The sequence below is a fragment of the Pygocentrus nattereri genome, chromosome 7 (assembly GCF_015220715.1).
Source record: "Pygocentrus nattereri isolate fPygNat1 chromosome 7, fPygNat1.pri, whole genome shotgun sequence".
NCBI lineage: Eukaryota > Metazoa > Chordata > Actinopteri > Characiformes > Serrasalmidae > Pygocentrus > Pygocentrus nattereri.
The window spans coordinates 20793030-21032500 of NC_051217.1; the positions used below are offsets into that span (position 1 = coordinate 20793030).

Below are 239471 nucleotides of genomic sequence, written 5' to 3' on the forward strand. Positions count from 1 at the left end.
GCACACGGTTCAACATCAGCGCAGCAGCGTAAAATTTTGGGAGAATCTGTTCAACATAAATGATGAACTAACCTAACTTTGTGTAAATAGAGCACAATATAGAAATATGTCCACATATGCAGTCGTGACTGACGCGGCTTTTTTCTGAATTTATACAAACACCATTTCATTTTATAGTAAATTAGTTTGGGCTGGTTTATGTTTATGAACAGAGACTTACAGATCAATATAGTAAAGGAGCTCATTTGTGATCCTGAGTTTAAAGCCAGTTTTTATTCAACTTGGAACGAAGTTGTAAATAAATCTGAAACTGAAACTTTGCTTGTGTGTAAAAGTGATTTCAGAGCCACTCGGTTCTCCCTGATGGAAACTGTTTACCTTCAGTGTTTTGTGCTTATGATCATTTTAATAGACGTCAACATCACTAATTAATGACGTTCTATTAAAAGACTGGTTTACCAAGAGAGACACTGGAGGATTTTCACCTAAAATGAATTCATGAAGCGAGCCTTGTTATAAAAATGATAACAGGACATCAGAGCCAGAATTAATCTTTTAGTACTTTTACTTTTGATACTTAAGTACATTTGAAGGCAAATACTTTAGTACTTTTACTCAAGTGGAGGTCTAAAGGGAGGAACTTCTACTTTTACTGGAGTAATATTTTACCTTGGGTATCTCTACTTTAATTCAAGTACATGGTTTGAGTACTTTGTCCACTGTTAAAAGTCATAAATGTAAAATGTAAGACATTTTTTAGGCCTTGAGTTGGCACCATGCTAATTGGTGGTGTATAACATTAGCATAATAGCTTCACTGCTAAAGCTAAAGAAGCAAACTTTAGACACCAAACATGTCCTACCTGATCAGCTATATTTTAAGTAAGAACTGTAAATGAGATTTTTGTCCTCTCTTGCTTTAATGATGGAGCTAAATTCAGCAGGAGGCTGAAGGTACTGGAGATATTCAGGGCATTAAATTAAACCGAACTTGGCTGAAGGCCTTCTAGTCCTGTCATGCAGAAACTGATGGAATCCAAAGGGGCAGCAGCTGCAGTTCTGGACCAAAGCTGTTGAATTCAAACACACAATCTGTCCTCTATCCTGTCAGCTCCAGATTAGGCAGGGACAGATATCTCTTCTTTTGTGCCAAGTGCTGCTCTGGCTTTGCCAAATAGTGCTCCAGCATCCAAATGGACATATGCTGCATGTCTCCAGTGTTACCACTGATTAGAGCTGCCTCCGCAAATCTGGCCAAATAGAGCTCCTCTGTTATCATGGAGCTTTATGGACTCTCTCTGATAACAGGTGGTGTGCTCTGTTATTATGTCAAAGCAATTCAGTGTCACTGGGGATATGAAATCCTCTGACCTTCAAATATAAACCGGACACCCGTACATAACCATGCACAGAAAAGAAAGGGTTCTTCAAGGGTTCTTTAATAAAACCCGTAGTGGTATGGATGATACCATATGGGATGATTCAATCAATTTTAGCAAATTTTAATTTAAGATGTAAACAGAGTCAATCGGAGCGGATTGGTGTGAAATGCCCCATTCTAGAGAAACTTACAGAGTCAGAATTGTTCACAGTAGTAGTGATAGGAACCAGACATTCACCTCTAAAAGCAGTGGTGGACGAAGTACACAAACCATGAACTTGAGTTAAAGCAGAGATACCCAAGTTAAAATATTACTCCAGTAAAAGTAGAAGTTCCTCCCTTTTGACCTCCACCTGTCTCTGCATACTTTGATAGTCCCCTTTTACCCTGTTCTTCAGAGCAGGTATTATTTGGGTGGTGGATCATTCTCAGCACTGCAGTAACACTGACGTGGTGGTGGTGTGTTAGTGTGTGTTGCGCTGGTCTGAGTGGATCAGAGTGGTACCTGCTCTGTGAGGGTCCATGGGGGTCCTGACCACTGAAGAACAGGGTAAAAGGGGGTAACAAAGTATCAGAGAAACAGATGGACTACAGTAGTTCTGTAACTGTAGAACTACAAAGTGCTCCTATATAGTAAGTGGAGCTGATAATGTGGACAATGAGCGTAGAAACAAGGAGGTGGTCATGATGTAATGCCTTTGTTAGACTTGAAAGATGACGAATGAAAGACGGCTTCTTCCACATTTATGTTTATTTCTGAAATTGAAATTACAGCTGGTGTTTTTTTTTTAATCCCTGTACACCAAACAACATCTCTGCCCCAGTCTTGGGGTCACCATGGAAACCTTGCTTCACTACCTGTACATCCATAAAACCTTTCACCAAGATAAAACTTTACACTTAAAAGGCATATCAGTTTTTCAGCGGTACATAAGCCACAATAATAATAATAATAATAATAATAATAATGATAATAATAATATAACAATAAATAAAAATTTACTAAGATTTAGAGTCATTTTTATATATATTAAATATCATATGAGTAAGAGAAAGGAAAAAACACCTTTTTTGCAATAAATATCTACTTTCCTCTATGTAACACAGTAGCAAATATACATTAACAAAGAGTGCAGAATGACTGCATGCTCTAAAAGGCTGGTGAAAAACAAAAGATGCGAATCAGCTCATAAATACATATTAAATGTGTGTTGCTTTTACCGGCATGGTAATACTTCATAGATATATTTACAACTTCTCCTCCAGTGGTTAAAGCTGAAAGTATCAAAACACAATCACATTTTATAATGTACAGTGGTGTGCAAAGATTTGGGCAAAATATCTGTCACTGTGAATAGTTCAGTGAGTAGCGGATGAACTGATCTCCAAAAGGCTTGAAGTTAAAGATGAAATATTCATATTTTTGCTTTGCACAATTTGTGCTTGCAGATATCTTTTGCCAAAGTCCCAGACCTTAATTAGCTTGTTAGGGCCAAGAATCATTCACAAACATCGTTAGGAATTGAGGTGATGCTAATTTCAAAGCTTTATAAATACTCTACCTCCTCAAGCCTCGTCCGAACAATCAGCAGCCATGGGCTCCTTTGAGCAGCTGCACTCTGAAAATGAAAATAACTGATGCCCACAAAGCAGGAGAAGGCAAGAAGAAGATGACAAAGCGTTTTCAAGTAGCCGTTTCCACAGTTTGTAACGTAAGTAGGAAATGGCAGTTAACAGGAATGATGGAGGGCAAATTAAGGTCTGGAAGTCCAGGAAAACCTTCTAAACTGCTCGTTGGATTGAAAAAAAAAAAGGTTAACCAAACCTATCCTGTATCCTCACCACAAAATTCAGCACCAGAAGTTTGAGACAACTAAACAAGCCTGGTGTACTTTGGAAACAAGCCACAATGAGCAAAGATATGACTGGAGAAAAAAAAAGGATCCAAGATTTCATGAAAAGATACCTCTTCCACTTCTAAGCATGGGGGTAGATCATTCATGCTTTGGGCTTTTGTTGCAGCCAACAGTAGAGAGAACATTTCACTGGTAGAGGGAAGAATGGATCCAATTAAATACCAGCAAATTCTGGAAGAAAACATGACACCGTCTGTAAAAAAAAGCTGGAGATTAAAAGAGAATGGCTTCTACAGCAGGATAATAAGCCAAAACACACCTCAAAGTCTACAATGGAGTACCAAAAGAGGTGCAAGCTGAAGGTTTTGCCATCCATGGTCTTCACAGTTCACCAACCTAAACATCATCGAAAATCTGCGGATTGATCTCAAAAGAGCAGTGCACTCAAAACAGCCTAGGAATCTCACAGAATTAAAAGCGTTTTGGAAGAAAGAATGGGAGACAAAACCCAAACAAGAACTGAAAGCTTAGGTGGCTGTAAAAAGTGTTTACAAGTTGTGATACTTGCCCAAGGGGGTGACCATGCAGGGCGCTCTTTTACTATTGAAATGGTAAAAGATGTAAATAAAAAAAGTAATCTTGCTTTAAAACATTAAAGAAAAGTTTCATCTTTAACTTCATGCCTTTTGGAAGTCGGTTCATCTTGTACTCGCTTAGCTATTCACAATAAAGGAAACTTTGACCAGGGGTGCCCAAACTTTTGCATGCCACTATATATTTATACATTAAGTATATTCATGGTTCTTGTTATAGAAGCCATGAAGGAAAATGGCATTTGCTGTGAGATTGCACTCCTTAGGCCTTGTGTTTCTAAGAGTACACGTGTGAAACAGGAACTGGAATTGGATTAAACTTGTGTATCAGCAGAATCCAAATCTTGGTCAAAAGGATCGACGACTTCAGGGTTCATCACTCTGCCCATGAAAAGAAGAGATCCTGCAAGAGAACCAAGCACAGTTCACAATAGCAATACAAACGGCTAACACATGTTCTCTCATTGACGCAAATTTGTTTACTGATATTAAAAAGTGCTTTATAATGTTCGTATGATCCACACAGTCACTCTGGCAGACTGTAATACACTACAGGAAGCGTAGGGGGCGATATGGCTTCTACCGTTTCATTTAAAAAGCCTCTATAATGTTCATATGATCCACACAGTCACTCTGACAAACTGTAATACACTACAGGAAGCGTAGGGGGCGATATGGCTTCTACTGTTTCATTTAAAAAGCCTCTATAATGTTCATATGATCCACAAAGTCATTCTGACAGACTGTAATACACTACAGGAAGTGTAGGGGGCGATATGGCTTCTACTGTTTCATTTAAAAAGCCTCTATAATGTTCATATGATCCACACAGTCATTCTGACAGACTGTAATACACTGCAGGAAGTATAGGGGGCGATATAACTTGTTTCACTGCGCCAGAAAAAGGAAATTGCTTGCCACACAGATGGAAGTATAAATTATAGAAACAGCAAAGATCATAGAAATAACTGAAGAGTTTCATTCTAAAAGGCTGCATAATCATTAGTAGCAATTTGGGATATAAAATGTAGCAATTTTGGATATGGGTTGAAAAGAATAACAGCTCTCTAATAAAACTAGCACAATTCTTAATATAGCATTAATATTTTTGGCGTTCAATGAGTTTTGCAGCAAAACCCTTCAGTTATTTTTTATAACATGAGCTTTGCCAGACAATTTGTTACTAATTCCAGAATCTGCAGGTTATCTGTATGTGTCCATCCAAAAAAACGCAGGCCCTAGAAGTGTAACTAGCTGAGTAAGGAAGCCCTTGATTGTAGTTATACAACAGAACAAGTGCCTAAGCTTAGAATAGTTAGTCTACAGGTGAGCCATACCTGTTCTCCTGTTTCTGATGACGAAAAAGAAGGGATGGTCAGCCATGACCTGAGGGTACAGCACCAATGTCCTGGTCAAAGCAATCATCCCTGAAGGAGATTATATTCTACTGTTACTGAAAATCAGCACAAATACTGACCGTACCACATCAGCCAACTCCACACAATGACAAGTGCAAACGTCTATGGCCACTTTATCAGAAACCCCTCTCTTGTAGCTCCACTGTGCTGGTACACAGTTAGAGACTGTAGCTCTTCTGTTGATGCACAGAAACACAAGGTAGGTGTTTCTAATAAAGTGGCCAGTAAATGGAAGCACAATGTAAGGGTTTCTAATAAAGTGGCCAGTGAGTGGAAGTACAAGGAGGCATTTCCAATAAACTGGCCAGTGAATGGAAGCATAAGGTAGGTGTTTCCAATAAAGTTGATGCTGAGTATATTATTAGAATGACACAGGTTGAGCAAGAGGGGGCGCTATTAGCATTTATTAATATCTCTGACCAATTTACTGCAGTGGCATGAAAAAAAAGAAACTATTTGGAGACAGAAAATGACAAGACAGCAGGAGAGTGGGAGGAAAAATAAAGAGAGAGAGAGCCGGGGGTGAGCTGTATGAGGGGAGAAAAAGAGGAGGGGGTGAGACGGAAAAAAGTAGGAGTATAAAAGAAGTATGCTCAAAAACAGAAAAAAAGTGAAAACGAACCTGATCCTGCTGCTCCCTCTGCTCCCTCTTCCGTCACCTCCAGATACGACTTCTGCACTGCTTTACCGATAAACAGATCACTGCCATCTACAGTCAGAGAGAGAGAGAGAGAGAGAGAGAGAGAGAGAGAGAGAGAGAGAGAGAGATGAATAGAAGGATGGAGAGAAAGGAGTGCATGTACATGAAAAGTGAAATCTTCCAGTCACGCTCAGCTGCTCTGAGCTGAATAATTCATTAAGCTGTGTGTTTGTGTTGCAGAGCTGTGTCTATAATTCACGTCTTTCTCCCCAGAATACAGAACCATGCTTAGCGGGGATGCACTGATACATGAATTCTGGACCGATGCCGATATCTGATATTTTACATATCTGCTGATGTTGATGTCCAATATTCATCCAGTGCTCATGCTTCGATACAGAACCATTTTCTAAAATAAAGAAACCCTTGAAGAAACACCTTGGTAACACTTTCTATGAATGTCACCTTTATAAGCTTCTATGAACACATTCATAGCATGTTATAATGCATTCATAAGGCATCATAAACATGGCTATATAAATATTTATAAAAATGCATTACACATTATAGCCATGCTTATTATGCATTATGAATTGTTAACATGACAAATTATAAGAGCTCATAAGCTGTTGTTCACTCTTAGCAAAGTGAAGCGTACTGCACTAAAGCCTGCTCCAGTGTTAAGAGTGAGGCATCAAGTTTAAATATTTACTGAAGGATTTACTGAAACACTAAAACACAGACAGTAAAGCTCATTACAGGCTTCAAATGTCAGAGTTTAAACTAGTGCTGCCATCAGTGTTTTACCCAATGTGGGAAAGTCAATGTACACCACTGTAAATGTGCACCACCGTTAGCCTGGCACTAACTCAACACTGCATATCCAATGGAATGCTATCAGAGATTAACATTACATTTACATTTATGGCATTTGGCTGACACTCTTATCCAGAGCGACTTACAGTTTGATCATTTTACACAGGTAGGCCAAGGTGGTGTTAGGAGTCTTGCCCAAGGACCCTTATTCGTATAGTGTAGGGTGCTTGCCCTGGTCGGGGATTGAACCCCAGTCTACAGTGTAGAAGGCAAAGGTGTTAACCACTACACTATACCAACCACATTACTGTACTATAGTGTAGTACACAGTGTTACATAGTGAAGGGTTCTAGCACTTGACGTTAGAACCAGTGAGGGAACAATTTACAATGACTACACTCTTCTATCTCGCCTCTCCCTCTCCAGGCCTCAGTATGATGTCAGAGGGGGTTCAGGGGATGGGCCGAGGGGAACTTGGTTTGATGTAGTGTTTAAAGTGAGAGCGCTAGTTCAGAAAATCACATAATTCTAGGCTGGACAGCCAGTTTGGAGCATCTGAATATTCAGGACTGAAGCCCTGAAGATGCAGCTCTAACAGCACCACTGCTGAGAAATAAAATACTGGAAATCTTAGGATAAATAAATAAACATTATATTTGTTTTTATTTTACACTCTCCAAACTGGGACTGACTTCTTTGGCACTGACAGTATAAGACACTATGAACACTGTTTATAATGCATTATATTACCAATTCCTTATGTATAATAAACATAGCTATAAAGCGTAATTCAGTGTAATGCATTTTTATAAATATTTACAACCATGTTTATGATGCCGAATTAATGCATTTTAACGTCATAAATGTGTTTATAGATGCTTACAAATGTGACATTCATAGAAAGTGTTACCAACACCTTTTTAAAGAGGATATATATAGAACCATCAGCAAATTCAATCTGAAGAACCATTGCACTATGCAAAGAGTCCTTAAAGCATATTAGTTCTATATAGAACCAAGAAGCATTTTTCACTAAAGAACCCTTGAGACACTAAAGAACCTAGCCATCTCGTTAAGAGGCTAAAACATGAATGGACCATAAACATTTTTCATGTGCATCCTTTAGCCTAAGATGATTAGGTTTAGGTTTTTAAAGCTATATTCAAATGACAAGCCTCATTTTCTGCTCAGATCTGAGCTCTCTGACACAATGGTTCACACTTGTTTAGGTAAGTGATTCAAATCTGTCATTAATGTGAACGAAACGGCGTCCTGAAATGACCCACAGGCGCACATCCTGCTCAGTAACGTCACGTGAATAAATCACTGCATCAGGAGCACAAACTAACGAGCAGAACGAGCTTCGCTAAGAAGATCATTAACTCTAATCAGCTCTCAGCTTCATTATTAGAGCGAGACAAAGGAGAAAAAGGGGAGATGAGCTGCTTTTCCACCATTTACAGGCTTTAATGTCTGTTCAGCGCTGTTGCCATGGTAACGCTGAATGATGGCGCATGCTCAGTAGGAAAAAAAAACATGTGAATTCTGATCTGAGCATCACATTAAGGTCACGTGACCACGAATTGGATACGTATCCAATCTAGGACCACATATGAAAGTGGCTCAGGTCAGATTTGAAAAGATCAGATTTGCATCCACACAGCCCTGAAAACATTCCTGAGTCACATTAGAGCAAAACAAATCTGATTTGTGCCACTTCAGCCTGGTAATGTGAACGTAGCCAAAGGCTGTTCACACAGCAGGTAAAAGTGGCCCGAATCTGATTTTCTCACCAAATCCGATTTTTTTGTTTAGCTGTTCTCATTATCTTTTAAATGTGTATCAGTCTGAACCGATTAACTATAAACCGACCCACATGCGCAAAAGAACAATACACTTCACAAGGCGGCTCGTCTGGAGGTAAACAGTCACGACGGCAAGCGAACGCCTGTCGCTCCCAGAGCTTTAATTTTGTCTTTGCCAGCATCACAAGAGCGATTATGAAGTTCCAGTGGTTGACGGTTGTTCTCATCACCCAGAATGTGCTGGAGTTCACCATAAAAATGTTGCATTATTTGGCCACTCCTTTGGTTCGTGTCCTCAGACTCTTTAAACTGTTCTCTGACGCTGTAGCCTCATCTCCTCTGGCCGCAATCGGCCGTTTCATTCGAAACCTCTTCAAGCACGGAGCGGCTGCGATGAGTCTCCACTAATTTTTGAACAGAAACATCAGCCTAAATGTTTATGAGCCTCAGCAGTGTGAAATGATGACAAATGTCGAGTTGGACTGACGTAAAAGTCGCATGAATTCTGATCTGGCTGTTCAGACTGAGTTGCATTGCCGCAGATCGGATACGTATCGGATTTCAGTACCACATCTCGCGTCTCAAATCGCAATTGAAAATGTCTGATTCAGTGCGTTTTTTGCTGTTCACACAGAGATCAGATTTGGGCCACATTTACCTGCTGTATAAACGTAGCCAAAGTGGCTCAGGTCAGATTTGAAAAGATCTGATTTGCCTGTCCACACAGCCCTGAAAACACCAGATCTGAATCACATTAGGACAAAAAATCAGATTTGTGCCAATTCAGCCTGGTAATGTGAGCGTAGGCTACATTTGCTGTGTTGTTCTTCCTCATTTGTGTACATCAATTTTGACTCTATGTTGTCTTCGTTAGACAAACGTTTGTGGTGAGCAGACGAACGCATTATGCGTTGCAGCCTAGACTGTGTTTGTGAATTCTGTATTCCTGTTGATCGCTATTGTTTTGTATCTACAAAGTTGCTCGAACAACTTTTTCACAGACTTATCCAAAAACTGATTTCTGCCACCACATGACACGAACAGACACCAGACTCCTCACATTGACCCGAAGAGAATGAAAAAGGCAGCTTTATGATCCTTTAATGACTTTTGCCCAGTGTTTGACTGATGCATCACATCCACAGCAATGTTCAGCAGACAAAATACACCGAATTAATTCCGAAGTGTTTCCATCTATTTTTAAACCTTGGTGGATGTTTTGGAGAACAGCTCAACATTTCAGACCAAAGAGAAACTGCAGTTCTGCCCTGAAGCTCAACACTTTCAGAAAATAATCATCACACGTCTGTGTGTGGAGCTGCCTCCCCCACGCTGCTCTCTGCCAGCACAGCTTCTCTCCACACCCAAAATAATGCTCTGCAAGCAAAAACAGAAAGGATTCGGAAAATACGAGCAAAAATGTGATATTTTTATAGACACGCAGAAGCAGGACAACTTCCTGTCTGCTGTTAGTCACACTGTGTGGGAGTTCTGAGACGCTAAAACGAGATCTGGGCAGTAAAATGCCAATAATAATCAAAAACTGCATAATCTTAATAATAAGAAGGGGAAAATTTGCAAATAAACTTTAAGACGGCTTGACAAAATCCCAGAGGTGTTGCTAATGTGTTGGTAGGCTGTTGCTATGGTATCATGGATGGTTGCTAATGTGTTGCTGTGTTATGGTATCACAGGTGTTTGCTAAGGTGTTGCTACATCCCATGTGGTAGCAAAGGAATTGTGAGGCTGTGCTATCCCAAGCAGTCGCTAATGTGTCGCTAGGATGTTGCTGTGGTATAACAGGTGGTTGCTAATGTGTTGCTATGGTATCACAGGTGGTTGCTAAAGCATTGTTAGGTGGTTGCTATGCTATCCCAGGCAGTTGCTAAGGTGTTGCTAGGCCATTGATAGGGTATCATAGGCACTTGCTAAGGTGTAGCTGGGAAGTTAACATGGTATCCCAGGTGGTTGCTATGGTATCCAAGATGGTTGCTTATGTGTTGCTAGGCCATTGCTATGGTATCCCAAGTGGTTGCTAAGGTGTTACTAGGCCATAGCTATGGGTGGTTATTAACTTGTTACAAGGCTATTACTATGATATCCCATATGGTTGCTTAGGTGTTGCTTGGCACTTGATGTGGTATCCCATGCAGTTGCTAAGATGTTGCTAGGCTCTTGCTATGGTATTCCAGGTGGTTGTTAAGGTGTTGCTAGGCCATTGCTAAGGTATCCCACATGATTGCTAAAGTGTTTTTAGGTCATTGCCTATGTATCCAAGTAGTTGCTTAAGCTTTGCTAGGCCATTGCTATGTTAGGTGTTGCTCGGCATTTGATGTGGTATCCCAGGCAGTTGCTAAAGTGTTGTAAGGCTGCTGCTATAGCGTCCCAGGTGGTTGCTAAGGTGTGTGTAGTTCATTGCTATATTTTTATCAGTTAGCAGGGTTAGCTTGCGTTAGCTATTTCCAGTGTTAAATTAATAGAGCATGAAAGACTATAAGAAAAGAATTTCTGAACAAGAAACAGAGGAAATCTACAAAAGCCTGTAGTGCTCCAGATTTCTTACATCTGATATAATAGAGTAATGATGTTTTACAGTTTAATCAATGAGTACATGCACTTTGTGATCTGATTATTCAAATGGTCATGTAAATGATCTAGAAATCTGAGTAAGAAATCAGATAAAGAGGCTGGATTTTAGCTCAGTAATCAGATTTCTCAGCGCATGTAAACACTTACTCTGATTTCTATCTGATTTCTCAGTCTGCGCATGTGCGAGATCAGACAGTGGATGTTGTGAGATGCAGTAAAACACTGTTGGAGAAGCACCGAAACCAAACAGGAAATAAAGAATTTTATTCACTTTCTAGATGATGTAAGTTCATATTTTCAGGTAAAGTGGCTCGATGTTTAAAAAAGCCGTGAATGAAGTTTGAGTTTTATGTTACGTTTATGTTGCGTCTTCTTCTGTGAGTTTATTGGCTGGTTGCAAAGCAGAAATCTGATAACTGTCTGACTCATGTAGACCTGGACTTTCCCCATTAACTGATTACTCAAGTGCATGTAAACTTGTTGATCGGATTACTGACAATAATTTGATTTAACTGATTACAAATAACTGATTTTCTGCAGTTTTCAGATTATTAAGTGCATGTAAACACACTCACTGTTTCATTATCTTCAAAATCAGCACTAAGATATTATGAGTTGAGGCCAAACTGAGGATTAAGAAATGCAAATATTATTTAAATGCATAAATATCACATGAAATGGAAAAATATGTGGTTAAAAGATCACTGGCCACATCACCTAGTTCTAGCTCATACCTGCTCTCTCTGCAGTCATGGCTGAGAGGTCAGCGTCTTTAGTGAAGATGTTTTTGATGCCCAGTTGCTGCAGTGTGTCTTTCAGGTCAATCTTCTGCTCGACTTTAAACCTGCGAAAGGAAATGATAATGACAAAGACTGACCAGAGCACTGAATACCCACAGATTTGGTCCAAAGAATGCAGAGTGAGAGAGATGGATGGAAAAAAGGGACAGATAAGGTCAACAGAAGGATGAAGAGATGGACAGAAGTAGAAGAGGGATGAATAAAGGGCAGTTATGATGAACAGAAGGTGTGAAGGTCATTTTATCTCTCACCTGGGCAGGTAAACCTCCACCTTCTGCTTCTTGACGTTGTTGGCCCACTCGTCCAGCAGCTGTGGCCTGATGATGGGCTCCAGCGTGGCCAGAGGAACCTCTTGTCTGGGCAGAACAATCATCATACTTAGGTCCTCTCCTTCATACGGCATCTCCAGAACCTGGTACACGCCACCCGCCTCTGCAGAACCATCACTGAACTCGCCTGGAGAACATAGCATGCACCCGTTATAATACAGCACTAGAGGTGTTCTACACTCTTAAAAAGGATGGTTCTTCAAGGCTTCTTTAGTAAAGGGAATGGGAGTTCTATATAGAACCCTTTCATGCTTAAATGGTTCTTTGCATTGTGAAATGGTTCTTCAGATCAATTCAGATCCACCAAAAAGGTTCTTTTATTGTTACAAGTTTGACACTGTAATAGTACACACCTAAAAATAATGGTTTCTCAAGGGTTCTTTAGTAAAGACAATGGTTCTATATAGACCCATGAACACTCAAAGAACCATTTGCATGATTAAAAGGTTCTTCATATTGATGTAGAATGTGTTATATATGGTTCTATACTAGCCTTTTTGAAAAGGGTTCTAGATAGTACCATAAAGGTTCTTCTGTTGTAATGATGTCAAAGTTGTATACAATAGCAGAACCCTTTTTGGTGCTATAAGGAACTCTTTTCAAAAAAGTTCAATATAGAACCAAGTACAGCACATTCACCATCAAATCTGAGGAACCCTTTCATGCAAAGAACCATTCAAGCATGTAATGGTACTATAGAAAAGTCATGGTTCTAAATAAAACTATTCACTTTACTGAAGAACCCTTGAAGAACCATATTTTTAGTGTACCTTTAGTGAGTTTAATGAAGACTGATTAAATATTGGGTTTTCTGCTGGATTCAGGATGATGTGCTTTTGGTTTCTCAAAGAATCTGCAGGCACATCTCCAAAGTTCAGTATTAGAAGCTGGTTGATGATTTTCAGTGGTGTTGATGTCAGGACTCTGGGGTGGTCAGTCCATTGTTCAGCTTCTTTGTTTGATGTGTCTGTTTCCTTTTCTCAGTGAGGTTCTTCTTGAACAGCTACACATCCTTTCAGACCCACAGTGCTGAGTGGTCTTCTCACAGTGGACAGATGGACAGAAACACCTGTGGATGTTTTCAGATCTGAAGCAGCTTGATGTTCTCCTCTCTCTCAAAGATCAAAGCTTTAAGTGCTGTTTAACTGATGGGGATCAAAACTCCAGTAGGGGTGGGAGAAACATTATATCATATCTTTAAGACTTTAAGACTGTAGTGCTACACATTATGAACAACACTGAAAAAGACTAAAATAAAAAACTATTTACAAACTATGCTGAACTAAATCCATTAAAACAGGCCTAATTATGCTCGCTTTGTAATGAAATGCAGCGGGTGTAAATTAAGTATTGACAATATCCACATTATGCTCAGAATAGCGATTTGTGACTTAGTTCATCACAGTAACAATAACATATAATCATATTGCACTTCCCTAAACTCCAGCTTTGGAACCTCACATTGTCTTTCTTCTTCCAAGTGGATTATATAATATTTCATCTCCTCAGAAAAATTTCATGAAGCATGAAGGACTTCTACTTAAAGGTCATTCTGCCTGGAAATTAAATAATTGAAGGGTGGTCTCTTGCTTTTTGACTTTTGCGCAGCCCTGTCTTCTTCCATTTCTTATTCTTAAATGAACAGAAATCAATGGTGGTGCCAAGGAGAGAGGAATGAGACGGATCAGGATACTGGAGGAGAGGAGAGTATATTGACGTCAGTTTGCAGCACATCTCTGCTCTGAGTCTTCCACGCTAGTTCTCACACGTACAAGCTCCACCAGATCACAACAAGCAACACTCCAAAGCTGCACTGCATCCAACAGCTCTAAACACTCTGCATACAAGGCTATACATTCACTGGCCACTTTATTAGGTATAATTATTGCCAGTAAAAGGTTGGACCCCCTTTTGCCTTCAGAACTGCCTTAATTCTTCATGTCATACTTTCAACAAGGTGTTGGAAACATTCCTCAGAGATTTTGGTTGGTTATTTGAGTTACTGTTGCCTTTCTATCATCTCGAACCAGTCTGCCCATTCTCCTCTGACCTCTCACATCAACAAGACCTTTCCGTCCACACAACTGCTGCTCACTGGATATTTTCTCTTTTTCGGACCATCCTCTGTAAACCCTAGAGATGGTTGTGTGTGAAAATCCCAGCAGATCAGCAGTTTCTGAAATACTCAGACCAGCCCGTCTGGCACCAACAACCACGCCACATTCAAAGTCACTTAAATCACCTTTCTTCCCCATTCTGATGCTCGGTCTGCACTTCAGCAAGTTGTCTTGACCACCTCTGATTAGCTATTTGTGTTAACAAGCAACAGTTGAACTCTGGCCAGGGAGTGTAATTCATAGTCATGGTCACAGCAATCGAGTGTTTCTTATAAATGATGAATCTAAACAAAATTATTCTCAGTATGCAAGAAAATAGAAATGACACCAACCATGTCTTGGCTGACCGATTACATTTGGGTGAACTGGAAATCTGCACGCATTTGTTTGTGCTGCCAAACTATTCCCTTAAAACCACATGTTGAGGGCCTTTATGCTGGGACATAGGACATAGCACTAAAGAACAACATGCCCAACAGTATATTAAGATCCATTAATTGATCAATTAAGTGACCCTTATTATCCCTCTGCATTTTAACCAATCCGTGCAGTGAAACACCACATACACACTAGTGAACACACAGTAGGGGGCAGTGAGTGCACTTGCCCAGAGTGGTGGGCAGCCATATCCACAGCACCCAGGGAGCAGTTGGGGGTTAGGTGTCTTGTTCAAGGGCACGTCTGTCATGTGCTGTTGGCTCAGGGGATGGAACCGGCGACCTTCCAGCGACAGGGCTAGAAGCCCAAGGCTGCCCCTACAGTGGTGCTTGAAAGTTTGTGAACCCTTTATAATTTTCTACACTTCTGCATATACTTGACCTAAAACTTCATCAGATTTTCAGACAAGTCCTAATAGTAGACAAAGAGAACCAAATTAAACAAATTAAACAAATGAAACAAAAGGTTAGACTCTGTCATGTATTTCTTGAGGAGAATGGTCCAATATGTCATATCTGTGAGGGGCAAAAGTACGTGACCCTTTGCTTTCAGTATCTGGTTTGACCCTCTTGTGCAGAAATAACTGCAACTAAGTATTTGCAGTAACTGTTGATTAGTCCTGCACATCAGCTTGATGGAGTTTTAGCCCCTCCGTACAAACATCTCGAGGTCTGTTATGTTGGTGTATGTTGTTTCCTCCCATGAACAGCTGTTTCAGGTCCTTCCACAGCATTTCCATAGCATTAAGGTCAGGACTTTGACTTGGTCATTCCAAAAATATTACCTTTACTCTTCTTTAACTGTTCTTTGGTAGACAGCATCCCCCTGTCACCCTGCCATGCACACCATGGTGGACTCTGTGAGGCCTTTAGTTGCTTAGAAGTTAAGCAAGGCCTTGTGGACTATTACACGTCTTGCTCTTGATTTTTGCTGGTTGTCCACTCCTGGGGAGCATAACAGTGGTCTTGTATTTCCTCCATTTGTACACAATCTTTCTGACTGTGATTGGTTGAGTCCAAACTCTTTAGAGATGGTTTGTAACCTTTTCCAGCCTGATGAGCATCAGCAGCTCTTAGTCTGACATCCTCAGGGATCTCCTTTGTCCATGTCATGATATACTTCCACAAACACGATCCGACTGCGATGGATCCCTGTTCTTTAAATGAAACAGGATGGTCACTCACCTGAATCCCATCCCATTCACTAAACACCCAACTCTAATTTCACCTATAAATTATCTGCTAATCCTCAAGGTTCACATACGTTTACCACTCGCAGGTATGAAATATTGGATCGTTTTCCTCAATAAATAAATGGCCAAGTCTAATGTTTTTGTCTCATTTGTTTCATTTGGTTCTCTTTATCTACTATTAGGACGTCTGTGAAAAATCTGATCAAGTTTTGGGACAAATTTATGATGAAATATAGAAAATTCTAAAGAGTTCACATACTACACCTGAAGTCTCATTTAGCAAATCTGTTAATTTCTCGAGAATCAAACCCACCGTAGTAGAAGTCTCCCTGCTGATACATCATCAGTGTCTGCACCTCGCTGCCATCGTCCTTGCTGAAGGAGAAAGTTCTGGTGTTTTCTGGTCGAAACTGGTTCTTCCAGCTGCCCCTGAAGTACACAGCATTGACCAGAGTAATCCTAGTCACGCTACTGAAGTCATCGGCTGACACCAGGTCATAGATCTTACCTGTGGGATAGAAACAAAAATAAAGTTGGAACAGCTCTATATTATAAAGTTTTTGTCTCAGGTTTGTTCCAGTTCGTCTTTAAGCACTAAAGGAGCTGGATTAGTTTATATGTTTAGGCTGACTGTGTAAAAATGTCTGTTCCCTCAAATTCCCAGAGATGGCCTGGACACACTGATGGCCATAGCCTAGATATTCTTGGTGCTAAAGGACACACTCAATAACTATAACAATAACAACACGTCTGTGTATTATCAGGTTTTTGCTGTTGTATTATTGTGAAGTGGATTGGAGCAGGAGTGCTAGGTTCACTCCCCAGTTATTATTTTCTGAGATTCATACTGGATTAAAATTGCTCCTCAATTATTACAGTCAGACTGTAAAACTACACACACTGCAGATTCATACTGGATTAAAATTACTCCACAATTATTACTGTCAGACTATAAAACTACACACTGCAAATTCATACTGGATTGAAATCGCTCCACAATTATTAGCGTCAGACCGTCAAACTACTCAAACTGCAGGTTCATACTGGATTAAAATCGCTCCTCAATTATTACCGTCAGACTGTAAAACTACACACTGCAGATTCATACTGTCTGTCTCTACAGAGCTCTCTTCAGACCTGTTATAGATGTGAGTCAGCAATTCTGATGTATGCTGTCAGACTCAGTGGTTATAGTGGACCGACTGCAGGATGTTTATAGTATTTATGTGACAGAATGTGCTGTTGTACAATAATGAGCAAACACATATGATGTAGCATCTGATATAATTTACTACCATCACTGATTCTCTTTCCTGCAAGTGTTCCATATAGCCCATTAATTGTGGGCTACAGTGATTAGGGAACCGTTTCAGATATGCATCTCTCTTTTCATCTATATGTTTGTCTCTCTCTCTGCTCTCTCAGCACAGGAATAAAAGGATGATCTTTTCAGCCAGAGGAAATGTTCCCCGGGCCAAACTCTGGGATTTACTCTGCTGTCTGCTGGAGCTCCAGCCGTAACTCAGCCTGATGACAAACATTACATCATCCAGCACTCTAAACTGCTTAGCCTAATCTGGTTTAGTCTTGTTCTTTCTTCAGATTATTATAATCCTCCTGACTCCCCTTCAGACCCACAGTTCAGTCACATTTCACTTGGGGAAAATTTACACTTTCATTCTAAAGATTATTCTGTCAACAACATACAAGCAGGAATTACCAACAGCGAAGTCGCTGCCACAACGAACCCCGTCTCTTTGAAATGAAAACTACAAGAAAAGCAAAAGGAGATCTTTAACTTTAATGTCCATTAATGCAAAGTGATTTTATTCCAAGTAACTCTGGTCTGTTCATCATGCAGTTTTAGCGTAAAAAAAAGAAAAAAAAGAAAAACATTTTCTTCTCTCGTAAACATTTATAGAAAAAATGCTCTGCTGTTTTGCTGTATGTACATCATTTTTCATTGTTCATGTTTGTTGGTGATGCACGGAATGGGCTTTGAGCTGTGTTTGATTCTTTTGGCTCTGGTAGGTTGTTTATAGACTAATATCTCCTATTCTAGCATATAGGAGTGTTTATTAGTGATGATTTTTTGACTAATATCTCCTTTTTTCGAGTATACACGAGTACTAACTGAGGTTGTATATGGACTAATATCTCCTACTCTAGAATATAGGAGCAATTATTAAGGTCAATTATGGACTAATATCTCCTCTAGAATATAGGAGCAATTATTAAGGTTGATTATGGACCAATGTCTCCTATTCTAGAGTCGAGGCGTGTTTATTAAAGTCGACTACGGACTAATATCTCCTATTCTAGAGTATATGAATGTTTCTCAAGGTCGATTATGGACTAATATCCCCTATTCTAGAATATAGGAGTGTTTACTAAAGTTGACTATGGATTAATATTTCCTACTGTGGAGTATAGGGATGTTTAGTAAGGTGAATTATGGACTAATTTTTCATATTCCAGTGTACGTGAGTACTAACTGAGGTTGTTTATGGACTAATATCTCCTTTTCTAGTTTATAGGAGTGCTTATTAAGGTCGATTACAAACTAATATCTCCTGTTGTAGTGTATAGGAGTGTTTATTGAGGTTGTTTATGGACTAATGTCACCTATTCTAGTATACAGGAGTATTAACTGAGGTTGTTTATGAACTATATCTGTTGTATAGGAGTGTTTATTGAGAGTATCTCCTAATGTACAGGAGCCTCATGGTAGAGGTCAATGATGTTTATAATCCATTAGTGTTAGTTTTTATTGATAATCACATACACACTACTGTGTACTCACTCTCTGTGTGGTTCTGGACCCAGGTGTTGATGTGCTGGGCCACAGCTGCTGACTCGCTGAAATCCACCGTCTCCGCATCAGCATGGAAATACTGCTTCATGAGGCGGAGGAACTCGGAGCTGAAGTGCACCCCCGTCTGCAGGAAAAGGGAGTTGGCCAGACGAATGATGTACTGCGCTTCATCCACAGACAAAGCCTGGGTCACGTTCCTCAGCATGGAGAACTCTTCATCTGCACACATGCATTTAATAACAAGCAGGTCAGTTTTATTGGTAAGACAGATAAAAACGGACAAACGGCTAAGAAGGCTGTTTTTAGCTATGCGATTTTCTCTAATACTTAAGAGTCATACAATGTTGGAAACCACAAAATCGAGTCTTTTTTTCTGATTAACATCTTTTATTTTAAAAAGAAAATACACTACAAAATACATCACTAAATGGAAATACGAATAGAAAAACATCTCCCACATTCTAGACCCCTCCCCCTCTCATCACCATGAACACACATATATTGGATTTTAACAAATACACCATCATACTCTGCATTGAACATAACAGAACAAATGTACATGTATACACTGTGTAAGTGTGCATTTTGTCCAAAACATCACATACAGAACAAGCGCCTCCCCACCAGTTCTACCAACATCAGGAACATGACCACTCTTGCTCTCTCATCTTCCCACTCTACAACTGGTGGAACTCGTTCATCCTTCCATCTTCTGGGTAAAGTCTGCCTATCATAATACTAGTACAGACATAGCTTCTAATGTGTTTGTCTCCCCATTAATACTGATCCATTACAGAAAATAAACAATCTAGGGCTGAATGAAATCTAAATTTCTGAAAAGAGAGTCACATATAGATATAGAGATTGGCAACAAGGGACTGTCCACAATATCTTGTGGCGTGGCACTAATTTTCAGTTGTCTTGTGTGCCAGAGCGGGTGGGAGTCCACTGCAAGCAGGTGCGGGACAAAGCACACATAAAAAGAAATCCTGCAAATTAATTAATTAATTAAACTGCTTGGTGACCATTGGCAGCACTTCATGGACTTGTACCACCACAGTGGTGGGATATTCCAGCAGAATAATGCACCGTGCTACTGGGTCTAAGCTGTCCAGGACTTGTTTGAGGAGCATTCTGGAGAGTTCTGACAAATGGTGTAGCCTGCACATTTGCCTGACATGAACCCAAACGAGCATTAATGGGATGTGGTGGAGAGGTCCATTCACACCTGGGATCCTGCATCAATAAATACCATGGAGCTGTGGGTTGCTATCCAGATGGCACAGCTCAACATCCCTCCAGGCGTCTTCCGTCCACTTGTCAAATCGATGCCACATGAAATTGTTGCACTTCGCTGGGCTAGAGGGGATCCTACACAGTACTAGTTCCTGTCTCATGACTTTTGTCATGTCAGTGTAATTTTCCATTACTTGTTAGCTACATTAGCCAGTGCTAAAACTAACTACTCTTGGCTGACTGACTACAAACCTGGGAAACTGGGTACATTTGATTTTGTCCAACGATTCCTTTAAAGAACTTTGTGCTATTTTTAGCACTAGCACTGAGAAGTAAACTGCACTACAGCACTGGCACACCTCCAGAAATCCTCAAACAGCATCTGTTCTTTCTCCAGAACCCACAGGGAGTGGTAGTCTACCTGCTGGTACTTCATCAGTGCCCGCACATCACTGCTGTCACAGATCTGATTTTTTCAAAGGATTTCTTTTACTCCTCAAAATCCAGAGTTAATACAGCCTAAGGTTTATTACTCAGTAAGTTCTGTTTTAGGTCCTCTGTTATTCACATTATACATGTTTCCACTGCTATGCTGATGATACACAGCTGTACATATCAGCCAAACCAGAAGATAAATGCTATGCTGCACTTATTTTATTTATTTATTGAATTGTATCTTATTGTTATTGTATTGCATTGAATGGCACAGAGTTCTGCATTCAACTCTGGTTCTTTTTCTCTTGGTGTTTGCAGTGACATATTTGTTTCTAGCAGTATCTGAGCCCAGGACTGTCTTCTTCTCTAAGCTATTGGTAACTAGCAAAGATACTTTCTCTAGATTGACAAAGCACTTCTTGTAAGTCGCTCTGGATAAGAGCATCTTCTAAATGCTGTAAATGTAAATGTAAATCTAAATAAATCCAGATTAAATAAAATAGAAGATTGTGTAAAAGATATAAGAAACTGAATGCTGCAGAATTTCCTTTTTTTAAACCCAGATAAAACAATTCTCATTCTTGGTCCAGGCTGCTCAGAATAAATGCTCAGATTTAATGTTAAATCTTGCAGACTTCTCTGTAGTACCTGGTTCAGTAGCTAAAAATCTTGGTGTGACGATTGATTCAGATCTAACGTTTAATCAACACATAGGTAATATTACAAGGACAGTGTTTCTTCACCACCGAAACATTTCAAAGTTAAGAAATGCATTATCCCTACATGACACTGAAAAATTGGTACATGCCTTTATAACTTCAAGACTAGACTACAGTAATGCATTGTTGTCAGGATGCGCCAACAGGAACCTAAATAAACTTCAATTAGTTCAGAATGCTGCAGCTGGAGTACTCACTAAAACCAGAAAATTTGATCAAATCAGCCCAATTTTATCAGCATTACACTGGCTTCCTATTAAATTCCGTATTGACGATAAACTTCTCTTACTGACGTATAAAGCCCTGCATGGTCTCTCACCAGAGTACCTGTAAGATCTTATTTCCCATTATGAACCACCTCGTTTACTCAGATCACAGGATGCTGGTTTTCTACTGGTTCCTAAAATTCAGAAGACTTTAATGGGGGGAAGAGCTTTTTCTTACAAAGCCCCCAAATTGTGGAATAATCTCCCATTAATGTTCGGGACTCTGACACAGTCTCAACCTTTAAGTCTAGACTGAAAACATATTTGTTTAGTTTAGTTTTGATAATTAGCCTTCCCCTTTAGATAAAGGCAGGAGATCCAGGGGTTCATAGGCATAGAGGCTTATGGTAAACTGAGATGTTGGTGCTGTTGACCCACCACTTCACGCGATCACACAGGTTTGTTGACGGTGGAGGATCCCAGTGTCTCAGGGTACTCTCATATCTATGCTACCTTCTGGTTCTCTCCTTTTAGTTTATGCTGTTATAGTTAGATCTGCTGGAGTCACCAGCCACACTCTGGGAGGAATCATATTTATTACAGTCATTCTACTGACCACAACTAATTTTGTCTCTTTACTCTTCCTGAGATAATGACAGCCCTCCCATCCTGCTGAAGACTGACTATCAGGGCCTCCTCCTCACCATCACCTACCTGCTCTCCTGTTCATTTGTACCAACTGCAACACCCTCAATTACATCACTGTGCCATCCAGATGTGCCAGCATTAAGATAGGATGGGACTGTTTCAGCTCACTCCCACTTTTCATAAAGCCTCAGTCAGAAACCGCCTCTACCAGTGCAGTTTCTTAAGCTTTACCATCCAGTCTTCAAACAGAGATCCTCTTAGCTTTTATTTGGTATTTAGCTTATTAAATTGTAAACACTTTGACCAGAGGAGGATGGGTCTCCTCTTGTGAGTCTTGGTTCCTCCCAAGGTTTCTTCCTCCAGCCTGAGGGAGTTTTTCCTTGCCACCGTCGCCTCTGGCTTGCTCACTGGGGGATATATGTTGTAACTGTGTGTTTTCAAACTTCTGTAAAGCTGCTTTGTGACAACATTGTTGTAAAAAGCGCTATACAAATAAACTTGAAAGTAAGTACATCTACTAAAGCACAGAGCTATTGACGTATGTAATAGAAGTTTGGACATGCTTGCAGGTATTTGCCTTTTAATAGGGGGGCTATTTAAATGGTCAATGCTCTATCGTTACTGCTAGGGATGCATCAGTATCGCTACTGGTATCAGGCGGATACCATGCTCATTTACTCAAGCTCATAAAAACTAATCAATAATTAAAGATGCTGGTGTTCATGGAGCATTCTCTCATTTTTTACTTAGTATGACGAGGTGTAAGACCAAGACCAAGGAGACGGTGGTGGACTTCAGGAGAAAGAGGACCACAATCAGTCCCATTACCATCATGGGTCAGAACGTTGATCTGGTAGACACCTACAAATATCTAGGTGTCCTGCTTGACAACAAACTGGACTGGAGGGCAAACACAGAGGCTGTGTACAGGAAGGGGATGAGCAGACTCTACTTTCTGAGAAGTCACAGGTCCTTTAATGTGTTCACCAAGATGTTGGTGATCTAACAGTCTATTGTTGGGGGCGCTGTGTTCTTTGCAGCAGAGGAGGAGATGCAAATAAGCTCAACAAACTGATCAAAAAGGCTGGTTCAGTCTTGGGATGCTCACTGGATGGTTTTGAGGTGGTGGTTGAAAGGTCATTCAATAAACTCCTGAACAATACATAACACCCCCTCCATGACCTATTGGTATCCTTCAGCAACAGACTCATTCAGCTCTGCTGTAGTGAGAAACGGTAGAGGAGATTATTTGTACCAACAGCGGCTGCACCGTACAGAACCTTATCACTGTGCAGGGACATTACTGTATACTGAGCCACTGACAGGACAGACTTACTGGGCAGCAGCTGGATATTACTACGTCTCTACTGAAGGGCTGGGCGATAAAACAATAATTATCGCAATGTAACTTTTCCTGGAAAGAGCGATAAGACGTGTTCGCAAAATTTTCGATTTAACTCACCATTCTCACAGTTTCATGTTCTAGTGAAAGCCCTGGTGACATTTTCTACTGCAAGGAGAGAGACACTACCCTGCTGCCTGCTGAGTTTTTTGACATGATTAGAGAGGGAGGGGGCCACGAGTAAAAAAGAGTCACTAAATATACTTTAGCAACGTCTGAAACGTGGAGTTATACATGCCTTGTTTGAGTGGAGGGACCAGCGATCTGTTCTAATGTGACCGAGTGTGAGTGACGAGATAAATGGACTAGCTGTGCTGACCTACAGTGAGCTCACCTCTTTCCTTACTTCCTAACAAGCTTTAGCAGCATTAAATCATGTCTGATACGAAGTCAAAAAAGTTTTAGTGCATTCCCAAACTACGAAAGTGAAAGAAAGAAGTGGGTTCATGCAAAATAAAGTAAACTGAGGAAGCTGTGAGGTACTAGAGAGTGGAGAGCTCCATCTTTCCAGGCTAGCTGTTTTTAGCAGCTGGCTAAAGTGGAGCAGAGCTCTGTCACTCGCACAACACGGTAAATTGATGATACTGTAGATCAAACACAACACAAAAGTGGTTTAAACTTACCTTAAAGGAGGACTCCGTTTGTCTGGTATTGATATATTGCAGTTCACCCCTTAAACTACTAGGATAGAATAGAGAAATCCAGTCGTCACTAGCTGGTGTTTGAATACGGTGATGTGCTCTGATATGGCTGTGTTAGGACTGATGGCAGTAAGGCGGTTGGATCCATCACTGATGTTTGCTATTAGTACTAAGTTGACGTTGTTGACAAATTAAACAGTTTAGCCATGTTGCAGGCCACTTGTTTAGCCTTTGTAACGGGACAGCTGAGCTCTCATCACCAGAGAGCTAAAAATAATCTTTTCTTCCTTAAGTTATGACTATTACAAAAACTGCGGCCATGCTTTTCCAGCTGATAAAAACAGCTCAACAGACACTTTCTCCCACTGTCTCATGACAGATCTGCGAAGAGTTCCACTGCTTGGTGAGTGTTTTGACCATTAAGAATAGTTTAAAACAGCAACTGACCACCCAGGAGCAAAAATCAGCCTTCAAACTTGAAAGAAATAATGATTTGACATTTATTGTGATATTAATTTTGTTTATTGTGATAACATTTTTGGCCATATCGCCCAGCTCTACTCTACACATATTACTATGCACTGTCAGTTTGTTTATACATCTATAAATGTCATATTGCACAACTGTTAACACTGACGTGGTGGTGGTGTGTCAGTGTGTGCTATGCTGGTCTGAGTGGATCAGACACAGCAGTGCTGCTGGAGTTTTAAGCTCCTCAGTGTCACTGCTGGACTGGGAATATTCCATCAACCAAAAATATCCAGCCAACAGCGTCCTGTGGGTAGCGTCTTGTGACCACTGATGAAGGACTAGAGGATGACCAACACAAACTGCAGCAGCAGATGACCTATCGTCTCTGACTTTACAGGTCACCAGTCACCGGGAAGGTCACCGGTTCCATCCTCTGTGCTAACAGTATGTGACTGAAGTGCCCTTGAGCAAGACACCTAACCCCCAACTGCTCCCCAGTCGCTGCGCCGCGAGACTCAGCAAAACACTTTTGGAGCGACACTGAAACCAAACACATTTTAAATATTAAAATATTCTTCATCTTCTAGACGATGTACATTTTGAGGTAAAGTGGCGTAAAAAAAAACTCCTCAGCATGACGTTTGATTTTTGCGTTACGTTTGCATCACGTCGTCTTCAGGTTGGTTGAAATCCAATTACTGCGTGACTCCTGTAGACCCGGAGTTCTGGGTCTGCTGTGGTTTGCATTCTTACCTTCTCTGAAGTGGCTATACCCCACAGCCTGTCTGATCTCCTGCAGGGAAGACCCCCTGGCTCCTAGCTCCACCATACCCAGCGCCAGGGCCACGCTCAGTGGGGAGAAAATAATGTTGTCCTCCCCCCCGACCATCTGCAGCTGGTGGTACAGTCTGACCGAAAACTCCGCCGTCACATCCTCAGGAACGTCCGCCGCCCGGCAACTGCTTTCACATAGCAACAGCAACGGCACCAGACTGAGCACTAACATGGCAAAGGAGGAATGGCTAGAGAGAGGGAGAGAAAGAGAGAGAGAGAAAATGATAGGCATCATCTTATAAGAGTAAATAGAGTACAGTGGATTAGAGCACTTAACCTGCAGTTGTTTATTATTATTTTATTATTAGTGGATCTGAATGAACTTCAATGTGGCTATCATTCAATCAACACTGTCTAAGGGTGTGTGTGTGTGTAAGGCACAATGCATGTGTGTTTGTTTCTATGTATAAGTTTCACTATGCATTTACATCTGTGTGTGTGGCAGTATGCATATGTGTGTATTTGAGTGTATGCATGTTTGTGTGTAACACTGTGTATATGTGTGTGTAGCACTATGCCATTGCAGGTATATGTGGTTCTGTACACCCATCTGTGCGCGTGCACGTGCGCGCACACACACACACACACACACACACACACACACACACACACACACACACACTCTAGACTAAAGACTAAACCACAATACAGTTCATACAGTCTAACTGTATGACTTGACAAAATTAAATTCAGTCCTCAGAAAGTACAAAAGACATATACACACACAGATGCATAAACACTCAGCACCACACACACACATGCATACACACACAGAGCACTGCACACATAGTACTACACACTACACATGCACATACCTAGTAACACACATACTACACAAACACACATGCTTACACACAGCGCTATACACACAGAGCTTGTACGGCAGATCCGATTCTTACAGGTTTACTCAAGTTACTCAAAGTTATTGCTTTGCCAGAAATATCCAAGCCCATTCCCTCAATAATAAACTCCTCTCTTAGCCTTGGATATATCCAAAAAACTCTGAAACCAGTAGTAATTAGACAGCTGATTAAGAAAGCTAAACTTGGTCCCTGCGAACTATCAAAATATAGACCTATCTCAAATCTCCCCTTTATATCTAAGATCTTGGAAAAAGCCATAGCAAAACAATTAAGCTCTTATTTGTATAGGAATCATATACATGAAAATTTTCAGGCTGATTTTAGGCCACATAACAATACAGAAACAGCACTAGTAAAAATTGTACATGATCTTTTATTATTCTCTGACAAAGGAAATGTGTCTTTGCTAGTCCTCCTTGATCTTAGTGCGACATTTGACAAAATAGACCATGTTATCTTAATAGATAGACTGGAAAACCTTGCAGGGATGACAGGAATAGCTCTTTCCTGGTTCAAGTCCTACCTCACTGATCGCTATCAGTTTGAAAATGTAACAGGTGAATCATCTGTCCTCGCAAAATTAAAGTATGGTGTTCCCCAAGGCTCTGTTTTAGGACCTATATTATTCACAATATATATGCTACCACTGGGCACCATTATCAGTAAACATGGCATAAATTTCCACTGCTATGCCGATGACACTCAGTTATATATATCAGGTGAACTGGATGATAAAATTTAACTTTAGCAAGATTGAGGACTGTATAAAAGACACAAAACACTGGATGTTGAGGAGAAACTTAACTCAGAAAACAGAGGTCCTGCTTCTTGGTCCAAAAGCAGCTAGAAACAAACTGTTTAACTTTACATTTAAACTTAACAATTTTTCAGTTGCATCAAGGTCATCTGTTAAAAATCTTGGTGCAGTGATGGACGCTGACCTGTCCTCTGATGCACATATAACTAATATTACTAGAACAGCCTTCCTGAAAAGCTAGTTCATGCGTCTATTACTTCAAGGCTAGATTAGTCCAGAACACACAGCCCTATACACACACAAGCTTACAAACAGCCCTATACACACACACTTACACACAGCCCTCTACACAGACACACACTTACACACATCCCTATACACACACACACTTACACACAGCCCTCTACACAGACACACACTTACACACAGCCCTCTACACAGACATGCTTGAACACAGCGCTATACACACACACATGCTTACACACAGCCCTACACACACACACGCGTGCTTACACACAGCCCTATACACACACACACACTTACACACAGCCCTATACACACACACACTTACACACAGCCCTATACACACACACACTTACACACAGCCCTATACACACACACACTTATACACAGCCCTATACACACACAAGCTTACAAACAGCCCTATACACACACAAGCTTACAAACAGCCCTATACACACACAAGCTTACAAACAGCCCTATACACACACACACACACACACACACACACACACACACACACTTACACACAGCCCTATACACACAAGCTTACAAACAGCCCTATACACACACACACACTTACACACAGCCCTATACACACAAGCTTACAAACAGCCCTATACACACACACACACTTACACACACAGCGCTATACACATATGCTTATGCACATATGCTATACACACACATGCTTACACACAGTGCTATACACACACACACACACATGCTTACACAGCCCTACACACACACACACGCTATACACACAGTGCTATACACACACATGCTATACACATACACACGCTTACACACAGCGCTATACACACACGCTTACACACACAGCACTATACACACATGCTTACACACAGCACTATACACACACACACACACGCTTACACACAGCCCTATACACACAAACACACACACACTCTTACACACAGTGCTATACACACACACACACTCACACGCTTACACACAGTTCTTTACATACACGCGCTTACATAGCCCTATTCACACACACACACACACACACACACACACACACACACACACACTTACACACAGCCCTATACACACAAACACACACACACACACGCTTACACACAGTGCTACACACACACACACACACACACACACACACACACTCACACGCTTACACACAGTTCTTTACATACACGTGCTTACACAGCCCTATACACACACACATATTTACACACAGCCCTATACACACACACACACACACACACACTCACACACAGCCCTAATCACACACACATGCTTACACACAGTGCTATACACACGCACACGTACACAAAGCTCTATACGGACAGACACATGCTTACACACACAAGCTTACACACAGCCCTATACACACACACACAGTGCTATACACACATGCTCACACACAGCCCTATACACGCACACACACGCACACATGCTTACACAGCACTATTCACACACACGCTATACACACAGTGCTATACACACACACACTCACACGCTTGCACACAGTTCTTTACTTACATGCCTACACACAGCCCTATACACACACACACACAGTGCTATACACACACACGCTTACACACAGCCCTATACACACACACACACACACGTTTACACACAGTGCTATACACACACACTTACACACAGCCCTATACACACACACACGCTTACACACAGTGCTTTACACACACGCGCTTACACACAGTGCTATACACACATGCTTACACACAGCACTATACACACACACAGACACACAGCCCTATACACACAGACACATGCTTACACACAGCACTATACACACACAGACACACAGCACTATACACACAGACACATGCTTACACACAGTGCTTTACACACACGCGCTTACACACAGTGCTATACACACATGTTTACACACAGCACTATACACACGCACACTTACACAAAGCTCTATACACACAGACACACACACAGACACACAGCCCTATTCACACACACATGCTTACACACAGCACTATACACACACACATACACACACACTTATACACAGCCCTATACACACACACACACACTTACACACAGCCCTACACACACGCGCTTATACACAGCCCTATACATACACACACACTTATACACAGCCCTATACACACACACACACACACACACACACACACACTTACACACAGCCCTACACACACACTTACACACAGCCCTATACACACACACACTTACACACAGCCCTACACACACACACACACTTATACACAGCCCTATACACACACACACACTTACACACAGCCCTACACACACACTTACACACAGCCCTACACACACACTTATACACAGCCCTATACATACACACACACTTATACACAGCCCTATACACACACACACACACACACACACACACACTTACACACAGCCCTACACACACACACACGCTTATACACAGCCCTATACATACACACACACACACACACACACACACCCACCATATCCTAACTCTGCTCCATCTCCTTGCATCTGTTGTTGCCTGGCAACATTGTTTTCTGCACAAACAAAGAAAACACAGAATATTCTCCCTGTACCCCGAGACAGACTGAGAGAGAGAGAGAGAGAGGAAGGGTGGGGGTTGGGGACAAGAGTGGACAGGTATAGGGTAGAGGGACAAAAAGGGGAAAAAAAAGAAGAGGAATAAAACAGAGAGAGAGAGAGTGAGTGAGAGAGAGAGAGAGTGAGAGAGAGAGAGTGAGTGAGAGAGAGAGAGAGTGAGAGAGAGAGAGTGAGTGAGAGAGAGAGAGAGTGAGCGAGAGAGAGAGCGAGAGAGAATAGCAGACAGGTTGTTGTATGAGCTGGAATGTGTGTGTTTAGCTGAAACAGTAAACAGTTAGTGACAGTTTTTACTGCAGTGACATCGCGCCTCATAAACAGGTCGATTTCATAACAAACACATTCAGCTGCCGTCTGTCGTCCATCTCTCCGGATCTCTGTCCATAACAGACCAGAGAGCCAGAGAATGAATGAATAAACAGGCTTATTTAAAGGGTCCTACTCACATATTGTAGCGTACACACTCTAATTAGTGTAGTACGTTTTTTTTTATTATATTTATTTATTTTCAGCTCAGTTTGGTGTCACTGAAAGCAGACTGGATCAATACTAAAAATTTTGTTTCTTTGTTAAATTTGCAGTGTATACGATTTAGTGGCATCTAGTGGTGATGTTGCAAGTTGCACCCAGCTGAATTCCCCTCCCTCACCCCTCCCTTTCCAAGCATGTAGTAGAACCTACAGCAGGTGCCAGAGTTCTGGTCTCTTTGTCGATCTGTCATTTTGATCACCATTCTCACAGTCTGTGAAACTTCATGCCCTCTCTGAATGGCACGGAAATGTAGCCCCTGATAGCCGTGTAGACGACCCTGCCTGTGATTCTCCTTCAACAACACAGACGGTTTCCCCCGAGTCCGTCTGGTTCTTTATTCTAGATAAACAGTTTCCTGCTGAGCCGTTTCTTATACTAATACCAGGCTGGTGCTGATGTGCAGGACAGACAGGGAGGCTGAGTGTTTCTTTAAGGGGTGAATCGATATGAAAGTATAACTCCACCAACTTAAAGCGCCTCATTTAACACGGAGAGGTGCTGCTTCCCTTTGCAAAGACTTTGGCTACAGTATTGCGACCTTTCCTGGTATTAATGCCACTTTAATGTCAGAATTATACATTTTTTTTACATATTACAACAACAAAATATCCTGACTTTATTGTCTAAGTCCACTACTTTTTTTTTTAATTAACAGTGACTCTACAATGCCGTCATACGATTTTGCGTTGCTTCATGTTTTCCTCATTGATGACGAGGATTCACCCTCCTCCACTTCACCTTTCTTGTGCTAAATAATAAGCATAATCATATATTTATCAAAATTTGGGATCTCAAACTTCTCATAACACAAAACGGTCAGCCGGTGCTGATTCTTCTTCCTATTTCTACGTCTTCCAACCGGAGCTACACTGCCACCAAATTCAAACTGCTGCTTCAGCGCCCTCTAGATTCAGTGTTTGGTTTGTCCGTTCTGGGCAACTGTAGAAACTTGGTGGTTTCTCGGTTAAAACTCCCAGCATCAGAATACAGGCTGCCCCCTAGTGTTGTGGAGAGCAGTCTCTATACATAATACATCGTTTTGACAAATGTCAATATTCCATATTTTAAGTGAGTTGACGAACATTTCAGCCAGGATCCAAATAGTCAGAAGTAAGCAAACTTTGTTAAGCATTTGAGCCTCAAGCCAGAATAAGTATTATGCTGGTCTTCTTAGCCACGAAAAAGGCCCACACATCAGTTTATAGAAAACAATCTCAATTTAAAACAACATTTTAATACTGGTCAGAAAAATTGCAATACGATATTTTGCCAAAATCATTCAGCCCTAGCTTTGAGTGATAAAGGAACAACACCATCTTTAGTTTTTTTGGTTAAGGGCCAGGTGTGCCTTTAATTTTAGTTTCGTTTCATCACTACATCAAACTCTTATTTCTAAAAAAATGTTTTAAAAATTTTTTTTCCACGACAAGGGCCCTTTAAACATGCACCTGTGCTGAGGCTCTGAAACACTCCTGACCAATGCTGGCTCGGGCGGATCATTCCAGAATCCTCCAGTGTGGTCACGTGCAGCGTTCGGCCTGCCAGCGTAATGTTAGCTGTCCCAGGCAGGAGAAACAGACTCCGGTCTGTGAAGAGAGGAGAAGGGTGGGCACGGCTGGAACAGCAGACATGGCTGACCTTTCTGCTTGCTCAGGCTGCGTCCAGCACAAAGACCTGTAGCTCCCCAGGGAGAAACTTACAGGATAAATCAGCAACTTCACAAACCTCATGGCCCCCCCAACGGACCAGGTTTCAGCGACTGTACAAACCTAAACTCAGCTATGTCTTTCAGACAGAAAGCACTCTAACTGTCCTTCAGTGTAGAGATTATATCACTCAGAAAATAATTTAGTATCAGGTCACAATGACACAACAACAACAACAAAATAATAATAGTCTTTTATTTATAGTTATTATTGGCTGAAGGACACAAATTTACACATTAAAAGGTCATTTAATGTGTAAGCTCAGTGTCCATCAGCCAGAATGTATTAATCACACTTCAGAACCAATAAAAAAAAACTCTAAATATGTGGAGCTAAACTGCTGTAGGCTGAATTGGCGGGGCTTAACTGCTGCAGGTTGAGTGGGCGGGGCTAAACTGCCATAGGCTGAATAGGCAGGACTTAATGGCTGTAGATTGAATGGGTGGGGCTTAACTGCTGCAGGCTGAATGGGTGGAGCTAAACGGTAGTAGGCTGGATGGGTGGAGCTAAACTGTTGTAGGCTGGATGGGTGGGGCTAAACTGCTGTAGGCTGGATGGGTGGGGCTAAACTGTTGTAGGCTGGATGGGCGGAGCTAAAGTGCTGGAGGTGGGATGGGCGGGGCTAAACTGCTGTAGGCTGAGTGGGTGGGGCTAATCAGCTGTAGCCCCCCCACCCCCCGAACCTCCAAAAAAAAAACACTCCCTTGTGCAAATACAAGCTGTTCCAAATCCATCACTACTCTCACAAGTCACTTCAAACAGCACTCAGGAGATGAGTTTCCAGTTGGCGCGCTTTTTTTTAATGGCTTTAAAATGATGTCAGACTCAGAAAAATGTACCTCACATGTACTTATAAAGGAAGCAGCGAGAGGCAAATGACGTGTTCTGAGACACACAAGCTGGACGTCTGTCCCACCGCTGTCTTTTAAAGATCAGAGCATGAACTTCGTCTCCTCTGCAGACCAGTTTCTGCTCCGCCATGTTGAACGGTATAAACCTTTCGTTATGATGCGATGCGCATGCAGAGCGGACTTAAACTTTCCGATAGGGAATGTAATCAGATACAGACGTTTACACGGATATTATTCTTCTATTTCATGGATTATTTACAGGATTACCCACCTCGTTCAGTTGAATAGAAATTGTATTCCGAAAGGCCTTAATTGGACTAGACTACTCCGATTGAGGTGTTTATATGGACGTATTCTATTCCGATTGAGCTATTAGTCGCATTATTAACGGATTATTAGGCTGTATGTAAAGTGGCTAGTAAGAGTGAATCCATCATAACTGTACAACGTGATTTTCATGGGCAGTGAACCTCCAACAGCTCAGAGCATTCGTCGTTGGTTCCACAACACTGGATGATCTCTGAAATCGCACTGACAGAGCTGTGAGTGCAGCGACACCCAACATGCTCAATGCAGTATGGGGTGAATTTGACTATGGTGTTGATGTCCGTACAGCTGGAGAAGGTTCATATTGACCTCTTATAAAAATGATTTAAACCATTTACAGTATACTGCATTGTTTTGTAAAGATTTATTTGTGAAATAAATCATTTTAAAATCAGATTTACATTTATGGCATTTCGCAGACACTCTTATCCAGAGTGGCTTACAATTTGATAATTTTACACGGGAAGGCGAAAGTAGTGTTAGGAATCTTGCCCAAGGACTCTTATTGGTACAGTGTAGGGTGTTTACCCGGGTGGGGATTGAACCCCCACTACACAACACCAACCACTTTCTTAATCTTTCTGAGTCAAAAAAAAAAAAAGTAAAATATAAAATGTGCCATAACTTTTACAGAAGCAAATTAAATTCAGTAAATAAACAGTAATTGTCCATTTACTTAATTCAGTTGTGCAGAAGCACGTTTGTTCTCTGTAGAGGAAGAGTTACTAGTTATTTTCACTTGGAAACTTATTCATTTAGAATATTAAATGGACCTCATTCACTAACCATTCTTAAAATTTCTTCTTAAAACATTCTTGCACAGTTTTCATGAAGATTCTGACATTCAGCATTGTTTTCCTCGGGATTTACTCTTAGGTAAGAACAGAATCTACACATTCTCAAGAGTGGTATGGTGTAGTGGGTAACACTCTCCACCTTTTGCACTGCAGACTGAGGTTCATAAACACCCTATGCTATACCAATCAGAGTCCTTGGGCAAGACTCCTAACACTACCTTCACCTTCCTGTGTAAAACGATCAAACTGTAAGTCGCTCTGGGTACGAGCATCTGCCAAATGCCGTAAATGGAAAACACAAAGGTAAGAACAGTTCTGCGCTTTCAGCATGTCATTTCTTATTCTTAGGACCATTCTCAAGAAACAACAGAACAAACTTTGACAGACACTGGTGAATAAGACTCATTATTATTATTATTATTATTATTTTATATTTGTCAGAGTTGGGCAGAAAAAAAATTCTGTATGTTTTGCCCCATAAACAGAAAAACAGACGGATATTCAGAACTCTCGTCCTCTTTTGTCCCTCATTAAAAAGCTGCCTGAACTGAAACATTCCTCATCACTTCAGTGTGAGTTGTCGGAGCTAAATGTCTGTAGGCTGAATAAGCGGATACATTTACATTTTACTGTATTTAGCAGATACTTTTATCCAGAGTGGATTAACATTATCAGTTTACACAGGCAGGTGAAGGTGGTATTAGGAGTCTTGCCCAAGGACTCTTATTGGTATAGTGTAGGGCATTTAGCCAGATGGGAGATTATGCTGTAGACTGGGGTTCCACTAGACTACACCAGCCACCTCACATATAATTGTTACATCACAAAAACACTACATTCAAAACAGGCTGTTTTTACAGTTCAGTTTCCATCCTAAATTACAAGAAGTTCATTTAACGCAGCAAGTAAAAAGCCAGTTTACCATGAAATGAGTCCTTAAACCTCTTATTCTCCAGGGCATATTTTGGTTTGTCCATCTGAATTTACGTGAACAAATCGTAAAGCATATTATTCAGTAACTGCATCAAATGCATGTAAATGTTCATTTTATTATTTATTCATGTTTATTTTTGGTAAAAGCTCCCCTCAAATTAACAGAACATGTGTTTTATGATCTACACATGTTACTATATGCTTACAATTTACTGCTGAAAGACAAAAATCTCAGATGCTCTTTTTATTTTATTTAAGTCATTTTTACAGAGCAGATCACTGAAGAGACGCCGTCTGTTTATAGTTTATAGCCCAGATATGTGGAAAAATTGGTCGACTTTCAGTAGAAAAAAAAAGTGAGTTCAGCTTCTATTATTATAAGGGTTTAACCTCTTCAATTCCTTGAGACGACCGGTGGCTCCAAAACGCACTTCATCATATTCTTCATAACTTTCGCATTTCATAAGCTACACTTAGAAGCTGGGCATCGTATGAGGCTATAACTCTTCTTTCCAGTTAAATAGATGGTGATGTCATTTTAAACCCTTATAATGGTTCACCACCACTGTAAAGACATCTGAACCATTTCACACCAAACCAATCTGAATCACTCTTCACAATTTAAAGTTTGGAGTTTTGAAAAATCTCCTTCAACACTGGAGCTGCAGAGACACTCTGTTAAGTGCCATGCTTGAGTATACGTGATGAGCTCCATCTGGAGTGGAGAAAACACTCCGAACGTAGGAGCCCCCAGAGAGACCCAGTCTGTTAGCAGAGGCCTGCAGTGCTGGAGCCACTATAAAGGAATAATCTAGCCAAAAATGAAATTCACACATTTCTCACTCTTTTTCCAAATGCAGTCAAGCAGCCAAGACATGTTTGGCATCTGAAGCTTCTTTATTCTGAAAAACTGAAACATTTAATATATGCGAAAATCTCCAAAAGCAGCTCAAACTGGGTTACAAATATCTGAGTTGTATGTGGAAGCACTAAGAGTTTCAGCTGCTGACGCAATGAAGCTCCACGCTCTACTTTCACTTTTCCAAAATGGATAGTAACTCAGTGTCTGTGGCAAAAATGTTTGGATGTAAACAATCTGATTGAACAAAATTCGATTATGGATTAAGACTGAGGTGTTTATTCTTACTCTACTCAACAATCTGATGAAAATTTCCCTTTACATGCTCACTACAAGGAATCAGATCCAAAATGACGCACATACATGGAGAACCACGTAATGTAGACGTTACTATGACAGCAAACATCACCCGAGTCCAGTCAGAGCGAGATGAGCAGCAGTGAGCAGTGCTTGTGTTTTTAACTGCTTTAAAATGATGTCAGACTCAGGAAAACATCCTTCACATGTCCTTATTAAAGAAGGCAGAGAGGAAGACGTCGTGTTCTGAGACACATAAGCTGGACGTCCGTCCCACCACCGTCTTTTAAATATCAGAGCATAAACTTTGTCTCTCGGCAGACCAGTTTCTGCTCCGCCGTGTTGAACGGAATAAACTTTAACTATGATGCGATGCACATGCAGAACAGGCTTAAACTTCCCGATGTAATCAGATACAGGTGTTTACACGGATATTAGTCTTCTATTTAATGGATTATTTAAAGGATTAACCACCTCGGTCAATCAGATAGAAACTGAATTCTGAGTGGCCTAAATCAGTTTAGTATATTCCGAATGAGGTGTTTACATGGACCCATTCTATTCCGATTGAGCTATTAGTAGGATTAATAACGGATTATCAGGCTGCATGTAAACGTGGCTAATGTCACAGTTTGATCGTTCTGTGAGGAGCAAAGATCTTATTTGCATTACATATTCGGACCATTTGTTTTGTGCTTTGTCTCGTGTGCTTTGAGAAATTTCAGCTCCTGAATGAGGAGGAGAAACTCTCAGCTCTCCTTTCGGTTTTACAAAGTAGTAAAAGCAGAAAACACATTCAAAGGTACTCAGTTCGTCTTTTCTTAAAAGCAAGTTTATTTTTTGCTGGCATTGTGTTTAAGGTGTAACAGGCTAATGTTTTCTATGAGCAATGAAGATATGGGTTTTTATTCAAGTGCTGCATACAATCAAAATAAGTGCACATAAATTTCTCAGACAGTTTTGTGATTCATTATAGATAGACAGATAGATAGATTCAACTTTATTGTCATTACTCAGTACAAGTACATGGCAACGAAATGCAGTTAGCATCTATCAGAAGTGCAAATAGTAGCAAATAGTGCAAAAAGAGACTGTGCAAGTGTGCAATAAATAGGCATAGTGCAACATTACAGTATATAGAATAAATTACTTATAGAAAAAATAGATTATAGGTGTGTAGATATATACATGAACATGTTGGAGATGTACACTGTATAGAATAACTGTTGCGATGTGTTATTTACATGGCAGTAGAATGTTACATTTGTGCAGTGGTAATAATGATGAATAAAATAAAACAACAGCTCTGATTGGTGAGTGTAGTATGAAAGGCAGTGTTCATAGTCCGCTGTGTGCAGTATGAGTGGTAGTGTTATCAGCGAGGTGTGGAGTTTCATCTTTGGTGGGAGTGTGAATAAATTTGAATGTAAATGACTAACAACCTTAAAACAATGCCTGATTTGTAGTGAACTAATGAAAACTACCATCAAGATCATCAATAATAAGAATAAAAATAGAAAAACAAAAACCAATAATACTGATCATTTATGCCCATGGCAATCCAGTAGAAAAGTAGATGTACTTACAAAACAAAGATGTTTTGTTTACTTACATTTTCTTCTTTCCAGACGTCGCAATTTTAATACTATACAGTTTGGTCAGTATGGGGAGCAGTGCACCTCAAACCCTGCCTGCAAGCAACACTGGCTACTGAGCCGCTGAATGTGATCACTTTATTGGCTTCCAACCGAAATATCTGCACAAATTGAAGGCATGCTTCATGCTTAATGAAATGTAACAGAGGCACAGGTAGGCTGATTTCACACACTGAAGCTGATTCATCATTTGCACTCAAATCTGCGCTCCTTTTACCATGGCTGAGGCCTGTTCTGACTTGGAGATATTTTGGAGTGGAGACGTGTTCTCTGGAGTGACGAATCACGCTTCTCCGTCTGGAAATCTGATGGACAAGTCTGGGTTTGGTGGTTGCCAGGAGAACAGTACTTGTCTGACTGATTTGTGCCCAGTGTAAAGTTTGGTGGAGGGGGGATTATGGTGTGGAGTTGTTTTTCAGGAATTAGGCTCGGCCCCTTAGTTCCAGTGAAAGGAACTCTTAATGCTTCAGCACCAAGAGATTTTGGACAATTTCATGTTCCCAACTTTGTGGGAACAGTTTGGGGACGGCCCCTTCCTGTTCCAACATGACTGCACACCAGTGCGCAAAGCAGGTCCATAAAGACATGGAAGAGCGAGTTTGGTGTGGAAGAACTTGACTGGCCTGCACAGAGTCCTGACCTCAACCCAATAGAACACCTTTGGGATGAATTCGAGCGGAGACTGTGAACCAGGCCTTCTCGTCCAACATCAGTGTCTGAACTCACAAATGCGCTTCTGGAGGAACGGTCAAAAATTCCTATAAACACACTCCTAACCTTTGTGGAAAGCCTTCCCAGAAGAGCTGAAACTGTTGTAGTTACAAAGGGTGGGCCGACATCATATTAAACCCTATGGATTAAGAATGGAATGTCACTCAAGTTCATATGCGTGTGAAGCCAGCATATACTTCTGGCAATATAGTGTATGAAAGAACAAAAGTGAAGGTAACACCATTTTTCATGTTAATAAAAGGGGAATGAAGGCATGCTGCCAGTGGAGAAGACAGTTTCTGGCAGTGTTCTTGCTCTCCCCATCCATCAGCCCCCGTTTGGCCTGACGGGACGCCCCAGATAGACCCGTGGTGGTGGGACACGACCATCAGTCTCCCTGCTGCTGGAGCCCAGCGAGAGAGGGATTAAAGTGAGAGGTGAGAAGTGAATTAGAGTGGGAGAAAGAGAGCACACAGACCAAGAGAGAGCAGTAAAGAGGTTTTAGGAGTAAGGGCTGCACTGCATACTGCACTTATTGCCTAATATAATAATTTGAGATTGTCATTATACTATTTTTGGAAATCAACCATCATGTGCACTAACTAGAGTGAGCAATTTGGGGAAAAAATAAATATGGAATAATGATTAAAATAATAATATAAACCATCTTAATTTTTACTCTCAACATGCAGGCTCACTATTCAACCTGATGGTCGTGTCCCACCACCACGGGTCTATCTGGGGCGTCCCGTCAGGTCTGCCAGACTTAGGTACAGACGTGTGATGTGTATCCCACTGGTAAAGAACTCTTTCCTCAGGAATAACCTGCAACTACTGTCACTTTAACTGTAGCACATGTTTACAATTGCACTATCGCACTTTACTACTCATTTCTGCTGCAGATAATCATGTTCCCGGCAAGGCACAGCACTATTCATCCATACCACTGTAATTTATACATTGCACTATTTCTTGATTAATATATATGGTTGTATATATACTCTTTGTATTCTTAATGTTATATCTGGCATTCTTAGCGAGGAGTAAAGTAAGCTTTTCATTGTATATAAGGAAACCTGTTTCCTCTGTACATATGACAATAAACACTTTGAACTTGAACTTGAACTATGAATCAGTATCTGCTATACACTATTCAGGATCTATTTAGAATTATTCCAGATTAATATAAATTATTCAGTAACCACTCTAAATGTATAGATACCAAAATAACAGGGTATCTATTATCAATCATTCCATATTTAGTATGAATTATTCAGTATGCATTATCAATCGTTCCATATTTACTTTGATTCAGTATCTATTATCAATTATTCCATGTTTACTATGAATTATTCAGTATCTATTATCAATTATTGCGAAGAGGGACAGTTGCAGTTTTGGAACATGATGAATTAAAAAACATTTGCAAGTTCATCCAGAAGGAGGGAGCAGAGTGATGATGTGGATCGGCAGCCTGATGTGTCAGTGCAAGTATATGAAGTCACTCCATGAGTTAGTATCATGTGTACATTGTCGCTTCTCACTTCATGACACATTATAGTGCCAAAAGTATTCACTCACCAACCCAAATCATTGAATTCAGGTCCTCCAATCACTTTCATGGCATTTAGTGAAACATTAGTGAAAGAATGGGTCGCTCAGAGGAGCTCAGTGAATTCCAGCGTGGTACCGTGATCGGACGCCACAGTCCAGTTGTAAAATTTCCTCACTACTAAATATTCCACAGTCAACTGTCAGTGGTATTATAACAAAGTGGAAGTGATTGGGAACGACAGCAACTCAGCCACAAAGTGGTCGGCCATGTAAAATGACAGAGCGGGGTCAGCAGACGCTGAGGCACATAGTGCGCAGAGGTCACCAAGTTTCTGCAGAGTCAATCGCTACAGATCTCCAAACTTCATGTGGCCTTCAGATCTGCTCAAGAACCGCATAGAGAGCTTCATGGAATGGATTTCTATAGCTAAGCAGCTGCATCCAAGCCTTACATCACCAAGCGCAATACAAAGCGTGGAATGCAGTGGTGTAAAGGGCCGCCACTGGACTTTAGAGCAGTGGAGACATGTTCTCTGGAGTGACCAATCATGCATCTCCATCTAGCAATCCGATGGACGAGTCTAGGTTTGGCGGGTGCCAGTAGAACGATACTTGTCAGACTGCATTGTGCCAAGTGTAAAGTTTGGTGGAGGGGGGATTATGGTGTGGGGGTGTTTTTCAGGAATTGGGCTCGGCCCCTTAGTTCCAGTGAAAGGAACTCTTAATGCTTCAGCACCAAGAGACTTTGGACAATTTCATGCTCCCAACTGTTATGCCTTCTGTTTTGCTTGGTTTGTGTGTTCTGTTCTCATTCCAGACTCCATTCCATATCTTCACCCTTTCCACTACTGGACCCAGCTGCAGATCCATTCCATGGTTTCATCTCCCCTTCACCTTGCTTAAAGAGCCCCAAGACGGCTGAGTCACCAGGAGACTTCCTCATTGTGTCACTTTGCTTTTGAGTATATTTTGTTTCCATTGCCTGTTTTGATAATGATTTAGCCTGACCCTAAATACTGTATATATCTTGTATGTTTGTAAATAGTCCACGTGAACCCGGCTGTAGGGAGTGGCTGCATTTTGTTAGGGAACGGGTTTGTCTGTGTGTTTGGTTACTGAGGGAGGTAGGTTAGAACATTGTCTTTTATTTCTTTTTGTTTGTATGTAGGGAAGGTAGTTTGTGTTGTACAGTTAGTGTGCGTTTGTTTGTTGTTTTGGCCTGGGCCATTCCTGAGGTTGTGCTGAGCGGAGACTGTGAGCCAGGCCTTCTCGTCCAACATGAGTGCCTGACCTCACAAATGAAAAAAAACTTCTCATAAACACACTCCTAACCCTTATGGAAAGCCTTCCCAGAAGAGTTGAAGCTGTTATAGCTGCAGAGGGTGGGCCGACATGAAACCCTTTGGTATTAAGAATGGGATCTCACTCAAGTTCATTTGCGTGTGAAGGCAGATGAGTGAATACTTTTAGCAATATAGTGTAGTTCTATATGGCACATTCTACTTGAGGCAAATTATCAAAAAAAGGCAAACAGTTTTGCATGATGTCATCGGTCACGTCACATAAAGGCTGCTTAAAATTTCAGCAGCTGCAACTTAAAATACCCTCTCGCTTAAATGATTCAGTCACTGATAAAGGAATGGGTGATTTATGGGAGAGAGAAAGAGAGAGAGAGACAGAGAGAAGTAGAGGGAAGGAGAGGGAAAAGTAGAGGGAGAGAGGGAGAGCGGGAGAGAATGACAGAGAAAGAAAGAGACAAGGTATGGAAGATAGGGAGTAAGAGAGAGAGAGAAGGAGAGGGAAAGAGAGAGGGGGACGTAGAGTGACAGAGAGAGAGAGAGAGAGAGAGAGAGAGAGAGAGAGAGAGAGAGAGAGAGAGAGAGAGAGAGAGAGAGAGGGAGAGGGAGAGGGAGATAGGGAGTGTGAGAGAGAGGGCAGGAGAGAGAGATGAGACAGAGGCAGACAGACAAGGAGGAGTGGGAGAGGAACATTGGGGGAGAGAGAGAGCGAGATAGGGAGTGTGAGAGAGAGGGCAGGAGAGAGAGATGAGACAGAGGCAGACAGACAAGGAGGAGTGGGAGAGGAACATTGGGGGAGAGAGAGAGCGAGAGAGCGAGAGAGTGAGCTTTCAAAGTCTCAGAGGCAGAAATGTGGCCGTGCTGTTGGTGCTGGACTCAAACCCCTTCAGCTCCTGACCTCTATATTCCCTTACTGCGATGATCTCCAGCAGGCAGAGCTAATCCATCACTCTCAGAGAGGCAGCCACCTGCTCGCTGCTGCTCTCAGTAAGAGGCTTTCAAACTGATGTATGTGATATTATCTCTGTCTCTGAGCTCGTCATCATAGAGTTTCAACACACCAGCACTCACAACAAGCAGCACAGCACCGGAAAACCAGTACAGAGGAACTCTCGGCATCTTCTAGACCTCCAGAGAGGCCTAATCACTTCTGGGAACTACAATCGCATGTCTGTAATTTTTAGCTCATTTTTACTCAACAGAATTATATTTTATATTATATAAATGAATTATTTATATATATATATATATATATATATATATATATATATATATATATATATATATATATACACAGTGAGGAAAATAAGTATTTGAACACCCTGCGGCTTTGCAAGTTCTCCTACTTAGAAATCATGGAGGGGTCTGAAATTTTCATCATAGGTGCAGGTCCACTGTGAGAGACATAATCTAAAAAAAAAAATATCTGGAAATCACAGTGTATGATTTTTTTGTGTGTTACTGCTGCAAATAAGTATTTGAACACCTGTCAATCAGCAAAAAGTCTGGCCCTCAAAGACCTGTTAGTCCGCCTCTAAAAAGTCCACCTCCACTCCACTTATTATTCTAAATTAGAAGCACCTCTTTGAGGTCGTTAGCTGCATAAAGACACCTGTCCACCCCACACAATCAGTAAGACTTCAACTACTAACATGGCTAAGACAAAAGAGCTGTCCAAAGACACCAGAGACAAAATTGTAGACCTCCACAAGGCTGGAAACAGCTACGGGGCAATTGCCAAGCAAACTGTTGGAGCAATTATTAGAAAATGGAAGAAGCTAAACATGACTGTCAATCTCCCTCGGACTGGGGCTCCATGCAAGATCTCACCTTGTGGCGTATCAATGATCCTAAGAAAGGTGAGGAATTTGCCCAGAACTACACGGGAGGAGCTGGTCAATGACCTGAAGAGAGCTGGCACCACTGTTTCCAAGGTTACTGTGGGTAATAAACTAAGACGTCATAGTTTAAAGTCATGCATGGCACGGAAGGTTGCCCTGCTTAAATCAGCACACGTCCAGGCCCGTCTTAAGTTTGCCCATGACCATTTGGATGATCCAGAGGAGTCATGGGAGAAAGTTATGTGGTCAGATGAGACCAAAATAGAACCTTTTGGTCTTAATTCCACTCTCCGTGTTTGGAGGACGAAGAATGATGAGTACCATCCCAAAAACACCATCCCTACTGTGAAGCATGGGGGTGGAAGCACTGGGGGTGTTTTTCTGCACATGGGACAGGACGACTGCACTGTATTAAGGAGAGGATGACCAGGGCCATGTATTGTGAGATTTTGGGGAACAACCTCCTTCCCTCAGTTAGAGCATTGAAGATGGGTCGTGGCTGGGTCTTCCAACATGACAATGACCCAAAGCACACAGCCAGGATAACCAAGGAGTGGCTCTGTAAGAAGCATATCAAGGTTCTGGAGTGGCCTAGCCAGTCTCCAGACCTAAACCCCATAGAAAATCTTTGGAGGGAGCTCAAACTCCGTGTTTCTCAGCGACAGCCCAGAAACCTGGCTGATCTGGAGAAAATCTGTGTGGAGGAATGGGCCAAAATCCCTGCTGCAGTGTGTGCAAACCTGGTGAAAAACTACAGGAAATGTTTGACCTCTGTAATTGCAAACAAAGGCTACTGTACCAAATATTAACATTGATTTTAACAGGTGTTCAAATACTTATTTTCCTCACTGTATATGTATATAAAACACTCGTTTCATTTCAAAAATAGGGTGGAAATTAAAGTGTTAAATTGGTGGAAAATCAGCCAATCAGGGACTGTTTTTCTCTGTGGTATCTAGGTAGATGTAACTAAGTGAGCTCTCCTATTTGTTAGGATTCTGAAGAGACATCCTAAAACATTAGATCAACTACCTGAATAAATACAAGGTGACAGAGGAATCAACCGATCATACTTTGATTATTTTTGTTGTGCTGGTATGAATGGAGAATATCAGACACAGCAGTGCTGCTGGAGTTTTTAAACACTGTGTCCACTCACTGTCCACTCCATTAGACACTCCTACCTTGTCAGTCCACCTTGTAGACGTAAAGTCAGACACGACAGCTCATCTGCTGCTGCACAGTTTGTGTTGGTCATCCTCTAGTCCTTCATCAGTGGTCACAGGATGCTGCCCACAGGACACTGTTGGCTGGATATGTTTGGTTGGTGGACTATTCTCAGTCCAGCAGTGACACTGAGGTGTTTAAAAACTCCAGCAGCAATGCTGTCTGATCCACTCAGACCAGCGCAACACACACTAACACACCACCACCACGTCAGGGTCACTGCAGTGCTGAGAATGACCCACCACCTGCTCTGTGAGGGTCCATGGGGGTCCTGACCACTGAAGAACAGGGTAAAAGGGGGCTAACAGCGAAACAGATGGACTACAGTCTGTAACTGTAGAACTACAAAGTGCAGCTATACAGTAAGTGGAGCTGATAAAATGGACAGTGAGTGTAGAAATAAGGAGGTGGTCATGATGTTATGCCTGATCAGTGTACATGATTTAGTGATCATTCTACTTCTTTTAGGCTGTTCATTTATTGCTGATATGAGATTTCTCTATATGTGTGCTTCTGCCTACACCCGCCTGAAGGGGCCCGATTTCCCACCCGCTCCCCCGAGAAAGACTGAACATTAGTCCCACTCCATAAGATACTGCATCGGGTCCCACGAGAGACCGCCGTATTACAGACCTCTATTATAAGGATCTATCTGACATTTCTGTCAAAATTGAGATCTTCACAGGTTATTGTTCTGTGATACCTCTTAACATTAAGTGAGGTGTTTTTTTGAGTTGTGAGCATTTTTGGAGTCTTTATCGAGAAAACAAACAGGTTCCATCTCCAAAGTCAAACTCTAATTCAGTCCTATAAGGTTCTATCTGTGAGCCAATCAGCACTTCGAACACATACAAGAGGACCAATCAGGTTCTGCTTCTTTGTCATGTTGCTGCTCTGCTCAGTGACTGCAGGAAGAGTTTATAAAAGTTTATGAAACATGAAAACATGGTGCTGAAACTCTGCCAGTCTTCTTACAGCTCTTAAAAAAGTCTTAATGTCTTGAATTTTATACATTTAAAGCCTTAAAAGTCCTTAAATAGTGAACATTTGAATTAATTGGGTCTTAATTACAACATAAACATTAATTTCATTCATTTGTCCATCTCTTCTTTTTCAAAATAAGACATTTTTGATATAAACAAACCTCACATGGCCTTTAGACTGACCTGCCACACTCACTCACTGGGACAGTTCATTGCAGTAGCTGGTCTCTGTCTCACTAAAGGAAACTTAAACCTAAAATTGGGCAGAATACTTGCACTGGAGAAAATATTTAGCAGTGAATTTTATACTTAATCTGCAGTGCAATGAATGAGTAAAACATGATTTGTCCTAAAAAGAAATACACTTTATAAATAAGAAAAACAATACAAATTAATGTCATTAAAAATGTCATAGAAAGCATTAAATGTAATGTTCTGATCATGTAGACACTCAGTTAGAACACTTTTATGTTTTAAAACAAGCAGAGCATAAACTGTGCGTGTTCCTTGAAAATCATTGCTTCTTTTCATGTTTTCAAAGAAAGTATCTTATAATTCCCAGCAGAAAGCGAGTTCTGAGGATTAGAAGGTTCTATCTGCATTTCATCTGTTCCATCAATTTGACAGGATTTTGATTTTATACATTTAGAATACGTTTAGGGTGTCTGTCATTTTCATGCATGAGGGAGACGTGTTCCACATATCATTTGGAATGCAAAATCTTTGAAGCTCAATATCTCAGAACTCCTTAGAACGCAGACAGAACCGTATAATTCCAAGGGATGAAATGTCTGTTTAATCTAGAACTGCCTTTTTTTTGTTTTCCATACCACCTTAAATGCTGCAGCAGTTCCATTCTGGTGCATTTATACGACAGCGCTTTTGGGCCACTGTTAAAAATCAAAAATCAAAAATATTAGGCTAGAATAGTAGTCAGAATATTTAGAGATAAAAAGTCGTACGGTATGATATTTTGAGAACAAAATCAGGATACTGCACAAATAAAGTCATGATATTTTGAGAAAAAAAAGTCATAACATTTGTAATATTTTGATTTTAAAAAGTCATACAATTTGATATTTTCAGAATAAAGTTAGAATATTTCAAGAATAAAGTCATAACATTTTGACAAGGAAAGTTGTAGAATTCTGACATTGAAGTGGCATTAATACCAGGAAAGGTCGCAATACTGTAGCCAAAGTCTTTGCAAAGTGAAGCAGCACCTCCTCGTGTTAAATGAGGCGCTTTGAGTGGGTGGAGTTATACTTTCATACTTTCAATTCACCCCCTTTCAATTCTTATACTTTCAATTCACCCCTTTAAGAAACACTCAGCCTCCCTGTCCGTCCTGCACATCAGCACCAGCCTGGTATTAGTATAAGAAACGACTCAGCAGGAAACTGTTTATCTAGAATAAAGAGCCAGACGGACTCGGAGGAAACTGTCTGTCTGTGTTGCTGAAGGAGAATCGGAGACAGGGTCGTCTACACGGCTATCTGTGCTACACCCCCTCCCCCCCCCCCGCCTTTCAAAGTGGCATGAAGTTTCACAGACTGTGAGAAATACAATCAAAATGACCCACAAGGAGACAGGAGTGAGTGGAACGCAACGAGACCCCAAAAAAAGGCAGGAGGCGCTCTGCAATCATTTACTCTGTGTTATGAACAAAATTGGCTTCGTCTGGAGTTCCACAATGAGACGTTTGGCATCTAGGAAAAAAAATTAATCAACAACTAGTTTATTCCAATCTCTCTCTCCTTCTCTCCGGCTAAGAAACTTGAAAGTCACTCATCTGCTGAGTTTAAAAGGCAGAACAGAACAAAACTGCTTCAAATCAGCGACGCTGGGATTGCGGGCAGCTTTCATGGCCCTCAGTACTGGAGGAAAGCCCCTGTGGACGGCCTTCAGAGTGATGCAGGAACTGTGAGGGTGTCAGACTCATGTCTCCACTCGCTCAGATCCCTTTATTAATTCATCTGTAGCACCACTCCCATCACAACCTTCCCGCTCAGCCGTTTCACACGAACCTTATCAGCAGAGAAGACAGCAGCACCAGCTTCAGGCTGAAGAACATCTCAGCTGCAGCAGCCCTACAATCACCAAACTGCTTTAATTATCCACAATTAGCCAAAAGAGTGTGTTCATAGCACCCAGAATGACCTTAAAGTGACACTTTTGCAAAAGAAATTCACCAAGTTTTCACACTTACGGCTCATTTACGCCCAACGTTTAATACAAACATGGAGACAGGCGTCCATGCTTTGCGTTCATTTTGTCCATATTTCTGCACATGAAAATAGACAAAATAGAGCAGTACCCCTGGAAGCCATGAGTGGGCAGTGTAGCCAATAGTTCAGGCAGGCCACGATGCCAATTTCTCTGATTGGGAATGTAAATGAAAAGAATTCTCCATCACATGTTGCAAAGTATTTAACAGCCTCAGAGACACCACAGTCTACACTGGTGCTTCTTTGGCTGCTGGCACCAGAGCCGGTTTATAAGGAGCGTGGCCACTTCCTATTTCCCCAGTTATATCAAAAACATGACTGCAAAACAGCGGAGGGCACCCATGGGTAAGTCCTTAATGAACAGGAGTGAATGGAGCTAAATGGCTAAAAACTAAAAGTTTAAATATTTTCTAATCAGTCGCCCAGAACTTTCCTTTAATTTTAGAAAGTGGAAGGATGTATTTCACTAATACAGCGGTTTGCACTCGCTGACGTCATGGACGTAAATGAACCGATTTAAACTTCCATAATTCAAGTTTACAGCTGTAAATATGTTTTAGTATTAAACTCCAGCAGCATTGCTCTGTCTGATCCACTCGTACCAGCACAACACACACTAACACCCACAACGTCAGTGCTACTGCAGTGTTGAGAATGATCCACCTCCCAAATAGTACCTACTCTGTGAGGGTCCATGGGGGTCCTGACCACTGAAGAACAGGGTAAAAGGGGGCTAAGAAAGTATTAGAGAAACAGATGGACTACAGTCTGTAACTGTAGAACTACAAAGTGCAGCTATACAGTAAGTGGAGCTGATAAAATGGACAATGAGCGGAGAAACAAGGAGGCGGTCATAATGTTATGCTAGTGTATAAGTACAGTATAAAAATGTTAAATCCTAATGGATAAATAGAGGTTGGAAAATTTGCAGATTTTTAAGCCATCTTAGACATTTAAAGACATCTGAAGATTTATGTCTGAATACTTGAAATATACAATACACTGCCAAAAGTATTCGCTCACCCACCCAAATCAATGAACTCAGGTGTTCCAATCACTTCTATGGCCACAGGTGTATAAAGCCGAGCCCCTAGGCCTGCAGACTGCTTCTACAAACATTAGTGAAAGAATGGGTCACTCGAAGGAGTTCAGTGAATTCCAGCGTGGTACCGTGATCAGACGCCACCTGTGGAACAAGTCCAGTCATGAAATTTCCTCACTACTAAATATTCCACAGGTCAACTGTCAGTAGTATTATAACAAAGTGGAAGTGATTGGGAACGACAGCCACGTGGTTGGCCTCATAAGATGACAGAGCGGGGTCAGCGGATGCCGAGGCGCATAGTGCGGAGAGGTCACCGACTTTCTGCAGAGTCAATCACTACAGACCTCCAAACTTCTTGTGGCCTTCAGATCAGCTCAAGAACAGCGTAGAGAGCTTTGTGGAATGGGTTTCCATGGCCGAGCAGCTGCATCCAAGCCTTACGTCACCAAACACAATGCAAAGCGTGGAATGAAGTGGTGTAAAGCGCTGCCACTGGACTGTAGAGCAACTGTAGAACTGTAGAGTCTGGGAATCCGATGGATCTGGGTTTGCCGGTTGCCAGGAGAACTTGTCTGACTGCACTGTACCAAGTGTAAAGTTTGGTGGAGGGGGGATTATGGAATGGGGCTGTTTTTCAAGAGTTGGGCTCGGCCCCTTAGCTCCAGTGAAAGGAACTCTTAATGCTTCAGCACCAAGAGATTTTGGACAATATCATGCTCCGTGGAAAGAGTTTGGGGACGACCCCTTCCCATTCCAACATGACTGCGCACCAGTGCACAAAGCAGGTCCATAAAGACATGGATGAGCCAGTTTGGTGTGCCAGAACTTGACTGGCCTGCGCAGAGTCCTGACGTCAACCCGACAGAACCCGACAGAACACCTTTGGGATGAATTAGAGTGGAGACTGTGAGCCAGGCCTTCTTGTCCAACATCAGTGTCTGAACTCACTTCTGGAAGAACGGTCAAAAATTCACATAAACACACTCCTAATCCTTGTGGAAAGCCTTCCCAGAAGAGTGGAAGCTGTTAAAGCTGCAAAGGGTGGGCTGACATCATATTAAACCCTAAGGATTAAGAATGGGATGTCACTGAAATTTATATGTGTGCGAAAGCAGACAAGCGAATAGTTTTGGCAATATATGTTTGTCTTCCAACAAAGCCGTTTTAGTAGGTAACGGGTGCTCAGCATGTTCAAAGCTTCGTGGTATCGGAGCAGCGTCTACTGTCGCTGCTACATTCCTGGATAACATCTACAATTATGCTCTCTGAATGGGCTGCTGGTTTTAAACTGCCTGCAGCTGTACAGCACATTAAAGGGGTGTTAATGGTTGAAAAACGTTCCTGGGACATTACGCTTAATTGACAGACAATCAAAAAAGCAGCTTCATGTTAATGGTGGTTGGTACCTTTGCTGTGGTGTCTGAGTAATACTTAACACAGTCAACATAAGACTCTGGAGTGGAGAAAGCAGAAAAAGTGGCGATTTCACCAGCCCCCCAAAGTAAGACTGAAATATAAAATTTGTTTTATTAGATTTTTGTTAATGACGCCTTAAGAGGGCAGCGCTGAGCGATGTTTGTTTATTTGATGTGCGTTAATGACGACTTAGAGGTCGGCAGCGAGCGACGTTTGTTTATTTGATGTGTGTTAATGACGCCTTTAGAAGGCAGTGCTGAGCGACGTTTGCATATGTTTGTTAATGATGCCTTTAGAGGGCGCCACTGAGCGATGTTTGTTTATTTGAAGTTTGTTAATGATGCCTTTAGAGGGCGCCACTGAGCGAGGTTTGTTTATTTGATGTTTATTAATGATGCCTTTAGAGGGCGCCACTGAGCGATGTTTGTTTATTTGATGTTTGTTAATGATGCCTTTAGAGGGCGCCACTGAGCGATGTTTGTTTATTTGATGTTTGTTAATGACGCCTTTAGAGGGCGCCACTGGGCGACGTTTGTTTATTTGATGTTTGTTAATGACACCTTTAGAGGGCGCCACTGTGCGATGTTTGTTTATTTGAAGTTTGTTAATGACGCCTTTAGAGGGCGCCACTGAGCAACGTTTGTTTATTTGAAGTTTTTTAATGACGCCTTTAGAGGGCGCCACTGAGCAACGTTTGTTTATTTGAAGTTTGTTAATGACGCCTTTAGAGGGCGCCACTAAGCAACGTTTGTTTATTTGAAGTTTGTTAATGACGCCTTTAGAGGGCGCCACTGAGCAACGTTTGTTTATTTGAAGTTTGTTAATGACGCCTTTAGAGGGCGCCACTGGGCGACGTTTGTATATTTGAAGTTTGTTAATGACGCCTTTAGAGGGCGCCACTGAGCAACGTTTGTTTATTTGAAGTTTGTTAATGACGCCTTTAGAGGGCGCCACTAAGCAACGTTTGTTTATTTGAAGTTTGTTAATGACGCCTTTAGAGGGCGCCACTGAGCGATGTTTGTTTATTTGATGTTTGTTAATGACGCCTTTAGAGGGCGGTGCTGAGCGACGTTTGTTTGAAGTTTGTTAATGACGCCTTTAGAGGGCGCCACTGAGCGACGTTTGTTTATTTGAAGTTTGTTAATGACGCCTTTAGAGGGCGCCACTGAGCACCGTTTATTTGAAGTTTGTTAATGACGCCTTTAGAGGGCGTCACTGAGCGACGTTTGTTTATTTGAAGTTTGTTAATGACGCCTTTAGAGGGCGGCGGTGAGCGACGTTTGCTGCTTGTGTCTTCAGTTGGATGCTCTCCTCTGTTTCTGCTAATACTTTAAGCTAACATTAATGATAAACCAAGGGACTTACAGAAAAAACATTTAATGATTTTTCACTCTTACAGTTATTCATCTTATACATCACCACTAAGTCCACCACAATATACACTATTTTTAACACAGGCCATTTGCTTCGTCCACTGTTTTCTTTTGTGGGAGATTTGTATATTTGCTGGTGAATTGCATCGACCTTGGTTACTTTAAGGCTCCATCTCTGCTGCTTCAGTGCCAGAGAGATAAAAACTCTGTCCAAGTGTCAAAACTTCCTGAGTCATCGTGACACTGCATGGTAAAAAGAGTCACTTACAATACCCTCCAAAACAGGGTCTCTCCAAACTGGCATGTTCATTGCACAGAATCAATTTCTCCTGGCTGATTCAAGGCTGGTGCTGAGAGTGTTATGTTACAGTTACACTACATCAGAGCCAAGCTGAGGTGAACAGTTTAAAGGAACAGTTACTCAAATATCCCTTTTCTGGCACTGTATGCCAATAATGTTGTCTTTAAAAGCTGACAAGCATACAGTGCATAAATAAAAACAATATCAACAGCCATCTTGAAGCAATCTTCACCCATAAAGCAAGAGATCAGCAAAAAGTGACAAAAGCACACTGCAGAGAAATCTTGAAGCCTGAATTTTGTCTCTGTTTTTGTCCATGTTTCTAGATAAGAGTATGGCACACCATGTCAGAAACCACATAAGCAAGGCTATCAGAGATTATCTAAAAATCTCCAGCCATTATAACATTTTTTTGCATAATTAAACGGTTTGTTTAAGAAGTTTGGTGTGAAAGGCTCTATTCTAGAGAAACTTACTGTGTCAGATTTGTTCACAGTGATGGTGATAGGAACCAGATGTCCACCTCTAAAAGCTCCCTCACAGAACGTTACTACATGAAATGGTTATGATTTCACTGAGACACTGTTTTATGATAGTTTTGAGAAGATGTTGGCCTTAAAATCTGTATTTAAAATGGTGGAGAAGTATATGCAAGTCAAAACAGCCCCCCAACATTTTTTCAGATGTTTCACTATTTCACCATCATCAACATTCCACATGAACTCAGAAGACTCATGTAGGTTCACTGGTGGTTCTGGATAGTAAAGAAAATGCCTATATTTGTGTTGTAGTCATGGCAACCCCTGGTTCCTATCACCACCACTGTAAACACATCTGCACCCCCTTTCACACCAAACCGCTCTGAATCACTGTTTACATCTCAAAATATGAATTATGCAGAAATTTGAGGCAAGAGCAATAATTTGGCCATGTAGTTAGCTACATTAGACTCATTGCTTTGCTAAAGCTAGAGAAGCAAACCGACACCAAACCAGCATCGACTGATCAACTACATTTGAAGTAAAAGGCGCAAATGTGTATTCGATTTTTTGAAACTATTGAACTCTTGCTGTATTATACAACAATTAGTTCCGGCCACGTGAGCTGATTGGTTGAGAGGCGTTCTAACCGTGCTGTTATTTCACCGTAACATCACAGATATTTCACAAACACTGTATCACTCTGCTGAGACTCTGTTGCTTAGCAACGACTTTGACAGCTGTAGGAGACGCTCAAGCCATTTGAACATTTTTATTTCTTACTTTGCCACAAACAGCTTTACAGACTGCCTGGAAGAAAACAACATTAATATTGATCTGGAAAAAACTGACCAAACTGAGCTGAACTTGATATTGTGGCAGTTTTATAGTTCAGTCTGATTTGGTCCGACTCTGAAGATCAGACCACACGCTGTTCTTCCGTCACAGATGCTGACGGAAAAGTTGCTCAGTGGTGACGACAGTATGGGAATTTAGTGTAAGGAGCTGGAGAACGAACTGCCGGTTGAGCAGCAAGTGGGCGGAGTTCGTTACTCTGACGTAGCAACAAGCTGCTTGTTAAGGAACTATAATTTGGAGGAAGGAACTGAACATTAAAACATATTAAACACCGCATTCACGGCCAGTTTATTCAATTCTTACTGTATTTATTTAACTGTTGTGTAAAGCAGTAGAACTCTCGAGGAGTCTGTTATCGTGTATAACATCATAGCTGTGATGATCTACGGCGACCAAATCACAGCCGTGAGGTTATTTCATGATAACACACTCCCTCTCTGGGTCTACTGCTTAAATGACACAGCTTTTGATTCCCTATACTGAGCCATATGCTAACCACGCACAGTCATGTAAGCGCTCATATCTTACATTTCGATTTTATTTTTCTTCCTGAGGGCCCTTTAAGGAATCCCAGAAACGTCTTCAGGTGGACGCTGGGAGGTGAAGAGGTTATTAATTCCTGTGAACAGCTTCAGAAAGAAAGGGTCCATTCAGTCCAACACCGGCGGAACAGGCTGTGTGTGCGCCAAGGTTACTGCGGCCCAGGACAAACCCACCCGTCCACCAAACAACGCCATCTTTGCAGCACCTGCCCCCAAACACGGGTAAATAAAGGAGCCTAAACTGCCCTTATACTCTCACAGTTATGCCCAGATTCCTCCTCTTACCTCAAATTTTGCCAGCCAAGACACATTTGGGATCAAAACTTTGCTTCTTTAGTTTTAGCACTGAAGCTACAAAGCTAACGTAGCTAACAAATACTGGGCGCTTCAGTTAGCACCGTGCTAACTGCATGGTTCCATACAGCACCAAAAAGGGTTTGTCTACTGTTGTGATTTCAGCTGGAAAGAACCCTTTTTGGTGCTATATAGAACCATTAACAACACATTCTCCATCCATCTGAAGAACCATTTCACTATGCCAAGGACCATTTAAGCATGAAATGGTTCTATATAGAACATGGCTTTACTAAAGAACCATTTAAAGAGCCATCAATTTTAGGTGTCCATATCTGAAATAAAAGCATTGATAAGATTTTCTGGGATTTGGTAGCATCTCGTCATTGTCCAAACAAACAAACGTGTCTCCATTTTTAGTGATTTTTATTTTTCTAAATCATTTGAACACAGAAGCTCTCCATTACACTGTGTGACTGGAAATAAAACCTCTTTACATAAACTTATATTAAAACTTACAGGAAAATAGTACAGCTACTATTTTGGAGACTTGTTTTTGTTAGGACAGTGATGATAAGCTAACGTTGCTAAATTGTTCACAGTGGTGGTGATAGGAACCAGACGTCCACCTCTAAAAGCTCCCTCATGGAAAGTTATTACATGAAATGATTATGAATTCACTGCCTGATGACTGAGACGCTGTTCTACGTTTGTGTTCAGACGCCTTTGGCCTTAAAATATGTATTTAAAATGGTATGCAAGTCAAAATAGTTCTGCAAAACATATTTTTTCCACATTTTCCATTATTTTACCATCATTACCGTTCCATACAAAAGCTCAGAAGACACGTGTTGGTTCACTGGTGGCTCTGCATTGTAAGTAAAACGGCTATAACTGTGTTGTAGTCATGGCGACCCCTGGTTCCTATCACCACCACTGTAAAGACACCTGAGCCATTTCACACCAAACCACCCTGAATCACTCTGTTTACATCTCACACACTGAATTATGCAGACGCTTCTTAAAAATTCACATTTAAGCCAAAGCAGGGAAGCTGTGTGGGCACACATTTTGGGCTGGTAGTATAGAAAAATCCGGATTTTGGTCCATTTTTTAAAAAGATACATGTCTGTAAATACATTATAATCCCAATAAGCATGTTCTACTGCATTTCTGCCCATGCAGCTGCACTGTACGTGCGCATATATGTGTGGAATGATAATGAAGGCACAGCTTTGGAGCAGCCGCTATCAGTCATTGCTGCAAATTAGCACGCAACCCGCCTCCACGGAGCACCAATCAATCTAAAAGATCAATACATACGCCAGTGGGAGAAGACCACCCTAAAGAGCCCTGCGCTGGAGATGGCAAATAAAGTGATGCAGTGTAATTCCACCACAGCCCATCCACACCTTTCATATTTCACTCTTTCCTTTGACCACCTCATCAATTATTCATCTGTTTTATTATTGATCTCGTTCCCTGCAACTGTCTCCACTTCATCCACACTTTCCACCAGTTTTTCCTCTATTTCCACAACTTCCCTCTCTCTCTGTCAGCTAATCCCCATGCGCACACATCAGAAACAGAAAGACAAACCTGCCATTTCACACAGCCATGATGAATAATCCTAGTCTACAGCAACCAATCAGAAACCTCTCATTCCTCCACACCGTCTCATTTACAGAAACATGAAATGGGATTTTTCCTGAAGGTGACGCTCCCCGGCACCCAGATGTGAGCAGCCTGCAGCAGCTGGATCCTCCAGTGATCCTGAATCCACGCACATCTTAGGCTTTCCCATGATGAAATACATTATCACAACACAGCACAACATCAGAACACCAATAACCTGCTCAACCATGAATGAAAATGAATACATCCTCTAATATTACTCATACGCACACAGGCATATGTTCGTTTCTATAGGCTTATATATAAATGACATGGAATAGTCCAACACTAGACTGGCCACAAATGTCAAATCTGACTGCATCTGCTGTTTTCATTGACCTAACCCAGACCTACAACTATAAAAATAATTGTTTTATTTATATGACTGCACATGCAAAGTTGCATGCCAGCCATAATCAATATTATCAACACATCTGTAATGATGATATAATATCCTGCTAATGAGCAAAGCCGACTTATAAAGGAAGGCAGCCTATACAAGTGAACCACGCATCAAAGCAAAGCACATGTTCCCACATTTTTATGTCCATGTAAAGGCATTACTGCTTGTTTACCACTCATATCAATGATGATGAGTAATAAACACATTAAATAGCTCACTTTAGAGTTTATCAACAGCAGCATCATTTTTAATCATAATTAAGATCTTTTAAAGCATATTTTCAGCATAAATCATGAGGGAAAACCCTGTCAGATCCTTACCGTATGGCTCTAGATGGATGTTGAGCTCCAGGTTGCTCCTCGGCTTGTCCTTCACCACACGTTGCTCAAGCTGTAATATTATATTTTTCAGAGGCGCTCGGTCCCGCCCTCTGTTCCGATTGGTCGACGAAAATAACACAATTCATCGCAAAAACGTAACGTTTCATTTGCGACAGATGACGAAAATGAACGTGTTTATTTTAAACGTTAACATTTCTAGAAACAATCGCGCTCATTTCACCAGACAAATAAATGAAATAAAAGAAGGCGCTGACAACGTGAAAGCTATGATTGGTCAAACATTACGTCAATCATTTTAGTCATGCAGGGGATAGCCAATAAGAGCCACCGCTGGGAGTTGTAGTTTTATTCTTATAGGCGTCGCACTTGTACGCGTCGGGAAAAAACTACACCTCTCTGTGTCTCCACCTTGCGAACGGCATTCATAGCAAAAAACAGATCCTCCCTTATTTTGTGGATTTTGGTCATGCAGAAAACTTCCGTCTTTGGTCAGAGAGACAACGTTTAGAGTCTTTGGACGTAAACAGCTGACAAGAGGAGGATTTAGCTCGGCACAGCAGGTATGAACTAACGCAGGCGTAGCTACTGAACTCCGCTAGCGAGCGCGGCTAGTGCTGCGTTAGCTAGCACTAATATAAATTTAAGCTAGCCGGTTAGCTTTGTTAGCTAGCAGGCTAACTTAGCTTCACGACCCCACAGTAAGAAAGTCATTCGCTATAACCGCGTTTTGACCCCTCTTTGGCTTTATTACCGTGTTTAAGACGCGTTCAATGACAAATCCTTGACAAAAGTAACTTAGAAGCCACCTTGTTTGCCCGGTTGGCCGAGCTGGTCGAACGTCTAAAGCGGCTAAACTAGCTTAGCATTCATGTTTGGTTGATGTTATCTGGGCTGGCGATGGCTGAGTACATTTACAGAGAGACGTCGTCGAAGGAAAATGGTTTTCCATTTCCAGAAATTAGATTTCAGTTCTTTTGAATGCAGTTTTCCTTCAGCAGAATGGTAAGTTAAGGTTAAAAGCACGCTTTTTTTGTTTCTCCGCTCATTGTCCACTTTATCAGCTCCACTTACTGTATAGCTGCACTTTGTAGTTCTACAGTTACAGACTGTAGTCCATCTGTTTCTCTGATACTTTGTTAGCCCCCTTTTACCCTGTTCTTCAGAGGCCAGGACCCCCATGGACCCTCACAGAGCAGGTATTATTTGGGTGGTGGGGTCGTTTTCAGCACTGCAGTGACACTGACGTGGTGTTGGTGTGTTGTGCTGGTGCGAGTGGATCAGACACAGTAGTGCTGCTGGAGTTTTTAAACACTGTGTCCACTCACTGTCCACTCTATCAGACACTCCTACCTTGTCAGTCCACCTTGTAGATGTAAAGTCAGAGACGATAGCTCATCTGCTGCTGCACAGTTTGTGTTGGTCATCCTCTAGTCCTTCATCTGTGGTCACAGGACGCTGCTGGCTGGATATTTTTGGTTCTCAGTCCAGCGGTGACACTGAGCTGTTTAAAAATTCCAGCAGCAGTGCTGTGTCTGATCCACTTGCACCAGTGCAACACACACTAACACACCACTACAACGTCAGTGTTGCTGCAGTGCTGAGAATGATCTACCACCCAAATAGTACCTGCTCTGTGAGGGTCCTTGGGGGTCCTGGCCACTAAAGAACAGGGTAAAAGGGGGTAGATGAACAGATGGACTACAGTCTGTAACTGTAGAACTACAAAGTGCACCTATAGAGTAAGTGGAGCTGATAAAATACACTTACCTATTTCTGTATGTAGAGAATGGACGTCCATTTGTTCTTACAGTGGGATTCTGTTTGTTTCAAGCGAGTTAGTTTTCTGTAGAATGGGTTTCTGCTTCTATGGTTGGAATGAGTATTAAGATAACATCTTTGGTTTATGAGAGATCTTCGCTCATATTCAAATACCACTGTCAATGGACTAGCATAGTTAACGAATTAAGGAGCTGTTTCGCATGAAACCCATTATTCAGTTTTTCTCTCCTCATTTGCTTATTTATAAAATAATAATTTATTTTATATTTATAGAGCAATAAATTATTTGTTTGCCATATTTTTCAACTCTGGTACAGAGGACTAAGAACCCTGACTAGGAAACATTGATATGTCCAGTCGAATAAGGCTTCTACTCTGGAAAGTGTGTTGCGTTTATCTTTTTCAATGGTAAGGCAGTTAAGTTCGCTGTCATTTAGCTGGACATCAGTTAGCCATCGTAGATAGCTTCACATACATAGGAAGTAATATATCTCACGTCGGGTCGATCGGAGATGAAATTAGCTCACGGATTATTAAGGCTAGAGTGCCATATACGGGCACCTGTGGAATCTGTAGGACGTGTCGCTCCAAGTTAAGGGGCGTGTCTTCAATGCCGCCGTACGTCCAGTCCTTCTTTATGGGTGCGAGACATGGCCGATGGTTGTCGAAGACTCGCGACGCCTAGCAGTATTCGATCACAATTGTCTTCATCAGTTAGCTAAAGTAAGACTAAGTGATAAGGTGAGTAATGCAGAAGTGAGGCTCCGCGTCCTGGGGAAAGATCTAGGACAATATTCGATAGTTGAAAGAATCCAACTAGCTAGACTGCGTTGGCTCGGGCACACCCTGCGAATGGAAGAACCTCGACTACCAAAGTGGGTATTGTTCTCTACTGCAGGAAAGGACTGGAAAAAGCCTCGTGGTGGTCAACCCATGACCTGGTCCAGAGGGCGTATGGCGTCATGTATGGCGGCTTCATACACTTGAAGATATGGCTAAGAATAGGAATCTGTGGCGGGCATGTTGTCAGTTTTTATCAAGCCAGACTGTTTGACAAGAACGACGCGTTTGATGATTCTTGTGATGACCAAGACGGCATTTCTTCCCATTTTCCTATTTGCTTTACCCATCCCTCCCCATTTTACTTATATAAACCGTGTTTCTTTCCAGCCGTTGATGCGTGGCAGTCAGCAGTGGTATTCTTCTATACCTCTGTTACACTGTATTTGATGATGATGTGTAAAGGAAGTTGATATGTCAACTGTTCATTATTTTTCTTAAATACATTACAGTATTTTACAAGTGCTTGTTCTCCAGTATAATATTGAGTAAAGGTATCTATCTTTTACTCAGTTACCATTTCGAGTACATGTACTTAAGTAAAATACTGATGGGTTTGTGCTCTCTTGGGTATTTTTAACTCCAGTATAGTAGTGAGTAAAGGACTGTACTTTTAGTCATTTACTTTTTCCCATTCATATTTACTCTTTTGTATTGAATTCCTTTATATTTTGATTGCGACATCTGTACTGTGTTTTTTTTTTTTTTTTTTTTTTTTTTGATTGATTGATTGATTGATAACATTTCTAACTTTGGAGCATTAGCGTTTTATTTTAGACCAAAAGTATCCTGAAAAGAGAATACAGCCATGTGATCTTTAGTGTCTAAGCTGATAGATGCTGGATTCTTAGCTCTAAATTACTTAGTATTTATCTACTTTTTTGACCTGATACTTTTGTACTTCTAGTCAAGTTGTGTGGTAGCAAGGTACTTTTACCTGAGTCATTATTTTACCTAAAAATACTTTTATTTGAGTATGGATGTAGGCTTCTCTACCCACCTCTGTTCACCAACCAGCCTTTTGTGATCACGAAATTTTAGCAGACAGTTAATTGCCGTATAAATAATCCGTTAACAAGTTAGTTGTCCTTTTTTTTTTTTTTTGTCCACTGTATGCATCTATTAAAGTGTAAGCCTAACTTGCCAAATGGGCTGATTAGCTGTTTTGCTTCCCAGTTGTCAATACTTAACAGCTCCCAACTCAAATAAATAGATACCGCTCACCGCTGCCCTCTACAGGTCACACAGCACCAGTCAGAAGTTAGAGCAGTTGACATTGTGGAAAAACAAACATGTTCTGCTTTTATTCATTCATTTGTGTTTGCCTCAGACAACAAATGAAGAAACACTGAAAACTGAGCCAGTTTACTTTTTGTTGCAACGTGAACATGTGATTGTGAAAAATCTGTGTGCAAATGCATTGCGGACGTCTTAAATGGTTGCAATTGGATGATTATGTAATAATTGTGACAGAGGCGTCAGCTGTAAGAGCACTAGAATATGAACTAGGATGGCATGTTGATGTGTAAATCACTATTATAGAATTATTACTGCGCAATTAGTTCACTAGAGTAGTTTAATCTTCTTGGAAGGCTAATGTTATTGGCTTTTATGCTGGAGTCCACATATTGCTTTATGTTTTTGCTCTTATTTTCACTCTCAACAGAGGAAAATACAAGGTTTTTGATTCTAGATATTATTCTGTGTAGCTGTTAGGGCTGGAAGATTAATCGTTTTTATATCGAAATCGCAATTTAAGTTGCAGTTTTTTTTAATTATAGCCTATGCTCTTAAAAATATATAGTTCTCCAAGGTTCTTAAAATGATTCTTTATATTTTATACAGAAACATGAACACTCAGACCCATTTGCATGCATCAGAAGTTCTTTGCGTGATGAATAGGTTCTTCAGATTGGAGAATGTGTTGTATGCGGTTCCGTGTAGCATCAATATTGTTCTGGCATTGTTACTTTGTTGCTTACTCATGTCAAGCTTATAACAATATAAGAACATCTCGGTGCTGTAGAGAACTCTTTTCAAAAAGGTTCTATGTAGAAACATATACAACACATTCTCCATAATCTGAAGAACCATTTCACCACGCAGTGAACCTTTTATTCATACAAATGGGTTGGAGTTGTATGTAGAATCACTGTCTTTACTAAAGAACCTATGAAGGACCATTTTTATTAAGTGTACATTAGCAAAAACGTTGTTCTAAGTTTGAAGAGGGGAAACGGAACCTAGTAAGAGTTAGTGACCTGCCTGTTGGTTAGACCAATCAGAGGTAACCAAACCTCCATGTGTTGTGACATCACAGACACAGCTCCCGACATTCAGACGTCGAGCCTCAAGACGGAAAAGCTGAATGTTGTATTTTTTAGGCAAAACAAATCAGGCCTGACTCTCATTTTTTTTTTAAAAATCACAATTTCAATTGCAGTCACAATAAATGTTGGAAAAATCGTAATTAGATATCTTCCACAAATCGTTCAGCCCTAGTAGCTGGAGACCTTTGTGTGAATGAATGCGTGTGCGATATTGTTTAATATCAGAGCAGCTAGAAATGAGCTTAATTTACTAGTAAGCAGCATAGCTAATTAGCCAAATTAGATGCTTTAGAGTGGCATAAAATGACAATTATTTTCTTAATTGTGTTTATTAAACAGATGTCAAAAAATAACTCCTCTGATTATAATAATTAGTAATAATAGTAATTCTCATGTAAATATAGATGTTGTTTGCTTGACATAGCCTAACTTATAACTCAGGTTATCAATATCTTTTAAATTGATTTTGAGTACTATTTTCCAGTTTCAGTGACCAAATTCTTATTAAGATTAGAAGATAAATCTGTCAATAATGTTTCCTTTTAACTTTTCTATTCACTGTGTGCACGCAGCTATCGGACTATTAAAACTATAAATTTGCGAAATACTGCATTTTTCCTGTTTTATCACATTATCGCAGCACATTGACAGCCATTGAGGTTTTCCTTTCTTTTGTGCCACAAAACATTGTTGTTTTTTTTCTTATTACAGGGAAAACATTAAAGTAAATAAATTCAACAGTTATGAATATAACTGTTATAAATAAGTTTAAAAATAGTGTCGGAAATGGGAAACATGGACACATTTTTTTTCTGAGCCAAAAAACTTTAAATAAAAACTTTTATTATAATATTACAAATGAAATAAAAACCCATTAAATATGTTATAAATGTATTAAAAATAAAAGCAAAAGCTCCTCAGACTTTTCACTGTATCATGTCAAGCTACAGTTGATCTACTAAATGATATAAATGTTGTTTATCTGCACAAAACTAATAACTCTGGCCATGTTTTGAGGCGATTTGGTGAGAATGACCCAGTTATTCAATAGTCTAATAGGCTCCAGAAAAAAGTCTGCAGGAAATGAAATTGTGGTGATTAAATTCTCATTTTTACATTAGCAGGATGCATATTTTCTTGCGCCGTAATGAGATGACACGAGCTCCTGACCTCCTGGGATATTTATGGACGTTCTTGCGAATATTTTGTGGTGTAATAAAGGATGCAGATGAAAAGGCCTGTTGACGAATAGCCCGGAGACTCTGCCATGCATCACCGAGACAGATCGGATCGGAGCTTTTCGAACTGCTGAGCGTGTTTATAGTATTCGGGGCTTCATGCCAGAACAGCCCCTCGTTCCTCATTTATAATTAATATGAGTTATGAAATACAGAGAGGACGGAAAATGAGATTTAATGGCCTGCAATAAGCCACTTAATTTAAACAATGCAGTAAAGTATTTTTCGGCTGTGTGAAATAGCCTGACGTACTTCATGCGATAGAACGTAATTTCACAATATAATAACGTCTCCCTTCGTTTTTGTGAGCCAAACCTCATCGCATGTCGGCCTGGAGGCCTCACGCATTAGTCTAATCACTTTTTATGCCGGCGTTCGTTTAAATCGCAGCGTTATTCCAGGTTAAAATAGTGCCATTGTCTTGTGAAGGCCGGAACAAGGCTGTTCTGAGCTTCAGGGTGTTGGCTGTTCAGGTCGAGTGGCGTCATCACAAAGGAACGTTTGAGGAATCAGGTGTTGGCCTACCTTTGTGACGAGGAAATGCAGATGGTGAGTCATGGTGTTCGTTGCCTGGCAGACTGACAACACAGTCACAGACTGAGCTTCCAGTTTATGAGATCTGACTGGCTTGTATCTACACTTATTGGCCATTTCATCAGAAGCACTTACCACTAATGCGCACCTAGTAGGTTTACAGTAACAGACTGCAGCCCATCTGGCACATCAACATAGAGACAACCACAGGACCACCACTGGCCACATAGACTATAGCAGTGGTTCTCAACTGTTTCACACCTGTTCATAACTACTAAGCATGGCAGCCCACAGGAAAACAAAAATCAACATTTTAAATACAGTTTTCTTTCTCTACGTTTCCAGGGCCTGAAATAGATCAGATTGTCCATTTTGGTTTAATCACAGGTCACAAAATGTGCAGTTATGTTAAACACTTTTTGCAGGGATCTTAAACAAAGGGACAAAAGCAAAAAAGAAATGTATGTGGTGGATGTGGACAGTGATTTGGAGCTGCAGTACATCGTGTTTTCACTGAAAATACTCCATTGCCTTTGGCCTTGATGTCTGTAGTTTTTAGGGTTTTCTTGTGAAGAATTTTTTATTGAGGAAAACGTACAGAAGGAGGAAGGAAACAACGTACACCATATTTTTTTTCCTGTTTTTAACCTCCACCTCCATCTATGTATATATGTGTATGTATGTGTGTGTGTGTGTGTGTGTGTATATATATATGTATATATATATATATATATATATATATATATATATATATATATATATATATTAGTTTAAATATGAAGTAGGTGTTTTTTTTTCTTCTGTAAAGTTACCATTTTGGAGAGGTTTTCTTCCGACAACAGTGACACCCCTCTCGCTCTCTCTCGCTCTCAAGAAAAACATAAACAAAAATATAACTAACTCACTTATTACTACATATAAAACCTACATGGTTTACACACAGTAGGGACCAACCATTGTTCGTCTTTAGACGACCCACCAGCAAATTTGATCTACTGATCAGTTTCAGTTTTAAGAAATTGAATTAAATATTTTAATGATTCTACTTTTTACTCAAATTATTATGATAATAATAGTTTTCAATAGAATGTTTTGTGTTCAATTACAAAATGGTCATAAATAGAAGCATTTAATAGTGCTCTCAGATTTTGGACCCTCGTGTACATTGAAACCATTAGAAATTTTTATTATATTCTAATAAATATTTTGGCCATACCTCACACTTCTAGGTGTGGTTTCCGATAAAGTGGTCATTGTATCTTTGTGTGATTTGTATGATGTCAGTGGAGCCACTAAGTCCAGTTATTAAGTGGTGACTTCTGAGGACTTTGTGAGAATGCCAACCAGATAGGGTTTTCCACTGGGGTGAAGGCCTTTCGACTACCTGGAACTGTTTGATCGTGCCTGTGGATCTGAGATCATGACTCATTTCCCCTCAATCGTCGTGTGGAAACAGCATGACGAAGACTTGGAGAAGTTTTGATGGATGCTGAGCTCCTTGTAGGAGCTCACTCCAGTGTTGTGGACTACCTGTTTCAAAAATCAGCATGTTTTCATAAAGTCTCCTAATCTAGTGGTCCTTTACATACAGCAGTCTTAAAGACACAATACGATAAACAGCCAATTTAATTCTAAGGTATAAAGAGAGGTCAGAAAATGAAGATGTAGAAAGGAATTACGACTGTTTTTGGTATATAAAGCCAAATGAGATGAGCGCATATATAGAGATGGGCCAGTGCTTATGTTTTAAAACAAATACTATAGTCTCAGCCTTCATCACACTGGGTTTAAAACAAATACAGAATGAATTGTACCTGTTGATATTTTATAGAAATAAGATTGTGCTGCATAAAAAAGCAGAATTCTACTGATTTCTGCATAATTCAGTGTTGAAGATGTAAACAGAGTGATTTAGAGTGGTTTATTGTGAAATGGTTCAGATCTCTTTACAGTGGTGGTGATAGGAACCGGACGTCGCCATGACTACAACACAAATATAGCCATTTTATTTACTATCCAAACCCACCAGTGAACCGACACGAGTCTCCTGTATGTGGTTCAGATGTACTGGAGGCCATTAGATCAGCATGTTAGCTCAGTAAACTGGGGGTTATAAGCAAGATACTGTCGGTCATCAAGATAAGTAACCGTGTTGACGTCTTTGGCTTAGACCAGCAAGCGAAAAAGTCATCTTAACACAGGAAGGGAAGTGGCTGATAAAGTGGGCTTTAATTAAACTAAATCCTTAAACTAATCCTGCTGTGTTTGTACTGTTTCTGTTGGCACAACGAGGCACTGTGATGCCAGCGAAAGTTGTTTTGCTCATAAAGCAGCTCTGAACTAATGTTTTTGGCTATATTTATCTTCAGCGCTCGGCTTCATGTTCATCAAAGGATCTTCCTGGGTGTGAAGAAAACTGTCAAAGCTGCTCTTTTCCAAACTCTTGTTAAAAGATCATTTTGAAAGTCTTCTAGTCCAGAGGTGTCATTTTACCTTATTTTACTTATTGTTCATTTTATTCATGGTTTCTTTTTCTGCTTTTGTTACTTAATTTAACAGTTCAGTTGTAAAGCACTTTGAGCTGCTTTGTGTTAAATAAAAATTTATCGTTGTCATTATTATTAAATTAAACCAGTCAGGATGGTGCTGGATGCCATGTAGTGATGGTAGTAGCGCCATTAGAGCATGGATATTCCACAAAAAAAAAAATTAAACATGATGCCTTAATTAAATTACCAGCTGTCCAAAATTAATTTTAGATTCTGCTTTAATGAATGTATTCCCTAACCACTCCGCACTCGCTAGCAGTAATAATGCTAACCAATCAGCTCTCACTAGCACCATAACTCTTTAAACGCACCTGTAATCACTAACACAGCAGAGTGAAAAGAGCAAATGGTGCTTTATTGAGTAGGAACACAGTGAAAATGATGCTAATGATTGACAGTAATAAGTGCACTCTAATGAAGCTTGTTTTATTACATCGCATAAGCTCTTATTTGAAGAAAGATTCATGATGCCAGCCTTTTAATAAGGTCAGAGTTTTAGAAAGCTGGTTGTGTCCAGATGTGTGACAGGCCATGTATCGTGACTATCCAGCTTGCTTGAAAATGTCGCTCGTCTAGCTGGACTAATCTGTCTAATCTGTTCTTCCTGCTCGCAGAAGTCACCTGGGCTCCGACTCTGCACGTCTTCGGGAGTGAATGACGCTCCGCCCATCCTCTCATCACCACGACGACGATGACAATGGAAGAGATTAAGAATGAAGCGGAGACGGCCTCGATGGTTTCCATGACGCTCTATGCTGTGATGTACCCGGTCTTCAATGAGGTGAACAGACTGATAAGAACGAGTCTTAAAAAGATAAGGTCTAAAACATGCAGTGTACACGTTCCTCACTCAGCCCAAATGTAGTCTGTCAGCCCAGACACGCTTGGTGTTGAATTAATCCTTAAAATCACAACATATGTAAAAAGCACCATCTGCGTAATAGACAGTCACTGATGTTATATTTAGTTAAACTTGCAAAGTGTTGCATAAGGTTCTTCTCCAAACCACAGTGTGGACCCAAACTGTCAGCTAAAGTTAACGTAATGATCCCATCAGAGGTTTGTAGTGAGGAGAATTTTGTCTTGAGACAGTCACAAATTAATGGGTTTCTGTGAAGCCTTTTGTTGAAAATTTGTACATGATGAATCATTTTAATACAGATAAATGTACTCATCTACTCACTGGTCAGCACTTAGTAGCGGTAATGCCAACCAATCAGCTCACAGTAGCAGTAATGCCAACCAGTCAGTGCTCGGTAGCACTTTAACTCTTTATTTTTTACATACGACATGGAGATGTTTATGTAGGTCACATCCTGCATTTTACCTTCCATTTTTGGGCAGAATCAGTCCATGAGCGGTGTGTGGTAGCAACAGCACAGCCTGATGTTTCTGTCTTTGCTGTAATGGGTTTCTGTGTGTAGTGTATGCAGAGAAGGGTAGGAGTCTAACAGTGTTTCTGCTGGTGTTTGCAGCTGGAGAGAGTGAACCTGTCTGCAGCGCAGACCCTGCGGGCTGCTTTCATAAAGGTAAGAGACACACCTGGCCAGAGCCTGAACCTGAGTCACAGTGGGCTAAAGTAACGAACAGAGTCTGGCTTTGTTAGTGTTTTAGCTCTGTATTTACTTCAGTCCAGGGGTTCTCAACCTTTTCTACACCAAGGCCCACCTGTTTATAAACACAAAGAATGGTGGCCCACAAGAAAACTGAAATTAACCTCTTATTATTCTCCAGGGTATATTTTGGTTTGTCCGTCTGAATTTAAGTGACAAAATCGGAAGGCACATTATTCAGTAACTGCATGAAGTAAATGTAAATTTTTATTTATTTGATAAAAGCTCCCCTCAAATTAACAGAACATGTGTTTTGTGATCACACATATCGCTGTATGTATACAATTTACTGCTGAAAGCCAAAAATCTCAGACGCTCTGTGTTATTTTATAAAATCCTTTTTAAAGGGTAGATCATTGAAGAGACGCCATCTGTTTATAGTTTATAGCCCAGATTTGTGGAAAATGGGCTTTTACAAACAAACAAACAAATAAATAAATAAAAAAATTTACATTTACTTCATGCAGTTACTGAATAATTGGCCTTACGATTTGGTCATTTGAATTCAGATGGACAAACCAAAATCTACCCTGGAGAATAAGAGGTTAAAATTACATCACCATCTATTTGACTGGAGAGATGAGTTACAGCCTCATACGACAGCCAGCTTCTGAATGTAGCTTATGAAATATGAAAGTTGTGAGGAATATGACGAAGTGCGTTTTGGAACCACCGATGGTCTCAAGGAGTTGAAGAGGTTAAGTAGAATATTTTTTTTTGTCTTTTCTTAAGAGCTGAAACTGGAAATCTGAGAATAAGGTACCCCAGTTTTGGGGGTATTTGTGATTTAATTTGAATTTGTCAAACCTCAGTCCACTCACTGGGCCTTAGGATTAACAATGTCACAATCAACAATAATAATAATAAACCTCACTTATTTTGGCTACATTCACTTTACCAGGCTGAAGTGGCACAAATCAAATTTTTTGCTCTAATGTGACTCAGATCTGATGTTTTCAGGGCTGTGTGGACGCAAATCTGATCTTTTTTGACATCCGACCCGAGTCACTTTCATATGTGGTTGTAGATCTGATGCGTATCGGATTGGTGGCCATGTGACCTTAATGTGACCCCCCCCCCCCCCCCCACTGCAAGTGCCCATCATGGAGTGTTACCGTGGCAACAGTGCCGAACAGAAATTAAAGGCTGTAAACGGAAAAGCAATGTGTCTCACCTTTTTCTCCTTCATCTGGCTCTAATAATGAAGCTGAGAGCTGATCAGAGTTAGTGATCTTCTTAGCGAAGCTCGTTCTGCTCGTTAGTTTGTGCTGCTGATGCAGTGATTCAGTCACGTGACATTACTGAGTAGTTTACTCATGAGGGTCATTTCAGGATGCCGGTTCGTCACATTAATGACAGATTTGAGTCAGTTACCTAAACGAGTGTGAACCATCGTGTCAGAGATCAGATTTGAGCAACAAGGCTTGTAATGTGAACGAGTAGCTTTTGTTGTTGGTTTATCAGTTTGAGCTTAGCCACTTGCTTTGTTGATGCTCGGCCAAAAATACTATCCATGACCCAAAATCAAACGCAGATCTTCGCTATTATTTGACTTTACAGCAGCTTGTGGTGCAGAAATGAGAGTAAATGAGAGTCTGTAAAGATTGAGACGATAGGACAGTAGGATTATGCTGACAGGACTGCGCTAACTTGCTGCTAGAAGAGGAGGAGAGCCAGCTCTGTTGATGAATCCCTATATATCATCATGGACTCTGTTCCCACCAGCGGCCAGGGTTCATTTGGAAGTGGACCGGTTCAGCTGTCTGTTGCACACATGAATACGGATGGAGTTTTCCCAGAAGTCAAAATGGAGCGAACTAAAGAAAGTCTGTCCACACCAAACGAGGCAGGTGTGAAAGTGCTCTGAGAAACTTCTCGGTCTCTGGCTTGCTGTCTGCGTCACATGCCCATGGCTGTGTTGTCACACTGATGACGTGCAGTGTTATCATTTGTATGTGTATTGTTTATAGTTTGAAAATGTTTGCTTCTTGATTCTTAATCATTAACATCTTCAACTCCTTGAGACCACCGGTGGTTCCAAAACGCACGCTTTTTTATTCTTAACTTTCTTATTTCATAAGCTACATTCAGAAGCTGGGCGTTGTATGAGGCTGTAAGTCTTCTTTCCAGTCAAATAGATGATGTCATTTTAAACCCTTATAATAAAAGAAGCTGAACGCAGTTTATTTTTCTACTGAAAGTCGACCCATTTTTCCACAAATCTGGGCTGTAATATAAACAGATGGTCCTCAGTGATTTGCGCTGAGTTTTTTAATGTGTTTCCACTTGTGGTTTTTATGATGTGATGTTATTGGCCCACTACAAATTACTGCCTTCCCAGACTTCATTCTTTTCTGATCCCTACAGGTTGAGAAATCCTGCTTTAGTCCATGTTTATAGATAATTGTCATGCAGTGTCAGAGACCACAGTATCATGTCTAGCAGAGATGCTGACCAGCTTTCTCCAGTTGAGGCAGGCAAGATAAGGCAGAATACTCCAGTGATGTCCACCATTCCCTCTCGTGTGTTTATGTACTGTAAATGTGCCATAGTTTATTGTTATATGGCCGTTTTCGAAAGTCTCTGTTCGTTAAACAGGCTTATTATGTTACTGTGCCTTTAAGGCTTGCATATGTAAATGAGCTCTGTTCTGATTGGCTGCCCTTTACACTGTGTTGCTCAAGAAGCAGTCCGGGCTGAAAAACTACTCATAACTTCAGTGAAACTGGGTGGAACTGAACTGAATTAAAAATGGGCTGGTTTCGCTCCTTAGTTTCTATATATATTCTGGGGATTGAATGATACGTTTTGAAACATTAACTGTGTTTACATAAGACTTTAAACTCTATTGTCTAGAATTTTTATCATTGCACAATTAAAACGATATATTGGTGTAAAAATGAACTATACCAAGTCACATTTATCTTGTGACTTTGGCTGATAGAAAGTGATGGAAATGTGCTAATGTGGGTCCTGTGTTCATTCAGCCATAAATAAATAAATAAATAAACGCTGATGAAAATCTGGTGCATCGCTGAATATAATTGAACAGTTTCAATTAAATGTTGCAGATTAGCATTTAATTAACATAATGCTTTGAGCAAAATAAAATCCTCTGGCTGTAAAACACAAAAAGGATTTATTTTGAAATAAAATGTTATTATATAATTACTGCACTGAGGAATCAAGATACTTTTAACGCAAAATACTGAAAAATCTAATAAAATCTTGACCTCAGAAACCAAAATTGTATTGCTAGTAAAAGGTTGGACCCCCTTTTGCCTTCACAACTGCCTTAATTCTTCATGTCATACTTTCAACAAGGTGTTGGAAACATTCCTCAGAGATTTTGGTTGGTTATTTGAGTTACTGTTGCCTTTCTATCATCTCGACCAGTCTGCCCATTCTCCTCTGACCTCTCACATCAACAAGGCATTTTCGTCCACACAACTGACCGCTCACTGGATATTTTCTCTTTTTTGGACCGTTCTCTGTGAACCCTAGAGATGGTTGTGCTTGAAAATCCCAGGAGATCAGCAGTTTCTGAAATACTCAGACCAGCCCGTCTGGCACCAACAACCACGACACATTCAAAGTCACTTAAATCCCCTTTCTTCCCCCATTCTGATGCTCGGTCTGCACTTCAGCAAGTTGTCTTGACCACCTCTACATGCCTAAATGCATTGAGTTGCAGCCATGTGATTGGCTGATTAGCTATTTGTGTTAACAAGCAACTGAACAACCTAATAAAGTGGACGGTGAGAGTATATATGTATTGTTAAAGCTCTAGTGTTTATAGTACATGTGAAGATGAGTGCAGGAATGTGTTCCTCTTTTTTTTTTTATTACATCTGACCTTTCACTTAGTAGTTTTATTGGTTTCATGTGTGTATCATGGCTGTGAGTCATTATGAGACAATAAAGAAAGAGTGAATGAATGAATATCTGACTGAACAGTGTATCACAGTAGTCATGCACTCCAAAAGCAGGCCCAATAACTATGACCCATTAAAATAGAGGACAGAGGGACCTGCACATATTTACGACCTCTGCACATGAATTATTTTTATAACGAACGACAAGGGATAGATTAGATCGGAAAGGAAGCGGTTAGAGCAAATTGGCCTACGTTTGTGCTGGTGTTAATATTTAACGTTTCCTGCCATCCAGGGATTTCTTTCATAGCTTGGAAAACGGTGCAATGAAACCAACTTAAAACGCTGTTTATGGTTTTGGTCCCACTGCAGTAAGTGGTGCAGAAAATATTTAATTTTGTGAAATATAAGCTGCACAGCTGTGCAGAATAAGGCAGACATAGCTTGATATTGAATGTTTGGTGATACTGTCCTTTGAAGGGATATTTCAAAGAGACAAAAAGATAGGACGTTTCTGTAATACTGCCCCTGCTTTCTGGACCAAGTTTAAGCCTAACCCTAGACTAGATGATTTTCCAGCGGTGTTTCCCCCATTGGCACTGCAATTCAGTCTAAGACTATTAATCCATGTAGAATCCAATACTTTAATAATTTCCCAGTAATGTAATAACTTCAAAAATGTAACAAAAATTGTGCTTAAATTGGTCAGAAACTGCAGTAAAACCCAGTAAGCGTGTCTTAACTGATAATGGAATCATTCTTTTATTGATACTGTAATACTGTATTACAACATTGGCAGTTTATGACATTTAGAAGCTTTTATTCTTCTTTCTGAAAGACCCTCCAGTTTTAAGACTTCTGCTCTGGTCTGGAAAAAGTAATAAAGTCTCATGAGTATCAGATAAAATAAATTATATTAATTTTTAAGGAAAACAGCAAATCGGTCAGATTTGACCCGATCACAGCTATAGAGCTCACACTGGTACCTTCTGTTCTTCTCAGTGATGTAATAAGTTTTATCATCAGTTCATCACTTATCAGTGAAGACACTAGCCATAATAAGACACATGCAACCTGATAATCCATTAGTAATTGACTAATAGCTCAATCGGGGTAGAATACGTCCATGTATACACCTCACTCAGATGATGATAGTCCAATTGAGGCTATTCAGAATGAAGTTTCTGGGCTCCTGAGTGGCACAACGGTGTAAGCATTGGCCGTGTCATCAGGAGATCACGAGTTTGATCCCTGGTGATGCTACAGCCGTCCGTAGCCAGGAGTGCAAGAGAGCACAATTGGCCTCGCCCTCTCTGGGTGGGTAGGATGGCGCCCCCTTCTCCCCCATCACTCAACGCAGTGCTAGTCAGTGCAGGCGTCTGTTAGCTGACGTAACAGATCTGGCGGTTGGCGCTTTGAGCTGCCTTCACCCTCCTAGTGTTGGTAGCATCGTGCGATTGGGGGAGTCCTAACTAGAGGGTGAAATGTACACTGTGTCCCTCAAGAAGCAGTGCGGGCTGGAAAACTACTCATAACTCCAGTGGACCTGAGCGGAACTGAACAGCTGAATACAGTCGTGTGCAGTCTCAGTCAAATATGTGACCTCACAAAAGCAATGAATTTATTTGAGGTTTCTTTAACCACAAATTATAGCGTTTATTTGATGCTGAGAACAAATTAGTCTCAAAATGGGTTTTAATGTTCAGACATCAATGCTGTTAAATTACCACTTTCAGATCAATGAATCGATGCGGTTTTCTGCTGCTGAGATCGGCAGTAATCTGGTGTTTATCTGTCTGCTCAGGCGGAGAAGGAGAATCCTGGTCTGACACAGGAAATCATCATGAAGATCTTGGAGAAGAAGAGCGTGGAGATCAACTTCACTGAGTCTTTATTACGCATGGCTGCAGACGATGTAGAAGGTTGGTACAGGTGTATACTTAAAGATGGTTCTTCACCGATTGATTAGTAAAGAAAATGGTTCTCTGTAGAACCATGAACACTCAAAAAACCATCTGTGCAATTAAATGGTTATTTGCATAATAAAAGGGTTGTTGTAGATCAGGGTTGCAATGACTTTGGTCGACTAAAATCGACGACCAAATTAGTTGGCAACTAATTTAGTAGTCGATTAGTTTGTGACATCATTACGGGTCTTTCTCACGCTCACTAGGAATGTTTTGACATTACGACTTACTTGAGAGTTAACAGCGCATAGAGTTAACAATCATAATGAAATAGGTGATACTGGGTTACTGCTCTAATTTTTTTTTTCTCCTAGAGAAATGGTCTAAAATTACAATCGGCTTACAGTAACTTACATTAAAGGGCCTGTATAATGATAAATAAATTGTAAGATTACGAAAATGGAAAACGTCTGTTGTGGTGTAAAAAAAGTCCAAAAGGAGTTTTGCCAATTTATTGGATGAAACCACTGGACAAAACCATTTTTATAATGAAGGAAATATGAAAAATAGAAATCTAGACAGAAAAATCAGGCTAAATATGAAAAGTTTAACAAAAGTGAAATAAAATGGAAAAAAATGGGTGCCCTAAAGGGTCTGAAGCCCATCACTCCAGAATAGAGAGAGCCATCAGTCTGTCCATCCTCTCCGTGGCCTTTTCTCTCCCAAAAAGAACTGAGTCCTTCTACAAAGCCACCCCCCCTCTAATTTTATAACCCCCACTAGACAAGCCGTCATCGTCAGTAAGTGTTGAAGTGTCGTCAGTTGAATTGATAGTCGTCCCTCTAATCTATTTGTGCGTAAGTTTTGTGCGTCGTGTGTGTCCTGATATCTTCCCCTTGAGCCCAACAGCCTTGAACATCGCACAGATAAGCTCTAGGCACAAAAGAACATCTACACAGTGGCACATTTTAAGATAACTCCTGTAATGATTATATTTCTGATTCTTTTTAATGCCATTAAATAACACATAGCTGGAAGGGCAAGATCCCCAGATCCCTTACAAAATGTTTCTTTCTCTTTTTTTTAATGAGAGAGAGATCACCTTTATTAATCCCAGAGTACAGTAAAGAGCAAAAGTATTGTCGTATGCCATTATACAGATGCACAAGTAGAAGTAAATATACATAAAGTATACTAAAACATCATCAACAAAAACAGCCTGTTTAAGGGATAAAGTCAGGTCTTCTTAAACTTTTGCCAAATGTTCTAAAAATAAATTCTAAGCATTTTTTTTGTTTATGAAGTTTCCATTCAGAAGATAAGTGTTTTTTTTTTGTTGTTTGTTTTGTTTTTGTTTTTTTGGTCATGGTAACAATGAAAAACTGCTCAGTGCGCTTGAAGTTCAGACACTTGTCATGCAGCTACTGGCCTCTGGGTGGAGCTGTTTCCCCACAGATGTAAAAAGCCGTGTTGTGTGGTAATATTTTTTTCTGTCCTCATAATTTAGTTTCCTCCTCTCTGCAAGCATTTTTGTCACATCTTTAGATTTATGCTGCTAATGAATTCACAGGCACACGGAGAGAATCCAGGCAATGGCTTGTGTTTGAATTTAAAATTTACCTCCATCATTAAGCCAGACCCGTTTTCATACCTTAAGCCCATCTTTGCTCTCTCAATTGTAATCCTCCGCTGTGTGGGAGAGGGATAGCACTCTGTGTTATGATAAGAATGAGAAGCTGGTGTTCTATTTAATAGATACACCACCACTCAAAAGTTTGGAATTACTGTTTTAAAGCATTTTTTAAAAATGGTAGCTGATAAATGTATAAAATGATCCTAATCTGCAAGTCATGAACACATATACAGCATTCACATGATTAGCAGGATGCTACTAAGCTGTGAATAAATGCTAGGTGGGTCCAGTATGATCATCAGAGCTGTAGATTGTTCTAAAATAACTGATGAAGATGTAGAACCTCAAGAATGAAGTTCTGATTAAACATTCTGAGCACCTCCTTGTTTCTGCACTCACTGTTAATTTATCAGCTCCACTTACTGTATAGCTGCACTTTGTAGTTCTACAGTTACAGACTGTAGTCCATCTGTTTCTCTGATACTTTGTTTGCCCCCTTTTACCCTGTTCTTCAGTGGTCAGGACCCCCATGGACCCTCTCAGAGCAGGTACTATTTGGGTGGTGGGTCGTTCTCAGCACTGCAGTAACACTGACATGGTGGTGGTGGTGTGTTAGTGTGTGTTGTGCTGGTCATCCTCTAGTCCTTCATAAGTGGTCACAGGACGCTGTGGCTGGATATATTTGTTTGGTGGAACTATTCTCAGTCCAGCAGTGACACTGAGGTGTTTAAAAACTCTAGCCAGCACTGCTGTGTCTGATCCACTCCGACCAGTGCAACACACACTAACACACCACCACCATGTCAGTGTTACTGCAGTGCTGAGAATGATCCACCACCCAAATACTACCTGCTCTGTGAGGGTTCATGGGGGTCCTGACCACTGAAGAACAGGGTAAAAGGGGGCTAACAAAGTAACAGAAACAGATGGACTACAGTCTGTAACTGTAACAGTCTGTTTGTAGAACTACAAAGTGCTCCTATATAGTAAGTGGAGCTGATAAAATGAACGATGAGTGTATAAACAAGGAGGTGGTCATGATGTTATACCTGATCGGTGTAAATGTTTTTAGTCTTGATTTAAAAACAGCAATGGAAGGTGCTTTGGCAAATAGAGGGAGGTAGACATTGTCTTGGAGCGTAGACTGCAAATGCACAATCACCCTTAAGCTTCAGATGAGCCCATATATATATGACAACAAAATCACACAAAAATCATCAATGGAAATCAAATTTATTAACCAATGGAGGCCTGGATTTGGATTCACACACAAAATTAAAGTGGAAAAACACTACAGGCTGATCCAACTTTGATGTAATGTCCTTAAAACAAGTCAAAATGTGGCTCAGTATTGTGTGTGGCCTCCATGGGCCTGTATGACCTCCCTACAACGCCTGGGCATGCTCCTGATAAGGTGGCGGATGGTCTCCTGAGGGATCTCCTCCCAGACCTGGACTAAAGCATGCGCCAACTCCTGGACAGTCTGTGGTGCAACGTGGCGTTGGTGGATGGAGCGAGACATGATGTCCCAGATGTGCTCAATCCTATTCAGGTCTGGGGAACGGGCGGGCTAGTCCATAGCTTCAATGCTTTCATCTTGCAGGAACTGCTGACACACTCCAGCCACAAGAGGTCTAGCATTGTCCTGCATTAGGAGGAACCCAGGGCCAACCGCACGAGCATATGGTCTCACAAGGGATCTGAGGATCTCATCTCGGTACCTAATGGTAGTGAGGCTACCTCTGGCGAGCACATGGAGGGCTGTGCAGCCCTCCAAAGAAATGCCACCCCACACCATTACTGACCCACTGCCAAACCGGTCATGCTGAAGGATGTTGCAGGCAGCAGATCGCTCTCCACGGTGTCTCCAGACTCTGTCACGACTGTCACATGTGCTCAGTGTGAACCTGCTTTCATCTGTGAAGAGCACAGGGCACCAGTGGCGAATTTGCCAATCCTGGTGTTCTCTGGCAAATGCCAAGCGTCCTGCACGGTGTTGGGCTGTGAGCTTCATCTGTGGACGTCGGGCCCTCATACCATCCTCATAGAGTCGGTTTCTAACCGTTTGTGCAGACACATGCACATTTGTGGCCTGCTGGAGGTCATTTTGCAGGGCTCTGGCAGTGCTCCTCCTGTTCCTCCTTGCACAAAGGCGGAGGTAGCGGTCCTGCTGCTGGGTTGTTGCCCTCCTACGGCCTCCTCCACGTCCTTTGGTGTACTGGCCTGTCTCCTGGTAGCGCCTCCAGCCTCTGGACATTACGCTGACAGACACAGCAAACCTTCTTGCCACAGCTCACATTGATGTGCCATCCTGGATGAGCTGCACTACCTGAGCCACTTGTGTGGGTTGTAGAGTCCGTCTCATGCTACCACGAGTGTTAAAGCACCACCAACATTCAAAAGTGACCAAAACATCAGCCAGAAAGCAGAAAGGTACTGAGAAGTGGTCTGTGGTCCCCACCTGCAGAACCACTCCTTTTCCACCGTTCCATTTGCACAACAGCTGTGAAATTGATTGTCAGTGTTGCTTCTTAAATGGACAGTTTGATTTCACAGACGTTTGATTTACTAGGAGTTATATTGTGTTGTTTAAGTGTTCCCTTTATTTTTTGGAGCTGTGTGTGTGTGTGTGTAAAATATGTAGATGTTGGCTGTTGAAGTTCATGGACAGATGTATTCATATCACAGTTATGCCATTATTTTTGGGGTTTTTAGAGAAGCTGAAAAAGACTGTCAGAATTAGGTTCTGAATTTATAAATGCAGTGCATAGTATTGATGATGTGCTGTGTGTTATTACAGCCGTGACTGTTGCCTTTGTGTCTGTAGAGTACATGGTCGACCGGCCTGAGCGCGAGTTTCAGGAGCTGAATGAGAGAGCTCGAGCACTGAAGCAGATTCTCAGCAAAATCCCAGATGAAATCAACGACAGAGTGCGCTTCCTGCAGACCATCAAGTAAGCATGCACAAGCCATTGAAAAGTGTGGAATAACTTTTTACTAAGCTGCCTTAGCAAAGAGAATGTGGAAATGGCCTATCAACACCTTAGCAACCACCTAGGATAACATGGTAATGGCCTAGCAACACCTAAGCAGCTACCTAGGATACCATAGCAATGGCCAAGCAACACCTTAGCGACCACCTAGGATAAAAAGTTGCTGTGTAACAGCACCTAAGCAGCCATCTGTTGCTACCATAGCAACAGCCTAGCAAAACCTTAGCAACCACTTGGAGTACAGTTGCGGTGGTCTAGCAACATCTTAAGTCACCTAGGACACCATAGCAATGGCATAACAACACCTTAGCAATCACCTGGGGTACCACAGCAACAACCTTGAAGTACCTTAGCAACCACCTGGAATACCACCATGATGGTCTAAATGTTTTATTTCAAAATGCATTACAGACTACTTAACCTCTTTAACTATTTGGAACCACAGCTGGTTCCAAAATGCACTTCATGTTCTTCATAACTTTCATATTTCATAAGCTACATTCAGTATGAGCCTATAACTCTTCTTTCCAGTCAAATAGATGGTGATGTCATTTTAAACCCTTATAATAAAAGATGAACTCGGTTTGTTTTTCTACTGAAAGTCGACCCATTTTTTCCCCAAATCTGGGCTATAAACTATAAACAGACGGCGTCTCTTCAAAAAGATACAAAGAGGGTCTGAGATTTTTGGCTTTCAGCAGTAATATGTAAGCATATAGCAATATGTTCTTTTAATTTGAGGGGAACTTTTACAAAAAAAAAAAATGACTGAATAATTTGCCTTACAATTTGAGCATGTAAATTCAGATGGAAAAACAGAAATATACCTACAAGCCTAAGAGGTCAAAGAATTTTACTTTTTAATTGTTTTATCATATAGCTATGTATTATGATTAATACAATCTCTAATAAGGAAAAAACTTATACATTTTTGACAATCTGTCAACTGCTGCTGTTTTCAAAAACTTGTTACATGTGAAGTTGTTACAAAGGGATATACAGAATACTGGAATGAAGAGAGTTTGGAAAATGGTCATGTAAAAATGAATTAAGGCTATTTTATTCACCAGGGTATATTTTGGTTTGTACATCTGAATTTGTGACCAAAGCATAAGGCAAATTATTGAGTAACTGCATGAAATAAATGTAATTTTATTTTACATTACATTACATTTAGCAGACGATAAATTATTTTACGCTATTTTAATGATTTATTTTTTACTTTTTTCCCAAAATTGCAACCAGTTGTTTTGTAATTACTTGTGAAAGTTGATAAGACAGTAAAAAAGTGAGATGTGAGAGAGCACATCCTCCTGCTGCTTATGAGTGTCTCAGGCTTTCAGCTCCATCTGTTTCAGGTGGACGAGTGAGTGTGAATAGTCTGAAGCAGTAGTTTTATCTAACCGCTCCTTTATTGCCTCCCACAGAGACATAGCGAGTGCCATCAAAGAGCTGCTGGATACAGTCAACAATGTCTTTAAGAAATACCAGTATCAGAACAGACGAGTGAGTGACCCACACACACACACACACTAGTGGTGGGCGGATCAATACTGAAGTATTGATATTTCTAATCCATTTCCTTCCACACTGTTTCCACTTGAGAGTTGATCCTCACTGGGGGGCAGATCTCTGATCTTGATTTAATGCTGTTAGAATTCTTCAGCAATTCATGAAAACTCCCATTTCATCACAGTTCAATTAATTACAATCATTCTGGCACAATTAGAATTATTTTTAGATGTATAGCACCTCATGACACTGTCCTGTACTCACTCCTATTTAGCAAGCCAAAACATCTCCACAAGGGGGCGCCATTACCATTTGCTTCATAAGAGCATTGCTTTACATCAATGACACTGTCCTTGTTTTACACTAAGTATGCAAATGTAACTGGAAGAACTGTTTACTCAGTGATGAAATATAGGCAATAAAAACAAATTTTAATACTTCTGCAAAAGCTCATACATTTTTCTTGACCACTTTTAACAATTTGTCACTATAGATATCACTTGTAACACTATCTGTATTAAGTATGAGAGTTTGCCAAATGAATTTGTAAGGCATTATTCAAAAAAAAAAAAACCTGCAAGGCTACCGCAAGCCAGACACATCAGGTGGGCAAACGTAGCGTCCACTCAGCATTTTCTTGTTACTAAACTCTATTGAAGCCGTATTGCACGTCCACAGTGACTTGAAACTTCCATCAAGAAAGGAGTCAATCTAATCTTGAAGATTGACAAACAAATGCTGATCAGCTCTTACCTCAGTTAATGCCGACAGTTAACTGAGATACTTCATAACTTCTTTCACCTTCACGTTCTTTTTCTTGTACGTTTATTGAATGGAGGGACTTTTCAGGCGAAGTTTCTATTTGATTTAGTATCAAATAAAACCAAGGCTGCTATACTGATAGCAATATCGATACAGATTAGAGATAAGTGAATTAGCTTTCCCCTAACTTCAAACAAATAGCTGTGAAATATCTGAACTGCCACAAGAGGGCAGTGTAGAGAAAGATTACTGCAGCCATATAATCACTACCGCACAAAAGCACCAATAAACCTAAACCTAAAGCTCATGTTTCACTCTACTCATGTAGGTATGATGGAGTTAAACTTTCCAGCTGAAAGATACAAAATTAAATTAGTTATGATGTCAGTAGACTAGTAACATTAGCTGAGGCAAGGGGTGATGTCCAAGACTAGATTGACGCCCTTCTTGGTGTAAATTTCCAGCCACACCACCTAGTATGGATGGTCTGTAGCTGTACATATTTGTGTAATATTTTTGAAAAAATGCTTTACAAATTGGACTAGAACACCCACCCCTAGTACAGATAGTTAAACAAGTCTTCTTAATGAAATCTACAGTGAAAAATGTTAAATATGGACATCAAAAATTGTACGGTGTGAAAAGAGCTTGAGCTTTGTGTAACGGCACTTTTTTGCATTAGCCTTCAGGCGGCTGCAGTAGTCTTTGTGTTTTTTTTCTTTGGACAGTAAGCCAGTTTGCTTACTGTAAATTCCAAGTTACTATTGTATTTTTTTTAGATTTTCATGGCTATTTATACATTTAAACATTCTGGCTTATCTTTAATCTGTATACGGTCCTGCTATCTGGACAGTAGCATTGGAATTACTTGGTATTTACAAAATTTAAATGGTAACTTTACAGGAGAAGGGAAAAACCTTCTTTTCTTTTAATGTAAATCAATATAACCAGATTTTTTTCCAAGCCATTTTGGATCATTTCTTTTCATCCATTCATCATGAGATTGAGATGATCTGAAAATGCTGGTTGGCCTCTCCATTTTATATCAATAACTGAAAAACAACACAAATGGAGATGCAGGGTTTTGTTCCAACTGCAGCGATATAATCTTATAATTTTATAGTTTATTTTATAGTACGTCTACTAGATAGTTTATATATGCATATGTACAGATATCCACACATCTCATATAGTATGTACATCTCCTGAACGCCTGATTTTCATTATTGTTCTTTACATTATATTGTGTTGTGTTTTATTTTGCTTTTGGTGTTTAATACTTGTTAATATGTGTGACTCACCGAGCCAAATTCCTTGTATTTGTAACATACTTGGTGAAATAAAGTAATTCTGATTCTGAGCCTGTAAAGTTCTGTCACTGTGGCCAATAAGTTTCTTTTTGTTCTGCAGGCACTAGAGCATCAGAAGAAAGAGTTTGTGAAATACTCCAAAAGCTTCAGCGACACGCTGAAAACGTACTTCAAAGATGGAAAGTAAGTAGCTCTTCAGGACTCCATGCATATTTAATCTGCTTTTTTAATGGGGCATTTTAGTTTCACTCCTTAATGTATCAAGCCACGTTGTTTTTAATATGAATCCTCAAAGCGACTTTCTTTCCTGGTCAATAACGCGTGTTCTGAGAGTGTGTCGCAATCAAAGCATGACAGACTCATTGACACGGTATAGAAATAACATGACAGCTATTTTACAGAGTACGTTATCAGTTAATTTGCAGTGCCACATAAGAAAAGAAATCAATAACGGGACTCAATGTCCATGTTTAGAGTCGGTTATTCATTCAGTCTAATGAGAAACTGTAGAACTGACTCAGTTTATATCGCAATACCTACATTTAGAGTCAGTTATTCATTCAGCCTAATGAGAAACTGTAGAACTGACTCAGTTTATATCACAATACCTACATTTAGAGTCGGTTATTCATTCAGCCTAATGAGAAACTGTAGAACAGACTCAGTTTATATCACAATACCTACATTTAGAGTCAGTTATTCATTCAGCCTAATGAGAAACTGTAGAACAGACTCAGTTTATATCACAATACCTACATTTAGAGTCGGTTTTTCATTTAAAATTATAATTATTTTGTATTTTAGACTAGATCAGCTTTAGTGTTGTCATGTAGTCAAGCCAACATTAGCACTGTGGCTAATTTATTACTCTTTCCAACCTGTCTAGTTTAAAAAACACAGTCCATCACACAGTGTAGTAGACATGCAGTTAATACCAGCGTTAGTGAGGACAATAATAGTAATAATTAGAATAATTAGGTGTTCACAATGTATACTTGGCCACTACATGTGCTGATGAAATTATTAAAATACTTATGTTGCTAATAATTCCAAATGTTAGATTTACCTACTCTTGTGTCTCTGCATAAAGAGCCACCGATAAAAAATGTAATATATTTACAAACAAAATCATAAAGCACTGTATTAATTAGTGAATAATCAATTTTAACATCTGTGCACTTCATATATAGATTATAGCTTGGACGTAGTCCATGAAAAGGTAAAATGATCAGTTATTGATTTTGGGTTAGAACAAATGAAAGTGATAATTATTCTTATTCATTATGGGACAAGAAATGTTATAGATAATAATGATGATGATAATAATAATAATAATAATAATAATAATACACCGATCATCCATAACATTATGCACTTTGTAGTTCTACAGTTACAGACTGTAGTCCATCTGTTTCTCTCATACTTTGTAAGCCCCCATTTACCCTGTTCTTCAGTGGTCAGGACCCCCCCCCTGGATCCTCAGAGCAGGTACCATTTGGGTGGTGGATCATTCTCAGCACTGCAGTAACACTGACGTGGTGGTGGTGTGTTAGTGTGTGTTATGCTGGTTTGAGTGGATCAGACACAGCAGTGCTGCTGGAGTTTTTAAACAGTGTCCACTCACTGTCCACTCTATTAGACACTCCTACCTTGTCTGTCCACCTTGTAGATGTAGAGTCAGAGACGACAGCTCATCTGCTGGTGTGCAGTTTGTGTTGGTCATCTTCTAGTCCTTCATCATTGGTTACAGGATGCTGCCCACAGGACACTGCTGGCTGGATATTTTTGGTTGGTGGACTATTCGCAGTCCACCACCGCCATGTCAGTGTTACTGCAGTGCTGAGAATGATCCACCACTCAAATAGCACCTGCTCTGTGAGGGTCCATGGGGGTCCCGACCACTGACGAACAGGGTAAAAGGGGCTAACAAAGTATCAGAGAAACAGATGGACTAGTCTGTAACTGTAGAACTATAAAGTGCAGCTATACAGTAAGTGGAGCTGATAAAATGGACACTGAGCGTAGAAACAAGGAGGTGCTCATAATGTTATGCCTGATCAGTGTATGTTCTGACGAATAACGTAAAATAATTACATAAAATAATACAAATGGTTACAGTAACTCATGTCTGATGATGGCTTTATAAATTAGTGAATAATTTAATAATCAATTAATTAATAAAGTTTTTAAGATCAGTGCACAAAAAAGTACAGTTATCAGTTATTGGGTGAGGGTAGTAATTATTGGTTATCCTTATTGACCTATAAATTCTGTATGTTCTGGGCATCCATAATAATAGTAGTAATAATAATAATAACAATGCATTTACCTTTCTTATATATATATACACTGTATTGATCCAATATCTTTTTTTTTTTTTTCTTCAGGGCAATAAATGTGTTCATCAGTGCCAACCGGCTGATCCACCAAACCAACCTGATTCTTCAGACTTTTAAAACAGTTGCATAAAAAAATCTGCCTTTTTTTCTCCCTCTTTTCTTTTGTAACTTTAATATAACCTTTATATGAACATGTACAAACTTTTGGACTGTGTAATTTATGAATCCTGGCTAATGGGGCAAACACCTTAGGCCTGATTTGTTTTTTTTTTTGTTTGTTTTTTTTTTGCCCCCCCTTTTTTTTTCTTTCCCTTTTTCTGTCTCTCTTTTTCCCCCTCATCTAATCCCTAATTCTCTCCTTTAGCTGAATTAAGAGGCTCAGAGTTGTTCATGCCATTTTATTCTCAGCTATTTCCCCCTTTGTTCCTCCTTTTCTCTGTAAATACTGGACTTTTCCTGCTCCATCTGACCGCACTCAACTCCGACGAGTGGACAGATGGGAGTTGTATATTTAATAAATATTTGGTAGCAGAAATATTCAAATAAATGCACCACACATGTTGGAAAGGTTTCACTGGAACGTGTTTTGGTTTCATTTCTTTGCCTTCACTTAGAAACCTTACTTTTTTTTTTTTGTACCCTGAGGATTTTTCTAATATGTGCTCCGTATCTGTTTCGGCCCTTTTTAATCCTTCTAAAAGCCTGTGTTTTGAAAGGGATATTAATTAAATGGCTGTGACCTGATTTTAAAGCCCCGTCTCCATTGACGGAGGCTCCAATCAGCTAATTCTGATTATTTCGAGCCATTAAGCGATGTGGAGGAAATCAGGCATGGTTGCTCAACTATCCCTGAGGAACCCTGGACCATGAGAAAATGAAAAATCTCAGCCCTCTTCTGCTCTCCACACGGTGCAGTGAGCTCATTCTAAATCCACTCATGGGGACGGTTCGGTGCTGTGAGAAAGTAAGTACATCCCATGGATAGGTGTTATGTCACCTTCGATTGCATTGCTGGCCAAGCTCATTATTATACCTATTGCATACCAAAAGTATGTGGACAACTATGCAGCGCACATATATGAAATTGTGCATCCAAATTCCAAAACTTGACATTAATATGGAGTTGCCCCCTTTTGCAGCTACAATGGCCTCCACTACATCTTCCCCAAGACGTTGGACTGTCTGTGGGAATCTGTGCCCATTCAAATCAGCATTTGTGAGGTCAGACATTGATGGTGGACGAGGGGGCCTGGCTCACAGTCGGCCTTCCAGTTCATCCCAAAGGTGTTCGGTGGGGTTGTGGTCAGGGCTCTGTTCAAGCCACCGGAGTTCCTCAACACTTCTCCTCAAACTTGTCGAACCATCACTTTCTTTTAGCTGCATTGTGCACAGGGGCTCAGTCATGCAGGAAGAGGGAAAGGTTCTTCCCCAAACTGCTGCCACAAAACTGGAAGCAGATGGTGTAAAATGTCTTTGCTGTAGCATCAACATCACTGGAACTAAGGGCCCCAAACCCTGAAAAACAGCCCCAGCTCATTATCCCTCCTACACCAAACTTTACTGTTAGCACTATGCTTTCCGGTAGGTATCGTTATACCAGCATCCATCAGACCCAGACTCGTCCATCAGACTGCCAGATAGAGAAGCGTGATTCATCACTCCAATGGCGGCGCTTTACACCCTTCCAACCGACACTTGGCATTGCACATGGTGATCTTAGTCTTGTGTGCAGCTGCTCAGCCATGCAAACCCATTTCATTAAGCTCCTGTTGTGCAGTTCTGTTACTGATGTAGCTTCCAGAGGCAGTTTGGAACTGAGTGATGCAGCAGAGGATTCATACTACACCCTTCAGCTCTTGGCAGCTTCACTGTGATGAGTCTGCGTGGTCTCCCGCTTTGTAGCAGAGCTTCCATTTCACAATAATAGCACATACAGTTGTCCGGGGCAGATCTAGCAAGGCAGAAATTTGACAATCTGACTTGTGGAGAGGTGGCAACTTATGACAGTGCAATGTTAAAGTCACAGGGCAACACTGTACTGTCAGTGTTTGTCTGAGACTGCAAGGCTATGTGCTTGATTTTATACACATGTTAACAGTGGGTATGCCTGAAACACCTGAACTCAATAATAAGAAGGGGTGGCTGCATACTTTGGGAATGTGGTGGTTTCCTGACCATGTAGCATAAATTGTCTCACGGTTCATGGACACCGCCCCATTGGAATATGACATTATGGGGCCATCTCGGGCTCTGCAATGTAATGCTAGCTAGTCCAGGTCCTGGCATTGCTTTAAAGGCTTGAACAGGAGTGGATCCCGCTGGCACTTTGGGTTTGCACCCAGTGGCTCACTGTCCACTTTATTAGGCACATCTGCTCTGAACAGGAGTGGAACCCAATGGCACCCCAAACAATGACACCTGGTGTTGGACTCTTTGGAATGCATTCCACTGTGGGCCCTACACTACGGTACCTCCATACACTGATTCGCCCATAGTGGTGCAGTAAGCTGAAGCGAGACTTATCCAAAACCAATACAATGCCAGTCATCATACCTTTGGCAACGATCCTGGAACAATTGCAGTCCCAGGTGCCTGTGGTTGCGGGTCATCAGTAGAAGACACAATGGACGACGAGTGGAAAGGCCACTGCAATCAGCGTCCAACATGTCAACGGTTTGCTGAAGTTTGTGATGTGGCCTTTCAGACCCATACAAAGTCTAGGGGGCGTAACTCACACACTGTCATATGCTGTGTGCCTTTAATTGTTTTTCACACTCAATCATGACCTGCCTGTTCTGTGGATTGGACATGTGATATGTTATTTCCCATGATGTCTGCCTGTCTGTCAGTCTATTCACCTGTGTCCATCTCTCTGTCTGCCCGCCTATTTGACTTTCTGTCTGCTTGTTTATTGTCCATCTGTCTTTGTTTATCTGTCTGTCTATCTATCTGTCTGTTTGTCTCATCTGTCTCTCTTCATCTGTCTGTCTGTTTTTATTTGCTTGTTTATTGTCTATCTGTCTTTGTTTATCTCTCTGTCTATCTGTGTCTCTTCATCTGTCGGTCTGGTTTTATCTTCTTGCTTATTGACTGCATGCTTGTCCATCCGTCCATCCATCCATCCATCCATCCATCTGTCCATCCATCCCTTTTGTCTTTCTGTTTGTCTGTCTGCTTGTTTATTGTCTCTGTCTGTCTGTCTGGTGCATAAATTAATGTATTTACAGTATAAGTGTACAGCAGCGCTGATCTCAGTGGAGGGATGAAGTTATTTATGGAGATTAGAGTCAGGGGAGTGAAGCTGTGCACGGCTTTTACTGCAGGGAGCCAACAGAAGCTGCAGTGGAAAATTAATATGAGCTTATTTCTGTATTTCAGTCTTCAGAGATGAACGTGAGGTGTGTGTACACTTGCTGTCCACTTTATTAGACACATCTACCCCGTATACGCTCACTTTCCACTTTATTAGACACATCTAAATCAAATCAAATCAAATTTATTTATATAGCGCTTTTTACAACTGATGTTGTCACAAAGCAGCTTTACAAAAATGGGAATCACAGCACAGAGAATCAGACAAAACACTGAACATAATATACAGAATATACAGAACCCCCGTGAGCGCTGAGGCAAGGAAAAACTCCCTCAGAGCTGGAGGAGGAAGAAACCTCGGGAGGACCAAGACTCACATCTAAAGGGGGGACCATCCTACCACTGGTCAGACAACTTATAAGTTAAACATTGAAAAGTCAATTTTACATCCACGCAGTTCTAATATATTCAGGTGTGTATAATCAACAGTGGAAACAATTAGAGTTCATATAGATTTGGATGTGATCTGTAGTGGAGAAGCTGCGTTCCAGAAACTTCCATCAGTCTGGTCAATCAGGGGGACAGGGGGACTTGAGGGTGGGACATCCATCAGTATTGGGCCGGACCGGTGGACAGTCAGTAACTCGGAGGAAGGAAAGATTTAGGAATTAGTTTAGACTGTATTTATGAAGAACAGAAAATGTAAAAAATTATCAGAGTGTGACTAATGACTCCGGCAGGTCTGAATATGACAGCCTAACTAAAGGGAGAGAGCCAGAAGGTAACATAGACACGGAGGCTCCCTGAGACACTGGCATTCACCCACTCCACCGTCCACAAACCTGAGTGACTGCATGTAGTGAGTGACAGCAGCACCAGCATCTCAGTTTACCCACAATTCACTATGTCCATGAACCCCTGGATCTGCAGCCTTATCTAAAGGGAATTAACATTAACTACCAAAAGCTAAACTAAACAAGTAAGTTTTTAGTCTAGACTTAAAGATTGAGACTGTGTCTGAGTCCCGAACATTATCGGGGAGATTATTCCAGAGTTGGGGCGCTTTATAAGAGAAAGCTCTTCCTCTTGCAGAGCTTCTCTGAATTTTGGGAACTACTAGGAAGCCAGCACCCTGTGATCTAAGTAATCGTGGTGGTTCATAATAGGAGATAAGGTCTCTCAGATACTCAGGAGCGAGCCCATGTAGGGCTTTATACGTTAACAGGAGAATTTTATAGTCTATGCGGAATTTGACTGGAAGCCAGTGAAGAGCTGATAGGACTGGACTAATATGGTCAAATTTTCTAGTTTTAGTAAGGACCCTGGCTGCAGCATTTTGAACTAGCTGAAGTTTATTTAAGTTACTGCTAGAACATCCTGACAGTAGCGCATTACAGTAGTCTAGCCTTGACGTAATGAAGGCATGTACTAATTTTTCTGCGTCATGTAAGGATAAAGCATTTCTTAGCTTGGCGATGTTACGGAGATGTAGAAAAGCTGTTTTAGTAACGTTAGATATGTGTTTATCAAATGCTAGATCTGAATCTATGATAACGCCAAGATTTTTAGCTGTTGAACCAGGTGTGACTGAGAAGTCGGCCAGATTCAACATTAGGTGTGATAATTTATTTCTAGCAGCTGTATGGCCTAATAGAAGAACTTCTGTTTTATCACTATTTAATAGAAGAAAGTTGTGTGACATCCATGATTTCACATCTTTTACGCAATCCTCCATTTTCTTTATTCTCTGTTTGTCATCAGGTTTGGCTGATATGAAGAGCTGCGTGTCGTCTGCATAACAATGAAAATTAACATTATGTTTTCTAATAACTTTGCCCAGGGGGAGCATGTATAACGTAAATAATAACGGTCCTAAGATAGAGCCTTGTGGAACTCCGTATCTAACCTTTGTATAATTGGAGGGTATATTATTTACCCTCACAAACTGAAAACGATCGGTCAAGTATGATTTGAACCATGATAAGGCAGTTCCAGTTATACCGACCATTTTCTCTAATCTTTCTAGGAGGATATTATGATCTATTGTATCAAAAGCTGCGCTCAGATCAAGAAGTACCAGTAAAGAAACGCAGCCTTGGTCAGCGGCAAGAAGCAGATCATTTGTTATCTTAACTAGAGCTGTCTCAGTGCTATGATGAGGCCTAAATCCAGATTGGAATTTTTCATAGATCTGGTTTCTTTGCAGATAAGAGCCAAGTTGTTGGGCCACGGCCTTTTCTAAAATCTTAGAAATAAATGGTAAATTTGAAATAGGTCTATAGTTAGATAGTACACTAGGATCAAGATTTGGTTTCTTGATCAAAGGTTTAATTACTGCTAGTTTAAAGGCTTTGGGAACATACCCCAGGTTTAATGATGAGTTTACTATTGTTAATAGTGGTTTAATTATGTCTGGTAATACCTGTTTTAATAGTTTTGTGGGAACTGCATCAAGTGTACAGGTTGTGCAGTTTGATGAGGAGATAATTTTCTCCAGTTCTAAATGATGTAGTGGGTTAAAAACTTCCAACCTGACTTCGGTAGCTGGATTTTGTTCTATATCAGCCACACCAGATGACAGACAAGATGTGCTATTTATCTGTTGAATTTTGTCCCGAATATTTTCGATTTTATTATCAAAATAGTCCATAAAAGCATTGCTAGTGTGGATTGCTGGAATCTGAGGATCAGTACCTGCCTGATTTTTAGTCAGTTTAGAAATAACACTAAAGAGAACTCTAGGGTTGTTTTTATTAATCTCAATCTGAGAGGCCAGATACTCTGAGCGGGCTTTATTAATTTCTCTTCTATATTCAACAATACTGTCTTTCCAAGCCTATCTACCCCGTATACGCTCACTGTCCGCTTTATTAGACACATCTACCCCGTATACGCTCACTGTCCGCTTTATTAGACACATCTACCCCGTATACGCTCACTGTCCGCTTTATTAGACACATCTACCCCGTATACGCTCACTGTCCGCTTTATTAGACACATCTACCCCGTATACGCTCACTGTCCGCTTTATTAGGAACACCTACCCCGTATACGCTCACTGTCCGCTTTATTAGGAACACCTACCCCGTATACGCTCACTGTCCGCTTTATTAGGAACGCCTACCCCGTATACGCTCACTGTCCGCTTTATTAGGAACACCTACCCCGTATACGCTCACTGTCCACTTTATTAGACACATCTACCCCGTATACACTCACTTTCCGCTTTATTAGACACATCTACCCCGTATACGCTCACTGTCCGCTTTATTAGGAACACCTACCCCGTATACGCTCACTGTCCACTTTATTAGACACATCTACCCCGTATACGCTCACTGTCCACTTTATTAGACACATCTACCCCGTATACGCTCACTGTCCGCTTTATTAGGAACACCTACCCCGTATACGCTCACTGTCCCCTTTATTAGACACATCTACCCCGTATACGCTCACTGTCCGCTTTATTAGACACATCTACCCCGTATACGCTCACTGTCCGCTTTATTAGACACATCTACCTCGTATACGCTCACTGTCTGCTTTATTAGGAACACCTACCCCGTATACGCTCACTGTCCGCTTTATTAGACACATCTACCCCGTATACGCTCACTGTCCACTTTATTAGACACATCTACCCCGTATACGCTCACTGTCCGCTTTATTAGGAACACCTACCCCGTATACGCTCACTGTCCGCTTTATTAGACACATCTACCCTGTATACGCTCACTGTCCGCTTTATTAGACACATCTACCCCGTATACGCTCACTGTCCGCTTTATTAGGAACACCTACCCCGTATACGCTCACTGTCCGCTTTATTAGGAACACCTACCCCGTATACGCTCACTGTCCGCTTTATTAGGAACGCCTACCCCGTATACGCTCACTGTCCGCTTTATTAGGAACACCTACCCCGTATACGCTCACTGTCCACTTTATTAGACACATCTACCCCGTATACACTCACTTTCCGCTTTATTAGACACATCTACCCCGTATACGCTCACTGTCCGCTTTATTAGGAACACCTACCCCGTATACGCTCACTGTCCACTTTATTAGACACATCTACCCCGTATACGCTCACTGTCCACTTTATTAGACACATCTACCCCGTATACGCTCACTGTCCGCTTTATTAGGAACACCTACCCCGTATACGCTCACTGTCCCCTTTATTAGACACATCTACCCCGTATACGCTCACTGTCCGCTTTATTAGACACATCTACCCCGTATACGCTCACTGTCCGCTTTATTAGACACATCTACCTCGTATACGCTCACTGTCCGCTTTATTAGGAACACCTACCCCGTATACGCTCACTGTCCGCTTTATTAGACACATCTACCCCGTATACGCTCACTGTCCACTTTATTAGACACATCTACCCCGTATACGCTCACTGTCCGCTTTATTAGGAACACCTACCCCGTATACGCTCACTGTCCGCTTTATTAGACACATCTACCCTGTATACGCTCACTGTCCGCTTTATTAGGAACACCTACCCCGTATACGCTCACTGTCCACTTTATTAGACACATCTACCCCGTATACGCTCACTGTCCACTTTATTAGGAACATCTACCCCGTATACGCTCACTGTCCGCTTTATTAGACACATCTACCCCATATACGCTCACTGTCCGCTTTATTAGACACATCTACCCCGTATACGCTCACTGTCCACTTTATTAGGAACATCTACCCCGTATACGCTCACTGTCCGCTTTATTAGACACATCTACCCCATATACGCTCACTGTCCGCTTTATTAGACACATCTACCCCGTATACGCTCACTGTCCACTTTATTAGACACATCTACCCCGTATACGCTCACTGTCCGCTTTATTAGGAACACCTACCCCGTATACGCTCACTGTCCGCTTTATTAGACACATCTACCCCGTATACGCTCACTGTCTGCTTTATTAGGAACACCTACCCCGTATACGCTCACTGTCCACTTTATTAGACACATCTACCCCGTATACGCTCACTGTCCACTTTATTAGGAACATCTACCCCGTATACGCTCACTGTCCGCTTTATTAGGAACACCTACCCCGTATACGCTCACTGTCCGCTTTATTAGGAACATCTACCCCGTATACGCTCACTGTCCGCTTTATTAGGAACGCCTACCCCGTATACGCTCACTGTCCGCTTTATTAGGAACGCCTACCCCGTATACGCTCACTGTCCGCTTTATTAGGAACGCCTACCTCGTATACGCTCACTGTCCGCTTTATTAGGAACGCCTACCCCGTATACGCTCACTGTCCGCTTTATTAGGAACGCCTACCTCGTATACGCTCACTGTCCGCTTTATTAGGAACGCCTACCTCGTATACGCTCACTGTCCGCTTTATTAGGAACACCTACCCTGAATGCGCTCACTGTCCACTTTATTAGACACATGTGCCCTGTATATGCTCACTGTCTACTGTCCCTGTCCACTTTTTTCTTTCTCCAACGTCAAGAAAAAATCAGAAAACATATTTAACAGAAAATTGTCGAGAATCTTCAACACCTAGACATATCAGATATTTACAATAAAAAAATTCTGATCTATTTAATCCCAAGGCATTGATGGAGAGAGTAAAAAGCCCCTCAGTTTAAACACAATGAAAATTATACATGCTTTTTTTTTGCTATTATTTTAAATGTTTACTTTCAAAACATTTTTTATTTTTTTAAAGTGCAGTTGAAAGATTTAAATTCATCATGGGATTAACCTTTACATATAAATTACTTCATGCTATCCTGTGTTTTCATGTCACTACCAGAACACAAAAAGTTTGTATTTGGGCGGAGCCTTATTTTAGCCACACCCTTGTGTTTTAGAGCAGGAAGTGAGACCAAATCCCTGTCCCTCATGGCCACATGGTGAGCAGTTAGATCTCATTGCTTTGGAGTAAAAGTCACCCAAAGTCTAAAAATCTTTAGAATTATACCAAACCAGATGTTCTGCCATTAAGTACTTTTTGTGCTTTAATGAAAAATAAGCTGATTTTATGTGTGACCGCTGTGTATAGCTGTGTTTGTTAGTCATATACTGGCTGTGTTTTTGAGCTCAAAACGAGCTGAAATTGTCACCGAAACAGTCACTACTGAAACATTCGGTAAAGTTTAAGTAGAGTTTTGAGACAAAAGAAAATTCAGTAATTATTTTTTATAAAATAAACAATTAAGGTCTAGGGTCACTCAAAGCAAAAGTCCTGAATGTTTTGTGAGCTCTGACTTGTTTGAAATTTTTGATAATGTTGATTCTGAATCTTTGACTGGTGCTGCACCTTACAGATAGGCAGCTGCTGAGAGTACACAGGTCTGTATATTTGGGGTGCTTCCGATAAAATGGCCAATGAATGTAGGTACGAGGTAGGTGTTCCTGATAAAGTGGTCCAGTCATGGGGTGCACTTACTTTTTCACAGCGCACTATGCCCTCAGACTGGTTAGACCTGTCACAGCAGGCTATTGAAATGTCTTTTCTTGTTTATTTATTTGATTTTTTTTCCCAACCCTAAGAGACTGGGTGTGTAGGTAGGTTTCCCACTTGAATGTTGAGACGTCATCATCATGAAGTGAATTGGGCAGTAATCAGTTCCCATGGTGACAGGGTTTGTTGTGGCTGAAGCAGGAGGTGTGAGAATAAAGCCTTTGGTCTAAATCCCTCAACAACTATTGTTTTAAAGGCCTGTGGAGTGGCCGAGCGAGTGGAAGGGGAGGCCGGGCTGAGAGCGGTGTGGAAACTGTAATAAAATGCTGTGTGTGTGTGTGTGTGTGTGTGTGTGTGTGTGTGTGTGTCGGGGGAAAAGTGCCCCAGGCTTCGATGAGCTTTTCTCTTGTGTCCAATCTGTGAACGGAGGAACGGGCCAGACGCACAAACACGGCCGTGTCTCACTCACCCGTTGCCAGGAGACACACCCGAGGCTTTAAAAGAGGGGATAATAAAAGAGAAGTGTCGATGTGCGTCTGTGTTCTTTGCTGGTGGTCACTCAGCATTTCTCTCACAACTCTCTCAGCTTTCTTTTTCTCTCTCTATTGAGCTCTTTCTCTTTTCCTCTCTCTTGTTCTCTCTGTTGCTCTCTCTGTCTTTCTATTCCTCTCTCTTCTCTTTTGCTCTCTCTCTTTCTTTTCCTCTCTTCTCTTTATTGCTCTCTCTCTCTTTCTATTCATCTTTCTTCTCTCTATTGCTCTCTCTCTCTTTCTATTCCTCTCTCTCTTCTCTCTATTGCTCTCTCTCTTTCTATTCCTCTCTCTCTTCTCTCTATTGCTCTCTCTTTCTAGTCCTCTCTCTTCTCTCTATTGCTCTCTCTCTTTCTATTCCTCTCTCCTCTATTGCTGCCTCTTTCTCACTATTGTTTTCTTTTTCTCTCTAGTTTTCTTTTTCTCACTATTGCTCTCTCTCTTGCTTTCTCTTTTCTCTTGCTCTCTCTGTATTGTGCTTTTTCTTTCTCTCTTGCTCGCTGTTGCCTTTCTCTCTTCTTTTTGTTGCTTTCTCTCTTGCTCTGTCTCTTTTTGTACTCCGCCTTTCTCTCTTCAATTCTCTCTTTTCACACACTCACTTCTCTTTCCCTCTTTTTTCTCTTTCTCTCCCAATCTCCGAAACATCTCTTTTCTTTTTAAATCACTCTCTTTTTTCACTTTCTCGCTCTATTTAAATCTCTTTCCTTTCTCTCCCTGGATTTTCATTTTCTCTCCATCTCTCTGCCTCACCCTCTCTGTTTAGCTCTCTTTGTACTTTTTCCACTTTCTTTCTCCCTACTGTGCTCTCACTCTTTGTCTCTGTACTCTATCCCTGTGTTCTCTCTCTCTCTCTCTGTTCACTCTCTCTCCTCTCTCTCTTGCTCTTTCCCTGTATTTGCTCGCACTCGCTCGCTCTCTTTCGCTCTCTCTCGCTCTCTCTCTTTCTCTCTCTCGCTCTCTCTCTTTCTCTCTTTCTCGCTCTCTCTCTCTTTCGCGCTCCCTCTCTCTCAAGAGTTTAAAGTAGTCCCACCTGGCCAGCACTTGAACTTGATTTTTTATTTTATTTTTTTAAAGAATAAAAGGAAGAACTTCACAGAAACTCATCACATGAAGCTTTGAAGACCCTGAGCAGTTTTGGACCTGCCTTACACAAATGCTGATGGGTAGGTTTTAACTGTGGTCTTATGGCTCTTCTGTTTTCTGCTCCTCTGCTGGTTTCTTCTCTCTCGCTCTCTTGCTCTCTCGCTCTCCCTTGCTCTGTTTCTCTCTGTTTCTCTCTCTCTCTCTCTCTGTCTCTCTCTCTCTCTCTCTCTCTCTCTCTCTCTCTCTCTCTCTCTCTCTCTCTCTCTCTCCCTCTCCCTCTCCCTCTCCCTCTCCTTCTCTCTCTCTCCCTCTTTCTCCCCTCTTGTTTTGGACTTGCTGCACATACACGGAGTCTAACATTGCAGATTAACCCTTTCAGTTCCAATAACTGAATTTAGTATGAAGATGAGAGACCAAATCTGTTCTGATTGGTCGAAAGTGATGAAAATGCTGTATAGCTGTACCTGAGAGGAGCATCTAAGGTTGCACATTTGAAGTTTCTCAATTAAATGTGATTGTCACACTTTTGTTCACAATCATATTTGGACTGTCGTTTGTTTGTTGTTGTTTACTGTTGTGTGATCAATCATTTGCTTGCTTACTCGTGATTATGTCTCAGACTGTTTGATGCTCTCAAGGCACTCCACCCATTAGCATCTGGGTCATTCTCCAGAGACGTCCACTTTTCTGTTTCATTGGTGTTACTCATCCTCAGTGGTGTTGCACATAATAAAGGTAACACAATTTTTAAATGAAAAATGCATTTTACAAAACGGCTACAGAGCATCAAATCACATGATACCAATCATGAATATCCACTAAAATATGTAATTTAAACCCCTTGTATTTTATTTTTCTCAATTAATAAAGTCAGTCACACCACGGACCTTAGCTAAAAGCTTCATATGAAATCATGAGCTAAAAAATTTCTAATAACTGAAAAGACACAGTGGGCTTTTTATAATGTAGTACCACCAGTGACACGACTCCTTTGGCCCACAACTGTCAAGAAGGTGTAATTGTTGTGTAATATATTTGTAAATGCTAGGGACACCAAAGTGTCTTTTTTTCAGTCCCATTCATTCCCACCTATTATTCCCTTTGTCCAACCAAAATACATGTACTAACTGTGGGCAGGTCCCTAAGCTGTAATCCACAGCCACACTGACCTGCACTCCTCTGTGTGTCATTTTTTCATCCCTTGTTTCTCACATAGACTCCCATTCATTTTCTACAACATGTAGCTAACACCTGACAACTCCCTGTGCGCAACTAAATTAAACCCTGTACTCTATGGCAACTGCCTATCAGCAATTTAACAACTGCATGGGATGCCATAACAACTATCTAGCAACAACCTGGGATACCACAGTAACTGCCTAGCCACAACCTAGCAGAAAGTGGGAACCATTTAAGCTGCGTAACCATTCTGCCTTTCCTTCAGGAAATGCCAGTTTCTAGTTATTATTGTTGTCGCTGTTGTTAAGTGCCATCAAACTGGTTCTGGCTCCTGGCGACCATATGCACAGTGTTTCCCCAGAATGTTCTGCCTTCTATTTGGCTCATCAGGCTTCTTAATGTCTGGTTTATGATTCTTTTGGATGTCTCCTTCAGTCTTGTTGCTATTCTTTTACCTTCAAATCTTCCAGGCATAACTTTCATTTCCAATGAACAGAGCTCCAGGTTGGTTATGTGGTTGGTGGGGCTTGACTTGATTCAGAATCCATTTCCTTGCTGTTCAAGGTTCTCTCAGAAGTTGTTTTCAAAGGCAGCAATGTTTTTCCTCTCCAGCTTTCACAAACATAAAGAACCAGAAAAGAGCACAGCCTGGACAGTTCTCTTTATATAGACACATCTTCACATCTGAAGATCTTTTCAAGCTTCTGCTGAGCACCAATTTGTGATGGAGCCCCATCCAATACTTTTGTCATGGGTTGGAGATTCATACAAAAATACATGACCTCGCTAATGTTCACTCAAACCCTCATGGCAATAATCCAACATCTAGTGTAAAGCCTTCCCAGAACAGTAGAGGCTGTTACTGTAGCTAAGGTGGACAAACTCTACAAACTTAGAAAAGATTGTTCTTTAAGGTTTCTTTAGTCAATTATAGAACCATGAACATTTAAATAACCCTTTGCCTTATTACTTTTTTTATAACCCTTTTTTACAACACTTTTTCACATTGAGGTCAAGTCAAAGTTTATTCATAAAGCACTTCTTACAACAGGCTTTGTCGCAAAGTGGCTTTACAGAAAAAAAAGCCCCTGTGAGTGTTGCACACAGAAACACACACACATCTAAGTCACTTCTCCTTCTGGGTCATGGGGGTGCTGGAGCCTATCCTAGCAGTCACTGGGTGGAAGGAGGATACACCCTGGAAAGGCTGCCAGTCCATCACAGGGTAGACAGACAGACAAATTCACTCACACCTATGGGCAATTTACCATGTCCAGTTAGCCTGACCTTATGTCGTTGGACTTGGGAGGAAACCCATACAGACACAGGGAGAACATGTAAACTCCACACAGAAAGGACCCTGGTCCTTCTTGCTGTGAGGCAACACTGCTACCCACCACTCCCTAAGAGCAAGAGGAAGAAACCTTGAGAGGAACCAAGACTCAAAAGGGGAAACCATCTTCCTCTGATTGACACCAGATAGAAAACAGTAACAGCAGAGAATGAGATTTGACCATTAGTATAAGACACTTATACTAAGGCAGGAGAAGCAACTTCTATGATTACAAAATGCAGCAGCATCATCAGGAGTGTCCGTTCTGGCAGGTGAGATTTGCACAACGTTGTACAGTGAGAAGGTCCCTGGTGGTCAGACTGGTCCAGAAGGCTGGTGAGCAGTGAGTAGATGAAGCAACAACATCAGACCCAGAGGATGGGCAGCTGTTCAACTCAGCAAGAAACTCACAGACAGTTGTGAAGAGTGAGTGATTACAGTTTACAGTATCTGCAAAAGGGAGAATCAGAAGGTAACAAACATGAGGCTCCCTGAGATGTCACTGTCCCCCCACTCTACTGTCAACAAACCTGAGTGAGTTATCTAACAGAAAAAAAACTAATTACCAAAGGCTAGACTAAACAAGTAGGTTTTTAGCCTAGACTTATAGACTGAAGGCCTTCAAGTCTTCCTGGCTTTCCACTATAAGTACCATGTGATCTGCATATCGAAGGTTATTAATGTTTCTTCCTCCTGAATGTGAAATCATCTTCCTCCAGTCCTGCTTCTCTTATATGTTCAGCATACAAGTAGAACAGGTATGGTGACAGTGGGCAGTCCTGTCCAGTGCCTTCTGCACTGTGGAACCAGTCTGTCTTGTTTATGTAATGTCTAAGGCTTGTTGATTGGTAGCCATGTTTACATGCAGCATGATAATCTGTTAATAATCTGACTAATAGCTCAATCGGAATAGAATGCATACATGTAAACACCTCAATTGGGATTGACTAGCTGATTGAGGCAATTTTTATCTGATTGAATGAGGTGGGTAATCCTGTAAATAATCTGTTAAATGGAAGAATAACAGCTGTGTAAATGTATCAGATTACTTTTCTAGTCAGAAAGTTTAAGAATGTTCTGTGCATGTGCATCTGTGACATAACATACGTTTTAATTTTCAACATGGGCAGAACTGAAACTGGTCTTCAAACCAGGCCTGGGAGATTTCTAAAAACACTTAGCACAATATCTCCAGTAGAGCCGCTTGTTGTCATATTGACCATTTTCTTTGTGTGACTGATTTTTTTCCTCTACATTTTAGATCTTTAAGCTTCTGGGGTCCATGAATGTGCCCACACACCAAATTCAATGTTTCTATATCTGTGTCTGTGTCTTTGTGATGATCCAGTGCAGAAATACGGTTTAGACATTTCCTGAATCTGTAGTCGCCCTTTCCATTCCATCTTATCACATCATCATACGTGACTCACATCTGGAGTTATGAACCTATGAAGAGGGGCTGAGATACATGTCACCTGCCTCTCACTATGTGGAACTGGTGTATTTCTTTGTCCATCTACATTCTGTGTGAAACTGACCAACAGAAACTCAGGACTGACCATCACATCACCAATCAGGCTCAACACTATGACCACCTCCTTGATACTTTTACCTTTTACCCTGTTCTTCAGTGGTCAGGACCCCTATGGGCCCTCACAGTGCAGGTACTATTTGGGCGGTGGATCATTCTCAGCACTGCAGTAACAGTGACGTGGTGATAGTGTGTTAGTGTGTGTTGCGCTGGTACGAGTGGATCACACACAGCAGTGACACCATTTTGAAGATGGTGTCACAAGGTTTAGTTCTGACAGCAGAGATATGTTGATATATGCAGTCATATTTAAAAGTTTGGGCACCTCTGGCTGAACGGCATGTTATTGATTTCTACGTTTGATTAAGTGGACACATCCTCTGCAGAGAACACACTTCTGTATGTTTTAATTCACAGTTGCTGTTTGTTGACTGAATAAATAAAAAAAAACACACCTTTTTGCCTGTGCAGTTTTTTTTGTAGTATTTATCAAGTAAATAGCAAGTATATGTAATTTGGCCAGGGGTGCCATAACTTTTGCATACAGCTGCATTTGTCGTCTCTGAGTGCTGCTGCGTTAAATATCTTTACTGTGTAATCACAGCTGTGGCGTCTCTCAGTTCTGGGCTGCAGTGTGAGAGAAGTTTTCCCTCTGTGTCTCCCCAGAGGACCCCACAGCCGTCTCTTAGGTTCTTGACTGACAGCTGCTGTGAGGTGTAACTATGGCGACAGAGGTGAAGGCGGAGCTGCTGGAGAGCCGTCTGAGCATGGAGGACTTTATGAAGATGCAGAGTTTGTTCCTGGTGAGAGAGATAGAGAGAGAGAGGGGAGGAAGAGATGGGAGAGAGAGAGAGAGAGAGAGAGAGAGAGAGAGAGAGAGAGAGAGAGCATCTTTCATGAGCGTGCATTATTGTTAATAATTGTACTTGAAAATCACTTTTTATCCAAAAAAAGTAGCTCAAACTGCTTCACAATAAAGGAATGTTCAAATCAAACAAGATTTCGATTTAACCACAAAATAAATTCATCACAACATTAAAGTAAAAGCCATTTAATATTGTCGGAAGAAAGTGAAAATAAAATATGAGAATGGATGGGGATTAATAATTCAAGCAAAATTCAGCGTAAAATAGCGACGCACAGAAAGAGGCAAATTAAATCATGAAGCTGAGATTTCATACTAATTCATACTCTTATTTTCGATCCATGTCTACTTTATTTTGCAGTTCATTTTGTCACGTTTCATATCAGTGCTGCTCTTCTGACGCTGGAGTCAGAGGCTGGAACTAGTTACATTTACTCAAGTACATGTACTTTGGTAAAATACTGATGTGCTTCTCCTGAGTATTTTAAATCATATTACTTTTACTTCTACTCAAGTATATTAGTGATTATAGGAATCTGCCTTTTACTCATTGATACTGCCTTTTAGCCATTCAATATTTAGTTACTAATTCTTTTTTGCGTTTAATTTCATTCTGTTTTGGTGCCGACCTCCTATACTGCTTTGTGATTGGTCACGTCTCTGACTTTTTAGTATTTTACTTTAGACCAAAAGAGAAAAATAGAGCTGAACAAACTTCAGGTCCAGAGCTGATGGTGCTGGAACTTTCACTGTAGTTCTCTAAGTTACTCAGTACTTAAGTAGTTTTTTGATCCAATACTTTTGTACTTCTACTCAAGTTGTTTGTTTAGGAAAGCACTTTACTTGAGTTTGGGTTTAGACTACCCTACTCACGTCTGGGTTTTCCTGAGAGAACTGACCTTTTGACCTTTCCTGATGTTATTTCCATCTGCAGATGTCTGGCAGCTCTGTTCTGCCGATGTCCATGCAGCGCGCAGAGTTTGTGGAGCGGTGCTGCTCTGTGATTGGCCGTGGCTCTCAGGAAGAGTACAGCCACTTGTTTGACAGTGTGGACGTGTCCAGAGAAGGCTGGGTGGACTGGGAGCGATTGGCCACGTTCCTCCTGCTGGGCCTGTCCAATAAGGAGGAGCACGCCAAGGCGGCAGCCGTGCCCCGCTGGAGACCCGCCCGCACGCTGCCCACACCCCACAGAGACACCATACACAGCATCACCCACCTGCCCACCAGCGGACGTTACCTCAGTGTGAGTAAAGAGGGCACACTGGCTGTGTGGGATGAGAAGAACCTCACACTGCTCCGGAACCACCGTCTCAGCAATGACTCAGTCAAACCAAAAGACCTCTGGGTAACGGGCATGGTCGTGCTGCCCAATGTGCACAAGGTAATCTGGCATTAGTCGTTCAGATCAAGCCTATGTGGACCGTTTTATTAGTTGAATTAGTTCAAACTGCACTCTCACAGTAAAAAAACTGTTCAAATAAACAATGAAGTATAAGATATTTACCTCTTGAAACTCAGGGCATTAATCGAGATTCTAAAAAGCTAAATATATACAAAATGATAATTTATAGGGTATTATATGTTGTGAGGTGTCTGTCCCAAACTATAACCCAGAAATTTACACCTGCGAAAATGATACCTACAATTTTTTCTATGTTTTTCAATGTTTTGAATGCTTTCAAAGTGGAAGGATGTAGATTTATCATGAGTTAAATTTTTTCAATTAAAAAAAAACACCTCTAAACAGTGCTGTCCCGTGGTTTTATTATTTGTAAGTCACTTTGGATAAAAGCGTCTGCTAAATGTAATGTAATAAAAGTAATAATTTTATATCACTACAGAAACACAGTTTTAGTCTGTGGGCGGAGCCTTATTTTAGTAAGCCCCTCCAGTTTAGAGCAGGAAGTGATTCTGGCCACATGGTGTTAGAGTTTGGAAGTAAATGTGTCCCAAAGACTGAAAATCTGAAGAATTGTCACTACTGAAACACAGAACTTCTGTAATTAAGTGACTTTTTTGCATTTTACTGGAAAATGTGTTTTTTTTATGTGTGAACTGCTGTTCAAAGGTGTACTGGCTGCGTTTTTGATGTTAAATGAGCTAAAATTGTCACGGGAACAGACACTACTGAAACATTTGGTAAGGTTTGGGTAAAGTTCTGACTGTTTCGGTAGATGTGTTTTAATAAAACAGGTGTAATTAAGGTCTAGAGTCGTTCAAGGCAAAATGATCTAGTCTCAAACTCAGTTAAGTTCAACTCAGCTAAAATGTGTTTTTAGCTCTCACTTTGAACCAGTTTGGGTAAATCATCCATGCAGATGTTACAAACTGTAGTGCATTTGTTGTTACTTACAATTTGTACACCAGCAAAATGTTGCTACAAGTGGGCCGATTCACAAAATTCGTAACTCTATGCAATGATTTTTTTTAATACACCAAATATAAGGAGTGCCTAAAATGTACCGTAATGTTGATTTAATTATAAATATAATTATATAGTATTTCCATTTTCAGTTTATTAGAACATTCAACAATGTAAAAAATCTGAAGTTGTGCCTGATCCGTTCAGACTGGCGGCACAAAAATGGAACACTATACTTTAATATAACAACAAAAAAATGTATTATTTATTTTTATTATTACTCTAGACACAAGCTAAAACCTTAGACCTGACCTAGCCCACAAGCTAATACATTAGACATGAGCTTACATGCTAATCAAGAGCTCATCCGTTACCCCTGAGCTAATTCCATGCTAAGCTGGTTTAGGCTGGTCTGGTGCTGGTCACCCAGCATGGTCATAATGGTTGACCAATATACCAGCATCCAAAACAAAACATATGCTGGGTTTGCTGGTTTTCTAGTAGGGTAATGGCCCAGATAGCAAGAGGATAGCAGGTCACTGTTGCTCCGCTGACAGCAAAGCTGGTGGCCTACTGGTTTTTTGCTTTTTTGCTGGTTTTCCAGGCGGCCCACTGGTGATTAAACATTAGCCAAAATGCCTCTTTTCAGCGCTCATGATGCTCACAGTCCAATGTACAAATTTTTCCTTCATTTTATTTTTTATAAATTAGTTTAGTAAATCATTTTAACAGCAACACCATAAATAAAGCCAATTATACAGCTGTATCCAGTCTTGCACTGTGTCAGCAACATTTTCAACAAAATCTTTTTCTATCAAGCCTAGTTGTTCATTTATTTCTCTCAGTTGTTTTAAATATTTGTCTTAGTTTATTTTCCAAACATACTAGGCTATGTGAATTCAAAATAGAATTGAGGAGATTAAAAGCTAGTTAGACCTTGCATGCAGGACAATAACCTGGGCGGTCCGAAGGTGGACCAGTGGCGTACAGTCATCTGGGTAGCAGCCACAAGCTAATATGCACAAACATGCTAATTGGGAAAGCCTAAACTAACATGCTAACCACAAGCTATTGCATTACTCATGAGCAGACATCTTAAACAAGAATGAATATGGTAGGCCTTGAGCTCACATGCTAGGCACAAGTTATTTATTAATCGCAAACTAATGTGCTAGCCACAAGTTCACACACTAGCCATGAGCTAATATGTTTAATGAGGTGTTTTTCGCTCTTTGTGTTTGATTTTGAGGTAAAAAGGAAGGGGGTTTCCAGTGGAGGGATTGCAGACTTTTTTGTTCAGTGTTTTCAATAATTTTTGTTATTATAAATCAGTATTTGCTCCAGTCTGCTGAATGTATGCCCTGTAAACGAGTAATACCATATAATAGAGGTCACTAATAGGCAGACCGCGGTCAGAGTCCGGATCCAGATGCTGTCCCATGTGGACCTGGATCTATAACCGATAAATTAAGGAAAATTATTTAATTTCGATGGGGTGGTTCTGTTTTGATTGGCATATCATTTTTAGTCATTACGGTACTGGTTAAGCGTCCTGGAGACCCACAGACCAATTGCATGCGTTGTAAATATCACACATGACGCTACTCAGCCAATCAGATCTGTGCATTACGATGAGCACTGAGACTCGAGTGAGTGGTGCACACTCAAGGGAGGGACGAGTAGAGAAACAGCAGTCAGAGAAGAAAGTGAGTCAAGTCAAAAGGGAAGTTATTTCACATGGTGTGATCTAAAAGAGAAAACTCACAATAAATGTTGTTGAAATATCACTGAATTGGACATTATTTGATTTAACATTTAGTTGTTGACTGTATAAGATGTTGATGTTCCTACTAGGCTACTTCAGTAAACAGTAAATGGCACTGAATCATAATACAAGTTAGACATTATGATGTTCTGAACCTTCGCTAGAGGAACTTTTCTCTAACTGGACCTTATTGAATTTTAATTAAAGACCCCTGCCATTTACTATATTTGGATACTGACTGGTCAGTCCCTTCTCTTCCTGTCCCTCCTCCAGATTGCCTGTTCCTTCACCAGTAAGGAGATCTGTTTCTATGACCTGCTCTCTAAGCAGGAGCTCAGTCTGCAGTATAAGCTCCATGGCCTGCATTACACTCCCATCAGCCTCCACTACTGGCATCATCCCCAACGTCCAGAGCAGGCTGTGCTTAGCTTTGGGGATGTAGGGGGACAGGTGAGTGACCGCCATTCTTACCTGTCTCAGTTACAGATAGACAGTTATACATCTAAGAACTTACATAGCAAGACATGTTCTGTCATTAATGTTATTAGCCTTTTCTAGCCTGTTTGTTTGTCAATAGTACCAACCAGACACCTTATCAAGCTGGAGGCCCGCAGCCATTGGAAGGTCATATGAGTCCAAAAATTGGTGTTTTGGAAGAGCCCCTCAGCACCCCTTACCAGGAAGACTTTGGTGCCAGTAGTCTTTTCCACTCTGGGAGATGTGGCTCTAAAGTCTGGGCCTGCATTTCTGGTTCTGTGGGGCTTAGAAAGTTGTCTGAGGCCCTCTCTGATACCTTTGAAGTTGGTACAGCCTTCCCTTGTCAAGCCAGGAGCCACAAACTTCAAGGATTGCAGCCCTGTATGCCCAATTCTCTGGGGGTCAGATGGTAGGGAGAGGGCTTATTTACTCGAAAGTTTAGAGCTTCCCTCACCTGCTGACTGGGTTCCAAACATATTTGGCCTCTCTATCTGAGTTTGAGCCTCCATATCTCAGGTCCCCCAGTGGCCATAACCGCTAGACTTGGGTTGTTGGAAATAAACCATCAGCCCTACCTCAGTGCAAAATTTGGCATCCATCCAGACTCTCCTGCTCAAGTTTTGAGTTTCCAAATAGTTTGAGGGCCTGTAACTAAATCTCTGAGGAGTACACGGGACAGTTTGGCAGTGCTGGAAAATGGCCTGAAACTCTACCGTCTGGTAGAGTTTTCAGTTGATTTGCATTTTCTCCACTGATTTACAGAGATTCAGACCCCAGGTTTGAAGGCTGTCATATCCAGCTCCCTGGAGGATAGTTAGATGGGGCTGGTTGTGTTTTAACATCCTAAAAAATCCTAAAACGGAGAGCATCCCACACATAGCATCAGCCTTTTAGAGAATTATATCACACACATTGAGTTTCAGCTACAAATAATCACTCAAAATCCCAAATTTCCCTGATATCATATAATACCAATCAAGCTAAATGCTAAAGCGTGCCAGATCTGTTTGTACGTTTATGCACTCTGAAGAAGCGTGGCAAAAACACAAACTGTGAATGAATATGTGGGTGAAAAACACAGATCAGTATAGTGCCTTGATGTAAGAGATCAGAACGGTGGCAGCAGGTGGTTAATTTTGGGTATTAAGCACTATGGCAAGGACAAAATGTGTGTATATCAAAATCTGAGAAATGAGAAAAAATGAATGTAAGTCAGTTTAAACCAACACGATTGATGAAAAAGAGCAAATTTTTAAGCTGCAGGTTGTCGTGCATCATGAGGAGGTGTTGAGTGATTGAGACTGCTTCTTCAGATGAGCTAATGGTAAAACTAATACTAAAGCTATTTGGTGCAGTGCTATGCCGAGGATGTTTTAAAGCCGAGGTCTTTTATCAACCGTTTTTTTCCCTGTTTAATCCTTGTGTGGTGTTCAGGTCTGTGGGACCCATTTTCAATGTTTACCAAAAGAAAAAATGATGCAATTTATTATCATTTGAGCCTTGCATTCTTGGCCTTTGATCATTTTCTGTGAAGAACAAATAAAATAACCCATTTTCAGTGCCTTCACACTGTTGATCATTGAGCTTGCTGGTGTTACAGTATGGTGTGTGTGTGCGTGTGTGTTTGAGGTGAGTGGTGTGTGTTTCAGGTCTGCGCTGATCTCTCTGTTTGAGCGGCCGAGTGCAGCTGTGGAGCAGGACTCTGCGGTCAGTATCAGCTGGGCCGAGCTCCAGCAGGGCTGCCATCGCTGCTGCTACACCGTCACACACACCGCACACACAGGACACTGGGTACGCACAGGTGAGCCTGACACGCCCACACACACAGGGGCAGAGCTATGTACTGTAAATGATTCTATGATTATTCATTATGACTGCTTTTTTTCTGTAATGACTATAAATTATTCAGTATCTACTATGAATAATTCAGTGTCTACTATGAATTATTCAGTATCAACATTGAATTATTCAGTATCTATATTGAATTATTCAGTATCTACATTGAATTATTCAGTATCTACATTGAATTATTCAGTATTTACTATGAAGTATTCAGCATCTACATTGAATTATTCTGTATTTACTATGAATTATTCAGTATCTACATTAAATTATTCAGTATCTACATTGAATTATTCAGTATTTACTATGAAGTATTCAGTATCTACATTGAATTTTTCAGTATCTACTATGAATTCTGCAGTAAATACTATGAATTATTCAGTATCAACATTGAATTATTCAGTATCTATATTGAATTATTCAGTATCTACATTGAATTATTCAGTATTTACTATGAAGTATTCAGTATCTACATTGAATTTTTCAGTATCTACTATGAATTCTGCAGTAAATACTATGAATTATTTAGCTACTACTGTGAATTATTCAGTAACTACTATGAGATCAGTGTATAATTCAGTAACTATTACACATTTGCTAATGGACCCACATTCAGGTCTATCGGGTTACAGATACAGTTACTGTAGGTGTTACAGGATTAGTTTGGCAAAAAATCTAAATTACCCCCCCCCCATCACCTTATTGTTGTTGATGTTTTCTTATGTGCCACACAGACCACATCATGACTGACCACATCAGCGTTCAGGCTGATGCATGTTTTAACTGTTTTCTTATCTGTATGAAACACTACAATGTTATAAAACTGAACAATGCAGTTGTTTTACTTTCAGTTTATGGAACCAAAGGAATCCATCAGTTATTACTCTCTACCGTAGATGTTTTAGTTTCCGAAAGCTGAAAAGTGCTGTGTATGAGGATCCTGATGTTGATTCGGCTGACAGTTGCCTGTGGTTATGTAGAAGTTGGGTGACGGGTTTCTGAGTGATGTTCTTCCTCTGTGTTTGAAACAGGTTGGAAGCCCTTTGCTCTTTTCAGGTGCTGAGCGCCACGCTGAAGGCGCGCAGCCTGTGGTAATGAACACATCAGAGAAGAATGTCATATTTGAGCGCAATGTTTGCAGGATGTGGCGTGTGGAAGAGTCTGGCTGGATTTTCAGGGTTTTTCTGCTGGGTTCAGACAGCTTTGCCACCCTCCGCTACACTTGTATCAATTAATATGCAAATCAGCACAGTTTAGTAAGTGCTTACTCAAGGCCATCAAAGTGACGCCTCGCCAATTTTTCACTTCTTTTTGATGTCACACCCAATGAGTTTCAGCCGGGCGATTAGAGGAGGGCTTTGCATGCTGAGATACAGACCATCGCACACACATACACAACAAAAGAGGTTATTTTATTCAATAATAACTCGTGTAGTTTGAAGTATAATTTGGCTTGTAGAGAAGGCCTAACGATTTTTAGAAATTGTATTTTTATTTTTTGCCTATTTTTATTTAATAGAATAATTGTGTTTGATATATTTAAATATGGCAATCTTAGCAATGCTGTAGTGTCATGATACTGGCTTCTTCTGCCATGGCAGGGTGGAAGACGTGGCCATCATTTGTTAGCTTAATGATGTGCACATTTGTTGTTTGTGCAGTTCTGTGCTGGGCTGTGGGGCAGTTGGTGCAGTGTTAGTACTTACTGTCACTAGAAAGTGCATGGCTAGAAGTGACCCACCTGCTATCCTGGTGGTTCTCCGTTGCTGCCTGTTCAACAAAGAGCATTTGCATTTAAAGTGCAATGTTTTCTATGTATTCTTCTACACCAGGGTTATTTACTTACAATTCAATAAGGTCCAGTTAGAAAACATTTCCTCAAGCGAAGGTCCAGAACATCATAATGTCTAACTTGCATTATGATTCAGTCCCATATACTATTTACTGAAGTAGCCTAGCAGGTATATCTTATATAGTCAACAGCTGAATATCAGATCAAATAAAGTCCAGTTCAGTCAAATTTCAACAACATTTATTGTCAGTTTTCTCTTTTTAGATCACGCTGTGTGAAACAATCTGGCTCACTTTCTTCACTGACTGCTGTGTATCTCCTCATCCCTCCCCTGTGTGTGCACCACGCACTCAAGTCTTGGCACTCATCGCTATGCACAGATCTGATTGGCTGAGAAGCATCATGTGTGATATTTACATTGCATGTGATTGGTCTGTAAGTCTCATGGGCCGCTAAACTGGTACCATAATGACTAGAAATGTTAAAATAGGACCACCCAGTTCGAATTAAATAATAGTTTATTGGTTATACGCCCAGGTCCACATTTGTCAGCATCTGGGTCTGGACTCGGACCCCAGTCCACCTATTAGTGACCTCTGTTCTATACCATTGCCACAATGCTTTTATTTCATTGTCAAGTTTTGGCTGGGCTCAAAACAATTAAAATCTTGAAATGCTCAATGTTTTACCACTAACATGGTAATAAAGTGACCGAGAGATCAACCAGTCACAAATGGGTGAGACCCATTTTTGAAAAAACTAGTCTGTCTGAAAATTTGACTATGAATATGAGCCATAGGCAGGTTTAGAGTTAATTGTTAACAGTGGCAGCTGTATGTCAGGACTCTTGAAAGAATCACTGTAAAACTGATACATACAAGGTCAGACACATGCTAATGTCTTTTAGACGCTCTTGTGCACCAGCACTAACTCGGCACTAACCAGTGTTAAACCCTGAATATTAGAGCTACAAACTCTATTAACTCCTGAAGTCCTAAACAAGAGAAGAGCTCACTTAAGTAAACCTACCTACACACTAATCTCTTACAGTAGGATCCTGCAACAGGTGCAAGTAGCAGGCAGCATCCAGCTATGATACAAACAACAGTGTGATAAACCTTCATAACAAGCCCTATTAACAAATTTAGAAAAGCTTAAATAAGCCACTTGCTGGGAGTCACTTAAAGCAGCTACTTTAAGTGTTAGAGAGGAGCGTAACTACCATATTGTTGCTAGCCAAAGAAAAAAATGGTAATGGTACAGGAAAGGGCAGAAACACTCTTGTAAGTTAATGTAAAGAGATTCTATTCTAATTGATTTTGGGGCGTTTTGTTTGTCCAATCATCATGAAATTTTCATACCATGTAAAGGAGAAATATTGTGTTCAAATCATGTAGAAAAGTACAAATTGACTAAATGGAGATGTTTTCCTTTGGACAGTGACAATATACTCATTGCTAACTCTTATTAGTACTTTGGCAGACCTGACATCACCTGCTCCAAATGTAGCCCCACCCAACTCTAATTGAACTATGGAAAAATGGCAAGAATTTTTTTTTCAAAAATCTCTGCCAGTTCAAAGTAAAAACATCATAAAAACTAGAGATAATAGAAGAAAACCACAAAAGCGACTAGATAGAGGCTTCAAGTCACGAGTGAGTCTGGATGAGTCTGAATCGCTGAGTTGAGGCGATATGACCTCAAATCAGTATGAATGTTTTACCTCGATTACGGTTAATGAACGATTATTTTGGTTTTGTTTTTTGTTTGTTTTTTGCCCTCATAGTTTACCGACAAGGCTTGTATTGTAAATATGCTCTGCATATCTTAATGTAAATCGTCTCAACAGCCAGATTGGAATTCACTTGGCTTTTACATCAGTCCAACTCGACATTCGTCATAATATATATATATGATAATATAATATATATATTAATATATAATATATATCTATCTATCTATACCACATAAACATTTGGGGTGATATTCCTGTGCAAAAATTAGAAGAGACTCATCCAAAACTCCTCCGTGTTTGAAGAGATTTGGAAAGAAATGTCCAAATGCAGTCGAAGGAGAGCAAAGCTGCAGCGACAAAAGAACAATTAAAAGTCTGAAAGCAAAGTTTAAGGAATCCGAGGACGCGAACCAACGAAGTGACCACACCTTTTTTACGGTGAGCTGAATATACTGGGTGATGAGCCCAGCTATCAGTCAGTGATGCTTCATGCTGGCTCCTGTGATGCTGGTGAAGATGAAGCTGAGCGACTAGCGTTTGTTGGCGGTTGTGATTGTTTACCTCTGGATGAGCCGCATGAAGCAGCGTGACGCTCTGTTCTTTGTCGCATGTGGGTCAGTTTAGGAGCTAATCTGTTTGGACTGATGTCTCATACAGGTCACCATAAAAGATAACCTGAACAGCCAAACAAAACATTGGGTTTTGGTGAGAAAATCGGATTTGAGCCACTTTTACCTGCTGTGTGAACGCAGCTTTAGCTGCCATGTCGCAGACTGGATGTGATGGAATCACATGACGACACACGGGGTAGTAAGTTTTTAAGGGGACAGTACATGATTACACGGAGTGGGGAAAGAATTAACAGAATTGAGAAAAAATCTAAATAACCGACATGGGCAAGATTACATTGGCTAGAGGTTCTGAATGCCAGTTCCGATTACTTTCTGATTAATTGCCCAGCCCTACTAGAAACTATTGAACAATGTTGTACATCGTTTCCAGTGTGCAGAACTCCTGTAGACAGTATGCAGCTTTTGTGGAAATATTATCGCCAGCTTTATATCTCACAGAGATATACAATCTCAAGCTGATGGCAGCGATCTCCACATCCCACTGGATGAGGGCAGCATGTATGTGTGGGTGAGCGGGCTCCTCCGAGACGGCGGAGGATGACAGAGAGAATAGGAGCCGAAGTAAACAAGAATAACAAACACAAGAGAGCAGAAGGAAACACAACGGAACATGAAAAGGACTTGTTAATTGAAAATTGCTGGGTGCTTTATCTCCCCGGCTGTAGGCGGGATCCTTTTGAAGTTCTTCCCACCCTGGAGAGTCATCTAATGTTTAGGATTAGACACGGCGCTCGTGTGTTTGTGCGAGAGAGACTAAAAACCTCTATCTTGGTGGCACGCTGGCCTTCAGGCCTGGTGGTAGCGCCGTTAAAAGGTATGTGTCTGTTACCCAAAAAGGCATCCGTGGCCTCTCGAGCGTGAAGTGCCTGCGTTTGATCCTTGGAGTGGGATGTTTTGTTGGCTTTGTTGCCTGCAGCTCTGTTCCTCTCCTAATTTCCCAATAAAAAGGACGAGACAGAGCACAAATTGTTATGACGAGTATGTTGAGTGGATTCGTGTCATCTCAGTTCAAACACATTCCTCAGGTAACTGGTAAGCTGTGACCTCATTTCCTCCCTCTGCTTCGTTCATTTATTCTGCTTCTAATTCAGGCTGGGGCTGTTTATCGGTAATTATTGATACAGTGGAATTCATAGTTAGACTTTATTGCTTTTTTCTTTCCATTTTGTATGTGTGATTGTCTGCATTCTGATAAAATATGGTTTATTTAATTTACAGTGTAGTTTGTTCTCTGGTTATCGTGAGGTCTTTTCACACAGAGTACAGATTTCACGCACTGAAAGCTTCACATCAACTTCTATATGTGTTTTTTATTCATCACTCAAACACAGGAAAGAGATGGAAATTTTTAGTGAGATTTAGTGAGTAGTAACACAGACATTGGGTAACGGCCCATTCTGCTAAATAAGTTCAACAAATATCACCAGGAGTTGCACTGACTCTCTTTGTCCGTAAAACTCCCCTAGATGTACAGATTATGTAGCTGCAGTGTAAAATATGAATTTGTTGTCAAATCTTTCCACTCATTACTATTGCACTGTTATTTTGTTTATACATCTATACATATTGCAAATTTCAGTGCCACTTCTTTACACACCCAGGCATATTTCACAATTATTAACATTGTTTATGGTGTTCAGTCATTTAGATCAATTACTGGGCATGATGAGCACCACTGCATTGTCACCTGCATAATATTTGTGATATTACTGACTTATCTTTCTACTGCAACCTATATTTTATGGTTGTTTTAGTATATTTCATTATATATCTTTACTTCTTCTGTTTATGGATCTGTATAATATGGCAATACCTTTGCTCTTGTTTAGCTCTTTACTGAACTTTGTGCTGCTGTAATAGATGACTTTCCCTCTTGGATTAATAAACTGTCTGCCTATATATGTATCTGTCTGTCTGTCTCTCTGTCTGTCTCTCTGTCTGTCTATCTATCTATCTATCTATCTATCTATCTATCTATCTATCTATCTATCTATCTATCTATCTATCTATCTATCTGCCTGCCTGCCTGCCTGCCTGTCTGTCCGTCTGTCTGTCCATCCGCCCGTCCGTCCATCTGTCCATCTGTCCATACATAAACCCATACGTCTATCTGTCTGTCTGTCGTCTGTCTGTCTGTCTGTCTATCTATCTGTCGCTGATCATCCCATCGCTACTTCCAATAAACTGCATTGTGAAGTATGCACACCATTGCTGTCATAAGCAAATATTGTCAAAAATTGTAACTCCTGACAATGTACACAAAATATGCAACGTAATGTATATTAAAAATTCAGCTGCTATTTGATATATATGAGAAATTTATACAACAGTGACAATATAAGCTATTAGAGCCTCTGGGATGGCTTTACACTAGATGTTGGAACATTGCTGTGAGGATTTGATTGAGCATCAGTGAGATCAGGTACTGATGTTGGATGGTCAATTCTGAATCACTCTAACTCATCCCAACTCATCACTCCATCACTCCATAGAGCACTGTTCCACTGCTTCCCAGCCCAATGCTGGGGGGCTTTATACCCCTGTAGACCATGCTTAGCATTAGCCATGGTGACCTTAGGCTCATGTGCAGCTGCTCCAGAGCATCTCATTCAATGGTCAATGCTTTTCTATGGAGTTTAAATAGGCTATGCATGCACAATTGAACTGTGTCAGTAGTAGGCGCACCTTAATGAATGTACAGTTACTGATTTATGTTGTTTTTTTGTATCATAATTGTATTGTACTGTGTTTCTGCTCCTCAGTGCGGTTCCTGGGGTCTCTGGAAGCTTTTGTGTCCTGCAGCAGTTCCGCTCAGAACAGCATGGTACTGGCCTGGAGAGAGGGGGAGACCAGACCTCTCAGAGTTGCGACTTTCCACACAGAGAACGGAATCATTGATCTGGACTACCACCCTGGACTCAACTTCATTGGTACTCAATGGTTTTAACAGCTTATAGTTAAAAATAGTTAATAATAGTAGTTAAAGTTAATTTTGCTTTCATCATCCAGAAAAATTGAAATATAATCTCACTGGCGGCTTTACTAAAACACCTACCTTGTGCTTCCACTCACTGGCCACTTTATTGGAAACACCTACCTTTGTTCTTCCACTCACTGGTCACTTTGTTAGAAACACCTACCTTGTGCTTCCACTAGCTGTCCACTTATTGGAAACACCTCCCTTGTGCTTCCACTCACTGGTCACTTTACTAGAAACACCTAGCTTCTGCTTCCACTCACTGGCTGCTTTATTGGAAGCACCTACCTTGTGCTTCCATTCACTGGCCACTTTATTAAAAACACATACCATGTCGCTCCAATCCATACTGCAATCCATATGTTGTTGTACAGTGTAACAGCCCCTCTCTATTCTTAACTAGTCAGTTTCTGACCAAGAGGGCCGCTGTTTTCCAGATATTGTTTGGGCGGTGGTCCATTCTCTGCACAGGAGTGACATTGATGGTAGTGTGTGTGGTGCTGGTACAAAAGTGTCACACACAGCTGTGCTGCCAGAGTTTTAACACAAATCACTGTCACTGCTAGGTTGACAGTGGACCATCCAGCTAAATATATCATCATGTCCAGTCTCTAACTGTATACCAGCACGGTGGAGCTACAGTACTATAAAGAGGACATTCAGTACCAGTGTTTTGTGTCTGTGAGATGAGTTTATACTCAAGTATTCCAACTGTGCTCTATTTTCTCATTTCAAACCTGTAGCCACAGCAGGTGAGAATAATCAGGTGTGCCTCTGGAACCCCTACCTCATCTCCAAACCTGTGGGCGTCCTCCGAGGTCATGTAACCAGTGTGGTGGCAGTGCGCTTCATGCTGGGAAAGAAGCAACTGATCAGCTTTTCAAAAGACAAGGTAAGAGGGAAGAACAGAATCAAGATGGTTGATGAGAGCAGTGAGCCATTCATAACAGAGCTTAAAGTAGAAGCTGCAGCTGTAGCTGTGTTTGACTTCATTTGGAAGTGAGAAGTCGAAGCACTGAATTGTATCGACTGCTGCGTGTTTGAGCTAAAAAGTGGGATGCCTCCAGTAAAGCTAGTACAGTTAGCGATAAGCGAGCCTGCTAATGGCAGTAAAGGCTCAATTGGAATAGAATGCATGCATGCATAGACCTCAATTGGAATAGTCTAGTCCGATTGAGTCCATTCAGAATATGATTTCTGTCCGTTTGAATGAGGTGGGTAATCCTGCAAATAATCTGTTAAATAGAAGAATACTATCCGTGTAAACACTTGTATCCAATTACGTTCCCTATCGGAAAGTTTAAGTATGTTCGGCATAAATGCGTTGCGTCAAGGAGACAAAGTTTCTGCTCTGATCTTTAAAAGATGGCGGAGTGACGGACCTCCAGCTTATGTGTCTCAGAACACGATGTCTTCCACTCGGCCTTCTTTAATAAGGACATGTGAAGGATGTTTTCCTGAGTCTGACATTTTAAAGCAATTAAAAACACAGGCGCTGCAGTGGTAACATTTACTCTAAGTCATACTCCACGCATGCAAAAATACTGCTTTATTACGGTTGACAGTGTGAGGCATGTTGATGTGCTTAGTTGAGGACACCTTCTTGGCTTTCCGAGTAGAAGCACTCTTTTGTTGTTCCTAGTAGGAAGTTTAACAAATCAGCTCTTACCTCAAATGCAGTCGATCAGCAAAGACATGTTTGGTGCCTGAGGTTAGGAGCAATGAGGCTAATGTAGCTAACAAGTAAAGGGAGAGGGCACCAGTTTGAGTGGTAATAACGGCAACTAAGCAGAATGTTCCGTCAAGCTTTCAGTTTCTCCAACTTTTGCTGTTGACTGCAGCAGTGGAATAAACCAGATGTTGACTGTTTGGAGAGCCATGGACACCAAACCTGTAGTTGTTGAATTCACAGGAACCCAGTTTAATATGACAAAAATAGAAGAGTACAGAGCCCCTCCTCACTTTCTCCACCTTAAATAAACAATCTACACCGCTAAAGCTCTTCTCTAATAATAATCATCCATTTTCACCGACATTGCTGTTACCATGCCAATGTTTGCATGGCGTCATGCTGCTGTAGCCACGTGCCATTATGAGTCGCAGAACTACGTTTTTTTCAACACAAACCTGTGAGCACAGCATAAGTTGTCAGACTCACCTCAAAGTGTGTCAAGTTGTTCAGTAGTCTTGAACAGACTTGATAATGTGGCCACCTCTTCCTTTAAAGTCCACTTAAAATTAACATTATCACCACCCAACCGATCATGGACAGAAAACACCCAGCTTGCTGTAAATTCACTTAAAAATACATTATGATGCAGAAGAAGAATTAGTTATTTGTGTTTATTTAAAAGGGAAGTCCCACTCGTTTTTTTCTAAATTTCTTTGTAATTCAGTGTGGGAGATGTGAGATGATTCAGAGGGGTTAGGTGTGAAATGGTTCAGATGTCTTTACAGTGGTGGTGATAGAGGTCTAGAGGTCACAATGTCTACAACACAGATATAGAAATTTTATTCACTATTGAAACCCACCAGTGAACCTACATGAGTCTTCTGAGCTTTATATGGAATGTTGATGATGGAAAATAGTGGAAAATCGTTCTTTGGGGACTATTTACTCCATGTATCCCTCCACCATGAAAGGAGTCCAAAATCTTCTAAAAACTATCGTAAAACAATGTCTGACAGCAGGCAGTGAATTCATAACCATTTCATGTAGTAACTTTCTGTGAGGGAGCTTTTAGAGGTGGACGTCTGGCTCCTATCACCACCACTGTGAACAATTCTGATGCGGTAAGTTTCTCTAGAATAGAGCCTTTCACATCAAACCACTCTGACTGAGTACATCGTAACCAGTTAATTATTTAGGATTTATGAGAGATTGGTGGACTTCCCCTTAAAATGTCTCTTTTGCTCAGGTGTTAAGGGTGTGGGATATGGCCACTCAGCTGTGTGTCCAGCGCATTGCAGGCATCTTCCCTAAAACTCAGGAGTGCAGGACCCTCCTCTTCTTCCACGAGGAGCGATCGCGCCTCTTCCTCTCTTTCAACAGCGCTCTGCTCCTGCTGGAGGCGAAGAAAGAGTCGGGGAGGAGAGTGATGAGTCACGAAAGTGCTGTCACCTGCGTCCTTTACAACTCCCTCTTCAGACAGGTGGGGGCAGTGTGGTGCTGCCAAACCGCACCGTCACACTCTGTCTCTTGGGTCAGTGCTGAGAGAGACAGAAAGACACCTTGTGCTCTTGTGTTTGGAAGATATCTGCTGTTTGAGACGCTCCAAACTGGTTCTGCATCTGTTGCTTTGTTGTTTACCGTGAGATTTTAAAGGAGCAGATTTTCTCTCTTTAATCTGTCAGATTGAAAAATGAGGACAGGTAGGGGAGAGGACAGCGCTCAGGGAATGCTTAAGTACTTCTCTTACTGACATGGAGACAGGGAATCACTGAGACACTGGCTAACACTGTACTGTAGGGCAGTGTTCATAAGACTACATAAGTTTGTCATTAAAACATAAACCTACATGAACATTTATTAAAGCTTATTTCATAATGGCTGCTTTTGTCAACTCTGATGTCAAGTTGACTTAACACCTTTATTAGGTGATTGTCTCTGACAGTTGTGCTATGACACTTTTTTTTATATGTTACAGTGCAAATATCTTAGGCAGCTGACAACAAGCAAGCGAATAAAAATTTTGTTAAAATAAAATTGTGTAAAAAAATGTTTTATGCTGTAAAATTAACATCACCCTTCATTGGAACTAAGGATCCCAAACCTTAAAAATCAGCCCCAGTTCATTATCCCTCCTCGCCCAAACTTCACTGTTCGCACTATGCATTCCGGTAGGTAATGTTCTCCCAGCATCCACCAAACCCAGATTCATCCATCAGACTTACATATACAAAAGCGTTTCCACTGCTCCAGAGTCCTGTGATGGCGCTTTACACCCCTCCAGTTGACGCTTGGCATTGTGCATAGTGATCTTAGGCTTGTGTGCAGCTGCTCAGCCACAAAAACCCATTTCATGAAGCTCCTGACTCACAATTCTTGTGCTGATGTTGCTTCCAGAGGCAGTTTGGAACTCTGTAGTGAAAGATTTTATGTGATTCAGCTTCATAGCTGAGCTGTTGTTGCTTCAATTTCAGAATAACAGCACTTACAGTTGTCTGGGGCAGATCCAGCAGGTGCAAAAATTTCACACAAACTGACTTGTGGCAGAGGTGGCATCCTATGACAGAGCCATGTTAAAGTCACTGAGCACATCAGTGCAACCCAGTTTACTGCCAGTGTTTGTCTATGGAGACTGCATGGCTATGTACTTGATTTTATACCCTTGTTAGCAATGAGTATGGCTGAAACACCTGAACTCAATAATAAGGATGGCTGTCCATATACTTTTGGCCATATAGTGTACAAAGTGTTCTTAGCTGAGAAGTCCAAGCCACATCACCCCAAAAAGTGTCACAACCTTACGTCTGGAAGAAAAAATCAGGCACCTGACATAAGGGTTATGTCAACTTGAGGCTTATTGGAATAAGTGTTTATAAATGTTTATGTAGGAATATGTCGGTTGTAATGAAGAACAGATTTTTCTAAGAAGATGGTCCTTTAAAGGTTCTTTGGTAAAGAAAATGGTTCTGTATAGAGCCTGAACACTCAGAGAACCCACTGCATGATAAAAAGGTTTCTTTGCATCATGAAAGGGTTCTTCAGATTGATGGAGAAGCTGCTGTATACAGTTTTTTTCAATAGAACCTTTTTGGAAAGGATTCTATATAGCACCAAAAAGGCTCTTCTATTGGTACAAGCTTGACATCATAAAAATAGAAGATCCCTTTTAGTACTATGTAGAACTCTTTTCAAACGGTTCTATATAGAGCCATCTACAGCACCTTCTCCATCAATCAGAAGAACCCTTTTACAATGCAAAAAAACCCTGTAATCACGTATTGAGTTCTTTAAGTGTTCAGAACCATTTTCATTGCTAAAGAACCCTTGAAGAACCATCATATTAAGAGCGTAGAGTGTTAGTAGACTGTGCCTGTAATGCCGTTCCTGCTTCTGCTCTCACTCAAGGTCGTGAGCAGTGATGCGAGCTCAGCAGTGACTTGCTGGCTCATGGACACAGGCCAAAAGGTCAAGCAGTTTCATCGCTGTCACGGCGACGCGGAGATCTCGACCATGGCGCTGGACACCACACAGACGAGACTTTTCACCGCCGGCACGGATGGCGTGGTCAAGGTCAGAGGTCGCCACAAGACAAAGACACTTTCTTGATTTTTAAGATGTGGAGGTGGAGGCGTTAGAGAAAACTGCATAATCTTCCATTACATATTTCTCTCTGTGCTTTTCAACAGCTATTTAAAACTTTAGACTTCACTTCTTCTAGACTTTCACTTACTCAACACAGAACTTCTGTCTTTCTCTGTGTCTGTTTCTCTGTTTTTATTGTGTGATTGACTTGCGTTAGTAGTAGCAGAAACAGCAGAGGTAGTGGTCAAGTCAGGCTTTATTGTCATTTCAGCTATATACACCAATCAGCAATAACATTTTGATCACCTCCTTGTTTCTATGTTCAATGTCCATTTGATCAGCTCCACTTACTGTATAGGTGCACTTTGTAGTTCTACAGTTACAGACTGTAGTCCATCTGTTTCTCTGATACTTTGTTAGACCCCTTTTACCCTGTTCTTCACTGGTCAGGACCCCCACAGAGCAGGTACAATCTGACATGGTGCTGGTGTGTTGGTGTGTGTTGCGCTGGTCTGAGTGGATCAGACACAGCAGAGCTGCTGGAGTTTTTTCTACACACTGTCCACTCTATTAAACACTCCTACCTTGTCAGTCCACCTTGTAGATGTAGAGTCAGAGATAGCTTAGTCCTTCATCAGTGGTCACAGGACGCTGCCCACAGGACGCTGTTGGCTGGATATTTTTGGTTGGTGGACTATTCGCAGTCCAGCAGTGATACTGAGGTGTTTAAAAACTCCAGCAGCACTGCTGTCTGATCCACTCAGACCAGCACAACACACACTAACACACCATCACCACGTCAGTGTTCCTGTAGTGCTGAGAATGATCCACCACCCAAATAGTACCTGCTCTGTGAGGGTCCATGGGGGTTCTGACCACTGAAGAACAGGGTAAAAGGGGGCTAACAAAGTATCAGAGAAACAGATGGACTACAGTCTGTAACTGTAGAACTACAAAGTGCACCTATACTGTAAGTGGAGCTGATAAAATGGACAATGAGCGGAGAAACAAGGAGGTGGTCATGATGTTATGGCTGATCAGTATAAGTACGCAGTGAAATGAAACAACATTCCTCCAGGATCAACACAGGAATGCAAGTGCAAGACAATGCAATAAACACAGTGCAGACAATACAGTGCAATAAATAAATACGAAAGACAAATACAAAAGAACACAGGCAGTACACGGTACTGAAAGTAGCAGTAGTAGTAGTAGTGCTAGTGAAAGCAGTGCTAGTAATAATAGTAGTAGTAGTAGCAGCAGCAGTACTTATTGTAGCAGGGGCACTATTTAACATAGAAGTAATACTACTAGCAGCAGCAGCAGTAGTAGTAATAGTAAGTAGTAGTAGTGCTTGTAGTAGTAGTAGTAATAGGAGTAGTAACAATTCTAGTTAGTAGTGACAGTAGCAGTTTCAACCAGTAATAGTATTAGTAGGTGGTAGTAGTAGTGATGACATGGTACCAGTACCAGGAGTACTAAAAGTAGCTGTAATAGTGGTAGCAGAGGTAGTAGTAGAAGTGATAACAGTAGTAGCAATAGCTGCAGTACTTGAAGCAGAAGTGGCCATAGAAGCAGTAATAGTAATAGTAGCAGAGGTTGCAGTATATGTGATAAGTGAAGTTCTAGAAGTACAAGTAACTGCAAAAGCAGTAACAGTAGTAGTAGCAGAGGTTGTTTTAGACAACAGTAACAGTAACTGTGATAACAGTAACAGCAGTCCTACAAGTACAAATAGCAGTCAAAGTAGTAATAATAGCAGAGATAGTAGGTAGCAGTAGTACTAAAAGTAGCAGTAGATGCAGTCTTAGTATAAGTAGCAGAGGTTATAGTAAATGTGTTAACAGTAGAGCAGTAGCAGATGTACTAGAAGTATAAGTAGCAGTAGAAGGAGTCAAAGTAGCAGTAACAGTGGTTGTAGTAAAAATGATAACAGTAGTGGCAGCAATACTAGAAGTAGCAGTAGAAACAGTAATAGTTGCAAAAGAAGAGAACAGTAGTAGCAGCAGTACTAGCAGTCATAGTAACAGTAGAAGTGATGAGTAGTGGCAGCAGTACTAGAAGTAGTAGTAGTAATAGTCATAGCAGAGGTAGTAGTAGAAGTGACTATATACTCGCCGGCCACTTTATTAGGTACATTATCCTATTCAGTTGCTTGTTAACACAAATAGCTAATCAACCAATCACATGGCCGCAACTCAATGCATTTAGGCTTGTAGAGGTGGTCAAGACAACTTGCTGAAGTGCAGACCGAGCATCAGAATGGGGAAGAAAGGTGATTTAAGAGACTTTGAATGTGGCGTGGTTGTTGGTGCCAGACGGGCTGGTCTGAGTATTTCAGAAACTGCTGATCTACTGGGATTTTCACACACAACCATCTCTAGGGTTTACAGAGAATGGTCCGGAAAAGAGAAAATACCCAGTGAGCAGCAGTTGTGTGGATGAAAATGCCTTGTTGATGTGAGAGGTCAGAGGAGAATGGACAGACTAGTTCGAGATGATAGAAAGGCAACAGTAACTCACATAACCAACCAAAATCTCTGAGGAATGTTTCCAACACCTTGTTGAAAGTATGCCACGAAGAATTAAGGCAGTTGTGAAGGCAAAAGGGGGTCCAACCTTTTACTAGCAAGATGTACCTAATAAAGTGTCCGGTGAGAGTAGGCTATGATAGTAGTATCATTAGCAGCAGTACTAGAAGTAATAGTAGTAGCAGAGGTAGTAGTAGCAGTAGTACTAGTAGTAGTGACAATAACAGTACTAGTAGTAGAGTAGTAGAAGCAGCAGCAGTAGGAAGGATAACCGTAGTAGCAACAGTACTAGAAGTATAAGTAGCAGTCAAACTAGTAATAGTATAATTAGTAGTAGATAACAGTAGTTTCAGTAGCAGCAGTACTAAAAAAAGTTTGCTGTAGAAGTAATAGTAGCAGTGTTAATAGATGTGATAATAGTAATAGTAGCAGTAGGAGTAGCAGCAGTATTTAGTAGTACTAGTAGTAGCTGTAGTAATAGCAGCAGCAGCAGTAGTAGTAGCAGTAGTAGCAGAAGTAGTAGTAGTAGTAGCAGCAGTAACAGTAGTAATAGTAGTATTTGTAGTAGCAGTAGTAGCTAGTAGGGGTAGTAGTAAGTAGCAGTAGTCATAGCTGTAGTAGTAAGTAGCAGTAGTAGTAGTAGCAGCAGTAGTAGTAGCTGTAGTAGTTGTAGTAGTAGTAAGTAGTAGTAGCTGTAGCAGTGGCAGCAGTAGTAGTAGCAGCAGCAGTATTTAGTAGTAGTAGTAGCAGCAGCAGCAGTAGTAAAAGGAGTGGTAGTAGCAGCAGTGATAGTATTAGTAGTGGTAGTAGTATTAATAGCTGTAGTATTAGGAGTAGCAGAAGTAGCTGTAGAAGAAGTAATAGTAACAGTAGCAGAGTGCTACTAGATGTGATAACAGTAGTAGTAGCAGTAGCAGTATTAGTAGTTGTAAGTTGTAGTAGCAGTGGCAGTAGCACTAGTAAGTAGTAGTACTAGTAGTAGTGATAGTAGCACTAATAAGTAGTAGTAGTAGTAGCAGCAACAACAGTGGCAGCTGTTACAGCAGCAGTTGTAGTAGACGTAGTAGCAGTAATAGCAGTAGTAGTAGTAGTAGTAGTAGCAGCAGTGGCAGCTGTTACAGCAGCAGTTGTAGTAGAAGTAGTAAAAGCAGCTGCAGCAGTAGTGATAGTAGTTGTAGTTGTTATCCAGGTAACTTAAGCCCAAAGTGAGGACTGGCCAGTGGAAACGTTCCTCAGTTGAAGGGTCCAGCTTGACTTTCAGTTGAAGTTATCTAACTGAGATATCTTGTGTGTGAAGTGTGGACGCCTGACTCTCCACACAAAGCATCACTTTTCTCTCTGTGTGTTTAATGATGTTTGCATAACTCTTTCTCTCTGCACTCTTCCGCTCTATCTGTAGATCCATCCTCCTGCATTTGTGCTTATATTTGCTGCCTCCCTGCTTTGTTTGTTTACATTATGCTAATATCTTGTTATCCTTCTCTCCGTGTGTGCCTGTGTGGCAGGTGTGGGACTTTAACGGACACTGTCACCACAGCCTAAACGCAGGCCGAGGCCTGGCAGTGGAGATCGCTCAGATACTGGTGCTGAAGAGGACAGTGTTGGTGCTTGGCTGGGAGAGGTGAGAGAGAGAGAGAGAGAGAGAGAGAGCGAGAGAGAGAGGAAAAAAAAAACTAATTTACACTGTTTCTCCATTGCCCACATTTAGTCATATATATATTGATCTGTAGGTCTCTGTTCGTAAACATAAACTAAGCCAAAACTAATTTACTATAAAATGAAATGGTGTTTGTATAAATTCAGAAAAAAGCCACGTCAGTCACGACTGCATATGTGGACATATTTCTATATTGTGCTCTATTTACACAAAGTTAGGTTAGTTCATCATTTATGTTGAACAGACTCTCCCAAAATTTTACGCTGCTGCGCTGATGTTGAACCGTGTGCTGCACTGGGTCGGTATGACCAACAGGTCAAAACAAGCTCCTAAACAAAGTGACCGCTGTGCCCTGATTGGTGCTCTTGCTTTGCGCTTCTTTCGTTTTGACATTTTGTCCCAAAATAAAAAATAAGCTGAGACAGTATAACTAATATAAACGTAGACAATAACATCAAATTAAAAAGGGCAATACAAAGACTCTCCCCTTTTCAATTAGAAAAGTGATGTGCTGACAGACGGTACATGTCCGGTAAGAGATGAGGAGGAGATGGGATGTGAGGGAACCTCAAAGAAACAAGCTCCTTCAGCACAACACGGTCTGGAGGCACTGAATGGAAAACGAGAGAAAGATAATGAGAGAAAACAATCGTTTGAAAGATGACAGTGTGCTGGGTGTTTGTCACTGCTGTCATTACTAACATTCCAGCTTCTAGTTTATGTTGCCTGAGGTTAACGCACTCCATCTCTCATCTCTTACAGTTCCTCCTCTCATCCTTTCAAGAATGTCCTCGTCTGTACAAGCGTGTCTTTCTCTCTATTCATCACACGCCGTTGTTAGTGAACCCTTCGTTGCTGGTTAGCATCAGCGCTGATGTGCCGAGAGTGCTGCTGCTGCTGGAAGCTGTGAAAATGGTCAGAGCAGAGAGAGGGAGGGAGTGTGTGAGTCCTAGCAGACACAAACCAACCCAGACTTTTGGTAGATGGACTCAGACACTTTCTGGTTCCTGCAGTCAGATTCCATCTTCTCATCTCGCCACTGGATGTACACAGCAAAAAATATCCAAAGGGAAATAAAAGCAAATCAACGAAAATGGTTACAAACTGTAGTTCATCTTTTAGTTCATCTTCTGTAGTTTCAATGATACTTTGTTAGCCCCCTTTTACCCTGTTCTTCAGTGGTCAGGACCCTCATGGACCCTCACAGAGCAGGTACTATTTGGGTGGTGGATCATTCTCAGCACTGCAGTAACACTGACGTGGTGGTGGTGTGTTAGTGTGTGTTGTGCTGGTCTGAGGGGATCAGTCACAGCAGTGTGGATGGAGTTTTTAAACACCTCAGTGTCACTGCTGGACTGAGAATAGCCCACCAACCAATAATATCCAGCAACAGCGTCCTGTGGGCAGCGTCCTGTGACCACTGATGAAGGACTAGAGGATGACTAACACAAACTGGGCAGCAGCAGATGAGCTATCGTCTCTGACTTTACATCTACAAATTGGACCAACAATGTAGGTGCATCTAATAGAGCGGAAAGTAAATGGACATGTTGTTCAAAAACTCCACCAGACACTGCTGTGTCTGATCCGCTCAGACCAGCGCAGCACACACTAACACACCGCCACGTCAGAATTGTATGGCAGTATTGTAAGAAACTTAATGAGATTACTCGAAATAAGAGAAAAAGTGCTATAAATGATCTTATCTTGAAAACTATTTCAGTGGTTTAAGGCATTGGGGCTGGAAGTAACGCCGATCTGATGCCCTTTCAGTATAGAATTCTTGCTTATAACATTTTCCTAACACTTCATTTGGCTGAATTTCTTTGAAGTGAGAATGCTTGAACAGCTGCAAGCTCAACAGCAGAGAAGCTTTGCATTTAAATAAACAAAAAACTTGGCTTTTAATCAGTGCAATGCTTCAAATACATGACACTCCTCAAAATACTTCTCAAAATGAGGCATGTTAAATGTTAAAGCTACATACTGCAAAAATAAGTGAAATGAAAACATCTTGAATATATATATATATATATACACACACACACACACACACACACACACACACACACACACACACACACACACACACACACACACACACACCCATCAGGCATAATATTATGAGCACCTCCTTGTTTCTCCACTCATTGTCCATTTGATCAGCTCCACTTACTCTATAGCTGCACTTTGTAGTTCTACAGTTACAGACTGTAGTCCATCTGTTTCTCTGATACTTTGTTAGCCCCCTTTTACCCTGTTCTTCAGTGGTCAAGACCCCCATGGACCCTCACAGAGCAGGTATTATTTGGGTGGTGGATCATTCTCAGCACTGCAGTAACACTGGCATGGTGGTGGTGTGTTAGTGTGTGTTGTGCTGGTCTGAGTGGATCAGACACAGCAGAGCTTCTGGAGACAACTGGGACAATTAAACTCTTGACGGAACGTTCCGCTCCCCGCTGTGGTCTGCGGAACAGTGCCGCTGGCAGTGGAAGAGTTTTCCATTGTGGCTCCATTGAAAACAAAGGAATATCTGGTTTGCTGTCATCCATCTACCACAAAAGTGAACGAGAACACTGCTAAAATGTGACTGTGATTCTCTCTCATTCTTCTCAGTCTTTCTGAAGCTTTCTGAATGGATATTTAGCATCTCATCATGTTCATCTCTCTCTGTCTCTGGTTAGGACGATCACAGTGTTCAGGCTGAACTCGTTCTCTCAGTATTTTGTCCAGCCAGCGGAGTGGAAGGGTGGAGTTCAGCACCGGGACGATGTTGTCTGTGCAGCCTTCAGATCCCCTCAGACTTTGGTTACAGGTACACTGCTGCATTTCCTCACTCTCTGTCCTTCTCCTGTTCTTCTGCCCTCCACCTTCTCATGCTTCATTTGGTAGCTGCAGAACGGGGGCAGCGGTTCCCAACCCTGGTCTTGGAGGGCCCTTGTTCTACAAACGTATTAATGTTCTTCCTTCTCTAACCTGTGCTGGGTTAAGCCAGGTATATATAATCTCTCTATGGCCTCTCTTGCAAAAACAAAAATGTTACCTTTTTATATTTTATACCTCCCAGTTCCATCCAGCATATCTCTGTTGTCGGATCAAAACCTTGTATCTCCAAAACGATAACTTTACAGAAGGAAAAAACGTTCTAATTTTAATGTAAGTCAATGGAACCAGACTTCTTTCCAAGTAATTTTGGGTCATTTTTGTAGGTCCTTTCACCATGAAGTTTACACACAGTATATAGGACCAAGAGAACTTTCAAATCATGTCAAAAAGTGAAAAACCATATACGAGTAATATACAAACTTTTCTTTTGCATAGTGATTTGTGAGATCTGCTTAAACTGCAAGACAAATGATCAACATTTCAGACATACACTACATAGCCAAAAGTATGTGGACACTACCTAATTATTGAGTTCAAGTGTTTCAGCCACATCCATTGCTCACAAGTATAAAATATAAAAGCACATGAAGCTCAGTGACTTTAAATGCACCACTATCATAGGATGCCATCTTTGCCACAACATTTCTTCACTTGCTAGGTCTGCCCTGGCCGGCTGTAAGTGCTACTATTGTGAAATAGATGTGTTTAGGAGTAACAGCATCTAAGCCACAAAATGGTAGAGCACGCTGAAGCGTGTAGTGCTTAAAAATAGTTTATCTTCTGTTGCATCACTCAGTGCAGAGTGCCAAGCTGCCTCTGGAAGCATCAGCACAAGAACTATCAGGAGCTTCATGTTTCTGATAAAGTGGCCAGTGAGCAGAAGCACAAGGTAGGCGTTTCTAATAAAGTGGCCAGTGAGCGGAAGCAAAAAGGAGTTGTTTCTATAAAGTGGACGATGAGTGTATGAGTCCTTGGAGAACAGTGATGGAGAGGAATGGGGAAAATTACATAAAGCAAAAAGAAGAGAATGAAATAATTAAGGCAGAGTTTGGTGAGTCTGCATTGGTGCTTGAATCATCAGGGAATAATTAAAACTTTATTAGTATCTGTGCCTCTTTTATCAAAGTGTGTGCGTGTTTTATCAAAGTCTCCCTCTTACACACATCTCTTACATCTCTATTCTCACTCACCAGAGTGTGTTTTGTGTTCCTAAGAGGCGCTCGGCTCCACATCCAGCAGAACACTGAACTCAGCTTCAACTTTCACTACTGCACGCCCACACCGAGAGAGGATAAAAACCTGATAAAAACTGACAGAACATGTGTCTCTATCCCAAATACTTCACAACAAGGACTCGACTGTGATCTTTAACTCTTAGAAGCATACAGTCTTTTTTTCCATATGATCTAAAACAATTAAAGTGAGGGCAAATTAAAACTGTGTGAGCCTTCTGCATAGATTGTGCTCAATGTAGTGCAAAGTTCTCTTTCATCAACACCTGTCTTTTTAAAAACGTTTGTAAGCGGCAAAGTCTCAATTAGGTCAACAAAACAAACACCTCAAAAACAAACAAACAGCAAAACAGTCGATGGGTTTTTCTCTTTATTAGCCACAACTGCTTACCTTTATCTTTACCCCCCCCCCATGCACTCTTTAAAAAAAAAAAAGTTCAGTTCAGTTCAGTTCAGTCCAGCCATTTTATTGTGCAAGCGGGAAACTTGACTTACAGTCAGTTGCACATGAAAAATAAAAGACAAAAAAATGTCTCCGAACTATACGCTTAGATAGGTTGGTTGGATAATCATTTCTTGAAAGTAAATGCAGACAGAACTGAAGTCTTGTTAGTCGACTCTAAAACGCTAGTTTCCAACTTCTCCACTCTCACTCTGAATGTAGACGTTATTCATATTACATCAGTTCAAGTCAGTAAAAACCTTTGATTCATTTTTAATTCTTCACTTCCATTTGAGCCCCATATTGAGTCACTTACTAAGACTGTATTCACTTGTGTAACATTGCACGCCTCCTCCCTCTGCTCAACAACACAGATGCCAAAATGCCGGTTATAAAACAGGTCCTAAGATCTGACTGGCAGAGCTGCGTTCAAAGCTGTTGCAAAATCCACAATATACCCCTTATATGACACCTCACAACAGCTGAACTCTGTATCCCTGTGGCACAGAATGAAAAACCCTTGTGCTGATTAATTAAGTTGTTTTTGTTTAAACTGAGTGGCTGACGACTTATGTTCTTAACTAGAACTTGGCTGGTCAGCTTGCTTACAGGCTGAAAGATAGTAAACATGTTAAACAACTCCATCATTAATATCACAGGCTTGAATTAAAGTCCTTACAGTATGATTTACTGTAAAACGGCAGCATAAAAGTCTAAATATGCCACGTGAATGTTTTACACACTTCCAATGTTTGTGTTTGTCAGAAGTCGCGTCAAACCCAGACTGAATCCCAAACGGCTCTGTATTCCCTGAATAGTGTGCTAGTTATGAAAGTTTTGAAATTCTAGTTTCTACAGCCAAACAGTGCTGCATGTATCAGGTGTGAATATGTCTGAATCACAAATGACTGTTTCTTAGCTGTATAATTCACTGTTGGGCTGCAGGATCCAGTATTTAAACTCTTACGTAGTGCACTATGTAGGGAGCAGGAAGCCGTTTGAGATTTAGCCCCAGAGTGAGAAGAGAGGCGTCGCTGGATTGGTGCTAAATAAAACTTGTGAAGGTGATTTGATGACCAAAAAGTACTTATTTTTGCCTTAAACGGTGATGTGATATCTTATGTTTATTGCTATATGACAAAAAGTTAAAAAGTTCATGAAGTGTCTGCAGTGCACAGCGATGGGCAACCGAATGTTCTCCTCATTCAGTGGTTCATGGCTGCATTGCAATGATACCATACTATATTTCTTGGTGAATACTTGTTTATGTCGATCATTATTAATAATAACAAATTAGTTTCTGCAAATTGTGTATTTTATCATATTTTATGTTGACAGCTGTTTTATAAAAGCAATAAGCCAATTGAGGCTGTGCATTACAGTGATTTTATCACAGGGAAGGGAGTTGTAGGCACTCCGCTTCACGTAAGAACATACAGCCTCTTTTGACTTATTGCTTTACTTACTCCTTCATTTTCTCCTGCACTGATTAGTGCAACTCCCTCTCAGAGCCTGAAATTTATTTTTCAACATTTGTCATATGGGGAGGACTTATACACTTTTGGAGGGGATACTGCTTGTGAGGTAAGAGCTGTAGGTCTTACCTTGTCCTGTTCTTGCATTTTGTCGCTTTCTCCAGCTTACACTGTTAGAAATGAAGGTTCTGTTCAGGTACATTTTTCATTCATCAAGGTACAAACAATGTAAATGTTCCCTCAAAGGTATAACAGTGGTTTTAAGGTCTGATTGTGAACCTTAAATAAGTTTTTCCAGGTGAAAAGTTGGTATTTGTATCTTTTCATGGGGTGTGGAGTACAGCTCAGAACATATCATTTCAGTGGATTATGATTCAGTTATGTTCCCTGACTAAAGGCACTGAGATGGACCCTTGAGGGTCCCACCCCAGAGACAAGAAGGGAACTGCCCCAGTGACAGTTTACTACCTTTATTTCTGAGAGCGTATGGGATTCTCTGAACTATATACTTTGCTGTAATTTATTGCTTCTTTCTCCTTCTCTTTGAGCTGCATCAGTGTCTCCAGTCTTTCTGTCAGTGGCTCCCTTTCCTCTTTTCTCCATGCTCTATTCTTTCCCTGTCCTTTGTCTCCTCTGCTTCATCTCTTTCAACTTGGTGAGGGCCAAGCTCTGAAAATGAGCATCAGATTGGTGAGGTTTGTATCACTCAGTGAATTTTCTGTCTTGTCAACATCCTGCACAAGTGTGCTTGCAATAGCTTGGTGCATTTCTGACAGACATTTCTCATTAAGGTAGCTTCCATAAATTGGTGTCTGTATTCAGCTATGTGAAAGAAAGACACTCCATCTCTTTCATGAATTTAACCAGATGACAATTTTGAATTATCCAATTAGTTGTCTGCTGTAAAGTAAGTGTTTTGAGAAGCGCCTTCATTTCACACTGCACCTGTGAAACTTCAGTAGTGTTAACCATCAAGTACTTTGGTGATTCTGCCTCACACTTTCTTTTCAAGACTGCTGTATGAGAAATGCCATCTAAGTGGTGACTAAGGCCCAGTCCCATTTCACCCCTTGCCCCTAACACTTAGCCCTAGCCCTTCATTTTGCGCGTTCACGTCTGGGGGTAGTTGTTGTTGAGATGGAGGGGTAGGGTGAAGTGTTAGGACTACATGGCCCTTCAAACTGAGATTTTTCAGAGGCTCACTACAAACGGAGCGTTATGAGAAAATTCCCAAAATGCCCTGCGTAACATTGGCAAGAAGGCTGCACAAGCGACCAAAGAAACGCATAAATGTAAGTATTTCTGTGTTAAAAAGCCGCTGTATTGTAAGAACCATTGTAATAGCGTTTTATGGTCATTTCCTTCATAACATGCATATAAATCACCAGTAATATGCCGATGTCTCTGTCACTACCTGGTGAACTTTCCCGTTCCACCTTAAATGGTACGGCAGTTACTTTCTGGTACCTGAGGTTGCTGCACCATTTAGTGTGAAATGGGAAATCAATCATGAAGTTGGCGATTAGAAAGCTAAGTTCAGCTTCATATCGCTGAAGAATTCTTGGTGGTGATAATAAATAATTGCTCCCCCTCTTTGAAGGCGTATGATGCCCTAAATGTATTTAAGCAGCGAGGAGCTTAACTTTCCCCTCCTCTGCTGTCACTGCAGACTGGCAGGGTCACCTACAGAGCAGCACTAGTAGCTATTAATGAAGTAATGTAGTTTTTTTTGTGCTTTTTTATTCGGTGACTTGTTTAATTGATTTATGCGTAAAACTGAAGTTGTGAATGAATTGCGAGCACCTATGCTATTCAGTCTCCTCCAGATAAATGGCAAATGTCAGTGTGATATACCATTATTGCTATACTATGGAGACAAATCAGGAAAACACACCCTGATTATTTTTCCAGGCTATTTTTAATATGATTACCTGTCCTGTCATGTGACACACAAGTGAGATTACCACAGCTGGAGGCAGCATATTGGAAATGGCCGGAAAATCTTGTCTTGTCTGTTTACGTAAAAGTTGCTGATGACAACTGATGACGTATCCAGTTCTTGAAGGGTCATCCCATTTCATAGGGGGAAGATTTCAACCACTACTCCTTGTAACTCAGTTTCAAGGGGGGAGGGTTACACTCGAAAACAAGGGGTAGGGGTAAAAATAAGAAATGGGATTGGGTCTTAACTTGACATTTTGTAACATCGGCTGGTACTCCAACTCTAACTTCAGCTCCAACTCCACGGCTTTAACCTCTACAGAGTGGACCACTCCATGGAGCTCTTGGATAAGAAAAAAGGTGGCTAAATCTGCTGTTACATCAACCAAGGGAAGTGTACAGGTGTCAGTGTTAACGAAACAGTCTGGAGGAGTTTACGTCCACTGTACTTGCAGGACTCTATATTTCACCCCTGGCGTGTGTATGAGGCACTGCACTCAAACACACAGGCTCTGTTTTTATCATTTTAGGGGACTGTGACAGAGCACAACTCACCACTAAACTGCCTAAATAGAGACAGCATGTTACCTGCCCCACCAGGGAGAGTAATATTTTAGATCACTGCTACACTGTGTTAAAGGGGGCCTATTGCTCTGTTCCCCATGCTGCTCTGGGTCACTTGCTAATTCACCTCCTTCCAACCTATGGGCAGAAGCTCAAGTGTGCCAAACCTGTAGTCAGCTCTGTGAAGAAGTGGACCAATGAGGCTAAAGAAAGCCTTCAGGACTGCATGGAATTAACAGATTGGAGTGTGTTTTGAGGACGCTACAGGCAGCCTGGATGAATATACGGATACTGTGACATCCTACATCAGCTTTTGTGAAGACACCTGTGTTCCCACCAGGACTTGCATTAAATATAACAACGAAAAGCCCTGGTTCGATGCCAGACTGAAACAGTTGCGCCAGTCTAAAGAAGCAGTGTTTAGGAGTGGAGATCAGGCTCTGTACAATCAGGCTAGGAACACACTCAATAAAGAAATCAGAGCTGTAAAAAAGAGCTACTCCAACAAGCTGAGTAGTATATGTCCACAAATGAGCCATCAACCATCTGGAAGTGCCTGCAGAACATCATCAGCTACAAAAGGATACCCCCCCAGACAATGGGTGACCGTCAGCTGGCTGATGAGCTTAACACTTTTCACTGCAGGTTTGAAAAGCCCAGCTCTTCACACCCATTCAGCACAGATTCACGCCGTCTTATCATTCAGCCACCTATTCAGCCTGCCCTGAAGATCTGCGAGAAGGATGCACATCGACTCTTCAGGAAACAAAAAGTAAAAGCACCAAGACCAGATGGTATATCATCCTCCTGTCTGAGGGTTTGCGCTGACCAGCTCACACCAGTCTTTACAGCACTCTTTAATAAATCACTGGAGCTGTGTGTTGTACATTCCTGCTTCAAATCCCCCACCATAGTACAAGTTCCCAAGAAAGCAACCATCACAAGTTTGAATTGCATTGACCTCTATAGTCATGAAATTATTTGAGAGACTGGTGCTCTCTCATCTGAAGAACATCACATATCCTCTGCTAGACCCCCTGCAGTTTGTATACCAGGCAACAGGTTGGTGAACATGGCACCCCAGCTTATTCTCCAACAACTTGAACACCCTGGAATGCATCCAAGAATTCTATTCTTAGACTTCAGCCCAGCATTTAGTACGATCATCCCAGGACAGCTACACAACAAACTAGTCCAACTAAGCATGCCAAGCACCACCTGCCAGTGGATCACCAACTTTCTCACTGGCAGAGAGCAGCAGGTGAGGCTGGGAAACACCCAGATCATCAGTACAGGCGTTCCACAGGGTTGTGTCCTCTCACCATTGCACTTCTCACTGTACACATACGACTGTACCTCCACTGACCCCTCAGTCAATATCTTGTAGTATTGTATGCAGATGACACTACAGTCACTGGTCTCATTCAAGATCGTGACAAGTCTGCTTACAGACGTGAGGTTGATCAGGTGGTCCTTTGGAGCAGTCACAATAACCTGGTGCTAAACACAGTGAATGCAGTGGAGATGACAGTGGAGATGACAGCGGACTTCAGGAAGAGCCCTCCAGCCCTGCCAACACTCACTATCCTGAACAGAACTGAGATGGCAGTGGAGTCCTGCAAGTTCCTGGCACAACAATCACCAATAAAGCTTGATTCTGATTCTGATTCTAAAAGGCACAACATCATACATACAATCATCTCACCGTTGTTATGTTTATGCCATGGCCGTATTCTTGAGCCACTTAGCCTGAAACTTTTATCTTTGGGCTGCTGCTTCACCTTAGTAACATTACTGTCTGAGGATTAAGTCATCCTGCATTCCACACTGGTGGAAACATTGGCTGAATATTATTAAACATTACTGTAAATGTGTGTGGGAGTTTCCCGCATTATAAGTGCTAGATTTGTGGGAATCGGAGACTGAATTTCTGGCCTTGCCTCTTTTAATGGTCTTCTCGTTAAACTCAGCAGGCTTCAGTGCCCTCAAAACTCAGCAGCTGGAGTCCTCACTGTTACCAAGCTCACTGCTCACATCACCTCCATTGTTCATCAGCTTCATCATTTAGCAAAATCCTCCCGCATCAATCATAAACGTTTCCTTCTAACCTTCAAAACTATTCATGGTCTCACACCCATATACCTCAGCGAGCCCCTTCCTCCGTATGGTCTCTCTCACTCCCTCAGATCTTCCAGCACTGGACTTCTTGATGCCTTATGCACAAGAGTGTCCACAGTAGGCGGCAGATCTTTCAATGCTGCTGCTCCCAAACTACGCAAATACAAGCAGCGGAAATGAGCTTTCTTCACAGGGTGGTGGGCTACACTCTACTTGATAGGGAGAGGAGCTCGGTCATCTGGGAGGAGCTCGTAGTAGAGCCGCTATTCCCCTGCATTGAGAGGAGCCAGCTGAGGTGGTTTGGGCATCTGATCCGGATGCCTCCTGGACGCCTCCTGGTGGGAGTGTACTAAGTTGGCCTGGGAATGGCTTGGGGTCCCCGGGAATGAGCTGGAGGAAGTTGCAGGGGGCAGTGTCATCTGGGATTCTCGACCGTCCCAACTGCTACTGCGACCCTGTCTGGACTAAGCAGTTAACGATGATGCTCTCAAACTTTGGAGATATGCTTACAGCACTTCTTCTTCAAAGTCGTAGGGCTTGTCCATCTCTTTGTAAAGCATCCTTGGGTTTGTGAAATCCACAATTCAAAATCAAGGTATTTATACTGTGCAATATATTCAATGCCAGTCCCTTTGATGAAAGTCTGGGATGGTGGGTAGGATGGGTTTCTTCCAAAATCAGTGAGCATATCTTTGGTCTTTGGAGCATTTTTAAATTATATACAAAATTTTATCATGCCATTTAATAAACGCATTAACCACTAACCCGTGCTGAGATTCATTATTATGAACCAGGTATGAAGACTTCTTTGTTCTTTGTTCTTTGCATGCTAAAATAGTTCCTCAGATTGTTGGAGAATGTGTAGTACATGGCTCTATATAGAACCTTTTTGAAAATGGTTCTGTATAGCACCAGAAAAGGCTCTGCCTATATACACCAATCAGGCATAACATTGTGACCACCTCCTTCTTTCTATACTCACTGTCCATTTTATCAGCTCTACTTACTGTATAGCTGCACTTCGTAGTTCTACAGTTACAGACTGTAGTCCATCTGTTTCTCTGTTTCCACTTTTACCCTGTTCTTCAGTGGTCAGGACCCCCATGGAGCCTCACAGAGCAGGTAATATTTGAGCAGTGGATCATTCTCAGATCTGCAGTAACACTGACGTAGTGGTCGTGTGTTAGTATGTGTTGCGCTTGTCTGAGTGGATCAGACACAGCAGTGCTGATGGAGTTTTTAAACACCTCAGTGTCACTGCTGGACTGAGAATAGGCCACCAACCCTCCTGTGGGCAGCGTCCTGTGGGCAGCGTCCTGTGACCACTGATGAAGGACTAGAGGATGGCCAACACAAACTGTGCAGCAGCAGATGAGCTGTCGTCTCTGACTTTACAGCTACAAGGTGGACCGACAAGGTAGGAGTGTCTAATAGAGTGGACAGTGAGTGGACACAGTGTTTAAAAACTCCAGCAGCACTGTGCTGTCTGATCCACTTGCATTAGCATGTCAGTGTTACTGCAGTGCTGAGAATGATCCACCACCCAAATAGTACCTGCTCTGTGAGGGTCCATGGGGGTCCTGACCACTGAAGAACAGGATAATAGGGGGCTAACAAAGTATCAGAGAAGCAGATGGACTACAGTCTGTAACTGTAGAACTACAAAGTGCAGCTATATAGTAAGCGCAGCTGATAAAATGGACAGTGAGCATAGAAACAAGGTCATAATGTTTTGCCTGATAAGTGTGCAATACAAGAACCCTTTTTCATGCTATATAGAATCATTTTCAAAAACGTTCTACATAGAATCATATACAACACATTTTCCATCATACAAGAACTATTTAAGCATGCAAATGGTTCTTTGAGTGTTCAAGTTTTTATACAGAACCATTGTCTGTACTAAAGAACCCTTGAAGAAGTAAGTGTATACAAGTGAGGAATGATTAAACAAAATAAGTATAAGAGGTGCTTCATGGAATATACATCATGAGGGATATACTGTTTCCAAATTAATACAGTGCCTGCAATGAACTGCTGTAGGCTTAAACATTTTAAAAGCATGAAAGATTCAAACAGGATGTTTGAGAGTGTGGTGTGTGTTTGGCAAGGACAAAAAACATCTCAGTTAGATGTCAGTTTGACTTTTGCTTCTAATAAATCAAAACTACAGTGTCAAATATAATGGTTAATATTTCAAAATCTTAAAAACTTCATTAACACATAACTTCCAAAGATATTAAATAATAGATATTTGCATTAGATGCCAGGTGTTTGACACAGAATACCAAAGAGGCAAAGTACACAGTCTGTCAACAGAAACTCAAATTTCTAAAGAAGGTGAAATATCTCTAAACTTTTAAAGGGCTGTTTCATGATGTGCTACACCAACTTTTGTAAAATGTTCCAGAATTCAGTGTTTGAGAGAATGTCACACAGAATGGTTTGTTCTGAAAGCATTGGCCAAACAACACCTTAACAAACACCTGGGATTCCATAGCATTAGCCTAGTAACACTTTAACAACCACCTGGGAAACCATAGTAATGTCCTAGCAGCACCTTTACAAACACCTTGGATTCCACAGCAATGGCTTAGTAATAAACACAAAAAAAAACATAGCAGTGGGCTAGCAACACCTTATCAACCACCTGTGATAACATAGCAATTGCCTAGCAACACCAGTAGCAACTACCTGGGATTCTATAGCAATAGCCTAGCAACACCCTGGTAAACCATAACAATGGCCTAACAACACCTCAGCAACCACCTGCAATTCCATAGCAATGGCCTAGCAACACTTTAACAACCCATTGGAGAACCACAGTAATGGCCTAACAACACCTTTACAACCACCTGGGAAACCATGTCAATGGCCTAGCAACACCTTAACAACCACCTGGGAAACCATAACAATGGCCTAACAACACCTTTTCCAACCACCTGGGATTCCATAGCAATGGCCTAGCAACAATTTAACAACCATCTGGGTAACCATAACAATGGCCTAGCAGCACCTTAACAACCATCTGGGATACCATAGCAGTGGCCTAGCAACACCAACAACCACCTGGGAAACCATAGCAGTGATCTAGCAACACCTTAACAACCACCTGGGAAACCATAGCAATGACCTAGCAACATCTTAACAACCACCTGGGAAACCATAGCAACACCTTTGTCAAACCTCCCCTTCTAATTAGCTTTTTAGCTCCAGTTTAAATTTAAAGAAGCAAACTAATGATTTCAAACATGTCTCAGCTAATTGACTCCATTTGGTTTAAGATTGTGTGAACCGGTTTTTTGTCGAATGCTAACACATTAATGCTAGTTTCATCATCTCCTTTGAAGTCCTGTCACAGCAGGTGTAAGTGGGGCAATCTTTGAGCATGTGATGGTCAGTGGGGAGAGAGAGGGCGGCGCCTCTGGCCATCGGAGCTCACCTCCGCTTCCCCATTAGAGCGGTGATTAGAATGGGCTGCAGCCGCCGTCAGAGTGGATGTTGTTAGTGGTCTTGGATAAGTAGAGCCACTGGGCAGATGAATAATGGAGGTCCAGCACTGCCTCTCATTTCCTCTGGACCCTCAGCTCCCCACACAACGCTTAAAAACATTCCTCTTTATAATCCGCTCCCATCTCCAGCTTTCGGTGGCTTTGACGTGGCTTAGATGCAGTGGTGAACTTGCTTTATGTTCTGAATTTAAAGAGCAGCGGCCACCTTTCAACACCCCTCACTTCTCCCCCCCCCCTCAGGGTTGTGGGTTATTAGCCACTGGTCATGGTGATGTAATCATGGGAGGGTCAACCATAGAGGACCTGAACTATAACACTAGCTAGTGTAACTAACTAGCTAATTGTTAGTTATGTGAATGAGTAGTAACTAGTTACATTTACTCGAGTACATGGACTTTGGTAAAATAAAGATGTATTTGTACTCCTGAGTATTTTAAATCACAATACTTTTACTTCTACTCAAGTATATTAGTGATTATAGGAATCTGCCTTTTACTCAACTAATAATCGTTTTTATGTTTAATTTTATTCTGTTTTGTCGGTGAGAACAACTGCATTGTTTGTAATTCGTCACATCTCTGGTTTTGGAGTTTTAGCATTTTATTTTATAATCAAAAAAGAGAAAAATAGAGCTGAACAAACTTCAGTTCCTGTGCTGATAGATGCTGGATTTACTGAAAAAGTCCACTGTAGTTCTATAAGTTACTCAGTACTTGAGTAGTTTTGTGACCTGAGTACTTCTGCTCGTTTTGTTTTCAGAAAGTACTTTAACTTTTACTTGACTAATTAATTTACTTAAGTATTAACACTTTGGTAACACTTTCTATGAATGTCATGTTTGTAAACATCTTTAAACACATCCATAACACATTATAATGCATTCATAAGACATCGTAAACATGGCTATAAATATTTATAAAAATGTATTACATGTTATAGCCATGCTTATTATGCATTATGAATTGTTAATATAATACATTATAAGTACTGTTTATAACAAATTATAAGAGCTCATAAATTGTATTTGTCCGGTCTAAGTAAAGTGAAGCATTTTGTGCTAAAGCCTCCTCCAGTGTTTACATTTACGGCATTTGGCTGACGCTCTGGATAAGAGCGAATTACGATGTGGTGGTGTTAGGAGTCTTGCCCAAGGACTCTTATTGGTATAGTGTAGGGTACCATACCAAGCAGGGGATTGAACCCCCATCTACAGCATAGAAGGCAGAGGTGTTACCCACTACACTACACCAACCATCCACAACCCCCAGTGTTAAGAGTGAAGCTTCAAGCTGAAGTATTTACTGAAGACTTTACAGAAACACTTTTGACTGAAGCTTTTCATTTGGCAGCTGTGACAGAAGAACAGCTAAACAACCTGGAATCAGCCAGAAATTAACCCTATGACATTCATCAAACTAAATAGGCTGTAAGAAGCTTTATTGACTGGATGGAACAAAACAACATTAATACGGATCTGACAAAAACTGACGAAACTGAGCTGAACTTGATATTGTGGCAGTTTTATGGCTCAGCCTGAACTTCAAAAGGCAAGATTTACAGCAGGCTGTGCAGTGAATGGGTGGAGCTCGTTTTTGTGATGTAGCAAAAAGCTGCTTGTTAAGGAACTATAATTTGGTGGAAGGAACTGAACATTAAAACATATTAAATGGCGCTTTCACGAGCCAGTTTATTGATTTCTTACTTTATTTATTTAATTGTTGTATAAAAGCAATAGAACACTCGAGGTCTGTGTCCAAATCACAGCTGTAATGTTATTTTGCGATAAAACACTACCTCTTACATTCTATTGCTTAAGCATGGCATTACCAGATTAGCTTGGCAAAACATATATCAGCTCTTCTTTTTATTAGCAAATCATGTACAGCCATCTATAACATTATAAACCAGTGTATGATGCAGAAATTATGATATAAGTAGCATTTTATCCACCTGTGATAATTCCCACTAGTGTATTTCCATGTTATGTAAGCATGTCTTAGTTACAAATACTTAGTACTTAGTATAGGTGCTACTTTCTACTTATCTGTAGTCTATTTTTGCCATTATATTGAATGTTGTATGGAATTGGCTTTGCTTTTGTTGACTTTCAAGTATAACAGACATTTTGCACCACGGATTAGTAAACAGGAAATCGCTAGCAACTTGCTAAGCACAGCATATTTACTCTGTAGTCATTCTGGTTATGGTTCCTGCATATCAGAAGTGCGCCCTCAGGTGGTGAATGTCATGAACAGCAGGACATTGTCATAGTATAATAAACATTTCACACCAGATGTGTACTTGGTAATGCAGAACCATCCCATGATGCTTGTTATTTCAGCCTGGATGCATTGCAAGGCTGTTTGCAGTGCATTATGGCTACATTCACATCATCAGGCTGAAGTGGCGCAAATCCGATTTTTTGCCCTAATGTGACTCAGACCTGATGTTTTCAGGGCTGTGTGGACACAAATCTGATGTTTTCAAATCCAACCTGAGTCACTTTCATATGTAATCCTAAATCGGACACGTGTCTGATTTGTCACCATGAGACCTTAATGTGATGCTCAGATCGGAATTCATGTGCTTTTTTAGCACCAATCAGAAATTAAAGCCTGTAAACGGTGGAAAAGCAGCTCATCTCACCTTTTTCTCCTTCATCTGGCTCTAATAATGAAGCTGAGAGCTGATCAGAGTCAATGATCTCAGCAAAGCTCATTCTGCTCATTAGTTTGTGCTGGTGATGCATGTAATTCATTCACGTGACATTACTGAGCAGGATGTGCGCATGAGGGTCATTACAGGACAGTGGTTCATTCACATTAATGACAGATTTAAATCACTTACCTAAACGAGTGTGAACCATCATGTCAGAAAGATTGGATCTGAGCCACGAGGCTTGTAATGTGAACGTAGCCTCTAACATAATACAAATGTTGTCTGTTTATTGCTTAAATAAACTTTACATACATGATATATGAGATCAACAATAAAAACACAAGGGATTTCTGTTACTTTGTCGAAGTGTTAAACTGCATTTATTGATTTGTTTGTTAGCCTACGTTGTATGTTATTGCATTAAAAACTGCACTTCTTTGCTGTTTCTGTCTAGAAACTGTTAGTACGCTGCGCACAACATGTCAAAAATAGACCCACAGCGTATGTTACCGCCGTGGCGCTGTGTGGCATGCGTGGCCGTTGTAAAAGCCTACATTGATTAATATAGGAGCATGTTACCGCCTCTGTTGTGAGATGGGCTTAAGGCTCAGGAAAAACATCACGGATACAACAAAAATGTGCAAGTAATATAAATTTGCTGGGGAAAAAAAGGAAAATAAAACAGGACCAGAAGCAGAAGGAAAAAAAAGACAAAAGAAACAGACAGAAACTAAGTTCACACAAGGAAGCCTGTGAAGGAAAAATGATAGTGATAGGGCATGTTCCAGAATTTGACGGCAAGAAAGAGGAGTCTGATTCCTACTTAGAACATTTTGAAAGATGGCTAGCTATGAAAGAAAGTGCAGAAGGGAAGAAAGCTGAAGTTTTTGACTGTTGGATCCCATGAAATTTGGGCTTCTTAAAAGCCTAAGTCAGCTAAAAAAAAAAAAAGAATTCAAGTTGACATATAAAGAAAGCACTGAAACCCTATCACTGCATTTCAAGCCCAAACCAATTTTGATCACAGAGTGCTTCAGGTTCTACAGAAGACATCAAAATGAAGGTGAAACAGTAGCTGATCGCATTCTTGCATTGAAAAGATGGACAAGCAGTGAGTTTGGCCGTATTCTTAATGATGCTCTGAGGGACCAGTTGGTTTGTGGTCTTTCAGGTGATGCTGATCACATGCAACTACTGTCAGAGAAGGATCCATCTTCCTTTCAGCTTGAAACTTGTGTACAAAGACACCATGGAGTTGAAGAGACATACTGAACTTCCAAAAGGAGGATTTCACAAAGTCTTCAGCTCTGGAAAATGCTGGGTCCCTACTCGACTTTTAAAGTCTTAATAGATTATTAAAGACTGGGCATCTCTGGGTTTTTTGGGGTGACGGAAATTTTGGGGATCTCACACTAAATGATTAGGGATCACATACTACTCAACTTTTAAGCTACTGCTCAACTGAACTGAACTCAGTGAACTCATGCAAACTCACATGTTTTCCCATTACTAGGAGATGCGAATAAACAAGTTACAACTTAGTCACAATTTAAGGTCAGTTCCATATGCTCTGAGGGAAGCAGTGGAGAAAGAAATGGGGTGTCTACAGAGGAATGGAATGATTACTCAAGTATAATGTAGCAACTAGGCTGCTCCACTTGTGGTAGTTTTCAAGAAGGATGGTACAGTTAGACTGTGTGATGATTAAAAATATACTTTTTTAAACCTAATTTTTACCCAATTTAGTCATTTCCAACACCCCCACTAGTTAGGACTCCAATAATCACGATACTATCAATGCTAGGAGGGCGAAGGCTAATGCAAGCTTCCTCCGAGACCTGTGGGGCCAGTCATGGGCTGGAGGTTAGCGAACCAGCCCTGTGACCGGAAGGTTGCCGGTTCAATCCCCTTGGCTGACAGTCCATGACCGAAGTGCACTTGAGCAAGGCACCGATTGCTCCCTGGGTGCCGTGGGTAGGGCTGTCCACTGCTCTGGGCAAGTGTGCTCACTGCCCCTTGTATGTGTGTTCACTAATGTGCATGCATGTGGGTGTTTCACTGCACAGATGGGTTAAATGCAATGGTCACAGTGTGCAAACACAGTGACAAATGGTTGTAAATTGTATTCTGTAAAACCAGCCACCGCTTCTTTTCGAACTGCCACTCATGCAAAATGGCACTCGCTGGATCGATTACGTCAACTAACAGATGCCTGCACTGACTAGTATCGCGTTGAGTGATGGGGGGTGAAGGGGGGCCATCCTACCCATCCAGAGCGAGCGAGGACAATTGTGCTCTCTTGTACTCCTGGCTACGGACGGCTGTAGCATCACCTGACGATAGGGCCAACGCTTAGGTGGTTGCACCACTCGGGAGCGATTACAAATATACTGTTAACCATTGCATACTGTCTAAGGACTAGCTGCTTCCCAATGCAGAAGATTTGTTTGCTACCCTAGTTCTTTGGAAAGTCTTTAGCAATTAGACTTGTCTTTTGCATATCAGCAGTTACCACTGGATCCTGAGTCAGACCAGTCCTCGACAATGAGTATGCATAAGGGGCTTCTGTGCTGTCATCTGTCCTATGGGATCTCCACAACCCCAGCTATTTTCAGCACACAATGGCCAATGTGCACTGACAATGTTGGTGTGTGCACTTACCAAAGAGGGACATTTAACTTTCCTAGATTGGTTAATGGCAAGACTTGAGAAGCACAGAGTGAGGATGAAATTGACCAAGGCTGCTTTTCTTCAAGATTTTATGGAGTACTTAATTCTGTTAGCATATGACTGCGACATACAGTACCGATGCTTTACTGCTCATGTCACTGCAAATCTCCTATCAAGACTTCCATACAAGAATGACCTTAAGTATGAGGAGGAGTGTGTAGTGTTCCAAGTCTCACCAGTAGACCAGGGCATTGTAGAGGAGACAAGTCATGACTTTCCAAAAGTCTTGGATCTAACATTGACAGGGTGGCCCAAGTTTGTATATAGCTCAGAACGTAAGCCTTTCTATGAAAGGAAGGATCAGCTGTCCACAGAGCAAGAATGCAAAAGTTCAGGAGGAGGTTACTGTGTGACTTACCTCAACAATATCTTGGAATGACTTGGTTTAAAGCATTGGCTCAAAGCTTCCTGTGGTGACCAGGTCTAGATCAAGGCATTTAGAATTCTGTGGGCCAGTGCATTTCTTGTGAAAACACATTGAATAGACCTGTGACAACTCCTTTACATCCACGATTGTGGGCCAGTACACCATGGGAGTAAATTCATGTTGATTATGCAGAGGGGAATGACCAACACCTTCTGTTGGTGATTGACATCCATTCAATGGATTGAAATTCTTCCGACCCAACACACAACTGCTGAAGAGACAACCAGTCTTCTCAGGACCCTCTCTGCATCACATGGACTGCCAACGGTAATTGTGTCAGGCAATGGCCCCCAGTTTACTGAACCTGGGATTAAACAGTTCAGACAGTTTCTCAAGAAAAATGGAGTGTCATGTATGGATACCACCATACCATCCAGCTTCAAAAGGTGCAGCAGAATTAGCTGTGCAAACCTTTAAAAAGATACGGATATGACTGAAGGCTTAGTCACTGCCTTTCAATCAATGACACACACATTTCCTGTTCATATACATGACCACTCCACACACAGTCACAGAATGGAATCCAGCAGAATTGCTCTTGAAACATCAACCTCACATGCTCCTGTCACTGCCAAAGCCAAAGGTTGTTTCCAAGCACCGACTACAACAACAGAAAGCTCATGACAAGCAATCATGACCACTTCGGATGTTTTTCTGGGAGATGTTGGTGTGTGATTTCAGACATCCCAGGAAGCTCTGGATACCAATAACTATCTTGCAGTAAAGAGGACATTTGGCATGCCTTGTGCAAGTTTGCCAATGGCAAGTTAAGGTCCATGTAGATCACATGTTGGGTCTTCAGAACAGCTGAGCAAAGGGAACAATAATGACTTTCTGGACTATTCAGCTGACTGTGGAGTTTAGATGGGATCTGACAATCATGATCATCCTGACCCAACTCATAAAGTGCAAGCTATCCACAAAGGCAGTCTAAACCACCACAAAGACTTAACCTTTGGGTATTCAAGTCTCTCATAGAAGGACTGAGTAGAGAAGCACAAGTTCAGTGTATTAGGAGCCTGTTAGGTAATGTTAACATTAGGATATATTTAACCATAGGTAGCCTATATAACTATAGATTCATTTGCATAGGATAAAATCTATGGATGGAGGAGCATAGTAGATATCAGGAGATGTCAGGAGAAGTGATTTCTGATTTCGTGAGAAGTGATTTCGCTTCCACCAAACTCTGCTCTGGCCTGATGCACGTGTGGAAACTATCCACTCCTGGTGCCAAATGTGAGGCTGCATTACTGGCTCATTTTGTAAAAGGACTGTCTTGACTTATAGTGTCACTTCCCTTTTCTTAAAGATTTGTGATTGTGGGGAAAGGATTGTTGCAAAGAGCAGAGGAAAAAAGCACTGTAAGCACTTGTAAGGGCCCAGCTTGCGCTGCTGGCCACCAGCAGAGGCTGATGGTTCCCTGAGGTGCCATTACTTCAGGGAACTGCAATTCCCAGAAGCCCTCGGGCTTAGGCTCAAACTCCTCTACTTAAGGCTGTGGTGAACAGCAGCACTTTGACACACCTTTGAAGAGGGGTGACTGGTACGGTACACAGCCCAGGTGGGTATTTAAACACAATGAAAAGAAAAACAAAAAGAAAAGAGAAGGAAAGAGGGCTGTAAAAACAAAAGACAGAAATTGCTCCAAAACCACTTAAAAACCACAAGAATTCTTGCACTACAAACGGCTCCAAGTCATACAAAGGTGTTTGTTCCTCTAAGAGCAAACAGGTGAAACATAAAGTTTCCTTCCTCTCATAATTACACAGGTCATTTCTGACTATCTTTTATTTCACATTTCCAGTTCAGCTTTTTGTTTGTGCATGCTGCTTCCAGCGTCCACTTTGTTTGCCCTTTTTCCCACCTTTTTATTTTCCCTTCCTTGAGATGTTTTTCCCATTGTCATATGTGCTTCCTGGTGGCACAGCAGTAACTCAATGCCTGGTTCAAGCCTGGCTCTGGGTCTCCTCAACTCCAGTATGTTAAATACACACTCCATTGCCTTAATAAACATATTTAACACCCTTTCACACAGGTGTTCCTCTTTGCTCTTGGGTCCACCTCCCTGCCTTCCTGTAGTGTTTTATCCAACATTTGGATGCAATTCTTGTGTTGGAAAGCAAACCAGTGATAATAAGTTCCTCCCCCCACACAAGCCCAGAAGCGGTCCTGGTGTTGTCACAATGAGTAGTGAGCCAGCACCTTATGATCTAAGTAGGTGTGATGGTTCATAGTAGGAAAGAAGTTCACCCAGGTACTGAGGGACCGAGTCCGTTTAAAGCTTTATAGGTCAATAATCAATGCGTAATTTAACTGGTAACCAGTGTAGGGTTGATAAAACTGGGCTAATATGGTCGAACTTTCTGGTTCTTGTGAGGACTCTGGCTGCAGCGTTCTGGACTAGCTGAAGCTTGTTGAGGCTTTTGCTGGGACATCCAGACAGCAGGGCATTACAGTAATCTAGCCTTGAAGTAATAAAAGCATGGACTATTTTTTCTGCATCCTGTAGAGATAATGAATTTCTTAATTTAGCAATACTGCAGAGATGCAGGAAGGCTGTTCTAGTGATATTAGTTATATGTGCATCAAAGGACAGATCAGGGTCCATCACGACACCAAGATTTTTAACAGATGAGCTTGATGCAACTAAGAAATTGTTAAGTTTAAGAGGTAAGTTAGACAGTTTGTTTCTAGCTGCTTTTGGACCAAGAAGCCGGACCTCTGGTTTATCCGAGTTAAGTAAAAGAACGTTACTCGACATCCAGTCTTTTATGTCTTTTACGCAGTCCTCAATCTTGCCAAGTTTGATTTTATCATCCGGTTCACTTGATATGTATAACTGAGTATCATCAGCATAGCAGTGGAAATTTATACTGTGTTTACTGATAATGGTGCCCAATGGTAACATATAAATTGTGAATAATATAGGTCGTAAAACAGAGCCTTGTTGAACACCATACTTTACTTTTGCAAGGACAGATGATTCACCCTTTACATTAATGAACTGATAGCAATCAGTGAGGTAAGACCTGGACAAGGAAAGAGCTATTCCTCTTATCCCTGCAAGGTTTTCCAGTCTATCTGGTAAGATTTCATGGTCTATTGTGTCAAATGCTGAACTAAGATCAAGAAGAACTAGCAGACACACACTTCCTTTGTCAGAGAATAATAAAAGATAAAATAAAAAATAAAAGATAAAACCAGACTGAATTTTTTCAAATAGATGATTCCTATGCAAATAAGAGGTTAATTATTTTGCTACCGCTTTTTCCAAGATCTTAGATATAAAGGGGAGATTTGAGATAGGTCTATAATTTGATAAATCGCAGGGATCAAGGTTAGCTTTCTTAATCAGCGGATTAATTACTGTTTTTGGGATATATTCAAGACTAAGAGAGGAGTTTATTATTGACAGAATAGGCTTGGTTATTTCTGGCAAAAATTCCTTGAGTAAACCTGTAGGAATCGGATCTAAGAAACAGGTGGATGACAGCGGAAGAGACCATTTTAACTAGTTCATTTTCTTGAAGTAATGTAAATGATTTCAGCCTCTCTGCAGTGATTATAATATTCTCAGGATCTAGACTAGCATTATAAGGCAGCAGGTTTGTAGAGTTTAACTATGCATTCTGAATTTTCTGCCCAATTTTTTAGTTTTTTCACTAAAGAAATTCATAAAATCATTGGTGCTATAGGCTGATGGAATCTGGGGTTCAATAACTGTTTTATTCTCTGTTATTTTAAAAATTGTGCTAAATAGTAGTCTGGGATTATTCTTATTGTTTTCTATGAGAGAGGAGAGATGAGCGTGCTGCATTAAGAGCTCTTCTATAGTCTATAAGGCTCTCCTTCCAGGCGGACTGGAACACTTCTAATTTAGTCAGATGCCATTTTCGCTCAATTGTCTGGCAGTCTGTTTTAAAGCTCAGGTATGATCAATATACCAAGGGGCAAGTTTTTTCTGCCATACTATTTTATTTTTATAATGGAGCCACATTATCTAGAGTAGACCAAAAGTATCCTCTAGGCACTTGGTCAAGATATCTAACTCGGTAGGGTTAGATGGACAGCTGGCAGAACCTGATAACTGTGAAAGGTTTCTGATAAAGCTGCCAGCTGTGGAGGAAGTTATAGTCCTCTTAATATGATAACATGGTGATAAACGCACATTACCACTAAACTCAATTTCGTATGAGATTAAGTAATGGTCTGAGACTGCTGTGTTCTGGGGAGAATGGCTAGGTTATGTCTACACCAAAGGTCAGTATTAAGTCTAGAGTGTGGGCCTTTTTATAATTTGGGTGAAACCTATGGAGTCTATGATAGATATAAATGCCTTACTTAGTGCGTTGTGAGGATTGTCAGTGTGGATATTAAAATCTCAGACAATTATTATTTTACTTGAAAACATTTTTAAACTTGATAGAAACTCACAGAATTCCTGTAAGAACTGAGAATACGGCCCAAGCAGCCTGTACATTGTAATTAATAAAAATGAATTTTTATTTGTTCCTTGATCAAGTATATTAAGTAAAAGAACTTCAAAAATAGAGAATGTATATCCTACTTTCTGGCTCACGCCTAAAGTTTTAGTAAGAATGGTTGCCACACCTCCTCTCCAGCCGCTTAAACGAGGGCTATGTACATAGCTGTAGCCTGTTAGAGTGGCTGCATTTAGACTAAGGTATTCATCGAGTCTAATCCACTTTTCTGTGAGGCACAGAGCATTGACATTGTGATCGGTAATAATTTCATTTACAATAATGGCTTTAGATGTAAGGGATCTTATGTTAAGCAGCCCTAGTTTTAGACCAAAGGTGCGGTCATTGCAAACTGGTATAACTGGTCTGATATGAATCAGGTTACTAGAGCAAACTTTTCAAAGATTTTTGATGTGTTGTTTTATTCGGGAACAGACACAGTCTCAATTGGGAGGAAACTAAGTGGCGTCTCAAGGCAGTTTGTGATATGAGGATTTGTATTTACAGAATAAATATTTGTAGAAGTGCTAGCAATCGACTTTTTTTAAACAGTAACACTAGCGTTATTACCTGTAGAGTTTCTATATTTGGTGCTACTTACGTGGCCTTCACTTTGTTGTCAGTGGATGGCCCTCTTGATATTCTGTGACGACGGATCCCAGATGACTAGGGTGAAGCCCATCCCTCCGGTAGAGCACTGGCTGCTCACAAAACGAGGACCAGTTGTCCATGTAGCCAGGACAGCAGCACGAAGAGCCTGCTGAACTGCTCAGATCCCCTCCTGTAGGTGGGAAGAGGGCCAGAGATGACGATCCTGGTGTCCGTCTTCTTCCTGGCAGTGTCCAGTAGAGTCTGGTAGTGCTCCTTCAGGACCTCACTACAACAGTCGGAGATGTCGTTGGTCCCGATGTGGATAACCATGGACCTGAAGGTGTTGTGTCTGTGGAGGGCTGAGGGGAGATGCTTGGCTATGTCTAAAACACGAGCCCCTGGAAAACAGGAGACAGTGGCGTGGCTGTTTATACCTCTTACTCTAACATGGCGGGCAGTAGAACTACCGATAACATAAACTGAGTCCTGTGTAGAGCACCTAGGCGCTGGGTTAGGTGACGGGGCCCAAGGCGTAGGTGAAGGCGTAGGTGGTGAACTGAGGGCGGTGAATCGGTTGCAGGAGGTGAAAATCGGCTGGGGTGGCAGTGAGGGTCTGGAAGGCCCTCTGCAGTGCTGGCGTTCCCAGGGACCAGGTGGAGCTGGGGCTGGCGTGAGAATGGCATCTCCTGGTGTACGAAGAGACGAGGCTGGCGCGACCACAGAGGGGTAACATCCCGGGCGGCTTCGAGCTGCAACTTCTGCTGAAGGAGCTCGTCCTGCTTCTTCAGGAGGGCAGTGATCTGCCAGTCCAGCCAGGCCAACTCTGAGCTCAGGGCCTGGAGAGCTCGGTCTTGGGAAGACACCATGTTGAGTGGGCTAAGGAAATATCAGTGTAAGAGAAAAGGAAGGAGAAAGAGAGGGAGAAAACACAATAAGAGGGAAAAGACGTGAGACGTGAGGGGATTAGCGGATTGGTAAGTGCTAATTATTTAAATGAAGGTTGAACGCTGCTCAAATCTATAGTTCTAAGCTGTGGTGCTCTCAGTCACTTGCAGTGATGGGCTCTCTGTCACTCGCAGTGACAGGCTCTCTCTGTCGCTTGCAAGGAGCAAGGAAGGTTGTTATTGATAAACAGTTCATAGCAGGATAGCATGCTAACCCAGCATTATTGGTAGTGCCAGGAAATGTAATGCTCAAAGTGTGCTTAACATGTGCGGCACAAATTTGACAAGGGATACAGATCAGTTATATACCACATGTACCAGGAATATTCACAAAGGTAAATGTTTGAATTTTCAGCTTTGTTCGATTGTGTTTTTAAAAAAATGACATAGAATAACAAATTAAAAGGCAAATATATATGGATTAATTGTGCATTGAGAGCGGAAGTGATGCCTAAACAGTGGTAGCCAGCATTACCTAATCAAAGCAACTGCAACATATTTTCAAGAGAGAAACTGATGAAAATGACTACATTTGTTCATTTTTTCTCTAATTTCATTAGTGTCCCTCTTTATGTTTTCTGGCATGTTTTGTGCAGGCAGCAGTGATGGTGAGATTATTATGTGGAACAACAGCACTGAAATTGCCCTTTGCAAACTCAGCTCGGACTCAACTCCACCCCAGGACCTGAAATCCAAGTCAGGTTAGACATTTAACGTGCATTCAATCTTCAGCACAGATTCACCATTTATATCAGTCAGCCATGACATTATGACCAGCTCCTTGTTTATACACTCATTGTCCATTTTATCAGCTCCACTTAATATATAGGTGCACTTTGTAGTTGGCGTTGTGCTGGTGTAAGTGGATCAGACACAGCAGCACTGCTGGAGTTTTTAAACAGCTCAGTGTCACCAGCGCAACTCACACTAACACACCACAACCATGTCAGTATTACTGCAGTGCTGAGAATGACCAACCACCCAAATAGTACCTGCTCTGTGAGGGTCCATGGGGGTTCCTGAAGATTGAAGAACAGAGTAAAAGGGGGGTTAACCATGTATGCAGAGAAACAGATGGACTACAGTCTGCTACATAGTAAGTGGAGCTGATAAAATGGACAATGAGCATAGAAATGAGGTTGTCCCCACCATCTGCATCGACCTCTGCACTCCCTGTGGAACAGTTAGTGTTTCTAATAAAGTGGCCAGTGAGTGGAAGAACAAGGTAGGTGTTTCCAATAAGGTGGCCTGTTAGTGGAAGTACAAAGTATGTGTTTCTAATAAAGTGGCCAGTTTGTATACATTGGCTACATTAAAGGGCAGTGCTTTCTTTTTCAATGCAGATAACACCTTGAGTAAAACTAGCATTTCAAATGCTAGACGACCATCCACAAACTCTGCTTCCAAGCTGCTCGCCCTCTGTGGCAAGGAGGACTCGGAAAGTTATGGCATCACCAGACTGGCTGTTGTGGAAGGCCGAATGGGAGCAGCTGCAACAGGTAAAGTAACCTGAGAAGAACCACTTTTGATTTCAAGGGATGAAAATGAGTTGTGCACATGTGAAGAACCTTTTCGAGATACTATATGTAATGCAAAGGTTTTAGGAAGAACCCTTTACCTTGTGTACAGTTTCCTCAAACCTTTAAGAGGTTATTCACAGCTATTTTTTTCATGCATGGTTCTTTAGGGAACAAAAGGTGTTTTAGGTCAAACAACCCTTTCAGGCACCTGTTTAATTTAAGTGTGTAGGTGATTTTAAAGGGCACTTATTCTGCATTTGTCTTGTATTTTATATTTTTTCCTGGAGGTCAGTTTGTAACCTTTATGTGGTTTTGTGTAATTCCTTTTTTTACACGACTCTCTTTGTCCCTTACACTTTACCTGACATATGTAGATGAGCTCTGTTCCAGCAGTCCTATATTATGCCTCATTCAAAAAGCTCTGAGCTGAAACACTCCTTATAACTTCAGTGTGAGTTTAAATTCAAAACATCTTATTTTCCATACATGGACTGGACAGTGGGTAGTTTTGAAAGTTAACTAAGTTTACATACTTCTTTAGGCTGCTTTATTTGAAAAAATCTAGGGAAATTCCATTTTCTATGATATAGGCCCTTTAAGATAAGCTCTAATGATTTGGTTTTGATGCCAGGTGGTGCTGATCTCGTATCCTGTGGGGGTTTGGGTGTTGTCCGTTTCTGGAACACTATAAGCCGTCGTCTTGTGGGTGAATTTGTGGCCCACAAAGATTCGGGGTCCATTGTACTGACAGTGGACAGCAGTGGACGCTACCTGGCCACAGCAGACATGGACGGAAGGGTGAAGGTGTGGGATATACAGGTGAGAGAGAACAGGTGTGAGTAAATAACACCCAGCTGTTTAACCATCTAGGGTCCACGACCTCGCCCTGGTGTCAAATTCCATCCATCCATTCATTTTCTAAGCCGCTTCTCCGTCAGGGTCGCGGGGGGGTGCTGGAGCCTATCCCAGCAGACTTCGGGCGAAAGGCAGGATACACCCGGACAGGTCGCCAGTCCATCGCAGGGCAGACAGACAGACACAGACAGCCACTCACACCTAGGAGCAATTTAGCATGTCCAATCGACCAAATTCAATGTTTCTATAGCTGTGTCTGTGTCTTTGTGATGATCCAGCACAGAAATCCAGTTCCAACACTTTCTGAATCTGTAGAGCCGCCCTTTCCTTTCCATCTTATTATGAAATCATATGAGACTCACATACAGAGTTATGAGCCTGTGAAGAGGGGCTGAGATACGTCATCTGCCTCTCAGCGTGTGGAACTGGTGGATTCGTGTTTCCATCTACATTGTGTGGGAAACTGACCAATGGACAGTCAGGAAATCACTAATGACTGAGGGGAATGTGCAACATTCCATATATAATATATAATGCCTATACCTCTACCTCTCATTCCACCACTGTCAATATACACTCTGTACTATAATATGTAATGTTTTGGGCACTTCTCTTATGTCACAATCATAAAAGTATGCTTGCAACACCTAACCTACCACCTGGGATACCTTAACAACCATCTGCGATGGCATAGCAATGGCTTAGCAACACCTTTGCAACCACATGTGATATATTTAATAATCACCTGGGAAGCATAGCAATGGTCTAGCAATACCTTAGCAACCACCTGGAATACCATAATGAAAGCCTAACAACAACTTAGCAACCACCTTGCATAGCATAGCAATGGCCTAGCAATAACTTTTGCATCTACCTGGGATACCATAGCAATAGCCTACCAACACCTTAACAACCACCTGGGATAGGATAGCAATAGCCTACCAACACCTTAGCAACCTTCTGGACTATCTTAACAGCCACCTGAGATAGCATAGCAATGGCCTAGCAAAACCTTAGCAACCACCTGGGATACCCTAGCAACTGCCTACCAACACCTTAGCAGCCATCTAGGGTACAATGGGAGCTACTTAGCAACAGTTTAGCAACTACCTGGATCCCTATAGCAACAGTATAGCAACACTTTAGCAACCACCCGGGACAATATTGCAGTGGCTTAGCAACAAAAAAAGCAACCAGCCAGAAATCACTGATACCAACTTCCAACATCTTTGCAATCACATAGAATTCCATAACAACAACTGTTTACACTACTGAACAATGACAACACATTTAGCACATTTAGCCAAAACACATACATACAATATTAGCAATTAAGTTGGAAAAGAGTCTACAACTGTTATAACTTTTTAAAATGATTAGCTGGCTTTTCAAGTCAAGACTGAAATACTTTTTCAAGTCTTCAAGTTAAGCTTGGTGTCACTTTTTGAATCCCTCTATTCCTCAATAAAACATTGTTTTCTGCAGTGTTTTGAGGGGAGATTTACTGCCTCCTGCAGTCGTCACTGCTGCTGTCAGAAGCACGTTTTTGTCCTTGAGATACGCAGGGAGGCTGACGGCGAAACAGAGTGATTGATGATGGGAGAGGGGGTGTTTGTGAATTCCCCCATAACTTTCCCCTGAAATATAACCGCTCGGTACGATGAGGATGGATTGGGTGTTCGTTTTCATTTTACCGCTTTAACAACTCATGATAATTTGTGGCCTCACATTTAGCCGTCCGACGGCCCACTTGTCTGATGTAATTGCCTTACAGGCGGTCTAATGGATTGCCATGGTTTCTCTCCAGGAGGACATGGCTTTGATTCAAGCGTCTGTCTGTTCCACTGTGTGTCTACTAAACCTTCACTGTTATAACCTAATTACCCCTGTGGATTTCTGTACAAATCATTTTGCCCAAAGCTTTATTTTCCCTCAGTCTTCATAAATCTATCTATCTATCTATCTATCTATCTATCTATCTATCTATCTATCTATCTATCTATCTATCTATCTATCTATCTATCTATCTATAAACATTACTATGTTGTGTATTTGTAAGATTATAGCATTAACACACCTTAATACTTCTTATTTATTAGAAACATCTACCTTGTGCTTCCACTCACTGGCTACTATTTTGGAAACACCTTAAGCTTCCACTTGCTGGTGACTTTATTGGAAACACCTACCTTGTGCTTCCACTAATTGGCCACTTAATTTGAAACACAGTTATAAGAAACACATTCTTATTCTACACCAGCATGGTGGAGCTACAGGAGAGGGGTTTCTGATAAAGTGGCCAGGGGAAAGTTAAGATTGTAATGGTTCCTCTTTTTCTATCAGGATTACTGCCTCCACCCCACTGAGACTGTAACCAATCAGGCTCCAGCGCTGCTCTCCAGTCTTCGGCCTCATGTCAATTGTGTCACCCACCTTGAGACGTGTGTTCATGGTGACCAGCTCTTCCTCCTCAGCGCCTCGACGGACTGCAGCCTGGCACTCAGCTTCTTGCCTGGACCCACCATTGGGATATTTGGTCAGGTGGGTTTTTCATCTCCTATGAAGTTACCATTGAGAGAATACAGTAGTTATTAAAAGGCCCATATCCTGCATTTTTCTTGTCCTGCATCTTCCACATATAATGTGGTTTTATGAACCAACAATAGTCATAATAATAATAATTCCAACCTCTATTTATCTCTCAAAAAAGCCTACCTTTAAGACTGACACATAAGTTCTGTTCTGATTGGCTGTCCTCATTCAGAAAGCTGGCCAAACTAAAACACAAAAAAAAAAATGGCAAAGCATTGATCTATCAATGGTCTTAACAACAAATCATTGAACACATAGATAAAGTAACTTAGTATGAGATAATTTACCCTTTGATTGTATGGTAAAATTTCAGACCAACATTTTTCCACTCAGCACTGACGGCTTCAAACAGCTAGAAAACAATGCAGAGCTAGTTTATGTTTAATGTGAGACCACATGTTCATTGTCGGGCTTAAATCTGGACTCTGGTCAGCCAAAACCAGCAGGGAAAACCATTATATTTTTAGTTAGGCCCGTTTTCTTTGAACAGGAATGTACGGAAATGCTTTGCAATTTTATTACATCAAAAAACAATGAATTCATGGAGTAGACATGAGTTACATAGACTGCTCAGAACTTTCACTTTGAAACTTTGAAATTTAGGCACTTTGGGGCAGAACAAACAAGAATTGGATTTACTTTAAAGTGTGGTCCAGCAATCCCAACACATTCAAGTGAGGGAGTATGGCTGGCAAAACTACAAAAACTCGAATCTTAGCTACACCTGCTCCGAGACCTCGTGCCTCTGGCTCATCCTCGGACCAATGTGATGATCCAGCACCTGCCGACGGGACTATAGTGCTTGAAACTAAAGCCTTCAGAACCAAGCTTCTCGTGTCGTTACGCGAAGATATCGGAGATATAATCAAATCAGAAATCAGAAGTGTTCTGGAGAAAGAGATGTCGGGATTCAGAGCCGACATTAACATGGTCAGATCTGATCTGCAGTCCTATCAGACCATGGTTACTGCAGAGCTAACCGCACTAAAGAGTACAACCGGAGAGATTGAGAAAAGCCTGTCAACATGCACAGATAATATTGTTACTTTGCAGCGGGAGGTGGCTCACCTTAAGGCCCAGTCAAAACTATTAGAAAACAAGTGTGAAGACCCAGAAGCGAGGTTGAGAAGAAACAATATCAGGATTATGGGAGTGCTGGAAAGTCAGGCTAGCTCCACCGGAGCCATTTCTGTGTTGCTGCAGAAGGTGTTCAACCTCACAGAGGTGCCAATGCTGGACAGATCTCATCACTCCATGGCACCGGCACCGAGAAAGGGCGAACAACCTCGTGCTGTTGTGGCCCACCTACACTACTTTTGAGATTGTGCTAACATCCCTCGCCTGGCCAGGGAAAAACAGCAGATCAATACGGATGGGATGACCATCTCGGTCTACCCAGATTACACTGCGCGTGTGGCCAGGGCTCGAGCAGGTTACAATGGGGTGAGACAACAGCTTTGTGGAGTGGAGGGGGTCCGATATGGTATCCTGTATCTAGCTCGTCTTCGGATTACCCATAACAATCAGGAGCGGATTTTCTCTACACAGGAGGAAGCCCAGTCTTACATCAGGGAGAACATCTCAAACAACAGGTCACCTGTTAGGGATTGATGACTGGGTTACTGATAGCGCGAGTCAAGGTACTGTTTCATACATCACTAGCGTGAGTGCTGTTCTCTCAAACGATTTAGTTATGACGGAGCATATGACTATGCACAACCTTGTGTGGGTGTGTCTAGTTGGAATAGTATAAACAGTGCCGCGTGCATGCAGTGGACTGACAAGGATCTGTTAGCTCTTTTCCTAGTAGCATGTATGGCTATGTGCCACATCTATTTAACTTTAATATGTTCTGAGGGTCTTGGTGAATGTTTCAAGGGTATCCCATTTAGATACGTATGTGGGGGTTCAGCCTCAAGTTAGGTGAGGTTAGGGCGACCTGGGAGTTTAGTACCAGTCGCCTGAGGGAACCAAGGCAGCCAGACTTAAGTTCTTGTTGATATTTTGTGTTTATTGTTGAATTATTGTTGAATATTCTTTTGTCTGCACACAACCCTGCAGCCTCACAAGATCACAGCCCTGCAGCCTCACAGCACCACAGCCCTACAGCCTCACATCACAGACCTGCGTCACAGCGCTGCAGCCTCACGACATCACAGCTCTACAGCTTCACAGCATCACAGCCTCACAACATCACAGCTCCGCAGCCTCACAACATCACAGCCCTGCAGACTCACAGCATCACAGCCCTACAGCCTCATATCACAGACCTGTGTCACAGCCCTGCAGCCTCACAACACAGACTTGCAGCCCTGCAGCCTCACAACATCACAGCTCCACAGCTTAACAGCATCACAACCCTGCAGCCCTGCAGCCCTGCAGCCCTGCAGCCTTACAACATCACAGCCCTGCAGCCTCACAGCATCACAGACCTGCGTCACAGCCCTGCAGCCTCACAACATCACAACATCACAGCTCTACAGCATCACAAACCTGCAGCCTCACAACATCACAGCTCTACAGCTTCACATCACAGCCTTATAGTCTCACAGCATCATTTACATTTACATTTGCGGCATTTGGCTGACGCTCTTATCCAGAGCGACTTACAATTTGATCATTTTACACAGGGAGGCCAAGGCAGTGTTAGGAGTCTTGCCCAAGGACTCTTATTGGTATAGTGTAGGGTGTTTGCCCAGGTGGGGATTGAACCCCAGTCTACAGTGTAGAAGGCAGAGGTGTTAACCACTACACTATCCAACCACATCACAGTCCAACAGCCTCGTAACATCACAGCCATACAGCCTCACAGCATCACAGTCCTACAGCCTCACATCACAGACCTGCGTCACAGCGCTGCAGCCTCACAACATATCAGACCTGCAGCTTCACAGCATCACAGCCCTACAGCCTCACATCACAGACCTGCGTCACAGCGCTGCAGCCTTACAACATCACAGCTCTACAGCTTAACAGCATCACAGCCCTGCAGCCTCACAGCATCACAGCCCTACAGCCTCACAACATCACATCTCTGCAGCCTCACATCACAGACCTGCATCACAGCCCTGCGGCCTCACAACATCACAGACCTGCAGCCTCACAACATCGCAGCTGTAGAGCTTCACAACATCACAGCCCTGCAGCCTCACAACATCACAGCCCTACAGCCTCACATCACAGACCTGTGTCATAGCCCTGCAGCCTCACAACATCACAGCCCTGCAGCCTCACAACATCACAGCCCTACAGCCTCACATCACAGACCTGCGTCATAGCGCTGCAGCCTCACAACATCACAGCATCACAGCCCTGCGGCCTCACAACACAGACTTGCAGCCCTGCAGCCTCACAACATCACAGCTCCACAGCTTCACAGCATCACAGCCCTGCAGCCTCACAATACAGACCTGCGTCACAGCAACAGAGCCCTACAGTCTCACAACATCACAGCCCTACAGCATCACAACACAGACCTGCAGCCTCACAACATCACAGCTCTAGAGCTTCACAAAATCACAGCCCTGCAGCCTCACAACATCACAGCCCTGCAGCCTCACAGCATCACAGCCCTGCAGCCTCACAACATCACAGCCCTACAGCCTTGCATCACAGACCTGTGTCATGGCTCTGCAGCCTCACAACATCACAGCCCTGCAGCCTCACAACAAAGACTTGCATCACAGCCTCACAACATCACATCTCTACAGCATCACAGCCCTGCAGTCTCACAGCATCACAGCCCTACAGCCTCACAGTATCACAGCCCTACAACCTCACAGTGTCACAGCGCTACAGTCTCACAACATCACAGCTCTACAGCTTCACAGCATCACAACTCTACAGCATCATAGCGTCACAGCCCTGCAGCCTCACAACACAGACCTACGTCACAGCCTCACAACATCACAGCCCTAAAACCTCACAACATCACAGCCCTACAGCCTCACAGCATCACAGTTGTACAGCCTCACATCACAGACCTGCGTCACAGCGCTGCAGCCTCACAAAATTACAGCTTCACAGCATCACAACCCTACAGCCTAACATCACAGACCGGAGTCACAGCGCTGCAGTTTCACAACATCACAGCTATACAACTTCACAGCATCACAACCCTACAGCCTAACATCACAGACCGGAGTCACAGCGCTGCAGTTTCACAACATCACAGCTATACAACTTCACAGCATCACAACCCTACAGCCTCACATCACAGACCGGAGTCACAGCGCTGCAGCCTCACAGCATCACAGCCCTATAGCTTCACAGCATTATAACCCTACAGCCTCACATCACAGACCTGCTTCACAGCGCTGCAGCTTCACAACATCACAGCTATACAGCTTCACAGCATCACAAAACTACAGCCTCACATCACAGACCGGAGTCACAACCCTATAGCCTCACAGCATCACAGCCCTGCAGCCTCACAACATCACAGCGTTGTGTCCTCACAACTTCACAGCACTGTGGCCTCACAACTTCACAGCCCTGCGGCCTCACAACATCACAGCCCTGCGGCCTCACAGCATCACAGCCCTACTGCCTCACAACATCACAGCCCTATGGCCTCACAACATCACAGCCCTGTGGCCTCACAACAACACAGCCCTACAGCCTCACAACATCACAGCCTCAGAGCCCCAAGGCACCAATGGACCTTTGTGGATATGTAGTCCCTGTCACTATATGATGCACTGTAATCAATAAACATGGACTAAAGTGCATTAGCATGGCAGTGCTAATTGGTGAGGTATAGGCTTCCATTATTCCTTAGCTCTTTAGCCTGTGCTAAAACTAAAGTGTAAAGTGTAGTTTCAGTGTAAAACACTGGGGGTAAGAAAGAAACTGTCCTACCGTTTGTACAGAGGCTGTCAGACTTTAAGTCTGTATTAATTTGTGATAAAAGCGCTCGGCCTTCTTCTCTAGTGCCAGACAGCAATGCTGAGAATGATGGGGAAACTCACTGAACAAAGCTCATTACAGGAACATCTTAAACAGCCATGGCCCACATAACAGCAGCTCAAGGCTATGTTTGTAAAGTTTTGCCTCCTTTCTTGTTGTTGTTGTTGGTGTTGAAGCCTGGGGCCATGCGGATGTGCTGTAGATCAGAGCTGCATCTGCAGTGCTTTCAGCCTTTACTTCTAAAACAGCAGCCACGTCCAGCTCACCACCCAGTCATTCTTCTCAATTGAGCCCTTTCAGTACATCACATCTACTGATTCACAATTCCAGCTGACTTAAAGATTTTGTAGCATCTCATTCAATTGTATCTATAATCGCAGTTCACTTCAAAGGGACAACAAACTCTCTTTTTTAAAAGAAGCTTGATGTAGTATGTAAACATTGTTCTTTTTCCACTTCATACAATCTGTAAATATATAATAAGCTGAGAAAACAGCCCATGTAGAATGAATTGTTTTAGTAACCAACACATTTATAAATATAAATATTCTATATGAAATAGTCAGTATCTACAAAACAAAAATTAATGACTATACATTTTCACAATTTACTATAAATAATTTAATAAATAAATCTACTATAAATAATTTCATGTAAATTATTTAGCAAATAGTGTAAATGTTTCAGTATTTATAAATTATTATAAATTATTCAATAACTACTGCTAATTATTCTGGAACTCCTGTGAGTCTTTTAATAACTCCTTTACATTATTCAGTAATTACTATAAATTGTTCAATAACTCTCTGTAAATTGTTCAATAACGCCTCTAAATTAGTCAATAACTCTTGTAAATAATTCAGTAACTCATAAGCTATTCAGTAATTACTGTAAATTATTCAATAACTCATCAATTATCCAATAATTAATGCAAATTAGTCAGTAAATCCTTTAAATGATTTAATAACTTTGAAATTATTCAGTGATTACTATAAATGTTTCAGTAAATACTATAAATGATTCAATAACTCCTCTAAATTATTCAGTAATTACTGTAAATTATTCAGTAACTCTTGTAAATTATCCAATAACCCTTATGAATTTTTCAGTAACTACTATAAATTATTTTGCAACTAATATTTGAAGCTAAATTATTCACTAATTACTAAAATGATTTAGTAAATTATTTAATAATTACTGTAAATTATTCAGTAACTATGGTAAATTATTTACCATAAAATAATTACTGTAATTTATTCTGTAACCTTTTTGATTTTGCTCACATTTTCTTTCTGTAGATTCTGTTGTGTGTTAGTAAGTTGAAGTAGTAACATCAAATCTCACTGAGCAGGACGTTATTCTACACAAAAACTGACTTTATCTGTGAATCAATGAATCATTGGATCAATGAATCAAACACAATGGATAGTTTGAAGGAATTTGTTCATTAAACTGAAATTATTCAAAATTATTGAAATGAATCCCCATCATTATCCACCAGGAGGTGCACTGGCACTTGGGTGGACCTGGTGTAGGCTTGCTGGAGAAAGTGAAGGAGGTGAAAAGTGAGACGAGTCGAGAGACAGATGAGTCCAGCAAAGTCCAGCAAAGCTCTTTCTGCAACCTGGAGAGTCCACAGAGTCCAGAAAGTGCAAGAACTGACCACCACACCCCGGCTGAGGATGAGGATGAAGAGAAGTCTGGCACACAGTGAGTTTGGGGGCTTTCTGCAGCAGTTGACCTACCTACACTCTGCCTACAAATGTGTTCTGTCTTAGCTACTGATGTTAGGTTGGACAAACTTTATAGAACACTGAGAAAAATCTCTTTAAACCTAATGAGAAACTGTAGAACAGACTCAGTTTATATCACAATACCTACATTTAGAGTCGGTTATTCATTCAGCCTAATGAGAAACTGTAGAACAGACTCAGTTTACATTTATTTACATTTACAGCATTTAGCAGACGCTCTTATCCAGAGTGACTTACGAGAAGTGCTTTGTCTATCTAGAGAAAGTATCTTGGCTAGTTACCAATAGGTTAGAGAAAAAGACAGTCCTGAGCTCAGGTACTGCTAGAAACAAAAGTCACTCTAGATACCCAGAGAAAGGAATAAAGTTGAACACAGAGCTCTGTGCTGTATAATGCAATACAATACCAGTGAACTATAATACACAGGGCATTCAACAATAAAGTAAACTACAATACACAGTGCAATACAATAAAATATCTATAAAAAATATCTATATAAGTACAGCACAATATATTGCAAACAATACTTAATTCAATGCTCATTTAAGTGCTGTGTGAAGAGATGCATCTTCAGTCTGCGTTTGAAGACAGCAAGAGACTCTGCTGTTCGGACAGCCAGTGGGAGTTCATTCCACCACTTGGGTGCCAGTACAGAGAACATTCTCGACGCTTGTCTTCCAAGGGTGGCGGGTCAAGGATGGTGGGTCAAGCCGAGCTGTACTTGAAGCTCGAAGGGCTCATGGTACAGTTTGAGATTTCACCACTGCCATCAAGTAAGTAGGGGCTGGTCCATTTTTGGCTTTGTAGGCAAGCATTAAGGTTTTAAAGCTGATGTGTGCAGCTACATGACGCCAGTGAAGGGAGCACAACAGTGGGGAGACGTGGCTGAACTTGGGGAGATTGAAGACAAGCCGTGCTGCCGCATTGTGGATGAGCTGCAAAGACTTTTTGCCTCTACAGATGGAACAATCAGAGAGTTCTCGAATGAGATGGCACGATCATTGGGATGAATATCAGCCCAGTCTTGCTAGGATTGAGCTTCAGGTGGTGAGCTGCCATTCATGAAAAGATGTCAGATAGACATGTCGAGATGCAACTGGAAACCTGTGTGTCAGAGGGTGAGAAAGAAAACATTACTTGAGTATCATCAGCATAACAGTGATAAGAGAAGCCATGAGAAGATATTACATCACCAAGAGAGCTAGTGTAAAGAGAAAAGAGAAGAGGACCGAGCACTGAGCCTTGTGGGACACCAGTGGAGAGCCTGCATGGAGAGGATGTAAACTCTCTTAATGTTACCTGATAAGAGCAATTCTCCAGATAGGACTTGAACCACTTCCACGCATATCCAGTGATTCCAAGGTTGGTGAGGATGTCCAGGAGGATCGTATGGTTGGCTGTGTCAAAAGCTGCTGAGATATCAAGAAAGATCAGGACAGATGAGAGTTTGGCTGATCTTGCTGATTGGAGCTTCTCGGTCACTGCTATGAGGGCAGATTCTGTTGAGTGCGCTGGTTTGAAGCCAGACTGGTTGGGGTCCTGGAGCTGGTTCTGTGTGAGAAAGAGAGAAAGTTGATTATAGACTGCACGTTTAAGAGTTATTGAAAGGAAAGAAAGAAGTGAAACTGGTAGTTGTTGACATCAGAGCTGTCAAGTATGGTTTCTTCAAGATGGGAAGTACTCTTGCAGTCTTGTAAGTTGATGGAACTTCACCTGATGCCAAGGACTTGTTGATGAGAAAAGTAATGAAGGGCAGTAGGTCCTTGGAGATTGACTGAAACAATGCAGATGGGATGGGATCCAGTGGGCAGGTGATTGTGTTACTGGATTTAATCAGTTGAAGGACAGCATCTGTGGAAAGAGAAGACAAACAGTTCAAGGGATTGAGAATGAGAGGAGGAAGTCTAGTGGAAGGAGTGGGGACAGAAGGAAAAGACTGGTGGATTCTATCTACTTTCTCCTCAAAGAAGGTACAAAATCCTCAGGGGTGAGAGAACAGGGTGGAGGGGGATGAGGAGGGTTGAGAAGAGAGGAGAAAATGTTGAACAGCTTTCAGTTTCCCTCTGTAGAAAGATGACTTTGCAGCAGTAACTTTGAGTGAGAACTTGGAAAGGAGAGATTGGTAGGAGTGAAGATCCGAGTCGAGCTAGGATTTCCTTCATCTTCTCTCAGCCTTCCTTAGTTCTTGTTGGTTGCTGCGCAGGACACCCATCAGCCAGGGGGCAGGTGAGAAAGATCTTGCTGGCCTGGAGGAGAGAGGACACATAAAGTTAGTTGCAGATGAGAGTGAAGAAAGGAAAGCATCTGTAGCCTTGTTCAGTGAGAGAGAGGAAAATGAGTCAGGATGGGGAAGGGTGGTCAGGATAGTTGAGGTGAAAGATGAGGAAGGAGTGGAGTGCAAGTTGCACTGAGAAGAGGAGCACAAGGGGGTGGAATGGACATGAGTAACAGGGAGGGAGAGTGAGAGGAAGACAGAAAGTGGTGATCAGAGTGAGGCATGGGAGTAACTGTCACATTCAGCGTGGAGGTAGGTCTGGTGAATATCAGGTCCAAAGCATTGCCTGCTCTGTGCATCAGAGGAGTCTGGTTGAGGGCGAGGTCGAAGGATGATAGCAATGGTAACAGGCAGGATGACTGCAGCTTGTCTGATGGCAGGCTGAAGTCACCCAAGAGTATAAGCATGGTTTCATCGATGGAGAAGAGACTCAGTAGAGTATCTAACTCATCAATGAAGTAGCCTAGAGGAGACGGAGGATGATAAAGAACAATGATGTGAAGTTTAGTGGGGAAAGATACAGTAACTGCATGGTACTCAAAGGAGGAAATTGAAAGATGAGAACAAGCAAGTGGAGTGAAACGACACTTTCTGGACAAGAGCAAACCTGTGCCACCACCCCTGCCAGACTGCTGTGGAGAAGTGAAAGGACAGGGCTGTTGGAGTCGCCAAGTTCATGGGGGTGATCCAGGTCTCCGTCAACACCACAAAGTGCAGTGAATAGAAGGATGCGAGGGCTGAAATGAAGTCTGTCTTCTGCACAGAGGATTGGCAATTCCAGAGCCCACCTGCAACCCTGGTCTGAGATTTTGACAACCGTGGGGGATAGATGAGGTTACTGGAATTACGTGTCCTGTGACGATGAGTAGATCTACATGATCTGTGGGATGAGTAAACAGGTATTGTAAAGCAAATGATAAATACAATAATTAGGACATAAAAAGGTAATGAAGGATAACAAAGCAATACTTACCCAATGTTAAGCAGACACGTCTCAGTTGATGAATTACAGCTGCTACAGACAGCTACAGGCAAACTTTGTCTTTAGCGGAACACCTCCTCAATTTGTCAGCCTTGTGACTGATAGTCCAGCCCCTACTGTTCACACCTTTGTCTATAAGACAGCCTTGTAACTAACAGAGTCTGAGCTAGAGAAAGTCTCAACTCTCAAAAAAAAAGTTTATATCACAATACCTACATTTAGAGTCAGTTATTCATTCAGCCTAATGAGAAACTGTAGACTGCGATCGTCTGGTGACCTGTCCAGTGTGTATCCTGCTTTCCGCCCAATGACCGCTGGGATAGGCTCCAGCAACCCCCCCCCCCGCGACCCTGAGGGAGGGAGAAGCGGCTTAGGAAATGGATGGATGGATGGAGAAACTGTAGAACAGACTCACAAGTTTATTTCACAATACCTTCATTTATAGTCATTTATTCATTCAGCCTAATGAGAAACTATAGAACAGACCCGGTTTATATCACAATACCTACATTTAGAGTCAGTTATTCATTCAGCCTAATGAGAAACTATAGAACAGACCTGGTTTATATCACAATACCTACATTTAGAGTCAGTTATTCATTCAGCCTAATGAGAAACTATAGAACAGACCTGGTTTATATCACAATACCTACATTTAGAGTCAGTTATTCATTCAGCCTAATGAGAAACTATAGAACAGACCCAGTTTATATCACAATACCTACAATTAGAGTTAGTTATTCATTCAACCTAATGAGAAACTGTAGAACAGACTCAGTTTATATCACAATACCTACATTTTGAGTCGGTTATTCATTCAGCCTAATGAGAAACTGTAGAACAGACTCAGTTTATATCACAATACCTACATTTAGAGTCAGTTAGAGTCTACATTTAAGTCTAATGAGAAACTGTGGAACAGACTCAGTTTATATCACAATAAAATTTAGTATATGGTGAAGTGAGCACAGTAATATACTGACTAAATCCTCTATATTTACAGAATCAAATCATGAACTAAAATAAATACAAACATCCATCCATCCATCCATTTTCTAAGCTGCTTCTCCGTCAGGGTCGCGGGGGGTGCTGGAGCCTATCCCAGCGGTCATTGGGTGGAAGGCAGGATACACCCTGGACAGGTCGCCAGTCCATCGCAGGGCAGACAGACAGTCTCTCACACACTCACACCTAGGGGCAATTTAGCACATCCAATTGGCCTGACTGCATGTTTTTGGAGTGTGGGAGGAAACCGGAGAACCCGGAGTAAACCCACGCAGACACGGGGAGAACATGCAAACTCCACACAGAGGAGGTCGCCCGGCCGCCGTGCCACCAAATACAAACATAATAAAATAATTTGTGGCTCATGCATCATTTCTGCTTTCTTGTTTTTTTGCAGTTGTCATCCTTAAAAAGATATTTTCCCACTAATATATTTCTTTATTTCTGCTAATATTATGACAGACTTAAGAAAGTAACAAAATGTAAACATGACATACTTACTGGGCTATTTGAGGCTAAACAATTGCTTTTAACTGCTTAAAGCAGAGATTGGCAACCCAAATGTAAGGAAGAACCATTTCACCCTTTTAACAAAAATCAAACCACATTTGGAGCCACAACAATTTATGTCCATATTTACCATCTTGGCTGTAAATATGTCTTAGTATGTTAATGTACTAGTATATTGCTGCTGTCTGAATAAAACCTTGTATCTCTGTTTTTGTCATTTTTCAGTTTTTTTTAATTCTTTGGACGTGCCTGTTGGCTATATTGTGTGTAAATTTAAAATGTAAATTTTAAAGAATGAACCAAAAGAAATGGCCCAAAATGACATGGAAAAATGTCTGGTTCCATTGACTTACATTAGAAGTAAAGTAGGTTTTTTCCTTCTCCTGTAAAGTTACCATTTTGTAGATACAAGGTTTTGATCTGACGACAGCGAAAAAAATATAATATAAATGAGAATGCAGACTCTGCTCTGCTCTAAGTTTAAGCTCAGCTATATCCAATTTTCTCATGTCTCCGGCAGGAAACTTTTCCACAAACATACAGTGCCCTCCATAATTATTGGCACCCCTGGTTAAGATGTGTCAAAAGCCTTAAAATAAATTCAGTTTTTATTGTGGAAACATACTGTCACACTGAAAATTGTAGAAAAATGTAACCTTTAACTCAAGTAGAGTTTTAGGGGGAAAATAAAATCCCTGACTAAGAAATAATTTTTCTTCATAAAATCACCTGTTCCACAATTATTGGCACCCCTAACAATTCTTAGGAAATAAATGTAATTAAAGAATTTCTGTCACTTCTACAGTAGTTTACGAAGTTAATCAAAGTATGTAGGAACATTTAATTAGCAATTCAGAACTTCCTGTTTCCCTGGGGTATAATTATGACGTGACACAGAGGCCATTTCTCTTCAACATGGGAAAGACAAAGGAACATAGCATTCAAGTAAGGCAGATGTGTGTTGACCTTCACAGGTCAGGCAATGGCTACAAGAAAATAGCCACTCACCTACACCTGTCCGTATCTACTGTCAGAGGAATTATTAAGAAGTTTAAAACAACTGGAACAGTGGTAAACAAGTCTGGACGAGGACGCAAGTTTATTTTGCCACCACGCACAGTGAGGAGGATGATAAGAGAAATAAAAAGTTCTCCAAAGCTCACTGTTACGGAACTGCAACAAATGGTAGCATCTTGGGGTCACGAAGTCTCCAAAACAACCATCAGACGCTATCTACACGCCAACAAGCTGTTTGGGAGGCATGCACGGAAAAAACCTTTTCTCACTCACAATCATAAACGTAAACGTTTGGAGTTTGCTAAGCAGTACTGGGACTTCAACTGGGACCGTGTGCTTTGGTCAGATGAAACAAAGATAGAGCTTTTTGGCAACAAATGCTGTAAGTGGGTCTGGCGTAACACAAGAGCTGAGTATGCAGAAAAGCACCTCATGCCCACTGTGAAATACGGGGGAGGATCAGTGATGCTGTGGGCCTGCTTTTCTTCCAAAGGCCCAGGGAACCTTGTTAGGGTGCATGGCATCATGAATGCTTTGAAATACCAGGACATTTTAAAACAAAATCTGGTGGCTTCTGCCCGAAAGCTGAAGATGGGTCGTCACTGGGTCTTTCAGCAAGATAATGACCCTAAACATATGGCAAGATCTACACAGAAATGGTTGACCACACACAGAATCAAGCTCCTCCCATGGCCATCTCAGTCCCCAGACCTTAACCCCATTGAAAACCTGTGGGGTGAGCTGAAGAGGAGAGTGCAGAGGAGAGGACCCAGGTCGCTGGATGATTTAGAGAGATTGTGCAAAGAGGAATGGTCGAAGATACCTCTTTCTGTGTTCTCCCATCTTGTGAAACATTATAGGAGAAGATTAGGTGCTGTTTTGTTGGCAAAGGGGGGTTGTACAAAGTATTAACATCAGGGGTGCTAATAATTGTGGCACACATTATTTGATGTTAAACAATTATTTCTTAATGTGGGATTTTTTTCCTACTGAATAAATGCACTTGAGATAAAGGTTGGATTTTGCTCTTTTTTCCATCGTGGTCCTATATTATTTAAAAAAACCCTCAATTTATTAGAAGCTAAAGAACACATCTTAACCAGGGGTGCCAATAATTATGGAGGGCACTGTAGAACAGTTTCTTGACTTTTTGAATTTGACTTTTGACTTTTCTTATGCACGGTGGCGTGGTGGGTAGCGCTGTCGCCTCACAGTGAGGAGGGCCTGGGTTCGATTCCCCGGCCGGGCGGCCAGGGTCCTCTCTGTGTGGAGTTTGCATGTTCTCCCCGTGTCTGCGTGGGTTTCCTCCGGGTTCTCCGGTTTCCTCCCACAGTCCAAAGACATACAGTCAGGCCAAATGGACATGCTACATTGCCCCTGGGTGTGAGTGTGTGAGTGACTGTCTGTGTCTGTCTGTCTGACCTGCGATGGACTGGCGACCTGTCCAGGGTGTATCCTGCCTTCTGCCCAAAGACTGCTGGGATAGACTTTTCTCTTTTGCTGGGATAGACTTTTCTCTTTTTATGAGGCTGAAGTCACTTCTCATTCTCCAGTTGCTTGCGCAAATTCTCATGTTCCACCTTAAGTAGTGCCTGAGGTGCCAGTATGTAACTGCTGCACCATTTAAGGTGGAACAAGAAAATTTGAGCAAGGAGCTGGTGAATGAGAAACTGACTTCAGCCTTATGACTTTTTAGTGTTTGACAGTTTCTCATTGCAGATTAAAGGTATCAGGAAACCAGCTGGTGTGATTATAAACACAAATAAATCCAGTTTTCTTTAAATTATTGATGGTCATCTAAAATATTTCTCTCTGCCTTTTTGTTAGCTGCTAGCTAGGTGAGCATGTCATCTACAGTATGTTGCTATGGTGACAAATAGTCTTTAGGGTTAAAGGGTGAATTAGCAGTTCTACATTAACTCCAATGATTCAATTAGATTAGATTCAACTTTATTGTCATTGTGCAGGGTACAGGTACCGAGGCAATGAAATGCAGTAAGACCATTATTGTTACTTTAGTAAGACCAGTAAGACCATTTATTGATAATTTAGTTAGAATGGTGAGACCATTTATTGATAATTTAGTAAGAATGGTGAGACCATTTATTGATAATTTAGTAAGACCAGTAAGACCATTTATTGCTAATTTAGTAAGACCAGTAAGACCATTTATTGATAATTTAGTTAGAATGGTGAGACGATTTATTGATAATTTAGTAAGACCAGTAAGACCATTTATTGATAATTTAGTAAGACCAGTAAGACCATTTATTGATAATTTAGTAAGACCGGTGAGACCATTTATTGATAATTTAGTAAAACTGGTGAGACCATTTATTGATAATTTAGTAAAACCGGTGAGACCATTTATTGATAATTTAGTAAAACTGGTGAGACCATTTATTGATAATTTAGTAAGAATGGTGAGACCATTTATTGATAATTTAGTAAGACCAGTAAGACCATTTATTGATAATTTAGTAAAACCGGTGAGACCATTTATTGATAATTTAGTAAAACCGGTGAGACCATTTATTGATAATTTAGTAAGACCAGTAAGACCATTTATTGATAATTTAGTAAGACCAGTAAGACCATTTATTGATAATTTAGTAAGAATGGTGAGACCATTTATTGATAATTTAGTAAAACCAGTGAGACCATTTATTGATAATTTAGTAAGACCAGTAAGACCATTTATTGATAATTTAGTAAGACCGGTAAGACCATTTATTGATAATTTAGTAAGACTGGTGAGACCATTTATTGATAATTTAGTAAGTATGGTGAGACCATTTATTGTTAATTTAATAAGACCAGTGAGACCATTTACTGATAATTTAGTAAGTATGGTGAGACCATTTATTGTTAATTTAATAAGACCAGTCAGACCATTTATTGTTAAACTGTGTTGAACAATCAGCAGAGTGTTTCGATTGGCCCTTCCCAGTCCTGTCCAAGTGTTCGTGTTGTGTTTTGGTTTAGCCCGCCTGTTTTTTGTTTTGGTTTTTTAGTCCAGCCCCCTCATTTCGAGACTCCACCCCTGATTTACACCCGTGTTCCCTCCAGTTCCTCGTTTACCCTTATGTATTTAAAGCCTGTGTTTTCCCCTTTCTGGTGGCTGGTCTTTGTTGTTTGTTCTGTTTGTACTGTTTGTATGTTTGATTCTCGTTTCTGTCATGTCTGCCCCCCGATCAATCTGAGTTGGCTCTATGACCCTAGACCATTTAGACTATGACCCTGGATTTGCCCATAATAAACGTCGCTTATCTCCGCATATGCGTCTGCTTCCTCGCTCCGTTACACAGAGCTTTATTTTTTTTACCTACAAATCTGATTCAGCTGTGATGCCACAACAGGGCAGCAAAAGAGCCGCATGCAGCTCTGCATGTTGCCGACCCCTGGTTTAAAACCAGAAACGGCTTTAGTTGGAGGATGTGTAGTATGAGTGTAGCTGAATGAAACTGATATTGATACTTTCAAAGCTTTTTTTATCTCATCCAAACTACACCCCCCTAAACCTCTAAACCAATCAATAGAGTTATATTGAAAAAGCAAACAGCGATCAGCCACGTTAACCAACCTGAAAATGTTTCTGTAAAGTAAATTAGGCCTATATGACATACTAATGAGCCACTGTGTCCCACAGTCCCAGTCTTACATCAGCAATAATAATAATACAACACGTAGAACAGCCTGCATCAGTAAACTAACAACAAACAACAAAACAAATAATCCAGATCTGTGTGGAGGCTCTGAGCTGTTTATTCTCTTATTCTGCTACGATGAACACTCTCATCTTCTGTTAATTGGAAGAATTTTACATGTTATTATGAAAAACTATTATATAATAAAATTACTTATTATCATAACGATGTTCACTATCTCTCTTATTTTTAACATCAAAGCTTTAGTCAAATTACACATCAAATTTGTCATTTATCAAAGTACCAAAGATATACAGATAAAATCTCTTTTTGATGGACAAATGAGAAGCAAATGGAAAAGTTTTTAGCTTTTCTACTTTTCAAACTTTTAACACCTTGTTTTTGTACATAATGGTTCAATAAGTGCCTTTAATCTAAACTGCCCACTTTACCCCTTTAATCTCTCTCTCTGTCTTCATCTCTGTACATTTCTCTTGATCTCTTTCTTCTTCTCTTATCTGACTCTCGCTCTCTTATTTTTCTCTCTTTTCTCTCTTTCCATTTCTCTCTCTTATTTCTTTCTCCTCTCTTTCCTTTTTTCTCTTTCCTCTTTCTTCTCTTATCTCTTTCTCTTCTCTTACTTTCCCTCTTCTCTCTCTCTCGCTTTCTATCTGTGTTCGCATGACATGCGTGTTCAGTGGTCCACATAATATTGTTGAGTAATTAAAGTTAATAAACACTTTTTTAAAAAACATTTTTGCCCATTCGTTAATAATAACTATTTCATACCAAATTTCTCACACACAAAACTACACTGTATTCAAATTACATCTGGAATATATTGACAACACACAGCCATATTTGCCTATATTGCCATATACAAAAAGTGAAATACATCACAATATATCAAATAAATTACAATATATTTAATTTACAGGATGTCCCAAAAAAATGGACATCATTTGAGATGTGAATATCTGAGTAACTACAAGTCCGAGACAAATGAAATTAAATAGGCTGCGTGTTGAACAATCCAAGATTTATTGATCAAAATTCGAGCAAGGAATTCTGAGAGATGTAGATTTTATAACCGATTTCACAGCTTCACATATGTTCAATATGCGCACCACCTGTGACCCGACACACGTCAAGTCGGTGGTCCAGCTCCTGCTGAACACGCTGCGTTTGAGCCGTGATCCAAATCTGATTTTCAGTTGATACATTTTTATTGAATTTTCTCGAAAATGCACACTGCACACTCATGTTTGACTGTGTTCAAACACATTCTAACATACAGTGCCTTTTCATTTCTAGTGAATGCCATTCTTCAACCTGAAAAAAAAACCCATAAAAAATTAAACTTGGTTAGTTTTTACACATTTTGTTAAAATTTGAGATCATTCGAGGGATCATTGGCTATGTGATTACACTATGAAATGATGGCAATTTTTCAGGACACCCTGTATGCTCTGTTTACCCTTTCAAAAATGATAATTTATTATCTCTATAAAAACACATTGAAAATAGGACAAAATGGCCCAAACTGACTCTTGTTTTTGCCCTTGCATCTATTAATTTTTCTGAAAACAACTTTATGGCTACTTCTATTTGAGGAAATTAGGTTGATGTACAAATATAAACTCATTTCGTAATCTCTAGCAGCTCTTGTCAGGCACTGCAGTTGGCCATGATGCTGATCACAGAAGATCCAGTCTACAGTGTGTGTGCATAATCCTTTCCCCGGCTTGGTCAAAAAATAGCCTGTCAAAGCATGTTTGTTGTTCTGGGAATTTCGCCCATACTTCTGCCAATATTCACTAAAGCGATGAGAAATGAGAAGCATTATGAACTTTTATTTTGAAATTTCAGACCTGTGTTGATTTTCTGATTAAATCTCCACATCTTAATCTGTTCTAAATGATAATGAAAACCTCTTAAATACAATTAGGAAAAGTTCAGCCAAAGAACTGTGCATGTTGATTTGGCCATACAGTTAGCACCATACTAACTGCTTATTGTTTGCTGCTTTAGCCTCATAGCTCCAGAGCAAAAGTGACCAAGCACTATATTTGGAGTATAAGGAAGGAAGATTTTATTTTTTACCATACTATCGCTGTTGTGTTGGAGAGTTTAGTATCTCAGGGTTTGTCTGTGCTCCTGTAATGCAGTAATGTAATCTTCTCCTGATAAATGCCTTCATTAAAGCTGGCTGTGCGGCTGTGTGAAGAATAGCTGCACTTTGGCTAAACTCTCAGATGAAAAGCTGCCACATTCTTTAATAAAGGACCCAAAGCTTAACTCAGCATCTAAAATTATTGCCCGAAATTCATTACTTCAGCTTCATAAGTTCACCCAGGTTTTAAAGTATTACTTTCTTCCCTTCTCACTTTGTTCCTGGATCCAAAGGCCCAGAGGAGAGAGTGTCCAAACACCAAACAGAAGCGCAGACTGCTGATAGAGAATGTAAATATAATTGTGTAACTTTTGTAATAATGTAAACACTGCACACAGCAACTGCTTAGCAAGACTTTAGCAACCACCTGGGATATCAATGCATAAACAACCACCTTAGATACCATAACAATGGCTGAAGAACACTGTAGCAACATCTTAGCAACTACCTGGGGTATCATAGCAATGGTCTTAGCAACCACTGGAGATACCATAACAACTGTCTTGCAACACCTTAGCAACTCCCTTGGATACCCTTGCATTGGCTTAGCAACACTTTAGCAACCACTTTGGATACCCTAGCAACTGGCTAGCAACATCTTAGCAACTACCTTGTTATCATAGCAATGGCCTTTCAGCATCTGCTGGGGATACCATAGCAATTGTCTAGCAACACCTTAGCAACTATCTTGGATACCCTAGCAATGGCTTAGCAGCAATTTAGTAACCACTTTGGATACCACAGCAACTGTCTAGTTCAATCTTAGCAACTACCTGGGATACCTTAGCAATGGCCTAGCAGCACCTTAACAACATACAAGGATGTCATAGCAGAGGCCTAGCAAGACCACAGCAACCACCAGAGGTTGCATAGCAATTGCCTAGCAACACCTTAGCAACCACCTGGGAGATCATAGCAATGGCTTAGCTACAGCTTAGCAACTACTTGGGATAACATAGCAATGGCCTAGCAAAACATTTGCAACCACTTTGGATACCATTGCAACTGCCTAGCAATACCTTAGCAACTACCTGTGATGTCATGACAAAGGCCTAGCAAGACCTGCGCAACCACCAGAGGTTGCATAGCAACTGCCTAGCACCACCTTAGCACTCACCTGGGAGACCATAGCAATGGCTTAGCTACAGCTTAGCAACTACTTGCAATACCACAGCAATGGCCTAGCAGTACCTTAGCAACCACCTGGGATATCACAGCAAGGACTTTGTCAAGCCATCTTTTGCTTTCTAGTTTATAAATGTTCTGTATATTGACATGATGTTTCAAAAATAGAAGAGACATACACAATGTACATAGTGCCATTTTTTCATTTGCATCATTTGAGTCATTTATGCCAAACAGAACGTGTCATAATTTGTTATAAAGTTGCAAGAACTGACAGTACAGCATATGCTGATATACACTCTACTCTGAGGTCATGTATGCCCACTCTCACTCTAATCTCTCTTCTTCTGGATGAACTTTATGCAGATGAGTTGATCTTATTGATGTGTTGTGCAGTAATCGATTGTCCCACCCAGAGCCAAGCTACATGCTGATGTTCAATCTTCAATTGCACACCAAGCTGGTGAGATAATGGTTGAAAAAAGCTAATGTATTCAAAATTGTGGGACACTATGACATTAGTTTTAATGATTAGTTAATTAGTTACAAAGCTTAAAAACTACATTAGGCCACTTTAGGGCTGTGAAATAGTCTCCAACTCTGCCCTCACTTTTACTCTGGACACCTCAACCTGCTTGTGTTTTAGGGACTCGTCACCAAGATGAGGAATGTCATTATTCGACTCAATTATATAAAAATACAGCAGTAAATTAAATATTGCCTACTGCAGGAGAATCATATTCTGTGGAGTGACAAATCACACTTCTCTATCCGTCAGTCTGATTGATGAGTCTGGGTTTGGCGAATGCCTGGAGAACATTACCTGCCTGACTACACTGTGCCAGCTGTAAAGTTTGGCTGGGGAGGTATAATGATATGGGGCTGTTTTTCAGGGGTTGGTCTAGAACCCTTCGTTGCAGTGGAAGGAAAATCTTAATGCTTCAGCACAAAGACATTTTGGACAACTGTACAGTTACAGCTTTGTGGGAACAGTTTGGGGAAGAACCTTTTCTGTTCCAGCATGACTGAGCCCCAGAGCACAAGGCAGCTCCATAAAGGCACAGCTGGGTGAGTTTGGGGTGGGAGAACTTGACTGGCCCTCACAGAGCCCTGACCTCAACCCCATCAGACACCTTTGGGATGAACTAGAACAGAGATTATGAGCCAGGCCCTCTGAACCAAAATCAGTGTCTGACCTCACAAATGTTTCTGGATGAATGGGCAGAAATTCCCACAGAAGGAAGCTTCCCAGAAGAGTGGAAGCTGTTAGAGGTGCAAAGGGGGGCCAACTCCATATTAATGCCTATGGGTTTAGAATGGGATTCATAAAAGCTCCCAAAGGTGTAATGTGTAGGTGTCCCAATACTTTTGTCTATATAGTGTATAAATTAATGCCATACCATTTTGCACAGGTCATATTTTAGGCATTATTTTGCTTCCCAATATGTTAAATAAATCCTAAATTGCGAATTAGAATCTGCAGAAGTGTGTTCTTTGTAGAGAATGTGTTCAATTACTTTCACTTAACTTTTCTATTACCATTGTTATTTGACTAGGGACACCCAAACTTGGCATATGATGCTATACATAATAAAGAAGATTGCATTTTATAGATGGAGAATGTAAAACTGTCCTCTGTGCATTAAAATCTACTTTTAATATCTATAATGATTTAATGTTCAACATATTGTAGACTGATAGATGTGCTTTATTGAGGTTTGATAAGAAATTTCAGCATAAAGGCAAACATAAACGACTCTCAAAGAAAAGTATGCATAAAATATCCAAAAAACAACAGATGCTGACAAACAATGCAGGAGGTACTGAGGCTGGCAGCTGCTCAAGGCATGACCAGAATAAACTATCAATCATAATTGTTAGATAATTGAGTTAAAATTTGTAATTTTTCAAATTAAAATTAAAACCCTGCAAATTTCAGTGAATTAGTCCTCCGTCTGCATGTGTTTATCAACTGCAGACCTCACTGATCTGTTTCCTGTCTCCTAGGCAACCCCACATCCTCTGTGACAGTGTTGCTGAGCAAGGGCAGGACTCTGAGGACGGGTGTGGCGTAGGCCTGCCGCTGAGTGACAGCAAGCAACGTCCGTATGTGAATGGTGTGCAGAACAGCTCTGTGGGTCAGTTCAACTCTTAGCTCTATTTCAGTGCCTTTAAATTGCTAGTTCATTAAAAGTATACAACTTTATCTCTCTTACCCAAGATATGGTTCATCGGTCAGGGCATGTTTGGTGTACAAAGTTTGCTTCCTTAGTTTATGTGGTTTCTGACACTATCATACACTGTTATCTATAAAAATGCAAATCCAATTCATGCTACTGGTTTTTATTTTATGCAATTTATTGGTCCCACTTTATATTAAGTGTCCCTAATAACCGTGTAGATATATGTGAACAACTTATGCAACAACAGTGGAACTACTAATGTTTTAGTCGCTGTTACAGATGGATTATAGCAGTATAGCTTATGTAATTACACATGTGTAGCAACTTCAGTTGTTATATAGGTACAGCGCAATTACAGAGTGTTAATTATAGAATGACAATTAATGTGATGTGATTAGTTACCTTGTTACAACATAGTTATTCCACAGTAATAATGTAAAACAGTATAATATGTAAAAAAACCCTCTGATCTTGTGTATCAAAAAGACATGCTTAAGAGGCAAAATATACATGTGTCATTACACAGGCTGTACTGCTGTAATCCATCTGTAACACAGATTAAATCCTCAGCAGTTACAGTGTTGTTAAATAGGCTATTGATGTGTAACTACACACTTATTAGAGACACTTAATAAAAAGTGGGACTGATTTATTTTATTCCATGTTTACAGATAACAGTGTCAGGAACAACATAGTCAAGTCCATTACAGATACTGAATAACTCTTCACAGTCCATGTTGAGCCATAACTGTTGAGGGTAAAGCATGTCGGCGTGTGCCGGCACTCCATGACTCCGAGGACTGTTCAGTTCCTCGGTGCGTTAACAGCATGCCACTCAGCATTTAGACATAACTACATTAAATGAAAGCCATATCGAGACCACAGTGGATCACACGTGGCTTGAAATTTACACAGATAAAGGCATCCCGTCTCTTAGATAAGCATACAAATGCTGATGCTAAGTTTGCTAGCTAACCTTGCTAGCCTAGCCTTTTTCAGTTCGTATATTTCAGCTCAAAAACAGACAGTCTGTGTGTGGGTAGTACATTCATAACAAGCATGATAAGTGATACTGAGCACTTGATTTCATTCAGTTTATACAAGCAGGGTTTAAAAACGAAAAGGAACCTGGCTGTTATCGGTATTCTAAAACAACGTGCTGCTACATTACATGACGGATCGCCTCCAGCGTGGAGTGGCCTTTAGGAGGTGACCTTCATTTCAGGCCATTTAAAAATTAAAATAGAAAAAAGCTCTATGCTAATCCTCCTGTGGGATTTCTAGTAGTACTATGTTAGCACTAAGCTGTGGTGCACATTAACTTTGTTTGGCTATTCAAACATAGACGTTTGAAGCATGTAACAGACATTAACAGATATCTGAGCTTGTATGTATGAGTTTTTCAGTAAAGTATCACAGTAAAGTAAGCTTCAGTAAGGAGTCCTGGCATATAGCTGCCGCCACTGTTTTACATTCCTAACAACTAACCCACACATACACACATACATACATCTTCTAAACCGCTTATCCTTCTGGGTCGACCCATTTTTCCACAAATCTGGGCAATAAACTGAACAGATTGCGTCTCTTCAGTGATATATACTGTAAAAGTGATTTTTTATAAAAAAAAATACAAAGAGCGTCTAAGATTTTTGGCATTCGGCAGTAAATTGTAAGCATATGTCATTATGTTTATGATCATAAAACACATTTTCTGTTAAATTGTTTTTTACATAATACATAACATAAAATAACATAAAATCAGTCTAAGTTTTCTAGAGTGAAACTGCATTTAAAATATGTATGTGAGTATGTGAGAAAGCGAATGCTTGGCAGAGAGTAGATGTTCGCATAATGGACCTGGTGGTTCCATCTTAAATGGTGCCTGAGTTGTCAGAATGTAACTGCTGCACCATTTATGGTGGAATGGGAAAATTCCAATGAGAAGCTGACTTCTGCCTTGCGATTTTTTAGTGTCTGAGAGTTTCTGGTTGCAGATTAAGTGTAGATGGAAACCAGCTGAGTGCTTATAAGTGCAAATAAGAAAACATCTACGACCCGACACGCCCCCCTGCCTGGATGTGTGTGTCTGTTTAGCTTTTTGCCTTTTTATCTAGTTTATTGTTGGCGAGCTGTTTCGACGTCTCCAGCTAACATGGCTAATCTAATGTTTTGGTTATATTTATTTTCATCTGTCCATCGATTTATCACTCTATAGACGTTAACTTAGCTGACATTACTATGCTCGGATAGCTGTAAAGGAGTTTTGCACAAATTTTTAAATATTCCTTATTTAGTCTGGATTTTTTTGGTATACAGTTAGCACCATGCTAACTGGTGGGTTAAGCTTCCAATTAGCCTCATAGCTCCGGTTCTACAACTAAAGAGATAAACACCCATCTTGTCTTGACTGACTGACTACATTTGGGTAAGAGTGGAAATCTGTTGTGTTAAGCATAGTTATTGTTCCTGTCTCTGATTTTAGGTGCACTCAGTGAGCTCAGACTGGAGGAGCTGGACACAGTTGGTGAACTGACCAAGCCTGACTTTGTCATCAATCCTCATTTATATTTCGGATTGATGTGGGAATCCTCCGCCCCAACTCCGCCTCCGCTTCCGGAAGCCAGAGAGAGTAGGAAAATCCATTTTAATTCAGGGTTTAAGATGTAAACAGGAAGATTCTGTCTGAGTGGTTTGGTGTGAAATGGTTCAGATGTCTTTACAGTGGTGGTGATGGGAACCATGACTACAAATATTGACATTTTATTTACCATCCAAACCCACCAATGAACCTACACGAGTCTTCTGAGATTTATATGAAATGTTGATGATGGAAAATACTTATAAATAAATTTTTAAAAAGTCGCATAGTGCCCTGCATGTGCATTTGTTAATTTGATGTCTTAGACTGAAATCTTCTCAAAACTATTGTAAATGATGTCTGCCACCAGGCAATGAATTCATAACCATTTAATGTAGTAACTTTCTGTGAGGGAGCTTTTAGAGGTGGACGTCTGGTTCCTATCACCACCACTGTGAACAATTCTGACTTGGTAAGTTTCTCTAGAACAGAGTGTTTCACACCAAACCACTCTGAATGAGTCTGTTTACAGCTTTATGGCCAAATTATGAAGAAATTTTTAAAAGTTGGTATATGATATAAAAATATCAGTGAGTTTATATTGGTTGCTGTGATGAGCTTTTGTAGGTGCCGTTTAGCCTTATAAGTTGAATGTAAGAATAAAACATGAAATACAGGGAAATGTACAAAATAACAGGGTGTAGCCATGCACAATCAAATGGGTGCAAAATATTTAATGAGCCAAATATTTTAAGATGATGAAATTTGATTTATTTATTATTTGTCATTGTACAAAGAGATTCTGTTGTAACTCCCAATAGGATGAAGCAATCTGAACCAAAAAAATACAGCACATACCTTGATGCACTACTCAGTACTGTACACCACCATCCTGATGAGAGGTTGAGTGACTGAGTGAAGGGGTAAGGCAGTATGTACCCAGAAGTTGCAAACTGAGGTTAAACGTTGTGTCAACTTTCCAGCAGCTACCTCAACCCTCCTAAGAAGGGGCATCCCAGTTTGTTCAAAGCTCCATATAATGAGGAGCTCATTGCATGTTGTTTCGTTGAGATTGCTTCATCCTAGAGAGAGTTATTACAGAATATCCGGGGCCTCTTTTGAGTGAATCTCCCAGTATAATGGCCAGTCAAAAAGATGTAACCTAGGACATTGAAAAGTAAGATTCTGGGGTGCCTGAGTGGCACAACCATCTAAGCATTACCTCCATCATCAGGAGAGCAAAACTTTGATCCCAGGTGATGCTACAGCTGTCCATAGCTGGGAATCCAAGAGAGCACAATTGGCCTCGCTCTCTTTGGTTGGGTAGGATGGCCCCCGTCTCCCCCATCACTCAGCAAGCTGCTAGTCAGTGCAGGTGCCTGTTAGCTGACGCAACAGAACTGGTAGTCGGCGGTCTCCTCCAAGCATGTTCAGCGGTCCAATGATATTGTGTTAGCAGCAGTTTGAAAAGATGTGATGGTGCTTCACAGGTCTCATAGTTCTGGTGGTATCGCGTGTGTCCATTTCCACTAGTGGGTGGAATTGGATATTAGTAAATTGGGAAGAAAATTGGGGAAAAATAAAAAAAGGGAGATTCTGTCCCATAGAGTATGATATTTTCCATAAACAAATTTAAAAAACATTGTCATATTTAGTTTTCTGCAAATTACAAACCTACAGTGGTACTTATTATGCTCTTTACTACAAAGTAATAATAAAATCAGGTTTTAATATATTGGTTGTGCAGATATGTTGGTTATTATCAGATCTGGGTGATATGAAAGCTCCTTTTCTTCCTCTAGAAGGTTTGAAAGCAGCGATTGATGAGAAGAGTCTATTTCCTAAAGAAGTGTTGGAGCAGGTGGACAGACCTCCAGGAGCTCAACATCATACACAGAGAGTCAGCATGATGAGGAATTATGGGAGATTCATCGGTAGGAGACTGGGGTGAGTGTCTGTTGGGACCTGACTGACGTATTGTCTGCCTGATATAATCGGATGACAAAGATTTGACATGATTTCATGAGAAAAGTACAAAATACATATAAAAATAAATATTATTGTTATTCTTGGGGGCAGTCATGGGCTGGAGGTCAGGGAACCAGCCTTTTGGTTGCCGGTTCAGTCCCCTAAGTCAACAGTACATGGCTGAAGTGCCCTTGAGCAAGACACCTAACCCCCAACTACTCCCTAGGTGCTGGGGATAGGGTTGCCCACCATTGTCCATTTTATCAGCTCCACTTACTGTATAGGTGCACTTTGTAGTTCTACAGTTATAGACTGTAGTCCATCTGTTTCTCTGATACTTTGTTAGCGCCCTTTTACCCTGTTCTTCAGTGGTCAGGGCGCCCATGGACCCTCACAGAGCAGATGCTATTTGGGTGGTAGATCATACTCATCATTGCAGTAACACTGATGTAGTGGTGGTGTGTAAGTGTGTGTTGCTCTGGTGCGAGTGGATCAGACACAGCAGTGCTGCTCCGAGTTTTCATGTTTCTTTATAGAACCATTTTCTGTACTAAAGATCCCTTGAAGAACCTTCTTTTTTAAGAGTGTAGGTTAGAAGACTTTTGTTAAATTCCATCAGCAGCACTGATTTAATCTAATGAAGGATTGATTAGACAGTCTGACTGTAAATACTGGACTTTCTCAAGAAGAGATCGGCTAATGCTTAAGCAAAATCACACAGAACAGACGTAAGGGTTTATTTATCTCTGTATTTTGTTTCCATTTATTTATTTATTTGTTTTCTTGGACAAATCAATTCATACTGTCCAGATAAATGGCTCTACATGGCTTGACGTATGCACAGTACTGTATTTTGGCCATTATTATTGATTAGCTGAAGTTTTATCTGTTTTCATATCAGTCACCCCCTGGTGTCTATGTGTGGGGCTTTGTTCCTTTTTTTCCTCATTTTTCTTCCATTCATCCTTGCAGGAAATGCATTTTTGTTCTTTCTCTCCTACATGGCCTCCTGGGTCATCTCTCTTTTCATTTCACTGAATGCTGGCTGTAACTGTGTGCAGGTAATTTCAGAGATAGAAAGGAGCGAGTAAACAACAGACTTAAGGTCACTTCCATTTCCATTCACTTCCTCAGGGAGTCGTAATGTTTTGTGGGGTGTAATTCAGCTGAGGAACACGTGAGTTGAATTGTCCACATGGATACTGAACTGGATCAACTGTAAAGGAATTGACCTCCAAACCTGGCAAACAAAGAGTTAAGCGTTCGTTTCCAGCGAGACGTTCCACCAACAGAGGAGCTATTTATGGTCCCACAGTATATTTTCTAAGAATATATGCAATGTTTTTTTTTTTAAAATAAAAATTTTATGAACTAAATGTTAAAACATCCTGTTGACCTCATCATCATCATCATCATCATTATCATTTTAATTTGGTTTCAGTTCGTGACCTAAACTCTCTCTCAGTGGCTATACACTGCAGATGATACCGATAATGTTCCATGATGATTCTGTGGCCAACAGAGCCACTGAGCTCGATATCATGTAAATAACTGTGATACAAGGATAGAGATGGTAATGTTGTGTAATTACTTGTACTTATAGCAGTTTAGCTAACAAGCTCGACACTCATTGAACTGCCTGCTAGCCTCGCTCAGACTAGCAGCCAGTCTCTTTGCTAATATTTGACTTTTTGCTTAGGTCAACCAAGCCTTCTCCTTTCCAATCAAGTTGGTTATAGACCCTCACTCAGCCATCACCAGTTAACGGTTTGGGTGACCCAGAAAGCCCATACTACAGCTGGCACGGTGGGAGTCTGTACTGTTAGCGACCATGTTATAGTCAACGACCATGGTATAGAGTCACTTTGGTAGCCTGAAAAGAGTCCTTACACAACAATGAGAATGCATCACACAGGAAGCCGGCCTGCGAAGCCTTGAAGGCGGGAAATGTCCGAATGCCACCAGCCCTATAGCTGCAGTGCAACGTCATCCAGGCTATGATGTCATGTTGATCAGGTCCCCTGTCCAGAGAGTCTTGCAGCCACAATACAGCATCTCACAAGCGGCTGATCCAGGCCGTGATGTCATTTTGATCAGGTCCCCAGTCCAGAGAGTCTTGCAGCCACAATACAGTGTCTCACAAGCGGCCGGTCCAGGCTGTGATGTCATGTCGATCAGGTCCCCAGTCCAGAGAGTCTTGCAGCCACAATACAGCGTCTCACAAGTGGCCGGTCCAGGCTGTGATGTCATGTTGATCAGATCTCCAGTCCAGAGAGTCTTGCAGCCACAATACAGCGTCTCACAAGCGGCTGATCCAGGCTGTGATGTCATGTTGATCAGATCTCCAGTTCAGAGAGCCTCATAGCCACAATATAGCATGTCTCAAGTGGCCGTTCCAGGCTGTGATGTCACGTTGATGAGGTCCCCAGTTCAGAAAGCCTCATAGCCACAACACAGCATGTCTCAAGCTGCCGGTCCAGGCTGCCATGTCACGTTGATGAGGTCCCCAGTTCAGAGAGCCTCATAGCTACAATACAGTGGCTCTCAAGCGGCTGGTCCAGGCTGTGATGTCACGTCGATGAGGTCCCTAGTTCAGAGAACCTCATAGCCACAACACAGCATGTCTCAAGTGGCTTGTCCAGGTTGTGATGTCATGTTGATGAGGTCCCCAGTTCAGAGAGCCTCATAGCCACAACACAGCATGTCTCAAGTGGCCGGTCCAGGCTGTGATGTTACATTGATGAGGTCCCCAGTTCAGAGAGCCTCAAAGCCACAACACAGCATGTCTCAAGCAGCCGGTCCAGACTGTGATGTCACATCGATGAGGTCCCCAGTCCAGAGAGCGTCATAGCCACAACACAGCATGTCTCAAGCGGCCGGTCCAGGCTGCATCATAGCTGTGATATACCGTCACCCAAACAGCCCAAAAAAACCTCTGAGCTGCGGTTGGAAGATCGCTCTCGGCTGCTTTCTCAGTGGACTTGATGGCAAACTCCTCAGCCAGCAGAGAAACATCTAAACATACACAAACAACACAAAAAATGATCTAAAGCAGCAGCCATATTGCGCTAGCTTACTTACACACACACATTGTTTACACTTATTAAAAGCTCAATAAAAATGGCAGCAGTCATACTTTAATCCTTTTGAAACAATGTTCTGTGTTTTTTTTGTACAAATCAGAGAGGATCACAAGCTTCACTCGTACACTTTCAACAACACACTTGCTGAATATGTTGTTGTCTAGGGTTCACAAATTAGTCTTTTCAGTACCGTCCAGCACACAGGATTTCAGTGAGAGGAAAGGGTAATGAATGGTGGTCAGGGTGAACTGTCTGACCTTGTAAATAAACTTTTTTTTCTTTTTTTCCCACTTTCACAGAAAACCGAAGGCCAGCGCCTCTGGAGTATTCAAAGCTAAATGAAGCTTCTCTCACCTTTCTGGATGTTTACAAAGATATTGTCATCATTATTATTTTCTAATAAACTCAGAATTAATCAGTTGTTTTGTTCCTCTGTACATGTTTACCTCATTATTGATGTTTTGTGTGTGAGTGTGTGTGTGTGTCTGTATGTATGTGTGTGTGTGTGTGTGTGTGTGTGTGTTTGACTGCTTGACTGCTAACCTACAAGACCCCCTAAACACTCCTGACTTTGTCAAGTTCTTTTTATAAACTCTGTCTCCACTATTTAAGTTGTGTCCTCGTTTCTACGCTCATTGTCCACTTTATCGGCTCCACTGATGTAGTTTCACTTTGTAGTTCTACAGTTACAGACTGTAGTCCACCTGATACTTTGTTACCCCCTTTTACCCTGTTCTTCAGTGGTCAGGACCCCCATGGATGCTCACAGAGCAGGTACTATGTGGGTGGTGGGTCATTCTCAGCACTGCAGTAACACTGACGTGGTGGTGGTGTGTTAGTGTGTGTTGTGCTGGTGTGAGTGGAGTGTGAGTGTGAGTTTTTAAACACTGCGTCCACTCACTGTCCACTCTATTAGACACTCCTACCTTGTCAGTCCACCTTGTAGATGTAAAGTCAGAGACAATAGCTCATCTGCTGCTGCACAGTTTGTGTTGGTCATCCTCTAGTCCTTCATCAGTGGTCACAGGATGCTGCCCACAGGGCGCTGTTGGTTGGATATTTTTGGTTGGTGGACTATTCTCAGTTCAGCAGTGACACCGAGGTGTTTACTGCTTTGCTTGATTGGTGTATATATATTTATATATATGGTTATTCAAGGGTTCTTTAGTAAAGGAAATGGTTCTGTATACAACCATGACTAAAGTGGTGAAAGGGTTCTTCAGATCGATAGACAATGTGTGTGCTGTAAATGGTTCTATATAGCACCAAAAAGGGTTCTTCAATTTTGTCAGGCTTGACATTATAAGATTATAAGATTAGAACCCTTTTTGGTGCTATGTAGAACCCTTTTCAAAAAGGGTATATATAGAAGCATATACAACACACACACACACACACACACACACACACACACACACAGAATCAGAATCAGAATGCTTTATTGATCCCAGAGGGAAATTCCAGTTATTACAGTTGCAGCCATTTATTTAAAAGAATAAACACTTTAATAATTTAAGACAAAAAAGAGAAATAAAATAAGATAAGATAAGTTGATCCTTTATTAGTCCCACAGTGGGGAAATTCACAGTATTACAGCAGCAGCAGAGTAACAGGAGTAAGGCACTCAGTAATAGAAATGGGAAACAGTGTAAACATTATCAACATTATAAATAATAAAAATTAAAGCTAAATCTCTAGACTATTTACAGGAAAATAAGGATAATAATAAAATGAAATAAAATAAGAGTTGCATAGAAATCTGTATTGCACTTAGGAACATAGGAACATATTGCACAATGAAGAATGTTCGCATTCTGTATGTGTGTATATTGTATGTGTGTGTGGTCTACTAGGAGCAGTGCTGGTTGTACAGTCTCACAGCAGCAGGAAGGAAGGAGAGTAGTTCTCCAGCATGGATGCTAGATTGTTTAGCATCCTCCTTTCTCTCACCTCCTGCACTGGGTCTAGAGGAGTCCCTAGGACTGAGCCAGCCCTCCGGATCAGTTTGTCCAGTTTCTTCCTGTCTGCAGTGGAGATGCTGCCACCCCAGCAGACCACTCCATAGAGGATGGCTGATGCCACCACTGTGTCAAAAAAGGTCCTCAGGAGTGGCCCCTGCACTCCAAATGACCTCAGTCTCCTGAGCAGGTAGAGTCTGCTCTGTCCTCTCCTGTAAAGTGCAGCTGTGTTGTCTGACCAGTCCAGTTTATAGTTAAGGTGCACACCCAGGTACTTATAAGAGTCCACTCTTTCAATGTCCGTTCCCTGGATGTTCACTGCTGGAAGGGGATGTGTGCGCCTGCGGAAATCCACCACCAGTTCTTTGGTCTTCCCCGCATTGATCTGTAGGTGATTCCGCAGACACCAGTCCACAAAGTCCTGAATCAGTTCTCTGTACTCTCTGTCGTCCTCATTTGTGATGCGGCCGACGATCGCTGAGTCATCAGAGAACTTCTGTAGGTGGCAGTTTGGTGAGTTGTACATGAAGTCTGCAGTGTACAGGGTGAAGAGGAACGGTGCTAAACTCGTCCCCTGTGGGGCCCCTGTGGGGCCCCTGTGTTACAGACCACCATGTCGGACACACAGTCCCTTGTCCTCACATACTGTGGACGGTTGGTGAGGTAGTCCAGGATCCAGTGTGTTAGGTGATGGCCCACCCCTGCCTGTTCCAGCTTGTCCTTCAGGAGCCCAGGCTGTATGGTGTTGAAAGCACTGGAGAAATCAAAGAACATGATTCTCACAGTGCCCCCAGGCTTCTCCAGGTGAGAAAGAGCTCCATGCAGCAGGTAGATGATGGCGTCATCCACCCCGATGCCAGGTTTGTAGGCAAACTGAAGTGGGTCCATAGATGAGCTCACCATAGGGCGGAGTTGTCTAAGGACCAGCCTCTCCAGTGTCTTCATCAGGTGTGATGTCAGTGCCACCGGCCTGTAGCTGCTGAGGTCCTTTGGGTGCTGCGTTTTTGGCAATGGCACCACACAAGATGTTTTCCACGGTTGTGGTACTCTCCCCAGCTTCAGGCTTGTGTTGAAAATGTGCTCCACTATCCCACACAGCTTATCTGTGCAGGACTTGAGGAGCTTGGCACTGATGCCATCAGGCCCTGTAGCCTTCCTCGCCTTGATCTTCCTGAGCTCATTTCTCACCTGGGCCATTGTGAAGGTCAGGCTGGAGCAGGGGGGGTGCTGAGTGTTGAAATGTGTGAACGGGGGGTTACGGCAACCAGCAGAAGAACCAGTGGGGGGTGGGTGTGAGCTGAAAGTTGTTGGGCTGGGGGTGGGTGTGAGAGAGGGGGTAGAGCAGCATGCTGGAAGCAATGTGTATACATTTGAAATTCTTATGAATACAGTAAAGTGGCAGTGGCTGTGATAATAAATATGAAACACACTGTATAAAGCAGTTCAAATTATTGCGCCTCTGAGTTATTGTACATTGAGGGAGGAGTTATAGAGTTTGATGGCCATAGGTAAGAATGTTTTCCTGTGGTGCTCTGTGGTGCATTTCGGTAGAATGAGTCTTGCACTGAATGAACTACTGTGTCTCAACACCATGTTGTAGAGTGAGTGGTAGCCATTGTCCATAATGCCCTGCAGCTTAGACAGTGTCCAACACTGCTGTCATTAAGTCCAGGTCCTCACCCACAACATCACTGGCTTTACGAATCAGTTTATTGAGTGTTTTAGCATCTGCCACCCTCAGCCTGTTTCCTGCAGATGGTTCCACTCGCACCATGTGACAAAGTCCTTGACCGTCGTCCTGTACTCTTCCTCATCACCCTTGCTGATACATCCAACTTCATCCAACAGAGTCATTAGAAACATCTTAAGGTGGCAAGTCTCTGTGCAATAGCTGAAGTCCGTGGTGTAGCGGGTGAAGAGGAAGGGAGAGAGGACAGTTCCATGTGGGACACCAATGTTGCTGACCACTCTGTCTGACACACAGTGCTGCTGCATACATACCCTGGTCTGCCAGTCAGGTAGTCAACAATCCAGGACATGAGGGGGGCATCTACTTGCATCTCTGTCAGCTTATCACCCAGAACAGCAGGCTGAATGGTATTAAAGGTGCTGGAGAAGTAAAAAAACATGACCCTCACAGTGCTGGCTGGCTTGTCCAGGGGAGTGTATACTCGGTTGAGCAGGTAGATGATGGCGTCCTCAACTCCCAGGTGGGACTGATAGGCAAACTGGAGGGGGTCTAGAAGTGGCTGGACCATGGGCTAGAGCTGATCCAAGAGAAGCCTCCCCATATTCTTCATGACGTGGGACGTCAGTGCCACTGGCCTGTAGTCGTTGGCGTCACTCGGTCACGGCGTCTTCGGAACAGGAACAATGCAGTACGTCTTTCACATCATAGGGACCCTCTGGAGACTCAGGCTCGTGTTGAAGACATGGTGCAGTACTCCACAAAGCTGGGAGGCACAGGCTTTAAGCACCCTGGGGGGGACCCCATCAGGGCCTGCAGCCTTGTTTGTGTGGAGTCTCTTCAGTTGTCTTCTCACGTGGTCAGCAGTGAGACTCACTATAGAGGTGTGGAGGTGTGAGATGAACAGTTACAGGAGGGGGGCAGGCTATCAGGGGGGAAGGAGGGTGAGTGGAGTGGGCTGCTGAGATATATATACACACACACATTCATAACATATATAACATTATTGACCTTTTAATGTAGGTTGATGGACTATTTCTATTGGCACAATGAAAAGGTCACCAATCATTTTCAAGCTCTGTTAAAACATAAATGACAGCGATGATGATAAAGGTTTCGTCCCGATTTGGACAGTATTGTGTGAAAGTATGAAAACAGACTTGTGTTGTTACTCTCAGGTCAATGTAAGCAGCTCCTGCAATTTCTGATCCTGAAGAGTTTGACCTTGAGTCCTGTTGGACCATGAGAGTGTACAAACTCCTTAAATCTCCCCTGTGTCTGACCGCGAGACGAGGCTGCTTCTTTTTTGTATTCTAACTCGGCAGAAAGGTTGCACTGAGGCAGTTCTGGTCTGTTTCAGCGTTACACACATCCGCTGTAGGGATTCACACTCAGAGCGCCTCATATTATGAACTAAACTGCTCCTATTGATTCTCACTCTGCCAATTACAGCAGGGAGATATCGGTCCATTGTGCAGGCAGGCGTGCTTTCAGCAGCTCTGATTAACCGTCTGCGGTTTGAAATCTGTTACTGACTTACAGCTGTCAGAGTGGAGGATGGAATAGAGCTGCTGTTCAGACAGATTTCAAGGTCCAACACATTCATAACTGTAATAACGTCCGGTCCACTTTCACAGGTGCGGTGTGGAGGTGGCAGTATAGTACATAGACGTTTGAGCGCACCTAGTCAAATTACATGTTTTGTTGATTTCTGCACATTTAATTCACATTTTGCATCAGTTTATTTGTACCTGTTTATTAACCTGCAAACAAGGTGTCCTGCTGGAGATTGCTGGAGTGCTAAGGTCAAAAATGAAGGAGGAATAAAATGGCTTTGGAAGCAAGAATGAAGCGACTAATGAACTTCTGCGAGTTTAATGAGTTTGTCAATACTAATATATTTTGCAGTCAAAACAACGTCTGTAGACCTGAAACCACCAGATGGAGTTCACTGAAACCAAATAGACGACATACTTCGCACCAAGAGATGGACGAGCTCCATTTCACTTGTAAGGATATGGCCTGGAGCTGGTTGTGGAACAGATCATGAACCTCTATTGGTGAGGCTCAAGTAAAGTTGAGAAAATAATAATCACACCATCATTCTTCCAAAATATGACGTGGAGAACATGCCATCGGTCTTGCCAAATTGTAGTTCCTTAACAAGCAGCTTATTGCTATGTTAGAGTAATGAGCTCCGCCCACTCGCTGCACAGCCAGCAGTTCATTCTCCAGCTCCTTACACTAAATTCCCAAACTATCATCCCCACTGAGCAGCTTTTCCGATGGCAGCTGTGACAGAAGAACAGCTAAACAACCTGGAATCAGCCAGAAATTAACCCAATACCATTTGCCAAACATGTTGTCTGATCTTCAATGTCGGACCAAATCAGACTGAACCATAAAACTGACGCAATATCAGGTTCAGCTCAGTTTTGTCCATTTTTGCCAGATCAGTATTAATGTTGTTTTGTTCCAGTCAGTCTGTAAAGCTTCTTACAGCCCATTTAGTTTGGCAAATGGTATTGGGTTCATTTCTGGCTGATTCCAGGTTGTTTAGCTGTTCTTTTGTCACAGCTGAAGACTGAAAAGCTGCTCAGTGGTATCGACAGCTTTGGAATTTAGAGTTGTCTCATCTTCAGAATCTGAATAAATCGGCTGTCGGTCAAATGTGAACTTAAATGTATCCATTTTCTGTTTGTTGGCAAAGTAAGAAGAAAAAAACCATTCAAATGTGTTTAGCAACTTCTACAGTTGTCAAAGTCGTTGCTTAGCAACAGTGTCTCAGTGGAGGGATACAGTGCTTGTGAAAAACCTGTGATGTTATGGTGAAATAACAGCATAGTTAGAACACCTCTCAACCAATCAGCTCGCGTGGCCGGAACTAACTTATATAAGTGAAGAGAAGGTGTAAATATGATGGTTCCTACACATCAGATGGAATCCACATGGTCTGATGTGAGTTCCTGTTGCCATGGAAGCTGAAGGACATATTTTAGACACTAATCTTGATTAATGAATTTGTCAGGAAACATGGAAAAAAAAGAGGATCCAGTATTGTCTCAAGTTACTTTTTTACTGGCTAAGAGTGATTTATTAAGATATTATCTGACAGTAATCAGCTTATCAAACGCTGTGTGAGGAATCATCTACTTTTCTGAACCGGTCCTCCTTCAGGCTTTCCTGCGCTCTACATGTTCTCAATTCAAGTAATATGCAAATTAACACAATCAGTCAAAAGTTTGGACCCACCTGATTTAATTGATACTTTTAAATTCTCTTAAAGACATTTTGATGAAGGCTTGTCCTTAAATGTTAGGAATCTGAGTAACATGTTACTTGTAAGCAAGTAACATCAGTGCCTTATAACACGTGCATAAGCATTGATTGATATACTGTATTTATGTAGCATTACTTATACAGTATTTATAAACACCCTTATACCATTAATTGCAAGATGATGTAAGACGTTATTTGAAGTAAATGTAACTGGCCTAAAATGAGAATGTCTGAGACAAAGGCCTAGACAACACCTTCTACTTGGAGACAAGTGTTACCTGCAGTAGTTACTACAGCCAACGCCTGTTAAACCCCTTAAAATGACAGGTTTATTACACACTAAGGCTTATTATTCAGTAACTTCAGGGACTTCAATGCAAACTGGCAGAGCTATTCTCAGTTTGTAGAAGTGTATAATAAAATTTTGGACCTTGGCCATTTAAGGGGTTAACACTGTAGTGTAGTAAGTTTTAATTAAGTACTTTTGAATACAAGTGATTTTGTACTTTGGCACCTTGGAAAACACACGTACACATGCTAACACACACATAAATCGCTGCTGTCAGTACAAAACCTTGTATCTCAATTTTTGCCGTTTAATTCTGTACAACTAACATTAACCCAAAGCCAAAACCTAAACCTAACACTCAGACTAAATACTAATCTTAACCCCCAACCTAAACCTAACGCTCAGACTAAACTAATTTTGACCCCAAACCTAAACATAATGCTTGGACTAAACACTAATCTTAACTGTAAACCTAAACCTAATGCTCAGACTAAACACTAATCTTAATCCTAAACCTAATGCTCAGACTAAACACTAATCTTAACCCCAAACCTAAACCTAACACTCAAACTAAACACTAATCTTAACCCCAAACCTAAACCTAATGCTCAGACTAAACTAATTTTGACCCCAAACCTAAACATAATGCTCGGACTAAACACTAATCTTAACAGCAAACCTAAACCTAACACTCAGTCTAAATACTAATCTTAATCCCAAACCTTAACCTAACACTCAGACTGAACATTAATCTTAACCCCAAATCTAAACCTGACTCTCGGACAAATCACTAATTTTAACCCCAAACCTGAACCTAACACTCAGACTAAACACTAAACTTAACTGTAAACCTAAACCTAATGCTCAGACTAAACTAATTTTGACCCCAAACCTAAATATAATGCTCAGACTAAACACTAATCTTAACCCCAAACCTAAACATAATGCTCAGACTAAACACTAATCTCAGACTAAACACCTAAATTGACCTTAAACCTAAAACTAACACTTTAACCTTAAAACTCAACACAAAACCTAAACCTAACGCTCTAACCCCAAACATGACTTTAAATCAGACATTACCACTTTAACCTTAAACTCACTGCAAAACCTAAACCTAACGCTCTAACCCTAACCTTGACCTTAAATCTAAAACTTACACTTCAACCTTAAACTCACTGCAAAAACTAAACCTAACGCTCTAACCCCAACCTTGACCTTAAACCTAAAACTAACACTTTAACCTTAACTCACTGCAAAACCTAAACCTGACACTCTAACCCCAACCTTGATCTTAAACCTAAAACTAACACTTTAACCTTAACTCACTGCAAAACCTAAACCTGACACTCTAACCCCAACCTTGATCTTAAACCTAAAACTAACACTTTAACCTTAAACTCACTGCGAAACCTAAACCTAACACTCTAACCCCAACCTTGACCTTAAATCTAACACTTACACTTTAACCTTAAACTCACTGCAAAAACTAAACCTAACACTCTAACGCCAACCTTGACCTTAAATCAGACATTACCACTTTAACCTTAAACTCAACACAAAACCTAAACCTAACTCTCTAACCCTAACCTTGACCTTAAACCTAAAATTAACACTTTAACCTAAAACTCAACAGAAAACCTAAACCTAAGACTCTAACCCCAACCTTGACCTTGAACCTAAAACTAACACTTTAACCTTAATCTCAACACAAAGCCTAAACCTAATGCTCTAACCCCAACCTTGACCTTAAACCTAAACTAGCACTTTAACCTTAAACTCAACATGAAACCTAAACCTAACACTCTAACCCCGACCTTGACCTTAAACCTAAAACTAACATTTTAACCTTAAACTCACTGCAAAAACTAAACCTAACTCTTACTTCAAATCTAACCTTAACTCAAAACCTAAACCTAAACTCAATCCTAAATCGTACTCTAATCTTTACCTAAACCCTTAACCCACTCACTGTAACCCCAACCTTAAGGATTTCCTCCAAGTTTTCTAATGTTCTGCGTATTTCAGTGTGAGATGTAAACCGAGGGATTCAGAGAAGTTTGGTGTGAAACGGTTTAATCCAAATACCTTTGGGATGAGTTGGAGTGTCCAGAACAGACCATCCAACATCAGTACCTACCTGAGCTCAATCAAATCCTCACAGCAATGTTCCAACATCTACTGTAAAGCCAGGAGAGTAGAGCCTGTTATTGCAGCGAAGGGGGAACAAAACTCACCAAAACTTTTTTGAGAAGAAACGGGCAGGTGTCCACAAACTTTTGTCCTTATAGAACATCTACACATTCGAGTAGTGGAGGTGATGGGAGCTTACCATACCATCATTTATCCCGTTTTCTTATGATCTGCCTTCCATTTAGTATGTTTTATGAGGATGTGTCGGGGTCAGGATGTGCAGCGGAGCTGAATACGTCCCTCTACGTCTGCAGATTCCCTCCACCAGCTTTCAGTGGATGTTAATGGCTTCGGGGAAAGCGATTATCATTAATAAGATCGCCTGAAATAGCAGCAGCACATTCACCTAGAATGATAATAATAATAGCAATAATAATAATAAAAAGAATTGCGGCTCATCTGAAATTCTAATCAGGCGCTCCAAATTATTCACAGCCCCAAATTCTCAATTAATTTTATTCACAGAATATAATATATGTGTAGGATGCTGCCTCACTCTAAATGCAATATGAAAACCTTCCTGTTTTACTGTTTGCCCTTGAGCCTGTTCTGATATTAGCATTTCAAATTGAGTTATATGGTTAAATAAGCAGCGTTTCAGCTCCTGCTGCTATTTACAATGTGCAGCTCACTTATTTGTCTTGTGAGCAGAAGCACTATAGCTGTAGAGGAGGAGAAGAAGGCCATAATGGGAGTGCAACTGGCAAAACTAGCTGGGATAAAACTTTGTATATTTTTTACCTTTGAAAATACCAGCTGAACTTAATATTTTACATTCAGTCCAAAATGACTTACAATAAAATATATTCACATAAAAAGTTAAGAAATATATATATATATCCATCCACCCATCCATCCATCCATCCATCCATCCATCCATCCATCCATCATCTTCTGCTTCTCCGGGGTTCGGGTCACGGGGGCAGCATCTTAAGCAATGAGGCCCAGACCTCCCTTTCCCCAGCCACTTCCACTAGATCTCCGGGGGGGGATTCCGAGGCACTCCCAGGCCAGCTGGGCAATATAGTCACGCCAGCGTGTCAGCTCTTTCTTTACCACAACAGACCGGTAAAGAGCCCGCATCACTGCTGACCCAGCACCAATCCGCTTGTCAATCTCCCGCTCCCTTGTACCATCACTCGTGAACAAGACCCCGAGATACTTAAACTCCTCCACTTGAGGCAAGAGCTTATCCCAGATCCAGAGAGGGCTCTCCACCCTTTTCTGCCTGAGAACCATGGTCTCGGATTTAGAGGTACTGATTCTCATCCTGGCCGCTTCACACTCGGCTGCAAACCGGTCCAGTGAAAGCTGAAGTTCGCGGCCTGATGTCCCCAATAGGACCACATCATCTGCAAACAGCAGCGATGTGACCCTGAGGTCACCAAACCGGACACCCTCCATCCCTTGACTGCGCCTAGAAATTCTATCCATAAAAATTATGGATTCCAACTCGGGACGGAGTCCAACTCTCACTGGGAACGAGTCTGACTTACTGCCGGCTATGCGAACCAAACTCCAGCTTTGTTTGTACAGGGCCTGAATGGCTCGTAGCAAAGAGCCATGTACCCCGTACTCCTGAAGCACCTCCCACAGAATACCCCGGGGAACACAGTCGAATGCCTTCTCCAGATCCACAAAGCACATGTGGACTGGTTGGGCAAACTCCCATGAACCCTCCAGAATCCTGGAGAGGGTGAAGAGTTGGTCCAGTGTTCCACGACCATAAGCCGGACTCTCTTCTCCAGTACCCCTGCATAGACCTTGCCAGGGAGGCTGAGGAGTGTGATTCCCCTGTAGTTGGAACACACCCTCCGGTCCCCTTTTTTAAAAAGAGGCACCACCACCCCAGTCTGCCAATCCAGTGGCACCACCCCCGATGTCCACGCAATGTTGAGAAGGCGTGTCAGCCAAGACAGCCCCATAACATCCAGAGCCTTGAGGAACTTGGGACGGATCTCATCCACCCCTGGAGCCTTGCCACCAAGGAGCTTTATAACTACCTTAATGACTTCGGCCTCAGTAATGGACGAGCCTATTCCCGTGTCTCCAGACTCTGCCTCCTCACTGGAGACCGTGTCAGTGGGATTGAGAAGGTCCTCAAAGTATTCCTTCCACCGCCCAATGACGTCTTCAGTCGAAGTCTGCAGCACACCATCTCCACTATACGCAGTGCTAGGGGCACACTGCTTTCCCCTTCTGAGTCGCCTGACGGTTTGCCAGAATCTTTTCGGAGCTGACTTATAGTCACTTTCCAAGGCCTCACCAAACTCCTCCCACACCCGAGTTTTTGCCTTGGCGACAACTGAAGCCGCAGATTGCTTGGCCTATCGATACCTGCCAGCTGCCTCTGGTGTCCCACAGGCCAACCATGCCCGGTAGGACTCCTTCTTCAGTTTGACGGCATCTCTCACCTGAGGTGTCCACCACCGTGTTTGAGGATTACCACCCCGACAGGCACCTACTACCTTGCAGCCACAGCTACAGTCAGACTCTTCAACAATGGAGGAGCGGAACATGGCCCATTCTGAGTCAATGTCCCCCACCTCCCCCGATATCTGGTCAAAGTTCTGACAGAGGTGTGAGTTGAAGATCAAACTGACAGGTTCTTCTGCCAGACGTTCCCACCACCACCATCTTCCCCCACCACCTGATCCAACTCACCACCAGGTGGTGATCAGTTGACAGCTCAGCTCCTCTCTTTACCCGAGTGTCCAAAACACATGGCCGCAAGTCTGATGACACGACTACAAAGTCAATCATTGAACTGCGGCCTAGGGTGTCCTGGTGCCATGTGGACTTATGGACATCCTTGTGTTCAAACATGTTTGTGATGGACAAACTGTGGTTTGCACAGAAGTCCAAAAACTGAACACCACTCGAGTTCAGATCAGAGAGGCCATTCCTCCCAATCATACCCGTCCAGGTCACACTGTCATTGCCCACGTGAGTGTTGAAGTCCCCCAGTAGGACAATAGAGTCTCCAGGAGGAGCACTTTCAAGCATCCTTGTGTTGAGGTGAGCCCGACTATATCTAGCCGGTATCTCTCTAGCACCAACTCAGGCTCCTTCCCCGCCAGTGAGGTAAAATTCCAACCTCCAAAAGCCAGTTTCAGCAACCAAGGATCAGAACACCAAGGCCCACGCCTTCGGACACTGCCCGATCCACAAAGCACCGAACCCCAACTACTGCCCCTCCCATTGGTGGTGGGTCGATGGAAGGGATATAAATATATATAAAATGTATATATGCATACACACCAATCAGATGTAACATTATGACCACCTCCTTGTTTCTACACTCATTGTCCACTTTATCAGCTCCACTTACTATATAGGTGCACTTTGTAGCTCTACAGTTACCGACCGTAGTCCATCTGTTTCTCTGATACTTTGTTAACTCCCTTTTACCCTGTTCTTCAGTGGCCAGGACCCCCATGGACCCTCACAGAGCAGGTACTATTTGGGTGGTGGAACATTCTCAGATCGCACTGCAGTAACGCTGACGTAGTGGTGGTGTCTTAGTGTGTGTTGCGCTAGTCTGAGTGGATCAGACACAGCTATGCTGCTGGAGTATTTTTTTTAGTGCTTTAGGGACTGTTGCTGTTTGATTTTTAAAAAATCATTTATTTATTTATACTTACGTCAAGTGAATTTTTACCCTCTGATTATCTTCAGAACACAGACTCTAACCTAATGCTGTCTCGTTTTTGTTCATAGAAAGAATGAAAATTACAGCAAACATAAGCACTTTGGTGTGTAATAGTCACCTGATTTACCAGCAGTGGTTGATGAAGTACACAAACCATGTAGTTGAGTTAAAGTAGAGACACCCAAGGTAAAATATGACTCCAGTAAAAGTAGAAGTTCCTCCCACTTGAGTAAAAGTACTACAGTATTTGCCTTCAAATGTACTTAAGTATCAAAAGTAAAAGTACTAAAAGAGTAATTATGGCTCTAATGTTCTGTTATCATTTTTATAACAAGACTCGCTTCATGAACTCATTTTAGGTGAAAGTCCTCCAGTGTCTCTCTTGGTAAACCAGTCTTTTAATAGAACGTCATTAATTAGTGACGCTGACGTCTATTAAAATGATCATAAGCACAAAACACTGAAGGTAAACAGTTTCCATCAGGGAGAACCGAGTGGCTCTGAAATCACTTTTACAAACAAGCAAAGTTTCAGTTTAAGATTTATTTACAACTTAGTACCAAGTTTAAGTTTAATAAAAACTGGATTTAAACTCAGGATCACAAATGAGCTCCTTTACTATGTTGATCTGTAGGCCTCTGTTCATAAACATAAACCAGCCCAAACTAATTTACTATAAAATGAAATGGTGTTTGTAGAAATTCAGAAAAAAATGCTGCTGTTAGAGATCCTTTTCTCAGCTCACGTTACTGCCTCTGTTGCTCTCTACTACAAACTATGTGCAATGTGAACATCCCTTTTTATGTTCACATTACAATTTTGATTATGAAGTAAAATGCAATGAGCTGGGGCAAAGCACAGGTTGGATATTTGGGAACCTGCCAGTCTACTTTGCTCTGCTTCAGCTCAGTTTTTACATATAAAACAATGAAAAGTGCTATCAGTAAAGCTGATTTGACAGGAGTGAGCACAGCTTAGCTTGCAAAATCAAATCTAGGAGATTTATGAGCTGTTTAGATTGTCATTAAGGTATTTATGATGGGCTGATGTCTGACAAGAGATCACACAAAATAAATGTATAAGTATTTTATTAATTTTTTTTTTAAAGAAAAGTATACAGGTATGTACCAGTGCATTATTTTGTTTGAAGTAAGCAATGTTTATGGCACCAAATACAAGATAAAATCACAGTAATGCACGGCCTCAAGTGGCTTATTGCTTTTATAATACGGTGGCCAACATAAAATACGATAAATTACACAATTTTTATGAAGATACTTTATCATTACTGATATTCACCATAAACAAGTATTCTGCCAAGAAATGTAGTTCCTTTGGAGTGTGGTATCATTGCCAAGCAACCGTGGACCGCTGAATGAGTATACACTCACCTGCCACTTTATTAGGTACTATAGTAAAAGGTTGGACCCACTTTTGCCTTCAGATCTGCCTTAATTCTTTGTGACATACTTTCAACAAGGTGTTGTGAGAGATGGTTGGGTGTGAAAATCCCAGTAGATCAGCAGTTTCTGAAATACTCAGACCCGTCTGGCACCAACAAACATGCCACGTTCAAAGTCACTTAAATCTCCTTTCTTCCACATTCTGATGCTCGGTCTGCACTTCAGCAAGTTGTCTTGACCACCTCTACATGCCTAAATGCATTGAGTTGCGGCCATGTGATTGGCTGATTAGCTATTTTTGTGTTAACAAGCAATTGAACAGGTGTACCTAATAAGGTGGCCAGTGAGTGTATATGGCGGTCATTTAATTATTTGTATTTGTCGCAACATCTGATAACAGCACTGTTTAATGTAAAAAACATTCACTTTATAAGTACTTTGTGGTGAACACGTTACCATTGCAAGTCTTATTTAGCACCAATCCAGCGGTGCCCCTCTTCTCACACTGGAGCTGAATCTCAAATAACTCCCTGCTCCCTACATAGTGCACTATGTAGGAGTTTAAATACAGCTAAGAAACAGTCACTTGGGACTCTGACACATCCACACTCGATAAATGATGCACTGTTTGGCTGTAGAGGCATTCTAAGACATTCAAGTGACAGTTTTATACTTTTATACTGCAGTTTTACAGTAAATCATACCATAATTACTTTAATTCAAGCCTGTGATATTAATGATGGAGCTGTTTAGGCTGTTGGCTCTTTTAGCCTGTTAGCTAGCTGACCAGCCTGGTTCTAGTTAAGAACATAAGTCATCAGCCCCTCAGTTTAAACAGAACCGGGTTCTTACTTCATCAGTACACTCAGTGCTCCATGCCAGCAGCACGAGAGTCAAAGATTATGCATTAATAGCAGGAGTATTTTTTGTGTTGTGGCGCAGTGATACACAGTTCAGCTGTTGTGAGGCTTCATAGGAGTGTTTATATCGTGGATTTTACAACAGCTTTAAACGCGGCTCATAGTCAGATTTTGTGACCAGAACTATCCATTTTATAAGAACCATTTTATAATACTTTATATAATTCCTTATCATAAGTAACACATGGACAGTCTCATGTTAAGGTCATTGACGAAAGCCTGGCAAGGTCAGTGTAGAAGATAAAGATTGAAGTATTCATTGCTTAACGCTGCTAAGACTGTGCAGGCAGCATTCCCACAGATTATTCAGTGCAATACCAGACAGGTGAACTCTGTGTTGCTGAGTACTGAATGGAAAATTATCATGGAGGACCATCGCTGCTCTTTATAAGCAGAAATGGTAGAAAGCAGTGTTAGGCTGCACTGAAAAATGAAAATAAATGAAGGGAACTCTAACCCCAAACTTAAGGATTTCCTCCAGGTTTTCTAATGTTCTGCGTATTTCAGTGTGAGATGTAATCCGAGGGATTCAGAGAGGTTTGGTGTGAAATGGTTCAATCCAAATACCTTTGGGATGAGTTGGAGTGTCCAGAACGGACCATCCAACATCAGTACCTGACCTCACTAAAGCTCAATCAAATCCTCACAGCAATGTTCCAACATCTACTGTAAAGCCAGGAGAGTAGAGGCTGTTATTGCAGTGAAGGGGGAACAAAACTCACCCTTCATTTGAGAAGAAACGGGCAGGTGTCCACAAACTTTTGTCCTTATAGAACATCTACACATTCAAGTAGTATGTGGAGGTGATGGGAGCTTCCTGCATGAAGCCAAACATACCGTCATTTATCCCGTTTTCTTATGATCTGCCTTCCATTCAGTATGTTTTATGATGATGTGTCGGAGTCAGGAAGTGCAGCGGAGCTGAATACGTCCCTCTACGTCTGCAAATTCCCTCCACCAGCTTTCAGTGGATGTTAATGGCTTCGTGGAAAGCGATTATCATTAATAAGATCGGCTGAAGGACAGAGGACTTCAGAGTGACACTAAAGTTGCTTATTTTTTTCTGGAAAGGTAGAGTCACAACTTTATTTGTTGTTAAAGATTGTTGACATGACCAAATATGTTCTTTTTTAAAGACATTTAATTTTATTACACTTATTTTATTTCCACACTATAATTTTATTTCTTGTACACTGAATAAGTAGTTTCTTGTGAAGTGGTTGGTTAATGTGGTAGTAGGTATAGTGTAGTGGGTAACACCTCTGCCTTCTGCACTGTAGACTGGGGTTTAATCCCCGTCTGGGTAACTGCCCTACACTACGCCAATAAGAGTCTTTGGGCAAGACTCCTAATACCACCTTCGCCTACCTGTCTAAAATTACTCAAATTGTTAGCCACTCTAGATGAGAGTGTCTGCCAAATGCCATAAATGTAATTCTAGTTGATATATTTCTTATTTTGAGGTGGTTGTGCACTTATTATACATTTTTTTGCTTATTTCTAGAGATTTTTTACTAAGTAAAATGACCTGGTATGTTTGATTTGAGTTTGATTGAGTAAAATGATTTCACTATACTGGAAGATAATTTAGCTGGTTTCAATCTCATTTCCTAAAATAAACAAAATGACCAGCCAATATAGTGACATAATATTAAAATGATATGAATTGAAAAGAGGTGAAATGTTTGCACAAAAGTTACATAATCTTAAAATGTGTTTACAACAATCTCAACAGGAGAAATATTGGATATATTGACTAGATTTAAGATAATTTCACTATAGATACTATTTTTCATGGTGTAACTATCTTTGCGAATGCGTTTGGAGGTGCCAAATCTCAGGACGTCTTAAGCTTTATTGTTTAATATTATTTCATGCTTTTGTTTCTCTGTGTTTGTGTGAAGCACTTTCAATTGCCGCAGTGTATGAAAGGTGGTCTATAAATAAACTTGCCTTTTCCAAAGGTATAAATATACATTGAAGTGTTACAGTATGTTGGCACTTGAATACACACTACTAACAAACCTGCCACACTGAGCGAACCGTTTGATCAGTCTAAAATTAGAAATCATCCATATAGCTCTAGTTTCTACTCAGTATTGATGTACCAGTGCTCGGTCCTCATCAGGAAGAGTAAATAATTGGCTGAGGTGTGTTGCTGTCAGTCTGACTGACTAGGGTTTGTGGGGGGGTGGCTCTAGCTTTGTCTTTTAGGATACAAGAAGATGGCGTTTGTGTTACCGAGGCATCATGGACAAGAATATTTAACAAGAACTGTAAATGGTGTCACCCGGTCTGTTCCTCGTACATTGAATTCATACCAAGTCTGGGTTGATGATGTGAAACTCTGGCCAGATGTGACGTATGCTGACATTATCAACTGTCTTGGTTCTTCTCAAGGTGTAGATGATGAGGAGCTGAGAAATCATAAAAGCACAGAAGCTTCATTATCAACACAGCAATAAAATCAACAGGATTCTGTGTTACAATTGTGAACAGTTCACATTTCTCAAAGCTGAGGTGCGGCCAGGCCAGTCGGTCAGGAAACCTAACTACTTAGCATGGGATAAGGTTCAAAACAGCGGAGAGTTAGAGACAGCAGGATGGTCTTTCTTCGCTGGTCTTGGCAGACCTTGTAGTTACGTCGCTGCTGTCTTGTGGAACGTAGGCTAGGGATTTTAAATTATATTATTTCATAATGTGTAATAAACATGGCTATAAAATGTAATTCAGTGTAATTCATTTTTATAAATATTTATAACTGTTTAGAATGCCTTATGAATGTTATCAATGTGTTTATAGATGCTTACAAATGTAACATTCATAGAAAGTGTTACCGATTAATCTTGGTAAGATAGTTGTGCTAGCTAGATAGCTAATGTTAATGTTAAAAGCCATCCGACTGCGTGTCGGTCCAAGTTTATTTATGCAGTGCTCTTTACAACAAGCGTTGTCACAAAGCAACTTTACAGAAAAATCTGAGCCTGAGCCTCCTTGAGCATTACCATTGGTGACAGTGGCTAGGAAACACTACCTAAGAGCAAGAGGAGGAAGCCTTGAGGGGAACCAAGATTCAAGGGGAAACCATCTTCCTCTGGTTGACACCGGACAGCAAACAGTGTTAGTATAAATTATTATAGTACAAAACAGGGAAAACAGGTGGAGCAATGGTTAATTAGATAGTTTGAGTTTATGCAGCAGCAGCATCAGGAGGGTCAGTTCATGAAGGTAAGGTTTGCACAGCGTTGTTCAGCGTGAAGCTCAGTGGTGGACAAATTGGTCCGCAAGGACGAAGTTGGGAGGAAGAAACAAGTAACTATTATTCAGACTGACCCAAATAATGCTTGAAGTTTTCAACATTGCATTGTTGTCTTAACGTACACATTTTAATACACAAACACACAAAAAGGTGCCCTGTGCAGGAGTTATGGTACATTTTATATTTTCTGTTGTATTTTTTTCCATGTCTTATATTCTATATGACGACATGAAATCAATTAGTGTGACAGGCATGCAAAAACAGGAAATCGGCAGGGGCCAATACTTTTTCACAGCGTCCTACATGTATAGGAGACCCCTTTATTTGGCTTTCTGACAGAAAGCTGAAGCTGGAGCAGTTATAATGTTTAAACCGAGTATGTGAGTCCACTTTGAGCATTTAAATATAAACAAATAAACAAACATCTCTTCAAAACTGGCCGCGATTCCTCCCGCTGGCCGCCGTTCGAGCGCTAAATCTCAGCAAAGCCCAAATGAGGCACCCATATCCTCAGAGATAAATAAATGCAGCTAAAATTTCCCCCACTAAAGCCTAATGGTTTTTCACACTGGCCCAACATTAACCAGGCATCAAAGACAGTCTTTCATCACCCCCCACCACACCCCCTTCTTAGGGAAGGGCGATAAGATGCCATTATTGTTGTTATTATTAAGCAATTTTATCTGGGATGACGAGACAGAAGGAAAAAAATATTTAATTGAATTTCAGTTTAAATCAGAAAAGGGAGGCTGAGGGGACTCAAATTTATGCAGATTGCACTGCAAGGAAAAAAACGCATTGGCATGGATATGGAAAAGAGAAAAGCTGCATTTGCATTTGTCTAACTAAGAACCTTTTGCTCGTGGCCTTGCCGAGCGCAGTTTGCTCCCATTTTCTGTACTCATGCCACGAGGTTGGTTAGCATATTGTTCACCGAGGTGCACATTTGATGTTTCAGACTAACCTTTCCATTTAAATCAACATTTAGTAATTTATTTACATGAAATATTCATTTTAATAGAAGCACCTACCTTGTGCTTCAATTCATTGGCCAATTTATTATAAACACCTAGCTTGTGCTTCCAATAGCTGGCCATTTTATCAGAAACACCAATCTTGTGCTTCCACTCACTGGCCACTTTATTAGAAACCACTATTCTGTGCTTCCAATTGGGCATTTTAATAGAAACATCTTCCATGTACTTTCACTCACTAGACACTTTAATGGAAACATTTTCCTGGTGGCCACTTTATCAGAAACAACAATCTTGTACTTCCACTTACTCGCCATTTTATTAGAAACACCTTCCTTGTGCATCTGCTAATTGGCCACTTTATTAGAAACACCTACGTTGTATTTCCACTCACTGGCCACTTTATTGGAAACTATATCATGTAGGTGACAAAGATACTTTGAGTGAATTCTAAATCACGTTTCTAAGTGGCTCTGGGTAAAAGTATCTCATTTTTTTGTCATGATACTGTATAACTGTCAAACAATATCAGTAACAAAACTAATAACGTCATGCTTTGATCTGATATGTGTTCAGTACAGAGAATAGATTTTACTGCCTGTTACGGTGAAGGTTTTTAGTGTGTGATTTGCTTGTTGCTATAAACATTTTAGGCCTCAGTAGTGTTGAATATGATGATAAGTAAGGAAAAAAACAAGACCTACTAAGAACCACAGAGCAAACAGTCAATAAATGATCAATTAAAACAATTACAGTTGTAACATACACTTACTAACTATAACTAAATGAAACAAAACAATCAATATCAGCATTAATCTGTTTTAGAACGTTTGATTCTAAAATAACTTATAGTTACAGTTATAGTTACTAACTTAGTTATAGTTCATAACTATATATATATATATATATATATATATATATATATATATATATACTATATCATATTTAAGTTATTATCGACTATATTACAGTATTTTCACTATAATAAAAAAAATATTTTTTTAATCTATTTCCAAAATCATTTTGTGTGTCTTTAGTTCAAAAGTGGTATTGAGGAGCCATTTCAGAAGTCTGTCTGGAGCCGTGACTGTCACTGTGGGTTAATTGACATTCAAAACCTGCCGTTTATTATCATTTCATTCTCACATTATTTCTTTCAGAGGTCTGTAGGCTTTTTGTTGTGTATTTAAATAGAGATTAGCAGGTTATTTTAGCTCAAATATATGAAATAAGAAAAATACGTTCATAACAGATGTCAGTCCTGCTTTTCCCTGCAGTCTTATCACACAACAGAACACCAAACCTACAGTCACAGTGATTTATGTTTGAGAGGCTGTAAACTCTCTAGAGCAGGAGTGTCAAACTCAACAACACTAAAAATATCAGAAAATCTATGGGCCAGAGCACACCAGTATTTTTATGGAATTTTTAATAAACATTTCGTCTCTGTCCCCAACTGGAGGCGGTCATGAGCCAGAGGTTATGGAACCAGTCTTATGACAAGTAGGTTGCCGGTTTCAATCCCCTAAGCCAACAGTATGTGACAGAAGTGCCCTTGAGCAAGACACCCAACCCCCAACTGCTCCCCGGGTGCTGTGGATAGGGCTACCCACCACTTCGGGCAAGTGTGCTCACTGCCCCATCCTGTGTGTGTGTTCAGTAGTGTGTGTGTGGTGCTTCACTGCACGGATGGGTTAAATGCAGAGGTGAAATTTCCCCATTGTGGTACTAATAAGGATCACTTAATCTAATCAAACTGGCCAGTGTTTATTTTAAATAAATATTATTTATTTAAGCGATAGAACTCAAGAGGGAGTGTGTTATTGCGAAATAACATCACATTATTTTCCCGATAGCACACAACCTAGAATGCTCTATTGCTTTTATACAACAGTTAAATAAATAAAGTAAGAAATTAACAAACTGGGCCGTGAATGCGGCGTTTAATGTTTTAAATGTTCAGTTCCTTCCACCAAATGTTCAGTTTTAATGTTCAGTTCCTTCCACTAAATTATAGTTCCTTAACAAATTATTGTTCCTTGACTCCACTCAAGCCTCACCTTTTGAAGTATGGACTGAGCCATAAAACTGACACAATATCAAGTTCAGCTCAGTTTTGTCAGTTTTTGCCAGATCAGTATTAATGTTGTTTTGTTCCACCCAGTCTGTAAAGCTTCTTACAGCCCATTTAGTTTGGCGAATGGTATTGGGTTCATTTCTGGCTGATTCCAGTTTGTTTAGCTGTTCTTCTGTCACAGCTGCTGACTGAAAAGCTGCCCAGTGGTGACGACAGTTTGAGAATTTAATGTCGTCTCATTTTCAGAGTCTGACCAAATCGGCTGTCGGTCAAATGTGATCTTAGCAGTGTCTGTTTTCTGTTTGTGGCAAAGTAAGAAATGAAAACATTCAAATGGCTTGAGCGTCTCCTACGGCCGTCTAAGTCATTGTATGGGGTGTAACAGGCTTGTGTATATCATGGATTTTACAATGGCTTTGAATGCAAATGCAGAAACCTGCCACTTCAAACAACAGGCAAACCATGTGGAGTTGTCTGGTAACCTCTCATAGACTTGATCATGTGGTTTCTGACATACCATTATCAGTAAATTTACAAAATTCAACTTGCAAACATTTTAGCTATGTTAATATACTATGCTAATGATAATGCTACTGTGCTTTTGATCATGTTTATAGATAACAGTGTGTCATACAGTGTCAGAAACCACACCTTCAAGCCTTTCAGAGATACTGAACAACTCCACATGGTTTGAGGCGAGTGTTTGATGATTTAGGCCTGCACTTAGCACTGTGCTAATTGTTGGGGGCTCTGTTTGTTTCCTTAGCTACATTAGCCTAGTAGCTCCAGCACTGAAACTAAAGTTGCAAACTTCAGAGACCAAACATGTCTTCGATGATGGACTATGTTTGGGCTAAGAGTTGTGTAAATTTGATTTGCCAAGCTATCGCTTTAACTCGGGCCAGTGTCTTTTGAGGACACAGACAGAGGGGACTCTGTCAGTTCCATCAGAAAGATTAGACTGAATAGATGATGAGAAGACTGAGGCTTTTATGTTTCATTTTTTCCCCTCTCCGTGCTTCTGGCAGGTGGCTGCTCCCCTCTGTCCTCAAACGTCCTCCACAATGGGTTTTAAAGCATTTTCATTGCATTCAGAACCCGCATTAAACTCCCTCCTCTCGCTCCACTTGAACAGAGAGAACAAATCACTTTCATTGCTTTATCGGTTTAATGTATTTTTAATTGCGGTTTGATTACCAGTAAACACTTTCTTTTAAACGGAGGTTTTACTTAAAATATGTACAGAGCACCTACTCAGACACATCGGGCCACAGGCCTCGCATTCGGCCATTAAAGACAAAATGCAGCCAAAAACAAGCAAAAAAACAACCTCTTCAATAATGCTAATTTCTGCTAGCATCCCCATGGTATGCTAATTGAATGTATGTGGTAAGCTAATGGCATAGAGCTGCCACCTTTACATTCCTAACAACTACCCGAAACTTGATTAAATCCCAGCTCGTATTCAGTCAGTGATTTTTTTTCTCCCACTGTAAATCAAAGTGTGATAACAGAGAACGCTAGAGGGCGCTCCTGAGTGAGTCCAAAATGAATGGGTTAAGATGGAGCATTTGAGCAAAATTATATTTGTAAATTTACAAATGCTTAAACATTTTAATATAAAATACAAGTTCCTGAACACAGAACAGCGTAAAACATTTTAACATCGCTGATATATTTTAAAGATTTTTAAAATTCGAGCTATAGGAGTTTAAAACAGCGCCTCATGTACTTTCATGACATCAGTGAGCTCAAATACCCAATGAGTTGCTCTGCTAGCCAACCACTCAGCACTCAGTAGCAGTAATGCTAACCAATCAGCACTCAGTAGCAGTAATGCTAACCAATCAGCACTCAGTAGCAGTAATGCCAACCAATCAGCTCTCAGTAGCAGTAATGCTAACCAATCAGCTCTCAGTAGCAGTAATGCTAACCAGTTAGCTCTCAGTAGCAGTAATGTTAACCAGTCAGCTCTCACTAGCAGTAATGTTAACCAATCAGCACTCACTAGCAGTAATGCTAACCAGTCAGCTCACAGTATCAGTAATGCTAAACAATCAGCACTCAGTAGCAGTAATGCTAACCAATCAGCTCTCAGTAGCAGTAATGCTAAACAATCTGCACTCAGTAGCAGTAATGCTAACCAGTCAGCTCACAGTATCAGTAATGCTAAACAATCAGCACTCAGTAGCAGTAATGCTAACCAATCAGCACTCAGTAGCAGTAATGCTAACCAATCAGCACTCAGTAGCAGTAATGCTAACCAATCAGCACTCAGTAGCAGTAATGCCAACCAATCAGCTCTTAGTAGCAGTAATGCTAACCAATCAGCTCTCAGTAGCAGTAATGTTAACCAGTCAGCTCTCACTAGCAGTAATGTTAACCAATCAGCACTCACTAGCAGTAATGCTAACCAGTCAGCTCACAGTATCAGTAATGCTAAACAATCAGCACTCAGTAGCAGTAATGCTAACCAATCAGCTCTCAGTAGCAGTAATGCTAAACAATCTGCACTCAGTAGCAGTAATGCTAACCAGTCAGCTCACAGTATCAGTAATGCTAAACAATCAGCACTCAGTAGCAGTAATGCTAACCAATCAGCACTCAGTAGCAGTAATACTAACCAATCAGCTCTCAGTAGCAGTAGTTTGGGGGCAGTCGTGGGCTGGAGGTTAGAGATCTGACCCTGTAATCAGAACGTTGCCGGTTCGATCGCCAGGGCCGACATTCCATGACTGAGGTGTCCTTGAGCAAGACACCTAACCCCCATCTGCTCCCCGGGCGCCGTGGATAGGGCCGCCCACCGCTCTGGGCAAGAGTGCTCACTGCACCCTAGTGTGTGTGTTCATTAGTGTGTATGTGGTGTTTCACTTCATGGATGGGTTAAATGCAGAGGTGGAATTTCCCCGGTTGTGGGATCAAAAAATTATCACTTAATACTAATGCTAACCAACCAGCACTCAGTAGCAGTGAATTCTAAAAATTTAGCACTCAGTAGTAGCAATGTTAACCAATCAGCGCTCAGTAGCAGTAATGCTAACCAATCAGCGGTCAGTAGCAGTAATGCTAACCAATCAGCACTCAGTAGCACTACTATTAGTGTCTTGCTGCCCAAAACCCATTCGCTGTAGAAAAAAGGAAACACACCGGTGAGTTTTCTTTGCTTTTTTAGTGAAATACATCCCTCTATTTTCTATAATTAAAAGAAAGTTCTGCCTGAGTGATTAGAATCTATAGACCACTGTAGTCATGGTCATTCTGTAGTCCATATTATGCCCATATTAGGAACTCCGGGTCTAAGCTCGATTTCTCTAAGGCCAGAATGAATGGGGCTTTGGGAAAATTGTCTCCATCACACCCTGTGTTAAATAAAAATGTTCAGAATCTGATATGTTTAGTCCTGTGAACATTTTTCTCTTGAATATCACTGGATCCTCTGAATGATGAAGTTGTTAGAGAGGCTTAATTCTAATATTGCTATGTGCAAGCTACAGCTACTGCACAACAATTTGACTTCACTAAGCTACACGAAACTGAGGCGGGCTGCGATAGTGTTCTGAGGCATCTACTGTAGCACATAATTACATAATTTATTTTTGTAGATAAAAATAAAACCTCTTGGTAGGACATTTTGATAGGCTAAAACTCAAAACTCATAAAAATATTATCAGAGTTCAAACTATGAGGCTGAATGTAACTTTTTTTGCACCTTCTTGTTTGATCGTTGCCATTCCACCTTAAATGGTGCAGCAGTTGTGATTTGCTATCACAAACATTAGCAAACGGAACAAAATACTGACCTGTTCTGTGAAACAGAAAAAAATTTATGCTACTCAGCTCTCAAGCAGAAGCAGAACAACCTGCTCATCTGAAGCCTTTCAACTCTCCATTAAGCTAAAGTCAGCTTCCTTTTTCTGGCTGCTTGTTTGAATTTTCCCCATTCCACATTAATGGTGCAGCAGGTCAGAATCTGCTGCACCGCCTAATCTGGAACAGGAGAAGCTGAATACGAAACTTCCGAATGTCTTGAGAAAATGTCCTCTGAAAATGTTACCAGCATGAAAATAGTAGGATACTCTAATAGCCTAAATCAGCTGATCAGGGGGTGAGCAGTGACACACTATATTTCCAAAAGTATTTGCTTGTCTGCCTTAACGTGCATATGAACTTGATTGACATCCCATTCTTAATCCATAGGGTTTAATATGATGTTGGCCCACCCTTTGCAGCTATAACAGCTTCCACTCTTCTGGGAAGGCTCTCCACAAGGGTTAGGAATGTGTTTATGGGAATTTTTGACCATTCTTCCAGAAGCGCATTTGTGAGTTCAGACACTGATGTTGGATGAGAAGGACTGGCTCACAGTCTCCACTCTAACTCATCCCAAAGGTGTTCTATGGGGTTGAGGTCAGGACTTTATATCCATGTCTTTATGTACCTGCTTTGTGCAGTGGTGCGCAGTCATGTTGGAACAGGAAGGGGCCGTCCCCAAACTGTTCCCACAAAGTTGGGAGCATGAAATTGTCCAAAATCTCTTGGTGCTGAAGCATTAAGAGTTCCTTTCACCGGAACCAAGGGGCCGAGCCCAACTCCTGAAAAACAAACCCCACACCATAATCCCCCCTCCACCAAACTTTATATTTGGCACAATGCAGTCAGGCACTCCCTCACGGGAGTCAGGGCCAGAGCCTTCTGGGGTGTCAAGTTCCATTTCCCTGGTAGAGGTCACTGAGGTAGTTGGTAAGCTCCTCAGTGGTAAGGCTCCGGGGGTGGATGAGATTCGTCCAGAAATGCTTAAGGCTCTGGATATTGTGGGGCTGTCATGGCTAACATGCCTTTGCAATATTGCATGGACCTCGGGAACAGTACCCTTGGACTGGCAGACTGGGGTGGTGGTCCCTATTTTTAAAAAGGGGGACCAGAGGGTGTGTGCCAATTATCGGGGTATCACACTGCTCAGCCTTCCTGGGAAAGTCTATGCAAGGGTGCTGGAAAGGAGACTCCGACCGATAGTTGAACCTCAGATTGAGGAGGAACAATGTGGATTCCGTCCCGGCCGTGGAACAATGGATCAGCTTTTCACCCTCTCACAGATTGTTGAGGGGGCATGGGAGTTTGCCAACCCAGTCTAAATGTGTTTTGTGGACTTGGAGAAGGCTTATGACCGTGTTCCTCGAGATATCTTGTGGGAGGTCCTCCGGGAGTATGGGGTGCCGGGGCTACTACTCCGGGCTATTCAATCTCTGTACTCACGGAGTGAGAGCTGTGTCCGTATATTTGGCATTAAGTCAGACTCTTTCAGGGTTAGCGTTGGACTTCGCCAGGGTTGTGCTCTGTCTCCACTCTTGTTCGTGATATTCATGGACAGAGTGTCAGGGCGTAGCCGGGGTCAGGAGGGCATTATGTGTGGAGGCCGGAGGGTGGCATCTCTGCTATATGCAGATGATGCTGTTCTTTTGGCGGAATCACATGGATGCCTCCAACGCTCGCTGGAGCGGTTTGCAGCTGAATGTGAAGCGGTTGGTATGCGGATCAGCACCTCCAAGTCTGAGTCCATGGTCTTGGCCTGGAAAAGGATGGCATGCCCACTCCAGGTAAGGGGAAAGGACCTGCCCCAGGTGGAGGAGTTTAAGTATCTTGGGGGCTTGTTCACGAGTGACGGGAAGAGGGATCGTGAGATCGGCCGTAGGCTGGGACAGGCGGCAGCAGTAATGCGGTCACTGTACCGGACAGTAGTGGTGAAGAGGGAGTTGAGCCAAAAGGCGAAGCTGTCTGTTTACCGGTCGATCTACATCCCAACCCTCACCTATGGTGATGAGCTGTGGGTAATGACCGAAAGAACGAGATCGCGAATACAAGTGGTGGAAATGAGCTTTCTTCATCGGGTGGTGGACTACACGCTCTGCAATAGAGTGAGGAGCTCGGTCATCTGGAAGGAGCTCAGAGTAGAGCCGCTACTCCTCCGCATTGAGAGGAGCCAGCTGAGGTGGTTCGGGCATCTGATCCGGATGCCCCCTGGACGCCTCCCGGTGGGGGTGTTCCAGGCACGGCCTACCGGAACAAGACCCCGGGGTCGTCCTAGGACCCGCTGGAGGGATTATGTCTCCAAGTTGGCCTGGGAGCGTCTTGGGGTCCCTGTGAATGAGCTGGAGGAAGTTGCGGGGGACAGGGTCATCTGGGATTCTCTGCTCTCCCAACTGCTACCGTGACCCTGTTTGGACTAGCGGGCAACGATGATGGATGGATGGATGGATGCAGTCAGACAAATACCGTTCTCCTGACAACCGCCAAACCCATTCCATGATTGCTTCTACTTTGTTCTCATACCACTGACAGTTGATGGTGGAATATTTAGTAGTGAGCAAATTACATGACTGGACTTGTTGCCCAGGTGGCGTCTGATCACAGTACCATGCTGGAATTCATTGGAGCTCCTGAGAGCGATCCATTCTTTCACTAATGTTTATAGAAGCAGTCTGCAGGCCTATGTGATTGGTTTTATACACCTGTGGCCATGGAAGTGATTGGAACATTTAAAATTCAATGATTTCGATGGATGAGTGAATACTTTTGTCAGTATAGTATCTTAAGCTGAATCTGTATTGAAAGGAAAGATCTATTGTGTTTCAGTGAGCATCAGATGAAGAACAGAAAACTGCAGGGAAACCTGCTGATGTTGTTCTGATTTCTTTTCATATGCCCTCAGTCTGTACATGGATATATGCTACCATACTGACAAAGTAAGCTGCTGCTGTAATGACCTGAATTCAGTGTGCAGTAGCATTAGCTTACATGCTATATAGGCTATAACAGCATGGCGCTGACTACTCAAAGATGACACGATAATAGTAGTCTACTATAACTTTTCATGTTTGGCTGTTTTGCTCCATTCACCCCCATTCATTGAGAATTTGCTCTGTGGCATCCTCTGGCATATTACGGTCCTCTTTTCGATATAATAGGGGAAACAGGAAGAGGCCAGACTCCTCACAAACAGACTCTGAAGTTTAAGGCCTTGAGTTCAGCTCCTGAAGTCCCAACCAATGAGAGAACTCATAGGGCTGTATCTACCTAGATACAACAGACAATGCTGTTTGGCCAATTTTCTTTTGAGCATTTTAAGAAATGTTTTTTCCTTTTGTTGTCATCTACTTTGGTTGTTATCTATTGTAACCTTAAAAGAAGAGCATTATTACGAACATGAATATAAAAATCAATAAATGTAAATAAAAGTAAAAATATAAATGACAGAAACCATCATCTTCTCTGAAGAAAATTACAGTGGTCAAGCTGTTACTTTTATCAAAATAATAAAAATAAGGTTTTGACGTAGTTTTGCACTTATTTTAAGACAATTTAGCTTATTTTTAGATATTTTAAAACCTATTTTAAGTAATTTTAGTAAGAAAAATGATTTCACTGTACTTACAGATATTTTAGCTGGTTTCAAGCACATTTCATAAAACAAGTACAATCAACTGCCATCATAGTGAGATCATTTTATTTAAAACTAAACAAGTAAAAATGATTGGAAATGTAATCATTTAAATAATCTTAAAATAAGCTCAACAGGAGAAATATTGTATATATAGATTAGATTTTATATAATTTTACTTGGCACAATACTATTTTTGCAGTGTATAAGCTTCCAAGCACTGCAACTGAATTTAACATTTAACAATGGCTGCAGTGATTTAACTGAATCTATCAGGCTCAGTAGTGAGCCACCCGGCTAACCGGCTAACACTTTAGTAATGAAATACCCACTTCGAATTCAAGCCTTTAAATCGAGTTACTCCAATGCTTCTTACGTAATAAAGAATATGTTGCTTGCGTTTGTGTTACAAGCTTAAAATGTCTGTATTTAAACTAAAGCTGACATCTAAATCCAACCTAGCGTTGAGCTAAGCCTGCTAGCTTGGCGCAAGCATACTTGTGCCTCCATTCACACCTGCACTGCGATCTCCACTCATGACTGGATCTAAGTGTGAACAGGCCGATGACTAATAAGTGGAGGTGAACTGAGGGTCCTTATTATGCGGTGTGAGGTCAGTATTTTGTCCTTACAGGCTGTTTACAGCATCACACACACCAACTCGGTGAGGCTGGGGTCTCAGTGAGGAACTACGGCTCTAAAGAAGTTCTGTCAGCCTTCACTTTCACAGACTGATAGATGAGAGAGACTGTGTGCGAATAAGAGACGAGGAGAGATATGAGATTTCGCCTTTTGTCGGCACCATCGCTGAGAGGAGGCCATCTGAGATCTGAGATCTGTTTCTTTCTCTCTCTCTCTCTCTCTCCCTCTCTTTCCTTCTCTCTCTCTCTCTGGCTCTTTTCTTCTCTTTCTATTTCTCCTATCTCTCTGTTTCGCTCTCCCTCTCTCTTGCTCTCTCTCCTTTTTTCTCTCTCCACTGCTCTATTTCCTTGTTTCTCTATCTCTCTCTATCCCTCTTTCTCGCTCTTACTCTCTCTCTCTCTCTCTCTCCCTCTCTGTCCTTCTCTCAGTTTCTTTCAGTTCAGTTGAGAATAGCTTTATTAGCGTGACTGTGAGGTACAGTATGGCTAAAGTACCGTAGAAATAAAGTAACAGTAGAAATGAACAATGAAAACAATTATGAATACAGAATAAGGTCAAAAGATCCAACACAAATAGTGACCCTATTAATTATTATAATGACAATATTACAATATTATTGTTATCCCTGTTTATAATTATAATATACTAATTAATAAACTAATGGCATTTGCAATTTTTCAAACACAAATAAGCTGTATAATGTTCGGGGGTCAGTGAAGTGGGGGTATGAAGGGTGGGGGTATGGAGGGTGTGGGTAAGTGGAGTGGGGGTAATTGGAGTGGGGGGTATGGAGGGTATGGGTAAGTGGAGTGGGGGTATGGAGGGTGTGGGTAAGTGGAGTGGGGGTAATCGGAGTGGGGGTAAGTGGAGTGGGGGTATGGAGGGTATGGGTAAGTGGAGTGGGGGTATGGAGGGTATGGTTAAGTGGAGTGGGGGTATGGAGGGCAGCGAGGGGTGCTGTGTGCTGCTCTCCAAGGATTATTTCTAATTTCTCCAATTCTGTACATCTTTCCCTCTATCTCGATCTACCTTTTCATTTCTCCTCTCTCTCACTCTCTCTCACTCTCTCTCTCTGTCACTCTATTTCTATCTACCTTCTCTTTTATCCTCTCCCTCTCTCTCTTTCTCTCTCTCTCTCTCTCTCTCTATCTCTCTCTCTCGCTCTCTCTCTCTCTCTCTCTGTCTCTCTGTCTCTCTCTATCTCTCTCTCTCGCTCTCTCTCTCTCTCTCTCTGTCTCTCTGTCTCTCTCTATCTCTCTCTCTCGCTCTCTCTCTCTGTCTCTCTGTCTCTCTCTATCTCTCTCTCTTGGTGGGAGGTTGATTTTGGGAAGATAAACAGGCTGGGAGTAAATTGGAAGTGAAGAGTGATCTCTTCAGGAAGCTTTAGTGTGGAGGAATAGAGAGGTGTTAAAGCGGGAGTGGATGAGAGGATGGGGGGGGGGTGATGGGGGGTGAAGGGGGCTTCTGTTATTGGCAATAAGAACAAAACACAGTCAGAGCGAATCACTCCCTCAGCCTAGGGCTCAGGAGGGAGGCTGACGCTGAGAGGGGGCTGTCTGAGGGGAGGGGGGGTGCTGGTTAGCCTGGCAGCCCTGAGAATCAGATTCAGACAGTTTACATCTTTATGTACTTAATCAGCGAAGGTCCTGAAATCTGATTGGCTGAGTAAAATCCATGATATACACACTCCTATGACACCTCACAGCAACTGAATTGTGTATCACTGCACACGAAAAAACTGTTAATCTTGTAATCTTTGACTCTAACGCTGCTCACATGGACCACCGAGTGCACAGATGAAGTAAGAACCCAGTTCTGTTTAAACTGAAGGGCTGACGGCTTATGTTCTTAACTAGAACCAGGCTGGTCAAAATGTAGTAAATATGTTAAACAGCTCCATCATTAATATCACAGGCCTGAATTAAAGCACTTACGGTATGATTTACTGTAATGATGATGTACTATAAAAGTCTAAAAATGTGACTTGAATGTTTTACACACTGTCCGTGTTTCAGACAGAAGTTGCGTCAAACCCAGACTGAATCCCAAATGGCCCCGTATTCCCTAAATAGTGTTCTAGATATGAAAGTTTAGAAATTCTAGCCTCTACAGCCAAACAGTGCAGCTTTTATCAAGTGTGGATGTGGATGTGACTCCTAACACTGCCTTCACCTGCCTGTGTAAAATGATCAAACTGTAGGTTGCTCTGGATAAGAGTGTCAAAAAATGTCAAAATTGAGCTAAATTATCTGCCAGTATAGCGAGAAAGATTCACTTAGTACAAATGTCACAAAGTATTCCTTTCACACACTGCATAAATGTTAAAATAAAATCTTAGACATAGTCAATAAATCTATATTTCTCCTGTTGAGATTGTTGTAAGCTTGTTTTTAGATTATTTAATTATTATTTAGACATTATTTAGATTATTTAGGCATTTTTTTTACTTATTTGAAGTAGTTGTAGTAAGTAAAATGATCTCACTATGTTTTGTTTGTTTTACCAAATGTGCTTGAACCCAGCAAAATGATCTGCTGGTACGGTGAGATCGTTTTACTGAATAAAATGACCACACACACACACACACACACACATACATACATACATACACACACACACACACACAGAGCCCAGCAGTCCAGCAGTCAGTGGGCAACAGGCAGGATACACCATGGACAGGTAACCAGACATACACACACTCCCTTACACCTAGGGGCAATTTAGCATGTCCAAACAGCCTGACTGCATGTCTTTAGACTGTGGGGAGGAAACCAGAGAATCCAGAGGAAAAACACGCAGACACAGGGAGAACCTGCAAACTCCACACAGAGAGGACGCTGGTTACCCAGCCGGGGACTCAAACCCAGGCCCTCCTTGCTGCGAGGCGACAGTACTACCCACCACACCTCCGTGCCACCTTAAATGACCTAAAACAAGTAACAACAAATCTGGATATAAGCCAGATAATTTTAGAATAAGTGCATATCCATTAGATATATTAGAAACATCAACTAGTTTTAAGATCGTTTTACTTGGCAAGTTGCCATTTTTTGCAGTGCATCAACTCGAGTTAAACGCTGAACTTGTGGAGGATCACACAGCGTAACTCCGTTCAAACGTCTGTTTTATTTGCTTTGACCCAACTGTCTTTTCTTCACTCTGCTCCTGAGTTTCAGAGCAGCTGAGTGGAGCTCTTATCTCTTGCTGAGAGTGATGGAGGTGTGACCTGTGGGGTTCCTCTCAGCAATGGCATGCTGGAGGTGAAGCAGCCGCTGGAGGAGTGAACCTGTTTCTCCAGCTATTTCTGCAGCGTGTCGCCCCAGGCTTGCTATTTACCCCACAACTGCCCTGTGGACGACTTACAGTCAACACAAACACAGCTACACTGCACTCAACACAAAAGATGCAAAGTGAAACCTAAAGGGATTCTTTCAAAAGATGCCATAGAAGAACCACGTCTGGTTCCCCAGAGAGATTTTCAGTGGTTGGTGTCTTTTTTGCTTCCACAGAGAACTTTTACAAGAACTTTTTGCACTATTTTGAGGCACTTTTCTCAAAGGGTTCTTTATTGATCCCTAATCTGTAGTCTGTTCTTCATCTCCAACACATCCTCCATCTACAACAATGTTCTTCATCTCAAACATGTTCTCTTTCTCCAGTGTTCTCCATCTCAATTATGTTCTTTTCTTTTTCTCCTATGTGTTCTACACTCGCAACACAATCTCCTTCTCCCATATGTTCTACTTCTCCAACATATCCTCCATCTCCGTGTTCTCCCTCTCCCAACATGTTCTCTTTCTCCAATGTTCTCTATCTCCAGTGTGTTCTTTTCTTTTTTTCCTCTATGTTCTCCATTTGCAACATAATCTTTCTTTACAATGTCCTCCATTTTCAACATGTTCTTCTCTACCATGTTCTCCATCTTCAGCATGTTCTTCTTTTCCACTATGTTCTCCATCTTCAGCAAGTTCTTCTTTTCCACTATGTTCTACATTTTCAACATGTTCTTTTTCTCCACCATATTCTCAATCTTCAACATGTTCTTCTTCTCCACCATGTTCTCCATCTTTAATGTGTTCTTCTCCACCACGTTCTCCATCTTCAGCATATTTTTCTTGTCCACCATGTTCTCCATGTCCATGTCCTCCTATTCCAACATGTTCTCTTTCTCCAACTCGCTATCTATCTGCATGTTCTCATCTCCATGTTCTCCTTATTCAACATAATCTCCATCTGAATGTTCTTTTTCTCCAACATGTTCTTCTCCAACAATCTGAATAGTTAAATATCCCCAAAACGTTTTATGGGCAAACATCAATCACTCAAACATATACACACCCCACTCTCTCTCTCTCTCTCTCTCTCTCTCTCTCTCTCTCTCTCTCCCTCCCTCCCTCTCTCTCTCTCTCTCTCCCTCCCTCTCTATTTCTTTTTTCTCTCTCCCCCTCTTGCTCAACTGCCTATGTCTCGCTTTAATACCCACTCTCTCTGTCTATGACAGGATGATGATCATGTATATCTGTGGAATGCTAAGGAGCAGTTATAAACAGCCTGATGAGATCAGGGTGTCACACCATCAATTCTGTCTGATACTGTGTGTGTGTGTGTGTGTGTGTGTGTGTGTGTGTGTGTGTGTGTGAGTCTTTTCATTCTCTCTTTACTGCCACTCCACACTCCAGTATGTCGCCTGCAGAAGAGACAGGCAAGGAGCACAAGGACCTGGCTCTGGAGGAGTAGTTTTAGGACCCAACCCTGGAGGAACACCTATAGGAACCGGCCTAGGTGGAGGAGCTCTAAGAGGTGGCTCTGAAGGAGCAGCTGTAGGTATCGGCCCTGGAGGAGTAGTTCTAGGTGCTGGCCCTGGAGGAGTAGTTCTAGGTGCTGGTCCTGGATGAGCAGCTCTAGGAGCTGACCCTGGAGGAGGAGCTGTACGAGCTGGCCCTGGAGAAGCAGCTCTAGGACCCAGCCCTGGAGGTAGCAGTTTGAGGAGCAGCTCAAGGAGCTGGCTCTTGAGTGTCAGCACTAAGAGGTAGTAGTAGAAGAGCAACTCTATGAAGAGCAGCTCTCAGAGATGGCTCTGAAGTAGCAGCTCTAGGAGCTGGCTCTGGAGTATCAGCTCTCAGAGCTGCCTCTGGAATAGTAACTCTAGGAGATGGCTCTGGAGGAGCAGGTCTGAGCTCCATCAGCAAAGGACCAGCACTGAGAGTCAGCAGTAGATGAGCAACTCCAGGACAAGGCACTGAATGAGCAACTCTTGGAAACAGCTCTAGAGCTTTCTATGGATCCAGCACTGGAGTAGCTTAAGACTGCAGAAGACTGGACACCTGACAGCCAGGTTTTGCGTAAGTTTATGCTAAAAAGTCTTGTTCATAAAGTCTTTACTGAGTCTATAGTTACACTACTCAGTTTCAAACGATCCTTTCAGTAAATTTGGTTGCATCAAAAATCTTGAACTCAACTAACCAACAACTCACTAATGCACATGTAACTTTACTGCGACAAGAACATGGTCAGAACTGAGATATGAATCTGCTGCTATGGAAACACAATGGCTCCACGAACAGACTGTTTCCATGGAAAAAATATGCAGTAAGATGGTTTTTCAATGGTTCTTTAGTGAAAACATTGGTTCGATATAGAGCCATGAACACTTAAATAACCATTTGCATCCTTAAAGGGCTCTCTGCATGGTGATATCATCTGCAGTGCTTTGGAGGTTCTTCCTCACACTTAGATAATATCTAGAACCTGTTAGTCACCAGAGTGTAATTCAGTTGGACTGTCTGGGTATTTATCATCATTTTACACAAAATATTTACACAGTACTTTGGAGGTTCTACCCCATGCTTACTTGGCCTATAGCTAGAACCTGTTAGTCATTTCAGTGTTTAGACTGCATTGGTTCTTATCCTCATTTTACACAAAATGTTTCCACAGTACTTTGGAAGATGTTTTCACACTTACTCAGTCAATACCTAGAACCTGTTGGGCATTCCCATGTAATTAAACAGTCTTTTTCCTGAAAACATTATCTAGTACTTATGAATTGTACCCCACACTTACTCAGCTAATATCTAGAACCTGTGTAATTTAAATAACGTATCATCATTCTACCCAATATAATTACACAGGGTTAATTTGGAGATTGTACCCCACACTTACTCAATTAATATCTAGAACCCATTGAGCATTTCAAGTTATGCTACTCAAAATAATTATCTTGTACTTGGGAGCTTGGACATCATATTTTACTTGATTAATACCTAGAACTTACTAACCTGTACAAAAAAAACCCACCTGCTTGATCCTGTCACCACGGCTAATATTCCACCTTTGTCCAGATACTAAATATAAATTTGTCTAGTACCAAAACAATCAACACACATTCTTTTTCTCTCCTCCAGGTTTGTGTGTGACCTTTCAGTCAGGCGGCCCTGAAGGCCTAAAATGCACTGCTTAGTCACCCCAACACACACACACACACACACACACACACACACACACACACACACACACACACACACACACACACACACACACTCTTAGTCACTCTGATGGACCTGTTACTCATCTGTTAGATTGGATCTTTTTATCCGCGTCGTCCTCTGAGGCTAATGAATCACAAAGCTGTGTCAGCGCCTTCTACCTTCACTCCTTCACTCACATCCTTTCATCCTCTGCTGCTCTATCATCTCTCTCTCACTCTCTCTCTCACACTCTCATTTTTCATCCCTTCCCTCCATCCATCCCTCTTTCTCTCCTCATTCTGTTCAGCTGCCCGTCCTGACAGCTGTCCATCAGGCTTTTATTGAGGTTAATGTGGAGGGGTAAGGCTGGAGCACACACACACGCGGAACCGGGCGTTTTCATCATCCTGACGGCCCGGAGAGCTCGAGACACGGAGACTAATGGTGGTGACTCTACCTGTCCTGTGATCTAATATTGATGGTGAGGTGCCACTGCGGCAGCTATTATGAGCCAAGGTCACTCAAGGTCATCGCTTTTTGGTGGACCGTCCTCTGTTGTTCCCCACCAGACACATTGTCCTGTGCGCAAGAATAGTACCAGCCTGGGTTGATGGGGGAACCCTAGTGTTTTTGTTTGTTTCTTTGTTTCTTTGTTTTTCATGAATCAAGAACTTTTGCTGTTTCTGCAACATTTTTATACTGAGATATGCCCTAAAAATGACAGTACTTTGGAGGTGCTACCTCACACTCACTCGGTTAATATCTAGAACCTGTTAGTCATTTCAGTGTAATTCGGTTGGACTGTCTAGGTACTTATTGTCATTTTCCACAAAATATTTATGCAGTACTTTGGAGGTTCCACCCCACAGTCATTCGGATAATATCTAGAACCTGTTAGTCATCTCGGTGTTATTCAATTGGACTGTCTTGGTACTTATTATCATTTTACACAAAATATTTATACGGTACTTTGGAGGTTCTACCCCACACTCACTTGGATAATATCTAGAACCTTAGTCATTTCGGTGTTATTCGGTTGGACTGTCTTGGTACTTATTATCATTTTACACAAAATATTTACACGGTACTTTGGAGGTTTTATCCCACACTCACTCGGTTAATATCTAGAACCTGTTAGTCATTTCAGTGTAATTCAGCTGGACTGTCTTGGTACATATGATCATTTTACACAAAATGTTTACACAGTGCTTTGGAGGTTCTACCCCACCTTACTCAGTTAATATCTAGAACCTGTTAGTCATTTCACTGTAATTCAGTTGGACTTGGTACTTATCATTTTACACAAAATATATACACAGTACTTTTGAGGTTCTACCCACACTTACTTGGTTAATGTCTAGAACTTGTTGGTCCTTTCAGTGTAATTGCATTATAATTACATATTTAGATTGCAATTTACCCTAAAAATGACCTTTACATTCATATGTTTTCCTAGAAGCTCAGCTTTTCCTTACATCAGGGATCTCCAACACTATGTGGTAAATCTAAATGAACAACAACACTCAAATTCTCATTGTTGCCAACAACAGTGTTTTTGAGTGACTGTTACAACTAAATCTTGATCTGGTATATTATAAAAAGGGACAAATATGTACCTTTATGAAGTGGTGTAAAGTACACAGTCACTGGACTCTGGAACAGTGGAAACGTGTTCTCTGAGTGATGAATCGGGTTTGGTGGATGCCAGGTGAACGTTACCTACCGGAATGCATAGTGTGAACAGTAAAATTTGGTGGAGGAGGGATAATGAGCTGGGGCTGTTTTTCAGGGTTTGGGGCCCTTAGTTCCAGTGATGTTGATGCTGCAGCACAAGGCATTTTACACCATTATCTGCATCCAGCTTTGTGGCAGCAGTTGGGAAGAACCTTTCCTGTTCCAGCATGACTGAGCCCCTGTGCACAAAGCAGCTCCATAAAGACATGAGGTGACCAGTTTGGTGTGGAGGAAGTCGTGGTCTGTACAAAGCCCTGATCTCAACCCCACTGAACACCTTTGGGCTGAACTGGAACTTTGATTGAAAGCCAGGCCCCCTCGTCCAACATCAGTGTCTGACCTCACAAATGCTCTTTTGACTGAATGGACACAACCTCCCACAGCTCTCCAAAATCTTGTAGAAAGCTTCCCAGAAGAGTGGAGGCTGTTATAGCTGCAAAGGGGGACCAAGTACATATTAATGCCTATGGTTTTGGAATGGGATGTCCATCCAGCTCATATAGCGTGAATGTCAAGTGTCCACATACTTTTGACCATTTAGTGTATCCTACACTTTCAAAAAAACATGGTTCAATGTAGAACCATTAACACTCAAATAGTTCTTGAGTTCTTCAAATTGATGGAGAATTTGTTGTAGGGGGTTCTAAACAGAACATTTTGAAAAAGGGTTTTATATAGCACTAAAAAGGGTTCCACTATTGTTACAAGCCAAAGAACCCTTTTTGATACTATATAGAACACTTTTTGCTAAGAGTGTAGGGGCTTTTTTTGCACCTTAGAATAAGTATTCTACTCATGAAATCAAGACAATTTATTAATTCATTCATTCAACAAAGAGCCACAGGCTTTCATTTATATAATTAATGAATATTTTAAAAAATGTAAAATATTATTAGACTGGTTGGAACTGGTAAAGGCCCTCCAGCCCTAATTAATAGCCAGACTACTTTTTAGCCCACCATAACAAAAGCATGCGGTGCTTCTAAATTAATTCTTTCTGACTCGTGGTTCTTTGAAATCAGAGGAGAAATTGTGCAGAATGTACAGATTCTAATCTTTCATTTATTTTGAGTTTGTAAGTACACTGCAAAAAAATGTGAAAACATCTTAAATCAAGTCAATATTTGTAACGTTTCTCATGTTTGAGATTGCTGTAAGAATATTATTAGCTTATTCACCTTATTTCTGCATATGATTTACTTTTTTACAGTGGTGGATGAAGTACAGAACCATGTAGTTGAGTTAAAGTAGAGACACCCAAGGTAAAATATCACTCCAGTAAAAGCAGAAGTTCCTCCCTTTAGACCTCCACTTGAGTAAAAGTACAAAGTATTTGCCTTCAAATGCACTTAATTTTCAAGAGTAAAAGTACTAAAAGATTAATTAACTTAGTTAATTTAATTAATTAAACTTAAACTTAATTATAAGTTTAAGTTTAATAAAAACTGGCTTTAAACTCAGGATCACAAATGAGCTCCTTTACTATGTTGATCTGTAGGTCTTTGTTCATAAACATAAACCAGCCCAAACTAATTTACTATAAAATGAAATGGTGTTTGTATAAATTCAGAAAAAACCCGCGTCAGTCACGACTGCATATGTGGACATATTTCTATATTGTGCTCTATTTACACAAAGTTAGGTTAGTTCATCATTTATGTTGAACAGACTCTCCCAAAAACTTTACGCTGCTGCTCTGACGTTGAACCGTGTGCTGCACTGGGTCTAAACAAACTGACCGCTGTGCCCTGATTGGTGCTCTTGCTTTGTGCTTCTTTCGTTTTGACGTTACGTTTTTATACACACAGAAACCAAGAGGAACGACAGATTTCTCAAAATGTAGTGGAGGAAAAAATCAGATATTAGACTATAAAGTGTAGTGGAGTGAAAGAAAAAAGTCACCCAGCATGAAAAATCTTCAGAACAGATACACAAAAAAACTACTTACATTACATTTACTAAGTTAATGTCCACCTCTGGCTTTTTACATAATTTGATCTAAAATGACCATATTCCAGACACTCAATGTTTTATTGAGTAATGACCATCACAAACATTTAAGCAAATACTTTACATCAAACTTATTTAAAAACATAAAATATACTTATACTACATTTAGTACATTTACACAGTCTAAGTAATTGTGCTCTGAATGCAGAAGGCACTATTAACTCTTTAGAAATACATAAATGTGATGTAAAAGAATTGCATAAATCCTACAAGCACTTCTAATTAAAATGTTATTTAATTCATTCAGGTTTATTAAACATGATGGAGAAACAAATTATAATACCATTTTTTACATTGGATTTATGTATTTCAGTTGAATGGAAAATTGACATGTAATTAAAATACATAAATATTAACTTTTGGGTTTGAATATTTTTTTGAGTGCAGGCAGGTCTGCAGTGGCGGATCTAGAAAATTTGGAGGGAGGCTGGCTGTTTTGTTGATCGTGGATAGCAAAACAACTTTTCTCTTAAAGACGTAAATACCTGCCACACAGGTAACCAATCAGACTTTTTTGATCCTTGCTACTAAAACTCAAAGACAGCTGCTTTATGAGAGGCTTGACTCTTTAGCTTCATATACCCAACTTGAAGTAGAAACCTAGCTGTGAACTTAGTCTCTGATCCCTGTTTTATCCAGCAAGTAAACGCAGTCATTAAGCTGCTTTTTTCATGTGAGAAAATCACCAAAGTTCGGCCTTTTCTCTCTCAGAGCGATGCAGAGAAACTCGTAGCTGCACTTGTTCAGCAGAGTTGATCACTGTAATGATCTCCTTACTGGAGAAAACGGTCCATCCTCTAGAACCCGTAAAGAACACAGCAGCACGGATCCTCACAGCACCGACACAGAGCTCATATCACCCCGTTTACACACTGCACTGAGCGTCTGGATCTGCTAGAGAGAGTTTAAAGCTCTGCTGCTGGTTTTTAAAGCTCTAAATGACCTTAAAGCTCCTGAATGTCTGCCTGTTTATGATCTCAGATCTGCAGAATCTGACCTTCTGCGAAAACCTTCAGTAAAACACAGAAAGCGTGGAGAGGCTCTTTCAGTTATTCTGCTTCTGAACTGTGGAGCTCAGTTCAGCTTTTATTAGACAGTCGAGCTCAGAGCTCACTTTTAATAAACATCTGAAAGCGCAGCTCTTTAACTCAGCTCTTTATTAAAACTACAGCTCTTTGGTGTTTATCTTGTAATGTGATTTTTGTGATTTTCTGATATGATTTTAAGTTAAACCTCAGAATGTCATGTATTGCTGATGCACTATGACCTGTCTGTAAAGCACTTTGAAGGATCTGCTTATTATATGTTTTATTATAAGCTTGCTTGTTGAATTGGTTTAATCATTTCTTGAAACATACATCACTACACAAAATGACTTAAATCAGGTAAAAGTGTCTAGAAATGGGGTTGAATAATCTAATAATTTACCTACAGCAATGTTATAATGAGAAAAATTTGTTATATTGAGTGCAATTAAGATGTTTTCACTTGTTGAAACAGTTTAGCAATGAAGATGACACTTTGCTAAGATTCGAAATTCATTTATGCAGAATCAAAAGATTTTATTTTTTCCTTTTTTCTAGAATCAGCAAACTATGAATTTAATGGTACTTGTTTTTGACCATAAAGGACTGGAACTATCATTCCAGTTGAGATCAGAGTGACGCTACAGCACTGAGCGAGTACTAACCAGGGCTAGTTTGACCCTTGCAAGAAAACACAAAGGCGCAGCAGCAGCATAATGAGCAGTTTAATCCAATCTGACGTTGGATTTTAGCCGCTGCGGAAGACGCACCAGGCCGGATTGTACACAGAGCAGCTGCGGGCGGTGCTGATGCATTAGTGCAGGTATATTACTCCACTGACTGTGGGTGATTTCAGCATGTTGAATGATTCAGCAGCGCTGTGGCCCTCAGCGTGCTCTGCTGGAATAAACCCAGCGTGACTGAGCTGCCCTCAGACTCCACCGCTCATATAAACTCCCCCTCTAATACCCTGCTCCTCTAATTTCAGCCGGAGTGGGGCAGTGGGCCATGGGCTGGGTTATGCATACAGTTACTCTGCTCCGTTCCTCAGGGAAGCTCTGGCTTCATGGGCCGAGTGGAGCGACTCCAGCTGGGAGACAGCATGAACACGAAGGGCCTGAGAGCTGTAGATAATCAGCATTACTAGGGGTGTAGTGGATGATGATGTAGTAGCACTGGTGCAGAAGACATGGACTACATTGTGCATTCAGGCAAGTGCTCTTTAATTTTGAACTGCCACTTCAACAAAGGCAACGAAACACCCCACCCAGTGCTACCCCAATACAAAACACAGGAAGGGGGTGACATAGGAGGACAAGACATATGAGAAGGCTACAAACTTCTAATCACTAGTTACACTACAAAGCCCACCCTCCTCGTATGCAATTACACTAATAAATACATTTACTTCAACAACACCACCCAATTTGCATGGCCACACCCTCTAAACTCCCTACGGCAACAACGCCTGTGGTTGACACTACAATATAGAAGCATATCGCTGTTGTCGAAACAAAACCTTGTATCTCTACTTTTTGACATTTTTCAGTGTTTGACCTAATTTGAAAGTGCCTTAACTCCTTTACATTGTGTGTAAATTTCATGAAGACTGGACCACAAGTAGCAGAAATTATGGAGTGACCAATCAGACTTTTTTGATGCTTGGTACTAAAACTCAGAGACAGCTGCTTTATGAGAGGCTTGGCTCTTTAGCTTCATGTACCCAACTTGAAGTAGAAACCTGGCTGTGAACTTAGTCTCTGATACCCTGTTTTGGCCTTTTCTCTCTCAGAGCGATGCAGAGAAACTCGTAGCTGCACTTGTTCAGCAGAGTTGATCACTGTAATGATCTCCTTACTGGAGAAAACGGTCCATCCTCTAGAACCCGTAAAGAACACAGCAGCACGGATCCTCACAGCACCGACACAGAGCTCATATCACCCCGTTTACACACTGCACTGAGCGTCTGGATCTGCTAGAGAGAGTTGAAAGCTCTGCTGCTGGTTTTTAAAGCTCTAAATGACCTTAAAGCTCCTGAATGTCTGCCTGTTTATGATCTCAGATCTGCAGATTCTGACCTTCTGCGAAAACCTTCAGTAAAACACAGAAAGCGTGGAGAGGCTCTTTCAGTTATTCTGCTTCTGAACTGTGGAGCTCAGTTCAGCTTTTATTAGACAGTCGAGCTCAGAGCTCACTTTTAATAAACATCTGAAAGCGCAGCTCTTTAACTCAGCACTTTATTAAAACTACAGCTCTTTGGTGTTTATCTTGTAATGTGATTTTTGTGATTTTCTGATATGATTTTAAGTTAAACCTCAGAATGTCATGTATTGCTGATAAACACTATGACCTGTCTGTAAAGCACTTTGAAGGATCTGCTTATTATATGTTTTATTATAAGTTTGCTTGTTGTATTGGTTTAATCATTTCTTGAAACATACATCACTACACAAAATGACTTAAATCAGGTAAAAGTGTCTAGAAATGGGGTTGAATAATCTAATAATTTACCTACAGCAATGTTATAATGAGAAAAATTAGCTATATTGAGTGCAATTAAGATGTTTTCACTTGTTGAGACAGTTTAGCAGTGAAGATGACACTTTGCTAAGATTTGAAATTCATTTATACAGAAACATAAATCACTACACAAAATTACTTAAATCAGGGTAAAAGTGTCTAGAAATGGGGAGACGGCCCAAAACGACGGGAAAAGACATCTGGGTCCATTGACTTCCATTAAAAGTAAAGTACCTTTTTACTTCTCCTGTAAAGTTGCTATTTTGGAGATATGAGGTTTTGTTCTGACAGAACTCTGAGTGACCACTAGGAAACCAATAGGTTTTGTCTTCATCCACTTAATTGAAATAGATTCGTATTGTTTTTGTTTATTTTTAAAGAGATTTAGGGGGAAAAAAGCTGCCTTTTATAATGTGTTAAACTTTATGATGAATGGACCAATAGAAATACTCTGAAATGCATTTAATAGAATCATCATGTTTGTCCTGCTTAAACCTTACAAGTATTGTAGTAGCACTTTTATTACATTGTTAAGATTTTGAAACACCCAACAGAAAATCAGGATTGTTCTCTCTGTGGTGTCTCGGTAGATACAGCCAAGCAAGCTCTCCCACTGGCCAGAGCTTCAAGAGCTGGACTGAAGGCCTTTAACATTAAACTGCCAACATAATTCGGAAATGACAGAGGAATAAACACTGCCAAAATTGTAAAGTAAAATTCAAAGTAAAGTGAAATTATCTTAAACATAGTCAATAAATCTAATATTTTTCATGTTGAGATTGTTGTAAGCTTAATATAAGACGGTCTAGCTTACTTCTAGACATTTGTATATGGTTTAAGTGAAATTATGTTAATATGTTGGCAGATAATATTGCTTGATTTAAAAAAATGTGCCTGAATCCAGCAAAATGACTTGCCAGTATGGTAAGATAATCAATTAATGTCTAGAAATAATCTAAACAATCTTATAATAAATGCACAACCACTTTAAATCGGGAAACAGATCAGCGGTGCCCAATATGTCGATCACGGTGCACGTTGTTAGATTGCGCCTCGTTCAAACAGGCTATCACATTTCAACGCTTTCTTATTGCTTTTGCTGGTGGGCAGGTCAGTGTGATTGACGGATGTAAAATGTGGCCACTGTCTCTTTGATTTACTGCTTGTTACCATAGTTACGACACAGACTGCCTACAGCACTGCTGTGAATTTGCCTCTCTAGCAATCTAGAAAGTTTTCATTTATCAGTTGCCATGTTTGTGTTTTTCCTTTTGTAACCTTCACTGACTCTTTCAGAAGACGAGTGTGAGGCCGAGCATGAAACAACCCAAAACCTACCCCTTCCATGCAGAGTGAGAGGAGGACTCTTTCTTTACAATGACAAACTCCAAGTACACCTGCTCTACACAGAAACTACGACGGCAAATTTCCAGCAAAAAGTGAACCTGGGAAGAAAAATCTACACAAACCAGCCGCCACCACTCAGTCCAAATCCTCAGAATATGGTTAGTGCACACCTTAATGCACATCTTGCACATCTGGACACTTTATTTCAGTACCAATGTATGCACATATTCATTCAGTATTGTTATTATATGCTGTTACCTGCACCTCCTTGTACAGTCATTGCTGCACTGCCTTATTATTATTATTATCATTTTATTTATATAGCACTTTCCATGCCATTGGCAGCTCAAAGTGCTTTACAGACAGGCGATAAAACATAGTTATACAAGAAATCATGAGTATTTATTTAGAATCAGAAGAAAATGAAGAAGATTACATTACAAAATAAAGATAAAAACCACAAGACACTCAGTTTTAGTAAATGCTAATTTAAAGAGACACGATTTTGGCTGCTTCTTAAAAGTGAGCACTGAGCCTGACTGTCTAATAAAAGGTGGAATGGAGTTCCACAGTTTCGAGGCAGAATAACTGAAAGAGTCTCTCGATGTTTTCTGTACAGAGGGTGTCTGTAGAAGGCCACTATCTGCAGATCTTAGTTTACATGCTGGAACATAAACAGACAGGCACTCTGTGATGTAAAGAGGTGCTTTAGGGTTATTTTGAGCTTTAAAGACTAGTAGCAGAACCTTGAAATCTATCCTTTATTATAACTGTCCTGTGTTTTGTAACTGACACATTCTTTCTGTCTGGCTATCTATCTATCCACCTACCTACCTACACCTGGAGCAGACACAGCAGTGCTGCAGGAGCTTTTAAACACCTCAGTGTCGCTGCTGGACTGAGAATAGTCCGCCAACCAAAAATATCCTGCCACAGCATCCTGTGGGCAGCGTCCTGTGACCACTGATGAAGGACTAGAGGATGACCAACACAAACTGTGCAGCAGCAGATGAGCTGTCATCTCTGACTTTACATCTACAAGGTGGACTGACAAGGTAGGAGTGTCTAATAGAGTGGACAATGAGTGGACACAGTGTTTAAAAACTCCAGCAGCACTGCTGTGTCTGATCCACTCAGACCAGCACAACACACACTCACATGCCACCACCACCACATAAGTGTTACTGCAGATAGTATCTGCTCTGTGAGGGTCCATGGGGGTCCTGGCCACTGAAGAACAGGGTAAAAGGGGGTAACAAAATATCAGAGAAACAGATGGACTGCAGTCTGTAACTAGAACTACAAAGTGCTCCTATACAGTAAGTGGTGCTGATAAAATGGACACTGAGCGTAGAAACAAGGAGGTGGTCAGAATGTTATGTAAGAGGAAACGCTAGCAACAGACATGCTAACGCTAGCTGTTGCAGAACACTCTCATCACTCGAGTCCCCAGACATTGAGCCTCATTCTGTTCATTGTTACTATGAGGACTTTTACAGCTACACTCAGACTGGCGAGCTGTATGGTCATTATATGCCATTACCTGCACCTCCTCGTACAGTAATTTTGCACTGCGTCTTTCATCTATCTATCTATCTATCTATCTATCTATCTATCTATCTATCTATCTATCTATCTATCTATCTATCTATCTATCTATCTATCTATCTATCTACCTATCTATCTCTCTCTCTCTCTCTTACGGTGTGTGCCGCAGTGAGCAGAGGCAGCTAATCAAATCACAACACATTCTTTAGATCAAAGGACAAGAACATAATTCATAAAGCATCTTTTCTAAGCTCAGTCCATTTTAAAAACTTGTTTTATTCATTTTTTAAACAGTGGGTTTGTAAATAAAACGCTAAAGTTATTTTTTTAGCCATTTCTATAAGAATCCGGTCTTGATTACACTCTTTTTCTTTATCATTCTTGTCATGTTTTGCCCCTTTTCTCCCTCCCTCCCTCCCTTTTTTACTCCTCTTTGTACTCTCCCCCTCTGGTTTTAATAATGCAGCACCTGCCTTTGTCAGTGAGCTCATTTCGCTGCCTTTTTTGTCTGTTCTTCCATGAAATTAAAGCGGTTTAAGCCTGAGTCTAATCAGCAGGTGTTTAGGGAGAAAGTGCTGCCGTGTCACAATCTGCTGGCTCAGGCCACCAAGAGCCATTCAGACCTTCAAAAGTTTGGAAACGACGTGGGTAAAAAATCATGGCTGTTCAGGTCTATAAATTCCAGGGTGTTTTGAATGCTGAATACTTTGTCCTGCACCCAGGACCGATTCTGGCTCGTTTGGGGGAGGAGCTTGTTGTCACTCATTGGCTTTCGTGCACAAGAATTCCATTGGAACCGTGGATCGATTGCACAATTTCATAAGTCACTTTTCTGCATGCAGGTTTGCACAATGACCGGCACTCACTTCATCCATTTGCTGCTTTCCAGTACTTTCTTTGGATACAAACACTCGATGAACAGAGCTGATGAACAGCTGATGAACAGTCCTGGGTCAGAAACGTCTATTTTTGTGTCCCTAGCATTTACAGATATATTACACTTAAAAAAACATGTTAGATTTACAGTTTATTTATATTTTAAAATAAAACAATACGTTATTTTAATAAGTACACTTTCTTCAGCCATCAATATGGCAATATTGGTTTTTAAATCAATCACATAGAATTCCAAGCACCACAGAAGTGCTTCTCCTGATGGTCATGTATGAAGGCTCAGGCCATATTTTGAAGTAAAAAACACATTTTTAGGCAATTTTAACTGCAATAAACTATACATGACTATGAAATATATGAATTAAATGACAAAGAAACAAATGCCAAATAAATATTATAAAATATATAATGAAAGCTGTGGTCCCCAGGAGTCATGTCAGTGGTGTTACCATGCAACAAAAACTCTTATTTCGAAATAAAAGTCACACTGATGACCTCACTTGACCTCCTTTTACCTGTTTTCTGAGGATCTATGAAGAAAAGCTCATGGTGAGTCCACTGTGTCTTTGTTTTCAGAGATTTTCTCATTTCGCTCATAATTTCATATGAAGCTTTTAGTTGAAGTCACTGGTGTGACCGACTTTATTTTGAGGTAATTGTGAAAAAATACAATACAAATGGATTAAATTACATATTTTAGTGGATTTTCCATGATTGACAACATGTTTTTTGATGCTCTGTGGCAGACATTTAGTAAAATGCATTGTTTATTAAAATGGTCTCTGTTGTTACCTTTCTTATCTGTAACACCATTGAGGATCAGTAACACCAGTGACTCCTATGAAGGGACAGAAAAGTGGACGTTTCTGTAGAATGACCCAGATATGAACTCTCAAGTGATGAAGACCAAGACTTTTAGTCCACAACGGTCTTTTCCTACTTTGTTTACGTCTTAACCATTTTACTATTATTATTATTGTATGAATTTGCCTTTAAAATGTAAGTATATTATATGGTTAGTCATATTGTATAGTTAGAAGTATAGATCTGCATATATATATCTAGCATTTATATGTAAAATCTTTGTATTTTTTTTTACAAAGCTCCCTTTTTTTATATTATATATATATATATATATATATATATATATATATATATATATATATATATATTATATATAATTTTTATATATCAACCTTTTACCTGCCGCCCCATTTCTGCCTGAAATGTAATGCCCAAAGTAAAAGTACTGCTGTTCTCACATACTTTAGGCTACAGTCATGATCTTGGCCTCATCTGAGAGGAAACACGTTCAGATTTTTACCCAATCATCAGAATAACTGTCTGAATTACTGACTCAGAGTAACAGAGTCTAGAATGGAGTTTATTTCCTCCTGACTCACCAATCTCTAACCTGATCTCTGACTCTTGCCGTGTTATAAGACCACATGTGTTGGATTATGGTGTCTCTGTGGAGGCGGCGACGCTTTGAGGGTGAGGACACACATATTTGCTCATTTGGTGCTTCTGTTGAAAATGAGACAATTGTAACTGCTGTGAATAATGGATTAAAAAAAGTTTGCAGGAATCGAATTTCAATTTCAAGCTTGCTGTTTACTGTTTCACTGTATTGCTGGAAGATTTGATGCATAGAAATCAGTGGTGGACAGTAATGAAGTAAATGTAGTTAGTTTCTGTACTTAAGTAGTTTTTCGTGTATCTGTACTGAAGTTTTTCCATTACTGGGTGACTTTTTACTTTCACTCCGCTACATTTCAAAGTCTAATATCTGACTTTTTCCTCCACTACATTTTGAGAAATCTGTCATTCCTTTTGGTTTCTATGTGTATAAAAATGTAACATGTCAAAACGAAAGAAGTGCAAACCAAGAGCACCAATCAGGGCACAGCGGTCACTTTGTTTAGAGCTTGTTTTGACCTGTTGGTCATACCGACCCAGTGCAGCACACGGTTCAACGTCAGCGCAGCAGCGTACCAATTTGGGAGAGTCTGTTCAACATAAACGATGAACTAACCTAACTTTGTGTAAATAGAGCACAATATAGAAATATGTCCACATATGCAGTCGTGACTGATGTGGCTTTTTTCTGAATTTATACAAACACCATTTCATTTTATAGTAAATTAGTTATGGTTTATGTTTATGAACAGAGACCTACAGATCAACATAGTAAAGAAAAGTCATTTGTGATCCTGAGTTTAAAGCCAGTTTTTATTAAATTTAAACTTGTAACTAAGTTAATTAATCTTTTAGTACTTTTACCTTTGATACTTAAGTACATTTAAAGGCAAATACTTTAGTACTTTTACTCAAGTGGAGGTCTAAAGGGAGGAACTTCTACTTTTACAGGAGTAATATTTTACCTTGGGCATCTCTACCTTAACTCGAGCACATGGTTTGTGTACTTCGTCCACTACTGATAGAAATAATGTATGAAAAACCTTAAGTGAACACTTTGACTGAAGTGTGCTGGTACAGAAGTTTGAAAACACCTTGGAAAAGTATTTGTCTAAACTAGATATACAGTAAACATGCTTTGTTTGTTGTATGCAAATTTGCTTCCACATGTTTGTGCTGTAGCGTCAATCATAAACCCGAAAAGTGAAGATTTGATCATAGTTGGCTGTTTTTTGGGTGAAATGAGGCAGAAATCATGTGTAATTGTGAGCCGGGTGGTGTGATGGAGAGATGATTAGAAGCTGTGGGAGGCCGGAGTCGCTGGGTTGTTTCTGGAGCGGGTCGTGGTTAAATAAGCGTCGGGGCTGTTTATGGAGGGCAGAAATGCTGAATAAATCACCTCTTGGCAGCACCGCTGATTAAATCTGCCACATGACACATCAAAGGTGGACCGGAGCTACTGTTTCCACGGTGGAGTCCATGGCGGACTTTGCCAAGGTAAAGAAGCTGCGCATAATTCATAATGAGGGATTTAAAAGATTATTCTAAGAAGATTACAATGATGCATAGTATTGTTGACATTGGACCGCATTCTATTAGATAATCTAAATATTGCCAGTTAAGCCATTTGACTTGAATGCTAATCGAGCTGCTGGCAGGCATGAGGAGGCAGAAAAGTGAACACTGTGGAAGTTTTCTTGGCATTTCCTCAAGAAAGCACCGCCTTTTATTCCTCGCCCATGACTAGAGGTGGATTATATCGCTCTCTGGAAGCTGAAGAGCATTTTGAGTGGCATTTAGATGAGTGTGGCATGGGAGAAATGGCCGTGGCTGTTACGGACACGCCGGATGTCTCTTATCACTGGGCGGCAGCAGTGCACTTATCTTCATGCTGCAATTGAGATGGGAGAAGAAAACTCTCCATTTTTGGATCCAACCTCAGGTGAAGAATAATATATAAATAAAAGTGCTGCCCCTTGTGTCCGAGAAGAGAAAAGGACCAAACACGTTGTAGCTCCTCTGCTCTTGACGACGGGACTGGATAAGCAGTTCGCTCAATGTTTTCAGACCCTCTTGGGGGAGGTTTAACCACTTACAGAAGGACGTGTTGGGACTTGACCCTGGATTTGTTCCTCTGCTGACCCCTAGATGGCAGCGCAGGCATGAAAACCTTGCAGAAGGGAAGAAATGGACGGGAGGAAGATGACATTGTGGTGTGTGCATGAAAAATCTGCTTTCATATGGTCTAAGGTAGTCTAAGTCGTTGGGCATCCAGCTGGACTAAATGGAAACATACCCTCTGCTGGTCAACCAGTGGGCTAAGAATCTTCATTCAAGTACCAGCTGTAATTTTTCTTGGTGCAGGTGTCAACATAAAATTACAACCCTATTTCCAAAAAAGTTGCGACACTGTTGTAATGTGAAGAAAAACAGAATGCAATGATATGCAAATAAATGCAAAATCATGTAAACCATATTTTTAGAAGGAAATATTACAAAGACAACATATCAAATGTTGAAATTGAGAAATTTTATTGTTTTTTGAAAAATATATGCCCATTTTAAATTTGATGGCAACAACACATTCCAAAATAGTTGGGACGGGGGCCTGTTTACCACTATGCTTCATCACCCCTTTTTTTAACAATACTCTGTAAGTGTTTGGGACCTGAGGAGACACTGCTGTGGTTTTGAAAGTGAAATGCTTTCTATTCTTGTTTGATACAGAATTTCAGCTGCTTAACAGTTCTGGGTCTCTTTTGTCATATTTTTCATTTCATAATGCACCAAATGTTATCAGTGGTGACTGGTCTGGACTGCAGGCAGGTCAGTTTAGTGCCCAGACTCTTTTAATATGAAGCCATGTTATAATACATGCAGAATGTGGTTTGACATTGTCTTGTTGAAATAATCAAGGCCTTCCCTGAAAAAGACGTCGCCTGGATGGCAGCATATGTTACCAAAAAATGTTTATATCATTCAGCATTAATGGTGCCTTCACAGATGTGCATGTCACCCATGACGTGCATTAATGTACCCCTAAGCCATCATGAAAACTGTGTACTGATAACAAGCTGAGAAGTCTTTAGCTCGGAGGACACAGTGTCCATGATTTCCAAAAAGAATTTAAAATGTCGATTTGTCTGGCCACAGGACAATTTTCCACTTCACCTCATTCCAATTTAAATGAGCTCCGGCCCAGAGAAGGTGGCAGCATTTCTGGATCCTGTTTATATTTGATTTCTTATTTGCATTTTAGAGTTTTAACTTGCATTTGTGGATACAGTGATGAACTGTGTTCACAGACAGTGTTTTTCAGAAGTGTTTCTGAGCCCAAGCAGTGATTTCCACTACAGAACCATGTCTGTTTTTAATGCAGTGCCATCTGAGGGCCCAAAGATCATTGCTAGCAAAGACGACAGCTCATCTGCTGCTGCACAGTTTGTGTTGGTTATCCTCAAGTCCTTCATCAGTGGTCACAGGACGCTACCCACAGGACGCTGTTGGCTGGACATTTGTGGTTGGTGGACTACTCTCAGTCCAACACTGAGGTGTGTAAAAACTCTAGAAGCACTGCTGTGTCTGATCCACTCAGACCAGCGCAACACACACTAACACACCACCACCACATCAGTGTTACTGCAGTGCTGAGAATGATCCACCACCCAAATAGTACCTGCTCTGTGAGGGTCTATGGGGTCCTGACCCCTGAAGAACAGGGTAAGAGGGGGCTAACAAAGTATCAGAGAAACAGATGGACTACAGTCTGTAACTGTAGAACTACAAAAGTGCACCTATATAGTAAGTGGAGCTGATAAAATGGACAATGAGGGTAGAAACAAAGTCATAATGTTATGCCTAATCGGTTTATGTACAGTGGTTGTGTACATTACAGAGTGTGTAATAAAGGTGTCCAGCACTTTAAAGCAGAGCGATGTGAGAGGAGGATGTTTAGTAGGATGATGTTCTGAGGAGAGAAGCTGTGACGGTGGCAGTTGGTCTGAGTCTTTAGTGGTCTCACATTTGGTCTGCGCTGAGGTGGAAACCACTGGAAGAGGGATTGACGAGGTGTGAGGGGCCAGCCATGATTTTCCTCCCCTAGATGAGTAAAGACCTTTGAGGGTGGACGCCAACATTTCTTTGTACATTGCACACTGTTCACTGCAGCTAAAGCTACACTTACACTTAAATGACTTTCACACCAATTTTAGCCCTGATTCTCAGCCTGAGTGGGTGCTGGTTGGCTCTAGTTTGTGGATTTTTGGCTCAGTCGGAGTCGACAGTTGGAGACAGAGTCGAGTCGTGTTTGAGGGGTACCGACTCCGATTTTTGGCCTACTGATTGCATCTCAGGACAGTCCGAGTTTATCAAACATATTTGAATTTTTCGACCCGACTCTGAGTGTAATCTAGTGTAAACTGGTCAATGACCAGAATGAACGATTCCTGCAACAGGCAATGAAAACTGAGAGCATGAAAGAAGAAAATAGAGCAAGTGAACAAGGAACAATGACGAAAAGTCTCACGTGTGGAGCGAAGCGCAATCGAGTTTATGTACATTTAAAACTCTATAAATACCAACTGATCACATTTTTAAATCCTTGATTAAAATCCATTCATTAAACATGTTTACCTGCTGCTTCTGTACTGTTTCAGCACAAACGGCAGTGAAAACAGCAGCAGCTCCACGTTTGTTTATTTGCGTCTCCTAGTAACAGGAGAACAGATGAGTTTGTGTGAGTTCAGTGAGTTCAGTGACTTCAGTTGAGTAGCTGAGTTGAGTTGAGTTGTGTGTGATGCCCAATTATTTACTGTGTGATAATCTACAAAAACCAGTCAGATACTGTGAGACACCCAGCCTTTTTAGAATCTGTTGAGGCTTTTAAAGTGGTGCAGTGAACCCAAGGCTTTACGCTTGGTTTGCAAAGATGCAGAGCCAGACTAGACAGAGATGGAGGATGTAATGATGGACATATTTTGTAAGCTGTTGCATGAAATACAGGTGCTGCTGGAGCTTCTTCATGAATGCAGTGCTGCATCTGTCCCATTTGAAATCCTGCTGGAAGGTGGTGTTGGTTTGTAAGCCTCTGCTGTGCTGACTGTGAAACCATGTATTTCCAGTGGAGGCAGTGGGTGGATTTCTTTCTGAAATCAATGGTCACCACCACAGTTTTTGTGTGGTTAGCTCCAGGTTGTTTGCGCCACATCATGACACTAGCTGCTTTACTTCCTCCCGGTAGGTGGAGTCATCATTGTTTGAGACGATATTGACCAGAGTGGTGTCATCTGCAAACCCAGTAAGTTTAACAGGGTAACTGCAGGGTAAGTGCAGTCGTTGCTTTCATGTGGATTGACCAGGACTTTCAGAAATAGATAGCTGTGACATCAGCTGTGAGGATCAGCCTCACTCTCTCCTGAAAATAGTGCTTAAATATGTCAATAAAGCACTGTGCTTAAAAATAACATATCAAGGAAAAACTCATTTTGCCAAAACTAATTTTGTACCATCACGTGCAAAACTTGACCTGGCCAGCCTCAATTTTGTGTTTTGTTGATTTGAGTGAAAAAAGTTCATACATTCTATACAGAGAACACTTTTAAATCCAAACATTTAAATGCAAAAGTACTGTTTATTTTCTGAATTCAAAATATTTTGAAAAAAGAATAAAATGTTTGGCAGATTAATAATTTATAGTTTTGTTTCCTTTGCAAGGTGCAACGCTGGGGAGCAATGAGGAGGCGGATGCATATGCTGAGATAGGTGAGATTTATCATGAGCAAATCCATACTCAGGGTCAAGATGGTCAGGGACCCAACACGGAGAGATTGGGGTATAGACATGATAAACAGAAAAATGAAAAAAACACAACGATGGCTGGAAACACCAAACAATACTTAACACTTCAAACAATACAAACACCTCAAACATAAACCAAACAGCATGAGAATACAATACAAAGACCAAATGAAGCACATCAAACAAAGACCAGCGAGAGACTAGGGAAAACACAGTGCTCAAATACAACAGTGATTACGACAGCTAACATGACACAGGTGGAAAACAGGTGGTTACAATTAGGGGCGGAGTCAAGAAACAAGGGGGCAGGACAGGGTAGAATAAAAACAAAGAAAACACATGGAAGACTGAAACCAAAACAAAAGCATGTGGACAGGACTAGGAGGGGCCAATCGTGACAGAACCCTCCCCCAAGGTGCATGGCACCGAAGCGGGCCAAAAGAAAAACAAAACAAAACCAAACAGTCACAAGGGACAAAAATCAGAACTACAGGGACAGGACACGAAACACGAGGCACAGATTACGGAACAGAAACAGGAACAGAAGCAGACACAGAACATGGAACAATAGGAGCCAAGGGCACAACAGGAGAGGAAACAGAAACTGGAGCAAACACAAGAGGAGACCGTGGCACAACAGGAACCATGGGCACAGAAACTGGAGCAGACACAAGAGGAGAACGTAGAACAGGAGACAGACACAGAAACCGGAGAGGAAACAGAAGAGACAACACCAGACACAGGAACAGAAGAAACACGAACAGACTGAGGGGCGGAGTCAAGAAACAAGGGGGCAGGACAGGGAAGGATCAAAACGGACAAGTTAACAAAAACACATGGAAGATTGAAACCAAAACAAAAGCACGTGAACAGGCCTTTGAGGGGCCAATCGTGACACAAGGAAGGTCAGTGGTTTGACCCCCTGAGCCAACAGTACAAGACACCTTGAGCAAGACACCTAACCCCCAACTGCTCCCTAGATGCTGTGGATAGGGCTGCCCACCGCTCTGGGCAAGTGTGCTCACTACCCCTAGTGTGTGTCTTCACTAGTGTGTATGTACTGTTTCACTGCACGGATGGGTTCAATGCGGTGAAATTTCCCTGTTATGGGATTAAAAAAGGGTGACTTAAAAGTTCCAGATGATGCAGTTTAGGTAGTTTTATATATATAAGTGAGCAGCAGTGTGGAGGCCACTTAATCTCCTCCAGTCAGAGTTCAAACATGCAATCCAGTCACACAACTTTGGCTGCAGCAAGACAGCTGAGCTTGAGGCTGAATACTGATGAAGAGGAGAGAAGAGGGCGAAAGAGGGAGGAGTAACAAACACAGACAGAAGCAGAGGAGAGATCCTGAATGCCGTGAGCTTGTGTAGCGTAACGGTGGCATATGAAAGCAGAGCTGCGCTCTACATGCCTGAATGTCAGGGCCGTTTAATCCGCTACGCTTCTGCTTCATTACAGCTGATTCAAATGGCATCCTTTAGTTCAGATTATCACGTGTGGTGATTGGATGTGACGTACAGTCAGATCTTCTCTCCTGTGAGCAGAATGACTTCAAATCATTGCACCTCAACATTATGCTGATTTTCAACGTTAAAGATAGTTGAGCAAAAGACAAATTCATAGCCCCCCCAAACCAAATATAGTCACTCAGCCAAAACATGTTTGACTTGCTTCTTCAGTTTTTGCACTGGACCTATGAGGCGATTGTAGCTAATGGTGGCTAACACCAAATTATCCAATTAGCATTTAGTGCCAGAAACCTCAGCCATGTTAACAGGTCTATAGATACACTGCAAAAAATGGCATTTTGTCAAGTGAAATGATGTTAATTTTAGTCAATATGTCTAATATTTCTTATCTTGCGATGGTTGTGCAATT

The 239471-nt window shown here is 41.2% G+C and overlaps 3 protein-coding genes across 5 annotated transcripts; 2 read left to right on the forward strand and 1 right to left on the reverse strand.

Annotated features, from left to right (window-relative positions):
- Positions 1-2113: 2113 nt before the first annotated feature.
- serpini1 (serpin peptidase inhibitor, clade I (neuroserpin), member 1) lies at positions 2114-56455 on the reverse strand. Of its 2 annotated transcripts, none has more exons than XM_017682300.2 (9): positions 56333-56455; positions 25300-25568; positions 18777-19007; positions 16287-16481; positions 12149-12353; positions 11832-11941; positions 5870-5956; positions 5167-5256; positions 2114-4232 (listed from the first exon to the last, which is right to left on the reverse strand). In XM_017682300.2, exons 2-9 carry the CDS (start codon positions 25550-25552, stop codon positions 4144-4146), a joined length of 1260 nt encoding a protein of 419 aa, XP_017537789.1. In that variant the 5' UTR covers positions 25553-25568; positions 56333-56455; the 3' UTR covers positions 2114-4143. The 2 variants fall into 2 exon arrangements, with proteins under 2 accessions (XP_017537789.1, XP_017537790.1); XM_017682301.2 differs by lacking the exon at positions 56333-56455 and adding an exon at positions 31809-31946.
- Positions 56456-56755: 300 nt separating this feature from the next.
- On the forward strand, positions 56756-84147 carry pdcd10a (programmed cell death 10a). Its single transcript, XM_017682299.2, has 8 exons — positions 56756-56913; positions 66238-66404; positions 67099-67152; positions 72916-73033; positions 77479-77605; positions 79072-79150; positions 81329-81411; positions 83616-84147. Exons 2-8 carry the CDS (start codon positions 66315-66317, stop codon positions 83695-83697), a joined length of 633 nt encoding a protein of 210 aa, XP_017537788.1. The 5' UTR covers positions 56756-56913; positions 66238-66314; the 3' UTR covers positions 83698-84147.
- A 10398-nt stretch (positions 84148-94545) lies between these two features.
- On the forward strand, positions 94546-183668 carry LOC108443153 (WD repeat-containing protein 49). 2 transcript variants are annotated; one of them, XM_017723605.2, is made up of 20 exons: positions 94546-95031; positions 99661-99797; positions 100794-101240; positions 104260-104436; positions 106093-106264; positions 113227-113394; positions 114185-114333; positions 116360-116593; positions 118516-118680; positions 122729-122844; positions 125565-125695; positions 149481-149585; positions 150228-150383; positions 151036-151223; positions 153603-153800; positions 160261-160469; positions 175255-175385; positions 177916-178062; positions 179814-179958; positions 183362-183668. In XM_017723605.2, the coding sequence occupies exons 2-20, from the start codon at positions 99717-99719 to the stop codon at positions 183402-183404; spliced, it is 3162 nt and encodes a 1053-aa protein (XP_017579094.1). In that variant the 5' UTR covers positions 94546-95031; positions 99661-99716; the 3' UTR covers positions 183405-183668. The 2 variants fall into 2 exon arrangements, with proteins under 2 accessions (XP_017579094.1, XP_037395760.1); XM_037539863.1 differs by having other exon boundaries at positions 179817-179958.
- Positions 183669-239471: the final 55803 nt, after the last annotated feature.

Coding starts and splice junctions, on each gene's coding strand:
- serpini1 (XM_017682300.2), bottom strand. CDS start 25,552: ATGTTAGTGCTCAGTCTGGTGCCGTTGCTGTTGCTATGTGAAAGCAGT. Junction 16,482..18,776: donor GGTCCAGAACCACACAGAGA/GTGAGTACACAG, acceptor TCTATCCCACAG/GTAAGATCTATGACCTGGTG. Junction 5,957..11,831: donor CATGACTGCAGAGAGAGCAG/GTATGAGCTAGA, acceptor CTCTGACTGTAG/ATGGCAGTGATCTGTTTATC.
- pdcd10a (XM_017682299.2), top strand. CDS start 66,315: ATGACAATGGAAGAGATTAAGAATGAAGCGGAGACGGCCTCGATGGTT. Junction 66,405..67,098: donor TGTACCCGGTCTTCAATGAG/GTGAACAGACTG, acceptor TGGTGTTTGCAG/CTGGAGAGAGTGAACCTGTC. Junction 77,606..79,071: donor CGCTTCCTGCAGACCATCAA/GTAAGCATGCAC, acceptor TGCCTCCCACAG/AGACATAGCGAGTGCCATCA.
- LOC108443153 (XM_017723605.2), top strand. CDS start 99,717: ATGGCGACAGAGGTGAAGGCGGAGCTGCTGGAGAGCCGTCTGAGCATG. Junction 106,265..113,226: donor AGGACACTGGGTACGCACAG/GTGAGCCTGACA, acceptor TCTGCTCCTCAG/TGCGGTTCCTGGGGTCTCTG. Junction 160,470..175,254: donor GAAGAGAAGTCTGGCACACA/GTGAGTTTGGGG, acceptor CCTGTCTCCTAG/GCAACCCCACATCCTCTGTG.